A 224,025-nucleotide genomic window follows, 5' to 3' on the forward strand; every position below is an offset into this window, starting at 1 on the left:
TTATTTTAGGAGAGGAGAAAAGAATGAGAGATGGGCTTGATATCTTGCTAATTTGTAGGCTTATTTCAGAGTTGCTGGATATTTCCTGACACATTAGGTTGCTCAAGGAATATATCCCAAGAGGTGGCCACGTTACCATACTGAAGACAGCAGTTAATTCTTCCAGCTGAGACTAGAAAGGATAATATAATAATTTGCTAATAGTTATTAGGCATTTGGTATTTTATGGATATCAAATATTTCACCTACTTTACAAACTAACATTAATTAAAGGTACATCTAGAATCTATGAAATTATTTGCATAAAATTTCACTAGTTGGAATTTCTTAGTATCTCTCTTAGCAAATATTGTATGTTTAAGAGTACCTGATACTTGTTAAAATATCAAGTAATATAAGACAACGTGTTATAAAACAAAACACACAGCTGGGAAGCATTTTATTTTTTTTCTATTTCATATAACATTGCTCGGGACCACAAGACTCTAAAGGTGTCTTTTCAGCAACTTTTACGGCTTAGAAGTGCCGCTTAAAAATATTTGCTGATGCTATAAATATTATTGTTTTTCTATATACTGACAGTTTTAATAAATGCCATATCCATCAAATGCCATAAGCAGAAACTTGAAATCAGATGTTTAGACATTCAAAAGTGGTTTGTAAAAAAAAGCACACCCAAACAAACCAAATCTACATCAGCAACTGTTGTAATTAGTTTTAGTTGTTGTTATTAAGAATTCCGATGTATGGCAGAAACCAGCATAATATTATAAAGCAAATATCTTGCAATAAAAAATTAAAAAACAAAAGAAAAAAGAATTTTTAACAAGGACATACTGCCAGAAGCATGTACGAGACTTTAAAAATTATATATAATTTAAGAGCAAATTTAATTTCATAAATAAGATTAAAGGCCAAATTAAAGAAAGTGGAAGCATCAGATTTAAAATATCTTAATTTTTAAGCTATTCAGAAATATATTTTGTGAATAAGAATTACTTCATAAATATATATGTATAAATATAAATATATATCTACAGGATCTGCAATGCAGGAGAAAACTCTTTAAAGGAAAAAAATTGCACTTTTAGATCATCAGAATGTTATTATATTTACCCTTCAAGTGAAATATAATTACCATTCCAGGTGCTTTTGGCACAGATCTTTAGGTGAATATTGACACAATCTTAAAAACACAATGCTTTTATATTTTATTCACTGGAATATGAAGAATCAAACAATTCAGAATTCTGACCAAAAATATTCAGATAACTGCAATTGCTTAATTAAATACAAAAAAAAAATGTTTTAAAAAGATCTGAAACTGCCTTTACATCTGAACATGTAAAATTTTACCGTCAACAGGGTTTTTTTTAATATCCTCAAGCAAGAATTTCCAGCCTACACAGAAATGTAACATTGTCTTTTTCTATTTGACTTAGATCACACCCCAGTATATAAGGACAAAAAATAAATGTATAATAAAAAGATTGGATAAATCAGGAGAGGCTTTTTGGTCTTGAATTCTTCACCCACTAACAATGAAGCAGCACTGTAGGCAGCCCAAAACACACCAAAGAGCTTAAAAAAAAAAAAAAAAAGACAAAAGGCAGCATATTAGCAAGTCAATTAATATTTTGAGCATCATAGAATAAAAATAACATTTGCAGTATTTTTTTTAAAACAACCCTGGAAACCAATTAGAGAAACAGCAAAACTTATTGAGAATGTTGAAAACTTATTAAGAATATTCAGCTTTGCTCTGTTCCTTGACATCTGGAAATGACTTAGGTTTTATGTTATCAAACTTGTCTAATTATCAGAATCACCTGGGGTGACTATGAGCTTCCTGGGATTCATTCTAGTTCTACTGAATCAGAATCTCTAATGGAAGAAGGGTCTAATTATCAGTCATTTTAACAAGTGTCCTGGATGATTTAAGACAAGGCAACTTTTGGAAAAACTATTACGGGGATGAGATGCTGATAGATATTTGTTTCCTAAGAAAACTGATTCTGTAAAAAATATTCTTCCAAGAAGTAGAAAAACTGATTAAGTGAAAATTTCACACAATACTTATAAGTATCAAGTCATTTTCCCAGGACTAGGTAGAAATATAGTGTTACAAAGGAAGGAGGAAAAAAAAAATGTTAACATTTTGGTTTAGAGTATTCTGTGCACCTACTTAAGTTTAAATTATATCCACTAGAAATTTATATAATACTTCTTAATGTAGTCACTGAAGGCATTTTATAGAATAAAATGAGAGAATAAGTTCAAGGATAGAAATCAGGGAAATTATGATAGAAACACTTGGCACAGAGCAGGGTTTCTCAACCTTGCAATTTCTGGGCTGGGTAACTGCTGTGGGAGGTTGTGCTGTGCACTGCAGGATGTTTAGCAGTACCCCTGGCTTCTAGCCACTATATACTAGAGCCATCCCACCCCTCCCCATCTGTGACACTCAAAAATGTCTCCAGACATCGCCAAACTCCCGGGGGACAAAACTGCCATCAGTTGAGAACCACTGATACAGAGGTAAAACATAAATAGATTGACTGAAAATTATTTGAGATGACCCAATTTTCTACTGCACTTTTAAAACTAAATGCAAACAAACAATACAAGATATTTTAATCTTACAAAAAAGCATAGAGAAATAAAATTATAATCAAATTCTATTTGTACATGATTAAATGTTTGTTGTGAATAAATGGTTAAGATTGATAAAATTACAGACATTTAATGTTAAAAAAAATTAGTGCTTGTAAACTGCATTCCAATGCTAGAGTTAAAGGATGAGAATTCTCATTATTTATTTCATTCTTTCATTATTATTTCATTATTTCTCAACAGACTTTGGACTAAAACAAGAAACATGCAAAACAGATTGCTACACAAAGAAGATTTAAGTGATTAGGGAAAGAAATGTAGCAAAGAAAAGTCAAAGTTCACAAAATTTTTATCCTAAAATTTTAATGATATTAAAAAAAGACTCTTCTATTTTATAATAACACATTCACTTGTTATATAAAGAATATTAAAGACCAATTTTGAGTTGAACTCAATGACTAAAAATAACCAGAGGACACAGTTTTAGCAGTTTGGGGAATAGTCTCAGAAGCATTCAAACAATCCTTAACCCAAGTAAAACAACACACAGGCAGTGATCCTGAATGACTCAGTAAAGTGGCATGATCACTAAGACTAAATAATTAAATGTCAGCGTGGGTGGGGCTAGCTTCTACACTGCAAGACTTTCAACCTAAGCACTAACAATGGTAATTTTTTAAAAAATTGGGATTAGAGGAATCAAAGTGCTTCTTCTTGGTTTCTAGAGTGTCCCAACAGTTGAAACATACAAAGATGTTCTCAAAATATTCATTTAATATTTATAATAATAACAGCTACAGTTTGAGTGCCTACTGTGTGTCAAGCACTATACTAGTCATTATTTATTCTTCAAAATCTTCATAACAAATTCAAAAAAGTAGTTGCTAAGTTTCCATTTTACAGAGGAGAATAAGAAAAGATATCTCCCCAAGGCGGACAGAAAGAGGCAAAACCAGGATTTGAATTCAGAACTGACTGGTTCTAAAACCCAACTCTTCTCAATATCCAAGGCTTATATGTCAGTGTTAGCCTGGAGTTACTCAATTCTAAAAGGAATAGTTTTTTTTACACTGGAATTAGTAATAAACTAAGTGAAACCAAAAGTCATACGTAACTCTACTTAAGTGAGTCTACTTAAATACTCTAGTATTTAAATACTCTAATATGGAGACCATATAATGGTAGTTCTAGTATTGAAAGTAGTGGTCTTAAGAAGTTCTATTTTCCATAAAGAAAAAAATTACATTCACTGTGTAATATACATACATGTGTGAAAGTAGTCATTTATTTTTTCCAAAGTGGTTCAAAATTAATAAATACCAAAATCTGCTATATCACTATTCATTAATAGTGTTTAATATTATCAGTAAATGTTTAAAGTGGGTACATTTTTAATAAGTTTAACACAGCATAAAGAAGTCCTGATTTCTGCAACATAGAAAACTCAGTTTATTAGAACTATGTATATCTTACTTGATCAGTAATTTACTATTCAAATAGGAGTAACAATTATTAAATAAACATCTAGTGGAATTTCAAATAAATATAATGAATTCATTTTATAAGCATAGAAAAGAAACTTTTAACTTTAATTAAAAAAATTTTCTGAGTGTAATATCCTAAGGCCAGATTTGCTCTTTGTTCTTTATTCTACCCTAGATATACATTATAATTTCTGGCAATTAAAAGGGGAAAATAAATACAATTGGTAAAATCAGTGAGTAAGATCACTGTTCCAAAATACTACTAACTGCTTGATATAAACAGTTATAGATTACAAGATTCTTTAGGCAGAAAACTAGTACAGTCAGCTCTTATTACCTGTGGGTTCTGCATCCACAGATTCAACCAACTGTGGACTGAAAATATTTGGGGAAAAAAAAAAATTCCAGAAAGTTTCAAAAAGCCAAACCTGGACTACAGACAACAATTTATATTATATTAGGTATCATAAGTAATCTGGAGATAATTTAAAGTAGATGGAAGGATTTGGATAGGTTATATGTAAACACTACACAATTTTATACTGGGGACTTGAACATCTGAAGATTTTCGTGTCTGTGGTGGTGGGGGGGAGCGGCGATCCTGGAACCAATCTCCCACGGATATGCAGGGGTAATTGTAGACTTTCCTGACCGGAAAACAGTAAACTACATTTTATAACACACACTACTTACTTTTATAAGTGTAGACACGACTTCAAATGATCCAACCACCAAAAGTATAGGGGCTATTACAATGAGAGGAAGTAATGAATATCCTATAACTCCAAGAACTTGGCCATACGCAACCTGTGAATTTTCAAAATTTTAAATAAATATCATAGAAATCAAATTACTTACTTTAACCACTATTAAACATCATACAAACTTTGTTGTACTTACATAAACATGAGAATTAAGAAAATCATAAAAGTATCCTGTAGTAGTAGTAATACTATCCCCATTATGAAGAAACTGATTCTCAGAGAGACAAAGGTCTTTGTTCAAGAAAGACACAGCTAGCTGGTTAGAATTCAAAGTAAGATCTAGGTCTTTTAACTTCCTCGACAACAGTCTTTTTTTTTTTTTTTTTTTTTTACTTTTTAGTTGAAGGATAATTGCTTTACAGACTTTTGTTGTTTTCTGTCAAACCTCAACATGAATCAGCTATAGGTATATGTATGTCCCCTCCATCCTGAACTTCCCTCCCATCTCCCTCCCCACCCCACCCCTCTAGTTAATACAGAGCCCCCGTGTGAGTCAACAACAGTCTTAAATTACCAAAACAATTAGTGATACCTATCTTCATATAAAAATTGTATGAGTGCATCCACTGATAGACCTTGAACAACCTGCAGTTGTTCCTTTGGTTTGCACTAGGATGCAAAAGCAACATCCCCGCGCTTTCTGTCTGTCTGTGTGTGTGACAGCTCGGATTGAACAGGGGAGTACATCTGAAGCCTAGAAACGTGAGCTACTTTCATGCCAGAAAGGTGTGTTAACGGGCTCTTAAAAAAAAAAAAAATTGTATGAGATTTTGTCTAGAATGTAAGAAATAATACACAAACAAATGTCATTTTAAGTCCCTGTTAAAACTATTTTAAATTTCCATAAGCAGAGTAAAAAAGTTACACAGATAAATGTTACTCTAAACTTATTCAAGAGTTGTAGGTTAAGACAGTGAATTGAACACATATCTAATACTATTCTTTCTCGAAACTCCACTAAAAGGGAAGAAAAAAAAGAGACTCCTTTTTGTAAGAGGCATAAACAGGAGGCGAGAAGATGGAACAACACCAACTTAATTTTGGAAACTGGAAAGTAGAAGAACAAGACCTAAGAATCAGACTTGGAGATCTTTCCCCCAAGTGTGAGAAAAAGACTCAAGAGTTAGACATTTAGCATTCAGTGTTCATAGAGTAAGCCTAATATGAGTCAGTACCCATATGATAACTTTGCCTGGCATCCCTTCTGCTTTACTCTCTCCACAAACAGCTGAATTCCAGAGTGCTACAATTCCTAGGTTTACGGTAATTCGTAAAGTCTAATTTAACGGGGCAGTGATTCTCAAGGTGTGGCCCATGGTATTGTGGGGGTCCAGGAGACTCTTCGAAAAGACTGGACATCAAAACTAGTTTTTATAATAGTGATAAAACATTATCTGCCTTTTAAATTAGGTTGATATTGATATTAACAGAACAAAAACAATGGGTAAAACATCATGCTACTTTATTATGCCAAGGTGGTATGAACTGTACTAATAGTAACTATGTTCTTTACTACCATACACAGAAAAGGAAAAAACCCTCCTGTTTCACTTAAAAACATCCTTAATGAAGCAGTTAAAATGACTGACTTTATTAAGCCTCAACCTTTGAATATGCCTTTTTAATATTCTGTATAACAAAATGCTAAGTACACAGAAAGCATTTCTTCTACCTTGATTCAATGGTTATCCCAAGGAAAGCATTTGTACAACTGCTTAAGTGAAGAGTTGAATTAGATGCTTTTATCCATGGAACACCATTCTTACGTGAAAGAACAAATGAAAAACAACTATAATTATTCAGAGTACTGACAGGCAACATGACTGAAAATGAATGAAACAAGCCTGCTGCTTCAAGAAAAACAACTCGCAGTATTTCTTTCAAATTACTAAATGCTATCTCTCAAGCAAAAAGTAGAATTTTGGTAAACTTACATCCAACACTGTAATCCTGACACTTTCTGCTGAGATAGGTGATCTTAATGAATGTGGTTTTCTGATATCGTAGAATAAAACGTGTCAACATTTGGAAGTTCTGCAAACTTCAGTGAACTAGTGTTCTCTAGATGATCATGCATAAGTAAAAAGATCCATTCAAAATGAATTTCAGTGAAACAGAATATAAAAAGTTCACTAATATGGTTTGAGATTCCTCACAAAAAAACTTTAAGAAACTATTTCCTGTTGAGGGCACCCAAAGCTGGTACTCTGGGAATACCCAGAGGGAAAGGGTTGGGAGGGAGGTGGGGGGAGGTGTGTTTAGGATGGGAGGGACACATGTAGAACCGTAGCTGATTCGTGCTGATGTATGGCAAAAACTATCACAATACTGTAATTATCCTCCAATTAAAATAAATTAATTAATTGAAAAAAGTGATGTTATAGGTCAGAAAACATGTCTGATTTTTGGCAAATTATAAATATTAACAAGAGACAAGAAAAAAAAAACTAAAATACTATTATCTCTTGAACGTTAATGTAGTATCAGAATAGAATAACCACAGTCATCAAAAAAAATGTGTTAAAATATCCCTCCTTTTCAAATTATATACCTGTATGAGGCCTTATTTTTTATATAGACTTTATCCAAAGCAATATATCCTGTAACAATTGAATTCAGAAAGCAGATATCAGAGTGCAGATTCCACTAACCCAGATAATAAAGCTACTTCCAAAAATGTGTAACAATGCCTTTCCCTCAATTTGTTTTAAAAAAGTTTTCTTTAAAATGCATTATTTATGTTCAAATGTATTTGATTTGCTTTTAGTTTTAAATGAATAAACACACATTTAAAATTTTTATTTTAATTTCTAACATGGTAGTTTTGTTTGCTTTAACTGTTTTGGTCACAAAATGAGGCATGTTTATTCCTGGAAGTGTGGCATCTTAAGCACTGGGCCACCAGGGAAGTCCCCATGATAAATATTGGCAAATACAACCTACATTAAGCTCTATGGTTAAGTTCAGTTCAGTCACTCAGTCATGTCCGACTCTACTCTTTGCGACTCCATGGACTGCAGCATGCCAGGCCTCCCTGTCCATCACCAACTCCCAGAGTTTACCCAAATTCATGTCCATTGAGTCGGAGGTGCCATCCAACCATCTCATCCTCTGTTGTCCCCTTCTCCTGCCTTCAATCTTTCCCAGCATCAGGGTATTTTAAATTGAGACAGCTCTTCCCTTCAGGTGGCCAAAGTACCAGAGTTTCAGCTTCAACATCAGTCCTTTCAATGAACACCCAGGACTGATCTCCTTTAGAATGGACTGGTTGGATCTCCTTGCAGTCCAAGGGACTCTCAAGAGTCTTCTCCAACACCACAGTTCAAAAGCACCAATTCTTCGGTGCTCAGCTTTCTTTATAGTCCAACTCTCACATCCATACATGACCACGGGAAAAACCATAGCATTGACTAGACGGACCTTTGTTGGCAAAGTAATGTCTCTGCTTTTTAATATGCTGTCTAGGTTGGTCAAAACTTTCCTTTCAAGGAGTAAGCGCCTTTCAATTTCATGGCTGCAGTCACCATCTGCAGTGATTTTGGAGCCCCAAAAAAGAAAGTCAGCCACTGTTTCCCCATCTATTTGCCATGAAGTGATGGGACCGGATGCCATGATCTTAGTTTTCTAAACTTAGAGCTTTAAGCCAACTTTTTCACTCTCCTCTTTCACTTTCATCAAGATGCTCTTTAGTTCTTCTTTGCTTTCTGCCATAAGGGTGGTGTCATCTGCATATCTGAGGTTATTGATATTTCTCCTGACAATCTTGATTCCAGCTTGTGCTTCCTCCAGCCCAGCATTTCTCATGATGTACTCTGAATATAAGTTAAATAAAAAGAGTGACAATATACAGCCTTGACATACTCCTTTCCCGATTTGGAACCAGTCTGTTGTTCCATGTCCAGCTCTAACTATTGCTTCCTGACCTGCATACAGATTTCTCAGGAGGCAGGTCAGGTGGTCTGGTATTCCCATCTCTTTCAGAATTTTCCACAGTTTATTGTGATCCACACAGTCAAAGGCTTTGGTATAGTCAATAAAGCAGAAGTAGATGTTTTTCTGGAACTCTCTTGCTTTTTCAATGATCAAACGGATGCTGGCAATTTGATCTCTGGTTCCTCTGCCTTTTCTAAAACCAGCTTGAACATCTGGAAGTTCATGGTTCACCCATTGTTGAAGCCTGGCTTGGAGAATTTTGAGCATTACTTTGCTAGCGTGTGAGATGAGTGCAATTGTGCAGTAGTTTGAGCATTCTTTGGCATTGCTTTTCTTTGGGATTGGAATGAAAACTGACCTTTTCCAGTCCTGTGGCCACTGCTGAGTTTTCCAAATTTGCTGGCATATTGAGTGTAGCACTTTCACAGCATCATCTTTCAGGATTTGAAATAGCTCAACTGGAATTCCATCACCTCCTAGCTTTGCTCCTAGTGATGCTTCCTAAGGCCCACTTGACTTCACATTCCAGGAAGTCTGGCTCTAGGTGAGTGATCACACCATCGTGATTATCTGGGTCATGAAGATCTTTTTTTGCACAGTTCTTCTGTGTATTCTTGCCACCTCTTCTTAATATCTTCTGCTTCTGTAGAAGCATTTCTGTCCTTTATTGAGCCCATCTTTGCATGAAATGTTCCATTGGTATATCTAATTTTCTCGAAGAGATCTAGTCTTTCCCATTCTATTATTTTCCTCTAATTCTTTGCATTGATCACTCAGGAAGGCTTTCTTATCTCTCCTTGTATTCTTTGGAACTCTGCATTCAAATGGGTATATCTTTCCTTTTTGCTTCTCTTCTTTTCACAGCTATTTGTAGGACCTCCTCAGACAGCCATTTTGTTTTTTTGCATTTCTTTTTCTTGGGGATGGTCTTGATCCCTGTCTCCTGAACAATGTCATGAACCTCCATCCATAGTTCATCAGGCACTCTGTCTATCAGATCTAGTCCCTTAAATCTATTTCTCTCTTCCACCATATAATTGTAAGGGATTTGATTTAGGGCATACCTGAATGGTCTAGTGGTTTTCTCTACCTTCTTCAGTTTAAGTCTGAATTTGGCAATAAGCTCTATGGACCTGAGATAAAAAGTTTGAGGACTAAACAGAGAATAAATTGTATGCTTCCCTATAAAGCTCTAAGTTATTTATAAAAAAATAGGATTTTTTCTCATAACATTTATAGAATATGCATAATACTAATACATAGATCACCTTGAAAGCAGCAGCATAAATTAAAAGCAGTTCTGGGGCAACAAACAATGACAATGAACATAGTTATTAATAGTATCTGCAATATCAAAAATAAAGCTTACCATAAAAAACAAAGACTATTTTCAAAATTAACTACTTACTTCTCCACCAAGAACTCTAGCCAGTAAGAAAATCGTTAGTGAACCAAATATCCAAATGGTTATAATCCATGAGACCACCTTAAGAGAAAAAAATTCATGCAATTAATATCTGTGTTACCAAATAAGCTGAAAATTTCCCATGAGCTCAATTCTCTACCATATAAGGTATTTTGGTATCACTGACTTTAGGTCATAGGAAGTTTGGGTTCCCAGGTATCTTCCCAAAACCTAGTAAGAATATAACATGTAATATAATTGTACATCCAAACTGAAAATTTAGTAATGATCAGTTGCTTAAGGAAACGTCAGTATTTTAAGATCTATGATAAAAGATGACTGCAGAAAGACAGCAAAGTGTTGCCTTTCAACTCCTACTTTACAGCATTCCACACGGTAAATTTATCCATGAAACCAATTACTAATCTCAGGAGGTCTCTAAAATGTACATTAATTACCATTTATCCAAGTAATAGAATACAGACAACACTTCAGACACTTTTAGCTCCTGAGACTGACATGATAATGATACATGCACACACTTCCATGCTCTGTCCGCATGAGGGGTCTAGAAGTAAAGACGCCCCGTGGAAACGGAAGGAGACTAACTGCCCGGTTACGGTGCATGACGTGTGTCCTCAGTCGCGTCAGATTCTCTGCAACCCCAGGGACTTGGAGCCCACCAGGCTCTACCGTCCATTGGATTTCCAGACAAGAATACTGGAATGAGTTGCCATTTCCTTTTCCAGGGGATCTTCCTGACACAGGGATTGAACCCATGTCTCTTACATCTCCTGCACAGGCAAGTGGATTCTTTACCACTAATGCCATCTGGGAAGCCCAGATACTTACTGGTTTCTAAATATTCCCCTATAAAAGGAACTAGGACTCCCTAGAGAAATGACTGATTCCAGGGCTGGAACAGAGAAAATGAAACAGGAGTCCAGAATGCACTGTGAAGTCAAGAAGAAAGGAAGCACTCAAAAAAGGATGGGAATATGTCAAGAGGATACCAAAGCTAACCTGAAGGACCTTCCAATAGCTAAAACTGCAACAATCTAAGCAATAAAATACATGATTATACTGGATTATAGTCCACAAAGTAAAATAAATATCTGTCCATACTGCCAAAGATAAATAAATAAGTAATGACAAAGAAAGAATAGCTGTTCCAAAGAGAACACTAACTAATACATGTGGAAGAAAGGAGGAAAATCATATTCAGTAAACAATATAGTAATAATTATTGAAAGATCCATCAATAGATGCCAAAATTCGTAGGCTAAAACTTGATGAGAAATAGAGTGCTTGCATAGTCACAAAGTATCTCCATAAGATATTTATTATATTAAAAAGGGAAAAATAGCAACGTTACAGTGGAGGAATTGGGCAGATACCACCCCCTTACCTTACCAAGTGATCAACAATAATAGCACTGGTAATAAGACATAGCAGTATCATGTAATGCCTAATAGTATGTAGAGAAGGGCACAATGTCATTTCTGTGATATTCTTCCCAAAAATGTATTACTTCAATCCAGCATGAGAAAATATTAAACAAATTCAAATTAAGAAACATTCTATGGAGGTAAGAATTTTCTGTTTTTAGCCTTAGAACCCTGCGTTCAAATGAAAGATTATATAGATAAATTCACTTAGAGATGCTCTACATGAAGGGTTGATGGTAGGCAAGAGACCAGAACCCCCATTCAACTTTTTCAATGGTCCTTGTCTGCAACAGAATACTTGATATAAACCTATCCAAGGTAAATATTAATAGGACTAGTCTTACATAACATTAAGGATTTTGCTATGGAGAGAATACTCTGAATTATCAAGTAAGCACAAATTTAATCACAAATGTACTTTAGGAAAGGAGGCAGAAGGGTATCTGACTACAGTAGAGAAGACGATGTGACAATGGAGATTACAGTGACGCAGCCAGAAGTCAAGGAATGTCGCAGCCTCTGACTTGGAAAGAGGCAAGCAACAGGCTGTCCTGGAGCCTCCAGAGGAACCAGCCCTGCTGACATTTTGATTCTAGCCCTTTAACACTCAACTTGGATTTCTGACTTCGAGAACTGTCAAAGAATAAATCTGCATTGTGTTAAGTCACTAAACTTACAGAAATGTGTTATAGAACAAATGGAAACTAATTTATTTCCAAATCACTCTGTGATAAAGAATTATTTTTTACTCACCTAAAGCCTTAAACTAAAGATGAGGGAGTGATGTGTACATGCTGTGTCTTGATAATACAGATAAGGCCTCTGAGAATGGGACATAGTATTATGTAAAAACTAATACTGATGGAATCCTGTCATCATTAAAAAGTTTATTTGAAAAAACAGAACTAAAAATGAATAAAAGATAAAAACGTGAGTATTGTTTCCAACTCTTTATTCTTATGGAAAACCAGAAAGGGCATGGGCAGCTGGGAACAGTCCCAACCACTTACCCACTTGCCATACAAACACTAATATTTTTCATGTGAATGATGATGTAGAATGGTTTGGAAGCCATTAATCCAAGGAACCTCCCACTTATTTAAGAACAGTTGTAGGGATGGACAAGTGAGAAACAATGGGTAAAGCTAAAGCATTTTTCAAACATAATCAAGTACTACAGTTAATATTTGTTATTTCAAATTTTAAAACTCTTAAACTATTTAGAATTTGTGTAAAGGAAGATGTACTTACCCTAAACTGTCCATATAATGATATCATGGAAAAGAAAAGAACAACAGCCAGGGGACCCCAGAAGTCAGGATTGTCTCTCACCACTTGTCTATTAAAACCAAGTGATGGCATTGGCATCAAAACACATCGAATTTTGTAGTAAATATCCTTTAGATCAATATCCAATTCTTCCCTATAATTTTAAAATAAGAATTCTTAGAAGGCACATACTTTTGAATATTGAGCCAGTTGTAGAAGAATTTAAGAAAAGTTTAAATATAACAGTACAGTCTCCACAGGTCAACAAAACATTTGCATTTGAAGTACATTTCCAAGATGTACATTTTCAACATCTCTAGTTGGGATACATCTCACAATAGCTGGTGTCTTAACAACTGCTGTCAGTCTGGCATGAGGCCAAGTGCTTCCAAGATCTGCTTTTCCTTTTGCCAGTCTCCTGGAGGCACTACCAATTTGAGACTTTAAATAAAACTCTTCTCTTGAGAATTTTTGGGACCATAGACTGCAATTCTACATTCTTATAGGAACTTTTTCTTCCAACGTTTTACCTAGTGCCAAACAGACAAGCAAACTTCCTTGGTTTCTCTTTCTGCATGGTTGATCATTTCTCATTTATCCTTACACTAAGGAGATAAGACAGCCCTTTAATGTTCTAGTTTTATGCTGTCTTAGCCACTTTTTCTCTTTTATTAATAAATGTAAAATAACTGCACCTTATAATCTATGACATCTTAGATTTGATGAAATTCAGTATAATAACATTAAGAAACAATGTTTTTAGTACTTGATCTACCAATAATTACTACAGAGAATAACTTAGTAATGTCTTGATTTTACAATGCTATAGGTTCTTCTTAGGGGAGAAGGAAATGGCAACCCACCCCAGTATTCTTGTCAAGAGAATCCCGTGGACAGAGGAGCCTGGTGGGCTGCTGTCCATGGGGTCGCACAGAGTCGGACACGACTGAAGCGACTTGGCATGCATGCATGCACTGGAGAGGGAAATGGCAACCCACTCCAGTGTTCTTGCCTGGAGAACCCCAGGGACAGAGGAGCCTGGTGGGCTGCCGTCTGTGGGGTCGCACAGAGTCGGACACGACTGAAGCGACTTAGCAGCAGCAGCAGGTTCTTCTTTCCAAACTGTTAAATTCTTCACTTTTTCCCCCTAAGTGATACATGTACATGCTATTGATCTTTACGTGTGCTAAGGTGCTTCAGTCGTGTCTGACTCTGCGACCCTATGGACTGTAGCCCGCCAGGCTCCTCTGTCCAGGGGGATTCTCCAGGCAAGAACACTGGAGTGAGTTGCCATGCCCTCCTCCAGGAGATCTTCCCAACCTAAAGGATCCAACGGGTGTCTCTTACGTCTCCTGCAATTGGCAGGCGAGTTCTTCACTACTAGCACCACCTGGGAAGCTCAAGGAATACATAATCACTTAAAAATCTTCAAGTACTATGAAGAAGGTGAAAGTATCCCGGTAGTCCTCCCAGGGTTAGCTCGAAAATTGCTATATGGGAGAGAGTTTGGAGAGGTCATCTTTTTGGAATTCTTAATTTGTCTTAAACTGAACTTTCAATGAGTTAAAAATATTATTTCATTATTCCAGTTTTACTAATTACAGGTGACCTTGAACAATGTGGGGATTATGGGTGCCACCCTCCATCAAAAATACATGTATAATTTTGACTCCCCCAAAACTTAACTACTAATAGCCTGCTGTTGACCAGAAGACTTAGCAATTACATAAAAAGTTGATTAACACATATTCTGCACACCCTTATTTTATGCATTCATGATATTTCTAGGCTACACAGTTCACCTGCGAGTTTCTTTGCACTACTGCAAATCTCAAAAAAATTTTCCAATACAAGTGCTTAAAATAATCCAAGTATAAGTAGACCTACACAGTTCAAACCTCAGTTGTTCAAGGGTCAAATGTACTAGCAAAATTGAAAATAGCTAAAACTTTTGACCAAAAAGGTTAAGGTTTTCCATACCTGTCTTAAATAATATGAAAGAATATAATCATTTCACAGACCAGCTCTAAAATCCAAAAATATACATTATTTTTACATACAGGAGTGGCTTGTTATCTTCAGGGTCATCATCTTCAACTTCCAAAAGCCAGCCATATCCTCTTTGTCTCAGAAATGTAGTAGCTGTAGATTCTTTGATAAAATCTCCACCAAGGTTTAACTTGACATCTGGGGGTGCTATTGAACCACTGAGATCTTAGGAGAAAAGACGACAAAACTATAAATTAAGGTAAAATGTGTGAATCCTAACCAACATAAGCAAATATTCAACTAAAAATTATCATTTGAAGATCTCTAAGTATGAACACCTGCTAGTGCATAGAATTTTCATATTTTATAGTTGATAGTATTAAAAACAAGACAACAAACACAAAATGGGAGTCACTTATGCTAAGTCCCATGTCACCAAACCAAAAATTAATTACAATTTTGGCTTCTCCCAGAAACAGAATCTTAAATCAGCTGGTCATCATGAGTGAGGTAATCTGCCTGAAAGACCCTGCAATCTCCTAAAGGAAAGTGACTTTGCCATAACTAACCCACTTCCAGCTAATACAACTTCCCTTCCCTGCTTCCTTCTGCTTAAAGTCTTTCATTTTGTACAGCCCCTCAAAGCTCCTTTCTATCTGCTAAATGGGAAGCTGCCAAATTCATGAATCATTGAATAAACCAATAAAATCTTTAAAAGTTACTCAGTTGAATTTATTTTTTCACCAAGAGATACCTAAAAACCACTTAAATTTTTACAGGAAAATGAAAATTGGAGTAGTGAAGACACATGAAAGATTTCACATCTAATTAGCTAACCTTGTACCAGAATCTAGACTTATTAACTGTAACTTTAAATTTTAAATGGAAGATATATTAAAAAATGTACTACAGGATATCATTTTCTTTTTTGTTTGGTTTCGTACGTTGGTTGGTTTGGTTTTGGCCACACCTCAAGGCTTGTAGTATCTTAGTTCCCCTACCAGAGACCGAACCCTGGCCCTGGAAGCAAAAGCATCAAGTCCTAATCACTGGACTACCAGGGATTTTGAATTTCCTTCATTATTATGTACATTATGTGCTTCAGAACAAAGTGACTGCATAAATTCTTTTTAAAGGCACTACATATTTATATATGCAAACCAACAGATATTATTATTTGCTAAAGGAAAACCACAGATAATTTCTCCTACTTTTTCATGTATTTACTAATATTCTTTTTTTTTAAATCATCAACTGTCGATGCTAAGTGCTTTATGTATTAATGCTTAGTCCTGGATAAATCTAAGTAGTAAGAGTTCCCTGATATTTCAGCTAACTTTTTCTCTTTATATAATCATACAACTTATCTTTAGTTTCGGCAATTCGGGGAAATTCTAAAAAGCAGTGAAGAGATCCTGTTTATCCACATTACAAAATAAATCCATTCACAGTCTGTACCAGTGCCTCAGAGGTTACAGATAATCACAGCAGTACATGTATCACATGTTCTGGTCAAAAAAAAAAATGGGAATAGTGAAGGACTTGCTTGAGGTCATAAAGGAATTAACTGAAAAACACATTTGTAGGACCAAACATGCACAAGTAAACAACCATCAATGCTGCTACCTAGTCACAAGACTGGAGTGGTCCATCAGAAAACAATTTTGGCAACAGCAAGTCAGAACACTCAACATAGACTTTCCTTCCTTGGAGATCCTATATAGTAAAAAGAAGAGCTTAATTTTGCACATTACCCTAAGTTTTCTAGGTTAGCTTTTGAAAAATGCTAAAAAAAAAAAATCTGGCTTAAACTTTAATCACTGAGGGGCTCAATTATGGGAACAGTGTGGGGATTACAGGTGCCACCTTCCGTCAAAGATACATGTATAATTTTGACTCCTCCAAAACTTAACTACTAATAGCCTTGTTGACCAGATGACTTACCAATTACATAAAAAGTTGATTATGTTAATATAATATTCTGTACATCTACATATATTTTATGCATTCATGATATTTCTGGTTCTGACAATTCCTGCAACTATCTGGTTCTGACAACTCCAGCAATTAATTATAATAAAGTTTGTATTCTGAAGCTAAGTTCTAACTTAGCTACTAATTAATATAGCATATTATTAATGCTTCTAGTCTCCAGTTTCCTATTCAAAGTTCTTTCCATGTTTAACATTATATGACTCTAAGAAGCTTTTAAATGGGAGTTTATTGAGCTAGAGATAAAATCCAAGTACTTTTGAATGCACTGTCCTTCTCTGCTTAGGTTTAAAAAATAGTCTCTGTAGATGCTGCCATAGAATCTTTTGATTAAAATACTCTCTCAAAATTACTTTCTGCTTCATCTTACTCTGAGATCAAGATGAAAGAGTTGAAACTTAACTAAAATTCTACTTCCAACAGGTACAAAGAGTGCTTTTTTTTTTTGCTTTAACAAGAGGAAGATTTAGATGAAGAAGTCATTAGTACAACAGTGACATGAAAGGTTTTGGAATTATGAGACAGGAAGGACCTTAACAACTGTTTCCTGGCCTCTTGGAAAGACTGCACTTAAAGTCCTTTTCTAAACCAAAAAAAGATATATAAATCCCAGAGCTAAGGAGTGCTGTGAGAAAGAATTGTATATGTTTAGTAGTTTTTCGTAGCGTGGATGCAGAGCCTCAAAAAGGCACCTTTAGCTTACAATTTGGTAGTGTTTTCCATTCTAGGCAATGTAGAAAAACATTATGGACACATATAGGACAATGCTAGAAATAGCAGTTTGATACATCACTCAGTTCTCCCAAAATACAAGTAGATGTGAGTACAAAAAAAGCAACAGCAAAGTTAAAAAAAAAATAAAAATTCAGTAATTATCCTAAAACGTGAGCAAGCTAGCACATAAAAAACATCGGAAAACAATGAGAAATATTCCAAATCACTCCAGGAACACAGCTGTCTTGCATTAAACCAGAATAGAAACAAGCTAGCTTGATCAACTCCAGCATAGGTATCCAGAATTACAGGGCTTCCCCAGGTGGTGCTGGTGGTAAAGAATCTGCCTGCCAATGCAGGATACACAGGGACACGGGTTCGGGAAGACCCCCTGAAGTAGGCAATGCCACCCCACTCCAGTATTCTTGTCTGAAAAATTCCATAGGCATAAGAGCCCGGCGGACACTACAGTACATGGGGCTACAAAGAGTTGGACTCAACTGAGTAAGTGAGCACATCTACCAGAATTATAATACACTCATTTTAAGTTAATTTTTCTTTGTTGTTGTTATTTAGTCGCTAAGTCATGCCTGACTCTTTGCAACCCCATGGACTGTAGCCCATCAGGCTCCTCTGTCCATGGGATTTCCCAGCCAAGAATACTAGAGTGGGTGCCATTTCCTTCTCCAAAGGATCTTCCCAGCCCAGGGATCAAACCTGTGTCTCCTGCTTGGAAGGCAGATTCTTTACCACTGAGCCACCTGGGAAGCCCAAATTCTCTCTTACTATGCTATAACATTCTTGTCATTTTCTAAGTAAAAAGACAACAAGGATAATAATAAATATAAGTGGATTTAAGAGGAAATGATCTTTGAAAGAAATCTCAAAAATGTTTCCTTTGCTTGTCTGGGCTCAGAGTGAAGAAGAATATCAATACATTTCAAATTTTATTGAAAGCCACCTGGAAAAATGGCAGAACAAAACTTAATGGTAATTCTCCCTCCTTTTCAATTCAAGTTGGGTTGAGGAATCCTTTCTCTGAATCTTCTACTCAGCCTGAGAACTTTACTTTGAAGAATTTGGTCAGTGTAGTATGATGGTATACTCAGGATGAAATTTACTGCTGATCTGCCCCTACAAAAGTTCTAATTTTATGAAAGAGTAAACTGCACGAACATAAACATTTTGTTGGTACTTGCCAACTTCTTATATACGTGAATAAGCATTTTCTTACTGAACAAGCAACAAGAGCAAGGACAAAAAAATTACTCCATTCTATTTGAATGAAAATGAAATGAAATCCATGTGAGCTTAAATCTAAACCAGAATGGACTATCTGTGCAGCAAAATAAAACAAGCACATGTTTCACACTTAAGGGATAAATTCCACTGTTCTATTTTAGTTATAAAAACATTTTAATGCATATATAGTCCAATGAAAGAGCTCAAGAAACCAAGCAAGTACATAATGGTCTTATAATAGCTAGACTTCCCAAGTAGCTCAGTGCTGAAGAATCCACCTGTAATGCAAGAGAAAGGTTCGATCCCTGGGTTAGAAAGATGCCCTGGAGAAGGAAATGGGAACCACTCCATTACTCTTGCCTTGGAAATCCCACAGGCAGAAAGGCTGGCGGGCTACAGGCCACGGGGTGGCGAACAGTTGGGCACAACTTAGGGACAACAGCAACAGACCTATATTGGAGCTTGATTATGTTACTCCATAAGAAAAAATTTTAAAGACTTGTATAAAATTATGTCCTAGGTAATATTTTTACTCATATCATTTTGGTTTATGATTTTAGCAGCTTTACTATGTGATTTACTATCTGAGGCAAGAGTACTGGAGTGGGTTGCAATTTCCTTCTCCAGGGGATCTTCCTGACCCAGGGATTGAACCCAGGTCTCCCGCATTGCAGGCAGACGCTTTACCGTCTGAGCCACCAGGGAAGCTCTTACTATTTGATACTACTAGCTAATTTTCATATTGCACATAACATTAATTAAAATAAATTAAATCTCCTGAACCTGCCTTTAGAAAAATTAAATCTCATCTTGGCACAAACCAGTTGTTGTTGTTCAGTCACTCAGTTGTATCTGACTCTTTGTGACCCCAGAAAAAAAGACTGCACCCAAGTACTGTATTTCGGACTCTTTTTGTTGACTATGAGGGCTACTCCACTTCTTCTAAGGGACTCCTGCCCATAGTATAATGGTCATCTGAATTAAATTCACCCATTCCAGCCCATTTTAGTTCACTGATTCCTAAAATGTCAATGTTCATGCTTACCATCTCCTGTTTGACCAATTCATTCATGAACCTAACATTCCAGGTTCCTGTGCAATACTGTTCTTTATAGCATCAGACTTTACTTTCACCACCAAACACATCCAAAACTGGGCATTGCTTCTGCTTTGGCTCAGACTCTTTATTCCCTCTAGAGCTATTTCTCCACTCTTCTCCAACAGCATACTGGGCACCTACCAACCTGGGGAGTTCATCCTTCAGTGTCATATCAGCCTTTTCATACTGTTCATGGTGTTCTCAAGGCAAAAATGCTGAAGTGGTTTGCCATTCATTCCCTTCTCCAGTGGACCACGTTTCTGTTAGAAAAATCAATTATCTAACAGAAATTTATTTTATTTGCTTTATGAGTCTTTTAACTCTTACTTTGAAATAATCATAGAGTCATAGGAAGTTGCAAAAAGGTTTTATGTACCCTTCACCCTGTTTTCCCCCAACGGTACCATTACATATACTATCAAAACCAGGACACTGACATTGATACAGTCAATAGAACTTCCTGATTTTACCAGTTTAAAGCACACTTATTTGTCTATGTATATGTGTGTATTTGTCGTTGCTGTTTAGTTGATAAGTCACGTACAACTTTTTTGCAAGTCGGACTTTCGCCACTAGGCTCCTCTGTCCATGGGATCTCCCAGGCAAGAATACTAGAGTGAGTTGCCATTTTCTTCTCCAGGGGATCTTCCCGACCCAGGGATCAAACCCACATCACCAGCACTGGCAGGCAGATTCTTTACCACTGAGCCACCAGGGAAGCCCTGTATGTGCGTACAGTTCTATGCAATTTTACCACATTTTAGATTTGTCTAATACCTTACAAATTTAAAATTTATGAAAATAAATGTCAATTTTTAAAAAAGGTAAATCTTGCATAACTACCTTCTTTTCCTCCCCAAGAAAGGTTGAGTCATTTTCAATTTTCAAGCAGGAAAGAAAAGCTAATTCTTGCACCCATTATATATCGCATACTGTGTTTCATGAGCATATTGTATAAAGGATTTTTGTGATAATAGCTACATGATATAATGTTTTTAAAAATCAAGCAAGAAATTTTTAAAAAGGTAAAACTAAAGATTCCTCTATCAACACTACTAAATTGTATTAGAGGTGATATGTTTTCTGGAGAGGGGGAATATTACACAAAGTAGGCTAGTTACCTCAACAGATTAACAGGAAATTACTGTTTACTCAAAAAGAGCATATTAATACAAAAATTATTGCATCATTATGCCTGCAAATTACTGATCACAATCATGTCCTAACAGTTGTATTGTTTTTATCGGGAGTGTCTTAGTCTGTTTAGGCTGCTAGAACGAAATAAAATAGACTTGTAAACAATAGAAATTTGTTTCTCACAATCCTGGAGGTTGGAAAATAAAGTCAAGGTGTCAGCACGTTCAGATAAGGGCTTTCTTCTAGCTGGCTGACTTCTCCTTGTGCATCCACATGGCAGAAGTGGGTATGGAGCTCTAGAATCTTTTTAACAAGAGCACAAGTCTCATTCATGAGAGCTCCATCCTCATGATCTCAGTACCTCCCAAAGGCTCCACTTATCCACTTATTAACATCATCACTGGGCATTAGAATTGAAACATTATGAATTTTGGGGGACACAACTCTTCAGACCATAATGAGGTAGAAACACTGAGGAGGTTGAGCTCAAAAGGCAATATACTCAGCCCAGTTCTCTTCTGTAGACTTTAATCAATTGTCAGCTTAACATGTTAGCTTAACACTGTAGCTATTTCAAAAGCACCTAAAACTCAATATTCCAGAAGTGAATTCTGGATATTTAAGGTTTTCTTCTAGCTTCTTATTTCAGTGAATAGTACCACTATCCTATCCAGCACTGTAAACCAGAAAGAAGTCTGCTTATCCTTGACAGTTTCCTTCATTCACATGCTTCCCACACCATTCAACCACCACTAAATTTTATCACTTTTATCTTAATATTTTTTGAACCTGCCCATTTTTCTCCATTTCTACCACCAGCACCAATCTAATACAAACTATCATCTCCTGCCTGCGTGACTATAATGGTCTGCTAACTGCTCTCCCTAATTATTCTTCTTTCAATCCATTCTTACCTACAGCCAGAACAGTCTTTCTTAAATGCAAATCTTTCACTCTCGGTCTAAAATCCTTCGGTGGCCTCCCATTTCTTTTTCAGCTAAATCTAATAATCTCCACATGCCCTATCTACTTCTTCAGAACAATTCTCTGTCTCCCTCCCCACCGTGACCCTATGCTCCAGTCACATTAAGCCGCTCAGTTTTCTGAATGAACCAAGATCCCTTTAACCTTAGGGACTTTGTACCTGGTTGTTTCCTCCAACTTCAGATAATTAAATACCACCCATTCTTCAGTTCTTAGGTATACTTATTTAAGAAATTTTCCATGGTTTCCCTGACTAGGTAACATTCCTTTCATGGTCCCCTTGGCTCTTCCTTCACAGCACTTATTGTACATAATAATATATTTGTGTTCATTTGGTTAATGTCTCTAATTCTCTGATGGGAGAAGCTAAGTGTGTTTGTTGTCCTTTTGTTTTGAACACGTTAACTCCAATAACTGTTACAGTACCTGGTCCATAGTAGGCACCCAACAAATGTGTGCAGGTTGGATGGATTAATTAATGGAAGGGCAAATAACTACACAGAGCTTGAAAGAAAGTAATAAGAATATAAACTGAAAGTTGGGGGAAAGAAGACTTTTATCATTCTGCGGTGTATTTTGGTAACACTGTAACCTGCAATGAAGACCTACAAGACCTTTTAGAACTAACACCCAAAAAAGATGTCCTTTTCATTATAGGGGACTGGAATGCAAAAGTAGGAAGTTAAGCAACACCTGGAGTAACAGGCAAATTTGGCCTTGCAGTAGGAATGAAGCAAGGCAAAGGCTAATAAGAGTTTTGCCAAGAGAACGCACTGGTCATAGCAAACACCCTCTTCCAACAACACAAGAGAAGACTACACATGGACATCACCAGATGGTCAACACCGAAATCAGATTGATTATATTCTTTGCAGCCAAAGATGGAGAAGCTCTATACAGTCAGCAAAAACAAGACCTGGAGCTGACTGTGGCTCAGATCATGAACTCCTTATTGCCAAATTCAGACTTAAACTGAAGAAAGTAGGGAAAACCACTAGACCATTCAGCGATGACCTAAATCAAATCCCTTACAATTATACAGTGGAAGTGAGAAACAGATTCCAGGGATTAGATCTGATAGAGAACCTGATGAACTATGGATGGAGGTTCATGTCATTGTACAGGAGACAGGGATCAAGACCATCCCCATGGAAAAGAAATACAAAAAGGCAAAATGGTTGTCTGTGGAGGCCTTACAAATAGCTGTGAAACAAAGAGAAGCGAAAAGCAAAGGAGAAAAGAAAAGATATTCCCACTTGAATGCAGAGTTCCAAAGAATAACCAGGAGAGATAAGAAAGCCTTCCTCAGCGATCAATGCAAAGAAATAGAGGGAAACAACAGAATGAGAAAGACTAGAGATCTCTTCAAGAAAATTAGAGATATCAAGGGCACATTTCATGCAAAAATGGGATCAAAAAGGACAGAAATGGTATGGACCTAACAGAAGCAGAAGATATTAAGAAGAGGTGGCAAGAATACACAGAAGAACTGTACAAAAAAGATCTTCACAACCCAGATAATCACAATGGTATGATCACTCACCTAGAGCAGACATCCTGGAATGTGAAGTCAACTGGGCCTTAGAAAGCATCACTACAAACAAAGCTAGTGGATGTGATGGAATTCCAGTTGAGCTATTTAAAATCCTGAAAGATGATGCTGTGAAAGTGCTACACTCAATATGCCAGCAAATGTGGAAAACTCAGCAGTGGCCACAGGACCAGAAAACTTCAATTTTCATTCCAATCCCTAAGAAAGGCAGTCCCAAAGAATGCTCAAAGTACTGCACAATTGCACTCATCTTACACACTGGTAAAGTAACGCTCAAAATTCTCCAAGCCAGGCTTCAGCAATACGTGAACTGAGAACTTAGAGATGTTCAAGCTGGTTTTAGAAAAGGCAGAGGAACCAGAGATCAAATTGCCAACATCCGCTGGATCATCGAAAAAGCAAGAGAGTTCCAGAAAAACATCTATTTCTGCTTTATTGACTACGCCAAAGCCTTCGACTGTGTGGATCACAATAATGGAAAATTCTGAAAGAGATGGGAATACCAGACCACCTGACCTGTCTCTTGAGAAACCTGTATGCAGATCAGGAACCAACAGTTAGAACTGGACATGGAACAACAGACTGGTTCCAAATCGGGAAAGGAGTACGTCAAGGCTGTATACTGTCACCCTGCTTATTTAACTTATATGCAGAGTACATCATGAGAAACGCTGGGCTGGAAGAAGCACAAGCTGGAATCAAGATGGCTGGGAGAAATATCAATAACCTCAGACATGCAGATGACACCACCCTTATGGCAGAGAGTGAAGAGGAACTAAAAAGCCTCTTGATGAAAGTGAAAGAGGAGAGTGAAAAAATTGGCTTAAAGCTTAACATTCAGAAAACTAAGATCATGGCATCTGGTCCCATCACCTCATGGGAAATAGATGGGGAGACAGTGGAAACAGTGTCAGACTTTATTTGTTTGGGCTCCAAAATCACTGCAGATGGTGATTGCAGCCATGAAATTAAAAGATGCTTACTCCTTGGAAGGAAAGTTATGACCAACCTAGACAGCATATTAAAAAGCAGAGACATTATTTTGCCAACAAAGGTCCTTCTGGTCAAGGCTATGGTTTTTCCAGTGGTCATGTATGGCTGTGAGAGTTGGACTGTGAAGAAAGCTGGGCGCCAAAAAATTGATGCTTTTGAACTGTGGTGTTGGAGAAGACTCTTGAGAGTCCCTTGGACTGCAAGGAGATCCAACCAGTCCATCCTAAAGGAGATCAGTCCTGGGTGTTCATTGGAAGGACTGATGCTGAAGCTGAAACTCCAGTATTTTGGCCACCTCATGTGAAGAGTTGACTCACCGGACAAGACCCTGATGCTGGGAGGGATTGGGGGCAGGAGGAGAAGGGGACAACAGAGGATGAGATGGCCGGAAAGCATCACCGACTCGATGGGCATTAGTTTGAGTAAACTCTGGGAGTCTGTGATGGACAGGGAGGCCTGGCGTGCTGCATTTCATGGGGTCGCAAAGAGTCAGACACGACTGAGTGACTGAACTGAACTGTAACCTGCAATAACATGAAAAATAAAATATGTATCTAATGAACTGGAATGTATTAAATTAAAAAAAAAATAGACGCTGTATCAAGAAAAGACATTAGGGCTTTCCTGGTGGCTCAGTGGTAAAGAATCCACCTGCCAAAGCAGGAAATGGGTTTGACCCCCGGTCCAAGAAGATCCAACTAAGCTCCTGTGCCACAACTACTGAGCCCACTTGCTGCAACTACTGAAGTGTGTGCGCCCTTGAGCCCACGCCCCATCAGGAGAAGCCACTGCAACGAGAAGCCCATGAACCGTAACCAGACAGTAGCCCCTGCTCACAGTAACTAAAGCCCCTGCAGCAACAAAGACCCAGCACAAGCAAAAAAAGAACATTTTTTTTAAAAAGGAAGAGACATTAATAAAGCAGATATACAAAATTATATTTGCACTCTGTAAACATAGTCCTTGGAGAAGGAAATGGCAACTTATTCCAGTATTCTTGCCTGGGAAATTCCTTGAACAGAGGAGCCTGGCAGGCTACAGTCCATGGGGTCGCATAGAGTCAGAAATGAGTTAACAACTAAACAACAATAAACATAATCTTACCTGCACTATGTGAAAGTGAAGTCGCTCAGTCATGTCCGACTCTGTGCGACCCCATACACTGCAGCCTACCAGGCTCCTCCGTCCATGGGATTTTCAAGGAAAGCGTACTGCAGTGGGGTGCCATTGCCTTCTCCAGGGGATCTTCCCAACCCAGGGATCGAAAGCGGGTCTCCTGCATTGCAGACAGACGCTTTACCATCTGAGCCCCCAGAGGACTGATTTAAGTGGGGAGAGGCTGAGGAGGAAGCACTGTCAGTAAAAAATAGAGAAGAGAAACGGAAAGGACTTGAACTAAGGCAATGGAGCTATTCTGAAATAACTGGATGATCAACTGACTATGAGAAGGTGAAAGAGACACTAAAGACAAGTTTCTGGACTTTGGGAAGAGGAATTATATCACAAACATTAAGTCATTTTCTCTTTAGTACTTGCCTCATTTTCAACATTGGTTAAGCAATCCACCAGTAAATATTTATGGCTCACTTATTTCTATAAGCCCTGAGAGTGATATAAAGAAGTAAGATACTTCAAAGAGTTTAAAATCCAATTGGTCATATATCCAAACAATGGACTACTATTCAGCCAGAAAAGGAATGAGTTACTGATACATACTATAACATGAACAAACCTTGAAAGCATTATGCTGAGTGGAAAAAAAAAAAAAAAGACACAAAAGGTCACATATTGTATTATTCCATTTACAAGAAATATCAACAATATGCAAATCTCTAGAGTCAGAAAGTACATTATGAGAAAAAAAAAAGAAACTAGATTAGTGGTTGCCAGGGACTGGAACACAGGGAGGGAAAGGAGAGTAACTGAAAATGAATACAGGGTTTCTTTTTAGAGTGCTGAATGTGATACAAAATCCTACTAGTACTGTAAAACACACTCTTCCCTAGGTAAAAGACAATGCCTACTGCCAACAGATCATAGGTGCCAGAAGAGTAAAGAGGCCTAAGTTATCAAAGAGGGGGTCAGGAGGGCTATGTGGAAGCAGACCCTAAATCTGGCATGAGAGGTAAGTGCATGAGCAGAGAAGGAATAAGAAATCATTCCAAAGATGGGAGAAAATATTTCCAGGTGATGTGACCAACAGAGGCTTAATCTCCAAAACATACAAACAGTTCACACAACTCAACAACAGAAAAACAAACAACCCAATTGAAAAATGGGCAGAAGACCTTACCTGACATTTCTCCAAAGACATACAGATGGCCAGCAGGCACATGAAAAGATGCTCAACATCACTAATTATTAGAGAAATACAAATCAAAGCTACAATGACATACCACCTCACCATGGTCAGAATGGCCATCATTAAAAAGCCCACAAATAACAAACGCTGGGGAGGGTGTGGAGAAAAGGTTACCCTCCTATACTGTTTGTAGGAATGTAACCTGGTGCAGCTACTATGTGAAGCTTCCTCAGAAAACTAAAAACAGAATTACTATATGATCCAGCAATCTCATTCCTGGGCACATACTGGACAAAACTATATAATTCAAGAAGATTCATGCACCCCCATGTTCATAGCAGCACTATTCACAATAGCCAAAACATGGTAACGACAGAAACGTCCATCAACAGAGGAATGAATAAAGAAGTGGTATATATATACAATGAAATACCACACAACCATAAAAAAGAACGCAATAAAGCCATTTGCGGCAACATGGATGCAACTAGAGATTATCATACTAAATGAAGTAAGTCAGAAAGAGAAAGACAAATACCATACATTATCACTCACATGTGGAATCTAAAACACAGCACAAATGAACCTATCTACAAAACAGAAACTGACTCACAGACATAGAGAACAGACTTTCAGTTGCCAAGAAGGCAGCAGTAAGAGGAGGAAGGACTGGGAGTTTGGGATCAGCAAATATAAACTACTGTATATAGGATGGATCAGCAACAAGGTCCTATATACAGCACAGGGAACTATGTTCAGTCTTCTATGATAAACCATAATGGAAGAGAATATTTGAAAAAGAATGTCTAATGTGTATAACTGAGTCACTGTGCTGCACAGGAGAGACTGGCAGAACACTGTGAAACAAACTATACTTCAATAAAAAAATAAAATTAAAAAAAAGAAATCATTCCAAGGAAAAGAAAGGGCAGAGACAAAGGCATGAACACCCAAGGCTAATGAAAGGCACAGAGTTTTAAAACTGTGGAAGGTAAACTGGAGACTAAGTGTTAAGAAAGTATCAGGTTAAAAAAAAACAAACAATTTTTAAAAACTTGTCTTTATCTTATAGGTGTTTCTTTATGCATGCTCTGTGAAATCTGGATCCTATATGATGCCCTCTACAAAAAGCTTTTGATACTAAATTTGTAAAACCCTACATACTACAACTCCACTCAGATTTTCAGAACTAATACTGTCATATTAAAGACTCTGGGCATTACCTTTCCCCTTTGGGAAACACTGCCGAGGATCTACCTGTAGATGATAGGAAACAAGTACAGGTCCAGCAAAGTGGTAAGGACTACTGGATGCTGAGGAAACAGGAAGTAACAGAGATAGTTTAGCTGTGAAAGTAATGAAAAGCAGGAGGAGTAGAGTTAATGAAAAATTCTGTCAATTAGGAGGGGACCTGTGAGTGATAACAGAGATGGAAGAAACAAGAAGAGAAATATTAATTTAAAAAAATGCTAGAAAGAAAAACAAAGAGCAAGAAAAGCTCCAAAACAGGCAACAAGATACGGTAATAAAAGCATATAGAGGCTTATCCTAGGAAAGGAAGAAACTTTTCCTTTAAGCTTTGGAAGAAAGATAGATGTCTTGATACAGATACAAAGATATTTAGGGGTGGAAAAACATGAGGGCAGGAAAATGGTTACTGCTGGTTCAGACCATCTTTTTTGCTAAGCTGTCTCTGTTCATCCCCTTTCCAACCACATGTTGGACTTCCGTTCAATTTGTGTTGGCTTCAGTTCTAGTAGCACAACAGCCTTATCTTAATCAAAAAGTATCCTGTAGTCATCAAACATTTATTAAGTTCCTGCTATAAACCAGGCGCTGTGCTAGGCAGTGAGTATGGTACTGGTAGACAGTAAAACACAGCTTCCAATTCCAAGGAGCTCAAGCTATAAAGCAGCATTGTTTTAGGTCTGCGAAGACTGGGAAGTATAAAACACAGGGGCTCCCGTGCTGTCACATCTGACTCTTTGCAGCCCAATGGACTGTAGCCTGTCAGACTTCTCTGTCCAGAGAATTTTCCAGGCAAGTATACTGGAGTGGGTTGCCATTTCCTACTCCAGGGGATCTTCTCAACCCAGGGATCAAACCCTTGCATCTCCTTCATTGGCAGGCAGGTTCTTTACCACTGAGCCACCTGGGAAGCAATATACAGGGGCTGCCTCAGCCAATTACTGCCTTTGCAATAATCACAAGGCTGTGATCAACGAAGAGGTTAAAACTGAAAAAAAAAAAAAAAGCTCAGGCTTAAATTGAAGAAAGTAGGGAAGACCACTAGGCCAATCAGGTATGACCTACATCAAATCTCTTATGATTATACAGTGGAGGTGATTAATAGATTCAAGGGATGAGATTTGAGAGACAAAGTGCCTGAAGAACCATGGACACAGATGCTTTACACTGTACAGGAGGCAGTGACTAACACCATCCCAAAGAAAAACAAACCCAAGAAGGCAAAGTGGTTGTCTGAGGAGGCTTTACACACAGCTGAGGAAAGAAGAGAAGCAAAAAGCAAGGGACAAATGGAAAGATATACCCAACTGAACACAGAGTTCCAGAGAACAGCAAGGAGAGATAAGGAGGCCTTCTTAAATGAACAATGCAAAGAAATAGAGGAAAACAACAGAATGGGAAAGACTACAGATCTCTTCAACAAAACTGGAGATACCAAGGAAGCATTTCATGCAGGGATGAGCATGATAAAGGATAGAAATGGTAAGGACCTGACAAGCAGAAGAGATTAAAAAGAAGTGACAAGAATACACAAAAAAACTACACAAAAAGGTCTTAATGACCCAGATAACATGATGGTGTGGTCACTCACTTAGAGCCTGATATCCAGGAGTCAGAAGTCAAGTGGCCCTTAGGTAGCATTACTACAAACAAGGCTAGTGGAAGTGACAGAATTCCAGCTAAGCTATTTAAAAATCCTAAAAGATGACACTGTTAAAGTGCTGCATTCAATATGCCAGTAAATTTGGAAAATTCAGCAATGGCACAGGACTGGAAAAGGTCAGTTTTCATTCCAATCCCAAAGAAGGGCAGTATCAAATAATGTACAAACTACCAGATAATTGCACTCATTTCACATGCTAATAAGGTTATACTCCAAATCGTTCAAGCTAGGCTTCAGCAGTACATAAACTGAGCACTTCCAGATGTACAAGCTGGATTTAGAAAAGGCAAAGGAACCAGAGATAAAATTGCCAACATCTGCTGGATCATATAAAAAGCAAGGGAATTCCAGAAAAACATCTACTTGTGCTTCATTAACTATGATAAAGCCTTTGTGCGGATCACAATAAACTGGAAAATTCTCAGAGGTGGGAATACCAGACCACCTTATCTGCCTCCTGAGAAGCCTGTATGCAAGTCAAGAAGCAACAGTTAGAATTGGACATGGAACAACAAACTGGTTCAAAATCGGGAAAGGAGTATGTCAAGACTATATATTGTCACCTTGCTTATTTAACTTATATGTAGAGTGCATCATCTGAAACGCCAGGCTGGATGAATCACAAGCCTGAATCAAGACTGCTGGGAGAAATATCAATAACCTCAGATATGCAGATGACACCATCCTACTCGCAGAAAGGGAAGAGGAATTAAAGAGCCTCGATCAAAGTGAAAGAGGAGAGTGAAAAGGCTGGATTAAGATTCAACATTCAAAACACGATGATCATGGCATCTGGTCCCATCACTTCATGGCAAATAGGTGGGGAAAAAATGGAAACCGTGAGAGACTTTATTTTCTTGGGCTCCACAATCACTGCGGATGGTGAATGTAGCCGTGAAATTAAAAGACACTTGCTCCGTGGAGAAAAGCTATGACAAACTTACGTATTAAAAAGCAGAGACATCACTTTGCTGACAAAGTCTACACAATCCAAGCTATGGTTTTTCCAGAAGTCATGTACGGACATGAGAGATGGATCATAAAGAAGGCTGAGTGCCAAAGAATTGATGCTTTTGAACTGTGGTGTTGGAAAAGACTCTTGAAAGTCCCTTAGGCAGCAAGGAGATCAAACCAGTCCATCCTAAATGAGATTAGTCCTGGGTGTTCATTGGAAGGACTGATGTTGAAGCTGAAACTCCAATACTTTGGCCACCTGATACGAAGAGCCTACTCACTGAAAAAGACCCTGATGCTGGGAAAGATTGAGGGCAGGAGAAGAGGGCAACAGAGGATAAGATGGTTGGATGGCATCACCAACTCAATGGACATGAATCTGAGCAAACTCCAAGGGATAGTGAAAGACAGCGAAGCCTGGTGCGCTGCAGCGAGGTCTCAAAGAGTTGGACACGACTTAGTGACTGAACAACATCATAGTTTTAAAAGAATGTTCTTCCCTCTTTTCCTTTAAACTGTACGTGAAGAACTTTTCCCTGAAGAACTTTTCCTTTAAACTGTACCTCATCTTTCTCTGAAGACCTCCTTGATCCCTTCCTGCACTTAACCACTTCTACCTTTCAACCTTCTTTTTATAGTATTTATTACGTATGATGAACTTTTAAAAATCCCTTTCTTATTAAGCCATTTCTTGGTGTTAGGGACTTCCTCATATGCAGTCCCTCGCATACGGACATACTTCCTTCATTCTACATAAAAAAAACATTACTTATCTTTAAAAATTTGGCAAAATATTACCTCTATCAAATTGTCCCTGATCTTTCAGCTAAAAAAAATGTCCTCCTCTCCTGATTGATCTTTCATAATATTCTAAATCAGAGCTTCTCAAGCTTTAATGTGCTACATGAATCACTGAAGGATGATCTTGTCAAAATGTATATTACAATTAAGCAGATTATTCTGCATTACTAGTGCCCAGCAATGCCAATGCTGCTGGTCTGTGGAAATGAAAAAGGCAAAGAATCACTTATTTGTGTGATAAAAAATAAAGTCAAAGGGTTGCTTTAAAGACTTCTATATATTTCACATGTGTATAACGTGTATATCATTGTTGTTGTTCAGTCGCTAAGTCATTTCTGACTCTTTGTGACCCTGTGGACCCTGCCAGGCTCCTCTACACTCTCGCACTTATACACATGATTTCCTTACTGCTTTAGGACATAGGTTTACATCACAGACTTGAATATTCAGTCTGGATTTCATTATTCACTTATTTATTCATTTACTGGCCATACATAGCCTATGTTCTTTTAACTTGTACTTATGGACTCTGCTTTTATACACATTATCTTAAGTAGTTTTCACAATATTCTTATAAGTGTGCTTTTCATTTTACTTATTTAATGTAAGTTTATAGGAGCTATGTGATTTGGCCAATATCACACGGCTACTGCCAGAGTCAGAACTTTAACTGAAGTCTTCCAGTTCTAAATTCAGTAATTTTTTAGTTATACCATCCAGATGTGCTAAGTTTTGTAGTCAAAAATGTCAATGTCATATGAGACAAAAGAAAGCAGAAATCATTTATTCCTTCAACAAACAATTATGTTGTGATGTTTATATTCTGGGTTCTGTGCTAAGTACCGGATACAGAAAAGATTAGGGAAGTTTCTGAGTAACAGTTAAGCAAAGTTTCAGCAAGGAAGGAGTATTTGATTTCATCCTAGTATAAGGAAGAGAAACTGCATTCTAAGCATGAGGACCAGGATACACACATATATGGATACAAACACCAAGGCACATTTTAGAACAAAAAACATGTACAATTAGTGATGATAAGTATTAAGAGACCTGAGCAGAATCTAGGACAGTATACATGAAAACATCTGTAAGCTGAAAACATTCATGTTTAGACAAAAAACATAGAAAAGGAAAGCAAGAATTTACATGGCATGCTTAGGAACCAGAGAAGAGACCTGGCGTCACAGAGTGAATGTTTATGTTAGAAAACAATAAAAAATAATTGTGGGGCCAGTTGATAATGAAACTCAAAGCACCAGCAACACTGCTAACAAGTACTTAGTATTTAACTCTGCCAGATGTACTAAGTGCTTTGCATCTGCAAAATGTTTGAGCGCTTGGATACCATCATTCTCGTTTTAAGTATAGGAAAACTGAGGTTAAGAGAGATTCAGTAATTTGCCCAATATCACATAGACAGTAATTGGGAAAGACACAATGGAAATCCAGGATTTTATACTTTATAAACACTATCCAGTTTACAAAAATACATGAAAGCTGCATCATGATTTAGGGTAAAGAAATCTGAGGAGACAGAACACTAGATCTTAATTCCAGATCCTTCATGTGGAGGTTATTGAACTTTTTTAAGCCTCGGGTTCACTAAAACTCAGGAATAATAAAGCTCAGCAAGATTCTTAAAAAGATCAAACAACTCATTTGCTTAAAATAGTCTGCATATTCCAACTGTATAAGGTTATATACATGAGAATATTATAATACACCTATATATCTTTGTCTCTATTTCCCTGGATATATACAGAGTCTATACAATCTTGGAGGATATGTGGACAAGTTTCAATAAAACATGGATTTTACTTATTCCAGGTTTCTTGGTTTTATGTACGGAGTCAATGAATTAGTTTGCTATATTATTATCAAGATTTCTTCAGTGTGTTTAAGAAAGATAATTCCTGGGAGAAGGGAGGATATGAAAACTATAAACACAGATACATGAGTTTGAACAAACAGGCTGTGATACTAAATGACATAATTTTTTCTTAAAGTCTGGGAAATTAAGGTCGCTTATTCCTCCCCAAGCACTAGGCTACCAAATGTAGATGTAACAAATTAAAATATTTTGGGTGGCCATATTTCACCAAATTCCCGAATTACATTTAAATGTATCAGCTGTTCTCTAAAATTTTTGTTTTACATTTTAAATTATAGCCAAAAGTACAGTACTTTTTTTAAAAAGTGCCACTCAAAAAACAAAAACGAGGAAAGCAAAACAGAAAAAGGGAAAGCAAGTTGCATTAACCAAATACTACAAAACTAGTCTTCTCGGGAAACACACTATGTCCTTCCCGAGGATGAAATGTCTACAATTAAGAAAAATTTATTTTTTTCATATTGTGCAGGTAAGTCTCGTCACTGGAAAATTACTGGTTAACAAAGTCTAACCAAAGGAGCAGAGAAAGATTTCTGATACAAAGAGTTTGGTAAAGTACACAGAAAAGGAGGAAACCAAATTCTCGCCTACTGTAGAAAAATCTCTCTAGCTTCCTCAAAACAGTATCTGGCGAAAATCTGGAGAACCTACAGGGAACTCTAGGCTGGATTACAAGAAGTTTCAAACACATCTGGGTTTACTTCTCTGAACACTGTCAAATACCATGAAATTGGAGGAAAACCAAGGACGTAGGCAAAATACCAGATTCCATAAAAACCACGAACTCTTCGAGGGAGGTTAGTATTCCTAGCGCCGAATCTACGCAAAAGCTATGTACTGATGAACAACCTCATTCTCATTCTTTGACACCGATCCCGGCCCATCTAACCATTCGTTTCTGAGTTACAGCAAGTCATTTTAGAAATAAAATCTTGGGTCCCGTGGGTGCACTCGAGGTAGGTGAGTCCGCCAGATAAACCTGACACCAGATGGTGTGGGGAGGGCCAGAAGCTGACCGAGTCACTTGGAAAGCTCCCCATGCCCCACCCTCGGCCACTCGGCCCTCTCGGAAGGCCCGGCGAACGCAGAGGCTCGAGTCACCCGTAGGTCAGCTTCCTGTCCGTACCCACCAGGCCACAATCACTTCGGCATCAAAAAGACCCTGCCGTGTCCGCCCGGCGTCCCCCGGGGTGGCGGGCCCTTCGGCGGCCCAGTCTCACCTTCCGCGTCAGCTGAGGAGACAAAGGTGAAGTCCCCGTTAGTGGGGGTATACGCCGGGGGCGGGCCCGGCGGCTGCATCTCGCGGCCCCTCCGAGCCCGCGGCGGAGGAGGAGGCTGCGGCTGGGCCCAGGCCCTAAGGCGGCCGCGGCGCCGACCCGCACCCGCGCCCTACGGTGGGACCCGGGAACCGGGAGATGCAGGCTGGGAGCAAGGCCCAAGACGAACGCAGCTAGCCACGGAGCTATCCCCAAAGGTCCCCACCGAAGCACCCTCGGTGGCGACCGCCCAGGAACCACGACGCCGGTGCCCTGACAGGACCATAACAGTGACAGCGCCGCTGTGATTGGCTCTTTGTAATCTGCCCTTCCATTGGCTCCCGGAGAAAGGTTCTGATTGGCTCTCCCTCTTGTTGATTGCGGAAGTTTACCCGGGACAGGAAGTTAATTTGTAATTCGTGGAAAACTCCGGCGTCTCACTTTTTTCATGTTTCCGTCAAGTCTCCTGCCTTCTGGCTTTTCTTTATATTCTCTACTTTTGTTAACTGGGCGGGGTAAAATTTTTGAGAATTGGGAGTGTTTTTACAGGTCAGCCCTGGAATATCCCTAGATTCCCTTTCTTTTAGTCATTAATTGTATCTCCCTTCTTTCTGTTTTTAACATTTTAATTTTGTATTGGGGTATAGCCAGTTAACAGTGTTGTGGTAGTGTCAGGCGAACAACAAAGGGACTCAGCCATACACATACATGTATCCATTCTCCCCCAATATCTTGACTTAAATTGTATATGGTCCCTAAGACTTACTTTTCTCATCTGTGAAATGAAGGGCTGGATTGGATACTTAAAAAAAAAAAAAAAAAAAAGGCTATAAATTTCCACTCAAACATTAGGGCTCTTGTCTACCAAATTCCTCAGTGAGCGAGGCAATTTCAGGCAATTAAGCCTGAAAAGGTAAGGAAGGAGCACAGTTAGAAGAGCACCTAAATCTTCTGAATTTTAGTCCAGTTCTGTTTTCACAAGGTTCTGTCTGCTGATAAACTTGTTCAGTGGCTAAGTCATGCCCAACTCTTTAAAACCCCATGAACTGCAGCATGGCCAGGCTCCCCTGTTCTTCACAATCTGCCAGAGTTTGCTCACATTCACGTCCATTCAGTCTATGATGCTGTCTAACCAGCTCATTCTCTGCCACCCCTTTCACTTTTTGCCTTCAATCTTTCCCAGCATCAGGGTCTTTTCCAATGAGTCTGCTCTTCCCCTCAGGTGGCTAGGTATTGGAGCTTCGGCATGAGTCCTTCCAATGAATATTGAGGATTGACTTCTTTTAGGAGTGACTGGTTTGATCTTGCTGTCCAAGGGACACTCAAGAGTTCTGCAGCACCACAGTTCAAAAGCATCAATTCTTTGGCTCTCAGCCTTCTTTATGATCCAACTCTCACATCTGTACATGACTTCTGGAAAAACCATAGCTTTGACTGCATAGACCTTTGTCAGCAAAGTGATGTCTCTGCTTTTTAATATATTGTCTAGGTTTGTCATAGCTTTTCTTCCTCGGAGCAAGTGTCTTTTAATTTTGTGGCTGCAGTCACTTAATTTTGGGCTACAGTAATTTTGGAGCCCAAGAAAACTCCAATACTTTGGCTGCCTGATGCAAAGAACTGACTCATTAGAAAAGACCCTGATGGAAAGATTGAAGGCAGCAGGAGAAGGGGACGACAGAGGATGAGATGGTTGAATGGCATCACCAACTCGATGGACATGAGTTTGAGCAAGCTCTGAGAGTTGGTGATAGACAGGGAAGCCTGGCATGCTGCAGTTCATGGGATCACAAAGAGTCGGACACGACTGAGCAACTGAACTGAAGAAAATAAAATCTGCTTCCAGTTTTTCCTCGTCTACTTGCCATGAGGTGATGGAACCAGATGCCATGATCTTTGTTTTCTGAATGTTGAATTTTAATCTAGCTTTTCCACTTTCCTTTTTCACCTTCGTCAAGAGGATCTTTAGTTGCTTTTCACTTTCTGCCATAAGGGTGGTGTCATCTGCATATCCAAGGTTGTTGATATTTCTCCAGGAAATCTTGATTCCAGCTTGTGAGTCATCCAGACTGGCGTTTTGCATGATGTACCCTGCATATAAGTTAAATAAGCAGGGTAATAATATACAGCTGTGATGTACTCCATTCCCAATTTTGAACCAGTTCGTTGTTCCATTTCTGGTATTAACTGTTGCTTCTTGACCTGCATACAGGTTTCTCAGGAGGCAGTTCAGGTGGTCTGGTATTCCCATCTCTTAAGAATTTTCCACAGTTTGTTGTGATCCACACAGTCAAAGACTTTAGCATAGCCAATGAAGCAGTAGTAGATGTTTTTCTGGAATTCTCTTGCTTTTTGTATGATCCAACGGATGTTGGCAATTTGATCTTTGGTTCTTCTGCCTTTTCTAAATCCAGCTTGTACATCTGGAAGTTCTTGGTTCATGTACTGATGAAGCCAAGCTTGAAGGATTTTGAACATTACCTGTTAGTATGTGAAATGAGTGCAATTGTAGCTTGAACATTGTTTGGCATTGCCTTTCTTTGTGATTGGAATGAAAACTGACCTTTTCCAGCCCTGTGCCATTGGTGAATTTTCCAAATTTGGTGGCATTTTGAGTCCAGCACTTTAACAGCTTCATCTTTTAGGATTTGAAATAGCTCAGATGGAATTGCATCACCTCCACTAGTCTTGTTTGTAGTAATGCTTCCTAAGGCCCACTTGACTTCACACTTCAGGATGTTTGGCTCTAGCTGAGTGATCACACCATTGTGATTATCTGGGTCATGAAGATCTTTTTTGTACAGCTCTTCTGTGTATTCTTGCCAGCTCTTCTTAATCTCTTCTGCTTCTGTTAGATCCTTGCTGTTTCTGTCCTTTATTGTGCTCATCTTTGTAAGAAATGTTTCTTTGGTATCTCAAATTTTCTTGAAGAGATCTGTAGTCTGTCCCATTCTGTTGTTTCCCCCAATTTCTTTGCACTGTTTTTTTAAAGAAGGGTTTGTTATCACTCCTTTCCAATCTCTGGAGTTCTGCATTCAGTTGGGTATCTTTCTCTCTCTCCTTTGCTTTTCACTTCTCTTCTTTTCTCAGCTATTCCTAAGACCTCCTCTGATAACCATTTTGCCTTTCTGCGTTTCTTTTTCTTTGGAGTGGTTTTGGCCACTGCCTCCTATACAGTGTTACAAATCTCTCTCCAGTGTTCTTCAGGCACTCTATACAAGCCACATTAATGCGATGTCCAAATTTTGAGAGAAGTTTTGAGGGTATAATGAGGACAGAGTTTGAGAGAGAGAAATGATAGATCAGCAGTAGAGCAATGGGAAGTCATGGCCATTAATGTGTAAAAGGAAATACTGAAAAATTTCTCACAGGAGGTAACAATTAACTTGGTACTTAAAGGGTGTATAAAAATTTTTGACCACGGAGGTATGTGGGGCTGGCAGCCTAGGTCATCACATTTCAAAGGTCTGGAAACTAGAAGTCATTTACTTTACTTGGAGATTAGGTTACATGAGAGAGGATGGCTACAGATGTGATTGCATGAATATGTAAAGAAATAATGAACAATATTTCATGCTAAAAAATGTTTTATGAACGTGTCAGGGGAGCCCTTAAAGGAATTAGAGCAAAGGAGTGACATATTAGATATTCTTGTTAGAATAATTACTTAAGCTTTCCACAGTAGTGGATGCTTTGATTTGGGGAGCAGAGACTTGTATTAGACTTTAGCAGAAATATAATGTCTTGGACTAAGGTTGCAGATTGGGAATGGGGAAGAAGAAACACTGAGACATATGAAGGATTAAGAATCCACAAGGGATTCCTGGTGGTCCAGTGGATAGGAATCCACCTGCTGGTGTGGGGGACACAGGTTCAATCCCTGGCCTGGGAAGATTCCACATGCCTCAGAACAGCTAAGCCTGTGCACCACAACTACTGACCGTGTATGCCGTAATTTCTGAAACCCGAGTATCCTAGAGCCCATGCTCTGCAAGAGAGAAGCCACTGCAGTGAGAAACCAGTGCATCACAACTAGAGAATAACCCTGCTGTCTGTAACGAGAAAGCCTGTGCACAGCAACCAAAACTCAGAGCCGCGATGAATAAATAAATACTTTAAAAAGTAGGCATTTGAAAAAATAGCCACCTGTCTCAGTCTATGAAGATTGGCTCTGTGTCATGGCGGTCCTTCACTGATTAGCTGGTTGTGCTCTGAGCCTAGGGTCTTCACAGCTTGCTCCTCTCAGCATGGAGTCCCCACTGTCATTCTTACCAAGATTAAACAGATTTTTCTTAAATGAATGCTTCTCCATTTGTTGTGTATCCTGAGAAAAATTTCTACAGACTTTAAATAATTGGCTTTTCAAATAATTTTCTCCAACTAAACTGTGTTGTTTTTGGGGTGAGAGTGCTGAACTCTTTAGTCCACTTTGCCATAATTTTGTGTGCCCATCCTTTTAACTTTTCTGTATCTTCAAAGTCTAGATATGTCTTTTTGTAAATAGCATTTTTTTCCTAGAGTAACAACCTTAGCTTTTAAACTTGAGCATTGAGTCCATCTACGTTCATTGTAGTTACTGGTGCCTTGCTTTTATTATTTTTCCATCTTGTTTTGTGCTTTCTATTTGTCTGCCTTTTAAATTTAACTGTGTTTGGCTTCTCTTCTTTCTTTATTTTGATTATTTTCTCTCACTGTATTCTTTAATTTTACTAGTTTAGAGGTTATACTTTCTATTTCTATTTTCTTATCAGTTGTAATGCACTTCTTTAAATCTTTTTAAAAAATTTACTCTTTTTCAAAATTTTATTTATTTTTTAATTGAAGGATAATGGCTTTACAGAATTTTGTTGTTTTCTGTCAAACCTCAACATTAATCAAGCATCAGTTCAGTTCAGTTCAGTCGCTCAGTCATGTCCAACTCTTTGTGACCCCATGAATCACAGCACACCAGGCCTCCCTGTCCATCACCAACTCCTGGAGTTTACTCAAACTCATGTCCATCGAGTCGGTGATGCCATCCAGCCATCTCATCCTCTGTCGTCCCCTTCTCCTCCTGCCCCCATTCCCTCCCAGCATCAGGGTCGTTTCCAATGAGTCAACTCGTCGCATGATGTGGCCAAAGTATTGGAGTGATGCCATGATCTTAGTTTTCTGAATGTTGAGCTTTAAGCCAACTTTTTCACTCTCCTCTTTCACTTTCATCAAGAGGCTTTTTAGTTCCTCTTCACTTTCTGCTATAAGGGCGGTGTCAACTCTTTGCATGAAGTGGCCAAAGTATTGGAGTTTCAGCTTCAGCATCAGTCCTTCCAATGAACACCCAGGACTAATCTCCTTTAGGATGGACTGGTTGGATCTCCTTGCAGTCCAAGGGACTCTCAAGAATCATCTCCAACACCACAGTTCAAAAACATCAATTCTAAGGCGCTCAACTTTCTTCATAGTCCAACTCTCACATCCGTACATGACCACTGGAAAAACCACTAGCTTTGTTTGTAGTGATGCTTTCTAAGGCCCACTTGACTTCACATTCCAGGATATCTGGCTCTAGGTGAGTGATCACACCATCGTGATTATCTGGGTCGTGAAGATCTTTTTTGTACATAGGTATACATATATCCCCTCCCTCTTAAACCTCCCTCCCATCTTCCTCCCCATCCCACCCCATAATAGCAAGTCAAACAACCAACAAAGGGTTAATTTCCAAAATACACATGCAATGCACTTTTAACATGTGTACTTAACTTACCAGGCTTCCCTGGTGGCTCAGACAGTGAAGAACCCGAACTTAACTTATCACAGTCTAAAGTTAATCAATATTGTTACTCTCTGGAGATAATGCAAAAACTCTAGACCACAATAACTTTGATAAGCCCCAAACAACTTGGAAACTACTTTTGTTATAGATTTTGGTTCTGCTTCATGCTACTTTTTTACTCCACAAAAATTGATATTATGTTTTATATTGTCAGTGTTTATTTAGATTCCTTCCCCCAAATTTAATTTTCTTTGATCACCATTAGTTCTTTCACCACTGACTTTCTACTTTTTTCTGCCTGAAGTACATACTTTAAGATTTCCTTTATTGAAGATACAGTGGTGGAAGAATATGTGTTTTTATATACAGATGTCATTATTTTCCTTCTATTTTAAAAAATATTTGTATTGGGAACATCATTCTGTGTGTGTGTGTATGTGTGTATGCCACTTAAGTTGTTTCCGACTCTTCAGTCGTGCCTGACTCCATGGACTGTAGTCCACCAGGGTCCTCTGTCCATGGGATTCTTCAGGCAAGAATACTGGAGTGGGTTGCTATTTCCTCTTCCAGGTAACACCATTATGGGTCAACAGTTATTATTTCTTAGCACATATTTCTCAAAAGATATCCCCCTGTCTTTTGTTTTCTGGTTGCTATTGAGAAAACAGCTTCATTTCTTTGAAGATGTTTTCTCTGTCTTCTTTGGTTGCTTTTAATATGCCTTTGCCTTTCTATGTGCAGAGAATGGATATTGAAATGAGTATGGTATGCATTTCTTTTTGTTTATATTACTTAGAACTTATTGCATAACCTGAACCTCAACATTTTGTCTTCAGCTCTTGAAATTTTTAGTTATTATCTTTTCCAATATTGTTCCTACTCTATTCTTTCTCTCGTCTCCTGAAACTCCAGTTTGATGTATAACCATAATGGAGAACATCTGCATATTACTTACAGCTAATGGTTTCATTACTAAGTGCTGAGCCTGATGGTAAGCGTTACATTAAATCATTTAATCCTCATGACAACCTCCTTAAGTAGATACTGTTATTTTACCCACCTGGTGGATAACGACTATGAGGCAGAAAAGAGTTTATCACTTGTCAAAAATCACAGAAATACTAAGTGGCAGAACTAAGCTCTGAACAGAGGTCCTCTAACTCCAGAGTCCCCGTCTCAGTGTTCTGAGACCGCTTTGTATTTTGCTGCTCCTCAGAGTTCATTATTCTTCCTCTGACGTTTAAGGATTTCTTTGTTTTTGTTCTTTTTTTTTTTTTTTTGCTTTTTGTTTTTTTTCCCCACACAGCTCCGGTTGTCAACTGAATTTGCCACCTTAGCAATCAGTTTGCAGTAGTTACAACAAAATTTAAGAGAGCAGTTTTTGATGTCGTTACCCAGGTGCTGCAACACACTCAGTAATCATTTTGTCAATGGGGATATAATCCTAATAAATTATAGACATTCCGTTTCTCCAGTCCAGACTTTGGGCAGCTGAGGTCAGGATATTTGTGGACTATGATTCCTGTTTCAGGAATTCATGTCCTGTTTTGTTTCTTTAAATAATGGGTTTGTTGACCTTCAGAAGTGGTACACATGCTATATTTAATTTGCTTTTTTGACTTTCATGTTTTAAATATTGTTTAAGAGGCTAGGCTTCAGACTAAAAAACTTTAGTTGTGATGTTTATTGAAATTAACTCAAACTTAAGTGGGATACTCACGAATTTTTTTGTTTTGTTTTGTCTTTTAGTTTATCACTCTTCGTCTTATCTTAAAATTATTACATGCTTATTGGAGAAAATTGTATAGAAAAATCATCCTGTTATATTACCTATAGAGGTAACCACTATTAATGTCTTAAACTCTGACAATACTTTTTGAAGTATTTATATATAAGTATATATTGTATTCCATAACTTTAACATTTTCTAATGTCACCATGTTTTTTCTATAACATTTTAATGTTGCCTTTTATTCATTTACTGGATATATTATAATTTATAAACTGTTTTCATTGACTTTCTTTCCAAATGTTCATAATGATAAAACAGCACCATGATAAACAACCATATAGCTGTACTTCTGTATTAATACATATTCATGAGTGTTTCCTTAGGATATATTTTTAAAGAGGAATAACTCAGATCAAAGAGTACAAATGTCTGAGGTTTTAAAATCCATATTTGTAAATTGTCTTCCAAGAGATAGTAACAAATTGTGTCTCCATTGACACAGTAAAAGACTTTCCCTACCTTCATCCTTTTTATTAATACTGGACATAATATTTTTTGAAACATGCCAATTTGATGGATTTTTTTGTTTCAATTTTCTTTCTTTCTTTTTTTGACCACACCACAGAGCATGAGGAATTTTAGGTCTAACCAGGGATCTAACCGTTGCTCCCTGCAGTGTAAGTGTGGACCACTGGACCACCAAGGAAGTCCTGAAACTATCATCTTAATGATTTCAATTAAATTATGACACTTCAGAGTGATTGAAAAGTAGAATCTAAAGAGTGAGTCCAAGAGACACTTTAGATGTGAATTGAAGGGAATGTTTTCTATTTTGAATTAATACTAGTGAGAGAAGAATGTAATACAACAAACTGTAGCATAAAGGCAAATAAATCCAAAGTGAAAGTGAAGTGAAGTTGCTCAGTCATGTCTGACTCTTTGCAGCCCCATGGACTGTAGCCTACCAGGATCCTCCGTCCATTGGATTTTCCAGGCAAGAGTACTAGAGTGGGTTGCCATTTCCTTCTCCAGGGGATCCTCCCGACCCAGGGATTGAACCCAGGTTTCTTGCATTGTAGACAGACGCTTTACCTTCTGAGCCACCAGACCTCAGTCAATTGTCATATTTACAACCAAGGAAGCATACGTTTATCCTCTTGAATGGACAATGACTCCAGAAAAAATGAATTGAAAGTTCAAGATTTATTTAAGCATATCTGGTGCCAGTACGTACCAGTGCTAACTCATTTTTATCTTGGTAAATGACACCTTCATTCACTGAAGCCGGAAACTTGAATGTCATTATTGACTCCTCCCTTTCACTCACCCCTCAGGTCCCATCCGGTCTTGCTTGTTCTATATCTCAAATAGAGCTTGGAAGAAATTCTATTCATCTTCACTACTGCCACTCTTATTCAAGTTACTGATATCTCTCACATGGAAATCTTTGAACACTTCTTAACTGGTTTTACAGTGCAGCAGCTAAAGTGATCTTTTAAAACAAGAACACCATCATGCCTCTCTCAGTGTAGAACCTTTTCATGAATTCCCACTGTATTTAGGATAAAATCCAAACTCTCTTACCTTCTCCTGCTTACCTCACTGGCCTCATCTCTGCACTCTCCCACTTGCAGTCAATCACCCTGGGCTTTTTTCAACTCTCTGTGCTTGCTCTTCTCGACCTGGAAAGTTCTTCCTTGGCATTTTCAGGGCTGGTTCCATCCATTCTTGAGAACTCAGCTTAAATATCACCTTCCTAGATTCCTTGACTGCCATATTAGTCTCAATGATAGTACCCTGGCTATTTCTAGACCTTATCACAAATATGTCATTATGCTATTTATCTGCTCATTTATTTTAAATAATTTATTTATTTGGCTGTGTCTGGTCTTTGTGGTGGCATGTGAACTCTTAGTTGTGGCTTGTGAGATCTTGTTCCCTGACAAGGGATTGAACTCAGGCCCCCTGCATTGGGAGAACGAAGTCTTAGCCACTGGACCACCACCAGGGAGGTCCCTGTTCATTTATTTTTTTAAAGGGCAAATAAATGAAAGTGTAAATGAATGCAAAAACCAATTTAGATACCACTTTTCACCCATAGGATGGCTATAACAAAAAAGACAATAGCAAGCGTTGACAAAGATGTAGAGGAATTAGAACCATAACACCACTCTCATTATTTAAAGTAAAGTAGTGCCACTACTTTGGAAAACAGTCTTTCAGTTTCTCAAATGGTTAAACATAGATGTGCTGTATGATTTAGCAGTTTTACTCCTAGTATATACCCAAGAGAAATGGAAACTTATGACCACACAAAAACTTGTTCAAAAACATTTATCGCATCATTATGCATAATAGCCAAAAGTGGAAATAGTCTAAATGTTTATCAGTTGATGAATGGATAAGTAAAGTTGGTATATCTATACAATGGAATATTATTTGGTAATAAAAAGTAATTAGTTAATGCTACAACATAAATGAATCTTGAAAATACTAAGAGAAAGAAACCAGTCACAAAAGAATGCATATTATGATTCCAATTATGTGAAATATCCAGAATAGGGAAGTCTCCAGAGACAGAAAGTAGACTAGTGATTGCCTAGGGCTGGAGGGTGTAGGGGTTAGGGATGACAGCTAAAGAGGACAAGTTTTCCTTTTGTGTAATGAAAATGTTCTAAAATTGACTGTATGTTGCATAAGTGGGTATACAACATTAAGAATATACTAAAAGCTACTGAATTGTACACTTTAAATAAGCAAAGTGGGAATTATATCTCAATAAAAGCGGTTTAAAAAGATAACTGAATGACCTTGTGCAGAAAGTGAATAATATCCAATCTGTGTGTGTGTGTTAGTTGCTCAGTCATGTCCAACTCTTTTGCAACCCCATAGACTGTAGCCCACCAGGCTCCTCTATCCGTGGAATTCTCCAGGCAGGAATACTAGAGTGGGTTGCCGTTCCCTTCTCTAGGGTATCTTCCTGACCAGGGATCGAACCCAGGTCTCCTGCATTGCGGGCGGATTCTTTACCGTCTGAGCCACCAGGGAAGCCCAGTTTATTTTTAGCAGTTACTAAAAGATTGAACTTAAGTTTTAACATATTTCTGTTTAAATCTTATTCTGCCACTTATTGGTTATATGACACTGGGGAAGTTACTCGTCTGTAAATTGAGGATGATAATCATGTCGTAGGTGAGGGTTAAATGACATAACCTGTATAAAACAATTAGCAGAGTGGTTGGCACTTAGTAAACACTCAATATGTGTCGTGATAAAAAACATTCAGCAAACTAGGAACAAAAGAGTAGCTCCTCATTCTGATAAAGGACATATGTGGTAGGCAGAATAATGTCCCCCCGCAAGAAAGAGTCAGATATGACTTAGCAAGCAAACAACCAACAACAACAAAGATGTCCACATTCTAATACCCAGAACCTGTGAATACATTATGTTATGTGGCAAAGGAAAATTAAGATTGCAGATGGAATCTTTGCCATCTTGTGGTAACAAACTTAAATGTGACGGAGAAACACAAAGCATGAAAAAAACAAATGGTGAATTGAACTTCATAAAAATTAAAAATGGTTGAAGATTTTGTTAAGTCACTGAAAAAACACACCACAAACTGGGAGAAAATAGTCACAATCCATATATCTGACAAATGATTTGCCTGTAGAATAATTAAATTGTTACAGCTCGTCATTAAAAACATGGACAAAAGATTTGAACAGATGTTTTCCCAAAGAAGATATTCTTTTGATCAGTAAGCATATTAAAAGTACCGAACATTGTTAGTCACAATGGAAATGTAAACTATAACCACAATGAGATGCTACTGCAGGCTCATTAACCAGCTACATTGAAAAAGACTGATATGGGACTTCCCTGGTGGTCCAGTGGTTAAGAATCTGCCTTCCAATGCAGGAAACACAGGTTCAATCCCTGGTTGGGGAACTATTGACAAGATCCCACACACTGCAAGGCAACAAAGCCCGCATGCCCTAGAGATCGTGCATCAAAATTAGAGAAGCCTGCATCCTGCTATGAAGATTCTGTGTGCCACAACTAATAACCACACAGCCAAATAAAAATAAATATTTTTTAAAAAAGAAAAAGACTGATAATACTAAGCACTGGAGAGGATGTGTCTGTGAAACTCTCATACACAAAAACAAACTTCAGTAGTTACTTATAAAGCTGAAAACATATCATTAACATGGGATCCATGAATTCTAAGTACTTACCTAAAGAAAACCTATGTCTATGCAAAGATTTGTATGAAATGTTCATAGCAGATTTTTTTAATTAATTTATTTTTTGAAGGATAATTGCTTTACAGAATTTGTTGTTTTCTGTCAAACCTCAACATGAGTTAGCCATAGGTATACATATCCCCTCCCGTCTCCCTCCCCATCCCACCCCTCTACGTTAACACAGAGCCCCTGTTTGAGTTCCCTGGGCCATACAGAAAATTCCCATTGGCACCTATTTTACATATGGTAATAGAAGTTTCCATGTTACTCTCTCCCTACATCTCACCCTCTCCTCCCTCCCCCACCTCCCGTGTTCATAAGTCTGCTCTCTATGTCTGTTTCTCCATTGCTGCCCTGCAAATAAATTCATCGGTACCACCTTTCTAGATTCCGCATATATGTGTAAGTATATGATATTTATCTTTCTTTTTCTGACTTCACTGTATAATAGGCTCTAGGTTCATCCACCTCATTAGAACTGACTCAAATGCTTTCCTTTTTATGGCTCAGTAACATTTCATTGTATTCCATAGCAGATTTATTCATAACAACCTAAAACTGGAAGCAACCTAAATGTCCATCAAAAGATTAGTAGATAAATGGATAAATTGTGATACAGCCATACAATGGGATAGCACTCAGCATAAGAAGGAATGATCTACTGATACACATAAGGATATGAGTGAATACAAAAGCCTTATGCTGAGTGATAAAAAACAGACACAAAAATGTATATACTTTATGATTCCATTCATATGAAATTCTAAATAAGAGAAATTATGATCTATAGTGACAAAAAGCAGATTGGTGTTTGTCTGGGACCAAAGAGGCTTGAGGGAAATTTTAGAGTGATAAAAAGGTTCTCTATTATGTTCGTGGTGGTCTTTATCCAAACTCATCAGCTGAACAACTTTAAATGGGTACAATTTCATGTATGTAAACTGTAAATCAATAAAGCTGATTTGTAAAAAAGAGGCTATATCACACAGGGAACTCTATTCAACATCTCATAATAAGCTATAGTGAAAAATAATCATATACATATATGTATAAATATCATTTTGCTGTACACCTAAAACCAATACAATGCTGTAAATCAACTGTACTTCAAAAAAAAAAAGAGGCAAAGGACTTGAACAGACAGTTCATAAAATAAGGACTCAGAATTGTCAGCAAAGATGAAAAGAACTCAACTTGACTAATAATCTAAAGAAAAGAATAATCAAGTAATAGTGAGGCACCATTTTACATTAATCAGATTAGCAAAGATTAAGTGAATGATAATGCAGTGCCCAATGTTACAGGTTATGAATGGTTCATCTCTCAATAGCTACATAGATACATCTTTTCTAAAAAACAATTTGACAAATTGTATATCATACATTCATATCCATGAATGTATAATGCATCATTCATATTCATTCATATATCATACATATCATACATTCATATCATAAGATTTTATTGTGCCCAGACTCTTGCATCTCCCCATACATAGTGAAGTGCTAAAACTCATTAATTTGAGCTGTCTGATTTTTCTCTTGACAAATTTTATTTTAAAATCTTTAAACAGTTTATTTTCTTTGACACCAAATTTCTGTTTTTTAGAATTTGTTCTGGGAATTCCCTGGAGGATCAGTGATTAAGACTTGGCACTTTCATTGCTAGGGTCTGGGTTCAATCCCTGGTTGGGGAACTAAGATCCTGTAAGTCATGCAATGCATCCAAAAAAGAAAAAAAGAATTTATTTTTTAAAATGTGCACATTGAGGACATTTATTAAAGATTAATGTATGTGTCCAATTTGGACACAATTAAATGTCCAGGAGAATGGGTAAGGAAATTGTGGGACATCCATTTAATAAAATGATACACTGAATCATCTTCTTGAGTTATTTCATGATATGGAGGAAAATCTCAAAATTCTTCATGAAGCGAAAAAAATCTGTTTGTAAAACAGTCTAGCATGATCCCAATTTGCATATGGTCCTAATGTTATAGATACAGAGATATAAGAAAATATAACTGAAAAAAAAAAAAGAAAATATAACTGAAAGGATAACATCTCAAAGTGCCAAGTGATTATTATTGTGAGTGACATCTACTTTTTTCTATATTAAGCTTTTCTATGTTTTCCAAATTTCCTGAAATTAATATGTATTACTTTTTTAATTTAAAAATATTTTATAAGGATAAAAGCAGTTTACTTTCAAATAGTAAAAAATATATCTCCAAAAAAAAAAAAAATCTCATTCAGTGCTTGCTGTATTTTCTTCATTGAACCAAAGGTAATCATCTTGTTAATTACATACAAAAATGCTTTTGCAAAATCAATTTTTTAAAAACAGAAAACAGTATGTTCACTTCTCAAACATAAATAGCCTAAACTAGGACCACCCTCAATAAAATCTGATGGATGAATTATTTTAGATACTAACCAGTTATCTCTGCTCATTTTTTCCTCTCAAGAAGTTTCTCAGTGGTCCTGAGTCCACTGATCCAGAAATCTAGAGCATCCATGGTTGGGAGGGGGAAGCCCCTCCCATCCAGCTTCTGGAGGCTTCCAGCATTCAGGAAGTCTGAAGTTCCCAGCCTTCCGTGAGGAGACGGGAGAAGCAGAGAGAGACCCAGTGTATCAGGCAGGGGTGGAAAACATGCATTCAAAGGCTGAGATGTAAACTGCTGACTTGGAGCAATAGGAGGAAGGAACCACACTTTAGCAGTCTCCTGGCATCAGGCAACCAGACAGAATGCACATCAGGAAATGGAACTTAAACACCCATGAGCCAAGCACCACACTCAAGATGAGCGCAGCAGCGACATGCTCCATCAGAGGAACTGAGTGGAGAGGAGGCTTCTGATCCTCCTTATTGCTTTTAGAGGCAGAACTTAGAATACCTCCCATGAAGGAGAGAGAGGAAACAATATCAACAGGAGTTTTAAGTTGGAATATGACTAAATTATAGATCTGGATAGATTGAGGGTTCATTGAACTGGAGAAGCTTACCTCCAAATGAATAGATTAGAAGTCTACCATCAACTGAAATGGAGACTGTATCAGAACAGCAGCTTGATTTATACAGAAACAAAGTTTGCATATGTTCTCACCTGAATTTGTTAACTGTGAGATTCATCACTAAATCAAACAAAGGAAGGTATCATCATAGACTTGTTGCAAAATATTTCCACTGTAAAAATGGACTGAGTGGTTAGGCCTGTGCTTTACCTAAAGGAATTGTTATATGACTGAGGGTGGACTATCAGGTAAGCCTTGGCCCAGCTGTCTTCTGTACACTCTTGCTTCAATTTTTAAGTCAGCTGTAGTGGAAAAGTAATTGCAAATTGTTTATGGGACACTGATCAAATGTATTTACCCGGATGTCCTGCTTCCCGTACCCTTACCACTCTAACTCCCAGAATCACAAGTTGGATAGAAATCAGAACTAACTCAACTTCCCACATAAAGCAAATGCCAACCTCCTAGAGAACTGATGCCAATCAATTGCTAAGACAGTACTTTACAGGACAAGTACTACAGAACCCACTTCAGAGAGTTTAAGCAAAAAAGGAATTTATTGAAGAGATCAGAAAACTAACAGAATCGTTAGGAGGGTGCAGAGAACCAGGACTGGAAGGCTGTGTAGGCAAGAACAGGTAAGTTCAGTGCTGGGTCACTTGGAAACCCTCCTGTCTCTCCCTCTGGACTCAGGCTCTGCAGGACAGAGGTGGAGCAACTCTGCCACTGCTTTCCCCAGGTGGATGTCTCTCTGCTGTTTCACCAGGATGGCTTTCAAACTGTAACCCCTTGGCGCTCCAACTGTAGTCTTATGTTGGCTTCCAATCAGCAGACCCCTGAGGGTAGGTGTGTCCGCACTAACTTCAAGGAACATTGTGAACAAGGATTTCTGCAGACATTTGGACACAGTGTGGGAAGGTGAGGGTGGGATGATTTGAGAGGATAGCATTGAAACATATACATTACCGTATGGAAAAGAGATAGCCAGTGGGAGTTTGATGTATGACTCAAGGAACCCAAAGCCGGTGCTCTGCAACAACCTAGAGGGGTAGGAAGGCGAGGGAGGTGGGAAGGGGGTTCAAGAGGGAGGGGACATATGTACACCTAATGTCAGTTCATACTGGTCTATGGCCAAAACCATCACAATATTGTAAAGTAATTATCCTCTAATTAAAATAAATAAATTTTCAAGGACTTCCCTGGTGGTCCAGTGTTTGGGAGTCTGCCTGCCAATGCAGGAGTCTTGAGTTCAATCCCTGGTCCGGGAAATCCCATATGCCACAGAGCAACTAAGCCTGTGTGCCACAACTGCTGGTCTCACGTTCTAGAGCCCATGTTCCACAGCAAGAGAAGCCCCTGCAATGAGAGGACCCCGCTCACTGCAACTAGAGAAGACCCGCATGGAGCAGCAAAGACCCAGTACAGCCATAAATAAATAAATACACAAAATAGGTAGAATATTAAAAAAAAGAAAAAACTATTTAAGGAATATATATATATATATATATATATATATATATTTTTTAGAAAAAAGGGTTTCTGGCTTCTGCTTTGTGAAAAGTGAATGTCGCTCAATTGTGTCTGACTCTTTGTGGCCCCATAGACTATACAGTCCATGGCATTCTCCAGGTCAGAACACTGGAGAGGGTAGCCTTTCCCTCCTCCAAGGGATCTTCCCTTATCCGGGGATTGAACCTAGGTCTCCTGCATTGCAGGCAGATTCTTTACCAGCTGAGCCACCAGGGAAGGATTTAGGAATATGGATTTCATAATTTGGGAAACTCTTCAATTATTGGAAGGGTATTTTAAAATTCAAGGAGAGTAAAAGGTAATCACCAATTACCCTAAAGAAGTACATTACCCTAAAGAAATATCTTTGGGCTTCTTGGCATTTTGAATGAGATTCTGATTCCTTGTAAACAGCATTTATTTGTCATAAACATCTGAGACCTGCTCCCTCTTCCCTAGGCCACACCCCTGTGGGCATCTGAACACAGCTGAATCATACCTCCTTAAGGTATTTTTTCCTTTTTGCCAAATACCTCCAGCTATTTCAAATGTTAATTTTAGGAGAGGATTTCAGTTGCCTTGAAAATCAACAATCCATCCTCCCACATTTAGTTTCTCTCACTAAAGCCTTTCTTATATTAGTGCATCTGAATTATTAGGCCAGTTGTAAGGAGAAAGGATGGGGAATTATAGATTTTTAAAAAGTAGTTTATGTGTATATATAAAACAGAGAATAATAACACAATATACCCCTACTTCCTAAAGGAGTTAGTCAAGAAGTTTTGACTCTCCTTTTTAAGGCATACTAGGAAGTTACCAACGGAGAAGGAAATGGCAACCCACTCCAGTGTTCTTGCCTGGAGAATCCCAGGGACAGTGGAGCCTGGTGGGCTGCGGTCTATGGGGTCGCACAGAGTTGGACACGACTGAAATGATTTAGCAGCAGCAGCAGCAGCAGGAAGTTTACCAAACATGAGTTGGCATAGTAACTTCCCCTGCCACTGACTTTCTGGGCAAGAAGACTAGCAAAATTCTAGAACAATTAGAATTATGAGTCACAGGCCCTCAGGGAGAAAAGTATTGTGACTTTTCCTCTCCTTTCCCATTATACTGAGAGTAAAAGACATGAGTATCTATAAATGCTTAAAGTCACAGAATAGCACGCAGGTGATATTGTCAGATACAGTAGCTCAGATGATGTTCAAAAAATCCTGGAGCAAGCTGGCTAGCCACCATTTTACTGCTAAGAAGCTTACCTGACCTGTTTTATAAGCAAGATAAAACCCACACTTGAATTTAGTTCTTAGATCCAGATCCCTGGGCATTTCCATTTTGCCACACTCCCCAGAAGAATAAAGGTTGGGAAGAGACTGGGAAGAAAAGTAAAAGGGCAAGGGATATAGCTCTTGGAACTTATTCAGGATGTCAAAATTTCTTAGTATATTATCCCTTCTAAATCTGAGCTTCCCAGGTGTCACAATGGCAAAGAATTTACCTGCCAGTGTAGGAGATGCAAGAGACACGGGTTTGATCTCTGGGCTGAGAAGATCCCCTGGAATAGGAAATGGCAACCCACTCCAGTATTTTTGCCTGGAAAATTCCATGGACAGAGGAGGCTGGCGGGCTACATTCCACGGGGTCACAAAGAGTCAGACACGACTGAGTGAGCACACCAGAGCATCCATCCTAAATGTACTGAAAACACCTGACTGCAAATCTGTTTGCGAAGGACAGTGACGAGGCCACATGGAGGATGTGCTTGAATGAGGGTGGATATCATTTCGCTCATTTTACCATGATAAACCACAGCATTAGTCTCCTGTGGCTGCTGTAACAAAATACCACATGCTGGGTGGCTCTAAACAACAGAAATTTACTCTCTCACACTCTGGAGGCCAGATGTCCCAAATCCGCATCACTGGGCTGATACCAAGTTGTCAGCAGGACCACACTCCCTCCAGAGGTTTTAGAGGAAAATCCATTTTTTTGCCTCTTCTAGCTTCAGGTGGCTCCCAGCATTCCTTGACTCACAGCCAGTCCAATCGCTGTCTCCACGGTCACATTGTCTTTTCCTTTTCTGCCTGTTTTGAGTCTCCTTCTTCCTCTCTTTTATGTGGACACTTTTTTTTATTGCATTTAGTGCTTACCCAGATAATCCAGAGTTATCCTCCTATCTCAAGAGCCTTAACCGTATTTACAAAGATACAACATTTACAGATCCCAGGGATTAAGACTTGATACATTAATATTTGGATGGCCCACTACAATCACATTTCCACATTCCCTCTTTCTATCCTGTTTTACATCATTTGTTATTATAAAAGTAATAGGTGTTTGTTAAAGAAAATCAGAATATATGGATAAACAAAAGAATAAAATTTTAAATTATCCCCAAGAGATAAGTACTGTTAATATTGTTGGTGCCTATCTTTATAGTTTTTCTCTGTGAACATACATTTCCACATAGATTTCATTAACAGTTCAAAAATCCAGGCTGATAGCACGGTCCCTGGTCTCACTTCAGAGAAACCCTTCTCACAAGTTGGGATACACTGCTGTTAATACTATAGAAAACCAAGAATGTTGAATTTATTTAGGGTAAAACTTCAATATCCCTCTATATCAGATAAGTTAAGTTAGAAAGCTCTTTTTGAAATAAGTTTTGTAACATAAAAAGTTCCTGATTGTGCCAAGGTAGGGGGAAGAGTATGCAAGAACAGCATTCTAAAGACAAGTGCTGGGGGAAATGTCTCCATTCCTGAGGCCTGGTGCAAACCTGCTTCCTGGAACTTGTGGTTACGAGCTCTTAATGTGTATGTACAAGTGGAAGCCAGTGGCTCTTCAAAGTCAGGAGGATGCCCTGAATACCATCGTGGAATGGATCAACAGTGGTGGTCCATTTGCTCTGTGTTAATCTTGCTCAGGACTCTGGTGACTAACAGTATGCATTTGCTAAAGTCTCCTGGAATCTGAGGGCTTCTCAGGTGGTGCTGGTGGTAAAGAAGCCACCTGCCAATGCAAGAGACATAAGAGACATGGGTTCCATCCCTGGGTCGGGAAGATCCCCTGGAGCAGGACACAGTAACCCACTCCAGTATTCTTGCCTGGGGAACCCTATGGATAGAGGAGCCTGGCAGGCTTCAGTCCATGGGGTCACACAGAGTTGGACACAACTGAAGCGACTTAGCACACATGCACTCTGGGACCCAAGGTATAGATGATAAGGATGAATTTGGCTGCGGTAGCAATAAACTTTAACTAACCAAACCAGCTCATTTCATTTCTCTTGCTTTCTATCTTGGCTAATAATAAAAATTAATATACATTAAATGTTCAAAACATGTTGTTTTCATTTTAAGCTATAGAATAATAAACTAACAGCAACAGAACTCACGTTTTGTGAATAAACAGGGGAAAAAATGAGTAATTCCTTTCCTGATGTGAATTTCCAGCTTTGCATCTTTTAAGCTCATTTCACTTGTACTTAACACTCATCTTCTCTTTTTGAACTGGAAGTTCATACTGTGTCCAAACCATTCTTTCTATGCTTTGAAGAAAAAGAGGAACTTGTCAGTGTTTGCCCTTCTCTTACAATCCCCTTCCGGGAATGGAGAGACTTCAGACCTACAAGAACACTGGATTTTGCTATGAAACAGAAAGCAAATGAAAAGAAATTTTATTTTCATTTTTAGCCCATGATGAGAAACTTTCATTTTAAAAGTGTGTTTTGATCCACCAAGAAGAGGACAACTGGATTGCTCAGCCAGGTACTGTGGGGACAGAGAATGGGGTATTAAGTGGGTTTTGGAACCAAATATTGACATTTGGATTTACATTCTTTTAAAGTTTGTTTCTGCTGGGTATGAAGCCTTAAGTCTAAAGAGGGCAGTGTTGCATGGCTGGTTGGATTTGCCAGCAGGGAGACTTTGGGGGTCATGAGTCTGGTCTGCTGGGGTTTCATCCAGTTTTTCAAAACTGAGGTTTAAACTAATGTTAAGTCAGAGGGGTGCATCTATGTTTACTGTGAGACAAAGTGAGGGGAAGGACTTTGAAAATACTTTGGGGCTTTATAGATACGAAACTTACTCTCATTCATGAGACTTCTGCTAGAGTTGCAGAAGTTCAGAGCTGAAAAGGCGTGGGGGCACTGCTCAGTCCATCCACTCTCCTGAATTAGGAGAAAACTGCTGTCTAGACAGAGAAGTGAAGGATGCTTAGAGGACCCCTGTTATTGATAGGGTCTTTACGGACTTTATCTCAGTTAATCCTTATGACCCTGGAGGAGAGAGGGGGAAAATGCAGAGAGGTCAAGTGACTTGCTGCAGATTATGCAATAATTGTCTAAAGAATTGTCTAAAGATGGGATAGAACCCCATTTCCTGTCACAGTTCTCTTAATAGTTCAGCGACTTTCTATAATACTAATTGTATTAGCCTGCTCTGGCTACCGTAACAAAATACCACAGACTGGGTGACTTAAACAACAGAAAGTTCTTTTCTCACAATCCTGGAGGCCAGAAGTCCAAGGTAGACAGAATGTTGGCAGGTCTGGCTTCTAAGGCTGCTCTCTTAACTTGCAGACGGCTGCCTTCTCCCTCTGTCCTCCCACGATCTCTCCTTGGGGCATGCATCTCTCAGGTCTCTCTTTGTGTGTCCAAATCTACTCTTCTTATAAGGACACCAGGAAGATTAGAGCTTCAACATATGGATTTCAGGGGGGTGGGGTGAATACAATTAAGCCTGTGACATTAACAGTAACAGTAATCTGTGAGATTGCTGGAGTTTATTGGAGATCTCAGTACATTCTAGACTAGAGCCTTTTTACTGGAAAGGGAGACAGATAATACCCACTGATCATCTCTGTCCCAACTGCTTTCCTGTTTAATCTTATTTATTTGTTTATGACGGTGCTGGGCCTCCGTTGCTGCGTGGGCTTTTCTCTATTTGTGGTGAGTGGGGGCTACTCTCCAGGTGCGGTACACTGGCTTCTCATTGCTACGGCTTCTCTTGTTGTAGAGCACAGGCTCTAGGGCTCTCCGGCTTCAGTAGATGAAGCACGTGGGCTCAGTAGTTGTGGCTCCCGGGATCTGGAGCACAGGCTCAATAGTTATGGTTTAGTTGCTCTACGGCATGTGGAATCTTCCTGGAACAGGGATCTAACCCGTGTCTCCTATATTAGCAGGCAGATTTCAATTCACTGTACCATCAGGGAAGTCCTAACAGCTTTTTTCTAATTTTATCTATAAACTGTAGAATGCCGCATAGACATGAGTTTTATGGGTCCTGAGGAAATTCAGTTCTCTAAGGAACTCATGTAACCATTCTGAAGAAAATACCTATTTATAGAATTAGTCTCAATAATATTTTCCAAAGCACAAATATAGGAAAAGGACATCTTCTATGTAATTCAATTATTCTCTGACATTTTGCTTCAGGGTGAGGGCTGGGGGTGTTCAGAGCCATAGCCAGGGTCCAGGGGAGCCAGCTGGTCAGTCATTCTTTATGCTGGTGGGTAACAGATTGGATGACCTGAGCTTTGGACTACAGGCAGAGTTTATTCTTGAGAGAAATAAGTAACAGGTCAACAGTCTCTGACTAGGTTTTCTGATCTAGTCACAGACTTCTCTGTGGGTAGGAAGACTCTCCAGTATCCAAACTGAATATGAATTTTTAACATCTTCAAAATCAGCTCAGATTCCTGCCTGATGATTCATGTAAAGTTTTAATCACTTTTGCAGACAAGGTGAATGGATGGCTAACTTTGGGTCTAGTTTATTCTGTTTATATGTGAATGTAAAAAATTTCTTGGCTCTTTCCTCTGTTTTCTTCCTCTTTTTTCTGTTCTCACTTAAACTCTGACCGATTCAACAGAGGTCTGACCCACGCTTTCTTCCAAGGGGCATGCAGGAAGGGAAGGAAGAAACTATAGCAGCTGTTATCCTTTCTGTGTACCAGTCACTATCCCTTGATTGAGGATTCCTAGCCTGTCAGTGCTAGAGCTGGAATTTACCTCAATCCAGGCATCAAAATACAAATTAGGCCCTTGCTCACACTCAAGAGTTGTCCCAGTCCTTGTTCTCAGGCTCTTTCCCCTATAGTTCTTACCTTGTGCAGTTTCCTCTGCCTAGAAATAGCCTTTCCCTTTTACAGCCTCGTAACTTTGGTTTCCTTTAAGAACAATTCCAAACTTACCCCCTCCAGGCATATTTAAAAATCCCTCCATGGAAGCCCTACTGACCTTCAAAATCTCAGTTCAGTTCAGTTCAGTCGCTCTGTAGTGTCCGACTCTGCGACCCCATGAATTGCAGCATGCCAGGCCTCCCTGTCTATCACCAACTCCTGGAGTTTACTCAAACCCATGTCCATCGAGTTGGTGATGCCATCCAACCATCTCATCCTCTGTCGTCCCCTTCTCCTCCTGCCCCCAATCCCTCCCAGCATCAGGGTCTTTTCCGGTGAGTCAACTCTTCGCATGAGGTGGCCAAAATACTGGAGTTTCAGCTTCAGCATCAGTCCTTCCAATGAACACCCAGGACTGATCTCCTTTAGGATGGACTGGTTGGATCTCCTTGCAGTCCAAGGGACTCTCAAGAGTCTTCTACAACACCATAGTTCAAAAGCATCAATTTTTCAGTGCTCAGATTTCTTTATAGTCCAACTCTCACATCTATACATAACCACTGGAAGAGCCATAGCCTTGACCAGATGGACCTTTGTTGGCAAAGTAATGTCTCTGCTTTTTAATATGCTGTCTAGGTTGGTCATCACTTTCCTTCCAAGGAGTAAGCATCTTTTAATTTCATGGCTGCAATCACCATCTGCAGTGATTTTGGAGCCCAAACAAATAAAGTCAGCCACTGTTTCCACTGTCTCCCCATCTATTTCCCATGAGGTGATAGATCCAGATGCCATGATCTTAGTTTTCTGAATGTTAAGCTTTAATCCAACTTTTTCACTCTCCTCTTTCACTTTTATCAAGAGGCTTTTTAGTTCACCTTCACTTTCTGCCATAAGGGTGGTATCATCTGCATATCTGAGGTTATTGATATTTCTCCCAGCAATCTTGATTCCAGCTTGTGCTATTTCCAGCCCAGTGTTTCTCATGATGTACTCTGCATATAAGTTAAATAAGCAGGGTGACAATATACAGCCTTGACGTACTCTTTTCCCGATTTGGAACCAGTCTGTTGTTTCATGTCCAGTTCTAACTGTTGCTTCCTGACCTGCATACAGGTTTGTCAGGAGGCAGATCAGGTGGTCTGGTATTCCCATCTCTTTCAGAATTTTCCACAGTTTATTGTGATTCACACAGTCGAAGGCTTTGGCATAGTCAGTAAAGCAGAAATAGATGTTTTTCTGGAACTCTCTTGCTTTTTCGATGATCCAGTGGATGTTGGCAATTTGATCTCTGGTTCCTCTGCCTTTTCTAAAACCAGCTTGAACATCTGGAAGTTCACGGTTCATGTATTGCTGAAGCCTGGCTTGGAGAATTTTGAGCATTACTTTACTAGCATGTGAGATGAGTGCAATTGTGCAGTACTTTGAGCAATCTTTGGCATTGCCTTTCATTGGGATTGGAATGAAAACTGAAGTTTTCCAGTCCTGTGGCCACTGCTGAGTTTTCCACATTTGCTGGCATATTGAGTGTAGCACTTTCATAGCATCATCTTTTAGGATTTTAAATAGCTCAACTGGAATTCCATCACATCCACTAGCTTTGTTCATAATGATGCTTTCTAAGGCCCACTTGACTTCACATTCCAGGATGTCTGACTCTAGGTGAGTGATCACACCATTGTGATTATCTGGGTCGTGAATATCTTTTTTGTACAGTTCTTCTGTGTATTCTTGCCACCTCTTCTTAATATCTTCTGCTTCTATTAGGTCCACACCATTTCTGTCCTTTATTGAACCCATCTTTGTGTGAAATATTCCCTTGATATCTCTAATTTTCTTGAAGAGATCTCTAGTCTTTCCCATTCTGTTGTTTCCCTCTATTTCTTTGCATTGACCACTGAGGAAGGCTTTCTTATCTCTCCTGGCTATTCTTTGGGACTCTGCATTCAAGTGGGAATATCTTTCCTTTTTTCCTTTGCTTTTCACTTCTCTTCTTTTCACAGCTATTTGTAAGGCCTACTCAGACAACCATTTTGTCTTTTTGCATTTCTTTTCCATGGGGATGGTCTTGATCTCTGTCTCCTGTACAATGTCACGAACCTCCATCCATAGTTCATCAGACTCTTTATCAGATCTAGTCCCTTAAATCTATTTCTCACTTCCACTGTATAGTCATAAGGGATTTGATTTAGGTCATACCTGAATGGTCTATTGGTTTTCCCCACTTTCTTCAGTTTAAGTCTGAATTTGGCAATAAGGAGTTCATGATCTGAGGCACAGTCAGCTCCTGGTCTTGTTTTTGCTGACTATATAGAGCTTCTCCATCTTTGGCTGCAAAGAATATAATCAATCTGATTTCGGTGTTGACCATCTGGTGATGTCCATGTGTAGAGTCTTCTCTTGTGTTGTTGGAAGAGGGTGTTTACTATGACCAGTGCGTTCTCTTGGCAAAACTCTATTAGCCTTTGCCCTGCTTCATTCTGTACGCCAAGGCCAAATTTGCCTGTTACTCCAGGTGTTGCTTAACTTCCTACTTTTGCATCCCAGTCCCCTATAATGAAAAGGACATCTTTTGGGTGTTAGTTCTAGAAGGTCTTGTAGGTCTTCATAGAACCACTGTTCAACTTCACCTTCTTCAGCATTACTGGTCAGGGCTTAGACTTGGATTACTGTGATATTGAATGGTTTGCCTTGGAAATGAACAGAGATCATTCTGTTGTTCCTGAGACTGCATCCAAGTACTGCATTTCGGACTCTTGTTGACTATGTTGGCTACTCCATTTCTTCTAAGGGATTCTTGCCCACGGTTGTAGATATAATGGTCATCTGAGTTAAATTTGCCCATTCCAGTCCATTTTAGTTTGCTGAGTGCTAAAATTTCGAGTGCTAAATTTGCTGAGTGCTAAAAACATCTCCTGTTTGAACACTTCCAATTTGCCTTGATTCATGAACCTAACATTCCAGGTGCCTATGCAATATTGCTCTTTACACCATCGGAGCTTGCTTCCATCACCAGTCACATCCACAACTGGGTGTTGTTTTTGCTTTGGCTCCATCTCTTCATTCTTTCTCGAGTTAGTTCTCCACTGATCTCCAGCAGCATATTGGGCACTTACCGACCTAGGGAGTTCTCTCAGTGTCCTATCTTTTTGCCTTTTCATACTGTTCATGGGGTTCTCAAGGCAAGAATACTGAAGTGGCTTGCCATTCCCTTCTCCAGTGGACCATGTTTTGTCAGAGCTCTCCACCATAACCCATCCATCTGGTCATGGCCCTACTCGGCATGGTTCATAGTTTCTTTGAGTTAGACAAGGCTGTGGTCCATGTGATTAGATTGGTTAGTTTTCTGTGACTGTGGTTTTCAATCTGTCTGCCTGCCCTCAGTTGATATCATGACCTGCTAATGAGTTCAGCAGCTTGAAAAATTGTCCTCAAGGACTCTGTTTCATCCTTTTTAGTTTTTCTTGCTTCTCTCATCTCCGAAAGCCTCAGATGCTTGGCACCTCCCCCAGATGCACTGGGGTCCAGTTCTTTGGTGTCCCATACATTAGTCATCTAAGAAGTTCCATCTTAATCTCGTTTATATGTCCAGTGATGAAAAGTTTGGCCCTAAGAGCATGACTATTTGCATCTTGGCAGCGTGTTCCTCACATATTTGACATTTAAACAAATCATTTCAGACACCCCCCTCCTTTATATAATTTAATTTTTAATAATAGTCATATGACAGGATTAATAATAGTAATGGCCAAAAGGACTCAGTGACAATTTTCTCTTTTTAAAAAATTTAATGTGGCAAAATACATGTAATATGATATTTACCATCTTAACCATTTTTAAAAATCAGACATTGGATTTTATTTTATTTGTTTACTTTTTGGCCACACCACATGGATTGTAGGGTCTTAGTTCCTGGAACCAATGCCCCAACTGTGGAAGCAGAGTCTTGAACACTGGATCGCCAGGGAACTCCCCTATCTCAACTATTTTTAAGTGTACAGTTCAGTAGCAGTTATGTACATTCACACTGTAATAGAACCTACAGAACTTTTGCATATTGCAAAATTGAAATTGCCTCCTTTAAGCAAGAATGCCCCATTTCCACCCTTCCAATAGCTCCTGGCAACCACCATTCTACTTCCTATTTCTGTGATTGTTTTGGCTACTCTAGACATTTCATGTAAGTTAAAGCACACAGTTTTCATCTTTCTATGACTATTTTATTTCAGTTAGCATCATGTCCTCAAATTTCAGCAATATTGTAGTTTATGACAGTAGCCTCCTTCCTTTCCTTGGGACAGGATAATCTCTAAGTACATCCATGTTGCTGCAAATGGCATAATTTCATTCTTTTTAATGTCTGAGTAATATTCCATTGTGTATATGTACTACAACTTCTCCATCCATTCCTCTGTTGATGGACATTTAGTTTGCTTAAACCTAGGAATATTATTCAGCCATAAAGAAGAATGAAATGATGCCATTTGAAGCAATATGAATGGATCTAGAGATTATCAGAGTAAGTGAAATAAGTCAGACAGAGAAAGACAAATATCGTAAGATACTACCCATATGTGGAATCTAATTTTTTAAAAAGAGATACAAATGAACTTATTTACAAAACAGAAACAGTCTTACAGATAATGACAACAAACTTATGGTTACCAAAAGGGAAATGTCGGGGTAGGAGGGAGGGATAAACCAGAAGCTTTAGATGAACATACATACCAGAGGATCTTCCCAACCCAGGGATCAAACCCAGGTCTCCCACATTGCAAGCTGATTCTTTATTGTCTGAACCACCAGGGAAGTCCCAAACATTCACGCACTACTGTATGTAAGATATATAACCAACAAGGACCTACCGCATAGCACAGGAGATTCTATTCAGTATTCTACGATAACTTGTATGAGAAAAGAATCTAAAAAAGAATGAATATGTGTATATGTATAACTGAATCACTTAGCTGTAGACCTGAAACACAACATTGAAAATAAACTATACTCCAATAAAATTATAATATTTAAAAATAAATAAATAAAATATGATTCCAGGTTTCTGGCATCAGTCCCAGTGTTCTGTGTCTTGCATAGCCCTTTCTGCCCTGAGAAACAGAAATTATATAACTTGTTTTCTACTATGCAGACTAGGGAGGATTCACAAGTCTGGTCTGGTGAGCTTCCAGGAAATAAATTTTAAGTGTTTATATAAAGTTTATTCACACTTTCCTGATCTAGAAGTTATACAGGAAACAGCAGAGAACTGAAATAAACCAGGCTCTGAAGAGAGGGAACTCTTTAAGTGTAGGCAGAAGGGTTGAACTGTGACACCCTGTAGCATCCACAACTTGGAAAACAGGAGGTTTGATTCTAGGACTTAGGTGATTTAGAAGCTGCATTACTATTAATGTTCGCCATCATTTCCTGTTTCTCTGTTCTGATTGCTTTTGCTATGTAATAAACTGCCCTAACTTGTCATGGTAAAAATAAAATAAAACAAAATAAAATTAATATGGGAATGCAAACAATTCTCAAAAAGAAAATAATTGAAGAGTTTACACTACCTTTTTTCAACACTTACTATAAGGATACAGTCATCAAGACAGTGTGATATTGGCATAAGAACAGACATAAACCAGTGGAACAGAATAGAGTCCAGAAATAGATTCACAAATTCAATGGGTAAAAGATATTCTCAACCAATCATGATGGAAACACTGTATATCCCTATGGGAAAAAAGTGAAACTCAACTCCTTATCTCACATCATAACCAAGAAAATTATCTCACAGGGGATCAATGGGGATTTCCCTGGTGGTCTAGCAGTTAAGAGTCTGTCTGCCAGTGTAGGGGACACAGGTTCAATCCCTGGTCCAGGAAATAAAATCACACATGCTGCGGAGCACTGAAGCCCATGCACCACAACTACTGAACCCCCAAGCTCTGGAGCCCATGTGCCCCAGAAACAGAAGTCACTGCACCAAGAAGCCCACGGATCACAACCAGAGAGCAGCCGCCACTTGTTAAAACGAGGGAACACCCAGGTGCAGCAGCGAAGACCCAATGCAGCCAAAAATAAGCAGACAAACAAATAAATAGGACCTAAATAAGATCTAAACTGACAAAACCTCTAGAACAAAATAGGTGAAAATCTTTGTAGCTCAGGATGAGAATGATTTTGTTGACAGGACACAAAAAGCATAAATCAAAGAAGAAAAAATTAGTAAGTTGGTCTTCATAAAAATAAAAATGTTTTGCTCTTCAAAAGATGCAGAGGAATAAAAGGCAAACCACTGTACTAATCATATTTTTTATTTTCCGTATTTTATGGAAATAGAAACATGTGTCTATAAAGATACTTGTCCATGAATGTTCACAGAAGCTTCATTCATGACAGCCAAAAACTGGAAACGAACCAAATGTCTATCAACTGAACTAATAGGTAAATAGATCTTTTCCAACAGTGAAATACCGCTCAGCCATTTAAAAAAGACTGAACTATCAACACCTGTAAACAATGAGGCAAATTTTAACAGCACAATAGTAAGTGAAAGGAGCCAGACACAAGAGTAACACTACAACTGTCCATTTACATGAACTTCTAGAACAGGCAGGGGGTTCCCAGGTGGCTCAGTGGCAAAAGAATCTGCCTGCCAATGCAGGAGACTCAGGAGAAGTGGGTTCCAACCTTGGGTCGGGAAGGTCCCCTGGAGGAGGAAATGGCCACCCATCCTAGTATTCTTGCCTGGAAAATCCGACAGACAGAGGATATCGGTGGGCTACAGCCCACAGGGTCGCAAAAAATTGGACACAACTGAGCACACATGTTGCCCTAATGGTCCGGTAGCAAGCGATGAGAATGAAGACAGAACACGAAATCTGGAGCAATGGGCCAAGGGACCTGCAGCCTCTACTGGACTGAGGTGTAGAGTCCACTCTGAGTCCAGATTTTACTCCTAATTGCAGATTACAAGACTTTCTTAGATCTTATCTTTCTCAAGACACTACACTGGCATAGCCCAGATCTCCTTGTTTTTACCCCAGGCCTTTCCCTTCTGGGCTAGTCTTGGGAACACTTAGCAAGTTGTGTAGGCAGCATTCATGCCTGATGCTGACCCGGTGTTCCAAGGTCCATGCTTTCATAATCCCAGTCATATTCCCTTCTGGGTCTGGTCTTGGGATATGTAACAAGGCGATTATTCTAAGAAAAACATGAAAGATAATCATTAACACAGTTTCTTAATATACGCTGTTTTTCCAGGTGCTATTTCTGTGAAATTTCTCAAGGCTGTGAAAGTACGTTATTAGGAATTCCCACTACACACACACACATGTGCTAGAACAGGCAGAAGTAATTTATAGTTAAAGAAATCAGATCAGTGATTGCTTTGATGGGGACTATAAAAAGGCACAAGGGAACTTTCTGCACTGATGGGAATTTTCTAAATCTTGACTGGGGAAAAATTAACTTTGGTGTATACATTTGTGAAAGTTCCTTGTATTTTATTGTGTGTGAAGTATACGTCAATGAGATTGATTTTTAAAACGAGGCCGTCTGGGGACGCCCCTGGTGATCCAGTGGTTAAGATTTGCCTTCCAGTGCAGGGAGTATGGGTTCAACCCCTGGTCAGGGAGTTAAGACCCCATATGCCTCATGGCCAAGGAACCAAAACATAAAACAGAAATGATGTTGTAACAAATTCAGTAAAGACTATAAAAATGGTCCAAATAAAAAAAATCTTAAAAAAAAAATGAAGCAGTTTAATACTTAACTGGTACAGGAAGGTCTCAAAAACTTCAGCAAATGAGAAAAACAGATGTCAAACATTATGTAATCTGTGTTCTTCTTAGTGTGGAAAAAAAGAAAAGGAAAGTGACAATGGTTGCTTCCTGATAGTTTCTGTCTTGTTAGTTTTACAGAATGAGGAGCCATTTTACAGAAAGAAGAGGATAATATTGGAGTCATATTTGATTTCTCCCTTTGGAAATAATACTGTCTTTTGAGATACAGAAAGCTGGGAAGTTTTTATTCAGAAAAAGTAAGTATACTAGAAATCAAATCTGCCTGATTACACAGTGTGCTTTCAAATATGGGTGGTATTGAATAGAAAAATCAATTTATGCCTCCCTTTGATCAGTTATATATGGAATTCCCATCATATATTCTTCTGTGATTTGGAGAATTCAGTTATAAATATGGTGGCCCGTGATAAATGGCAGAACCACAGATAAGCCACAAAGAGTGATGGTTTTAAAACATTGGCCCCCTGCCATCACCTGCTCAGGCTTACCCTCCTGGTAAGACAGCACAGAGGTCTGTCAAGATTATTGTGAAGAAACATGGTGCAGATCTAAGTGGCAACAAAGATGTAACTCTTTCCACCCTGATGACCAGGTCTAGAGTACGCTGTCCAATGTAGATAGTAGCAAGTAGCCATATGTGTCTATTTAAAATGTGAATTTAAATAAACAAAGATTAAATAAAATTATAATTCAGTCACACAGTCACACAGTCATGCGAGCCACATTTCAACTGCTCAATATAGAACATGCGTATCATCTCAGAAGATGTGGCGACATTCCAGCTGAGGTTAGCAGTAGTGATCAGCGACAGAGACAAGGAGGACCTGGGATGGGACTCTGGGGGTCTGAGCGCCTGACGATGCAGTTCAGATCTGAGAGTCCTTGGGGTCTTTGGGAGCAGATATCCACTTGGATCTGTCAAGAAAGATATGAAAAGCAGGAGCAGCCTAGCCCGGGAGAAAAGTAATGCAGACAATGTCTGAGAGTACGACACCAGAGAGACATTTCTCAGAGCTGGCAGGGACTGCCTGGGAGAGTTAGATCTTGGCAAGTCAGACATGAGACAGCTTTTCCAGGGAACCTCACCACGAGAGATGAGCGTTTTGCAGTGATACTCTTCAGAAAACACCAAATTTCACCACAGATGAAATGCGCTACTCCTTTGAGTGATGGCAACAGAATAATGGCTAACAATAGTAGCTAACATTTATTGAGCTATTACTTTCTATGAAATACTATACATGAATTCTCATTACAACTTCATAAGTAACTTCTCAACTCCATTGTACAGATAAGGAACCAATGGTATACTGGAGCTGGTTCTTACTGTTTTATGAGACCTGATTGCTGAATGTTTATGCTTTATGCTAGCCAGCTGACATACACTGTTAGCTTGAAATTGGCCACAGTGGAAATATTTATAATGTGCACGTTGGTAGGTACTATGGATCTGGGCCTTTACCCTCAGAGAGGCAGTGTTTTCAACAGTTAGCAGTGCAGCACTGAAGCCGGAAGAGGCTTAGCAACTTGCCAAGACTGCCCTGCTGGCTCAGATGGTAAAGAATCTGTCTGCCAACGCAGGATACCTGGGTTTGACTCCTGGGTTGGGAAGATTCCCTGGAGAAGGAAATGACTACCCACTCCAGTATTCTTGACTGGAGAATTCCATGGACAGAGGAGCCTGACCGGCTACAGTCCATGGGGTCACAAAGAGTCAGACTTGACTGAGCAACTAACGCTTTCACTTTCTCAGGGTTACACAGATGGTAGCAACTGGCAGACTGTATGCTAGTTTCCTTGTTTGAAATCCCAACATCTTACCCCTCTGACCTGACTCTTGTACAGTGAGGACAAGATTACTCACTTTACTTTGTTATCAGAGAATAAAACATCTTGTTCACCAAGGACTCTGATGTTAAGAATGAGGGGCTTTACAGAGCTCTTCTTGAAGGCCTGGAATTCAAGCATTCAGCATCCCCATAATTCAAGATAGGTCCAAAGAAGGTGGTGGTAGGGGGATGAATAACACTAATGCTCTGGCAACATGATGCTAGTATACATATTTTGTATAAATGAATAAATATGTATATTTCCCTTCACTCCCTCAGTGAATTTCATAAAGGAGAACAGTCAAGTTCTCATTCAAAGGATGGGAATGACTGTGATAAAGCAAATTTTGGATGAGCTATTTGTATGGAATGTTATGAATTACGAAGAAGTAGATGTCATTTGCTGCGAGAAGTTTGAGCAGGATGCTGCAAGAGCGGTCATTCACATGATTTTGAAGAAGGGTTCAGAAGCCTGTCACCTCTTTCTTAAATCCCTTGAAAAGTGGAACTATCCTCTGTTTCAGGAATTGCATGGACTAAGTAAGTATCAGTTTGCTTTTATATGTTCTACAAACAGAATAAACCATGAAGAAGATCCATAATCCCCACCACAGAGCCTCTGCTCTCCTCCCTTTTCAAATTCCTGGGCTGTGAGCTTTGGTCACATTCAGGAAAAGCTCAGACACTCTCAGGAAAAACACTCCCACTAGATTACTTGATGGTGAAGCCAAATAGGAAACTCCCAAGGTCAGGGAATAAACGATTTAGCATAGTCTGACTTCAGAATCAAACTGGATAATGAAGGTACTTAAGTAGTCAATGCAGGGACTCTCCTGGCAGTTCAGTGGTTAAGACCTCACACTTCCACTGCAAGGGGCACAGGTTCGATCCCTGGTCAGGGAACTAAGATCCGTCATGCCAAGTGCCCCCCACCCCTAAAAAAGGGAAGTCAATGCAATAGTAGCTTTCAATACTCCTCAATCTGATGAGGACCATCTTTGGACAAGTGGCCCCGTGACTACCTACTCTGATCCAAGCACCATGCTAAAGAGAGCCTGAGTGACTAAAGAAGCATGATTCTGCTTTTCATGAAATATTAATCAAGGTTAACTCTTGATTTGCTGAGCATCACCCCAGACCATCATTCTAAGCCATTTCCCCACTAGTCTCATGCACTTTCCTTATCCCAAACACTGGCTCGTCTCCTTTCCAAACAGCTGCTACAAAGTCTGGTGGTGGAAAGGAAGAAACAGAAGGGGAATGAAGGTAAGGGGTAACAGGGAAAAGCAGGAGTAAATGTCTGGAACCCCTTCTGCCAGTTCGGAACTGGGGAAGGAAATTAAAGTCAGATTCTCAGCACCACCCCTCCTTCCTCCTCCTGAACACTAAGTTCTGGGGAAACACAGAACTGGGTCCTCTTTAACCTCACCTCTTCTCTAACAGGTCTTTTTCATCAGATGTCAGAAGAAGACTTAGATGATTTTGCTAAGGAATTAAAGTACTTCTATCAGAGCCCATCTTTTCTCAACTTCTATCCCCTGGGTGAAGATATTGACATCATGTTTAATTTGAAAAGCACCTTCACAGAACCGGTGCTATGGAAGAAGGACCAACACCATCACCGCCTGGAGCAGCTGACACTGAGTGGCCTGCTGGACACTCTTCAGAGCCCCTGCATCATCGAAGGGGAATCGGGCAAAGGGAAGTCCACTCTGCTGCAGCGCATCGCCATGCTCTGGGCCTCAGGAGAGTGCCAGGCTCTCACCAAGTTCAAATTAGTCTTCTTTCTTCGTCTGAGCAGGGTCCAGGGTGGACTCTTCAAAACCCTGTGTGACCAACTCCTGGATATACCTGATGTGATCAGTAAGCAGACTTTCATGGCCAGGCTGCTGAAGTTACGGCAGAGGGTTCTTTTTCTCCTTGATGGCTATAATGAATTCAAGGCCCAGAACTGCCCAGAAATTGAAGCCCTGATAAAGGAAAACCACCGCTTCAAGAATATGGTTATCGTCACCACCACCACAGAGAGCCTGAGGTACATCCGGCAGTTTGGGGCACTGGTTGCCGAGGTGGGGGATATGACTGAGAGCAGTGCCCAGACTCTCATCCAGGAAGTGCTGAGAAAGGAGTTCGCTGAAGGCTTGTTGCTCCAAATTCAGAAATCCAGGTGCCTGAGGAATCTGATGAAGACCCCTCTGTTTGTGGTCATCACTTGTGCAATTCAGATGGGAAAAAGTGAGTTCCACTCTCACACACAAACCACGCTGTTCTGTGCCTTCTATGATCTGCTAATAAATAAAAACAGGCATAAACGTAAAGGGCTGGCTCCAAGTGAAGTCACTCAGAGCTTGGACCACTGTGGAGACCTAGCTCTGGAGGGTGTATTCTCCCGCAGGTTTGATTTCGAACCAGATGACTTGTCCAATGTGAACGAGGATGTCCTGCTGACAACAGGACTCCTCTGTAAATACACAGCTCAACGGTTCAAGCCAAAGTATAAATTCTTTCATCAGTCATTCCAGGAGTACACCGCAGGACGCAGACTCAGCAGTTTACTGACATCTGGAGAACCAGCGGAGGTGACCAAGGGGAATGGTCACCTGCAGAAAATGGTTTCCATTTCAGACATTACATCCAAGTACAGCAACCTGCTCCTGTACACGTGTGGCTCCTCTGCCGAAGCCACCCGGGCTGTTCTGAAACACTTGTCAGCAGTGTATCAACATGGCAGTCTCCTTGGACTTTCCGTCACCAAGAGGCCTCTCTGGAGGCAGGAATCCATGCAAAATACGAAAAGCACCACTGTGCAAGAAATTCTGAAAGCCATAAACATCAATTCCTTTACAGAGTGTGGAATCAACTTATTCCATGAGAGTATATCCACATCTAGCCTGAGCAAAGAATTTGAAGGTTTCTTTCGTGGTAAAAGCTTATATATCAACTCAGAGAATATCCCTGACTACTTATTTGACTTCTTTGAAGATTTGCCTAACTGTGCAAGTGCTCTGGACTTCGTTAAACTGGACTTCTATGGAGGGGCTGTGGCTTCGTGGGACAAAACCACAGAAGACATAAGCAGGACCCAGGATCAAGAGTTCTCAGGAACCTACATTCCCAGCAGGGCTGTGTCTTTGTTCTTCAACGGGAAGCAGGAGTTCAAGACCTTGGAAGTCACACTCCGGGATTTCTGCAAGTTGAGTAAGAAAGATATCAAATATCTGGAGAAAATATTCAGCTCAGCTACAAGCCTCAGGTTGCACATTAAGAGATGTGTTGGAATGGCTGGAAGCCTCAGTTCAGTCCTCACCACCTGTAAGACCATTCATTCCCTCATAGTGGAAGCCAGTCCCCTCACCCTAGAAGACGAGCAGCGTATCACATCTGTGACAAACCTGCAGACCTTGGGTATTCATGACCTACAGATTCAACGGCCACCAGGTATTATGAACACCAGCAGCTTAAGCTATAATCCAACCTGGTTATTTATTGCAGAAATATTAGCTATCATTTGTTTTGCTTGAAATTTTCCAATAGTTTCGACCAGGAGTCAGGACTTAGAAGGGAAGTGGGAGGGCTTGGGAGAGAGTTCCTTGCTGGGGGAAGGCTGTCAGGTCGGGAGGCCCTAGGGTGGATTCCCAGAACTGAAGCCCTATAGTCTGACTGCATAGCTATGCGGCAGTGTGTACGGTGGTGTGTGAGTGTGTGTGTGTATGTAGGCGTGTGTGTGCGTGTGTTTGTATACAGTAGGTTAAGCTTGTTTTCTGTGAACCCTCCATCTTGTCAGCATCTCTGTCTCATCCCAACACTCACTGCTTTCCTACCAAGTAGCACCTGTCCTTCTTTGAAGTCTGTGAGGAAAACCACCCATTAAATGATCACCTGCAGAAGCTAGTGGCCAGTCGTGTCAGCATATACCCAGTCCCACCTCCACCCCAAGCATCATTCATTTTGAAAGAAAATTTTGGGAACAGGTTTTGCCTAACATGAAGAAATTCGAGACATCAGACACAATACATACAGGGTAAATCTTTCTGGGTAAAGGGGAGTTTTCCCCAAATTCAAAATAACACTAAAGGTGAGGGTTACCTGTGTAGACCCTTACCTGTGTAGACCAGCCACACCTGTGTAGATCCCTCCTGTTGACCAGAGCAAGGGCTGCCGAGTTCTCTGTAGTTATGGGTCGACAGGAGCCTTGCTTTATGTGACTGTAATCTGTGATTGGTTTTCATCCACAAATGATTTTCCTTTTGGCTCTGCCTCACTTGTCACCATGTAGAGGACATTTTCTATCATCTTGAGAACCTAGAATCTTTTGTACAGATAAGCTTTGCAACCTTCTACTTAATACAAGAATCCCTTCTATAAGGTTCTGGATAGTTACTCAGACTATTAGACTACCTTCTGTGTTAGAAGGCTTATTGTCTCCTCTTGATGGCAATTCCTTTGTGCCAATTTGGCAAACTGGTCACCTACAGGCTGAATTTGATCTACATATAATTAAAAATTTCCTTTTTAATGCTAGCCAATATTTTGTTCTTAATATTTTAAATTTATTTTTTTAGTAAGATATTCACGTGGTCCAAATTATAAAATAATCTATAACGAAAAGTCTCCTTCCTTTCCCTCTCCCCTCACAATGATTCTTTTCCTTGAAGGAGCTGTCACCATTTTGAAGTTGGGAGATGTCATATGAAAATACAGGATTCTCATTTCTCTTTAAAATTACAGACTTGACAATTGCACTTGGTTTCAACTGGCTAGAGCTTCATGATCTGATCCTATGCTCTTTGGACAAGACACATAATCTCCAGTAAGACACAGAGGTCACCTATTCTACTTCTTGTAATAACATCATCTCCCTCATCCTCTCTGACATTTGAGTGTGTAATCAGCACTTATTTTTTCTTACAGCTATGATCTAGTCAGTACTGAAGAGCATGTAGGTTATTTTCAGCTTGGGCAATTATAAGTAAAGCTACTATAAACATTATTATGCAAGTTTTTATGTAAAAATAAGCTTTCAATTCACTTGGGTAAATACCTAGTGCTGGAACTGCTGAGCCATATGACAAGTGCTTGTTTAACTTTTGAAGAAACTTCCCAGCTATTTTCCACTCTGTACCTTTTACATTTTCAATAGCAATACATAAGAATTTTAGTTGTTCTGCATTCTCACTAGCACTTAGTATTCTTCCTATTTTTCTCTTTTGTTTCATTTTATAATGAAAAAAAAAAAAAGGAAACAACAATACCAAGTGCTGCTGAGGATATGGAGAAACTAGAACTCTATGCATAGTGTTATCTCATCAGAGTTGGCTGATAAAAGTTGAAAATTTTTCATGCGCTTATTTGCCAACTTAGTGAAATGTCTGTTCAAGTTTTTACTCATTCTTAATTGGGTTAATTTGTTTTCTTAGTGTTGCGTTTTAAGTGTTTTTTTTTAATACATTCTGCATACAAGTCCTTTGTCAGATAAGTGATTTGAAAATATTTTCTCCAATCTGTAGTCTTTTCATTCTTTAAAAGTGCCTTTCATAGGACAAAAGTTTTATTGCAGTCCACTTTTTCTCTTTGTGAATCATGCTTTTGGTGGCATGTCTAAGAACACTTTGCATAACCCCAGGTCAACATGATTTTTTCCATATTTTCTTTTGAAGCTTTACATTTTACATTTAGATCTGTGATGCATTTTGAGTTAACATTTGTATAAACTGTTAAGTTTAGATCAAGGTTCATTTTTCTTCCCTATGGATATCCAGCTATACTGTTTATTGAAATGACAATTCTATCATGTTTGAATAACCTTTTAATCTTTGCCCAAATTATTTGGCTATAGTTGTATGGGTATAATTCTGAATACTATTTTCAATTGATCTTTCATGTGCCAATATCCATGCCTATTTTTTGTCAATACTCCATTGTCTTAGTAACTTTTGCTTATAGTAAGTCACAAAATTGGGTAGTATTATTTCTTCAAATTACTTTTTATTTTTCTAAAAAATTACAAAATATTCCAGTTCCTTTGTTCTTCCATATAAATTTTTAGAATCACTTTTTTTTTTTTGGCTAGGCCTCATAGCCTGTGGGTTCTTGGGATCTTAGTTCCTCAACCAGGGACTGAATCTGAGCCCTCGGTAGTGAAAACACAGGGTTCTAACCACTAGATCAGCAGTGAATTCCAAAGAATCACATTTATATTGTCAAAAATTCTTCCTGAGATCTTGGTTGGAATTACATTGATCTACAGACTAATTTGGGGCTCTCCACGTGGGACAAGTGGTAAAGAACATGCCTGTCAATACAGGAGACGTAAAGAGACACTGGTTCGATCCTTGGATCCAGAAGACCCCCTGGAGGAGGGCATGGAACCCACTTTAGTCTTTTTACCTGGAGAATTCCATGGACAGAGGAGCTTAGAGGGCTACAGTCCATAGCTTCATGAAGAGTCAGATATGACTGAGGTAACTTGGCACACACATGCATAGACTAATTTAGAGAGAACTGACATAATTTTTATGTTGACTATTTCAACCTATGACCATGGTTCCTCTTTCTATTTATTTAGATTTTTCTTAATTTTTTTTCATTATTTTGAACTTTTCATCATGTTGATCCTGTATATGTTTTATTAGATTTATACCTTTTACATTCTTTTGGAGCTGTCGTAAATGGTATTTTAAAAAATCTGGTTACTGGGATTTCCCTGGCAGTCCAGTGACTAAGATCTCTTGCTCCCAATGCAAGGGGCCTGGGTTCAATCCCAGGTCATGGAACTAGATCCCAAGTGCCACAACTAGGCTGCAATGAAGATCAAGATCCCTTGTGCTGCAACTAAGACCTGGTGAAGCCAATATAAATAAATAAATATCTTTTAAAAATCTGGTTACCAATTATTTATTGCTACTAGAGAAATTCAGTTCAGTTCAGTCGCTCATTCGTGTCCAGCTATTTGCGATCCCATGGACTGTAGCACAGCAGGCTTCCCTGTCCATCACCAACTCCCAAAGCTTGCTCAAACCCATGTCCATTGAGTCAGTGATGCTATCCAACCATCTCATCCTCTATCATCCCCATCTCCTCCTACCTTCAATCTTTTCCAGCATCAGGTTCTTTTCAAATGAGTCAGCTCTTCACATCAGGTGGCCACGGTATGGAAGCTTCTGTTTCAGCATCAGTCCTTCCAATGAACACCCAGGACTGGTCTCCTTTAGGATGGACTGGTTGGATCTCCTTGCAGTCCAAGGGACTTTCAAGAGTCTTATCCAACACCACGGTTCAAAAGCATCAATTCTTCAGCGCTCACCTTTCTTTATAGTCCAACTCTCACATCCATACATGACTACTGGAAAAACCAAAGCTTTCACTAGATGGATCTTTGTTGGCAAAGTTATGTCTCTGCTCTTTAATATGCTGTCTAGGTTGGTCATAGCTTTTCTTCCAAGGAGCAAGCATCTTTTAATTTCATGGCTACAGTCACCATTTGCAGTGATTTTAGACCCCCCCAAAATAAAGTTTGTCACTGTTTCCACTGTTTCCCCATCCATTTGCCATGAAGTGATGGGACCTGATGCCAAGATCTTTGTTTTCTGAATGTTGAGTTTTAAGCCAACTTTTTTGCTCTCCTCTTTCATTAGGAGGCTCTTTAGTTATTCTTCACTTTCTGCCATAAGGGTGGTGTCATCTGCATATCTGAGGTTATTGATATTTCTCCTGGCATCTTGATTCCAGCTTGTGCTTCATCCAGTCTGGCATTTCACATGATGTACTCTGCATGTAAGTTAAATAAACAGGGTGACAATATACAGCCTTGACATACTCCTTTCCCAGTTTGGAGCCAGTTTGTTGTTCCATGTACAGTTCCAACTATTGCTTCTTGACCTGCATACAGATTTCTCAGGAGGCAGATAAGGTGGTCTGGTATTCCCATCTCTTTCAGAATTTTTCAGTTTGTTGTGATTCACACAGCCAAAGGCTTAGACATAATCAATAAAGCAGAAATAGATGTTTTTCAGGAACTCTCTTGCTTTTTCAATGATCCAATGGATGTTGGCAATTTGATCTCTGCCATTCCTCTGACTTTTCTAAATCCACTTGAACATCTGGAAGTTCACAGTTCACGTATTGCTGAAGACTGGCTTGGAGAATTTTGAGCATTACTTTACTAGCGTGTGAGATGAGTGCAATTGTGTGGTAGTTTGAGCATTCTTTGGCATTGCCCTTCTTTGGGATTGGAATGAAAACTGACCTTTTCCAGTCCTGTGGCCACGCTGCATTTTCCAAATTTGCTGGCATATTGAGTGCAGCACTTTCACAGCATCATCTTTTAGGATTTGAAATAGCTCAACTGGAATTCCATCACCTCCACTAGCTTTGTTCCTAGTGATACTTCCTAAGGCCCACTTGACTTCACATTCCAGGATGTCTGGCTTTAGGTGAGTGATCACACCATCATGATTATCTGGGTCGTGAAGATCTTTTTTGTACAGTTCTTCTGTGTGTTCTTGCCACCTCTTCTTAATATCTTCTGCTTCTGTTAGGTCCATACCATTTCTGTCCTTTATTGTTCCCATTTTTGCATGAAATGTTTCCTTGGTATCTCTAATTTTCTTGAAGAGATCTCTAGTCTTTTTCATTCTATTGTTTTCCTCTATTTCTTTCCATTGATCACTGAGGATGGCTTTCTTTCTTATCTCTCCTTGCTATTCCTTGGAACTCTCCATTCAAATGGGTATCGCTTTCCTTTTCTCCTTTGCCTTTAGCTTCTCTTCTTTTCTCAACTATTTGTAAGGCCTCCTCAGACGACCATTTTGCCTTTTTGCATTTCTTTTTCTTGGGGATGGTCTTGATCACTGCCTCCTGTACAGTGTCACCAACCTCCATCCATAATTCTTCAGGCACTCTGCCTATCAGATCTAATCCCTTGAATCTAGTTGTCACTCCCACTGTATAATCATAAGGGATTTGATTTAGGTCATACCTGAATGGTCTAGTGGTTTTCCCCACTTTCTTCAATTTAAGTCTGAATTTGGCAATAAGGAGTTCATGATCTGAGGCACAGTCAGCTCCAAGTTTTGTTTTTGCTTACTGTTTAGAGCTTCTCCATCTTTGGCTGCAAAGAATATAATCAATCTGATTTTGGTATTGGCCATCTGGTGATGTCCATGTGTAGAGTCTTCTCTTGTGTTGTTGGAAGAGGGTGTTTACTATGACCAGTGCGTTCTCTTGGCAAAACTCTATTAGCCTTTGCCCTGCTTCATTCTGTACGCCAAGGCCAAATTTGCCTGTTACTCCAGGTGTTGCTTAACTTCCTACTTTTGCATCCCAGTCCCCTATAATGAAAAGGACATCTTTTTTGGGTGTTAGTTCTAGAAGGTCTTGTAGGTCTTCATAGAACCACTGTTCAACTTCAGCTTCTTCAGCATTACTGGTCAGGGCATAGACTTGGATCACTGTGATATTGAATGGTTTGCCTTGGAAATGAACAGAGATCATTCTGTCATTTTTGAGACTGCACCCAAGAACTGCATTTTAGACTCTTTTGCTGACTATGATGGCTACTCCATTTCTTCTAAGGGATTCTTGCCCACAGTGGTAGATATAATGGTCATCTGAGTTAAATTTGCCCATCCCAGTCCATTTTAGTTCACTGATTCCTAAAATTTCGATATTTACTCTTGCCCTCTCCTGTTGGACCGCTTCCAATTTACCCTGATTCATGGACTTTTAACATTCTCGGTTCCTATGCAATATTGCTCTTTACAGTATCAGACTTTACTTCCATCACCAGTCACATCCACAACTGGGCGTTGTTTTTGCTTTGGCTCCATCTCTTCATTCTTTCTGGAGTTATTTCTCCACTCTTCTCCAGTAGCATATTGGGCATCTACTGACCTGGGGAGTTCATCTTTCAGCGTCCTATCTTTTTGCTTTTTCATACTGTTCATGGGGTTCTCGAGGCAAGAGTACTGAAGTGGCTTGCCATTCCCTTCTCCAGTGGACCATGTTTTGTCAGAACTGTCCACCATGACCTGTCCATATTGGGTGGCCCTATACAGCATGGCTCATAGTTTCATTGAGTTAGACAAGGCTGTGGTCCATGGGATCAGTTTGATTAGTTTTCTGTGATAGTGATTTTCATTCTGTCTGCCCTCTGACAGATAAGGATAAGAGGCTTATGGAAGCTTCCTGATGGGAGAGGCTGACTGTGGGGGAAACTGGATTTTGTTATGATAGGCGGGGCCATGCTCAGTAAATCTTTAACCCAATTTTTCGTTGATGGGCAGGGCTGTGTTCCCTCTGTGTTGTTTGACCTGAGACCAAACTATGCTGGAGGTAATGAAGATAATGGGGACCTCCTTCAAAGGTCCCATGCTCGCTCTGCCACAGTCAGTGCCCCCCGACCCTGCAACAGAAATACAATTGATTTTTGTGTGTGTTGATATTGTACTCTGTATCTATGATAAACTTATTTCATGTCCCCTCCAAAAAGAATATTTTTATTCCTTCCATTCCAATTTGTATACTTTTTATTTCATTGTCTTGTCTCATTGCATTGATTATGACTTGCAGTACATAGTGTTGAACAGAAGAGATGAGAGTGAACATCCTCCCTTGTTTCTGATCTTAGCGAGAAAGCATTCAGACTTTCACTATTAAGTATGACATTCATTAATTGTCATTTTTTGTTTTTTTTTTAAGTTGCTTTTTATCAGGTTGAGGAAGTTTCCTTCTATTCCTAGGTGGCTGAAAGTTTTTCTCATGAATAATTATTAGATTATGACAAATATTTTTGCTGTATCAATTTATATGATCATTTCATTTTTCTTATCTAGAATGTTAATATAGTGAATTACATGGGTTGATTTTCAAATATCAAAACAATCGTGCATTCCTGTATGAAGCTCACTTGGTGGTAGTATAATATTCTTTTTATGTATGGCTGGACTCCTTGGTAATATTTTGTTGAGAATTTTGGCTTCTGTGTTCATGAGTGATATTGCTTCAAAGTTTTTTGTTTTATTTTCTTGGTCTTGGTTTCATGCTGGTTAATGGTAGCTTCATAAAATGAGTTGGGAAGTGTTGCCTGTGTTTCTGTTTCCTGATAGTTATTGTATAGAATTGATGTTATTTCTTCTTTGAATGTTTAGTAGAATTTGCAAGTTAAATTATCCGTGCTTGAAGCTTTCTTTTTTGAGAAAAATTTAAATTACAAATTCAATGTCCTCAGTTACATAGGACTATTCAGGTTATTTACGTAATGTTGGATAAATTTTAGTAGCTTGGAGCTTTCAAGAAATTGTGTAATTTTCAATGCAAGTTTGATGTATGAAGCAGAGTACTCAAAGTCGGTGCTCTGGGATGAGGTGGGGAGGGAGGTAGGAGGCAGCTTTAGGATGGGGAGACACATGTGCACCCATGGATGATTCATATCGATGGACGGCAAAAACCACCACAGTATTGTAAAGAAATTATCCTCCAATTAAAATAAATTAATTAACTAAAGAAAAGAAATTGTGTAGTTTTATCTGTAAAGATCCTATGGACAGAAGAGCCTGATGGGCTACAGTCCATGAGGTCACAAGAGTCAGACACGACTGAGCAACTAAAACACACACATTTGTGTTGTCAAGTTTACGCATATTTTTCTCTGTTCTTTTAACATCTGTGATTTCTGTATTGTTATCTTCCTTTTCATTTCTGATATTGGTAATTTGTTTTTCTTCATTTTTTATTTATCAGTCTTGCTAGAAATTTATCAAATTTATTGACCTTTTCATGGATACAGCTTTCAATTTCCATTGATTTCCCCCTATTGTTTATCTGTTTGCAATTTTTTTTTTATTTCTGCCCTTTATTATCGCATTGCTTCTTCTTCCATTGGGTTTATGTTGCCCTTCTCTGTCTCGTTTCTTAAGTAAGCTTAGGTTACTGATTTGAAAACTTTCCTTATTTCTAACATAAGTATTCAATGCTCTAAATCTTCCTTTCAGCAACTGTTAACCTGTGATTTTGATATATTTTAGTTTTTTAAAATATTTTTTCAAAATATTATCGAATTTTCCTTGAGACTTATTTGATGCTTGCATAGAAGTGTGTTGTTTAATTTTCACCTGTTTGGAGATTTCCCAGTTACCTTTCCAGTATAATTCCATTATATTGGGAAGGCGTGCTTCCATCTCTGACCAAAAACTATATATTTGTGTTTCAGTTTCATGAACATTTCTTGCCCATGGTAGAACAAAATTCTTTTGATTGGTCACAGAAATCTAGTAAATGACAGCTGAACACCAATCCCTTTTCTTTCGGCAGGTGGTCTGACTGACAGTTTAGGTAATTTGAAGAACCTTACGAAGCTCATACTGGATAATATTAAGATGAATGAAGAAGATGCTTTAAAACTAGGTCAGATTTTTGTTTTCTCTAATATTTTTATTAATATAAGTTTAATAACAAGAACAGTAAAGACTCTGACACCGACTGTGTTTATACAATGCAAGAAGAAGGCCTTTATGTACTTCGTGTCCTAATGCATTTCCTTTCCATTGGTTTGCAGCTGAAGATCTGAGAAATCTGAAAAAGATGTGCTTACTTCGTTTGACCCACTTGTCTGATATAGGGGAAGGAATGGATTACATAGTCAAGTCTCTATCAGCCGAACCCTGTGACCTTAAAGAAATTCAATTAGTCTCCTGCTGCCTGTCAGGAAATGCTGTGAAAACCCTAGGTAACTGCTGCCTACATTAACTGAATGAAAACAGTATAAGAAAACATGACATATGTTTATACTAAGGCATCCTAAGTCTCTCAAATGGAAATTTAGTCTTTAGAGAAATTGGAAAAGATAATAAAGACTTCTAGGCAACATCTAAGCTATTTTTATGATCTTCTCTGTGACTGGAATGAAAATTTATTATGGATGAGTAATAGGAGAGAATTTGGGGATAATTGAAGATGTCATTTTAAGAGAGGGTAAGTGAAAGTGAAAGTCACTCAGTTCAGTTGTGCCCATGGAATTCTGACCTGTGTCCAGGTCAGAATACTGGAGTGGGTAGCTGTTCCCTTCTCCAGGGGATCTTCCCAACCCAGGGATCGAACCCAGGTCTCCCGTACTGCGGTGGATTCTTTATCAGCTGAGCCACCAGGGAAGCCCAACAGAGGGTAAAGAGGAAGAAAATAAGAAATGAGTGATTGAAACTTGGAACATTCTGTTATATAATAACTGCTTAATAAAATTTTGATTGAATGGATAAATAAGTGATTGAGAAGCAGAGAGAGAAGGATTTTCTTAAATGTTCTCTGTCCTAATTCTTACCTATTGCCCTGTTAAGATGGAGGCAATATGCATCAGTATAAGAGCTGACTCTTGAGTTTCTAAAGGGTGTATATACCAAGTATGGAGAAACTTTTGCATATTTCCGGATAAACTAGATATGGTCAATTTAGTGTTTTTTTTAAATTTAGGATTTTGGGGAAAAGATGGTCTAACCCTTTAAAAAACAGAATAAACAACTGCTAAGAATCTGTAAACTTTCCTAAGAAAATTATGTATATGCCAATGTAAATCAAAAGTTAGAGAAACCTAGGGATTAGAAAAGGCCAAACAATGAGAAGCATAAGAATGAGGAGCACACTCTACTTCTTCACTTGCCCTGGGGAGACACAGGTTTAGAACTGAAAATACCAGCTGTACCCTTTTTAAGAGGAGCTCTGCAGGTTTTAAAAAATTATTTATTTATTTAGGCTCTGTTGGGTCTTTGTTGCTGCTTGGGCTTTTCTCTATTTGCCATGAGCAGGGGCTACTCTCCAGTTGCTTTCTGACTGAAGTGGCTTCTCCTGTTGAGGAGTACAAGCTCTAGGGAACACAGGTTTCAGTAGTTGTGGCTCCAAGGCCCTAGAGCACAGGCTTAGTAGCTGTGGTGCACAGGCTTAGTAGTTCTGTGACATGTGGAATCAGCCTGGACCAGGGATGGAATCTATGTCTCTTGCATGGGCAGGCAGATTCTTTACCACTGAGCCACCAGGGAAGTCCCAGGCTTTGTATTTTAAACCAAATCAGAGAAGATACTTTACTCTAAGAAAAGGGTTCATATGATTGATTAAAAATAATAATAGCTAATATTATAACAAGGGCATGTATTCATTAAAAAACTGACTAATTTCTTCTTCTTCTTCAGTCTAACGCTCTCCCAACTGAGCTATTTCAGCCACTCGCTAAAAAACTGACTAATTTCTAAAGGGGATACTTCCAATCAGTCTTGATAGGAAAAACTTCAACTAAGTTAAACAACCATGATAAATACCTGAAATGAAGAAAAGAATTAAGCAGTTCTTCACTAGAATGATAGTGTCAGAAGAGTGTAATTTCGTCAGTTCTGTCTCGCCACAACAAAAGATTTGAAACGGTGGACCTGTGTTACAGCTCGGTTACAGCTCAGAGCTTTATTCAGCAAACAAAGGATAGTACACCCTCGAGGCGTGAAGGCAGGCAGACCCCAAAGGAGAGGCCCCACTTGTCTTGACTCCCTCTTTTTTACGTTTTTGTCTCCTCCCCTCTGAGCCTGCCATATGCAAATTAGGGCTAGCCAGGAAGGGGGCGTGTTTGTTTCACCTGAGGTTCTCACTCCAGTCCTCAAAATTTTCCTTTGTTTCCTTTTCATGGGCTTTTCCCTTTTTTTGTCTTTTAGCCACCGCCATTTTGGACTCCTTTTTCCTATTTTAACTGCCTAACAATGGCATTTATGATTAATGTTTACATGTAATATAGTTTCACAAAATTTTAATCTCAATATATTTGTATTTTTGTTATTAAAATACATCTCTTATAGATAGCATGGAGTTGGGTCTTGCTTTAAAAAAGAAAATTTAGTTTTATTCATCTTTGTCTTTAATTGGAATGTTTAATCCAGTTAATATAATTATTTATATGAATAGATTTCCAGCTGCCATTTTGCTGTTTGTTTTCTGTTTTTCTCATCTGTCTTTTCTTAATTTCTAAGTTTTTGTTATTAGCATCACAACTATGACATTAACAAAATTATCTAAACTGAGTACACAAAGAACAGCTCATCTTATCTGGTTTTTGTTCCTTTGTTTCTCCTGCATGATAGGGTATTTAGAATTGTAAGCAACCTCAGAGTTTATCCATTTCAACTTCCTCATTCTAAAGACGAAGCTGCTGAAGGCTAGAAAAGCAGAGTGATTTTACTAAAATGACATAAAAACTATCTTCCAGGCTGCCTTAGGCTTTTGGTGAATTGAAGTTTTTTAGTCAGAACTTAGGACCAGGAAATATATGTGCATCAATCATATTTGTGGCAACTGGGGGTTAAATCTTTCCAGAGACTTTTTTGGGATAATCATATTAATCCAGTGAAATAATGATTTGTATGCTACCAACAAAGAAAACAAGGACTCAGAATTCTTCTAAGGATATTTTTAAATGCATTTATAGTCTTGTTTTGGATTGAAATTTCTTTTTTCCAGCTCAGAATCTTCATAACTTGGCCAGACTGAGCATTCTTGATTTATCTGAAAATCATCTGGAAAAGGATGGAAAAGAAGCTCTTCATCAACTAAGTAAGAATGACAATTTAGCCAAAATCAAATACTCAAAAGGTCAGAAAAGCAGAGCCTGACTCCTGTAGTTTCTTTTATCCACATATGCCTTACTAGATGGACCATAGTGAAAGTGAAAGTCATTACATAAGTCAATGTAGCCCTTTTTTTAAACTACTCTTCAAGAATACAGACCAAGACGCCGCCTTCGCCTCCGCGGCGCTGGTACTGCTTCTGTCCGGCTGCCGGGAGTGGGGCGGCGGCGCAAACATGAATGTTGGCGTTGCCCACAGCGAGGTGAATCCGAATACCCGTGTAATGAACAGCCGTGGTATGTGGCTGACATATGCATTGGGAGTTGGCTTGCTTCACATTGTTTTACTCAGTATTCCCTTCTTCAGTGTTCCTGTTGCTTGGACTTTAACAAATGTTATACATAATCTGGGGATGTATGTATTTTTGCATGCAGTAAAAGGAACACCTTTTGAAACTCCCGACCAGGGTAAAGCAAGGCTCCTAACTCATTGGGAACAACTGGACTATGGAGTACAGTTTACATCTTCACGGAAGTTTTTCACAATTTCTCCAATAATTCTATATTTTCTGGCAAGTTTCTATACGAAGTATGATACAACTCACTTCATCCTAAACACAGCTTCTCTCCTGAGTGTGCTAATTCCCAAAATGCCACAGCTACATGGTGTTCGGATCTTTGGAATTAATAAGTATTGAAATGTTTTGAAATGGAACAAAAAGTTTTACAGCTACTGAGTTTTCTGTAAGGAAGGAGTGGTTAGTAAACTGCATAATGTGAAATGAGAGGTAGCTACATTGGAAAGCCAGTTGCTAGTTCTTCCTAGGCTGTTTTGAAGTACAGATTCTTACAGGAAGACGCCTCTGTTTAATGCATCTTGTATCTTTCTGAAGAGAGCCTTTATGGGCAGGCTGGGCAGGCCCAGCTTATAAGTTAAATGGCTGTAAAGTAAGGGTGTAGTCGATAAATCCAAGGAAATAGAGATTTATAAGAAAGTAAGTCTGGCTTAGCTTATAATGAATGGGCATTATGTTCGGAGAAGAAAATTTTCAATCATTCAGTCGTGGTCAGTTTAAGCCGACTTACATGTAAACCAGAATCATCTCTTTACAGGTTTATTATAAATTGTTTTTACTACCATACATATTCCTCTTGTGTTATATAGGAGGATATATATCCTTTGTTTTAAACAAACCAATTCCTACCTTATGAACTTTTTTGCTTTTGCAGGCTCAACATTGTTTGATAAATGAGTTTATTTTTACATTTATTACTGAGTTCATGAAAGTCCACTTTCATGACTGATTGATGATAGAAGATAGTCAGGCATCTTAGAAGCAGCCTCTGAGCTGGCCTTCTAATTTTGGAACAGAGTGGGTTTTGCTGCCTTTCCAGATACAAGGCTGCTAAACCAATTAAGAAAACAATTTGTTTTTCATAATTAAAGTATATGGTAACTTAAAGTCTCTGCTTATTTGGTGGAGCAATTTAATTGTTGCTGTCTGCCATTCTTTAGTAAAGAAAATTAAAATGGACAACTACCTAGCCAACCTGTGATCTGGCAGAAACTGCTTCTCTAGTAATACTATCAAAGTAAATAATGGAGTTTTCTTGTAGCAGGTCTGCAGTAAAAGATAACATCATCTTTTCTTAGTCCTCATGCTCTCAATCCCCATCATTTACCCATTCATATTTTACCTTTCAATATGTGAGTCTTAGTGTAGATAACTCAAAATAGTTATTTGGAAATAACTATTTCCAAAGCAGAAACCATATTGAATTTTTGTCACATAGAGAAGCTTTCTATAGCTGCTAATATTAATTCCAAGAAATAACTATATACTACTTTGAGAAGTAAACATGTCAAAAAAAGTTCTGATATGGAATGAAACTGTAAAACCTAGTAACATTTGTAAGCAAGATTGAGTGAAAAGAATTATAAAACCAACTTAAAAGTCAGTTTGTTTCAAACTGACTCTTAGGGGTAATGATCATTGTTTTGTATTTTAAAAGTGTTGAGTTTAGAAAATCAGTTGTATGATAATGCCTTTGTATGTTTGTATTTTTAAATAACCAGTAATCTATACTTTAATAAAATTTTTCTTTGGTGTAAAAAAAAAAAAAAAAAAAAAAGAATACAGGCCAATGGCTTTTGAGTTATCAGTTTTCCCATATCATTGCACCTGAGATTCCCACTTGCTTGCCTCCTTCCAGGGAGCTAGGGTGAGAGAGTGACATTCAAGACAAATTTGCTTAAGAAGTTAGTGATGAGATTTTTAAGCTGTGATAACAATTCTGTGACTATGTTAAAATAAAACAACATAGTACTTACTGTCTGAGATTTGCTTCAAAATAATATAGAAGGGAAGGATTTAATGACAATGAAGCAAGATTATCCATGATTTGGTGTTTGTTGAAAGTTGGCATATTAGTTTTATATATTTTTGTATATTCTTGAACACTTCCCATAAAAATGTTAACAAAAAAACAAGTAAATTCTTATTGCACACTGAGCAGGCTTCAGAGATAATAGTCATTCCTTCTCTCACGTCCCTTCATCCTTTATCAATTTTGAGATGGATCCAGTTTCTGAAACTGCTCCCTGGTTCTTCAAGTTGACAGGCTGCACGTCTTAGAAGAGCTGACTGCTCTGATGCTGCCCTGGTGTGGTGATGTACGAGCCAGTCTGGCCAGACTGTTGGAGAAACTGGAGACGGTTCCACAGCTCGTCAAGCTTGGGCTGAAAAACTGGAGACTCACAGATGCAGAGATTAGAATTCTAGGTAGGTATACACACAGAGCTAAAAGAAAGGAAGTTAGCCCTCACAAAGTTCTTCAGTTGGTTTGTTCTATTTAGTTAGTTAGCTAGCATCTGATTTGTTTATTTATTTGGCTCCTCTTTTTTATACAAACATATTGAAAGAGTGTTCACACATGTTAAAGAGTAAAATGATTGAAGACACTGGCCTGTCTTCAAGCATTTCACCTAAAGTGTTTAAAGGAAAAACATTCACATTATCTGATAAGGTATATTATGTTAGGAATTGCTCTTCCTGGCCTTAACTATCTGAAATTCAGCAAGGCCCCTCCAATCTTGGGAAATATGTTTAAGTCACTTGTTGGGTATTCAAAACAAGTAAGAAAAAGAAAGAAAGAATGTGTTAGTCGTTCAGTCGTGCCCAATTCTTTGTGACCCCATGGACTGGAACCCCAGCCTCCTCTGTCCATGGAATTCTCCAGGTGAGAATACTGGAATGAATAGCCATCCCCTTCTCCAGGGGATCTTTCCAACCCAGGGATTGAACCTGCATCTCTTATGTCTCCTGCATTGCAGGCAGATTCTTTACCATCTGAGCCATCAGGGAAGCCCAAGTACAATTTTAATGTAAATGGAATCATGGAATACATTTAAGTAGCTGCAAAATAATCCAGGGACAAATACAGATACATAGATGACTGAAGACACAACAGCCTCAGGCAGCTGAAGTGTCCCCACACTCTCTGTCTTACTTATCAAGTCTGTGTAAAATGACTCCAAAACTTTGTGGCTTAAACCAACTATAAAACAAACAACTATAAACATTACCTCTCATTCCTGTGGGCCAGGGATTTGGAAGCAGCTTAGCTGGGTGGTTCTGGCTTTGTGTCATGAGGTTGCAGTACAGATGTTGACTGGGGCTGCTGGAAGCCTGCTTCCAAGGTGGCTCCTCACTTGGTTGGCAAGTTCATGCTGGCTGTTGGATGCGGCATTAGTTTCTCATCCCTGGACCTCTCCATATACCGCTTGCACGTCCTCAGAACATGGCAGCTCACTCTCTCCAGAGCAAGAGATCCAAGAGAGAAATCAGTTAGATGTTGCAATACCCTTTAGGACCTAGCCTGGGAAGATCATTTCTGGGGTCGTCTCTGCTGTGTCCTATGGTTACTCATGTCAGCCCAACCCAGTGTGGGAGGGGACAACACGAAAGGATGGATACTAGGAGGTGAGGATCATTGGAGCCAGCTTGAAGGCTGACTACTATATTACCTAAGGCAAAGGATTGGTGACAACAGCCTTGACTGCCTTCATTTCCCTCACAGATTGTCTCGAAAGTATTTATAGGATACACATCATACAACTTACCATTTTAACCACTTTAAAATCCACAGTTTTGTGGATTCACATTCTTAAGCAACCACCATCACCATCCATCTCTAGAACTTTTTCATTTTCCCTGGCTGAAACTCTGTACTCATTAAACACTAACTCCCGCTTTTAAAAAATTTCTCTTAGAGGTGTGTATGTCTTTAAGTCCGTAGGCTGCCCAAAGGTTCTGCAGTTCTTAATGGTGCTGAGATTCTGGGTCTTTCCTTCCCTTAATTCTTTTACTTATTTTTGGTTGCACTGGGTCTCTGCTGCTGTGCTTGGACTCTGGGGCTACTCTTGGTTGCAGTGCATGGGTTTCTCATCATGGTGGCTTGTCTTGTTGTGGGACACAGGGTCTAGGGCACAGAGGCTTCAGTAGTTGCAGCTTGCAGGTTTAGTTGCTCTGCAGCATGTGGGATCTTCCTGGAGCAGGGATTGAACTGTGTGCTCTGCATTGGTAGGCAGATTCTTAACCCCTGGACCACCAGGGAAGTCCTCTCCTTCCTTTAATTTCTAACTCCACTTTCATCTCCTCCACTCGCTCCCTTAATCATCAAATCATATCAGCCTGGGTGTCATTCTTTTGGGACCTTCTGCTATTCTGGGTGATATTGGAAGCAGGTGGGGTTTCTGTGACAGGCTAATTAGCTAATAAATAATCCTTCTCAGGTAACCTCATACCTAAAGCCAGTTGGAAAGGATATCTCTTTTCAAGGAGGCTGTTGGGGAGTGTGAAGAATCAGAATTACAGGTGAGGGAAGGCATTTTTAGGTAGAGACCCTTTGTCATCTTCCAAATCTGTAAGTAGGTAGTTGCTTAACTTGCCCACTTCTGAGGCTGACTATGGAGACCAGAGAAGGAGATGGTGTGGTGTGTTTACTAAGAACTAAGCTAAGGGAGTAATTTGCCATTTCACTTTAATAGCCTAGTGCCTAACAGCATCCATGTGTAAATGAGAAATATAACAGAAGACAGCTGACTCGGGAATTTACCTGTAATGATGTACCCCAAGATGCAAGTGAAAAAATGACAAAATGAAGAACTAATTTATTCTCAAAGTGCTTTTAAAAAAGAATTTGTGGAATTGCCATTATATACGTAATAAAACATAACTATTATCCCTGTTTTATAAACACACAGAGACATGGAATCTCCTTGGCAGTCCAGTGGTTAGGACTCTGCACTTCCTCTGCAGGGGCCACTGGTTCCATCCCTGGTCGGGGAACTAAGACACCTCATGCCATGCAGCAAAGCCAGATTTTTTTAAAAAAAGAAGCAGAGACATAAGAAGGTTGTTAGACCAAAGCAGGGATAAGGCTAGAGACAGAAGAGCTGATGAAAGGAGCGAGAGAGTGCGGGTGCTGGTGTGGCTCCTCTCCAGCCATTTCCTCCACCCCCCAAAGATGTAAGGGCTTCCCAGGTGGCTCAGTGGTGAAGAATCCGCCTGCCAATGAAGGACACCCAGGTTTGATCCCTGGATCAGGAAGATCCCCTGGAGTAGGAAATGGCAACCCACTCCAGATACTTGCCTGGAAAATCCCATGGACAGAGGAGCCTGGTGGGCTACAGTCCTTGAGGTCACAAAGAGTCAGACACAACTGAGTGTGCACACGCATGCAGCTAGAGGTATAAAAAGCAGTCTGCTTGAATGTGAGGCATTAGCTGAAAAGTGAGCCAAGCATTCTCTGCCTTTGGTCTCTAGCCAGGTGATGAGACTGCTGTCTGTCAGTCCCCTCTAGAGGCTCCATCATTATGAATGGTTAAGTGAATTAGCTTTAGAGTCAGACAGACCTACCCATCCCTTCCACTTGATAGATATATGGCCTGCAGCAGCTTCAAGCTGCTGAATCTCGGTTTGCTCATCTGTCAAATGGGGATCATTACAATGCCTACCATATGAGAGGTTATTATAATCCATAACTGAGCTAATGAATAGTAAGAAGTTCAATACTGATTCACTATATATGCTCAATAAATGGTACTGTGATCATTATTCTCTGGCAGCTTCAAGAGGAACCAGATGCTAGGGTCATCTTCCTTTAAAAAAGAACTTCTTCAGCCTGCTCACTTCTGATGGATAAGATCCTTCACAATAGAACCCAACTCACATTCCTCTCCACCTTCATCTTCTGCATGCTTCCCCACCTATGTGAGGCTTCAGCCTCATGAACCTCTTCCTAGTCCTCCAAAATGCTTTTGTACATGCACTCCCTGTAGGAAGTCCTTCACCTCCTCTACAGTCCTTTAAGACATAGCTGATGTCTCTCTTTCTTGGTGAAATAGTCTCCTTTTTTAAAAAAAAATTATTTATTTTTCATTGGACGATAATTGCTTTATAATGTTGTGTTGGTTTCTGCCGTACAGCCACATAAATCAGCTACAGGTATACATATGTCCCCTCCTTCTTGAACCTCCCTCCCACTCCATCTCACCCCTCTAGGTTGTCACAGAGCACCAGGGTGAGTTTCCTGTGCTATACATCAGCTTCCCACTAGCTACTCTTGGTGAAGTAGTCTCCTTATGCTCTCTCTTCCGCACCCCTAAGAGTAACCTAGATGGTTGTTTTAAGCCTCTTGTCCAGCATCTTTCAAACTTTTTTGACTATGACCCACATTTTAAAAGCACATTTTATCTTGTTATCCAATGCACACATACACATACATTTTTATAGTATTTATATATACTTTAAAGTAGCCTTAAAACACCTAAAAAAAAAAAAGATGTGGTACATATATACAATAGAATATTAGCCATAAAAAAGCATGAAATGCCATTTGTAGCAACATGGATGGACCCTGACATGATCATGTGAAGTGAAGTAAGTCAGACAAAGAAATACAAATTTTATATGACACCACTTATAAGTGGAATCTATAAAAATGATGTAAATACTTATTTACAGACTCTCAGACATAGAAAAAAATCTACGGTTACCAAAGAAAACAGCAGGATTGGGGGCAGGTGGAGAATTAAATTGGAAGTTTGGGATTAACATAAACACACTACTATATATAAAATAGATGGGCAACAGGACCCACTGTACAACACAGGGAACTTTCAATATCTTACAATAACCTGTAACGGAAAAGGATCTGAACAGGAAAAATTTACATACAGAACTAAATCACGTCGGCGTACACTTGAAACTAACATATTATAAATTAACTATACTTCAATTTAAAAAATGATTAAAAAAACCTGCTCTAATCCATACGTTAGATCCAGGGCTTCTGTTTCCATGGTCCCTCCTGGCTCTGCATTTGTTTTTGTGTGACTCTGGATCCATGTCAACTCACCCCTTGTGGTGTTCCTTTCCCTGTTCTCCAAGTTACTCAGATGGGGAGAATTCACTTATCCCTAACATCTACAACAAGGTCCCAGTATAATTACAGATGTAGCAGATTTACTGAATGCTTATAAGTATTTGTAAAGGGTGGGCTTACATGATAGCTCTTAATAGCACTTAAGTTTAATATTGGCACTTCCCCTTTCTCCAATAGATACAAGACCATTTCTGCCAATTCAGGCTCCAGTTGCCTGTCAATTGCCCTGCCCTATTTCATCACCATCTCTTACAATTCCCGAACAATTAAAAAAAAAATCCTTCTATGTTATTATGAAGAGTAATTCAATTACATTTAGCCCCCTAATGTCAAACTCAGTTCAGGACCTTCCTTCACATTGTTGTTCAGTCGCTAAGTCCTGTCCAATCTTTTACCACACTGTGGACTGTCTGCCAGGCTCCTCTGTCTGTTGGATTTCCCAGGCAAGAATACTGGAGAGGGTTGCTAGTTTCTTCTCCAGGGGATCTTCCTGATCCAGGGATTGAGCCTGGGTCTCCTGCATTGACAGGAGGATTCCTTACCACTGCGCCACCAGGGAAGCCCTTCCTTCACATAGCCAGACTAATGTGCTCCATGAATAACAGGCTTCACGTTCAGGTCTCTCCTCTTCCCCTCTACTACTGGGCTCTGTTAACAGCAGAGAGAAGAATAGATTTATTTCCTCCAGAATATGAATCATGTTAAAAGGCAGAAGCAGCCAAAATCAGGGTCCTTTTGGTTTTGTTTTTAATTGATGTGTAACATACCCACAGAAAAGTGTACAAATCTTAAGTAGATAGCACAATGAATTTTCATAAGATTCACATACCCCTGTAACTAGTACCCAGATCAAGACATGGAAGATTAAAAAAATAAAAAGAAAGAAAGAAACAGAAGAGTCTCAGCTTTGTAGCTCCCTTCTCCCAGCTCCCTGACTTTCTAACATCATAGATTAGTCTTGGCTGCCTTTTAATTTTACATAAATGGATCATATACTATATATTCTTTTGAGTTTTCTTTGGTTCAATATCATGTGTGTGAAATTCATCCACATTATTATGTGTAGTCAAGATTCATTCATTCTCATTGCTGTAAAATCTATTGTGTGAACATACTTCAACTGTTTTTTTTTCCATTCTACTGTTGATGTGTGAGTAATTTTAGCTTTTGAATACTACAAATAGTGCTGCTATGAACACCCTTGTGTACATCTTTTGGTGAACACATGGGCACATTTCTGCTGGGTGTCTACATAGGAGTGGGTTTGGGTTACAGGTAAAGCATATGTTAAGCTTTGGGCCTCGCTGGTGGCTCAGATGGTAGAGTCTGCCTGCAATGTTGGAGACCCAGGTTTGATCCCTGGGTTGGGAAGATCCCCTGGAGAAGGAAATGGCTACCTATTCCAGTATTCTTGCCCCAAGAGTACCATGGACAGAGGAACCTGGTGGGCCACAAACTGTTGGATGCAACTAACTTTCACTTTTCATATGTTCAGCTTTAATATACATGTCAGTCTTCCAATGTACTTATATTCAATTCAGGCTTAAAAAAAACTGTGGTTTTCATTATTACACACAGACAGCCACTTATTTTTGTTAGAGCACTTACCATTTGAACTTAGATAATGTATTCATGTATCTATCTGCCCCACTAAACTGTGAGATCTTAGAGAACAGGGCTCAGACCATTAGACTTGGTATTGAGTATATATCCCACATTCAATAAATATGTTGTATGAAAGAACAAAAGACCTTATAGCACCTCCACAATTTGCCATGAGATATAGGCTAGCTTGGGTTCTTAGAAAACCCATTATAGTAAATGCTGTTTTCTTATATATAAAATCATCCCCAAACTCCAAAATACATTTGTATGATTTCACAAACTCTTTATGATATCTGAACCAACCAATTCTTCAAGCCTCTAGTGTAAGTTTCTTGACTCTGGTCCATAATACTTCTCCTGGGTCAGAACTGGCTTTGGGATTCCCATCCCTAGTTAGTGATGGTATATGTGATGGATGAGACACAATATGTCTTGAGATGGGATAATAAAATGCAGGCTGGTAATAAGAGATGGGGAGTCTAATGAAATATAGGCTACATAGGAAGCAGCAGGGAGGAAATATGTCATAGGAAGTGTTTAATGAAATATGTGGTAGATAAGATGTGCTGGAGACATAGGGAGCATTTTCAGAAAAGTACCTTTTTAGCAAGGGTTTTAGACACCTCCTGGTCCTAACTGAAACCTTGCTCTCCCCTACAGCTCTCTTAGTCACTTTTTATTCTCTTGATCTTTATGCCTCTCAGAATCCAAAAGCCAAGGTCAATTTCTCCTTGATTTTCACTGTCCTTCCAGTCCACTCCTCCAACCTCATGAAGGATTCCTACTTCCATGTGGCTTAGGCCATTTAACTGAACTATGGCTTGTCCTTATTGCTATGAACTCTGAATTTATTGTCATCTTTTCTTATGCACTGAAGCCTTTGACAACCAACTTACAGAATTCCTCACCGTCTAATTTTGGTCATCAACTAAGACTTCACTTCTTATGTGAAACTACTCAGCCAACACTCAGGAACCTCCTCTTTGGTCCTTCCCTTCTATTATCCTTCACCCATCTGTGAGGACGGAATTATCAGATTATGATAATTCCACTTAAAACTCTTCTACCTCTAAGATATTAAATTCAGACAATTCATTCTCAAACAGCCTTCTAAATTTCCATCTTAGTTACTTAGTGACTGACTCATCACCAGTTCATTTCATTTCACTGGGACGTCCAGTCCATTGAGCCCACTACCACTTACCTACTAAATAGCTCCTCTTTATTTTGACTTTTCTTCCCACCTAGTTTAAATTCCATCCTTCAGCCTGCAAACGTTCTTGTCAAAATAGCTGAAACTCTTATGGCCCATAGTATGACAAGTCAATTTAGGCAATGACACTTAGTGATGGCCTGTGTGTGTGATAGATGCAAAAGTGAAATGAAGAAAGTATAATGAGAGATGGAGTTTCTAGATGGAGTTTCTAAATAAAGACTACTTAATAAGATGTAGGGAGAAAATGAGATGTGGAGGTGAGGTGTGAAATCAGATACAGTGGTTAGGGCGTATTTGCTGGCAAAACTCAAAGCCTGGATTATCCTCAATTTTCCACTTGTTCTGTACCTATACTCAGACCACTGGGAAAAATCACACAGTTTGGCAGATAGGTACACTTCAGGTTTATAATGACAAGTTTCAATGAAAATACTAGAGAAAATGGTAAGAAAGCATTATATATTGAAACATAGCATGCAGCAAGAGCAGGGCTTGAGCAAAATGCTCATAGTCTTAAATACTTATAGTAGAAGAGAAGAAAGGCTGAAAATTATTTTTTCTAATTTAAGAAGCCAGAAAAAGAGTAAACTCAAGGTAATAAACATAAGAATGTAAATCAATGAAATAGAAGACAAAAATAAATTTAAAGAAAGATTAGTAAAGCTTAAAATGGTTCTTTAAAGAGTAACAAAGGAATAGAGATAAAAATTAAGCAAAACTGATCAGGAAAAAGCAGAGCAACATAAATAATTTCATTAATCAAAGCGGAGACACAGGGACATGAATGTTTGTAGTGGCTTTATTCATATCACATATCTTATAAAGGACTACTATCTAGAATATATAAAGAACTCCTACAACTCATTGATAAAAAGACAACTGGATAGAGTTTAGAGAAGACAAAAATCTAAATAGGCATTTCTCCAAAGAAGATATATAATGGCTAATAAACATCAGAAAAAATGCTCAGTACCATTAGCCATCAGAGAAATGAAAACCAAAGCCACAGTGAAATGCCTCTTACCATCCACTAGTATGGTTACAATAAAAAAAAAAAGGACAGGTAATAAAAAGTGTTGACAAGGACACAGAAAAATAGGAGCCCTCATATGCTGGTGGTTGGACTGTTTCCTACTTAGGAAAACATTCTGGCACCTCTTCAAAAGGTTAAACATAGAGTTACCAATTCCACTCTGAAGAATCCAAGAGAAATGAAAATATGTGTCCATACAAAAACATGCACAGCAATGTTCATTGCATATTTTATAATCCCAAAGTGGAAACAACCCAAGTGCCCATCACTACTAAGTGGATAAACAAAATGTTATATATCTACAAAACAGAGTATTATTCAGCCATAAAAAGAAATGAAGTATTAGAACAGACTATAACATGGATGAACCTTGAAAATATCATACTAAGTGAAAGAAGCCAGTCACAAAAGACCATATATAGTATGATTACATTTATATGAAATGTCCAAAATGGGCAAATCCATAGTGACGAAAAGTGGATTAATGGTTGCCAATGTTGGGGGGTGGGGTGAGAATGACTGCTAATGCTGTGGAGTTCAGTTTTGGGGGTGATGAAGATGTCCTGGAATTAGATAGTGGTGTACAACTTTGTGGCTATACTAAAACCCATTATGTTGTTGCTGTTTAGTTGCCCAGTCATGTCTCTTGAGACCCAAATCCCATGGATTGGGATTTTTCAGGCAATAATACTGGAGTGGGTTGCCATTTCCTTTTTCCAGGGGATCTTCCCAACCCAGGAATTGAACCCGAGTCTCCTGCCCGCATCTCCTACATTGTAGGTGGATTCTTTACTGCTGAGCCCCTGGGGAAGCTCCAAACCCACTATAGTTACACTTTTAAAGGTTGAATTTTATGGTATGTATATTATGTATCAAAAAGACCCTAAAAGTATATCCTAAGCAACTGTATTTATACAGTACTTGTAAAAACTGTATTTTAAAAAATACAAAAGAATGACAAACTCTTAATCAGAACAGTAGTTTCTGTGGGTCAGCGGGGACAGATGTGCACAACAGCAGGATGCCACATAATAGATCCAAGTTTTTATCCATGTTCTAATTCTCAGGTTAAGTGATAGATTCATGAGTGAACAGGTGAAATTTGTGATCTATCCAATTCTGAATAAACAATAAACACAACCTGTCAACATTTCCTGACAATCTTACTGTGCCTCTGTATGCAGCTCTCTACATAAGCAATTTTAAACTTTATTCTCCTTAATCCACGTCTTTCTCTATTTCACAATGAATGTGATTTTCCCCTCTCTCTACTTTTCTTATTAAATTATAGTAGGTCTCTCCCCTTTTAAGGTCAGTCTCTCTGCTCCAGCCTTGATTGAGATCCCTTCCCTGCCCTCATCCCTGTTCAAGATCATTTCACCAATTATGCCCGTCTTCACTCCTTCCTATCAGTTTTTAAAGGTGCTCAAATCTCTCTCATTTTATATAGAACTCTTCCTGACTCCTATCTTCCTCCTATGACTATCATCCTTTCCCTCCTTCCCTTCAAGGCAAAAATTTATGAAGCCTCAACACATCTCCACTCTCTGACCATCCTCTGCTTCCTACTTATTGCAGCTGACTCTACACATGTGCATATGACTTAATGGCTATTTCCCCAAAGCGTCTGAGTTACCTATGTAAAAGTTGATGCTGAGCATTCGCTCCTTTTCAAAATGTTCTCTTGACTTCCATGCTACCTTGGTTACTTCTCAGTCTCCTTTACCATGGCAGTTTCTCCACAGAGACGTTAAATGCTCCCAGTTTTTCTTAGAACCTGGTCCTAGGCTCTCCGCTCCCCGCTCTTCTTCCTTAAAGATTACACTTCATCTTAAAGCTTTAATTGCCATGTTTCAATTTTGACTTCCCAAATTTTGTTTCTTCCTGATCAGCAATCTGGGACTGTTGAATAGGAATCATTGTGAGCTCAGGGATCTACTGCACCTGTTCTCACTTACTTTTTTAGATGCCATAGTTTGATTTAGATGTTTGAGGCTGAACTCACAATCTAGCATGTTCTCAAAAAGACAGTCATCACATCTGAACTCCATTATCCAATTTTTTTTCTCAAAAAAAGAACCACCACAGACCATACTTATGTTCTAGCTCAGCGGTAAGTTCTGGACCAAATCCTGCTGCCACATGGATCCTCAGAATTTTCCAAGTGTTCTGCTTTGCTTTCTACTTGTAATTAAAAAAAAAAAATAGCATCTTATTTTTACTGTGTTGGACACAGTAACTTTTTGGGATCTCTGAAAAAAACTAAATTTATGAAGTGTGTTTTTCCTGTCCCCTATGTTGCCTCATTTCTTGGGAGCTTTTTGTTCGGCTTTTTGTCTGTCTTTAGTTCCTTGTTGGAGGCTGTTCTCAACTGTCTGGTATTCCTGAACTGTTCTCTTCACATTTTAGAGTGAGGCACACGTCGGTAGGAAGCTCCCTGCACCTGAGGGAGGGGCTTAGGTTCACAGCGGGTGGTCAGGAAAGAAAAATAGCTTTTCCTGTGTAGGGCCTTTCCTTGGAGGCAGTTCAATTTTCCCTTAGAAGGATCCTTGTCTTTCTCCTGGAGTATATAAGCCCAGTTGCCACTGCTCTGCAAAGTGGGGCTGGGAGGCCTTTGTGTGTTCCCAGGGCACCCGGACCTACCACAGCACCTATCTTCCATCTGGTTACTTCACCATGTATGTTTTCACACCATGTGTAAGCCCAGGGAGACAGAGACCATATGTCCTTTTATGTCATCCCCAGCACCCAGCACAACCCAGGGTACATGGTAGGCACTCAAAAATGTTTGTTGAATGAACAAATGGTAAGAGCTCTGTCACACTAGAGCTTGGTTTAGGTTGTAGGAACCCTTCAAGGATCAGAATCCTTCTACCCAGAGAATCTGAGATTCTGCCTGGAATTAGGATCAAGCCACTTGCATTCTCCACAACCCACATACAGTCTACAGAGCTAAATGTCACTGATTCCTTTTCTCTCAGCAGTCTGCTCCTCATGACGACAAAAACACCAGATTCAATGAACAAAATGCGTGCCCTTGTGGATTACATTACTTATTCTTGGTTTGTGTGCTTGTGCACATTCTGGTAATTATCCAAAAATCTAACTGATACCATTCTTTAAGCCTGGCAGGCAGCCTGTATAAATAGCTTACCCTTAGAGGGTGGGATGGGCTTGAAATTCTTCTTCATTTAAGTTCATTTCAGGTGGTGCAATCTGTTCTGGTAATTGAGAAGGAGAAATGAAATGGCTTTTTGCAGGCGAAGGAGCTTTATATACAGACATGCTAACTGGCAACCAGTATTTTGACTGGGCACATACTTTGCTGGGAAGAACCTGGGAAAGAGGCACAGGCAGAAAGGACTTGAGAATGAGGTATAAGAAGAGAAGAGAAAAAGCTACCTATGAGGAAGAAAGAAGGGCTCATTATGGGAAAGAGGAAGAAAGGAGAAAGTGAGGCCCCATGTATGAGAGAGGCTGGGCACAGGCTAAGCAGGTAAAGGAGACCCAGCCACACCTTGGCTTACAGAGCACAGAGCTATATTCCCCTCTCCTGTAACACTCAGGAGTGCGCAGTCCAGGCAGGTGAAGTGGCTTTGCTCTGTGCAGTCTTTCAGACCCAGAAACCTACATGTTCTTCATTCCTCCTTTTCTTAGGGTGTTTAACCTTTGACTTCATGGTAATGGCTAGGATATTTACCTTTCCATTGTAGGAGTTTTTTTTTTTTTAAATAATTTTAAACATTTATTTATTTATAGTTGCGCTGGGTCTTTGTTGCTACACAGGCTTTTCTCCAATTGCAGAGAGTGGGGGCTACTCTCTAGTTGCAGTAAGCATTCTTCTTGCACTGGCTTCTCTTGTTGCGGAGCACAGACTACAGGGTGTGTGGACTCAGTATTTGTAGCTGGCAGGCTCTTGAGCACAGGCTCAACAGTGGCGGCGTATGGGCTTAGTTGCTCCGAGGCATGTGGGATCTGCCTGGACCAGGGATTGAAACCCTGTCTCCTGCATTGGCATGCGGATTCTGACCCACTGAGCCACCAGGGCAGCCCTGTTCAGTTCAGTCGCTCAGTCGTGTCCAACCCTTTGCAACCCCATGGACTGCAGCACGCCAGGTCTCCCTGTCCATCACCAACTCCCGGAGTTTACTCATGTCCATTGAGTCAGTGATGCCATCCAACCATCTCATCCTCTGTCATCCCCTTCTCTCGCCTTCCATCTTTCCCAGCATCAGGGTCTTTTCAAATGAGTCAGTTCTTCCCATCAAGTGGCCAAAGTATTGGAGTTTCAGCTTCAGCATCAGTCCTTCCAATGAATACTCAGGACTGATCACCTTTAGGATGGACTGGTTGGATTGCTTGCAGTCCAAGGAACTCTCAAGAAAAGCATCAGCTCTTCAGTGCTCAGCTTTCTTTATAGTCCAACTCTCACATCCATACGTGACTACTGGAAAAACCATAGCTTTGACTAGACAGACCTTTGTTGGCAAAGTAATGTCTCTGCTTTTTAATATGCTGTCTAGGTTTGTCATAACTTTTATTCCAAGGAGCAAGCGTCTTTTAATTTCATGATTGCAGTCACCATCTGCAGTGATTTTGGAGCCCCCCAAAATAGTCTCTGTTTCCATTGTTTCCCCATCTATTTGCCATGAACTGATGGGACCAGATGCCATGATCCGTTTTCTGAATGTTGAGGTTTAAGCCAACTTTTTCAGTCTCCTCTTTCACTTTCATCAAGAGGCTCTTTAGTTCTTCTTTGCTTTCTGTCATAAGGATGGTACCCTAAGGGCAGTCCCTGGAGGAGGTACTTTAGAGTGCCCTATTCTGTAAGGAAATTCCTCAAGTTTGCTGCTGCTGCTAAGTCGCTTCAGTTGTGTCTGACTCTGTGTGACCCCGCAGACGGCAGCCCACCAGGCTCCCCGTCCCTGGGATTCTCCAGGCAAGAACACTGGAGTGGTTTGCCACTTCCTTCTCCAATACATGAAAGTGAAAAGTGAAAGTGAAGTCGCTCAGTTGTGTCCGACTCTTAGCAACCCCATTGACTGCAGCCTACTAGGCTGCTCCGTCCATGAGATTTTTGAGGCAAGAGTACTGGAGTGGGTAGCCATTGCCTTCTCCACCTGAAGAGTTTAAAGAAGGTTAAAAATAACAACCCCAAAACTCTTTATCTTGAGATACTGAAGGAGTTTACTTACTCAAGTTTACACTTTGGAACATTTCATACCCAAAGAAACAATCATTTGGTAGCATATGCTTCTCCAGAAGAGGAAATGACCTAATGTTGCCAAAGTCTGACTCCAGTTTTGAAAATAGGTACTGAATATTTCAATTGTATCTCCCACATCTCAATTTTTACAATCTTCCATTTCTTGGAAAAGTCAGGAAAACAGAAAAAGTATATAATTCATTTATATTGGTTTGCTATAATTGGTATTTATCAGATTCCCTTATACTTTAGGAAAAATATAATTTGTAAATATAATGAACCAGGTTTATAATCACTTTTCTAACTACACAGAGAATTCTAATTTCTTTCTTAAGCAAAGCCCTGGTCCAAACATAGCCATTTCTCTAAAATTTAAAACAAAAATTTTTCTTCCAGTTAATGAATTTATTTCTGTTTTTATTCAGGTGTATTTTTTGAAAAGAATCCTCTGGAAAACTTCCAGCAGTTGGATTTGGCGGGAAATTGTGTGAGCAGCGATGGATGGCTTGCCTTCATGAGTGGATTTGAGAATCTTAAGCAACTGGTGTTTTTTGACTTGAGTACGAAAGGACTCTTACCTGATGCATCATTAGTCAGGAAACTTAGCCACGTGTTATCCAAACTAACTTTTCTGCAAGAGGTTCAGCTTGTTGGGTGGCAACTTGATGACTATGATGTCAGTGTTCTTAAAGGTGCTTTTAAACTAGTAGTTGCTTAAATAAAGGGTACCCTAAGCCTCTGAATGCTCTGGGGACTCCATTACTTTCAGCCTGGTGATTTAAAAATCTTTGCTCAAAAGAACTGCCCCAGGTGCCCTGCAGACTTATAAGTAAGAAATGTATGCTTATTGTTATAACTGAGATGTTTGAATTGTTTCTCAAATTGCATGATTGCAATAAAGGCCTGGCTAATGAAAAAACGAAACAAAAAACTTTGCTCATATACTTCAAGAATCTGAAAGTAAACAGCAATCCACTATATATCTAAATATTATCCTTCTCAACAGTGTCTGACTAACTCACACCCCTTCTAAACGTTTTCTTCTTTTACTGATATCAGGACGATGTGGGGCATCATCTTCTTAGCTGGCCTCGTCCATGGAAATCAACTTTCTTAATTTCATCACTCAAATAAAAAGGAGACAGAAAAGAGGAGGATGCCAGGAAAATGAGGCCAAAGAAGAGGAGGAAGTGGAAGGGAGTTTAAATTGATGACAGGTATAAATGGGTGAATTTAACTCTAGTGACCATTATATACACTACTGTGGGCAAGAATCCCTTAGAAGACATGGAGTAACCATCACAGTCAAGAGTCTGAAATGCAGTACTTGAATGCAATCTCAAAAATGACAGAATGATCTCTGTTCGTTCCCAAGGCAAACCATTCAATATTACAGTAATCCAAGTCTATGCCCCGACCAGTAATGCTGAAGCTGAAGGTGAACGGTTCTATGAAGACTTACAAGACATTCTAGAACTAATACCCAAGAAAGATGTCCTTTCCATTATAGGGGACTGGAATGCAAAAGTAGGAAGTCAAGAAACAGCTGGAGTAACAGGCAAATTTTGTCTTGGAGTACATGAAGCAGGGCAAAGGCTAATAGAGTTTTGTGAAGAGAATGCACTGGTCATAGCAAATACCCTCTTCCAACAACACAAGAGAAGACTCTACACATGGACATCACCAGTCTATACCAAAATCAGATTGATTATATTCTTTGCAGCCAAAGATGGAGAAGCTCTATAGAGTCAGCAAAAACAAGACCAGGAGCTGACTGTGGCTCAAATCATGAATTCCTTACTGCCAAATTCAGACTTAAATTGAAAAAAGTGGGGAAAACCACTAGACCATTCAGGTATGACCTAAATCAAATCCCTTACGATTATACAGGGGGAGTGACAACTAGATTCAAGGGATTAGATCTGATAGGCAGAGTGCCTGAAGAACTATGGATGGAGGTTGGTGACACTGTACAGGAGGCAGTGATCAAGACCAAGAAAAAGAAATGCAAAAAGGCAAAATAGTTGTCTGAGGAGGCCTTACAAATAGCTGAGAAAAGAAAAGCTAAAGGCAAAGAATAGGAAAGATATACTTACTTGAATGGAGAGTTCCAAAGAATAGCCAGGAGAGATAAGCAAGCCGTCCTCAGTGAGCAATGCAAAGAAACAGAGGAAAATAATAGAATGGGAAAGACTAGAGATCTCTTCAAGAAAATCAGAGATAACATAGGAACATTTCATGCAAAGATGGGATCAATAAAGGACAGAAATGGTATGGACCTAACAGAAGCAGAAGATAGTAAAAAGAGGTGGCAAGAATACACAGAAGAACTATACAAAAAAGATCTTCATGACCCAGATAATCACGATGGTGTGATCACTTATCTAGAGCCAGACATTCTGGAATGCAAAGTCAAGTGGGCCTTAGGAAGCATCACTACAAACAAAGCTAGTGGAGGTGATGGAATTCCAGTTGAGCTATTTCAAATCCTAAGATGATGCTGGGAAAGTGCTGCACTCAATATGCCAGCAAATTTGGAAAACTCAGCATGGCCACAGGACTGGAAATAGTCAGTTTAAAGGCCATGCCAAAGAATGCTCAAACTACTGCACAACTGTACTCATCTCACACGCTAGCAAAGTGATGCTCAAAATTCTCCAAGCCAGGCTTCAACAGTATGTGAACTGTGAACTTCCAGATGTTTGAGTTGGATTTAGAAAAGGCAGAGGAAGCAGAGATCAAATTGCCAACATCCAATGGATCATCAAAAAAGTGAGAGTTCCAGAAAAACATCTACTTCTGCATTACTGGCTATGCCAAAGTCTTTGACTGTGTGGGTCACAACAAACTGTGGAAAATTCGTAAGAGATGGGAATACCAGACCACCTGACCTGCCTCCTGAGAAATCTGTATGCAGGTCAAGAAGCAATAGTTTGAACAACTAGACATGGAACATCAGACTGGTTCCAAATCAGGAAATGTACTGGTTTCAGTACGTCAAGGCTGTACATTGTCACCCTGATTATATAACTTATATGCAGAGTATATCATGAGAAATGTTGGACTGTATGAAGCACAAGCTGGAATCAAGAGTGCCAGGAGAAATATCAATAACCTCAGATACGCAGATGACACCACACTTATGGCAGAAAGCAAAGAACTAAAGAGCCTCCTGATGAAAGTGAAAAAGTTTGCTTAAAACTCAACATGCAGAAAACTAAGATCATGGCATCAGGTCTCATCACTTCATGGCAAACAGATGGGGAAACAATGGAAACAGTGAGAGACTTTATTTTTGGGGGGTACAAAATCACTACAGATGGTGACTGCAGTCATGAAATTAAAAGACGCTTGCTCCTTGGAAGAAATGTTATGACCAACCTAGACAGCATATTAAAAATCAGAGATACTATTTTGCCAACAATGGTCCATCTAGTCAAAGCTATGGTTTTTCCAATAGTCATGAATGAATGTGAGCTGGACTACAGAGAAAGCTGAGCACTGAAGAATTGATGCTTTTGAACTGTGGAGTTGGAGAAGACTGTTGAGAGTCCCTTGGACTGCAAGGAGGTCCAACTAGTCTCTCCTAAAGGAAATCAGTCCTGAATATTCATTGGAAGGACTGATGCTGAAGTTGAAACTCCACTACTTTGGCCACTTGATGTGAAGAACTGACTCATTTGAAAAGACCCTGAAGATGAGAAAGAATGAAGGCAGGAGAAGACAGAGGATGAGATGGTTGGAAGGCATCACCGACTCAATGGACATGAGTTTGAGTAAACTCCGGGAGTTGGTGATGGAGAGGGAGATCTGGCATGCTGCAGTCTATGGGGTTGCAAAGAGTCAGACTTGACTGAGTGAATGAACTGAACTGATAAATGGTTCTGGTGTCTGGTCACTTCTATCAGCTACTTGAAGGGGACTCCTGTTCATCCTTATATTCCCTTCAGTCTCAAGAATAGCAGGTCACCAAAATTTATATACTCTATATGCACATTTACTTTGTACAGTGCATGGCATGTACTATACTCCTGACAAGCATTTGCTAAATATGATACAAAGTTACCAATAAATAGCTATTGAAAGAAACAGGCCAAAATTATTTAAAAGTAGAGAGAAAAGTCCATGTATGTTCTTTATTCAAATAGTTTAATTCAAACAATGTGGAATGTAAAAGTATTTTCTTGTATAAAAAGCAGATCAGGCTCCCCACCCCCCAAATCAGCAATCTTTAGTTAAGCAAAAAATTGGCAGTTTATGAGTAGCTCAATCAGATGCTTGAATGAGTAGTTAAACCAGTTGCTGATACATGTATGCAATTCCATCTGTGACTTCAGAGATTAAATAAGAAAAAATGGATCCCATTCTTTTGTACCCCATGAAAGGTAAGAGTACCTTGTCCTAATCTTTTCCCCAACACCTCCAAAAATAATCCTTCCTCACAAAGAAAGAAGTCTAAGAAAAATCTGTTTAAGCTAAACAGATTTAACTCGAGGCAACTCTGAAATACACAAAAACCAAATCTCAGCCTGTAGTTTACCCTCTGTTCTCATGGCACCTCAAATTAATGGCTTGGGTGTTGGCGTAGGTAACACTTGGCCTGTATGTTGAGGTAGTCACTAAAAAGAAATTCTGGGTACAATATTCTATTTCACAAATGGATATATTTTCTGCAGATTTAGTAATACAGTTTTAGAGCTGACAGTTTAAAGATCAACTACTTCATCCCCACCCTAACTTTACAGATGAGAAACCTCAGAGGAGTTAAATGACTTACCCATGGTTATAAAACTACTCACACAATGGCAGCATCAGGACTGGAATCCAAATCTCTTGCCTTCCAGCTCAGTGTTTTCCCCCATTATAATACAGTAATTTCTCAAACAAGATTAATCACACTCGATGGAACTTGCTCTTAATCACAAACCATGGGTCAAGTTTTTAACTCAAACTTCCTTCTTGGTCTAGCTTCATGTAACTCTGTGGCAAGGTTTACCAGTCAGGCTACTAAATCTAGGCTTATGCTGGCCAAGTTTCTTATTTTCATATCCAGAACCTGGCCAAAGGTTGGCAAATAAGACTTCTTTATATAATAATGCCTAGAGCAATGTCACCTGCAGCAGTTGGCATTATCAAATTTCAGTAAGTAGAGCCAACCCTTTGAGAACCCATATGCAACCTCTCAAGTAGTGCAGTCGCGTATCAAAGCACCTTTGGAAGGACAACAGAACAGATGTAACCTCTGAATGAGTGTTGAGGAAACAGGCATTTAACCTTGCACAGAACTGTGTTTAGTACCCGGGCACTTTAAAAATCCCATGGAGACGGAGAAGACATGCACAGCATGGTAGCACATACCTCTTAATCATCATTCAGTACAAGGCAGTTCTTCAGATTTCACGCATGACCCAAATTCACATTTAGCTGAGATCAATGGAGAAAAAATCACCCTGTAATAGTAGACCAATAATAGGTATAGTAATAGTTGGAGGACAAAACACAAATGTCAAGGAACAGGTTGCCTTATCCCATTTACGTTTCACTTTCCCCAGCAGTCAAGGTGGTGTGGGCTCTATTTCTTCAGCAGGTCAAATGCCTGAACAGGGCTGCAAATGTCAAAGACAATGATCAACTCCTCATCAAGCAAAAGTTACTTGGGACATGGTTACTTATTATCACAGCATGACTACAATTCTACTTGACAGAGATGGCTTCTTAGGTGTTTATTACTTCACTATAAAGAAACAGGAATTTGGGAGGGTTGCTTATATTTAAAAGAGGATGAGTTGATTGAAGAAAGTTGAAAACTTAAAAAAAAAACAGCCAAAACACTTCTCTAGATAGTTGCTGATGGCTGGAAATGTCACAAATCTCCAGAAGTACTGGATTCTAGAAAAGCTGAATCCACTCTCAAAATCCATTTTAAAAACCTAAGTATAAAATGCATGCTAAAACGAGAAAAAAAAAATCATAGGTAATTTGTGACTGTTGCTTGTTATACTTTTTATAAGTAATACTGGCCATGTTGCAAAGTCCTTAACATTTGCATTTGGAAAATAATTTAAAAATAAAATAATCTACATGATTCTCACACATCATTATAAAAAATGTTAACAATTCACTATTTTCAATAAAGCAGAACAAAATAAGTTAGAAACTGCCTACTGCAGATCTAACCAATACTACATTCTATAACCTAAGGTGCACTAGGTTTTGGCAAAATTATATAATTTAAATTCAAATTGTTCATGCAACTCTGAAAAAAGGATCAAAAGTACTATGTATGGAATTCCACATATTTTGGTAATATATGTGATACTTTGTTAATAAAATGAAAAATTGAAGTCAACCAATAAAAAGGTGACAAAAAGGATAAAAATCTACCATTATGTCAGTATTTAATTAAACGTAAAACTGAAAACTGGGATTCCTTCACTGCATATCACTTAAGGATAAGATGTTTATTTAACCAAAACAAGACATTGTGAGAATGATGGGTCACTTACAAATGTATTGAAATTTTTAATGAGAAAAACTATTAAAAAACTGATAATTAAAAATTTTTAACTGTGCCAGACAGTAAAATATGTTTCAAAATTTCTGATAAAAATGTTTGCTTTTACTTTGCATACTGCAGGAGGCCCTCAAAGAAAAATGTAGCAATTAAGTTTGGAAAATCTATAAAAGAGACTTTTACTTTTAGAATAAACATTTTTTTCCTTTCCTAAAATGTGTACTCAAGAAGCATGTTTATAAATTTCACTGAAGAAAGCATTGTATTTTTAATAATGTGACAAATCTACTCCATCAAGTGGTTCTCTTATAAAGGCAATGTTATATCACACTGCAGTCAACTACAAAACCAAAGATAGCAAAATTCAAATTTAGAGAACACGCTTTTAAAGGAAGCCTATTTAAAGTCTGTAACATTTAAAAGGTTTTCACTGCCCCAAATATGTTTTACAAAAATATAGTTTCATTGGTTTCATGAAATGTGAACAAGCCTACTACTCTCTAACATTTAGAGTAAATGATTGAACAGTCGATGCAAAGTGGATTACTAAATAAACTGAAACTCAAGGAGTCAGTATTTCTCATAAAAATAAATTAAATTACAGTACATCATGGTCTTGGTTGTCCAATTCTATTGTTAGTTCCATATCTACTTGGGATATTTGTAAAACCAGTCCTGAATCCTTGGGTTGCTCCAATGCCTGGAACTCCAAGTCCTTGATTAAGTACGCTGCTATAAGGTGTGTGTCCATGATTAAGACCTAAACCATAAGGTCTTGTTTGCGTATTTAGAAGAATAACCGGGCTCACATTTTTTCCAGGGGTGTTAAATGAAAATTCTGGAGGTGGACTACTAGGTTTAGCTGGAGTTGATGTGACAGGGTTTGAATCATCAGTACTCTTCAGAGGCGGCATTGGGATTACGTGATGATCTGAAAAGTTTAGGACATTGGCTGCAACAGGCCCAGACAGTAAGGCAGGCCTGATCCAATCATCCTTGAAAATCTGAACAGTCAGAGTAGATACAAGCGTGTACAGCCTATTGGTCACATGAGCAAGAACCATTTGTTCATTGGCATCTCGTCGAATTCTCACGTGAACTGATCCAGCCTAAAAGGGACAAAATCATAAGAAAAAGACTGCTTAGAATTATACTACTGAAAATTCCATTAGAAACAAACATTTTATTGATATTCCTTGAAAACTACTTTAGTAGTAATTGTTGATGCAAAGAGTTAATAACGTAATTTATGACTCTAAATAAAATATAAATTAAAATATTAAAAAAAGAAAGAAATCCATATAGGAGGAAGGCAGGTACATAGCAATAGAAGGCAGAACACAAATGAAGTATATGGAAAAATGCACTGAAAGGGCAGAGAAGATAGCTATTAATTCCAGTTGAGGAAGACTTCAAAAGAAGATGGCATCTGATCTAGGTCTGGTGATTAAATGAAATCTCAAAAGGTAGAGACAGGCATTCTAAGCTGGGGCAATAGCAGTTGAAAACATGGCATGTTTGGGCAAGAATAAGCAACATTACTATATAAAAGAAGTACAGTATTTAAGGGGGCAGAAAAGGAATGAAAGAGAAAAGACAGGAAGCAAAGGGGAGGAAAGGAGGAAGCAAATAAGCAAAGGAAGAACGTAAAGAAGAAAGAAAGTTTAGGTAATAAAGTTAAAAAGAAAGGCTAGCTGTGGGGTTCTAAAAATCATGAATAAGGAGTTTTAGTTGCAGCAATCCAACAGAAGTAAGATTATCAGAGTTCAGAAAAATTACAGTTATGGATAACTGCTAATTATTTAGGAATTTACTAAAACAGTCTAGGTTAACAATGGAGAGGCCAAGATATAGTAGGACTACAGAGGGACAAATGATTTCATGATATTCCAGGGTTTAGAAGTGGGAGACTTCGATTTTCAACTGGATATAATAATGAATGAGGGAGATGAACTTATCAAAAGACAATCTCAAGGTTTCTAGCCTAGGTTACCAGGAGGATAAAGAGCCCAGGCAGTAGAATGATGGTCAGAAGTATGTTTCCTAACTTGATAAATGGTCATTACACATTTTGCTTTCAAAAGATAATAAAATAGTAGGTACAATAATGATCCTATTTTGATTAAAACAAACAAAACAAAAATATCAAGAATGGTATCATATGATCATCTCAATAGAAGCAGAAAAAGCATTTGACAAAATTCAACATCCATTCATGATAAAAACTCTCGACAGAGTTGGCATAGAGGGAACAGACATCAGCACAGTGAGGGCCATTCGTGACAAACAGGAGGGCTTTCCCGGCGGGTCAGCGGTAAAGAATCCACCTGCTAGCGCAGGGCAGAGGAGATGTCGGTTCAGTCCCTGGGCCCGCAAGATCCCCTGAAGAAGGAAATGGCCACCCACTCCAAAATTCTTGCCTGGGAAATTCCATGAACAGAAGAGCCTGGTGAGCTCTAGTTCTCAGGGTTGTAAAGAGTCTGACATGACTGAGTGACTGAGTATGCACACATGCATGAACACACAACTAACATACTCAATGATGAAAAGCTAAAAGCTTTTCCTCTAAGATCAGGAACAAGATGAGGATGTCCACTCTTGCCACTTATATTTAACATAGTACTGTAAGTTCTAGCCACAGCAGTCAGAGGAGAGTAAGAATAAGAGGCATCCAAAATGGAAGAGAAGTAAAAGATAAGAGAAGACATGATAATATATATAGAAAATCCTAAAGAGTACACAAAAAACTATTAGAACTAATAAATGAATTCAAAGTTTCATGATACAAAACTAATATATAGAAATCTGCTGCATTTCTATACACTAAAATGAACTATCAAAAAGAAAAATCAAGAAAATTGTATTTACAATGGAATCTAAAAGAGCAAAATATCTAGGAATTAATTTAACCAAGAAGGTAAAAGACACGTACTCTGAAACTACAAGACTGATGAAAGAAACTAAACATGATACTAATGAATGGAAAGATAGTTTGTGTTCACGGACTGGATGAATTAATATTGCTAAAATGTCCACACTACGCAAAGCACATTCAGCCATGACATTTTTCACAGAACTAGAAGAAATAATCCCATATTTTATGTGGAACCACAAAAGACCCCAAATAGCCAAAGCAATCTTGAGAAAGAAGAACAAAGGTATTATGCCCCCTGCCTTCAAACTGTTAAGTAGCTAGAATAGGAAAAAGGAGTCCAAAATAGCAGTGGCCAAAAAACAAAGAAAGGAAAAAAGCCCACAGAAATAGAACAAAGGAAGGTCCAAGGACAGGAGTAAGAACCTCAGGCGAAACAAACAGCCCTCCCAGCTAGCCCAATTTACATAGGGCAGGCTCAGCAGGAAGAGAAAAAAACATAAAAACAGGAGCCAGAATTGAGCCCCTTTCTTCTTTTGGGTCAGCCCACCCTCACACCTCAAGGATGTGTTTTCCTTTGCTTGCCAAATAAAACTGAGCTGTAGCCAAGCTGTAACACTGGTCCGCCATTTAAACTGAGCTATAACTGAGCTGAAATACAGGTATGCTGCTTCAAATTTTTGCTGTGGCGAGACAGAACCGAGGAAATTATATACTCCTCCAACATATCTGGCTCCATGACTTGGATTTAACTCGGCTGAAACAATCTTGGCTAGGCCCCCGCAAGGCAGAGGCCAAGCACAGCAGAAGCCCAACTTGGCGAAAGCTCACGTGATGGAAGCTGAACAGGAAGAAAACCCAGCACAGTGGCAGTGACAACAAGCCTAGCGTGCTGGAAACCAGGACAGCAAAAGTAAGCTCGGCAGAAAGATCACGCAACTCAGTCTCAGATTTCAGAAGACCTCCGGTTAAGGTAGGAGGTCTTTGCTCTGATGGCTGGAAGGACATATGGCTAACAAAATCTAAATTCCTTTACAATCTCTAATTTCTTGTTTCCCAGAACACCATGAATGGCAGTGGGTGCAACTGAGGGACTCTGGCAGGGGCTAGTCCCCAGTGTGTCCCAAAGGCTCTACTATCTGCTGCACCTTAGTAGCTGTTGCCTAAGCAGGTGGGGGTTCTTCTGTCCTTAATCTTTTTTGTGCCAAGGATCAGGCCAATAAAAACTGTGAACGGAGGTCAGGTATTTACCAGATTTTCCAGCAGGTTATGAAGGGGATTCCTCGGCATGTTTTCCCCACTGCTTTTTTCTCCCGTCCTTCAGCTCCTCTCTCCATCTATGCCACTGCTTACAAAGTATTGGGCAGTTCATCATCTTTCCATTTCTGAAAGTTGTGTTTGAAACTGTTTACCTAAGACTGGGACTCAAACTCACACGGCAAGGACTCTGTGCTATGCTTAGTCACTCAGTCATATCCGACTGGGACTTCAGTTCAGTCGCTCAGTCGTGTCCGACTCTTTGCGACCCCATGAATCACAGCACGCCAGGCCCCCCTGTCCATCACCAACTTCTGGAGCTGCCCATCGAATTGGTGATGCCATCCAGCCATCTCATCCTCTGTCCTCCCCTTCTCCTCCTGCCCCCAATCCCTCCCAGCATCAGGGTCTTTTCCAATGAGTCAACTCTTGGCATGAGGTGGCCAAAGTACTGGAGTTTCAGCTTCAGCATCAGTCCTTCCAATGAACACCCAGGACTGGGACTTAAGTTCAGCCAAAACCCAGGGTGCCTGGTTTCAGGACCTAATGAAGCTCAGGCTCTTGATGTCTCATTGCAAAAAATTCAGAGAAAGACACAGCAATAGGTAAGAGGTAGAGTTGTTCGGATTAGAGAGATGCACCGTCCAGAGTGTGTGATTTCTTATGCTGAAGAGGGAGGATCATTCCAACAATTGGAGAACCATCCACTCCTTGGTCTCTTGATAGTGCCTTGGAACTGTCCTGGTGCCTCTGGGTATGTCATTAAGCTTGCAGATTGAGAATCAAGGTTTAGTTAAATTTGACTTGTCTTGGACCTATTTAATTTTAATCGGTTTATGTTATGCCCTTGGGCTACCTCATTCTTTCACAGTTGTACCCTGCCCCCTTCAATCCTCTTTCTTGCTCTTTTCCTGAGCCCTGTCTGCGCCCACTATGTTGTTTCTACTACCTTCTGGAGAGACAACCAGAAAATAGCCGGCCCTCGGGAGGGAAATACTATATAATATCTAATCCCTGTAGATAGTTAGGCCTTCATCTTCCATGTTTCCTACAAAATGTGCAACAGCAGCATCTCTCAGTGAACCTGCTATGGCAGGTGACAGGCACACAATGCCAGCTAGAAGTCCCTCTGTTGGTGGTATCCCTTCAAGGGCAACTGGGCTTCCAAGGATAGTGTCTGCCACTTTGGGAGTTAGCCCTGCAGGCCATTTGGGCCCAAATCCTTACCACCCTTGTCCTAAAGTTACAAACATAACCCCAGATCAAATCTACACTCCACTTTTATGTAACATCTAGTCTATTGCCTCTTATCAATTTGTTCTTAAACCACTTACTAACTCCTACAGCCAGGACTCTGCCCCTTTGTAGATAACATAGCTCCACCCCACTTATTATTAAAATACTCTTAATGCCCCTAACAGGTCAAGATAATTCACTCCTTTGTCATTACTTCTTTAATTACCTAAAGTAAGTCTATGACAATGAATGTTTACCATTGGAAACACCCTAAACAGCTCATATGGAGGACTGAGGGAAGAAATCAGGGACTTACATTCCCTCAGAGCAATAAGAGGATAAGGCTGATGGCTGTTTCATCAGGTTCCCAGTTTCAGGGCACAGGCTTGGATTGCTTTACATCATGATATCTATTCCTATCTGTGGTGGATAAACCAGCAATGAGTTAAGATTACAACCCCTTAATCCTACCTAGCACTGGTCACGCTGGAGACCTTGGGGATGCCCAAGCCCAGCTAGGTGTCCCAGGAGGTTGACCTACCTCGACCTGCCTACTAGGGATTTGGTCCTTGGGAGGTTATCACACCTCAACCTGCTTGGGGATCCACCAGTTCAGGGGTCCCAGGAGGTCGACACGTCTTGACCTGCCCAGGGACCAAATTCTCAGGAGGCCAACCTGCCTTGACCTGCCCAGGAATTCAATCTCCTGGAGTCTGTCACAATTCAGCCTGCAGGGGATCTGCACCCTGACCTGGGGACACCCAGTTCTCAGGTTGCAACAATACTGAGTAGGACAGGCTTCAGAAAGACTGACCCCTAAGGAAGTCCACCCATAAAAATAGAAGGAGGCCTATTAGTTTTTTGGGTTTTTTTTTCTTTTCCTCTCTGTCATCACTGTCTTTAAGATGGAAAATAACCAATCCACTTCCCAACAGATGCCCCTGAGATGCATTCTTGATAAATGGAAGCTGTTCGAATCCTCAAACTCTAAGGAGAAGTCACTTAAAATTCTTTTGTGCCACTGAGTGGCCACGGTATCATCTGGGGGATAAGGAACACTGGCCTGAGGATGGGAGTTTAAATTACAATGCCATCCTGCAGCTAGACTTACTCTGCAAAAGATAAGGGAAACAGACAGAGATCCCCTATGCCCAAATTTCCTTCTGATTAAGAGATATGAAGGAACTCTGTGTTAAGTATGGGATTGTTGTATGGCCTAAAAGTGAGCCTACCAGGCAAATGGTGTTAGGCACAGACAACCAAAAGAAGGAAGCCCCCTGTGAAGGCTCACCTCCCAAGGCTCCCAAGTTGCCTGGTGCTTCTTCCTTCTATCCAAATGTGCCCCCATATCCGGGAGCAACCCCTCCACAAAAGCCAACTAGAGTATGTCCCTTAGTTGAAACTGAAGAATTCAGGCCAGTCCAGGTTCATAAGCCCTTCTCTCTCTCAGATCAAACAAGACCTGGGAAGCTATACTGATGACCCAGTAAATATATAGATATATTGGAATGTGATACATTCCAACACATTACCTTGGCCTTTGACTTGACGTGGAAGGACATCATGGTCATATTTAGTCAAACTTTATCTGACCCTAAGTATGCTAGGGTCTTAAAGGAAGCCCAAAGGTATGCTACAGGGCTTCACATGTCAAGCGATAAATACACAGTGGGGGAAACTGTGGTTCCCTCTTCAGATCCTAATTGGAATTATAATGACCCTGAGCACAACTGGGAAAGGGATCATTTTCTGATCTGTGTAAACACAGGACTAAAAGCAGCCCAGCCAAAAGTAATCAGCTATGCCCAGGGGTCAGCAATAACTCAGGAGCCCAACAGGAACCCTACTTACCAATCTGGACTTAGACTCTTACGAGGGACAGGTGATTTTAAAGGACAAATTCCTGTCCCAGTGTGCATCAGACATCAGGATAAAGTTACAACAGCTACAGCAGGAGGACCCTGCTGCCTCTTTAGATGAGATGGTCCAGACTCCAGCCACCAGACTCTAGCCCCCAATACATTTTATAACAGAGAACAACAGGAGAGGGAGGCCAAGGCCCAGGAAAGGGAGAAAAGGAAAGAGACAAGGCATGCCCAGATGCTGGCTGCCCTCCAGGGAAGTCCTATGGCAAACCCCAAATCCTTAAAGGACAAGGCACAAGGCAAATGCCTAATCTGTAGACAGGCAGGACACTGGGCCAAAGAGTGTCCAAATCTTGACAAGTCTCCTAAAATGGCTTGCTACAAATGCCATCAATCGGTACATTGCGTGGCACACTGCCCTTGAAATCCAAGAGCCTCAAGGTCAAGTGCCAGGCTTTCCCTCATGGTAGTTCAACAGGACTGAAGCAGCCCACTCCAGCCAGCCCGCCTGTCACAGATAACCATCACGGGGCTGGAGCCAAGGGTGCAACTCGATGTGGCAGATAGGTCCGAGAATTTCTTGGTTGGCACAGGGGCTACCTACTCTGTCCTGACCTCCTACTCTGGAGCCTTCTCCTCCCAAACCTGTACCATTTTGGGTGCTACAGGAAAAACAATTACAAAAAGATTCACTCGAGCACTTCTTTGTTGCTGGGATAGACAAACACTTTCCCACCAGTTTCTGGTGGTCCCTGAGTGTCCTAACCCCTTATTGGGAAGAGATATACTCACTAAACTGGGGACCACCTTTGTGATGGGAAGCTTTTCAGCCCCCGAGCCCTACAGCTTCTGGTTACTACTGAGGAACCCATTACACCCTCTCCAATAGGGAGAGACCAAAAACCATGGGAGGACAAAATTAACCACCAGGTGTGGGACCAGGGGACTCCTGGATGAGCCCACCAAGCTGAACTGGTCATCACTGTCCTCCCAGATCCCACTCGGTTTCCAAACCAGAAACAACACCATCTCAGAAGAGAAGCTCAGGATGGACTACAGCCTCTAATAAATAAATTCCTTGCCTGTGGGCTATCAGTCCCCACCAATTCACCATGTAACATCCCAATCCTCCCTGTAAAGAAAAAGGATGGGACCTGGCAAACAGTTCAAGATCTCCAGATCATAAATGAAGCTATAGCCCCCCTCCATCCCACAGTACCCAATCCCAATGTAATCTTGGGAGAAATCCCACCCAGTGCCAAGTGGTTTACAGTCTTGGATCTCAAGGATGAATTCTTTTGCACACCACTGCCTAAAGAATCCCAGTATCTTTTTACCTTCGAGTGGGAACCTCCAGGAGAAAAATACCAACAGATGACTTGGGACAGTATTACCTAAGGGGTTCAGAGACAGCCCCTACCTGTTTGGGCAGGCTCTTTGCTGGGATCTCCTAGATCTGGACCTGGGACTTAATGAGAAAATACTACAATATATAGATGACCTACTAATCTGCTCTCCAGATGAGGAAAATGCCCAACAACATGCAATTCAGGTCCTAAACTTTTTGGCAGAGAGGGGATATAAAGTCTCCTGTGCTAAGGCACAGATGATTGAGACAAAGGTCACTTACCTGGGAGTTCAGATTACACATGGGTCCAGCAGGCTGTCCTCTGATCGAGTACAAGGAATCCTCCAGCTGCCCTCCCCCACAACTCGAAAACAACTGTAAGCTTTCCTGGGGCTAACTGGGTATTGTAGAATCTGAATACCAAACTATGGTTTAATTGCCCAGCCCTTATATGAAAGCTTGAAGGAACAGGATGATTCAATCCCATTGATATGGGAAACTCCTCAAAAGAAGGCAGAGACTACACTAAAACAAGCCTTAACTCAAGCACCCACCTTGAGGTTGCCAGAGCTAGAAAAAGCATTCCAACTTTATGTCCACAAAAAAGAAGGAAGAGCCTTGGAGTGTTAACTGAAAGGTTGGGACCTGAGCCCCAGCCTGTAGCTTGCTTATTCAAGAGGCTTGAACCAACTGCCCGAGGCTGGCCTCCCTGCCTTCGAAATCTTGCAGCTATTGCAGTCCTGACAGAAGATGCTTTAAAACTCTCTTCTGGGGGAAAACTATTTTTACCAGCCACCAAGTGAAACAACTCTTGAATGGAAAAGACCATTTATGGATGTCTGATCAAAGGATTCTCAAATATCAAGTAATGCTGATGGAAAATCCAGGCCTGACTACATTCCCTTGTGAGATTCTTAACCCAGCTACCCTCCTACCTACCCCTGAGGACTCTCTCCCTTTTCACTCTTGCCTGGAAACACTGGACCACTAGACAAAACCCTGAGAGGGATTGTCAGAAGGTCCTCTGACCAATCTTGAGGAAATTTGGTACAGTGATGGAAGCAGCTTTGTCTTGGATGGAAAAAGAAGAGCTGGATATGCAGTAGTCTCCAATTTTGAGACCACAGAAGCCAAACCTTTGCTACCAGGTACTTCAGTCCAATTAGCTGAGCTCATGGCTGAGCTCATGGCCCTGACTCGAGCTTTAGAGCTGGGAAAAGGAAAAAGAGGAACCATTTACACTGACTCCAAGTATGCCTTTCTGGTGCTACACGCACATGTTGCTGTTTGGAAAGAAAGAGGCCACTTGACCACCCAAGTGTCCCCTATCAAATACGGTGATAAAATCCTTAGGCTCTTGGAGGCAGTCCATCTGCCCACTGAGGTTTCAGTCTCCCACTGTAAAGGACACCAAAAAGGGAGCACAGAAGTGGCATGAGGGAACCGAGCAGCTGATCAGGCAGCTAAGAGAGCAGCGTTACAGAACCATGACTTAATAGGGGTGGCCACCTTAGTTCCACAGACTAATTTGCCAGAAAATCTTTCATATACTGAAGGTGAGATTCTTAAAGCTAAGAGTGAGGGCTTTCAAGAAGATCATATGGGGTGGTTCCAAAAGGAAGGACTCCTTTTTCTGCCTGGGAACCTCCAATGGAAGTTGGTTAACTCCTTACATGCCACCACTCATTTAGGAGAGAAGGTCCTCCAAAGATTACTAGAAAGGTCCTTCAGAGGAATAGGCCTCCAAACAACTGTAAGGCAAATGGGTCTCCTCTTGTCTCACTGGCCAATTAAACAACCCCCAAGGAGCTTGAAGACCCCAACTGGCCCAGCCTGTCTAACAGCATAGGACCTACCCAGCAAAGGACTGGCAGGTGGACTTCACCTAGATGCCAGTTTTTCAAGGGTATAAATACCTACTAGTCATGATAGATACAGTCTCAGGTTGGATTAAAGGCTGAGGAGGTGGTAAAAAAAAAAACTGCTCCATGAAATTCTGAGATTTGGCCTTCCCGGGTCATTACAAAGTGACAATAGGACATCATTTACTTCTAAGGTCACCCAAGGGGTCTCTAAAACATTGGGCATTACTTATTATCTCCATTGTGCCTGGGAGCCTCAGTCTTCAAGAAAAGTAGAGAGAGCCAACCAATTCTTAAAATCAGTGATAAAGATAACCCAGGAGACCTCCCTGGGATGGAAGGAGGCTTTACCAATAGCTCTCCTCTGCACCCGTATTGCCCCTAAGGGACAGGTTGGTCTTAGTCCTTATGAGATGCTATATGGGAAACCTTCTGTTTATGTCAGTGACCTCCTCCTAGATCCAGAGGCTCAAATCCTCCAGTCTTATACCATGGCCATTGGGCAATTCCAACAAGATATACGTTTTGTGGGGTGTCAACCAGGACCCAAAAGATTCTAAAGAGTCACCACTAAATGCTCCAGGGACTCAAGTCCTAATTAAAGTCTGGAAAGGTGGGTCCCCAAAGGCTCAACTCCAGCCCACATGGAAGGGCCCCTACCCTGTAATACTTTCTATCCCCACAGCAGTCAAGGTACCAGGACACGACTCCTGGATTCAACTACTCACGAGTCAAGTCATGGAAGAAAACAGAAGAGGATGTTCAATATACCTGTGAGCCCCTGGGAGATCTCAGATACCTATTCAGGACTACAAATGAGGGTCATTCTAATAAACACCCCCAAAATCAAGTTTCTGGGGATAAGATTTCTCAAGATAGCTCTAAAGAGCCAACACAGCTTGGCAGAGGTTATACTCCAAAAAAGACAGGAGACAGATCTCCTGATCCCTCAACAAGGAGGGAATTGAGCCATCTTGAATGAGACATATTGTTTCTGGGTAAATAGCTCCAGCTAAGTTAAAGAAAGTCTCACAGTCCTCAAGAAAAACACAGTCCTCAAAAAAACATCTTGTACAGGATCTCAAAGAATGAGCTAGAGAGTTCTTGGGGTGGCTCCAATCTCTCTTTGGGGGCTCCTTCTCCCGGCGAGGGGGAATTTGGAGTTGGTTAATGCTCCTACTAATCCCTGTTATCACCATATTGATGCTGCTCATGATTGCTCCATGTATTATCAATTGTCTAACCCATTTTGTCTCTGCCCAGGTCAACAAGCTACAACATGTGGTGCCAGTTCAACAAGGATATATAAAACTACACCTGACCATGGAAAACATCACTCACCCTTAGATGGATACTGCTATAAGGACGCTGAGACTTGAGACTAGCGAGAGGGGGAGGCCCAATGCCCCTCACCATCCCAGCTCAGCAGCAAGTGGCCAAAGAGACCTTGATGCCCCTATTCCCAAAGAAATGGGCCTCCCATCTCTTGGGGCAATGTTAGGTAGCTAGAATAGGGAAAAGGAGTCCAAAATAGTGGTGGCTAAAAGACAAAGAAAGGAAAAAGCCCGCAAAAATAGAACAAGGGAAGGTCCGAGGACCAGAGTGAGAACCTCAGGTGAAACAAACAGCACTCCTGGCTAGCCCAATTTACATGGGGCAGGTTCAGCGGGGGGAGAAAGAAGATTAAAAAAGGAGCCAAAATTGAGACCCTCTCTTCTTTTGAGTTGGCCCATCCTCCCACCTCAAGGATGTATTTTCCTTTGCTTGCCAAATAAAACTGAGCTGTAACTGAGCAGTAACACTGGTCCACTGCTTCAAATTTTTGCTGTGGTGAGACAGAACCAAGGAAATTACACACTCTCCCGACAAAACTATACTACAAAAATTATAGTAATCAAAATAGTACAGTACTGGCACAAACCAGACACACAGATCAATGGAACAGAACAGAGAACCCAGAAATAGATCCACACACATAAGGTCAATTAGTCTACAATGAAGGAGGCAGAAAATACAAAGGGGAAGAGACAGCTCCTTCAACAAGTGGTGCTGGGAAAGCTGGATAGCTACATGCAAAAGAACAAAACTAGAACATTTTCCCGTACCATGTACACGAGTAAACTTAAGAAAACACAAGCAGTAATAAGCTCCTTGACATCAGCCTTTGCAGTATTTTTTTGATCTGTCTCTTCAGGCAAGGGCCACAGAAGCAAAAATAAGCAAATGGGACCTCATCAAACTAAAAAGCTTTTGCAGTGAAGGAAACCATCAAAGGCAGCCTACTGAATGGGAGAAGATACTTGCAAACAGTATGTCTGATGAAGACACAAAATTATTCATTCAACTCAACAACAAAACCCCCCCAATCCCCAATTAAAAAATGTCCTTGGGGGACTTCCCTGTGCTCCAGTGGTTAAAACTCTATGCGTCTACTGCACTGGGTATGGGTTTGATCCCTGGTTGGGGAGCTAAGATCCTGTATGCCGTACAGTACAGCTAAGAAAAAAAAAACAACTTATATATTAGAGGACTGATTAAATAAAAAATGGTATATTCATATATTGTAAAATTCTGCAGTCATTATGAATTATGCTAGGATTCTTGAAAGACAGAAGTATTGGTAGCATTTTTTGAAATGCCCCGAATATTCCCATAAAAACAGAAACTAAGATAACACATTCAAAAACCTATGGACAACACCTACCCCCCCCCCCAAAAAAAAGAGAGATAACACAACACCCTAAGAAAACCCAAATACAAACTGTAAGACCTCTAAGGTATCAGCGTCTGTGGAGGAGGGACACAATAGGGCATCTGATTGACCTAAAAACCTCACAATAGGTAACTAGCTCTTCATGGAAATCTAGGACAGTGAATTTGAGAAAGGCAGCTGGGAACTGGAAGGTGTTTCGCACATTTCAATACCAGATAAATAAACTGGGTCTGCAATAAGATAGGAAGAACTGGAGTAGTATGACCCTGTGAGCTCTCAAAAGTAACCAAGCAAAGCTCTCTTCCAGCACAAAGCCCCACATTAAGAAGAAACAGCTGGGAAGAGAATCTAAATTGAGCAGCAGAGTAGAAACAGGCTAAAGAAGGAACCAGGAGGACCAAAAAAAACATTTCACAGACTCATCAGAAGAGGGAGCTCTAGAACCATGATTTAGACACATTACCTTAAACCATTTTTTATTTTAAAATTCAGGAAAACGAATTTCACATAAAAAGGAGCAAAAGAAAAGAACTGAATCCAAATCCCACACATAGTTATTATAAGAAAAAAGGAGAATACAGAATAGATTATAAAAGATCGGAAAGATTTACCTACAAAACTGATGAGAACTATGACTTTCTTTTTCAAATCAATTTTTGAATTGATTAAGAAGAATATAAATCAAAATAAAAAACTAGAAATGGAGTGGCAATTAGAAACACATGAAAAAACATTTTTTTTCAGGGAATTCCCTAGTGGTCCAGTGGTTAGGACTTGGCCCTTTCACTGCTGTGGGCGTGGGTTCGATCTCTGGTCAGGGAACCAAGATCTGGCAAGTCGTGCAGCATGCCCACTCCCCTAATTTCTGAAACAAAGATTAAGCTAGAAAAGCAATAAACATACAGGTATATTATGAAAAAAAAAAAGATAAAAAGAGAAGTTTTAAAAATCAAAGGAAATTGAGTTAACAAGTAACTGAAAGACAATAACAAATATGAAAGAAAGGTAAAGCTCCACCATGCTTATAATAGGCATTTCCAAAGAAGAAAATCAAAGCAAGAGAAGAGAATATTAAGAACTTTAATTAAAGAAAACTTTCTTGAAAATTCTAAAGAACTGTTTTTGAAATAATATTATAGAAAGATATATTGCATCCCTGAAATAACTGACCATCAACACCAAGACACATTCTATTAAAATTACTGGACTTAAAAAAAAATACTTTAGGCATACAGGTAAAAAGATCAAGCCACATATCAAGGGGAAAAAATGAGACTATGAGTCATCAGGGCTTATCACAGTAATGCCTTATGCCAGAGGTAAGAAACTCAAGAAAATAAAATATCTGCTCAGGATGTTACATCCAGCCAAACGATTTTCAATAATGTTCACAACTGTTTTCAACATGCAAAAATTCAGGGAATATTGTTTGCAAGGGCCTTTTTCCTGAAGAATTTACTAGAGAATGAGTTTTAGATATCCAAAATAATGAGTGAGAGAGGGGAAGAGAAGGGGAAGGGAGAGATGAAGTAACCATTTTTCCACTAAAAGAGTATAAGTCTGAACTATAGACTGCAATGTAGTGATATCATTGAGCTGTTGGACCAACCCTAATCTGCCTCTAAAATCTATGTTACAAAAGTCAAATCCTATTTTTTTTTATACTGGTACTGTAGAAGAGTAATATTCAATAACAAGGAGAACTGTTTATGATATATTAAGTGAAAAGAACAAATTATAAAACAGTATGACCTCATTTTCTAAAGAGTTTAAGTATGTAAGTATTAACACCAAAAAATCAATGGCAGTTTTCTTCGCATGATAGGATTATGGTTGTTTCAATTTTTTTTTCTGGGCACTTTCTTGACATAGGAATAAAATCATGCCATAACAAAATCTCTGGTAATGAGGTCAAAAGTGGATTAGAAAAAGATGGAATTTTATGCTGAAGCAGCTATTATTATAACTCTTTAAAATATTCAGCAAAAATCTCCAAAATCAGAACTGCAATAAAAAAGAAAGTAATTGCACATTTTAGTTTTGCAACATTTTCATATTTAGGAATGCCTGACTATAGATTTTTCTCTTTTGAACAGCCCAGTATTAAGATCATTTAATTTGAAAGGAAAAAAATGAAGAAAAACATCCCTTAATTAATCTCAATTAGGCTACTGAACACATCTACATATTTTACTCTATTGAAAAGTAATGGGAATCAAAGGATCTATAAAAATTTTAAAGAAACACTTTTTTCAGTTTTAAAAATTATAAACTATGTTTTAAATTATAACTAAAGTAATATATATAGTCCATGGAATTTCTCCAGGCCAAAATACCGGTGTGGGTAGCCTTTCTCTTCTTCAGGGGATCTTCCCAACCCAGGGATCGAATCCATGTCTCCCACATTGCAGGCAGATTCTTTACCAGCTGAGTCATGAGGGAGCTGGTAAAGAGACTAAAAATTATAAACTATGGTTTAAAATATAACTAAAGTAATACATAGAAAGCATACCAATGAGCCAAAACCTAGGGTCCAAAAATGCTCATTTCGGACTTCCAAAACTCCATCCAAGGTAGATACCTAATCAAAAACATAGAAATAGGGTTTCTGTATTTGACATATCCAAAACAACTCAGTCAAATTATGGACTTGCTCTACACCTAGGAATGACATGGTCAAACCCTGCATGAAGACACTCGTTAGCCAAAAGAAGTGCCATACCATTCACTCAAGATATCATTTCTTCTTGTTCCATACTGAGCCAGGGTCTTTTTTTCTTTTCCCAGTTTCTTATCTGCACCAACCTCTCTAGAAGTAGGTCTTTACTTTCCTCACCCACACCTTGTTCAACAGTGTGTAGTTCTTTTCATTTTATTAATACAGTATGTTTATATCTAGTACTTGAGTATCAGAATTATTGTCTTCTCAATCATTTTTTTCTCTGGATTCTCTTTCAATACATTTCTGTACAACACAGGATGTTATTTGGATTTGAACCAAAAGGAAACTCCAAGGACAATGTGTAGCCCATTGGTACAGTGGCATAGACTGAGTAGCTGAGACAAGTGGTCAACTACATTGATCAAAGTGGCCTCTGTGATAGTGACAACCAATAGTTTTACTTACTCTCAACATTCAAATAATTTGATTATCTTATTCCTTCATTAGTTAACAGGTGGAATTTTATAACAATACAGAATCAAAACTTACTATGTAGTGAAGCAATCACCATGTAAACATGGCCTCTGACTTAATCAAAATCCTAAGTTTGAATATGCTTTGTGTGTGTGCGTGCTCAGTCTTGTCCGACTCTTTGTGATCCCATGGACTATAGCCTCCTCCGTCAATGGAATTTCCCCAGCAAGAATGGAGTGGGTTGCCACTTCCTCCTCCAGGGGATCCTCCCGACCCAGGGATCAAAGCTGCATCTCCTGTGTCTCCTGCATTGGCAGTTGGATTCTTTACCACTGAGTCACCTGGGAAGCCCAGGTTTGAATATAGACTCATACAACTCAGGCTTCCCTGGTGGTTCAGTTGGTAAAGCATCTGCCTACAATGCGGGAGACCTGAGTTTGACCCCTGGGTCGGGAAGATCCTCTGGAGAAGGAAATGGCAACCCACTCCAGTACTCTTGCCTAGAAAATCCCATGGACAGAGGAGCGTGGTAGGCTATAGTCCATGGGGTCACAAAGAGTTGGACACGACTGAGCTACTTCACTTTCATACAATTCATAGCTCTTTATAACAAACAGTGTGGTCTTTAGACAATTACCTTCTACGTTTATTTCAAGTGAATCTGGCTCCCAGACTGAGCAAGTGGTCAAATTTCTCTATTTTTGTCACTATGTTACATAAACTTCCCTAAAATTCTAGAAAGAGCTTGAAATTATTTGTACCCACTCTTTGAATTCTCTAATCATAAATTTAAATGATTTTATTTATTATTTCATCTTACCTCTCTGATAAGTTTGTCCAACTGACCAATAACATGGGGTGGTGTTGTCTGGGGGGGAAAAAAAGTAAAATAGAACATGAATTCTAGAGAGAGAAAAAACTTTTGCAACAGTGATCCTGACAGTAAAAAAAAAACCATGCATTTTATACCAGCCTTGGCTTTGTTTCACAAGTGCCTTCACATGGTTTAGGAAAGAGAGGTTTCAACTGACTCACTTATAAAGCAACATCAGGAATCCACCCAGGCTTATTTCTTATCTTACAAAGAAGCTGCTATTTCTGTAACCAAATAAGCCTTAAAGAAGCAACAAATCAACAAAAAAATCTTTAAGAAAGTAAAACTTCGTATAAGACATAGCACTAGTAAACTAATATTTTATTGTTATTGTTGCTTCTGGAGAGGGAGATACAACCCATACATTTTAGAAAAGATATGTGGAAAAGGCATAGGGAGAAGCACTGCCTATATATTCACCTGTCCTGGGAAACCATCTTTCTAGTCAGGTGCTGTCTACAGGTGTTCCTATTGTTTCAATAAGGAGTGATTTCTTGTTTTTTAAGTTTGAAATTTAGAAGTCTCACTAATTCAAGGACAGGAAATAAGAAAACAATCATAACTGGATTATATAATAGCCAAAACACATTTATGAGGGGAAAATAAGTATCTAAAGAGATTATAACTAATATTGTTTTTACTTGAAATATTATTAGAGACGTTTCTCATTTATGCTCTTGTCTTATATATAAATATATGAAGACTCATTTGTATCTATTTTGTACACCAATATAATTTCATCTGGTTTTTACTACACAAATTTCAGAGGTTATTGTTTGGCTTCATCTCCAACAGGACCCTCCAGTAGCTAAAAATTTCATAATCTGGCAGAAGAACACATTTATTTTTATAATTTGGTAAAAGAACATAGCTAATTTTAAGCATGCATACTGAAAGACGACCATTACCTGGAGTAATACTTTCCCACTGTACACGCTCATGGGATACATGGTGCCAAATGTCATCAGAGCAATGGCAATGGCTGACGCAGTGTCTACAGCAAAATAATTACTAAAAAGAAAAAACAATTCTAAATCTTAAATGTATCCTTCACTAGGCTTCCTACAATTTAATCCACCAAACTTTAATTATCTCAAGCAACAGGACTATTTTACCACAGCTGACCACTACTGCAATGAGAGCATCTCAAAGGAAAAAAGAAAGTTTTCAGAATCCTCTCTTGCCAAAGTTTAAGGGAAAATAACTAATAATTATGTTAATTAGTGTGAAGAGAGATGATGAAGAAAAATATATATTTCCCCACAATGTACTTTTAATCTACTTGTCAAGTGCAAATATGTCGTATATATTTATTTGCTGCAACAAATAAAAACCTTTAACTAGTAATTTCTTTTTTTTTTTGACTAGTAATTTCTGATAAAGACCAATGGAATTCATCTGTGATTCTATCAATTTGCTGTAAACAGTAACTTTCCAATAATTAGTATTAAAAAATTTCAAATTCCCCAGGAATTTCATAAGATGAGATTCTTAAGAACTTGTGACAGTAAACACTGGGGCTGAATCAGTAGCTCATCAGTAGTTCCCAGGTCTACTAACAAGAGAGACCAAAAACGCCGAAGGTTACAAGCTCATCATGTCCTCTTTTTCACTTTTTCCTGTAAGCTGGGAATAGAAACACGAGTAAAGACATAGTTCCTGCCTTTGAAATGGAAGGAAACACCCATGTGAAAAAGACAAGAAATGACTTTGAGTACAAAGGAGAAGTCCTACAGGGTATCATGGCTGCACAAAGGAGTGGTGAGCCTACAGGGGTAGGATAATCCAGAAAGGCTAAATAAAAAAGAGGTGACATCTGATCTGAAACTTCAAAGATGGCCAAGATGATGGGGGCAAGATATTGTAGACAGTGAAAGCAGAATGTGCAAGGGCATGAAAACCCTAATGCAGTGAAGAAACTATGAACAGTTAAGTATAGGCAGATGGATGGCTAGTAAGGTTGGTAGAGGCTTCATCATACTAACAACTTTTAATTTTGTTAAGTATACAAAGAAGAGGATTTTGAAACAGGAAAATATTATGTCTAGATTTGCAACTTTTAATGATCACTTCAGTAGCAAAATAGCAGGTAACTAAAGATGTGTGAGAAGAAAAATTTTGAGATCAGAAGACTATTCTAATTAGGTCAAGGAAATGATGATGAAGCCCTCAATTTAGGGAACAGAATGGGAAGAAGGGAAAGATAAAAATTAAAAGGAAAGAGTAAAGAAGAGTAGGAGACAAGACTATCATTTACAACAGCCAAGACATGGAAACAACCTACATGCTTGTTGACAAATGGATAAAGTAAAAATGTGGCACACAGAAAGTGAAAGTGCAAGTCGCTCAGTCATGTCTGACTCTTTGCGACCCCAAGGACTATACAGTCCACGTAATTCTCCAGGCCAGAATACCGGAGTGGGTAGCCTTTCCCTTCTCCAGGGATCGAACCCAGGTCTCCTGCACTGCAGGTGGATTCTTTACCAGCTGAGCCATGAGGGAAGCCCAAGAATAATGGAGTGGGTAGCCTATCCCTTCTCCAGCAGATCTTCCCAGAAATTAAACTGGGGTCTCCTGCATTGCAGGTGGATTCTTTACCAACTGAGCTATCAGGGACACCCCATGTGGCATATATACATATATATATATATACACATAAATATGTACACTAATGGAATATTATTCAGTCCTAAGAAGGAAATCCTGCCATTTCTGACATGGATGGACCTTGAGGACATTATGCTAAGTGAAATAAGCCAGATACAAAAGGACAAATACATATTATTTCATTTAAATCAAATACTCAGAATACTTCATAGCCACAGAAAGTGGAATAGTGGTTGCCAGGGGCTGGAAGGAGGCTGATGGGTCAAAGTTATTTAATGGGTACAGGTTCAGCTGGGGAAGATAAAAAAGTTCTGTAGATGAATCATGATGATGGTTGTACAATAAAGTGAATGTACCTAATGCCTGTGAACATACTAAACTGTATGTTTGAAAATGGCTAAAATGGTAAACTTATTTTATGTATGTTTTTTGTACAATTTAAAAGTGGAAAGCAGGGCTTCCCTGGTGGTTCAGGGGTAAAGAATCTGTCTGCCGATGCAGGAGACATGGGTTTGACCCCTGATCCAGGGTGATCCCACATGCTGCAGAAGAACTAAGACCATGCACCGCGACTGCTGAGCCTATGAGCCGCAACTACTGAAGCCCGTGCACCCTAGAGCCCATGCGCCACAACAAGAGACGCCACTGCAATGAGAGGCCTGAGCACCACAACTAGGCCCCACTCACCACAACCAGAGAAAAGCCTACGAAGCAATAAAGACCCAGTGCAGCCATACATAAATAAATAAAATTGAAACGAGCAAAAAAAAAAGCAGAATGCATAGTAGCAAGTGAATGGTAGTAGCACTCACTCTCACAGGAAATACAGATAAAAGCAGTTTACGGGATGGGGAAAACAGGTTCAGTCAAGGTGGACATGAACAGAAGATTGCTTTTTGGAATTCAACAGAGATCTGGGCTAGAAATAAAGTGAAGGAATCACACAAAGATAGAAAAAGGCAAAAGGGTAGGGAGTCAAAGAATAATGTTATAGCATTAAACTTAAGCTTGCTAAAGACTGTTTCTTAATAGGCTTGCTTTTTAAAAAAAAATCGGTTCACATCTACTCCTCTTTCCTCATTCAGCAACAGTAGCTGTGATTGATGTGTCTCTTACTCTCCTCTTCTCTGTTTCACTCATCTGGCCAGCAGAAGGGAATTTAAATAGCTTTCCTATCTGCATTATAGATTGTAGTGAAGATTTCTTATTGAATCCAATCCCCTTAATTTTTCAGATGAAGACACTTGAGGACAAGACTCGACCAAAGTAGCACAGGTCATAAACATGCTATAAACTTAATCATCATGCATTAAAAATCAGGCCCCAGGAACAGAAATCCATTTGAGAGCAATAAAAAATACTTACTTAATTTCAATTAGCATATAAGTAATACAAAGAGCAAATGCTCCAGCAAGATCAATCAAAACAAATGGATTCATTCGGGGAAGGAAGATACTGCTAAGTCCTGGAATAATTCCACACACGCTAAGAAAAAACAAAAAGAGTATTCTTTAGTAAAACTTATGTAATAATAATGAAAACTGTATAAAAGATGACTTGTATTTTAGTATCATAAATTGTTTAACAAAGAGGATTTGGGAACAAATCTCTCACTTGTAAAGTTCTCTTTTGTATCATCAATTAAAAAATAAGAAAAAGTGAAGGAAAAAGAAGAATCTGATCTGTGAGATTCATTTAGTAACCGCGGCAATGAATAATGTTAAGTTCCCATAACAGATGTGCTTCCTGTGCATTCCTTTAACAATATGAATTTTATGAAACCCCAAACATCTCACCTTCGACTAAGGTCTGCAACATGCTCTTGAAGCCAACTCGTACTAGCAGCTTTAAAAAGAAAATACTTAAATTATCAAAATTACCAGAAACAATTATTAGATTACCAGAAATACTTGATTCTTAAATTTAAAAAATAAATTTCATGATGACTATGTAACACTACAAAGGGATACATTATATCTAGAACTTTTTTCTTTTTTATGCCTTTAGGATACTAAATGAAAAGTAGTTTCAACTACAGTACATAGCTGATCTGATGGAATCAATGAACTTACATATGTCATCGTTACTATTAATTTGAAGCTTTAAAGGCTTATTATACTGCAAAGCACAGCTTCCTAACCAGTGTGTTGAGAATGAGTTGCAGGTTCACCAATTACTAACTCTCTTAGCTCTGAGAGGCCAGGTATCTGGCTACATGCAGATGCCAGTCAGGGACTGACCCAGGACATGTAGCCTCCAGGTGCAAGCATACTCTTACATTTACCCCAGGGTGCTACAGAAATTCTCATTTATATGCACCATGATGTAGAAAAGATTGGCAAGCCATATAAAAAGTGGCCCAGAACAGCAGTTAAAGCAGACTCTGATGCCAGAATATCTGGCTTCAACCTCAACCCTGCCCTTGACTAGATATATAGCCTGAGACAAGTGACTAAATCTCCCAGTGCCTCAGTGTAAAGTGAGGAGAGTAAAATGATTTATCTTATATGGTTATAGGAGGAATTAAATGGGTTCTGTATAAATATTGAGCACAGTGCCTGGCAGAAAGTGCTTTAAACTATTTTTCACTCAAATTTCAACTCATGTTGTAAATCTTGATGTTTCTGCAAACTTTTATTTCCAGCTAATAAAAATACAAACTAGATGATTTTTCTGGAAATAAACCTGGCAAAATATATCAAACACTTAAACAAATACTGTATCTTTAACCCATTTATAATTTTTTCTCTGAGAAGATTAGAAATGCATACAAGAAATTTGATAGAAAAAAGGTGGTTACAGCTAAAAGGAAAAGTTGAAAATGTACAGTAGACTAGTTTTTTAAAATATTCATGACAAAATGTTATGCAAGCATTCAAAAATTATTTTTCAAAGATTATTTAATGACAGGCAATATTCAAGATGAAAAGTTGAATGAAAAAAGCCAAACATAAAATTTTTAACTGATCCAATTCTAAGTATGTAAAAAAAATACATATGTGCACAGAACAAAAAATAAAGGAACAAAACAGACATGTTAATAGACATTATCTCTGGCTCATGAGATTACCAGTACTGTTTCCTTCTTGTATCTTTCTACTCTTCAGGGAAACATAGTTTCTAAATCTTTGTACCATCTTAAAATTTCAAGAATGAGTATAACAGTATTTTAATAAAGTTTTTTCAAAATAACTCTGATGATCATAAATATCATTATTTAATTTTCTAGTTTATGCAGTAATTCTTAAACTCTAATTCATAAAATACAACTCATACTTCATGACACTTAGGAAGTTGTTTAAGCTTGAATGGGTATTTCAGAAAGCTTTCTTCCCCTGGTTATCTTGCTATCCAAGTCAGTGTGACTTAAAAAGACCTCCCCTCTTCTTCCTTCACAGTGCAGGTGTGTGTACACAGCCCACCTCTGTTTTTGCCTCAGTGTAAAGCGAGGTAAAACTCCCCCAGCGTCCAACCTGGTTAACCTGGCATGGGGGAGTAGGATGCCAAAACACTGAAATTAGTGAAAAACGTCAATAACTTAGACCACTAACATGAAAAATTCTACCTGAACTTTTAAAGACTCGAAAGTAAAAGAATTTATCAAAAGGACTAAAATTTGGCTACTTTCAAATAAATGCCCACCCATCATCGTCCCAGAGTGTTCCTGGGAACAAAGTTAATTAACAAAATACAATTATTTGCAATGAGCACATCAACTAGTCTATGTACACTGATGCTTCTAAAATGCGTTCTTAGGTAGTTTATACACTTAAAATTTCATTCATGTTATCTGGTAAATATAATTTTTTATCTCATGTAATTTAATATGTCATTTCTGCTTGTTTTTAAGGAATATGTTAAAGCTTAAAAAGTTAGATTCTATTTCTTAATTTTCTGCTTCATAATTTTCTGAAGACTTTAGAACTTTAGGGGTAGGTAGTCCTCTTTTCCTCAGGATACACTTTCTCATTGATTTATGAATTAATGAAACAAGCAAAAGACTTGTTGTTATGAGAAATTAATTGGATTTTTATTCATAGTAAACAAAAACATACCTTCAGAAACATAAGCAAAAGGTTTATTCCGAATTGAAAGCATTGTGAACAAGTTGAAGGAAAGAGCCACAAAAGTACCAACTAATAATCTTCCCCTAAAAAGAATAACACTGTTATTTTTTTCTTGGTAATATTAAAATGTAATTTCAGCATGTAGTGAGACTAGGAGATGAGGAAGCAGAGTGGTCTGCTTCAGTATTTGCAGATTCAGAATTTGAACTTGGTTTCTAGCTCCATGACCCATGTTCTGCATGGTTGCTCCATCTTACATGGGATCCCCATCCCTCCAAAAAAGACCCTTAGCATTAACAGTATCTTCTTACAGGTAATTGCTGTTATAAATTTTTAGAAATGCTACAGATATTTGGTTTATAGTCTGCTGGTTAAGTCAAACTGCCCTGAATGAAACTGATCAGAATAGGTCCACAGAGTTAGCAACTATGTCATAGATAATAACATTTCCATCTCTTCTAGAGGTGGTACTAAAAGATTGGGGGGATCCAAATTATAGAAGACAAGACAGGGCTGGTTTAGCATGTTCACCTGGGTTTGGAAATACTCAGCGACCCGACATCACACTGGAGAGGCCTTTCTGTTCAGTATAAAAACGCAGGGGCTTGGGAACAGTTAAGGGTGAAAAGAAGGAGTCTTTGGATTTGGGGAATTTGCTTTTGAAATATATATTATGACACTCTGAACTCTAGTATGGGCCAAAGTAATCATTATTTCATAATACACCAATTAATCACTGGGAATCAAACTTAATAGTATGTTATATGTCAAAAGCAGAATCTTACGTGTGTATCTCAGGCTGCTCCAAAAAGCGTTCTGCGCTAAAAGAAAGAAATAATGTTAATGTATTAAATAATCAAGTTTAAAAAATTTATTAAATACATAATTAATCTAATAAATTCACAAAACTTTTAAATATGACCTGTTGATTACTAGTTGAAGTGACTTAGCAGCAGCAGCAGAAGCAGTGATGAGACAAGCAGAGCCACAAATTATCCTCAAGGTGCAATGTCTAATCTTTCTCTAACAAACCTGCTTTTGGGTTTATACTAAGCATTAAAACATGTCTGACTGAATCTCTTCCTTTTAGTCACATCTACTTATGACTGGACTTAGTAGTATCAAAGGTAATAAAAGAAGGGTATAAAGAGGGAGAAAAGTCTGAAACATGAAAAAACTGTATTATCAAATCTCCAGCATTGCTCATATTAATTTGTATACCCTTTTAACCAGAATGTCTCACTGGATTCTTTCATAGTTCCAAAGGTAGCAGAGGTAGAATTTGCAGTGACAGTAACATCGTACACGAATGTACCTTTCTTTTAAAATAAAGAGAGCTCCCAACTGTGCCAAGACTGTGGAGGCAAATACAGCCAGGACTTCTAATCTTTCAAATCTGAAATTGGAAAATTAATTAAATTAGCATAATTTTTTCAATTCACAAACTAGCATCTCTAAAACACATTTACTCACTCACTACAATTCTAACTACTATAAGCCAAACACTGTTTAAAAAGTCTAGTGTCTAGAATGATAATAAACAGTGAGTACCTTAGATTTTAGAAAGAGTGCCTATTTATACAACATATATTCTCTATGGCTTTTATTCTCTAGAAATATTCATTATCATAATAACAGCTAACACTTAATTGACCCATCTTATGTTAGATACCAGTCAAAGTACTTAACACATTACCTCATCTAAATCCTTATGAGGGTTATTCTATCCACTTTAAAAAAATAAATAAGTAAGAGATAAAGAACTTGAAGCCCAAGAGGAACAGTAACTGTTCAGAGTCATATAGCTAGCAAGTGGAAGAGTCAGAGATTTTCAAACTCAGACACTTTGGCTCTAGCATTCATGACTTTAACCACTATTGACTCTTTTTTATTTCTTCTAGGTCCTTATTAAACATTTCTTGCATCTTCTCAATCTTTGTCTCCAGGCTATTTATCTGTAACTCCATTTTGTTTTAACCACTATTATAAAGAGGAGAGTGAAAAAGTTGGCTTAAAGCTCAACATTCAGAAAACTAAGATCATGGCATCCGGTCCCATCACTTCATGGCAAATAGATGGGGAAACAGTGGAAACAGTGGCTGACTTTATTTTTCTGGGCTGCAAAATCACTGCAGACGGTGAATGTAGCCATGAAATTAAAAGACGCTTACTCCTTGGAAGGAAAGTTATGACCAGCCTAGATAGCATATTAAAAAGCAGACATTACTTTGCCAACAAAGGTCCATCTAGTCAAGACTATGGTTTTTCCAGTAGTCATGTATGGATGTGAGAGTTGGACTATAAAGAAAGCTGAGCACCAAAGAATTGATGTTTTGAAACTGTGGTGTTGGAGAAGACTCTTGAGAGTCCCTTGGACTGCAAGGAGATCCAACCAGTCCACCCTAAAGGAGATCAGTTCTGGGTGTTCACTGGAAGGACTGATGTTGAAGCTGAAACTCCAATACTTTGGCCACCTCATGCGAAGAGCTGACTCCTTAGAAAAGACCCTGATGCTGGGAAAGATTGAAGGCAGGAGGAAAAATGGACGACGGAGGATGAGATGGTTGGATGGCATCACCGACTCAATTGACATGGGTTTGAGTAAACTCCAGGAGTTGATGATGGGCAGGGAGGTCTGGTGTGCTGCGGTTCATGGGGTCGCAAAGAGTCAGACATGACTGAGCGACTGAACTGAACTGATACTGCCTGTCACATCTACATATAATTGTAGTTAATTGAATATGTCTTATTATCCCTAAACTATCAGCTAGAGGCCATGGACTGCTGTCTTACTTATCTTGGTTTTTACCACTATACATAGTTTAATGGCATTCAACACTTGTAGCATGTACATACACTAAAATTTCTCAAGGAAATAATTATGTTCAGAAAAGATAATAAATAATTAAGGATGTTCATCACATTACTTTTTTCTCCTCAAATCAGCTGGTTTAATTCCAGGAGGTACAAAATTCAGGAAATAATAAAATAATTAAGGATATACATCACATTGTTATTGGTAATAAAAAAATGTTGGAATCAACAAAAAACCATTATGTATTATTAAAAATATAACAAATGTATTTACTGACATGAAAGGAAGTAAAAGAAAAAAAAGAGGGTTATAGGAGAGTATGAAAAAACTATGTAAATGCAGCAACGTTATCTGTAGATATTGATAAGCTGACACTAACAGGCACACATGGAAATAAAAGGTGAAGGAAAGCAAAGGTCTAAAGAACAAAGTAGGAAGATTTCCACTACAGTATACCACTACAAGATTTCAAACTACAGTAATTAACACAGGATAGAACTAATGCAAAGACAGACAAATACACCTTGAAGAGAAAGGAAAATCCAGACACAGACCAACATACACATGGTTACTTGATTAATGAAAAAGTAGCACATAAAAGCAATAAAAACCTTGATTCAATTAATGTTTTATCAAATTGAATAGCTGTATAGAAACCAATGTGCCTTGACCTCTACTTCAAACCATATACAAAAACCAAATTCTAGTTTGATTTTTAAGCCTATATGTGAAAGGTCAAATTGTAAAACTTCTAATGACAGGGAAGACTATCTCATGATCTTGGGCTAAGATTTCTTGACAAGTACACAAAAAGTACTAACCATAAAGGAAAAGACTGATAAACTGAATTGATCATTGAAATTAAAAACTTTCCATGCATCAGAAGATAGCTTTAAGAGAATGAAAGAGAAAGAACTATGGATCAGTAAGAAAAAATAAGCAACCCAGTCTAAAAATGGATAAAACACTTTAACAAGCATTTCAGCAAAGGGGTAATCTGAATGGCTAATAAACATAAGAAAAAGTGTTCCAATATTCATCAAGAAGATAACTTAAACCTACAATGAGATACCACTGCACATCCTAGAATGGCCTTTAAAAACAGGCGATACCAACAGTTGGTAAGGACATGAAGCGACTGGAACTCAGATACACTGCCAGCGGAAATGTATACTGCCAGCAGAAATGCAAAACCACTCTGGAAAACTGCTTGGTATTATCCTATCTTCTAATGATGAATATATGCAAGTCCTATGACAGTAACTTCACTCAAAGACATATGCCCAACATAAATGAGCACATGTGTATACCCAAAAAAAGTACAAAATGAGCATATGTAGTTTTACTCATAATAACAAAAAGCTAAAAATTACCTAAATTTCTTTCAATAGTTGAACATATAAATGTATGTTGGTATATTGGAATATTAGAGCAAAGAACAAGAATGAATTACTGCTATATGATGATACATATTACAATCCCATTTATATGATTTCAAAACTGGCAACAATAATCTGCAATGACAGCAATCAGAATACTGGTTACTTTTGTCAGCGTTTGACTCTGACTCAACCTTAAGTCATTAATGGAGGCTTTGGGGGAATTTATAATGGTTTATATCATGATTCAGATAGTAGTTATACAAGTGTATTTATCTGTTAAAATTCATCGAACTGTACAAGGATATAAGAAAAGAATAAGATAACAGCCAGTGCTACCAAGAAATTTATATTTTAAAGGGGAAGACAAAAAGCCAAATAACTGATAAGTTCTATACAGAGAATTATAGTAGTCTGATGCGTAGTGTTAGTCACTCAGTCATGTCCGACTGTCTGCAACCCCATGGACTGGGTTGCAGCCTGCCAGGCTCCTCTGTCCATGGAATTCTCCAGGCAAGAAGACTGGGAGTGGGTTGCCATTCCCTTTTCTAGGGGATCTTCCCAACCTAGGGATTGAACCTGGGCCTCCTGCATTGCAGACAGAATCTTTACCGTCTGAGCCACCAGGGAAGTCCAGTCTGATGTGACAAGAGACTAACTAGGTAATCTATTTTAGAATTCATTTTAAATTGGACCCAGTCACTTAATGATATTAGCACTTGGTAATATTAAGACTGGAATAACAAAACTGGGCTTATCTTGAAAGAAACAGGTGAAGAGCAACTCAAGGAAAGAGAAGAGTCTGTATAAAGATCCTAAAGCAAGAATAAGTTATATTCAAATTATAGACACAAAGACAGAGGGCATGACAATGGTAACTTGAAAAGAAATTGGCTGGGTCTAAGTCATACAAAGCCTTTATAAGCAAGGGAAAGGAATCAGGATTTTATTATATGATAGGAAACAACTGGATGCTTTTAAGGAGTAGAATGATAGCATGACTTAGGCTTAAAAAAAAACCAAACATTGGTTGCTTCACAGAGAATGGACCACAAGGGTTGGTAAAAGCAGAAGTATGCGGACTAGTTAGGATTAGGATGCAGGATGTTGACGACGGCAAGAAATGAAGGTAGCTTGGTTACGATGGTAGTACTGGAGATAGAAATGGGGGCAGAGGCAGATTCTGGATGTGTTTGTAAATTATCCTGACATAATCCCCTGATGGATAAATGTGGGTGATGAGAGAATAATTGAGGATTTTGCCTGAGCAACTAAGTGGCTGTGTATTTACTAAGATGGGAAAAACTGCAGAGGAACAGATTTTGGGGAAAGAAAACAAAACAGGAAATTTAGCTTGAATTTAAGACATCAATTAGGCATCCATGTGAAGCTGGCATGAAAGGAACACTGACATGAGATAAATCTCAGTGCTGCAGAACTGAATTTTGGAATTACCAGATATAGATGATACTTCAAGCTATGCAACTGACTGTAATTATATTTAATTGCTCTCTCGTTTCCTATTCTCTAAGCAATGAGACCAAAATGGGAGCTGTCATGTCTTTATTAAACCTTGTATCCTGGCCATAGGAGCTGAACTAAAAAGACTAACATCTATACCAAGGTGGACAAACCAACAGCTCTTTCTCATGATTTTCGAAACTAGAGCTGGGGAAGAGTCCTTTCCTCTCTAGGAGGAAGGTGAGAAGGTTCCAAGTCTTGCTAGAAGTTATCATTGCAGCAGAGTGGAGAAAAGTGGTCTGAGAACCCGAACCTGACGTGCAGAGAAAAGCAGGCCACTGAGGTGAGAGAAAGACAATGTCCTGAGTGTCCCTATGCCAGCTCACCTCGGTCTTCCCACACTTTGAAAAAGTACATTATCATTTCCCTCCCAAATTAGTTTGAGTTGGATTTCTGTCACCACCAAAAGCCTGACTCAAGAGTTAAAATTTCCATATACAGATATCTATTCCTTACAAATGATTATCATAGTAACAGTCCAACTCTATCAAATTTCAGTGACACGTAAATATCTTCATTTTGCATTAAAATTTCATGTTCATTCTGTCCTATTATTTAAGTAAATAAAACCTGATTTTGTTCAAAAGAATATAATCCCAATGAATGGTATGGAAAAGAAAGGTTAAGTCTGGTTCAGCAGTTTCTTCACCAAGGTTAAGTTTTTCTTTCTAGTTCTTTCCTTGCATCTGAAGGGAATTCATTTCTTTTCCTAATATAATAAAAAAATCCAGGACTTCCCTGGTGGTTCAGTGGCTAAGACTCCACACTCCCAATGCAGGTGCCCTGAGTTCAATCCCTGGTCAGGGAACTAGATCCCAAATACTGCAACTAAGACTTGGCACAGCTAAATAAAGGAATAAGTATTTTTTTTAAAAAATCCTCTGATATAAAAGATCACTTTCCAGCTTTCAGCAATTTCTAAACTAGAGACACAGAAATATCAAAATCTTTGTCAGTCTGTTGCTGTCACAAATCTAGTCTTATGATAAAAATACATCTCTACCACTGCATTAATGTGAAAATGTATCCCACTTACTTTAACATCTAGAAGATACATACATGAAAATCCTTTGTACTTTCTCTAACTGAAATAAAAAATTACCAAAGTATCAAAGACCTTAAAATGAATATTTTATGTTAAAATTTGTTTTGTAAAATAGCAAAGAACCTAATGTGAACATTTTACTTCAATATGATTTAATTTTAAACACCTATGTTTCTTATCTAGAATCCTCTTAGAAGATGCTTTTTAAAATCTACTTTTACTATTTATTACTATCACACTAAACAGGCAATGTTTATTTTCTAGAAATATTCAAGCTAGCTCTTTAGTAGTTTAACTACTAATTTTAATAGCAATAAGTTAGCAGAAAATAAAGTAAATTGAACTTACCCAAATGAATACGCAGGGCTAGGTTTCCTCATCATCACCCAGTAACTTATTAAACAAGTTATCAAACTAAGTAAAAAGGCAAATAAATTCAGCATTAGAACGAGAGCTAGAGGACATACAGAAAGAAATTTAGCTTTCAGAATACCTAAGTTGCTAAAAGTTAACAGTGTTCACAGACTAATAAATTATTCTAATAATTTATAATCTAATCACAATAAACACCCTAACTGTGAGTTTTAACATGGGGAGAAACAGAAGTTATGATACACCATTAAGACAGTTAAATAGAATACTTTAAACTCATACTTCCTCTACTCAGTAAGTTATCCAACCTAAATGGTAACTAAGCCTGCAAAAAATAACACAATAACAATATTTACTTGATTCTAGGCATAAACATTTCAACTTTGATAAACTTTATTTAATCTATGTTAAAAGCTAAACTAAATATTAATAAGACCTTGACAATATTCTAGATGAGGTAAAGTTATGGTTGCTTTCCAAGTATAGTGGAAATTCACTCTAAAACAATTTACTACAGTGTGAAATTCAGGTAACAACTATCTGTTTTAGATCCATCAAGAAGATTTAGTTATGTGACTGATGAAAAGACATCCTCATAACACACCTATGGCACAGATATTGGAGACATCATTGTCCAAGCACTTTGCAATCTTTATTGGAAACATGGGGCTTCCCTGGTGGCTCAGACGGTAAAGAATCCGCCTACAATGCGGGAGACCTGGGTTTGATCTCGGGTTGGAAAGATCCTCTGGAGGAGGGTATGGCAACCCTCTCCAGTATTCTTGCCTGGAGAATCCCCACGGACAGAGGAGCCTGGCAGGCTACAGTCCATGGGGTCTCAAAGAGTCGCTCGGTCACGTCTGTACACACACACACGGGAAATACGAAAGGTCCCCAAAAAGCAGGAGCCGACAGGCTGTCTCTCGATCTCACAATCACATACATGCTTTGCAGTTGTTAATATCCCTCATTTCTTTTCCCATCTACACAGTTCCAGTGGGAACTGGTATGCTCTTATATGTTCCTGCTCCCTGGTCACAGCTGACTCATCTATAGGTAGGCAACTGACCTAATGTCTGGGTATTTTTCTGTTGCTATGTAAATGGGATATCTTTTTCCAGCATATCTTCTAATTGTGTTTATTTGTATACATGATCCATGTTGATAATTTTACTTATTTCACAGACTACTTTCCTTTACTTAAAACTTCATAAATTCAGTGCAATAAACTCTTCTTTTATTTTTATTGTTTTATTGAAAATAGGACATTTATACAGAAATGTGCATAAAGCACATATGTACATTTTAACAAATAGAAAAAAAAAAAAAAACCACACCCATATAACCATGAATTAAGGTCAGGAGTAAAACAATGGGGAAGTCTTCGGACATCTCTCTCTTTTTTTTTAAATGAAGTATAGTTGATGACAAATTCTGTATAAGCTTCAAAACATTAAGGAGAGTTTTTAAAACTTACCTAAAAAAAAAAAAAAAAAAAACTTACCTAAAAAGATCAAAAATGGTCAGGTAAGTATAGGCAGTTAAAGCTGCAAAACAACAGAAAGACTGATTGAAATGTTACTGAATCCATAGTTAGGAAATACAACAAATAATGATACATAAAAATATAAGAGGTTTTTAAAAACACAAGAAAGATATTAAGAGGTTTTACTTTTTAAGGAAAACTCAATAAACCTCAAAATCTTATTTATACACTATATAAATTGAAGAACTAATCTATCACACTAAAAATACCTCACAAAAAGATACATGCAACCAATGTTCACAGCAGCAGTATTTAAAGTAGCCAAGATATGGAAGCAACCCAAGTGTCCATCAACAGACACATATGCTGGAAGGAATACTACTCATTCATAAAAAAGAATGAATTTTGCCATTTGCAGCAACATGGATGAACCCTAGAGTATATTCTGCTTGGGGAAATAAGTCAGAGAAAGACAAATACTATACGGTATCACTTATATATGAAATCAAATGCATTCATATATACCTTCCTCACCAAGTCCCTATAGTGATTCTGAGTGGAGTATAATCTATAAAAATACTGAATCACTATGCTGTTCGCCTGAAACTAATATAATAACATAAATCAACTACATCTCAGTCAAAAAATAGAAAGAAATCTCCGTTTTTCAAATAGATTTAAATTTTTTGAAGAAGCTCATTTTAAATAATTCCTAGCAATTGAACCAAATTTTATAGTTTACAAGGTACTTTTGGGGGACTTCCCTGGCAGTCCCAGTTAAGACTCCACACTGCCACCGCAGGGAGCAGGGGATCAACCCCTGGTTGGGGAATTAACATCCCACATGCCAAGCGACAGGGCCAAAACAGAACATAACAAGATACTTTTGGAATACATTCCCTCATTTAAATCTTTAAAGTTATATTTCAGAATAATATATTCTATGTTAAGGAAGACATACCTTTATTTAAAATGAGAACAATAAAAGTGAAATTAATAATTAACTCTATAAAAATAAGAACAGTGACATACCTATACTGTTAGTGGAGCTGCACCACATTAGCAGGAAGCCAGTACATGTTAAGTTTATTGCACCAAAGAGCAATATCTTCCAGGACTGTGAAAAGGAAAACCATTCTTATTTGTGCAACACTGATAAACTTCTTTGGGTCCACTCAAGTTTTGTGATTCATACTCTAATATTCAAAGGAATAAGTACAACCTGTTTTTAAAAACAGAGGGTTACAGTTTCTAAAACTTCCAAAAAAAATCATGAACCAAGTTATTATTATAATATATAAACCTAAAAGGATAATTTGAGAAGGGGAATTATTCAAGAGAAAAAAAAATTCTGACATATAAATTCTCAAATAGTTGAGAAAATACGATGACATTTGAATATAATTTTGACTCTATAAACATGTATATGGAAACTGATAAAACAAATGGGGCAAAATATAAAGCAACTGATGAATCTGAATAAAGGGTATAAGGGAATTCCTTATACTAATCTTATAACTTTTCTGTAAGTTTGCAATTACATCAAAATAAAGTTACCCTGCCCATCCACCCACCAAAAACAGAACAATGCTTGGTTATTTACCAAATAAGTCATAAGAAACAGGACTGCTAAAGAAGGAGATTACCACAGTTTAGAAGTTCACAGAAAAGGGAGAATTTGAGATACACCTTGAAACAGCTAGGATTTAGTCAGAGGAAGGAAGAATAGCATTCTAAATAAAGGAAGATGAGATCAAGTGAATTGTTTTTTACTTTGTTCTGCTCCAATCCCTACATAGGGAGACCAACACTTGTTTCAAAGTAGAGATGAAATAGTGGAAAGGTTGTTATTTGGAGATTTTAAGTTTAAATATATAATTGCTAAGGTCAAGTAAGGTATGGGATAGGATGGTTTTAGAATACAGATGAAAGCTGTAGGTCTAGAAAGGAAGACCACCACCAGAAGTGAGAAGGATAAGAAGGTAACTCAGGAGACAGAAATCATAAGGCAGAGAAGAAGAACAATTACCAGCATGAATTTATGGGAGACACCATTCTCGAACTTGCTCCTCAAGGAGGAGCAAAACCAGAAGAGCAGGTGACATGGGGATGTTAGAAACTTGAGAACTGGTATGACAGGTTAACAGGATGAGGGGCTGTAAGCCTAATGAGGACATGACTGGACATGGGGCCTAGTCAGGACAGGGATTCAGTAACAGTCAGAAAGGCAGATAAAGCATGTAACACATGCTGTTCTAAGGCCAAGTCAAGCTGTTAGTCAACAAACATTTGAGTATCTATTTTGTAACAGATACTATTTGAGGCACAGGAGATACAGCAGTGAATGAAACATGGACCTTATAATCCAGGTGGGGTGACAGACAAGAAGCAAATATATAAAGTCAGGCGGTGATGAGTGCTAGGAAGAAAAAGCATAGTCAGAACACAGTCAGGGAAGATTAAAGAGCTGCTCTTCAGATAGGGTGATCAGAAAAGAGCTCTCTGATGAGATGACATGTCACCAGAAATCTGAAAGAGGCCAAGATGCTAAGCATCCAGACATCTCAGAGAGAAAACAGGAACCACAGTGCAAATACTTTGAGATAAAAGAGGGGCTGAGGACAGCTAGACAAGAGAGGTGAGCGGAAGTCTGGGGCTACATTTAGTGTCATGTATGCCGGGAAAAGAGCTGGGATGTAGTCCAGATGAGATGGAACAGTGACTTAGCTTTCATTTTAAAAAGCTCATTCAGCTTCTCAACCTAGAATATACTGCACTGGGGCAAGGATGAAAGTGGGAAGACCATTTAGAATGTGCTTGCAATAAACCATGTGGGGAATGATGGTAGCTTTGAAGGTGGGTGTTAGAAGAGTCAGATTCTGGGTATTATGAGGATAGAGCCGGCAAGAATTACTTATAAAACAGCTGTGAGGAGTGAAGGAAAGAGAGGGGTAAAGGTGACTCTAAGGTTTCTGGCCTGAGCCATGTGGTGAAGAAGTGATAGAAAATCAAAGTTCAGGTTTGATCTTAACTAAATTTGAGATTGCTATTAGATATTTGGGTGAAAATGTTGAGAAGGCCATTATACATAGGAATTGAAGGTAGGGAAGAAGGTAGAGGCCGAAATATAAATACAGGGTCATCAGCATATGGTAGTGAAAGTGTCACCAAGATGGAATGAGGCAAACAAGAGAGGCCAGAGTTCTGTAAGTCCTGGGACACTCCAAACTCAGAAGTCAGAAAGATGGGAGGAGAGGAACAAAGGAGACTTAAAATAAAGACTAATAAGTAAGTGCCCCTCCCCCCCGCCAGGTGGCACTAGTGGTAAGAACCTGCCTGCCAATGCAGGAGACATAAGAGACGTGGGTTCGATCCCTGGGTCAGGAAGATCCCCTGGAGGAGGGCACAGCAACCCACTCTAGTATTCTTGCTCAGAGAATCCCATGGATAGAGGAGCCTGGCAGGCTACAGTCCATGGGGTCACAAAGAGTCGGACATGACTGAGTGTCTAATACATTCACACTTCCAAGAAGTAAGCAGGAGGAAAAACAAGGGTGGCAGTTCAGAGTTCAAGTGAATAAAATGCTTTAAGGAGGAAGACTGATTCAAATGCCATTGAAGGCCAAATAAGATGGGAAATGAGGATGACCATTGCTTTTGGCAACACAGAGGTTATCAGGTTACTTGTAAAAGCAGTTTCTGTGGATAAGTGGGGACTAGAGTTAGGCTGGTTTTGCTTAACAGAAACAGGGAGAAGAGAAACTAAACAAAGAAAGTAAAAACAATTCTAAACAGTTTTGCTTCAAAAGCAAGCAGAGAAAGGAAGCAGCAGCTACAGTGGTATTTATGGCACGTAATTATGATGCAAGAAGGAGAAAGATTAAAGAAGGAACAACAATGCAAGAGAAGAATGGTTCTAGGAACACTGGCTCTGAGTAAGGCAACAACGGAGGGGCTGGCCTTAGGGAGCAGATCAGACAGTTCATTCGAAGAAATGGGAGGGAAGGCAGAATGTTGGCAGATGTGCTAGCAGATGTGCTAATGACAGGATGCAGAAGTTTTCTGATTTCGTCTTTTCCTTCAGAGAAACAGGAAGCAAGATCCAACAGGTTAGAGTGAGGAAGAACAAGGTTTGGGGAGTTTGAGGATAGAAGTGAAAGAAAATGGTATAAAACTGTCATTTAAGAACGTGGGAAACTGAAAAAACTAGGAAGATACAGTACGGGCAGCACTAATGGCATACTTGATCATGAAATTAAAATGAGACCAGGGGATTCTCTGGTGGACCAGTGGTTAAGAATCTGTGCTTCCACTGAAGGGGGCACAGGTTCAGTCTCTGGTTGGGGAACTAAGATCCCACACGTGGCATGGCATGGCAAAAAAAAAAAATACAAAGTAAGACCAGACAGTACAGTTTTGTGTTTAAGGCTACACTCAGTTGCTTGCATGAGGTACAGAGTAGACTGGACTTAATAAAGTTAAGGATTTACCAATAAAGTATGATAGACAGAAGATGGGAACAAAGGAGTTGAAGGCATGTGCAAGAAAATGAAAATGATGAACCAGAGAATCTAAATTGATAAGCAAGCAACTGACGATGAGACGTGAAAAACAGTGAAAACGCAGCAGAGTCAATGAACTGGAGGTCCCAGCAAGAGACGGGAACTGGGAAGACGAGAGATGGTGACTGATGAGTAAAATGCTTATAACTGAGACAATGGGAGGATAGTTATTGTGAAGGATAAAGTGTATGGCATGAACGGGCTTCCTTAGTGGCTCAGTGGTAAAGAATCTGCCTGCCAAGCAGGAGTCGCGGGTTCGATCCCTGAGTCAGGAAGATTCCCTGGAGAAGGAAACGGCAATCCACTCCAGTATTTTTGCCTGGGAAATGTCTTGGACATAGGCATACAGTGGGCTTCACAGGGTCACAGAAGCGTCGGACATGACTTAGCGGGGGAACAGCAGCAGCAGCATGGTGTGATCACAGCAGTGGACAGTTGAGAGGGACACAGGACAAGATTTGTGGTGAGGAACTGAGAGGTAAGGATCTTTCACATGAAATATGAAATCACTAAGAACTAAGGCAGGAGAAGTAATGAATAGCAGTGAGCCAGGTGTATCTCTTCAGATTTAAATTATGATAGAGGTTATCTGTATAATCCAGGTGTTCCTGTATCAGTTTTGTTCCTACTACCTATTCTGTGGTATACTGTGCTTCACTGAAGCGTACTTAAAGAACTCCCTGCTTACTTATGCAATAGAGTTGTTTTCCATCAACATCATAACTGTCTGTTCTCAAGAGAGCATCCTAAATGGACTAGATACATAAGAAGTAGGTGAGTTAGTTCCCTACCCTTGCTTCTTGAAGTTTAACATCTAGAGGTGAGAGTATTTCCAAATACTAGAATTACTGACATCTGATTATATCCCAAGGTTTTATAAACAGGAGATAAAAGGGTAAAAAACAAAGAAAAGAAGTCTTTAGTTTAGTATCACAAGGCATGGTCAATATCATTGCTTCTGCTTATTATGTTACATAAAGCTAGCATTATTTAAAATTTTATTTTATACTTTTATTAAAAATGTGAGCAAGAGACACATAGTCACTACCCTCAAGGAACTTACAGTATAAATGAGACAGTAATGAGAACAATGAAAACAGAATAATAACTAGAAAGCCTACATGGGTGACCAAAATGGGTACCGATTATTTATTTATAGTCTCAAAGTTTAACTTAAAGAGAAAACTTGTTTTCTGCCTTACATTCAAAATGAGAAAACATGGCTTCAGACCACATCCACTTAATTTGTTAAAAAACTAACAACATAAGGCAATCACCAATTTTTCTTCAAAACTCTTTAAAATCAGAAAAAAAAACTAATCGAAGTCGAGTTTCCTCCCAGGCATAACAACTGTATACTAAAGTGCTGTGATTTTACATTAACAAATTACTTATCCAACAAAAAAAATGAAAACACTGTGATGAATTGAGAGTGATTTATATCTGTCTTAAAAATTACCTTTTTCAACTTTATAATATTGTTGATACAATAATTAAAATTAGGATTAAGAAATAAAAATAACTTACCCTTCGATCAGCTGCTACAAGTCTAAATTCCTGTAATAACTTGCCAAAAAAAGATCTTTGTGGTTTTCTAAAGAGATGAATTGTCCCCTTTAAAGTAAACAAAAAGTATACAAATCAGCATTTAAGTACCTAAGCTTCTGCATTCCTATGATATAGGAATAAATCACAACTAACACTTCTTCAATGCTTGATACATGCCAAGCAATTAGTCTAGACACTTTACATGTATTTATCTATTTAAGATTCACAATAACCTATGTGGTGGAAATAATTTTTAGTAAACTAAGTACACAATGCTAGTAACATCTGAGCAAGAATTCATAACCTAGGAATTTTAGCTCAGGACCAAAAACTCTGCTTTAAAATAGACTGCCTAGGCAATTTTGAACCGGCAAAGCAGTTTCCAAGTAGCTCTAATTTCCAAGAAATTATACCATTTACCTAATTGAAGCTTTATATAGGAAAGGTTTGGCAACTATTATTAGAGTCAAACCTCTGAGTTTCTCTCTTAGGCATTCAAAGTATGTGACATCCTAGCTAGCTTCCATGGTCCCTGCTAGTTTGCAGTCCTAGCAGAGAAAGAACAGGGCAGTGGTGACCACAGAGGGATTTGCCACTCAAGTTCAGGAAACAATGTAAGAAAGCCTTAACATAAAGAAGAGCTCAACCACATATAGGAAATTAGCCTGAAAGTAAGGTAGTATCCAACATCAGTAGGAGAAAGTATGGGTTATTCAATAAATGGTATTTGGAAAAATGCAAAGATGGGTCCTTATTATACTTCTCAATCTAAGTTTTCAAATATAAAACAATAGAATGTTGAAGACACTCATGGATGTATAATTTTATAACCTTGGATGTGGAGAAGACTTTTGTTAATAGGACATAAAATCAAGAAGTTTTAAAGGAAAAATGCTGATACATTTTCTATATACTTTCAAGATGGAAATAATCTACCAAAAGAAAGAAAACCCTAGAAAAATAAACTGAAAATCTTTGTTACTACAAAGGTAAAGTAATTGTTCCTAGAGAAAAAATATCCTTCAAAATTTTCAACGGGTCATACGCAATACCTTGACTACTAAGTGCCACGCACTTGAATATTTGGATTTCAACTTTAACAAAACATTCTCCTAGATGGTAAAGGCCACAATCACTAGATCACACGGCATTTCTATCTCATTAAAGTTGGCCAATTTGACTCAAACACTGACTTTTCACAAACAGCAGAGGAAATGGGAGTTAACAGATTAAAAATGTGAAGTTTCAGATCCAATTCAAGCAGAAGTATGATTTGCCTACAGTTAGCATTTAGAAACATCTCAGTAGCTATAAAATGATATATTCCATTTCTTTAAGTTTGACGTGTCATTAGTTGCATTATGTTGAGACTCAGCGAAGGCAGAAAATAGGGTGAGTGCTATAAATGTGGCATAACAAAAACAGCAAAATGTTGGTAACTGTGGAGGCCAGGTTACGGCTACATGGGGACTTTATGATATTCTCCCTAATTTTCTGCATGTTTGAAAGTTTACACAATAAAAAGTTAAGATATACTTTAAAATGTAAAAATAAAGCACCAAGAAAAAGGTATTACCAATTTTGATACCCAAATAAAGATCAGTGTATGTGAATAACCTAAGGCTCTGCTAAGCCAATTCAGTTGAAAAGGAACAATATGTTATTTTTTTATCTGAGATGTTAATAAATGTTAATGTTAACAAACATACTTTATTCTTAAAGAATTATGTGTGGGATATTTTGGTCCCAAAGACAAATTCTGCTTACTACTGGTATCCTTGAATATCTTCTAACTTCTAGCTCATTTAAAACTATTTCAGTTACTTTAAGTTTCAGGTTAAGACAATCAATAAGGTTTCTAAAAGGCATACATCCATTTCTGATGCCATTCTGATAGTGGAGGAACAATTACAAATACCCTAATCTTAATGTCACGCTTTCTAAAATTATATTGGCTCTCCACTGCTATGGGAATAAATACCAAATTTTACAACCTGGAACTCAATGTGTTCGGTGAGTTAGCCTGTTTCTTTCCATTTTTTTTCTTGCTCAATTTCCACTATTGAGGAAATTGCTCTCCTCAGAAAAACGGCTCTCCTCAATTTCCACTATACTGGTATACTCCTTGTCTCATGATCATATCGATAATTCTAGAGTGAAAAGGTCAGACTGGTCTAACCCAGGCACTAATAGCCCTGTAGCACTTAGCAAGTTATCTGACCTCTCTGTTTCCTCACACAGAAGAGAGTAATGAACAGCAGACTAAGAGACTGGGATAAAGGGACAAAGTACTCGGTTCACTGGTTCACTTCCTGCAAGAAGCCATATTAGTTTATTTAAACGACAGTTTTTTTTTTTTTTTTTAATGCCACTTGCTTTGTAATTCACCACAGGCTAGCCTTCATGTTGTCATCTTGCATGGTAATTTCATTTTCAGTAACTTCACCAATGACAAGGGCTATATTTCCCAACATTTTCTAAGATAGCACTATGCTTTCCACATAATATGTTGTTAATAATAAATAATGGGCAATTTTTAAAATAAAACTTAAATGCTAATATTTCCCTTATTACTAACGTTTCAAACATAAAAATTTACTGCCAAGGTTACTTATTCATCATTCTGTGAAACAGATATTTATTAAAAACTTCCTCTGGGCCAGGCACTGTACAAAAGACTCTGGGAAAATGACAGTGAATACATAGGTTCTGCTCTTAAAGAGCTTATAGCCTAGGAAGTGAGAAAGACAAGCAAGTAAATACACAGTCATAACACAGTCTGGTAAGGGCTACAGATGTCACTGGTAAAAAGCAGCCTCATAGGAGCCTAAAGGAGGCACTTAATAGGACCTTGAGACATGACAGAAAGGCTCAGGGAAGAGACTAAAGGACACCTAAGGGATGGAGAATGATTCTGGCAGATAGAACAGCATATATTAATTCAGTGCAAAGGTCTAATTCTTGGAGCACAATCTGCAAGCTGTTCAGGGTAGCTGGAATATGGATATATGTATGTATGCGTGAAAAAAACCTGCAAACCTAAGAAGCCAGGTTACAGATGTCTTTGCTTGCCATACTAAACAGGTCTTTAGCTTGTGGGCTAAAGAAAAAAAAAAAAGGAAGAATTTTAAGCAAGGGACTGATATGGTCAAGTTTCAGAAACTTAACTCTGCTACAGAGTGGTGAATGTTCTGATGTTGAACACAGAGGCTATTTGGTCAGCCAAAAGAGTAAACTTCCACCTACTTTCTGCATGTTTAAAGGAAACATTACAGGAAATTTAGAAAATATTTAAGTAGATAAATAAGACATTTTCCCACCATATCCACTCAAGGAAAAAACGGAATGACAATCTTTAGACACAGAAACATGGTCGTTCTGTCACATACAGGCTATCAACAAGAGATCCATACATTTTTCTGATAAAATGGTATGTACCTCTTTTGACACTGAAATCACAACCCACTGCTTACCCTTAGATAAAATTCAGAACGCTATATACTTGATTTATGAAAGAATAAAATAACTAACTTGTCTAACAAAACTTAAACACCACATTGCTAAAGCCCTAAGGTATACTGGGATCTACAAACGCACCAAGAAAGCTGGAGAAAGAGGAACGAAAGACTGCACTCAATAAAACGAATTTGGAGAGTGAGGCGTCAGCTTCAATGGCCTATTAATCATGCTGTTCATTAATGCAACGCTATCATCATTGCTGTAAGCATCACTAATACGGTCGTTGCTGCTGTGGACTTGTTTTCAGATCTTTTGTCGGTGTTGTGGTTACTGACACCAGCAAAGACTTTTATTTCTATATCAAGAATATCACGGCAGGAAGGAGTCATACACTCATCAGAGCCGAAATGTCGGTCTGGAGCGATGCCGGGGTCCCGAGAGGCAAAGGAACCGGGTGAGGGAGCGAGGGGGCATCAGAGCTCTGAGTGCACTCTCTCGGACGCTAGAGACTCCTTCCGGGGACCTCGAGCATAATTCTGACGAACCCTCCTCTGGGCAGCTGAAGCATTTCTAGGCCGCTTCGGAACCAGAGAGGATAAGAGGAATCACAAAAGAAACCCTCACGCCCCTGGCCAACTCACCATGATAAGGAGCGGCACAGCTCCCACCGGAAGACGCTCTGGGAGCTGGTAGTTTCCTGGAGCGGAAGGGGCGTGGACATCAGAGGCCGATTGGTTGCAAGCGACACGGGGGTCGGAAGTGCGTGCACTGGCCTCCTGGTCCAGCGCCCCACTTCCCGGCTGCCCCTGCGTTCTATAGAGGCGAAGGCGGCGGCTAGAGCGACTCTTCCAAGCTGGCGGAGGTCTTGGTGCAGATTTGCCAACTGAGGTCTTTAGGTTTAAGGAGCAATTTGTTTGTTTGTAACTAGAAGAATTTCTTTGAGTCTTGAAGCGCTTTGATCTATGTTGTTTTTTAATTTTTGCAATACCTTATGAAATAGGTAGCATTCCCATTTTTCAAGTGAGGAAACAGGATCGAGAAACTTACCCAGAGACATACTTAGTTTGCCAAAGTAGCTGTTGCTCAGGCCGACTAATGACAGAGTATTATGTGGTAATCCCTAAAATACTACTTAAATTATATAGGATTGATTTTACTTTAAAAAGGAAAATAAAACACATTGAAATGTAATTCATTCAGCAAAAACTGAATATGGAACACGTGTGTATCAGGTACCGTTCTCATGAAAAGGATACTCTTGTGGTCGTGGTTAAGTAGCTAAGTCGTGTCTAACTCTTGGGACCCCATGGACTGTAGCCCGCCAGCCTCATCTGTCCATGTGATTTTACAGGCAAAAATTACTGGAGTGGGTTGCCATTTCCTTCTCCAGATTCTCTAGTAAGAAGAGGCAAAACAATTAGGGAGGAGGAGATTGTTTAACTATATGGGTAAGTAGTGCCATTTAGAAAACGAGTAATAGTAGAGAGTAACTGAGTCACTGATTTTAAAAGGTAGTCACACACACACACACACACACACAAAAGGTAGTCACAGAAAGCTCGAAGAAGATTAAATTTGACTTTCAAATGACAAGTCTTTTTGTGAAGATTTTTGCAGGCAGGATAAGTAGTGCAAAACTCAAGTAAGTGTGTTTTAAGAGCTGAAAGAAGGTAGTGTGTCTGGAGCATTGTCCTTGAGGGGAAGAAATGAAGAGAATATAGAAGTGGTAAATAGGGGCCAGATCAAGCAGAAATTTCTAATCAGGGTTAAAGAGCTTGCTTTTTTTTTTTTCCCCTTGAGTGAGACAGGAAGCCAGGGGACAGTTTTTACAATGGAGTGGCCTGCTACATTTTGGCTGTAGTATGCATAATGGATTGTAGTTGGAAGATAACGGCTAACATTTATTAAAGCACTTATGTAGTAGGCACTAAGGACTTAAAGTGTATTAGCTCATTTAATCCTTATATTATCCTTTTGGGCTTACTCAGTAGCTCAGTTGGTAAACAAACCGTCTGCAAATACAGGAGAGCCCTGTTTGATTCCTGTGTCGGCAAGTTCCGCCGGAAAAGGGATAGATTGCCAACTCCAGGATTCTTGGGCTTCCTTGGTGGCTCAGATGGTAAAGAATCTGCTGCAATGCGGGAAACCTGGGTTCGATTCCCAGGTTGGGAAGATTCCCCTGGAGGAGGGCATGGCAACCCACTCAGTATTCTTGCCTGGAGAATCCCCATAGATGGAGGAGCCTGATGGGCTACAGTGCATGGGGTCACAAAGAGTCCAACAGGACTGAACTGCTAAGCACAGCATCCTTTTGATACAGGTACTGTTATTAGCTCTTGCTTGGAAAATTGTGTGTCAGGGTCAAACAACTACTCGGGTGGAACTGGAATTCTGTACAACCTAGTTTTAAAGCCTTACCAGCTATCCTGTACTTGCTACTCTTGGATAAGATTAGCATGGAGAAGGCAAATTAGAATATTACTGCTTCACTTACACTGAGCAATTCATTTTTGATTCTTGACGTTTCTTTCCAGTCTTTTGTATTTTAACAAAACTGAAATCAGACAGTACCTATTCTTTATAGTTTGCCTACTTCATGTGAGGATGTACTGTGACTTTTTCTCATGTCTTAATTTTTCTAGATTATAGTTTTAGTGCCTTAGAGGATTCAGTCATAGGCATGTGCCTTAATATCAATTGTGTGTATGTGTTGTGCACATGTGTGGATGTGCACAGTCACTGTCAAGTTTGACTCTGCAAACACATGACTGTAGCCCACCAGGCTCCTCTCTCTATGGAATTTTCCAGGCAAGAATACTGGAGCAGGTTTGCCATTCCCTCCTCCAGGGATATTCCCTACCCAGAGATCAAACCCATGTCTCCTGCATTGGCAGGTGGACTCTTTATCACTGTGCTATCTGGGTATCAATATAGTTAACTAATTCCTTATTGATGAGTGTAACATGGTTTAGAGGTAGTAAAAAGAAATTTCTCAAGCTATTTTAAGGAGAAAAGAAGACTCTAGTACAGGGAATCGAGTAATTGGTATAAAATCATAGGAAACAACTACACAAAAGATCACAGTGAAACTGAAGACTTGAACAACTCTATATACCTAGTAGATCTAACACATGTCCGGAATACACCATCCAATTTCCATCTGGTGGAAATTAAAAGAAGCATATTCTTAGTCAATGGGACAAGGAAGAAATCACAAGAGAACTTCGAAAATCCATTGAAATGAATGAAAATTAAAACAACATACTGAAACTTACTGAATGCAGCAGAAGCAGTCCTTGGAAGGAAATTTATAGCTGTAAATGCCTATATTGAAAAAATAAGAAAAATCTCAATAACCTAACCTTCCACTTTAAGAAACTAGAAAAAGAGCAAACTAAACTAAAAGCAAGCACAAAGACGGAAATAAAGGGACTTTCCTGGCAGTCTAGTTGTTAAGGCTCCATGCTATCTCTGAAGGGGCTGCAGGTTTGATCCCTGCTCAGGGGCACTAAGATCCCACATGCCATGTACCAAAGAAAACACAAAAAAGCCACCTAAAAATATGGCAGGTTGAACAGACTAAGACAGTGGAGAACTTAGAAGACAGGAGTGATATGTGTGCTCATTGCTTTTGGGGTGTAATTACTCCAAGGCTTTCTCAATGCAAAGAAATAGAGAATATGTGTATACACACACAGACACATATTTACATCTACATTTCTTCATCTGCTTTTGTATGTCTTAAATTATGAATTCATATTCTTAAATCCAATTCCAACCCAACCATACATGTTTCATTCTTTTGTATTCATAACTCCTCTCTGCAACAGTGAGAGGCACGGTTCCAGTGGGGTTAATGTACATTGACTTGTTTGATCAAGTCTCCTGTATGTAAGCAGTTTTTCATCTGTGCTGACACCGTTGCCCCATATAACACCTCTCTGTTCTTGAGAATTTATTCCTCATTCCAGATTGCCCCCACCCATATGAATGACTTCCTCAGAATAAGTGTCCATTATTTGTAGACATCCTCCTCATCCCACTTGGTCTATGACACCCCACATATGTTGCTTTTCCTCATTGCAAAGCCTGCCCTGAACGACGGTGTAAAAAAGAACTAAAATAGCAGGGCTGGGATTGCTATCCTTTGAAAGGCCTTGCCAATTTGGCCCATAGTTGGCATCTGGGAACTTGGATTTGGGGGAGGGTTCCCACTATTCCCTAACTGATAATGGTTCACTGTGCCTAACGGGGATAGGCCTAATGTTTTCACAGATGTCATAACAAAGCTGGAGGAATTAAGCACATCCTGTGTAACTCCATTGGGAGAGGACTCTTCGGAGCCAGTCTTTGGTTTCCTCTGGACTTTGCCCCATACTCTTGTTCCCTTTGCTGGGTGAGAGATGCACGATCATCAGTCTGCCTTAATACTATACAACTTTATGTACAATAACCTTCTTTCAACATAATTCGATTTACTGTCCTCTCCCATTCTTTGTGCTATTACTTTTATATACTTTACTTCTACATATATTATAAATATCACACACTGTAAGCTTTTTTTTTTAAACAACTGATAGGTATTTAGAAACATAAAGGAAAACTTATCTTTTGTATTTACTGACAGATATATCATTTCCAGGTGTGACCTAAATCAAATCCATTAAGATTATACAGTGGAAGTGACAAATAGATTGAAAGGATTAGAACTGATAGAGTGTGTGAACTATGGATGGGGGTTCATATTACTCTACGGGAGTGAAAGCGAAGTGAAAGTGAAAGCCGCTTAGTTGGGTCTGACTTTGTGACCCCATGATACAGTCCATGAAATTCTCCAGGCCAGAATACTGTGGTGGGTAGCCTTTCCCTTTTTCAGGAGATCTTCCTAACCCAGGAATCAAACCCAGGTCTCCTGCATAGAAGGCAGATTCTTTACCAGCTGAGCCACAAGGGAAACCCCATTGTATAGGAGGCAGTGATCAAAACCATCCCCAAGAAAAAGAAATGCAAAAACACAAAATGGTTGTCTGAGGAGGCCTTACAAATACCTGAGAAAAGAAGAGACGCGAAAGGCAAAGGAGAAAAGGAAAGATATATCCATCTGAATGCAGAGTTCCAAAGAATAGCAAGGAGAAATGAGAAAGCCTTCCTAAATGATCAATGTGAAGAAATAGAGAAAAACAATAGAGTGGGAAAGAAGATCTCTTCAAGAATACCAGAGATAGCAAGGGAACATTTCATGCAAAGATGGGCACAATAAAGGACAGAAATGGTATGAACCTAACAGAGGCAGAAGATATTAAGAAGAGGTGGCAAGAATACACAGAAGAACTATACAAGAGATAATGACCCAGATAACCAGGATGGTGTGATCAGTCACCTAGAATCAGACATCCTGAAGTGCGAAGTCAAGTGGGCCTTAGGAAGCATCACTATGAGCAAGCTGGTGGAAGGTGATAGAATTCCAGCTGAGCTAGTTCAAATCCTGAAAGATGATGCTGTGAAAGTGCTGCACTCAATATGCCAGCATATTTGGAAAACTCAGCAGTGGCCACAGGACTGTAAAAGGTCAGTTTTCATTCCAATGCCAAAGAATGTTCAAACTACCACACAGTTTCACTCATTTCACATGCTAGCAAAGTAATGCTCAAAATTCTCCAAGTGAGGTTTCAATGTACATGAACCAAGAACTTCTCGATGTTCAAACTGGATTTAGAAAAGGCAGAGGAGCCAAAGATCAAATTGCCAACAGCCACTGGATCATAGAAAGAGCAAGCAAATTCCAGAAAAACATCTACTTCTGTTTCAATGACTATGCTAAAGCCTTTGACTGTGTGGATCACAACAAATTGTGGAAAATTCTTAAAGAGATGGGAATACCAGACCACCTTACCTGCCTCCTGAGAAACCTGTATACAGGTCAAGAAGCAACAGTTAGAACTGGACATGGAACAACAGACTGGTTCCAAATAGGAAAAGGAGTACGTCAAGGCTGTATATTGTCACTCTGCTTATTTAACTTATATGCAGAGTACATCATGCGAAATGCCAGGCTGGATGAAGCACAAGCTGGAATCAAGATTGCCAGGAGAAATATCAATAACCTCAGATATGTAGATTATACCACCCTTATGGCAGAAAGTGAAGAACTAAAGAGCCTCTTGATGAAGGTGAAAGAGGAGAGTGAAAAAAGCTGGCTTAAAACAACATTCAAAAAACTAAGATCATGGCATCTGGTCCCATCACTTCATGGCAAATAGATGGGGAAACAATGGGAACAGTGACAGACTTTATTTTTTTGGGTCCCCAAATCACTGCAGATGGTGATTGCAGCCATGAAATTAAGACACTTACTCCTTGGAAGGAAAGTTATGACCAACCTAGATAGCATATTAAAAAGCAGACATTACTTTGCCAACAAAGGTCCGTCTAGTCAAGGCTATGGTTTTTCCAGTGGTCATGTATGGATGTGAGTTGGACTGCAAAGAAAGCTGAGCGCCAAACAATTGATGCTTTTGAACTGTGGTGTTGGAGAAGACTCTTAAGAGTCCCTTGGACTGCAAGGAGATCCAACCAGTCCATCCCAAAGGAGATCAGTCCTGGGTGTTCATTGGAAGGACTGATGCTGAAGCTGAAACTCCAATACTTTGGCCACCTCATGGGAAGAGTTGACTCATTGGAAAAGACCCTGATGCTGGGAGGGATTGGGGGCAGGAGGAGAAGGGGACGACGGAGAATGAGATGGCTGGATGGCATCACCAACTTGATGGACATGAGTTTGAGTAAGCTCCGGGAGTTGGTGTTGGACAGGGAGGCCTGGCGTGCTGCGATTCATGAGGTCACAGAGTCGGACACGACTGAGCGACTAAACTGAACACAAAATTTTAGGTTAACTTTTATTTTTGCACTTATTTTTTAAATTGATGTATAGTTGAGTTCCAGTGTTGTTGATGAGATGGTTGGAGGGCACCACCAACTCAATGGACATGAGTTTGAGCAAACTCTGGGAGATGGTGAAGTACAGGGAAGCCTATTGTGCTGCAGTCCATGGGGTTGCAATGAATCAGACACGATTAATCAACTGAACAACGTCATGTTTCAGGTGTATAGTCAAGTGATTTCAGTTATATATTCTTTCAGATTCTTTTTGATGATATGTTATTGTAAGATATTGAATATAGTTTCCTATGCTACACAGTAGGTCCAGTGTTCACCTTTTTTTTACATAGTATTGTATAGTTTTTACACTTTAAAAATGTCACTCCATCATTTCCTGGATTCCATTGTTTCAAATAAAGTTATGCACCATTTTTGCTTTATTCAAGTGTAATTCCCTTTGCTGGCTGCTTTTGATATTTATTTTAATTGATTTGGTTTTGTGCATGTGTGTGTGTTTTGCAAAGGATGTACTCAGATGTGATCTTTGTTGAATTGATTCTGCTTGGAGTTCACTGAACTTCTTGGACCTGTAAGTTCATGTCTTACAACAATTTTGGGAAATCCCAGGCATTACTGCTTCAAATATTTCTGTTGCCCCATTCTCTGCCTGTACTGTCCTTTTGGATGTCAAAGTACATGTACATTAGACTGACTCTGTCCCACAGGTCTGAAATGTTTCTTTCTTTCTCTGTGCTTCACTTTGATAATTATATTAACTGCCTTCCTGTTTTCTTATCTCTGATGCACCCAGTTTACTGTTAAGCCCACCCAGTGATTTTTAAAATTTCAGACACTGTCATTCATTTCATAATTTATAATCACAGACTTTCTACTTGGTTTTCAGTTTCTATTTTTCTGCTAAGAATCCTAATCTATTAATCCATCCTTTTCCCTTGTAACTTTTTAAATGTATTTTAAAGCTGTTAAGAAATAATTTTCTGTTAATTCCAAGGTAGTCATCTGTGTTTCTGCTTCTATAGATTTTCTGTTGATTATGGATCATATAATTTTTCTTTGTATGTTTATTATTTTTGCTGGGCTTTGTGAAATTGACATGTTGTAAAGGCTCTGGATCCTGTTTTAACAATGTTTCATTCTGGCTAGCTGTTAAATTACTAAAGAATAACCTTGATGTTGTGAAAGCCTGATTTTAAGCTTTGTTTCAGTGAGTTTCTTCTAGCTATGCCCAGAGTTCTAAAGTACAGCCCTTAGTTCTAGGATGGACTGTCCTTCCTCCTCAGCCATGGCCCTTTTCGGGTGTCAATGGAGAACCAGAAGTGTTTACTAAAACCCCTCTTATTGGAATCTGAATTTCAAACTCTATTGGTCCAGCAACTGCTACAACTACTCTTTGGATTTCAACTACTGCTTTCTCCTGGATTCTTCCTGACTGTCACACTGCACAGATGTAATTTCAGAATCCAACAAGCATTTGAAAAGAATTTGCAGGCAGATTTGGGGACTTAGATCTCTCCTTTTCAAAATTTCCCTCCCAATTTCAAACTGTTCTAGAAGCACAAAATGACTCCTCAGCCCATTAAGACTGCCACATGCTCCTTGAATTCTATTTCGAAGCACACTGCAGATGTTGCAAGTTGCTCTCATGGTGAAACCTAGTTAATGTGTATCTCTTCTAGTATATGATCTTGTGTTGTTTTTGCCCATTTTTGACTGCTCTCTAGTCTTCTAATCACAGCTTTTTATATTTTGTTCAGAGTTTGTAATTGTTATTGGCAAGAGTCAGTTCAATACAAGCTACTCCTTCAATACCAGACTACAACCTCTGAAATCTCAAAAAGTTTCAAATAAATTAAAGGCAAAATAAAGTTTATAATTTATTTCCAATCCATTAGGATAAAAACCCACTTATGCAGCTGAATCTTTTAATTCATTTCTTCTGAAGAAAAGTACAAAAGACCAGAGTAAAACTGAGACAAGCATTTAAAGGAAAATCCTTTGACTCAAAGTCCAAAAACAAACTGTAAATGGTTCATTCTACCAAAAGAATTAGTTTTTTGTACAAAATATAATGAATTTTACACTATAAACAAAGACTGCTGTATATTAAATTAGAGTTCTAGTATCTCCTTTTCCTCCAATTCTTTCCAAGCACAAAGCATATTTACAAGTCAGAAACCTAATAACCTCATTTGGCAGACTGTCTTAGAATAAGCTTTTACCCTTAAGATATCTGGAAAGATAGTACTGATTCTTTCCATTGGCTCAAAGTCCAGTACATCAGAAAGGTTTCATTTAGTCTACAAAACTCTGCCACAGTAACATGAAGAGCACACGAAGGTTCAAACATTACCTTTCACTAAATAATATGGTACAGAGCTCAGTGCACAACCTACAAGGTCACAATCTGAGTCTAATATTCTTTCGGAAATCCTCAGCAACTTCTATCTTAATTGAAAAAGATCAAACCAAAACCTTACACGTCCTACCGTATAATTACTCTACTTTTATGGCCCTTCTATGAGAGAAACACAGCTTAAAATAAAACTTAGGTAATGTAAGTCAAAGAAATTGTTCTCTGGCACTAAGTTCAATTTCAGACTTGGTCAGGAAATTAACTTCCATACATGGATGTGCATACAGTAATATAATTCTGACTCAATGTTTATGACAATATTAATTTTTTATGTAACATGTGAGGTCTGTTATCTAAAACTTTTCCCAATAAATGAGCTACAATTAATGTATATAATATTATGACAATTTTAAAGGAGTTTGTAGTTTAAAAGTTGTAAGTTTAAAGCACGTGGACTTTTAATACAACCTACCAGTTATCAATAATCTTTTTCCAAATGAAAATTAAAAAATGAAATTTTATGAGCTTTATTGAAAATGTTTTAATTTGGGATGTTCACCATTCTTATCATGTATATTTTCATCATCTTTCATTATCAGTATTTTATAATGGATACTATAGTGTTTGAGACCTTAAAAAGATCCTACTCATGACCTAAAATATCACGGTTTGGGCTTAAAAATTTTTTTTCTATTTATCTCAACCCTCATTTTTATTATCCAGGGAGTTCTATGATTAGAGGAGACATGATTTAAGTTATAGCTACAAACAGCATGTAATCATACATCTTCTATATTTAGATAAATCTTTAAGATAAGAAAGAGTGAAGTTAAGAAGAATGTACGTCTTCATTATAAAATTCTTATCCAGTGAGGGCAAGTTAACTTTAATATATTTTCTCAAAACCAAAGATATTTTTCCTAAAAAAGAAATATTTGTTACCACTATAAAATTATTCTTTCCACCCATGACATTTTACATAAAAGCACCAAAGACGATTTCTGTAAACAAACTTTTAACCAGTAAACTAATGGCAAATATCCATTTGCCTTTATTACAATATTTAGAAGGCCATGATATGAGTCTCTACTTCCTACAAGGACATTTTTATAACAAAAACCCACACATACAAACAAGAAATGGAATTACTGTACATTTTTGGGGAACAAAAGGCAGATTAACAGACTAAAACTTTTTAGTTAACAAAGTGAGCACAAGAAACCTATAAAATGTATGCAATGTATAAAAATTCAGTAATTTTTTAAAGTTTCATTGGAAGGATTAATAAAACATGGTAGATCCACTGGCTTGTAATTATCCTGTAAACAGTAAGAAAGTAATAAGCAATAAATTAGAAATGTCTTCGTTCCCAGTATTTCCCTTCTCTTGCACAGGAACCACTTTCACAGTGGTTAAAATTGGCTTTCTTAAATATTAGAATAATTCTAGCAGAAAATAAATTCCATTAGGAATAAGTTAACAGTCTACAATAGATCTCTGACAAACATACTAGAAAAAAAATACTACAGGTCACAGGAGGACTGGTCTACATGTTGTATGATGACAGAGTATCTGAAAACTTCAAAATTTCTCCTCCTTTCACTAGATTTGTTTTGTTTTGTTACTATCGTATTGCTTTCCAAATTGTTTGGTAGAAAGGTAGTAGAAAAAATAAAAAGTGAAAAGAAAACATTTTTAACGTATGTAGATGTATGAAGAAGAAAAAAACCTTCAAAATTCTTTTTCCTACTACTGTTACATAGGAAAAAGTTTCATTTGGCACACAATTTGTAAAAAGAAAAAAAAAAAAAAGTGTTCGGCATTCCAATCACCCATAGTAAAGACAACAGTAGGAAATGAAAACAGGAAAAATGACTATTTTAAGAAAAGATGTCAGAAGACAAACCACCAAAGGCTCTTGTGTCTTCTACCATTCACTGTCTCTGGAATACTTTCATCTGCAACATAATATACAAATTACTATTTACATTACGATTATGTTGGTAAAGACGACCAGATTCCGTTTTTGTTGTGTTTTGACTTACAGTGCCCATTGGGATATCCGTGACCATCAAGGCAAGAAGGCCTTAAACAAAAATATTCTATTTGCATTGTATACTTTATTTAAATTTATTTTATGGTTCATCTTCTGGGGTGCACAAGTAATTGTAAGACTCTGAAAAGTCCTGTAAACTTAGGCTGACTTTCCGTAGCTGATAAAACTATTCATCGAAGATGTTATGTTTTTCTCTTGAAAAGTAAACATTCTGCAGGCTTACACAGTGGTATCTCCAAAGTCCTTGTTCCAACGTATGTATGCTTCTAAGGTTTGAGGGCTCACACTGCGTTTTATCTTTTTTAAGGATTCGGTGAAGTCAGATAATCGAATATTTCTCATCTAGATATAAAAAAAAGCACACAATACAAATGATTATCACATATACAACAGCCGACCCAATGGTGGCTAAAATTTATGCTTTGTTTGTTAATGTTAAAATATATGTAGACGTATTCTTAGAAAATCATGCCAATCATCTTATTTTACATATTATTATATATTAGGCAAGTTTCCTATTTAAGAAATCCTACCAAATAATATACTTTCATTTCATGTGTTTGGCTTCTTAGGTATTAACATTTTAAGTCACAGTATTTTCCCACTATAAAAACAAAACACAATCATTACAGAAAACTAGACAAAATATTCACAATTAGAACAAATAAGCACAATCCCACTACTCAGATATACAACCACTATTTGGGTTATCTCCTTCCAATTTTTCTTCTGCATGGTTTCATGAAATTTTACATTCTCAAGTCTCACTCACCACAAGCATACTCTAGCTAAATTACTGTTTCTCAGAAAAGGAAAAAGAGTTTACAAGATGCACATGGGACTCTGAAGGAAATATTGCTCTTAATACAACATGGAGGATGCTTATGTCTAAAATTTTATTATTATTGCTTTTAATACATTTTTGTATTAATTTGGTCTTATTTTCTGAGATTTTTAATTGGTTTTGAGAATATAGAGTAAAACAAAAATGAGTTAATAAATACCTAAGTTTTTAAAAGATAAAATGGAATCTGGCACAAAGTGGTCAATTAAAAATTATCACATATTTACATGTATATTTTGCACCCAAATAAGAACTGGAGACAAAACTTCAACTGATACTTATCTGTATTTTTTTTAATTTACATTTAAAAATTTATTTTAAATTTTATTTATTTATGGCTGCGCTGGGTCTTCAGTGGTGCGTGAGGGCTTTCTCTAGTTACGGAGAGTGGGGGCTACTCTTGCAGGCCCTGGAGCATGCAGATTTCAGTAGTTGTGACACACAGGCTTAGCTGCTCCGCAGCATGTGGAATCTTCCTGGGCCAGGAATCAAACCCATGTCCTCTGCATTGGCAGGTGGATTCTCATCCACTGCGCCACCTGGGAAGTCCTAAAATTTACTTTTAATTGGAGGATAACTGCTTTGTAATGTTGTTAGTTTCTGCCATACATCAACATACATACATCATACATACATACATACATACATCAGCCATAGGTATACATATGTCCCCTCCTCTTGAACCTCCTTCCCACCTCCCAGCCCTCTAGCACCAAGTAAAGCTCCCTGCGTCATATGGCGCATTCCCACTGGCTACCACTTACGTGTGGTAATGAATATGTTTCAGTGCTACCCTCTCAATTTGTCCCATCCTCTCCTTCCCCTGCTGTGGTACACAAGTCTGTTCTCCATGTCTATGTCTCTATTACTGCCCTACAAATAGGTTCATCAGTACCATTTTTCTAGATTTCATACGTATGCATTAACACATGGTATTTGTTATTCTCTTTCTGACTTACTTAACTCTGTAAAACAGCCTCTAGGTTCATCTACCTCACTAGAACTGACTCAAATTTGTTTCTTTTTATGGCTGAGTAATATTCCATTGTATATATGTATACAACTTCTTTATCTATTCATTTGTTGATAGACATCTAGATTGCATATATTCTTTTTATTACTTATAAAAAACCCAATCTAACTTCTTCATATCCTCTCTAATATCAACATTGCATAGATTAAGAAAATTAGTAAGAAAATAGAATGGATTTCCTTGATCTCTATAAAAGGTTGCCATTATTTAGTATTTATGTATTTTTAAATTAGGGCTTCCCTGGTGGCTCAGATGGTAAAGAATCTGCCTGCATTGCAGGAGACCCAGGTCAGTTATTTAATGGATACCTATACAGTAGAATTCCATGGACAGAGGAGCCTGATGAGCTACAGTCCATGGGGTTGCAAAGAGTCGACCATGACTAAGTGCCTAACACTTTCACTTTTTTTATGCAGTATTCACTGTTGCCAGACTTTCAGTGCTTTATAAACATCAACTCATAAGCCAGGACTAATAGCTAAAAGCTGTTACCAAATTATTAAGACCATTAGGTTAAAAATAAATTGCATAAAAGTATACAGTAGAAGCAAAAACTTTAACAATGTAACAATGTGTGTAACAATGACACACATTATTAGTGGAATGATCACAAAAAAGTACTATCATGTTATTTTTTTTATAATTCAGTAGTTTTAAGTTTTAGTACTGCTATCTAAAATTTAGGGACTTCTCTGGTGGTCCAGAGGTTAAGAATCCACCTTTAAAGCAGGGGACACAGATTCGATCCCTGGTTAGGGAACTAAGATCCCATATGCTGCAGAGCAACTACTAAAGCCTGCGTAGTCTGGAGCCCACGTGCCACAACTAGAGAGCCCGCAAACCACAACTAGAGAGTCTGTGTACCACCATGCAAGATCCCACAGGATGCAAGGAAGATCCACGTGCCACCTCGAAGACCCAACACAGCCAAATAAATAGACAAAATTTAGTTTAAAATAATGAAATGGCTTACATATTTTTAAAATACAAGATACAATTCAAGTAGATATGTTACACTGTAATCCTGAAATAAATGTACTCTGTTAGAATGAATTCATGATATTTTAAAAAATTTGTATTTTTAGGCTGTCATTGGAATAGGCTAACTTAACATCCAAACTAATAAAAACAAAGCAGTATGCATTTTGACACACAGTCTTTAAGTTATTCTCCATTAAAATGCACCCAGGTTCCTAAAGTTGCTGATTCTAGTCTTGGGATAGGCAATTTCAAGGTGTGCCTTGCTCCCAGAAAGCAACAACGTTTTTCAGAGTTCTAAAGTAGAGTTGAGAGGGCTCATCTTAATACAAAAGCAGATTTTGCTGGCCAAGTGTGACCCATTAAACATAAAATTAAATTGATTTACAGACATGGCAGGTATCTCCTGCTATGTCTCCTAATGATTCCATCTCTTGTTATATATGCCCTTGTGTAATCCTCTCCCCTGAGTGTAGACTGGACTGAAGAACAGACTACAGCAAACGTGCTGAGATGTGACTTCCATGATTAGGTCATCAAGACTATGACTTCCATCCTGCTGGCACTCTCTATTCTCTTCCTGGCTCACTGGCTTTGATGAAGCAAACTACTATGTTGGAGAGGCCTATGTGACAAGGAACAGAAGGTGGCTTCCAGCCAATAAACAGAGAAAACTGAGGCTTTCAGGCCAACAACACAAGAGGAAATTAATCTGGCAAAAAAAAAAAAAAAAAACCAACCCACAAAACACAAAAAAACACGTGAGCCTGGAAGCAGATCTTTCTAGTTTAAGCCTTATAATGACTATAGCCCCAGACAACATCCTGATTACAGCTTTGTAAGAAACCCTAGACCAATGCCTTGACTACAGCCCTCAGAGAGTTTGAAGTGGAGGATTCAGCTAAACTGTGCCCATATTCCTTTCTCTGTGAAAATGTAAGATAATAAACACATGTGATTTAAGCTGCTAAATTTTGTGGCAAGTTTTGTTATATGGTAATAGATACCTATTGCCACAAAATTACCTTGTTTTAAAATCATGACTCTAGAAGAGTTACTAAAAAAAGAAGACAGACTCAATTTATTCTTCAAGTAAAATGGGAACTATATTTATGTTCAGTTTGTTCAATGAAGAAGAAAAATGTTAAAGTTTAGTTGTATGTATAATTCTCAGGATGGGTAAAACATAAAGCTTAATAAATCCACTATCAACAGAAAACAGGTTTCTTTCTCATGAAATAATTATGGACAGATTCCTAAGAATTTCTCCTATTCCCTAAGCCACCCACTTGCTTTCATAAAATTAGTATAAGGTACTAATGAAGGTATATCCAAGCATCCATTTATAGGTTTTTAGTGGGCTTGCGAATGGTTGAAAGTGAAAAAGTGAAAGTGTTAGTTGCTCAGTGGTGTCTGACTCTTTGTGACCCTATGGACTGGGGCCTGCCAGGCTCCTCTGTCTATGGAATTCTCCAGGCAAGAATACTGGAGTGGGTTTTCTTATTCACAGAAAATGCCAGGGCCGAGGCACTTGAGATAGAGGGAGGAATACTTGCAGACATGGGGCTCAGTGGATTTTGCAGAAGTTGATTAAGAATTAGTAGACAACTTCTTACTAAAAATCATTTGCCAGCTGATGGTTGTAGTTCATTACTTATGGCCTTGATTAGCTCCTTCATTCTTTATGGTCTGTTCACAGGACCAAGACAGAGGCCAAAAGTCACCCAATAGACCTTTCTTCAATTTTCATTTAGGGAGGCCAGGGTATATACATGAAATACCCGGTTTACCTGTCCTGAGTCCAAGGCAGGGAAAGTGGTGTGTGGGAAAGAAATAATTCATGCACAGTGCTTACTTTTTGGATAGAAAAGCACATATTAGGTTTATGCTAAAAAAACATTTAAAAAATAATATATTGATGGGATAGTGTTAATAATTTATACATAAGCAAAAAAGCCCTCAGGACACTTAGTACTAATATATTTTTTTTAAGTTAGAAATATAGGGAATCAAAATAATGAGTCAGATAAGAGGAACATGAAACTATACTTTAAATGTGAATTTTAAAGGTAATCATAGCTAAACACCAAAGTATATGACATGTGGAATTCTTTATTCCTAAAAAGCTTCATTCATGTCACATACACTCTAGGTAAACTAGACTGTTGCAATGGAAAAGGGTGGTTGCAAGAAGTGTGAAGGCTTTCTTAGCAATGTAGCTGGTTAACCACTATGCACAAGATGCCTGAAGATAATAACCTCAAATTTACCTGGAAGCTTGAAGAAAAAGGACTGCCAAAATGTACTCATACTCAAGTACACTCATTCTCTGTATTAAGATTTCACTATTAATACTTGGACAGGATTGTCTGCAATGTGCAAAACCCTTGCCAGCCTCCAGTCCATGTCTCTGGGGGTTTTTGTTGGGTTTTTTTTTTTTTTTTGAGTTCACACTTGAACTCCAGTGGAGTTCTATTCTCTGTTCTATGCCAAGAATGAAGTCTCTTTGGTTAGTACTCAGGTGCTATCTGAGCTCCGAGAAGTAAGTTACATAATTTAAATCTGATTTAAAATGTCTGATTACATAGTTATGATCATTCTGCATATCCAATTCTATATTTTGCAGGCAATTTTTTTTCAAAAGTAATGCTTCAGCATCTCATAAGGGGACCTACCATACTTTTAAGATGTAACAAATTATGTCATAATGGAAACTGTATTGCTTTTATAAGAAAGAAAACAAACATTACCTGTTATATGCCATCTTTACAGTGTATAAAATTCTCAAGTTGCCTGTTTGTTTTGTTTAGTATTTATATAATGATTTGACAGAAAATGATTTAATGATTATGTATAATATATTTTGTGCATTACCAAAGGAGACCATCATTTGACAGTCCTCCATATTTTGAAATGAAGCAAAAGTAATTTTTTTCCGGTTTCTAATCAAACTGGAAAAATCCAGACAAAAGATACATCTTACAATCTACAGGACCAGACAAAAGAAAGATAATTATAAAACAATTTACCTCACTGGCAGACATATTCTTCACTTGTTCTGGTTTCAGTTCTGTAAAATATAAAAATGAGCCACTTAGAGAAAAAAAGACTTCCAAGTTTAAATTAACAAAGTTCAATAATCTAAAAGTACATGTTCAATATAAATTATATTGAGAAAAACAGATTAATAATAAGACCACATACAATTTATAAATGCTTAGACTAATATTCTTTCCTAGGAAAGCATCGGTTTCTTCATATATTGCTCAAGAACAATAGAATCTATAAATCTAAAAGTAAACTTAAAATAATGCAACTTCTTTACAAAAGTCACTAGTTGTTTTAAGCCAACAACTTTTTTTCCCCCCGAATAATAGCTAACATATCCCCCAAAATACAAACGATTTATACATTAGCTAATGTTTCTGAGTTCAGTATCTGAACAAGATGTTACACCTCCAGCATAATGAAAGCTTGACTAAAATGCCTTACCCAGAGTTTCAAAATATATTCTCAAGGTTATATTTATTACTCTCTAAAGCAGCAGTTCTTAACTAGTAGTCTGTTTGACTGTGAGAGAGAGATTTGAAGTTGCATGTTCCATGTTCTATTTTGCCATCATAGCCAGTAATCGGAGTGCAAACCTGGGTGCATCTCCCGTCCACTTCCCATGCTGCCTGTGGAAAAGCAGCTGAGAACATCTACTCTAGAGTGATTATCATCCTGAGTTTAACATAACCCAACAATGACAGATGTGGTACTTCAGAATCAAACAAAGCAATGAATGATATACTCTGCTGCAATTTTTCAAAAGATAACATATAATGATAAAAGTAAAAACATCTATTTATATAAGTTTCCTTACATACATTAATTTCAAGTGACATTAGAATACTGAACTGAAAAGAACCATAAAATAGATAAGAACATTTTCCCTTTATTATTCTTTTTCACTTGCTTAAAAAAGCTCTCTTATTCTTGAGGGTTTTTTTTTTTTTTTTGCTGCTAACCTACTATCAAGTTGCAAAGTCTGCTGTCTAGAACAAGATTCATGGTACAATGATCCATGGACTGTCCTTATATGGTCTGTGAACTAAGAATGATTTCACATTTTCTGTGTTGTGGGAAAAAAAAGGGGGGGGGGGGAGGGGCATGAAGGAGGAGAATGAAGAGCAGGAAAAGGAAGAGGAAAAAGAAACAGCAAAAGCAGTATCAACAGCAGCAGCAGAATATGCTACAGAGAGCATATGTGGCCAATGAATCTAAAGCTTTTCTCAGAGAGGTTACTTAACCTTAAGTCTAGAAACTCTGTATCAAGTTTAATGAAGTTTTCCACTGATTCAGCTTTACTGCTTTCCAACGAATAAAAGAGACCTCTCAATAAGGACTTCTTAAACTTCTGAATGGTATAACAAACAGTTCTAAATGTTTAAAGCTTTGGAATTCCTACCTCTGATAGGACCCAGTGCTGCATCCTTTGCCAAAGCTGTTAGGTCACTGCCTGAGTATCCATCGGTCATTCTGAGAATGAGAAGGAAGAAAGAGCAACTTATTTTTACCTTTCCAGATTTAAAATCACCACATAATAAGAGGGTAAAACCCTAGCTTACCTTTGTCATCAAGCAGACAGCTACGTGATTTGATTTTTAAGGGCACAGGAAGGCCCACTCACTAAAAACAAAACAACTTACTGGTTCCTTATAATGCCTCAAATTTTCACCATTAGAACCATTCCCTTTTTATTTTTTAATTAATTTTAATTGAAGGATAATTGCTTTACAGAATTTTGTTCTCTGCCAAATATCAACATGAATCAGCCTTAGGTATACATACGTCCCCCCTCCCTCATGAAACTCCCTCCCACCTCCCTCCCCATCCCACCCCTCTAGATTGCCACAGAGCCCCTGTTCGAGTACCCCAAGTCATAGAGCAAATTCCCACTGGCTATCTATGCCCACATACGGCATTCTAAGTTTCCATGTTACTCTTTCCATACATCTCACCCTCTCCTTCCTCCCCCACCCCGTGTCCGTAAGTCTGTTCTCTATGTCTGTTTCTCCACTGCTGCCCTATAAATAAACTCATCAGTACCATCTTTCTAGACTCCATATGTATGGGTAGTATGTGATATTTATATTTCTCTGACTTACTTCACTCTGTATAGTAGGCTCCAGGTTCATCCACTTCATTAGAACTGACCCAAATACATCCCCTTTTTATGGCTGAGTAATATTCCATTGTGTATATGTACCATAGATTCCTTATCCATTCACCTGTTGATGGACATCTAGGTTGCTTCCATGTTCTAGCTATTGTAATTAGTGCTGCAATGAACATTGGAGTACATGTGTCTTTTTCAATTTCTGTTTCCTCAGGGTATATGCCTAGGAGTGGGATTGCTGGGTCATATGGTGGTTTTATTCCTAGCTTTTTAAGGAACTGCCATACCATCTTCCATAGTGGCTGTATCAATTTACATTTCCAACAGTGCAAGAGACTTCCCTTTTCTCCACACCCTCTCCAGCATTTATTGTTTATAGACTTTTTGATGATAGCCATTCTGACCGGTGTCAGGGGGTATCTCATTGTGGTTTTGATGTGCATTTCTCTTAATAATGAGCGATGTTGAGCATTTTTTCGTGGGTTTGTTAGCCATCTGTATGTCTTCTTTGGAGAAATGTCTGTTAAGGGACTTTTTCCCACTTTTTGATTGGGTTGTTTGTTTTTCTGGTATTGAGTTGTTTGAGCTTCTTGTATATTTTGGAAATTAATCTTTTCAGTTGTTTCATGTGCTATTATTTTCTCCCATTTTGAGGCTTTTCTTTTCACCATGTTTATAGTTTCCTTTGCAATGCAAAAGCTTTTAAATTTAATTAGGGCCCACTTGTTTATTTTTGCTTTTATTTCCATTACTCTAGGAGGTGGGTCATAGAGGATCTTGTTTTGATTTATTATGTCGTCAACTGTTCTGCCTATGTTTTCCTCTCAGAATTTTATAGTTTCTTGTCTTACATTTAGGTCTTTAATGCATTTTGAGTTTATCTTTGTGTATGGCATTAGGAAATAGAACCATTCCTTTAGATTAAGGTATGCTGCATCTCCAGGAGACTCCATTAAGTTTAAATATGTGCCCGGGAAAGGTCACATCTATAAACCACTGCTGGCCAACTGACACATAACTGCAAATTACTTCTCTATAGATTAATGAGTCTCTATCTAGACCAAGAACTGCCTTGATGGAATGAGGGGCAATCGAGGAAGATTTCTTCATCTGTAGGACACCCTATAGGACAGACAGGGTGAAGGAAGGGTCTGGGGTAGAAGACATTGGCAAAAAGAGGTACACCTGAATGGGATGCCACAGTGGGAACGCCTGGGCAGCCAAGAGATTATTAAAGGGAGCTAAGAACTAGGGAAGTCAAGAGGAGGAGGAAAATAGAACAGGAAAAAAACATTTACTTATCATGCACTCTGTTAAGTAACTGCAGAAACATTATTAGTGGATTTTTTACTGGAATAACAAAGGCAGCTCTCAATATTTCCAAGTACTGAATTTGTTCTTTTTTCATAGGTATCTGGGAACTCAAGAGTTTTTACTAATAATACTAGCTATTCACATTCTTGTTGAATATTTTAAATTACTTTTTCAGTTTTTTCCAATGACTAAAAATGCATGAGTGTATCTCCTATATTCAGTTTCTACTTAATATACTGCTTATAAAAAAAGTTGAAGATGTCAAAGTTTAAAAAAAATTATGTGTAATACAAAAGAACAAGTTTAAGTGAAAATACCTGTTGGTGTGGGCAAATATGCAATGTTTTACATCTGAACAATTATTTTAATACAACTTAAGTTTATAAAAAAAATATAGTACCATCATTAGCAAATAGCTAATAGGTCATGTCTTCCAGAGGATTTAGAAAATGAAATTTAGGTATCATACATAAGAAAATGAGATAAGTGAGAAGATAAAGGAAGTAGAGAATGAAACAAGTTTTCAGATAAATTACTCGTTTCAGACATGAGCTTAAACAAAACAGAAAAAAGACTTCTTAAAAATAAAGAAAAGCTGCAGGATAGACGAAATCAAATCACTCACCTAGCAAGTTGAGCTAGTTCTTTTTGGGTCAATGGGCTTCCTTGTTTACATAATAGATTTTTTAATAAAAGTAGTCGTGTCTGAAAAGAAATATTAAAGAATTATCAGTCCTAAGAGTTGGCTTAATAAAATACCCAGGAGTTAGGTTCAAATCCTAACTCTCATTTAGAAGCTCTATGATTTTACACAAAACACTCTACCTTTTACAGTCTCACTTGTATCTATTAAAATGACAATTTTTTGACAGTTCCTAAAAGAGTAAAAACTAATCCAAATAAAGCACTAATAAGCAAATAGCTGCTGCTACCACCAAGGATGTTAAGGGTCTGAGGTAGACAACCACAATTTAAAGCTATGGATTCATATAGTATGGACTCTCACCCACTTTAAGTCTATAATTCAGTGACTTTTAATAAGATTAGAGTTGTGTAACCATCACCATAATCCAATTTTAGAACATTTCTATCACTCCAAAAAGCTCATCTGTGTCTGTTTGCAATTAATTCTGACTTCCACCCAAAGCCTTAGCTAACCACACTCTACTTTATGTTTCTGGGAATAGCCTTTTTTTAGACACTTCATATAAATGGAATCATATAATAGGTAATCTTTTGCATCTGGCATCCCTCACTTAATAAAATGTTTTTAAGGTCCATCCATATTACAGTATGTGAAAGTACCATATATGGAATGGTATGATACCATTTAGCAATAAAAGGAATAACCACGTTTGTTTATCTATTCACCAATTGATGACTAGATTTTTTGCAGTTCTTGGCTATTATTTATAATGCTGTTGTAAAAATTCTTGTACATGTCTGTATAGATATATGTTTTCATTTCTTGAGTAGAATCTTATGAATAAAATTTTAGAGTCTTACATGCATGCTCAGTTGCTAAGTCGTGTCTGATTCTTTGCGACCCTATGGACTGCAGCCTTCCAGGCTCCTCTGTCCATAGGATTTCTCCAGGCAAGAATACTGGAGTGGGTTGCCATTTCCTCCTCCAGGGGATCTTCCTGACCCAGAGATTGAACTGCATCTTCTGCGTCTCCTGCGTTGGCAGGCAGATTCTTTAGCACTGCGCCACCTGGGAAGCCCACGGGGTCTTACGGTAAGTTTATCTTTTTAAGAAACTGCCAAACTTTCCAGTGCAGCTGTACCATGTACCACAAGACGTAATAATGTTAAATGGTAGGTCTTGTTTCTGCCTAAAATTAAAAAGTTCAAACATGGATACATACCTCCTCATTTGGCAAAGACACATAAACCCGTTTGGTAAAACGCCTAAAAAAAGGATTCAAGCAATCTCAGAAATACAGTTTTGAATTTAAATAGCAAATAACAAAAACAAAGCTTTAAGTATAATGCTCAAAGCATGTGAATACATTTTAGTAGTCATCAGTGTAAAAAGTCACCCCTTTAAAACATTCTGGTTAAATATATAAAATAGATAACTAATAAGGATCTACTGTGTATACCACAGGGAAGACTACCCAATACTCCGTAATGACCTACATGGGAAAAGCACCTAAAAGAGAGTGGATACATGTGTGTGTGTAACTGACGCACTCCGCCGTACACCTGGGCCTGACAGAACACTGTACATCAACTAAACTCCAATAAAATTAAAAAATTCTAGTTACTGTCTAAAAATCCTCAGTATTGTCAGAACTAAGTTAACCATTCGTGTATCTGTATTTTTTAACAGTAGTTAACACTTTAAAACAAAATATCTGATATAAGAAGTTGCAGAAACAGAGCTCTGCTATCTCCTTGAAACTGAAAACAACTAAAACCAACAAGAACAACAGAAACAGAAATGTAAACTCCATCATCAGCAAACTAGGCAATGCTTACGGAACTGAAACGTATGAAGAAGGCATGCCTAGGGCAGTGAAAATTACACTGACGAAAGTGAATACAGACAGGACCTGCCACTGCAAACTCCAGACTCGGTTGTCAGAGCAGTTTTCCAGAGGAGACAGAGAACACTCTGAGGGGCAATAAAACTAACCTCCCCACATTTAAACAAGCACATGAGGACTGGCTCTGCAGACCATGTGACCCTAATCAGTGGTAAAGGAATGACAAGGGAGATGAGGCTGAAAAAAGAAACTCAAAGACACAACATCTTTGTAAGAGGACATCAGTCAGTCTGGCAAGAGGACAAGCTGTCTTGAAATGGCCAATCTTTTTCAGTTGAAGAAGACTAAATCGGCCCAATCTCTTATTTACATACACGTACACATCTTTACCAGGTGGGGCTTTGTTGTGAGTCAAGGAGACTGCCCACCAGTCTAGGGTATATAGGACAATTCAAGATATTTGCCTTGTTATCTTACTTTTCTAGCTCTTCTACAACATCCTTCCAAAATTAGGTTCTCCAAGAAAACTCCCCTTATTCAAATAAAATAGGCAAAACAGACAAAAGCATAGGACTGATTCTAAAAAACAGTACCAAAAAATAGTGGAAAGAATACAGTAAACATAAAATAGATAAAATGAAGAACATTCACAAGAGGATTTTGCCATAAAGCAAATTAAAATTGTGACTAAATGTCTCTCCAAGAAAATAATTTAATGAAAAAAAAAAAAGGCTCCTATGAAATAAGAGCTCAATGAGATAGAAAGGTTCAAAGAAGAAAGACAACAGAAGATGAAAAATGGGATTGCAAAGAACAGGAAAGCAATAAAAAAGAAAACAAAAACCACCACAGAAACAAAGGTCACAAAAGTAACAGTAGTAGTAGAAAGGAGATTAGACACTAACCCCACTGAGTTAACCCGTAAACGTGAATAAAAAGCAGGCTGGCTTCAGACTTTCACCCTGCAACATCCAGTCCTAGAAACAACAGGCAATGCTACAAATTCCTCAGGAAAAGAATGGGAGGTCCAACAATTTTATGTTGAGTCAAACTGTCCCAGTAGAAAGGGAACACATTTGCTCAAACACATGAGAAGAGAGAATGCAGCTCCCATGAACTGTGTTAGCAGGGTAACAATCAGTTTTGGAGTTTTAAGATACTTTAATCCAACTGAGAAGAAATAAGCAATTTGCCTAAAACCACAAAGTTAAAAACAGTTTTCGTGATATGCTGGTCCTGTCCTCAAAAGTTTTGTTTACTAACAAGAGGCCACAAGATGGATATAGAGAGGAAAACAATGAGTTTAGTCTTCACACTGAGAATGAACGAGACAAAAAATATGCGAGACGAATGAAGGAGTAAATAATCTGTAATAAGTGTGTGCGTTTCCACATAAATTTCCCTACCTGAGGACAGCTTCATCAAGCTCTTGTGGCCTGTTAGTTGCACCCATTACAAGCACTCTGTCATCTCCAGCAGACTGTACCTATAAGTCAAATTTTTTTCAATACTTTTAAAGTAATAAAGAAAAACACAATGAAGTTGTCTATTTCTAATTTGGGCCATTCAATTGGAAAATACATACACTAAAATGTTACCACATAAAAATATCATAATCAATACGTACACCATCAAATTCTATTAGAAATTCAGTTTTTAGACGTCTGCTAGCATCATGTTCTCCTTCTCTTCTTTCACACAAAAGGCTATCAACTTCATCTAGAGGAAATACAAGGATGAAACTTTAATTAAAACCCAAGCTACATGAGTTATCTGAGATTAACCTAGTTTATTATTTAGGTTTTTAATATAATGTATCCTACTCAATTTGTTGGATAGTCTTTAACCTTGTGCTTTTTAAAAACTTTTTACTTCTGCAACTATACTTCAATAAAAATTTTAGAAAACTTTTTACTTCTGAATAATCTTTCCTATCATTCCCTCACATTTGGGAGAAGGAAATTTTACAAATGTTCAACTAAGCTGTTGGAAGACATGTTCTTACCTATAAAAATTATGGAAGGTTGAAGTTCTCGAGCCACGGCAAAAAGAGCTCTCACCAATTTCTCTCCTTCTCCCACCTAAAATAAGGCATTGTACACTGTTAAACCCATAAAATGCAAGATTGTTCCTTCCAGCTTTTATAATTTCACTACTGAAAATCTAGCACCTAGGAATTTAACTTCTCTTTCTTTACAGCAACCAAAGATTTGGTTTAAAGAACAGGGGTGAGGGGGGTTATTGATTGTTCCTTATAATATTAGTAAATAGACTACTTATTTATTATTTAAGAGAATCTGGTGAGTACTTTAAAAAAACAAAATATATCTCTGTCTTGTTTCACTATGCATTCCTAAGACTTGAGATTGGGGTGTAACTACTGAGAAGAGGGAACACCAGAGGACAGAGGGATGCAGCAATATTCCTTAGGCTGCAGGGTGTATTTATAGAAGCACGTAAATTGGAACGTGCTCCAAAATCACTGCAGATGGTGATTGCAGCCATGAAATGAAAAGACGCTTACTCCTTGGAAGGAAAGTTATGACCATCCTAGACAGCATATTAAACAGCAGAGACATTACTTTGTCAACAAAGGTCCGTCTAGTCAAGGCTATGGTTTTTTCAGTGGTCATGTACGGATGTGAGAGTTGGACTATAAAGAAAGCTGAGCACCAAAGAATTGATGCTTTTCAACTGTGGTGTTGGAGAAGACTCTTGAGAGTCCCTTGGACTGCAAGGAGATCCAACCAGTCCATCCTAAAGGAGATCAGTCCTGGGTGTTCATTGGAAGGACTGATGTTGAAGCTGAAACTCCAATACTTCGGTTACCTGATGCGAAGAGCTGACTCACTGGAAAAGACCCTGATGCTGGGAAAGATTGAGGGCAGGAGGAGAAGGGGACAAAAGAGGATGAGATGGTTGGATGGCATCACCGACTCAATGGACATGAGTTTGGGTGGACTCTGGGAGTTGGTGATGGACAGGGAGGCCTGGTGTGCTGCGGTTCATGGGGTCGCAAAGAGTTGGACACGACTGAGCGACTGAACTGAACTCCTAAACAAAACTTGCTCTACTAAAAACATCTTGAAAATCCATTCTCACAATACCACTGTCAATAAATGTCAAAGCATTTCTAGGTAGCCCAGGTGGTCTATGAACACTCCTTAAGACATTATCAGGGGCTTGAATACTATACTAAAGCCATTCTATACACCAAAGCATCTATGCTTCGAAAGGGTCATGAGGTTTGCAGTAGTCTACTACAAAAACTACTTTGTCCTCTAGGTGGCATTTATTCTTTTTATTGAAAATTAAATTTAAAAAAAAAAAGGAAAAGCCTCAGATTTAGATTCTGCAAAACAAATATTCTCAGAGCCAGAAGGAACCGCAAGAGATCACCTCTTATGACTTCAACATTGTAAGATTTCCCTGGTGATCCAGTGGGTGAGTCCACCTCTCAGTGCAGGGAACCTGGGTTCAAACCCTGATCTGGGAAGATTCCACATGCTGTGGGAACAACTAAGCCTGAGGGGCACAGCTACGAGCCCGTGCTCCGCAAGGAGAGAAGCCACCACCATGAGAAGCCTGTGCCTCCCAACAAGAGAGCAGTGCCTGCTCACCACAACTAGAGAAAGCCTGCACGCGTCAATGAAGACCCAGCCTAGTCAAAAATAAGCAAATACATTTTAAAAAAAGCCACTTTATAAAGGAAGTAAAACCTAAAGTGATACTTTCTTAAGGCCAGTTCTGTACCTAAGTTAGGCTGGCATCCCCACCTCCTAACTTCCAGGACAGTGTTCTCTGCTGTGGTATGTGCATAATATAGGTAGCCCACTGTAACAACAGTTTTACTTGTAAAATTTCACACAGGAAACAGAACTTAACCAGGAAAAGTATCACTATATAGTTACTTTTAATTACTTTACAAAACTGAGACCTCTGCCACTACCTGATCTTGTACTTCTAGCCTCCAAATTTCTATTGTTCAAGCCACCCAGTCTGTGGTACTTTAATACACAACCCTAACAAACAAATCTCACAGAAAAATTTCACTTTTAAACGAGCCTAACAAATGCACGTAACCTTCTACTTTGAAGAGTAAAAAATAGATATTTAAATAATATGTAAGTAATAGATATAAAACTCATAGAAAAACATCTTTGTGTAATGTTATTGCCATTGATTCTTAACACAGTAACATTTAGACAGTAACTTAAAGCATGACAATACTGGAAAAAGAACACTCACATATTTTGAAGTTAAACTTGCAGCACTTATATTAAAGAAGGTTGCATTAGATTCTGCAGCTACTGCTTTAGCCTTTAAAAATCAGAAGGGTAAATATATTAGTTCAATTGCTTTAAAAAGATAACCACATGTGATCAACTTAATTTCTAGAAAACATTTCCTAAAAACATAAGGTATGACACAATTTTCAACAAATAGCAATCAATGTATTTCCTTCTCAGCAATGAGGAAAAGGTGCAGGAGGAGCTGTGCTTCTTCTCACTCTCTTATCTCTAAGAGAGATGTCAAAGGGAGAGGTTGAAAAAAAAAGAAGGGTGTGTTATTCTCTTCCCAGTTATAGAAGATAACTGGTTAGAGAAAGATAAACAGCTAAAGGAAAAAGTTACTCTTTCCCTATTTAGTTTCCCTGTAGCAGAGTCATGCAGGAAAAGAGGTATTCAGATCCTAGCAAAAACTTCTGGCAAAACGATATAGAAAAAAACAATCTGTTGTATGTCAGTTATGCCTCAATTAGAAAAAAAGAAAAGAAGAAATCTGTATCAGGCTGATTATTTTATTTTAATAAACCTGCTAAAATAGAAAAAAAAAAAATCAGAGATTAGGAAGATACTCAATATAGTAAGGTAAACTCTTCCAGGGCAAAATTTTAATATTTAACTTGGGAAAACAATGAAAATTATACTGTTCCCAGCACCAAACTAATACTGGAGATAACATATGTGGTTTTCCCCTATCTTCATCATTAAGAACTAGCTTAAAACCTGGGAGTTCCCTGGCGGTTCAGTGGTTAGTACTGAGTGCTCTCACTCCCATGACCCTGGATTCAACCCTGATCTGAAAACTAAGATCCCCAAGATGTGCAGTGTGGGGGGAGGGGAGGGACGGGGACGGAGAAGGTATGTAACACAAAAAGCAAATCATAAATAACAGATTCAGTGACAATGAAATGTTTCTTTTATTCATATTATACTCTTAATATCTCAATAGAACATACCAATTTAAAAAGAATCCTTACCAGCATTGTTTTCCCATTTCCAGGTGGACCAAAGAGTAACAAGCCTCTGGCAGGAGCCCTAAGCCCTGTGAACAACTTAAAAATACATACTTTAGTTCACAACTGTGATTCTGGAGACACTTTTTCCAGACATATTGAGTATTAATTGTGATCTAAAAAGTATTATTTGTTATCAGTAGCATCCTCCCAAAGAGAGTTGCCCAGAGCTCTAAAGAGAACATATAATCAATAAATTACTATAATTACCAAAAACAGAAGAAAACAAAGGGAAATAAAACCAAATTCCTATTGATCAAATTGAAAGCAACTGAGCTTCCCCGGTGGTCCGGTGGTTAAGAATCCGCCTGCCGATGCAGGGGACACAAGTTCAGACACAGGTCTGGGAAGACGCCACAGGCTGTGAGGCCACTGCTCGAGAAGCGCAACTCCTGAGCCCGCCGGCTGCAACAGCTGACCCTGTGCACCCCAGAGCCCGTGCCCCACGGCGGGGGGCCGCCACCGCGAGACGCCCGTGCCCCACGGCGGGGGGCCGCCACCGCGAGAGCCCGTGCCCCACGGCAGGGGGCCGCCACCGCGAGACGCCCGTGCCCCACGGCAGGGGGCCGCCACCGCGAGAGCCCGTGCCCCACGGCAGGGGGCCGCCACCGCGAGACGCCCGTGCCCCACGGCAGGGGGCCGCCACCGCGAGACGCCCGTGCCCCACAACCAGAGAGTAGTCCCCGCACACTACAACCAGAAAGCCCCCTCGTGCAGCAACAGAGACCCAGTACGGCCAAGATAAAAATTAAACACATTTTAAAAATACAGTTAAAAAACAAAGCAGGCTCATTAAACAAGACATACTGAACAAAGAAAGTTTCTCCACTTCTTTTAGAAATCTCACCAAAATAATAGTAAATGAATGAAAAAATAAATTTTCAAAAAAAAAAATTACAAAAGGAAACAGAGGACACAAATTTTGTAGATGGTAAATTGATAAAGTGTGGTAAATTATTTAATGGAGTTGAGGGAGCTAAACCTAAGCGCCTGCTTGTGAAGGGATACACAGATACCAGGAGCAAGCTGAAATGAACAAAAACCCCTGGAAAAGCTCTGGAATTGGAGGAATCAGGTTTGGGAGAAAGCACTAGTAAGGCAGTTGGCCAAAAACAGGGAACTGACTGAAAGCCTGTGTGACGAACCACGGAAACCACGCTCCTGCCCAGGCCAAGAGCACGCGGCAGGCACTGCTCTTCCACAACAAAAGGAGGCAGATGCTTTCTTCTCTAGACACATTAAACAATAGTTGCCAAATGCAAGGACACCAGGCAGGGCAGGCATGAAGGGTGAAGACCCACCTGGTAACATTTTACTGAACAGTCAAAGTGTATGTACTTTTAAGCTGAACCATATGAAGTAACTGATATTCAACTCAGAGACAAAATTTTATTTGAGTGGGCTAAGGTTTACAGAAAATTTAATGGAAAGAACAGTTTCCATGTAACTCCTCACCTCCCCCACTTCCCCTATTATTAACATCTTGCATTGGTATGGTACATTTAATACAGCTGATGAATACTGATACATTATTATTAAGGTAACTTCATGGTTTACATTAGGGTCCACTATTTGTGTCAAATATTTACATTAGTTTCATATAGAACAGTTTCACTACCCTAAAAACTACCTTCTCCACCTTCTATTTAACCTTCCCGTCCTCCCCATGAATGCTTGGCAACCACTGATCTTTTTACTGTCTCCATAGTAATTCTAGTTGGAATCATACAGTATTAGCCTTTTAAGATTGTCTTGACTTAGCAATATGTACTTAATGTTCCTCTGTGTATTTTCATGGATTGATAGCTCATTTCTTTTTAGTGCTGAATAATATTTCATTATTACAGATATACCATAGCTTGCTTATACATTTAACTACTGAAAACTATCTCGAATGAACAAAGGTTAAAGTATTTGCTTTAAGTAATTCTGAGAAAAAATTAACTCAAGAATGTATTTTTAATATTATTTATCTCCTTCAAGCCACTTTTAGTGTTCAGTAACTTAATTACTGTTGTTGAGAAGGACTTAAAAATAGCTGAGAAAAGAAGTGAAAGGAAAAGAAGAAAATGAAAGATATATCCATATTTCATAAAAACTGCATTTCATAAAAACACGGAAGCATAATTAAGTTTTGTTTTTGTTCAGTCACTCAGTCACGTCTGACTCTTTTCGACGCCGTGGACTACAGTACGCCAGGCATAAAAACATTTCATGTTTTTATGAATGCAGTTACATCATGAAGTCAAGTGGACTTAGGCGGCAACACTAAGAACAAAGTTAGTGGAAGTGACAGAATTCCAGTTGAGCTATTTCAAATCCTAAAAGATGATGCTGTTAAAGTGCTGCACTCAATACGCCAGCAAATATGGAAAATTCAGCAAGTGGCCACAGGACTGGAAAAGGTCAGTGTTCATTCCAATCCCAAAGGGCAATGCCAAAGAATGTTCAAAGTACCGCACTACTGCACTCACTTCATATGATAGCAAGGTAATGCTCAAAAATCCTTCAAGCTAGGTTTCAACAGTATGTGAACCGAGAACTTCCAGATATACAGGCTGGATTTAGAAAATGCAGAGGAACCCGAGATCTAATTGCCAACGTCCATTAGATCATGGATAAAGCAAGGCTATTCCAGAAAAACACCTACTTCTGCTTCACTGACTATGCTAAAGCCTTTGACTGTGTGGATCACAAAAAACTGTGGAAGATTCTTAATGAGATGGGAATACCAAACCACCTTGACCTACCTTCTGAGAAATCTGTATGCAGATCAAGAAGCAACAGTTAGAACTGGACATGGAACAATGGACTGGTTCAAAATTGGGGAAGGAGTATGTCAAGGCTGTATACTGTCACGCTGCTTATTTAACTTACATGCAGAGTACATCATGCAAAATGCCGGGCTAGGTGAAGCACAAGTCAAAATCAAGATGGCTAGGAGAAATATCAATAACGTCACATATGCAGATGACACCACCCTAATAGCAGAAAGCGAAGAGGAAACGAAGAGCCTCTTGATGAAGGTGAAAGAGGAGAGTGAAAAAACCCGGCTTCAAACTCAACATTCAAAAACTAAGATCATGGCATTGGGTCCCATCACTTCATGGGCAAATAGATGGCGAAACAATGGAAACAGTAACAGACTTTATTTTCTTGGGCTCCAAAATCACTGTAGATGGTGACTGCAGCCATGAAATTAAAAGACGTCTGCTCCTTGGAAGAGACGCTATGATAAACCTAGACAGTATATTAAAAAGCAGAGACATTACTTTGCCAACAACAGTCTGTATAGTAAAAACTATGGTTTTTCCAATATACAGATGTGAGAGCTGGACCATAAATAAGGCTGAGCACCGAAAAATTGATGCTTTTGAACTGTGGTGTTGGAGAAGACTCTTGAGAGTCCCTTAGACCGCAAGCAGATCTAACCAGTCTAGTCTATAATCCTATAGGAAATCAATCCTGAATATTCATGGGAAGGACTGATGCTGAAGCTCTAGCACTCTGGCCACCAGATGTGAAGAAGTGCCTCACTGGAAAAGACCCTGATGCTGGGAAAGACTGAAGGCAGGAGGAGTAGGGGATGACAGAGGTCGAGATGGGTAGACAGCATCACTGACTCAATGGACATGAGTTTGAACAAACTCTGGAAGATGGTGAAGGACAGGGAAGCCTGGCGTACTGTAGTCCACGGCGTCGAAAAGAGTCAGACGTGACTGAGTGACTGAACAAAAACAAAACTTAATTATGCTTCTGTGTTTTTATTTTTATTTATTTTTTTTTTGCTTCTGTGTTTTTAAGATGAAATAAAAATTCTAGCACCGTAAAAAAATGAATAAATTCATCACGATGCCTGTCATACCCAACTTTTCAATCTAGCCTAACAATGTCCCCATTGTGATCCATGCAAGCTCCCCACTGTGGAGAATTAAGACTAAAGCTGATCTGTTGCACAATAAAGGTGCTTTATGAAATAAACTCTGACCCATGATCCCTTTCACAGTCTACTGTGAAAAGATGAGCTAGGACAATCATATTCTCTTTCTTGGGAATCTTAACAAGAATTATAACAATGTTCAAATTGGCAGGTGCAGAGATAAAGAGACAAATGGTCCAAATCCTGAGATCGGACTCTACCTCAGATGCTGTTCCTCCTCAAGTTCCAATTTAGTACGTTTACTAAGGCTTCTGCCCCGCCCAAGCTTAGGTTATTCAACTTTGAAATCCCAGTTTTTTCAAATAGTATGGTCCTACCATGGAAATATTCCTAAATGTAAATTCATATGCTGTTTGACCTTACTCTCCACTTTAGATGTGCTCCTTAAAGTTGTGCATAGAGCAGAAGCTGAATGACTTCTAACACAGTTCAGATATTTCCTTACTATCTTTACAATTTTAGATATATTTTTGTACCCTAAGAAGCACATCATTAATAATAAAGCCCATACTTGAGACTGATCCACAACTTAACTAAAATGTAGAGAAAGAAATTTAGGTCTCAGGACTAGTTTCTTTGGCAACAAATGGACTAAATGACTGCTAAGATCCTTTTCAGGTCTATGGTTGCATGAATCCTTTCAACAAGCATTTTTTGGTCAATACTCAGTCTGCTGCATTTACTACTCTTATATACAACCCCAGGGAAAAAGTTAGCCCAAAATACAAACCATCATATGTTTCTTCAAAGTGTGGCCTGAGGTGGTAGAAGAGACAAATTTGGCTACTATAAAGACAAATGCTTTCCACCTTAATAATTTATTTTATTGAGTATTAAGAATATTCAATTAGTATATTAAACCAGTGATTTCCTGCACACTGCTTCTTAGAATGAGCAAGAGGTAAAAGAAAGCAGAATCAACAAATAATAAATTTCAGTATAGTTGGTACTCACGAGTTACAAACACCACGAAGGTAGTAGGAGAATGACAGAGACTACAGAAAAATAGGGCCACACAACCTTTACACGTTCGTGTAAGAGTGTATTCATAATAACGTGCCACATAACATCTATGTTCACGAGATTTTGTAAACAAGTCCACAAAGACTTGAAAGCTCAGGAGGAAGAGAAACAGCTGGCCCAGACTGGATCCTCAGATTTATTTCTTGCAATTTTTTCAGAACAACATCAAATACGAAATCTGTGAATTGTGAAGATCCAAAACAATGCCAAATATGGAAAATTAAATATTTATTATCAACTGCAAGATTACCTAACTTCTTCAGTGAGTTAAAAAATTATGGGATGGAAGGTTAGGCCCCTATCCATCACTTACCAGCTCTTCACTTACTTTGATCACTTAATATCTTCAAAATAATTCTTTTAAATAACTTCATCTTAATTTCTCTTTTCTCCAGTATGATTTCTGTGTCTTAATTTTAAATCTCTCTTACTTTAATATAAAATTATTGCCTGTTACCTATTTTTCCTATAAACTTAATTACAAATGGATTGGCAACTAGTTACCATTATCGTCAATCTCCTCTCCACTATAGTCAACATCAACTGCTAATGATTTTTCCTTAAAAAAAAAAAAATCAAACCTACTGTTAAATGAATTAATCACTCTAGTGTAGCTCATTATTTACTGATACTATGGATTCAGTAATGGATGATGCTATAAAAAAATGACAATATAAAGTCCTTACCTCAGGCCTCAGAGAAGGAAGAATAACAATTTCTTGCAATGCTTGTTTTGCCAGCTCTTGACCAGCTATATCATCAAATTTAACAGCTGTTCCACTAAGAAACAGAATTTCAGTTAACTACACACAGAAATATTCTTCAGTTATTGTAATATTAATTTTAAGCTCTATGTAATGTAGACATTTTTATGTTAACCAGGAGTGAAACTATAGTTAAATCAGTAAAGCAATGGCTTTCTCATTTACAGTAACTGAAAACCATCATAAAAATTAAATATGTAAATTAGACAAGGTATTTATTATCCATTTTACTTATGATATATTTTGCCAATAAAAAATGTTTAAACTCCATAAAACACTTTATTTTTATTTTTTATTTTTTCATAAAACACTTTAGATGACAATACTTACTTGTCCACAATTTCATTCATTATAAGGTTAGCAAGGTTGCTGTCCACATTCCTAAAATTCTTCAAGTCTTTCTTTTTACGAGCAGCAGTCGTAGGGGTAGAAGGTTTATTTGTTCTACTTGTTTTTGGTGTACTCTTGGAAGGACACAAAATTTTGATGTGAAAACACAACATAATGTTTGCAACTTTCACATGTGAGTTAACTTTAATGTTCACAGAATTAAAGGGATAAAAGTAGCAAAAAATGGACATAAAAATCCCCAAATTGTATATTTACTCTAAGATAAAATGGCATTCTCTATAGAACTACATTTGGCATGAAGTGGATTTATAGACGATTTTATCCAGAGAGATTTACTTACTATGAAATAAAAAGGCTCTCTATGACAACACACTCACATAATTTTGATATTTGTTAGAACTGTAACAAAACTCTATGTATGTTTAATGTTATAAAACATTTATGTACATTTACATAATTATACAAAAACAAATTTAAAATGACCTATAGGGAATTTCCTGGCGGTCTAGTGCTTGGAACTCCCTGCTTTCACTGCTGAAGGCCTGGGTTCAGTTCCTGGTTCAGGAACTGATATGGTAAGCCACACTTCATGGCATAGTCAAATAAAGAAATAAAATAAAATTAGGGAAAAAAAGACTACAGACTGGATAAAGAAACTTACTGCTAAAAACACCTAGTTAGAGAGATTTCTTTCAAAGATAATAGAGGAAAAAAAAAAGATTTGCTTTTTAGTAGCAAGTTGCCTCTGCTACTTAGATTTTATTTTTTATTCTTTTTACTTTATTTTTAAAAATTCTGTTTATTTACTGTTTGGCAGTACTGGGTTTTCACTGCAGCATGTAGTATCTTTTAGTTGCAGCATGCAGGATCTAGATCCCTAACCAGGGATCGAACCTAGGTCCCCTGGCTTGGCAGTGCAGAGTTTTAGCCACTGGACCACCAGGGAAGTTCCTACTTAGATTTTTATAAATCTAAATATAAAAAAGGAAAAGAAATCATTCAACTTTGTGGAAACTTATCAATTCTCTTAAGGTATTACAAAGTACTTATAATAAATTTAAGCAAGTATTATCATGTTAAAAATTTTGTTTGCAACAACATAGCAACTGAAGTTACTGTCTCAAAATACCTTATGTGTGGCAGCTGCAGGTCCTTGTCTCACTCCAGAAACCATGGATAAACCACTGCAACTAGGTGCTCTATGGTGGCCTGAAAGACCTGTGGGTCCAGTTTTCATAACTGTTTTTGAACGAGGCAGTGAATTACTAGCATGTGTTAACGGATCTTTTCTCTTTGGAACAGCTCCACTTTCTATCAAGGAAAAATAAAGTCATCATGGTCAGAAAATTCTGGTTAAACATTATAAAAGTTAATGTAAGGACCAGTACAAATTTGAAAGCTAATAATATTATTTTTATTTCAGCAGTATCTCAAAATAAGACTTCAGTCAGAATATATACTAAAGTGTTCATAACGATTGTTACTGGGTGTGGACAAGATTATGAGTATTTAGCCTTTTCCTTTTCCTAGTGTATAATTTTCTTTTAAGAAATATGTACTTGTCATAAAAAGAAATAACTATTTGTGGGGGCAGGAGGAGGATACAAAAAAGGTACCAAGAAAATAAAGCTGCCAAAATTTTTTTCTTTTTTGTTTTATTTAAAAGTTGCCAAAAATTAAAGAAACAAAATGTAGTAAAGGCACTAGGGGTGCCTTTAGGCTGTATGGGGGTGGGGGTGGGGACAAATAGCACATCATTCCAAACTTTTAAGACTACAAAACAGAATGAAAATCCAATCTGTGCCACCAGATGAGTTTTAACAGGTAATTTTAATTTAAACAGTAAAAAGCTGTGGTTAATATGCCAAGTATTTCGTGCTATATCTATGTTACCAGGTGGCTCAATGATAAAGAATCCATCTGCCAATGCAAGGAGACACAGGAGATGTGGGTTCCATCCCTGGGTCGGGAAGACTACTCATTCAGTATTCCTGCCTAGAGAATCCTATGGCAGAGGACCCTAGCAGGCTACAGTCCAAGGGGTGGCAAAGAGTCAGACATGACTGGGCATGCATGCGTGCACATATAAATGAACAAGTATACGATATTTTCTATTAAGTCTAAAAGGTCACATGACCTACCTACTCTGCTCTTCTACATCAATTATACATTTTAAATGTTCAAATCTCACCACTTCTAAATAATATTTTCATATACTACATAACAAACATCAGTTTATTAACAGCAATGTTCACTGTTAAATCAGTCAGCAAATTAGAGTAGCCTAGAGAAAAGACTAGCTTAAAGACAAAAGCCTTATCGTTGCTTTGTCATAATATCCCTTAATACGGCTTAAGGAAACTACAAACAAGGGAACTTGCTTCCAGTGTAGGGGGCATGGGTTTAATCCCTGATTGGGAAACTAAGATCCCACATGCCACACAGTGTGGTGAAAAAAATAAAAAAATTTTTAAAGTACAGTAAAATAACCAAGGGTTCTTTTCCAATAAAAAAAAAACAACGTTCTGTACCATTTGTTCAAGGAACTAAAGGATAATGACTCTATAGGAAAAACCAGGAAAGCAATCCAGAAGAGAATGACAATTAAAAGCCAAAGTGTGAATAAAAGCAAGATCTGTCTAGGGTGGTAAGTATTTTTCACTCATTTCAAACGGAAAAAAGGAGACTGGAGAAGAATTTCTACAAACAGAAAATGTACAGTCCTAAGATTATAAATGGATAAGGTTTTTACAAGGAACTGTGACGATGATAGCAGGCTTCTCATAAAAATAACAAAGATCAGCAGGCAACTGAGTGTGCTCAAAATGCTGGAGGAAAAAACAATGTTAACTTTCATCTATTCGATATTCAGGTGAACAGCCAAGTAAGAATGAGGGTATTTGCAGACACTAGGCTGAGAGAGTTTACTATCTACAAAACTTCATTAAAAGAAATATTAAAGTAGGTCTTTTAGTTAAAAAGCACAGAAAAGAGCAAGAACCTATAATGTGAAGCTAGAGAGCAAGGAAAAAAAAAAAATCAGACAGCTTGAGGGGAGGAAAAATGGAAATTGAGTTACAGATGTAGAAAGCAGACTTGTCCTCACCAGGCGGTAGGGGCGGGGAGGGATAAACAGAGACTGGGACTGACGCATACACACTGCTATGTATAAAGGAGACAGCTAATGAGAACTTAGTGCGCAGCGTAGCGAACTCCATTCAATGTTCTGTAACGGCCTACACGGAAAAAGGATCTAAAAAAGAGTGGATATGTGTATAACTGATCCACTATGCTGCACACCTGGACCTAATATAACATTGTAGATCAGTTACATATAAATGATTTAAATAAAAGTTTTAAATAAAAATTTAAAAAACAAGAAATCTTTAAACTTTTTATTACATATGCATGTAGAAAGCAGTTTTCTTATGGTCTCTACTGCAAGTTTTCTGTTACAATTTGAACAAAGTAATATTTACTTTAATAAAGTTTAAGCACTGGACATAGAACTAATTCTGAAAAAGTTACCAATAAAACTAGACAAGATGTCAGAGAACCTAGGAAATGAAGATTCCTTCCACCCAAACAAAACAAGACAAAAAAACATATAATTTTCTATAGGAGCTGATGTGATGCTCAAAGCTTATGGAGAACAAATTTAACTCATAGTAATAATAGTACTCTAATGTTTCTCCTCACTATGTGAACTCAGCTTCAAACTTTTTCGAACAGGGGTTATGATTAAATACTCATTCATTGTATAAAAGAAATGTATATGCATTGAAAACTGGTATATGATAAAAAAATTAAAATTACTGTCTCAAAAAAACACTGCTTTATAAAAACCCTGGTATAGGTACCCATAGGAAAAAACACCAAAGCTCAAAATAAAATAGAAACAAAAGAACATCTTAATAATTTAGGAAAACGAACCTTCATATTTTATCATCTCAAAACTTGGAGGCTGTAAAATATGCAAATATAACATGTTGAGAATCGCTACACCTATTTGTTACATGTTTACATACCATGAATGACAAGGATGCTGTATTTTCTACACAGCCCTGTGCAAACAAAAACCAATCGAATCTATCACTGTAAAATCAAGTCAGCATTATCAGGTTAAGCAGGACTCTACTTTGCATGCAAGCTTTATTATTTGACATGTTAGTTAACCTAAACCCACCTGACTGGAGATGTCCATTACGGCATGTCAAGTTAGTACTGTCATTATAGACGTCCGTTTGTGACTTGGAAAATTGCAAACTTGGTTGCAGCTTCTCTATGCAACAGAGGGGGGTGTAAAAAAGAATAAAATAAACAAACAGGGAACAACATAATAAAAAATGTTTATGTGAAAATTAAAAATGATTCAAGGTGTTAAAAAGTTATATAGCAAAGGATTTTGCATTTATATAAAATTATCTTTAACAACATAACTAATTAGCAAAAAACTCAGACATTAAAATAGCAACAGAAATAAACAAGTGAATGACTATGTTCAAAATATGCATTATTCAGGTCTGGTAACCCGAGGCAATTCTATAACACTACCATCACCAGTAAACATTTCCTGAATATCTAATACATCCAAATCATTGTATTTGGAGAACAGGATAGAGTTAGAAAGAGAACATCAAGAAGACTTTACAGAGAAAGTGGGCTGTGAGTTGGCTAGGATCTGGAAAGATTTAAAAAAAAAAAAAAGGACATCTCATCAGCAAAAAAGAAATGCAATAAAGCAGAAAGGAAAAAGCAAGCTGCAGAACTGTGTGTACAGTACCCTACCACTTATTTAAACACACATGTATATTTGTATATATAAAAATTCTCTCTAAAAAACACCCAGAGAAACTGGTAAATACTAGCTGCCTCTGGGGAGGGGAAATGAGTAGCTGGAACATAGTATGGGATGGATGCTTTTCCAACTTCTCAAAAATTTTGGCATGTGCATATAGTATCTATTTTTAAATTAATCAGAGATTTTAAAGGATTATTTCAATCCTACCCCTCCCCTCCCAGTTCAAATAACAATGTAATCCTCTCAAGATCTGGCTCTCTATATCTAGGACCTGAACCCCAGAGTGTAGCGGTTTGAACTTTCTCGCCACCCTACGTCACAGCTGCCCTCTTTCCCCAGTCAAGTCACCCCATATTGCTAACTGATGACCACCTTGCTCCACCACGCATTCACTAGTATGAACTTGCTTCAGCATCAGTTTTCCAAGGGTCTCAAGGATTAAATAAGGTAATACATAAAGGACCTACCTGGGCTTCATTTATATGGGTGAAATTTTGACCATATTTATTTTACTGAAATACTCCAAGTTATCGTTACTGATTCTTTTATTTATTTATTTATTTTTATTTACTTATTTGGCTCTGCAGGATCTTAGCTGCGGCATGTGAACCCTTAGTTGAGGCATGTGGGATCCAGTTCCCTGAACAGGGACTGAACCCAGGCCCTCCTCATTGGGAGCACAGAGTCTTAGCCACCGGACTGCCAGGGACGTCTCTCATTACTGATTCTCATCTCCAGTACTAAGAAGTCAACGAAGCGTAGCACATATATACTAACTCTCTTAAACTTTCACTTCTAAGGTCAGACAAGCAGGAGCTATGCTTGGTTTATGACACACACACACACACACACACACACGCCTTTGGGACAGGTTAAATAGCAGCTACCCTCTCTGCACAAAGCACAAAGCTTTTGTATCCTAGAACTGGTTGATATAATATATCTTGGAGCCCTTTTATTGTTGTTAGTTAACAGATAGGTCATCCGATTTTTCTCAAAGACAATACTCTTCAAATCACCATACTGAGAAAGAAACTATTTGTGTTGTTAAAGACATAAATTAGAAAAAACTGATTTGTAAATGTCTTATTTATCAATTAACACTCTCTTCAACATTCTCTTCAATGTTAACAAAAAGGTCAGGTAAACATTCATTATATAGCAAAAAGAAACAGAAACAAATCCTTAGTTCTGATAACAAAGAATAAAAAACCACAGAACTTGTTTGTAGGGTTTACATTTACATGTGTGAAAACGCACACATATACAATAGCAGGACACACTAATGCGGATCTGTTCCAGTTCATTTTTTTTTTTTTAAGAAAGTAAAATTAGTTTAATGCTTCCTTTTAGAATGACTAAAGGTCATACAGATTAACCAATGATTTAACATAAAACAAGTCACCTTGCTTCTTGATCCCCTCATGGGCAACCCCCACATAATCATCTCAGTGATCTACTTAGAAGGGAAATCTTACCACATAACTGGTGGACTTAAAACCCTTTAGCAGCCTCCTGCTGCCCACAGATAGGCACTGAAGTCCTTGACGTGACCAGCAAGGTCTGCCACGACCTGTCTGCCTACACTTCTCACGCCTGAGCTATCCCAAATTCACATCACCATCAGCACCATGGTTTTCCTGGTCCCTCAGTCTATGTTCATGCTGTTAGTTCCTCCCGGAATATCCTTACTCCCAAACATTAATAACTTTTATTTATCTCTTTAAAACCCCATTTCAGGTTTTACTTCTTCCACAAAGACTTCTCAGACATGTGTTTTCCCATCTCCACAAAATACATATGTATCTCCATCCTGCAGTGATGATTTATCTATTTATGCCTCCTCAACTGTATCAACAAGAGCCTTAAACAGAAGAATATTTCATCCAATCTATCGGTAAATCTGTTTGCTCAACCTTCAAATACAATACTAATTCACCTGATGGTTACTCCTGGTATCACCCTAGTCCAAGACTCCATTTTCCCCCTGGCTTACCATAACAGTTGTCTTACTTATACTCTTGCAACATCACAACCAGGGATCCTTTTTATACTGAGGTCAGATGATGTCAGTACTTTCCTAAAAATCCTTATAACTGCACCCCCACTTCACACGTGGTAAAAGCTCAAATCTTCATAGTGCCCTCTAAAGCCCTGCCTGTTGTCCAGACCCTCCCCTCCCCACCTCCACCATCAGCTCTTTGATCTCTACTATATTCTCCTTGCTCCGGCACACTGGTCTCTGCTCTGTGCTCAGTTATGTCCAACTCTTTGCCACCCCATGGACTGCAGCCTGCCAGGCTCCTCTGTCCATGAGGATTCTCCAGGCAGGAATACTGGAGTGGGTTGCCATTTCCTTCTCAAGGGGGTCTTCCCAACCCAGAGATTGAACCCAGGTCTCCTGAATTGCAGGCGGGTTCTTTACCATCTGAGTCACCAGGGAAACTCAAACATGTCAGATGTATTTTCTTAAGACTTTGCATCAGCTCTTACTTCTCCACAGACATTCTCCTCCCAGGCACTTGCAAGATTAACTGACGTCAGCTTCTCAAAGAGGCATACGCTGACCATCCTATTTAAAGCTAAAAATTCAGACCACCTCCCATCTACTCCTAAACCCTTGTACTGTATTTTATGCTTTCTTTTCTCCATGTATTTATCACCATCTAACACATGGTATAACTTGTTTATTCTGTATGTCTACTGCCTACTGTCATTATTCCTCCTGCTAGAACATAAACTCTATGCCACAGGGATCCTTGTCTATGTTCTATTACAATATGATAAGCACCCAATAAGTATTTCCCAAGTTAAGAAATAAATTCAGTTTATATCCCTTGGCACTGTATCTGGTACAGAGTAAGGATTCAATAACTGGACACTGAATAAAGCTACATTTTTTTAAAAGGGCAACTACCAAGTATACCAAGAAGCCAGTGCCAAAATTACCTTTCTATTTATAGCAGGTTTTACACTTAACCTTTGCTCTAAGTTCACTTTGACTAATAAGTTAAAGATACATAATACATAGGAACTCTTCCCCATCTCTATCAGAGAAGATACATCCTCTCAAACCAGTCTGTATGGGGAACTCCCAATATCATTCTCCATCCTAACTGGATACCAATCAGCCATCCCACCTCTGAAAAGCTCTATTTTTTAAATAGCACACGATACTCAAATACACTCTATTGTGCACTTTTGCACACTTCATCTTCACTGTCTTTTGTATATAACTCCCAGACATTCTGCGTTCTCAGAAGACAGGAATATGTTGATGATGTCTTTTATTCCACCCTCTCATTTTTAAAGTAACGTCGTTCATGAATGGACATATCATATTTTTGATAACAGACAACAACAGCATTCAAATATTAATTCTATTAATACCTAGCTTCATGTTATATTATTATATATCCTTTTTGTCCATTCTTCTAATAACACACAAAAAATTACAAAGCTGCATTTAAAGACAGGTCTACAAACTGATGAGCTGCTTCTAATGTTTTACCATATCACAACTTACAATAAAAGATTAAAAACCAGCTATTGTTCAATTTGTAACAGGTTATAAAATGTTCCATAATCAAACAATCTACATCACATATATTGATACTCTGTATATATACTACAAGGTGTTACAGCTAAAACACATAGAAGGGACCAATTAGAACAACTAGGAAATTATTTTACTACAACAACCCTTGATATACTATAACACAGTAACCCTCACTTAAGAAGGCAAACCCTGTCAGCCACAGGAGCCAGGGGAACACTGTCTTGTTAGCTATCTGAAAACAGTAAGGGCTTCTTTTTCAACAATGTGGGGGGAAAATTTATAAACACAACAGACCATGTAAGAATGAATGGATGAATGACTGAATGAGTAAAATACAAATGTATATATATCTACTCAAAAGCAGGGGTGGTGATTACACACAGGTAAGGAGATGAACAAAACCCAGCATTTCTGAGCACTTGCTTACTCAACAATTCATTGGTCACAAATATGGTGAGACAATAATTATCTATCAGCCTCATGTTACAAATGAAATAAAAAAAGACTGAGACATGCTAAATAACTTATCACAGTCGCAGAGCAACAAGTAAAGTCCGCCTGTTTGCCAAGTTTCTATACTACCTACACCACTTCAAGCTGTGGTAGAACCAACCATCCAAGAAGGGTGGGTTTTAGTTCCCCCTTGTTTGAAAGGTAGATTTACCGTAACATATTTTTAAAGCCTATACCATCAAATAGAAAATGAGAAGTTTCTCATTAGTCCTTTTCCAACTGATAAACACAGAAAGAATGACAATTACAGTGTCACTGAGCACAAGTCATCAACTGCTACTAACATCATTAAGAACTACTGATGGATAAACACAAAACCACCTATCAAGCAGTCTTATCATTAAGAAATAAAAAGCTACTTTCAATCCAATTAAGGCTCTATATTCATATCAATTTATAGGGAGGACAAGAATATATTAAAAGATAACATGGATATACATGCAGCAAAATATAGACTATAGGAAAAACTATGTGGCAAAGATTTGGTTCATAAATAAATCGCAAGAAAAAGAAAAAAACAGATGTGTATATTAAAAAAGACATATAGTATGGATCTGCTTGAGATCTGGATTCAAACAAATTATAAAAAATATAGTAGCAGTTATTAAATTATGAGATACTGACTGCACAGTGTGTATTAAATCTAGAAACTGACCACCTTCGGCTATTACTTTTATGTTTGTTATTAAAAGAACTATTTTTTTTAGGTGTGATAATGGTATTTTGGCAATTTTTTCCCCCCAGCGGTCATGTCCACGACCCCACTTAATACAGCTTCCTCAGAAGGAGGAATCATTACCTTCATTACCTACAATGAAATGAGTTTTCTTTTTGAAGGTTCCAAGTACAAAGCAAAGTGAAAAATACAAATGGTACACAGGAGATAAGGGAAGAAGGGAAACATAAGAAGGTACATTCTTCTTCTCACTTTGGGAATTTCATTTTTAAAGCATCTTTATCTTTTGAGATACAATATAAGATATTGATAAATGAAATAAAAAGATATCAAGAAATAGTTTCAAAATAGTAATATGAAGCTGGGGGAAGTGGGCAGGGATATAAACTGGGGTTTGCAAACATTTTTTGTAAAGAGCCAGAGAGTAAATATTAAAATATTTTCAAAAGTTATATATTAAGAGGCTTTGCAGGCTACATGATCTCTGTATCAACTCCTCAGTTCTGTCACTGCAGCACAAAAGCAATCAGATATTATACAAAGAAATGAGAGGAGCTTTGTGCCAACTTATAAAAACAGGCAGTGAACTGAACTGAGTCCAGAGGCTATAGTTTGCCAATCTTGAATCAAGGCCAATGATAAACTGATAATTACCAAAGTTGAGTGATAGATAATTAGTTCAATATGTTCTTTTCTGTATTTTAGAAATTTTCATGAGTTTAAAAAAAGACTAGAACATATTTTCAAGTGTGTTCTTGTTTGATCATTGATCCAGTGTGATCACTGATTTATTTCTAACTACATTTAGAATTTCACTAAACACAGATTTCAAATGCATCTCATTGCAGTTACACAATTCATTAATTGATACCTAATAGTTGTAAACGGTCCTTGGCCATAACTAAATTAGTCATCATTTTAGCTTGAAGGCGTCTAGCTCTTTCACACTGTTCGCCTGAAAGAAAAAGCAGAAAAAAATAATTAAAATATCTATATTTACCTACTAATACTGCTTCAAGATAAGTTATCATAACAACTAATCTCAAGAGAAGTCATTGTCTTTATAAAGAAATTAAGAAAATATCATTTTCAAATAATATCTTTAAAAAAATCAGTTATAGTTCCTTATGATAGTATCAGACTTAGTGTGGTATTTCATGGATTTCATGGGTTATGAGACATATTTTTTCCCCTACATTTAAAAATCTCTGAAGTTGGGAAGTGTTTTAACACCAGTGCCAACCTACTAATGCTATCAGCCAGACTGCAGTCACAACACAGCTTATCACTGCCTCTGCATACAAAAATTTGGTTATGGATATTAATATTTCTATTACAGCTATATCTAAATAAGATCAAGACAGCAAATTGAATAAGGTTAAAATTCAAATTCTATGTGATAAAAAGAGAATGTGTTAATAGTTTAACTGACATTTTTTTCTCAGTGGTACATTCGAAAGCATCTTCAATTCAATGAAATATTTTTCTCATAACTAACTCATTTTCTTTGACCTCTTCTTCTACACATTTGACAAAAAATAGTAAATATATTTTGTACATAATTTATAAAGTGATGCTCATAAACTCATGAAAGTCTCCAAGACCCAACCTCCCATGTTTACTTGTTCTGCTCTCTCATATATAGGAGACCAGTAGCTAGAGAAATAGTCAAAATAAAAAGGAGACAGAAAAAATCATGGTAAATATTGAACACGTAGTTATTGGAGATTACCTGATATAAATTACAGAATCAGTCAGCCAGATAAAATATCTATTGGGTGGATTGATCCCTAAGGCTAAGATTCTTAGCCCATGTATTATAATTTCTGCTTCTGAATTTATTAGAGCTATGATAGCCAAAGTACTTTACTTATTTAATAGTGTGACATATCACAAATATTCACGTACAGTATTTACAAATTCAGGTTTTGAAGCCAGACTGCCTGAGTTCAAATCCTGACTCTACCTCTTCATGCCTATGAGACCTCAGGCAAGTTACTTAACTTCTTCCCACTTAAGTTTTTAATTTGAAAAATAAGAATAACAGTAGCAGCTTCAGAGTGTAGGGCTGTGGTGAAATTAAAAGAGATGATAAGTATGAAGCACATAAAATGATGCTTTGGTACACAGTGTGTGTGCAAAAATTGTTTTCTATATATTTAACAACAATATTAGACTCTGATTTTTAATTTGATGTGACAGAAAAGAGGAAAAATAACGACTTTCATTTTAAAAGGTCATGTGTAAATCAAAAAAACATTACAGCTCATATTCTAACATGCAGTCAAGCATTACCCACAGTGCAAAAGGGGGATCTGTGGATTAACTATTCCTTCCCTGTCTTGACAGCGAGGAAAGGATGAGGTTTCAAAGACAGGGCTACAAATAGGGTTAAAATATCATGAATCATTGGTTCCAGGGAGGACACAAGTAATATACTATTTTTTATCTTACTGCTATAGGCAATCAAGTTTAAGCATATTTGATCATAACTTCATTTTTAGCACAGGTAATAAAGCATTAACTGTAAGTCTAGAAAGATTAACAGTAACATTTAAAAATCTGTTAAATACTTTTATTTAGATAAACATATCTGAAATCAGGGCAATCATGTGAATATAATTTGGGATGCCACTAAATAAATGTAAATACAACCTTACCTTGTCCTGTAACTACGACAGCTATTCCTTTTTCTAGTTCTTCAATACCTTTCTTATACCATTCCACAGCTTGGTCCTTTTGTCCTACTTTAAAATAAAAATAATAATTTGTATAAATCGTATGTGTGTCTGTGTGCATGCGCTAAGTTGCTTTAGTCGGGTCTGACTCTGTGTGACCCCACAGACTGTGTAGCCCACCAGCCTCCTCTGTCCATGGGATTCTCCAGGCAAGAATCCTGAAGTGACTTGCCATTTCCTTCTGCAGGAGATCTTCCTGAGCCAGAGGATCTGGGAAGATCTGCGTCTCCTGGACTGCAGACAGATTCTCTACTGTCTGAGCCACCAGGGAAGCCGAACCTAAGAATACACTAAACATTTCCGAAAGCATGCTCTTTTTAGGAGATACACAGGAAAAAAAAGCGGGGGGGGGGGGGGTTGTGATCAAGTAAGCTTGAAAACTGTTAGTCTGTGACTTCTTAGTACTTTAGCATCCTAATGAATAAGTGGCTCTGCAAGAGAGGAATACATAGTCAATGTTTCTCAGTTTCAGAGCGGAGAGTCTTTTGTTGTTTATTATCTCATGATATTAATGCTTAAAACCACTGTAATAGTGTGTTAGAGAAATAAACTTTACTCCTCAAGATTTTACTTTAGATAAATGGTTTTTAAAATATATACTGTTAGAAAACATAAACATGATTTCAATAATAATGAGAAAAAATAAGCACTGTTTAACCTAACTGTATTCAAATATGATATAACATGTTCATTGTTGGGCGATCCTTTCAAGAGTTAGTTTTTATTTAACAAATGACAGTACCATGAGAACTGGCATGAAAGGTCGCAAGTGTGGCCATTTAGTAACACATTTCTATTTTCTCTGAAACATGACATTTATTCTTGATTCAAAATTAAGCTCCAAAAGGACCTAAAAATTCAGCATGATCAAAATATGTGTAGAATATTTCTTTAAAGTGGTAACAAGTATATGCAAATTTCATTGGTTTTTAAAATTAATTTCCTGGTCCTTAGAATCTGCAACACCTCATAAGTGGCTAATACAGAGACACAGTAAAGCAAAGGTGGAAATCATCCATAAGAACTGCTTTTCGTTTTTCCCAACTCATGTCCCTATTTAATTAAAAATTCCCATGCTATTCTTCAATATAATTTGAAATGTCATCATCAATAAAATACCATGACTCTCTTGATAACAAAGAATAGATGAAGTCTTATTAAAAACATCACACACAATAACTAAGAAATGCTGCTGGGCCTCGCTGGTGGCTCAGTGGTGGGGAATCCCTCTGCCAGTTCAGGAGACGTGGGTTTGATCCCTGACCCAGGAAGGTCCCACCTGCTGTGGAGCAACTAAGCCTGTGGCCACAGCTACTGAGCCTGTGTTCTAGAGCTCAGAAGCCTCAACAACTGAGCCCAAGTGCTGCAACTCCTGAAGCCCAGGCGCCTAAAGCCCAAGCTTCACAAGAGAAGCCTCCGCAGCGAGAAGTCTGTGCACCATACCTAGTGGGTGGCCCCCACTCACCGCAGCTAGAGAAAAGCCTGCTCAAGAATGAAGACCCAGTACAGCCATAAATAAGTCAAACACTTCTCAAAAAAAGAAATGCTGTCCCCTTATCAGTGTGTACCTCCGACCACCTGCCTCCGCCCGCTCTCAAGTAAATCACTAACTAGATTCGGCCCCGTAGGGTACTTCCTCACTTACTATGGGGCCATTAGTATTTTACAGTGCCTGATCCAGAATAAGTGCTCGATAAGTACTTGATAATGACACATGAAGAAATTATTAAGCACTTAAGTCAATTCAAACTATGTAGATGCTTACTTTCCAGTTTTTTGTTAAAAGAATCTGTTTACATTTTTGGTTTTATAATTTAAAAAAGAAGCAAACGACAAAAATCAGTAAAATAGCATTTGCATTCTGAGTGGTAGGAATATTGATAATAATGTCACATTTGCTTTAGAATTTTAAAAATAAAGTGCAATTTAACAGATACAACAGAAAAGTTCTTTGTTGCTCCTCTTCCCATTTCCATGCTCCTTTCCTTCCCAGAAATCAGTATTACTGAGTGTCTATCTTACTTGCACATTTTTTCTATTGTTCCTATTTTATTTCTATCACTTTAATTTAAACATATACATTGTTTCTGAGATCTATGTGACTATATAGAGATCCCGTTCATTTATTTTTGACTTCTGTATAGTATCCTATCCTATAGTTTAACTATTTCCTATGAAAAGATATGTAGGTTTCCAGTTTTCCAGTATTTCAAATAATGTTAGAGTAAACAGTCTTGTACCTGTCCCTTTATATACATGTGTCAGTTTCTCTAGAGTATATACACATATGCTTAAGAAGTAGAATTGATGAATCACAGGTTCATCACATACTCTCCACTAACCGGAAATCAACAAAATGGTTTTTGAAAGTGCTTAGACCAATTTATATTCCTATTAACAGTGTATGACTGTTCTCACTGGCAACATCTGAACAAAATCTTTTAAGAAATTTTACCACATTACACAGAGGCAAGTGAAATGACTAATTCTGTACAAATAAACTCACATGCTCAATAATTATACTCAATTACCTAATAGTCTTTGGTTAACAGGAAGTTGATTTACTGCCTTATTTGAATCTCGGATGTCAGTATGATAGTAGAAAATGAAAATGCATAGATTATCTCTTATCTAAAAGCACAAGATCACTGGAGAAAGGAAAGATGTATAAATCAATGGGACAGAAATACAGAAATAGACCCATATAGACATTACTGATCGGACTTTGACAAAGATGACAAGGTAATTCAAAGGAGAAAGAACTTTTTAAAAAAAACGACATTGGAATAACAGGTATCTATAAGCAAAAAAACTTCACATGACATACAAAAATTAACTTAAAATGGGTTATAGACCTAAATGTAAAACCTAAAAATATAAAATTTATAAAAGAAAACAGACAAAATTCTTTGTGATCTTGGCTTTAGGCCAATTACAAACCTTAACAAGAAAAACTGATAAACCAGACTTCATAAAAATTAAAAGCTCCTGCCCTTCAAAAGACAGAGTTGACAATATAAAGACAAGCCACAAACCGACAGGGAGAAAATATTTGCAAACAATATGTCTAATAAAGGTCTTGTAACCAGAATATATACAGAACTCTTACAATGATATTTTAAAGTTATTAAAAAATAGTGTGCAAAAGATCAAAACATACACTTTACCAAAGAAGAGAGCACAAGAAATGATGTTCAACATCATTAGCTATTAGGGAACTACAAAACTATACGATTTTAATTTTGAATGGGAAAAATTACAAGACAAAGTATAATGAATTTCTCATACATTTGCAGGGGTGACTATAAAATCAAACGGCCATTTTGGAAGAGTCTGGTAGTTCCTCACAACATTAATATATTCTTACCATGTGATTTAGCTCTTCTTCTACATATTTACCCTAAAAAATTAAAATATCAAAGACCTGTACATGAATGTTCGCCAACTTTATTCATAAAAGCTAAAAACTGGAAAAAACCCAGATGTCCATCATCTCGTGAACAGATTAACAAATTAGGGTACAACCATGCACAGAATACTACTCAGCAATAAAAAGGAACAAAATACTGATGCATGTAGGAACAGAGATGAATCTCAAAACATGCTAAGTGAAAAGAGGCTGACACAGAGGCTACACACCGCATGACGCCACCTACAGGACAAGCTCCAGTGACAGAGCAGACTGCTGACGGCCAGTGGCTGAGGGGAGGGCAAAGGGGCCTAGAGAGAGACCCAAGGGAGCTTCTGCGGCGACAGAACATTCCACACGCTGACTGTAGTGACAATTTACACAACTGCTTGTCAAAACTCACTGAACTACACAGATCCCTAAAAAAGGCAAGCTTTACTGTATGTAAATTATACCTCAATAATTAAAAGTGCAATACTCTAACATTTAGATACAAGAACAATTATTCTGAGTTGGATAGTAATACCAGAGCTAAAATTGTGATTACAAGAATAAGATTAGAAAAGAAAAACTAGAAAAAATATTTTAAAAACATCCATTTGAAGGGATCAGAGAGTTTTCAAAACAGTGAACATTACCAAAATTTGGAAGGAGAGATCATTTTAGGCCCATTAGGATGGTTATTTTGAAAATTACCAAAATATGAAAAAGAGAAACGCTAAAGAGCTGAGTCTACCATCTGGGGCACGTCTCTGCTTTAAGTGAAGTGAAAGTCGCTCAGTCGTATCTGACTCTTTAAGACCCCATGGACTGTAGCCTGCTGGGCTTCTCAAGTCCAAGGAATTCTCCAGGCAAGAACACTGGAGTGGGTAGTTGTCCCCTTCTCCAGGGGATCTCCCCAACCGAGGAACTGAACCCAAGTCTCCTGCATTGCAGGCGGATTCTTTACCAGCTGAGTCACCAGAAAAGCCCAAGAATACTGGAGCGGGTTGTCTATCCCTTCGCCAGATCTTCCAGACCCAGGAATCAAACCAGGGTCTTCCACATTTGCAGGCAGATTCTTTACTAGCTGAGCTACCGGGGAAGCCTGTCATCAATTCTGAATGCGAATGTGACCAGACTCGTGGAACTAAGTTGACAAAAAATGAATTCCAGGGCATGCCCAGGAGAATTAGTGGCAAAGATTCCTAGATTTTGATTGGGCCTTTACATCAGTGAAAAAGGCTAGCTTGCATACAGACTGACACCAACACTCAAATCACTTAAATCCCTTAAGTTAGGGGAATCTACAGCCTATAACCTTCGATGACCACCCTACTGACTAAATTTTTTTTTTTTTTTCTGACTAAATTTTTTATATATATTTTTCTTTTTGGACACGTCACACAGCTTGTAGGATTTTAGTTCCCTAGCCAGTGACTGAACTCAGGTCCCGGCAGTGAAAGCATCAAGTCCCATCCATGGAACCGCCAGGGAATTCCCCCTTTTGACTAAATCACGGCAGAAAAATCAAAACTTACAATGATCTCCAGCACACAAAAGGCCTTCAGCAGTTCTTGGTTTCCCTTATACATCTCCCTCTCTCCTATATGGGCCCCAATAACATTCAAACTCAACCAACAAGACTACATCAAATCAAAAGAAGAATGGGATGGCAGACGCTTACAATCAATGGTTGCAGTTGTAGCTGAAACTATTAGCCAATAATCTGAACTACACACACAGTATGGCTCATAATCTAGGAAGTACATAATCTATGAACAACAGTGGCCCAAGGGTCAAATACAGTCAGCTGCCTGTTTTTCTATATGAAGCTTTACTGGGTCACACCCCCTATAGAGGAGTGTTGAATAGTTGTGAAAGAGCACTTGAAGTATTTACTCAACACTTCAACAACAACAACAACAAATGAGGGCTTCCCTGGTGGTTCGGTGGTCAAGAATCCTCCTCCCAATGCAGGGGACACGGGTTCAGTCCCCGCTCTGGAAAGATCTTACACCCTGAGGAGACCTAAGCCCATGCGCCACAACTACTGAGCCTGTGTTCCAGAGCCCGGGAGTCACAACAACCGAGCCCAAGTACTGAACTACTCAAGTCCGAGCACCCAGAGCCCAGGCTCAGCAGCAAGAGAAACCACTGCAATGAGAAGCCCACCCACTCACAACTAGAGAGTGACTCCCGACTTGCTGCACCTAGAGAAAGCCCATGTGCAGCAACAAAGACCCTGCGAAGCCATAAATAAGTTCTTAAAAATGAATGCAAAAATGGGCAAAGAACTTTAATAGATATTTTTCCCAAGAAGATATGCAAATGGACAATAAGCACATGAAGAGATGCTCAACATCATAAGTCATTACAGAAATGCAAATCAAAACTATGATGTGATACCACTTCACATTAATTAGCATGGCCATTATTTTACAAAGTAAACAAACCTTGAAACTAACCAATGTGGAGAAATTAGAAACCCTTGTGCACTGGTGCTGGAAATGTAAAAATGCAAGGCTGCTGTGGAAAGCAATTTGGCAGTCCCTCAAAAAATTAAACATAATAATTAACATATGATCCCACAAGTCTACTCCTACGTGGATACTCAAAAGCACTGAAAAAGGGGCTCAGAAACTTGTATACCAATATTTATAATACCATTTTTTTTAGCTATGCCTTATAGCATACAAGCTCTTAATTCCCAGACCAGTGATCAAATCCATGCCACCTGCACTGGAAATATGGAACTTCAGCTGCTAGACCACCAGGGAAGTCCCTAGAGCAGCATTATCAACAATAGATAGAAACAACCCAAATATCCAGTAGCAAATGAATGGATAAACAAAACATGGCATACACATACAATGGAATATTATTCAGACTAAAAAAGGAATGAAATTTGTTACATGCCTCAGCATTGCTTATAGATGCCGAAATGCTACGTGAAGTGTCAGACACGAAAGGACAGATACTATGTGATTCCACTTATATGAGGTACCCAGAATTGGCAAAATCACAGACAGAAAGCAAAACAGAGGCTATCAGGGACTGGGACAAGGGAAGAATAGAGAAGGGGAAATGAGGAGTTATTGTTCAATGGGTACTGAGTTTTGGTTTGGGAGGATGTAAAGCTCTAGAAACGGATAGTGCTAATGGTTGCACAATACCGTGAATGTATTTTTCTTTTTTTTTTTTTGGCCATGCGGCATGCAGGATCTTAGTTCCCCGACCAAGGATTGAACCATGCGTCCTGTAGTGGAAGCAAGGAGTCTTAACCACTGGACTGCCAGAGTCCCCTGTGAATGTATTTAATGCCACTGATTCCCACACTTTAAATCATTAAAATGGCAAGTTTTGTTATCTATGTTTTACCACAATAAAAAAAATTACTAAATGACCAATCACAGGCAGTTTGCTGACCCCTTGTACACAGCAATGAAAATGAGTAATTACTGCCAAAAGTAACCTCAAAGATTGGACAAGCATGAAGTGAAGTGAAAGTCGCTTAGCAGTGTCTGACTCTTTGCAACCCCATGGACTGTAGCCCACCAGGCTCTTCTGTCCATGGAATTCTCCAGGCAAGAATACTGGAGTGGGTTGCCATTCTCTTCTCTAGGGATCCTCCCAACCTAGGGATGGGACCCAGGTCTCCTGCACTGCAGGTAGATTCTTAACCATCTGAGCCACCAGGGAAGCACCCTGACAAGCATAATATTCAGCAAAAGCAGCCATACACAAAAAGAATGTCAACTGTATGATTTCATTTATTAAGCTGATTTATGGTGTAAGAAGTAGGAACCAAAGATACCTTTGTGCAGGGTGTGGAAAGGTGGTGAGCAGAAGGGAGGATGAGAAAGGCAGGCTTCCAGAGCAATATTCTATTTTTTGACCTGGTGAGGTTTCAAACTGCTATGTTCAGCTTAATAATTCATTAAGCAATACACAAAGTGTGTACTTCATGTACACTTTGATAAAAGTGTACTTAAAACTGAAAAAAAAATACAAGTTTTTTTTTGTATTTGAAGATTAAGTATTTTGAAATGGAGAGTCCCCACACATTAAGTTAAAAAGGTTACAGATCAGTTTCTAGGCAACATGATTCATTTTCTTCTAATGAATAAATATTTATGTTTATGTAATAGACAAAGTCAGGAAACTTATCAGTAATCGTCTAAGGATAAGATTACAGAAGATTTTCACTTTCTATATTCATGCATTATTTTAATTTTTGATGTGTGTTACCGTACAAGCAACAAAAATACTGATGATATCCATCTTTAAATAAAGATAAGAATACTGGACTAATTTGTGAATTATCTATTGCATCTTTTTCTTCACATGTTAGTAGTACCCAGACTGCCACTGAGAAGATCAAAACAAGAGCAGCTTGGGTAGAGAGGATGTCAGTTTGCAACTTCTAACTAGTTAGAAGAGTTAGAAGAGTTAGAAGATAGAGATTTAAGTCCTTGCTCCATCATTTAAGAGCTCTCTGACTTTGGCAAAGTCAGGCAATCTCTCTGAGCTTTAGTCTCCTTACCTAAAAACAAGATGACACTTCTTCTACCTAACTCCGTGTGGCAAAGATCAAATGAAACAGGGCATGGGATAATATTTTAATAAAAGAGATATGTAAAAATTACTTTTGGCATACTTAGTAAACGTATTGATAAATATAAATCCTTCTACTGCAGAACTGTATGCACAGTTGTATTGTTGCTCTTAAAGCCCACTGTTTTTACTCATCTATTTAGTCCTTCTTAAGCAACATTCTACAAACAACTCCAGGAAATAAGTATATCCATTTTCCTACACAATTTTCTGCTAGCAGCTTGCAAGTGTCACATTTGAAAGTAACAGGAATCTTTAAAGACCTTACAGTAGATTTTAATGTGTGCTAATCCACAATGAACTATAGAGGCCATGAAGCATCAGACTGACAGCTACCAGGTTCATTCTCTCATAGTTCACTATTACAGAAAGGATTCTTTTTATTATTTTAATTCAGCAAAAAGGCCATATTTGCTTTCATGTTCAAACATCAAGGTTTATTTCTGAAATGAAGGTTTATTTTTTCCCCCATTTAACTGGAAAGGTTTTCAACCCCATGTAAAGAAATCATTACAGTTTTGGACATTTTCTTTAACCTTAAGAATTTCAACTTATTTTCTTTAAAAATCTTTTGTATTTACTATGGATGGATGGTGGATAATTTTAACTTTCGTGCATTATTGGTATTTTCCAAACTGTCTATCAAGAGCTTGCATTCTGGGCTTCCCAGGTGGTTCAGCGGTGCAAAAAAAAAAAAAAAAAAATCCTTCTGTCAATGCAAGAGACACAGGTTCAATCCTTGATCCGGTGAGATACCACATGCCTTGGAGCAAACTAAACCTCTGTACCGCAAATTGAGCCTGTGCTTTAGAGCCTGGGAGACACAAATACTGAGCCCATGTGCTCCAACTACTGAAGCCGGAGCTCCCTAGAGCCTGTGCTTTGCAACAAGAGAAGTCACCACAATGAGAAAAGCCCATGCACCACAACTAGAGAGTAGCCCCCACTGGCCACACTTAGAGAAAAGCCCATGCAACAATGAAGATCCAGCATAACCAAAAATCAATCAAGCAATCCTAAAAAAAGTATGCATTCATCTATGAGTACATACATAAGAACAAAAAATTCATTTTATCTCTTTTGTAATAAAAAGCTAGGATACTAAGTGAGGCTAAGAAGAGACTTCCATTTGTTTTTTCTGAACTAAGAGTCATAATTAACAAATATATTTTTATATCACTCTTTAGATAATTTTCCTTCTTCCCCAAATCACATTTAGACTGCTGTTTCCTAAAAGGAGGATAATAAAAACTAGATATCAAGGTTTAACAATGTTCAAGCATAACCTCTAGAGGCTGTAACCTTAAAAGAACTGTAAAATTAATAATAAAAGTAGCTCCTATTTTCTGAGGATCTACTATGCACAAGTACTGAGTATTTCACAAACATTATCTCAGTGTAACAGTAACTTGCCCAGGATCCTGTACAGTTAGAATTCAAATGTCAATTTGGGTAAGAGGCACCGCAATTTAAAAAGGATGAAATTAGACCCTCAAAGCTGAGACAACGAAAAGCAGCCCCTGACATCCAGGAGCTAGTACCATCAACTAAGCCTTAGTGTAACAAGGAAATGATCTGACATTACAACTGTGCCTTGGTGTTATACTGAATATAAACAATTTCATAGAATATCAGACAGGTCCACTCTGTAATCATGATGAATGAAGATAAAAACAAAACTACTTTGCAATCATGTCTAAAAACACACAAAACATGAACACTGCCCAAGAAATATCAAATATCCTTCTCTTTGGGCTAATGAGTGCCTCTCAACCAACCAGAGCTTCATCCTCACTCTAGTCTCCCCTTCTGTATCAAATTTTAAAAACTTGATTACAGAATGATCCACAATTCCTGAAAGCATCCAATCCAGAGCAAAACCTTGCTTCTGTAACTTCTCCTCAAAAATCACTGAGTACAAGACCAAATTCTGTACATTCTTTCTAGTTGCCTTTTCCTGAGATAAGGGATGGTTCCCCACGGTGTGTGTTCTCTTGGCTACAATAAGTAATACGTCCCACTTTGTAAGCCACAGGTGTGTGTTCTAGTGATCGTTCACTGAAAGGCACTGGCATAATCACTTAAGAACAACAACAGTTAAGCACAAAATATCTCCACTTCAGCATAAAATATCTGCAAAAGAGCAGGAAAATGTGAATAAGCATAATCTGTCGATGCTATATCTATATGGCTGTAAAACATTTATTAGTCCCAAGAAAACCTCGATTTTGACATTTTTCTTTCCTCATTTACCAGAACAAATTGCTGAGTTTGAGTGTGCTCAAAGATGTTTTATTCTACAGGGTATCGAGAATGAGCAGTTGTTAATTCACAAAGCAAGAGTAAAAAAAAAAAGCTAGGTCAGCTTATTAATACCTTCACTGCTATTATATAGGTCAAGAGAGAGGAAAATTAGTAGAAAAACAGGGAATCTATACTTTGCTAGATTGAAAAATCCAACTATTATTGGGTAGAGCACAGAGAATAAGCTAGTGGAAAAAAGGCAAGAAGGGTTAGGAAAGATCCTTCTTTGGTAATTTAATACTTATTTACTGACAACTGTCATCAGGATGAGTAACAATAATCTTAGGAATCTAGTTACCAGGTGAGTTTTACAAGGTGAACTGTATTTTACATGAGGAAGGATATAAACTATCATAAAAAAAAAACCCCTAAAAACAGAACAAGGGAGGAAGTTCCTAAGAATGGCTGCTTTTTGGTCTTTAGTGCAAATGTCACTCCCTATTCTTCCAAAGAAATCTGAAATGTTTATTGCATATTTAATAAAAAGTAATGTTATTCTCTGGGAAAAGTATGATATTTTCAGAATGTCAATCCACCAGAATAATTCTTTCCTTGTTCTAATCATTTAAAGCAGAAATTAGGCACAAAAAAATTGCCTGAAATCAATCCTTTCAAAGTAAAAGAAAATATACCAGATCTCCAGCTCTGATACTTCTGATTTCTACTCTCTAGCTTCACCTTCTGAAAATAGATGTGGATAAGCAAGTATTTTGTGTGTGTTTTAAATAAGGAACAGTGTTGGGCTATATGAAATTATAAAATTATACAGTAGTTTAAAAAAAAAAACCTCTTTTAAATATAAACTGACTAGAAATAAACAGAAAAGGATTTTATTTAGATAATTCTATCCTTGTTGACAGATGCGGCATGCAGCCCTGTCTTATCTTGACAAACTGACTCTCTCTCTCTCATAAAACACACTGGGCCGTTGCTATCTGTCAAGTCCTACATATCTGAGGTAATTGAACCACACCTAGAGCATCAGTACTACTCAGGAGATTGCAAGCGTGTCTACCTGTCTACCTGCAGAAGCCATGCAAAGCATGTTAGTTCATGTTCTGGTTAATCCAAAGGACCACTATTACAACCTCCTTTTCTTCCCCAAGTATTCCAAGGGGGCCTTGGAATTACACAATAGAGAACCTGCTTAGAATAAAATAAAAGTATGAAATTATGAATCTGTTCACCTCAACTCTGCTCCTAATTCTACTACTGTGCGTTCACTCTTTAAATTCCAGTTTCTCCAGATATACAGTGGACATCATAGGTTATCAGTTTTCCAAAGATGTTCAACAATAAATAAAATATCCACAAATCATTTAACTTCTTGGGAAAAAATGAAGGATACATAATATATATGAAAGAATACACACATTTTTTAAAGAATACACACATTTATTAATCACACAAGAAACGTCTTAACACATCTCACTGGAGAGGAAGTAATTTTCTCTCAAGTTAACAACTAGAATGCAGAGCTGAGCAAATTAACTGATATTCAATAAATGCTTTAATGAACAAACTTCACATAATCTTTTATTAGGTGAATAGAATTTGCTGTGCTATTCCTTTCTAATCAAAATAGCATAGTTTTAGATAACCTAGGCCTTTATGAAAGTTCAGCATCACAGTTAAGTATGCCATAAAAAAATAAAATTCAAAATAGTCACCACATAAATAACATTTACATATTACTTTGTTACAATAAGATTTAATTTGGCCTTTATTATTTAAAGGCACCAAATGTGTCAATTACCTAACATCATGACAGTCTGAAATAGCCCACTTCACCTGCTGGACTAAAGTGGCTTTCGGTATATTTATAAACTAAGTCAAGTTATCAAGGGAAAGGGAATGCAGGACATTACTAGCTCCTTAATGATTCAGGGGCTAACCAGAGAGTCAGGAAACTTGTGAAGACTATCTATTCAATTCATTTCTATTTGTTCATATATATTTTGATGCAGGAGGAAAGAGAGAGAATGAAATTCTCCTGGAATTAAGTTCTGTATTGTCACGGATGCCGGAGAGGCAAACAGACCTCAAATGTGAACTCTTGCATCTATGGAATTGAGGTTAAAATATAAAAAATTTCAATATGCTCAAGGGAAAATCTGAGATAAAAGAGAACCACAACAATGTAAACTCAGTTTTACTTCACTTTCAAAGGAAAATGAATATAACTAATTTGCTTCAGTTTGAACCAATTTCCTTTGGAATATAATGCAGCAGTTGTAGAACTCAAACTAAAGAGTTATCACTGCCTATTCTGATGTCCACTTTAGAAACGAAAATATAAATAAAGCAAAACTTTCAAATAGAAACATTATTGTTGAAAGAGAGTGAAATATGTGGTACATAGATTGCTGAAAATATTTAAATATTTTAAGAGGACTTAAATATAATAGAGGCATATATGTGATGCCCAAAGATAAATCACCAGCATGAAACCCAAGGTCTGAATTCCACTTCCATCACTTACCCCTCACATGGAACTGATTTCTCTTTAAGAGTCTAGGACCTTCTTTTAAAGCCTAAGTATTCGTTGATCTCTTTTGCTACCTCCCAACTCCCATCACTCAGTGTTAACAAAATTTCCTTGTGTTGTACTGGCATTCTCTTTTCAAATACAACAAATGATCTACCCTCAAATTTATCCCTCTATGCAACTTTTGACCTAGATTAGTAAACTTCAGAGGACTCTATTATAATAAAATAGTGCAATAAAACAGTGCTTCTCTAGAAAGGGATAATGGTATATGCTTCTTCATCCTCCTAAGTGATCTTGGATCTTCCTTATAGGTGGAAATAAAGTAGTTAATAAAAAATTTCCCTCCAAAAACACACAGTATTCTTTTCTTAAATGTGCCTCCTTTATTCAACTTTCTGAAACCTCCTCTCTGTCCTTTCACTCCAAACCCATGAATACCGGCCTCCTTCCTCATATCCTACTTCCCAGTCCAAGGCCCCACAAAGGAAATAGATTTCAACGAAACAGAAAATCTGTAAGTTTGTGGAGTCAGCACTGGAAACACTACAAATGAACTGTAGATTGCTTTTTTTTAATACTAATGAATGCAAATGAGGAGTTAGAGGCAAAAGATCTCAGCAAACTGGAGTTAGGGATGAGAGGAGGGATTTTCAAAATGTTATACTTTCATTTATTATCTTCCACAAAAATTTTTCATTAGCAATCAGCATAGATTTCAAACGACCTGCTTCACCTTCTGAACCTCAGTTTGTTCATCTGTAAAATACTGAAACTAACAGTATCTTCACCTCAGGGGGTAGTGGTGAGGATTAAACAGATTACACATGCAAAGCCAAGAAAATAGTGCCCGGCATATAAAAAGACTAAAAAAAAAAAAAGAATGTTAGTTTAAAAGAAATCTGAAGACTGTGGTACCCTTGCTTTCATCCAGAAACGGAAATCTTCACATTTTACTGTAAAATAGTATGTATACACTAATCCTATTCACTCAATATTTCAATTTAGAAATTCTGAATGGAATATTTGGAATATTCATTTAGATGAGATCAAATCAACCATTAGCAAAAGTTTTATACTAACACAGAATTTTATTGAAAATACTTAAAAGTCATTATACTGACAAAAATAACTGTTATGAAACTTAAAAAATAGTGCAAATTCAGCTGTAATCATATGCAGCTGTTCCTTTCAAAATTGTCACCATTTGTTCTTTTTCTGACACCACAGTACTCTGCTTTCACTAAAAGCCTGTAACAAGGAACAGCTTCTTCGATATCAAAACCTTTTGGAAACCTGGCTCAGAGCAAGCCACTCACTGTTTACAACGCTAGAAAGGATCTGTGTGGTCACTCTAGGACAACTGTCAGCAGCACGTCTAGATGTCTCACAGGGACTCGGGTCATGCAGAAATGTAGGTGTAGGCTAGTATCTGAAACAAAGTCGGCGGCTAGGGTGCCTGAAAAGGGAGAGGTTTTCAACTGGATGAAGGTGAAGGTCTAACCCCGAGCAAGCAGGCTCGCAGGGCAGATCAGTTCCGGGGGTGCCCGCTGGCTCTGGCAGGAAAGGGACGCAGGTGTTGCCCTCCCTCGAAGACCCCACCGCTTTCTTCCCGGCGCCGCCGCCCCCTCCCGCCAACTCCCCATTTACCTTTCTCGTCCTCATCGATGCGCAGGGCGACGGAGATGTACTCGAAGGCCTGTTTGTGGAACGCTCGGACGCGCTCGGCCTCCCCGCCTGGCACCGGTGCCTGGGGCGAGGCCGAGGCCGGCGCGGCCCCGGAGCTCCTCTTGGCGGCCATGAGGGCGCGGGAGAAGCGCTGGCAGAGCCACACGAAGAGGAGCCCCAGGTGGAAGGCGACCAGACGCAGCAGCGCGAAGCCTACGAACAGCGGGTAAGAGAAGTAGTACAGGTTTCGCTTATGCGGCGATTGGGGCGGAGGGGCCGGCTTGGGGGCGGGACGGGAGCGGGCCAGGCAGGGGGGCGGAGGCCTGGGAGGCACCGGGCTGCTGGGGCCGCCGGAGCCTTTCTTCTTCCCTCGTCCACCCGGAGAATTCATTCACAGCTCCCACTGCCGCCGCCGCCATAACCCGCCTCCCGCAGACCGACGGCGGCCAAGCGACGGCGGCGGCCACTGGGACGGCAAGGGCCACAGACCCTCGCGCGCCCCTCGGTCCCAGGAGCTGTGCACCTCCGCGCGCTGCTCGCCGGCCCCGCCCCTTTCTCCTTGCTCGCCCAGGAGCACAACCCTTCTCCCTCCTCCGCCGGTCGGTGGCTCCTGCCCCTCCCTCTCTCTGTCCTCTCGGCGGCTCGGTAGCTCAGAGCGGCGGCCGGGAGCGCAAGCGCAACCCTTCCGACTCTTTCTCCGGCGCGTGCGCGCACGTCGCCGTCTTTGTTGCCCTGAGCTCCTTGTGCGCGTGTGCGCCGCTCGCCATTCCGTCCGTTCCCCCGCGGAACTACACTTCCCAGTGTGCAGTTCGGCCTACTGAGCCATTAGGGACCCGTAGCTCAATCGATTTCGCCGACCCTGGCAGCTCGAAATCAGGGCACCTAGACCGTCAACTCAAGAAAGGGACCGCTGCAGCTTGGGGTCCCTCGGCTAGTTCGCAGGACTTGCGATGTCATCGTTTTCTTATATTTCTTTCAGCATTTTCTGCCAGTCTTCCACAAGGAATGGTTGATCCCAGTTTCACCGCAAAAGTAATGGGTCCAATCTAGCAATTATTATCTGAGAAGATTGAGGTTCAGTTCAGTTCAGTCCAGTCGCTCAGCCGTGTCAGACTCTTAGCGACCCCATGAACCGCAGCACACCAGGCCTCCTTGTCCATCACCAACTCCCTGAGTCCACCCAAACCCATGTCCATGAGTCGGTGATGCCATTCAACCATCTAATCCTCTGTCCTCCCCTTCTCCTCCTGCCCTCAATCTTTCCCAGCATCGGTCTTTTCCAATGAGTCAGCTCTTCGCTTCAGGTGGCCAAAGTATTGGAATTTCAGCTTCAAAATCAGTCCTACCAATGAACACTCAGGACTGATCTCCTTTAGGCTGGACTGGTTGGATCTCCTTGCGGTCCAAGAGTCTTCTCCAACACCACAGTTCAAAAGCATCAATTCTTCTGTGCTCAGCTTTCTTTATAGTCCAATTCTCACATCCATACATGAACCCTGGAAAAACCATAGCCTTACTAGACAGACCTTTGTTGACAAAGTAATGTTTCTGCTTTTTAATATGCTGTCTAGGTTGGTCATAAGTTTCCTTCCAAGGAGTAAGCATCTTTTAATTTCATGGCTGCAATCACCATCTGCAGTGATTTTGGAGCCCAGAAAAATAAAGTCAGCCACTGTTTCCACTGTTTCTCCATCTATTTGCCATGAAATGATGAGACTCGATGCCATGATCTTAGTTTTCTGAATGTTGAGCTTTAAGCCAACTTTTTCACTCTCCTCTTTCACTTTCATCAAGAGGCTCTTTAGTTCTTTTTCACTTTCTGCCATAAGGTGGTGTCATCTGCATATCTGAGGTTATTGATATTTCTCCCGGCAACCTTGATTCCAGCTTGTGCTTCTTCCAGCCCAGTGTTTCTCATGATGTAGTCTACATATAAGTTAAATAAGCAGGGTGACAATATACAGCCTTGATGTACTCCTTTTCCTATTTGGAACCAGTCTGTTGTTCCATGTCCAGTTCTAACTGTTGCTTCTTGACCTGTATACAGGTTTCTCAAGAGGCAGGTCAGGTGGTCTGCTATTCCCATCTATTGAAGAATTTTCCACAGTTTATTGTGATCCACACAGTCAAAGGCTTTAGCATAGTCAATAAAGCAGAAATAGATGTTTTTCTGAAACTCTCTTGCTCTTTTGATGATCCAGCATTTGTTGGCAATTTGATCTCTGGTTCCTCTGCCTTTTCTAAATCCAGCTTGAACATCTGGAAGTTCACGGTTCACATATTGCTGAAGCCTGGCTTGGAGAATTTGGGGCATTACTTTACTAGCATGTGAGATGAGTGGTAGTTTGTGTGGTAGATTGTGTGGTAGTTTGAGCATTCTTTGGCATTGCCTTTCTTTGAGATTAGAATGAAAAATGACCTTTTCCAGTCCTCTGGCCATGCTGAGCTTTCCAAATTTGCTGGCATATTGAGTGCACCACTTTCACAGCATCCTCTTTTAGGATTTGAAATAGCTCAACTGGAATTCCATCACCTCCACTGGCTTTGTTCACAGTGATGCTTCCTAAGGCCCACTTGACTTCAGATTCCAGGATGTCTGGCTCTAGGTGAGTGATCACATCATCGTGATTATCTGTGTAATGAAGATCTTTTTTGTACAGTTCTTCTGTGTATTCTTGCCACCTCTTCTTAATATCTTCTGCTTCTGTTAGGTCCCTACCATTTCTGTCTTTTATTGAGCCCATATTTGCGTGAAATGCTCCCTTGGTATCTCTAATTATCTTGAAGAGATATCCAGTCTTTCCCATTCTATTGTTTTCCTCTAGGGACACTCAAAACATCAGATCACTGAAAACGAAAATGTTAGTTCATTGGGATGAAATAATCGATTTGAGAGATTTAATTAATTTGGTACGTATTGATGACCAACCTAGACAGCATATTGGGCTTCCCTGGTGGCTGAGACAGTAAAAACGTCTGCCTACAATGCGGGAGACCCGGGTTCGATCCCTGGGTCGGGAAGATCCCCTGGAGAAGGAAATGGCAACCCATTCCAGTACTCTTGCCTGGAAAATCCCATGGACGGAGGAGCCTAGTAGGCTACAGTTCATGGAGTTGCAAAGAGTCGGACATAACTGAGCGACTTCACTTTCACTTTCAGACAGCATATTAAAAATCAGAGACATTACTTTGTCAACACAGGTCCCTCTAGTCAAAGCTATGGTTTTTCCAGTAATCATGTATGGATGTGAGAGTTGGACTATAAAGAAAGCTGAGCGCCGAAGAATTGATGCTTTTGAACTGTGGTGTTGAAGAAGACTCTTGAGAGTCCCTTGGACTGCAAGGAGATCCAACCAGTCCATCCTAAAGGAGATCAGTACTGGGTGTTCATTAGAAGGACTGATGCTGAAGCTGATGATGAAACTCCAATACTTTGGCCACCTGATGCAGAGAGCTGACTGATTTGAAAAGACACTGGTGCTGGGAAAGATGGAAGGCGGGAGGAGAAGAGGACGACAGAGGATGAGATGGTTGGATGGCATCACCGACTCAATGGGCATGAGTTTGAGTAAGCTCCGGGAGTTGGTGATGGACAGGGAGGCCTGGCGTGCTGCAATCCATGGGGTCGCAAAGAATCATACATGACTAAGCGACTGAAATGAACTTAACTAGATATCTAATCTGAAGAATTAATTTCAATAAGGAAATTTTTAGGTTTTGCATAGTAGTCATTCCATACTTCCTCAGGAATCCGGACTGGACTTTTGTTTTTTTCTGTTTTTCAAAATCTGCTGGACGTCCCTTCCTTTGGAGAATGACCTCTGCTGCTAGTATTATCCTGAGCTGCAAGCACAGAACCTCGCCTCCTAGGTCACAGAGGGGAAACACTAGGGAAGAGCCAGGTTACCCATACTGTCCTAGAAACTGGAATCTTGCATGGAGATACACTGAGATAGGAAGTAAGTTAAGAACTGAGTGCTCTGAAGAGCTGCTCTATCAGTTCATATCATTGAGATGCTCAGAACTACCAGGTTCCTGGGCTGGTCACTTACCTGATAACCTATCTCAAAACTGTTGAATCTGTTTCTCTGTTTTTCTCTTTTCTTTCTCACACTCCCTTTCTCCTTCCCCTTGTCTCTCTTTTTCTCTCTCCATCGATCACCCTATTTTTTTTTCTTTTTGTCTCTTCTCTTTCTCTTTTTACTTGGGTTAGCCGTAGTTGTTTCTTGTTGTCCCAAACTAAGGAATCCTGATTGATATAAAGACTTCATCATTTACAGTTAAAGGTTTACAAATGCTTCCAAGAAACTCCACATTCTGGCCACATCTTTACCTAACTTTTGTGCACCACTACACTCTTGCAAATATAGGCTATTGCAAAAATGACCTACTCCCTGTTTTCCTCTTACTACTCCCCACCCCTTTTCCTGCCTCTGTGCCTCTGCCAGTTCCTCATTCTGAAATGCCTTCTCTCTTTCACATCTGATTAATTCAATTCCTGAAGTCTCTCTTTTGAACCCTGTGGTGTTCTGTTGTGTGAAAATTGATTTATGCATTTATCATGTAATATATGATATATCCGTTGTTCTGCATCCAAATGCAACCAATAGCAGGTGGAAAATATTTGAAAAATCAGAAAGTTCCAGAAAGCAAAATTTGAATTTGCCACATGGCCTGCCACTATTTACATAATAATTATGTTGTATTAGGTGTTGTAAGTGATCTAGAGATTATTTCAAGTATATGGTAGAATGTGAGTTGTTCAGTCATTCAGTCGTGTCTGACTCTATGCAACCCCATGGACTGCAGATCGCCAGGCTCCCCTGTCCTCCACCATCTCCTAGAGTTTGCTCAAACTCATGTCCATTGAGTGGGTGATGCCATCCAACCATCTCATCCTCTGTCCTCCCTTTCTCCTCCTTCCTTCAGTCTTTCCCAGCATCAGGGTCTTTTCCAATGAGTCAGCTCTTCACATCAGGTGGCCAAAGTATTGGAGTTTCACATTCAACATCAGTTGTTCCAGTGAATATTCAGGGTTGATTTCCTTTAGGATTGACTGGTTTGATCTCCATGCTATCCAAGGGACTTTCAGGAGTCTTCTCCAGCACCACAGTTCAAAAGTATCAGTGCTTCTGCATAGGAACCTGGAATGTTAGGTCCATGAATCAAGGTAAATTGGAAGTGGTCAAACAGGAGATGGCAAGAGTGAATACTGACATTTTAGGAATCAATGAACCAAAATGGACAGGAATGGGAGAATTTAATTCAAATGACCATTATATCTACTATTGTGGGCAAGAATCCCTTAGAAGAAATAATCATAGCCATAGTCATCATAGTCAACAAAGAAATCCAAAATGCAGTACTTGATTGCAGTCTGAAAAATGACAGAATGATCTCGGTTCATTTCTGAGACAAACCATTCAATATCACAGTAATCCAAGTCTATGCCCCCAACCACTAACGCTGAAGAAGCTAAAGTTGAATGGTTCTATGAAGACCTACAAGACCTTCTAGCACTAACACCAAAAAAAAAAATGTCCTTTTCTTCATAGGGGGCTGGCATGCAAGAGTAGGAAGTCAAGAGATACCTGGAGCAACAGGCAAGTTTGGCCTTGGAGTACAACGTGAAGCAGGACAAAGGCTAACAGAGTTTTACCAAGAGAACATACCAAGAGAACATACTGATCATAGCAAACACCCTCTTCCAACAACACAAGAATGTGATTATATTATATTAATAAACAAATACTATGTCATTTTATGTAATAGACTTGAGCATGCCTGGCTTTTGGTATTGGGGAACAGAGAAATGACTGTATAACATATATATTATTTAAAGAAAAAATAAACAGCTTCTATTTTAAGAAAAACTAATGTAACCTGTTCTTTGAATCACTCTGTGATTCCCCTCCCTAATTTCAATCTCTTTTCTTCCCTCCAGAGGAAGACACTAATCTGAATTTTGGGTTTTGTGGTTTTTTTAATGCCATATGACCTTTGGGATCTTAACTCCTTGGTCAGAAATCAAACCTGTGCCCCTTGCAGTGGAAGCATGGAGTCTTAACCACTGGAATGCCAGAGAACTTATCTGAATTTTGTTTATTTTCTTTCTTTTTTAAAAATTTTGTTTAAAAAAATGTTTCTTAAAAAAGAAAAGAATTCTTTTCCTCTAAAAAAAAAAGTAAAAAAAAAAAAAATCTCTTCACTTTTTACAAACCCTTGTGTCGAGGGCTGACTTTCAATAGATTGAAGCAAGGGAGCTGTTCTGCTATGTATGAAACCCCGACCCAGAAGCAGGTTGTCTGCGAATGGTTTAGCACCAGGTTCCCCAGGAACGTGCAGTGCATGATGGGTAAGGGGGTATGCTGAATTTTGTACTCATCGTTTTTCTCCTTTTCATTTTAGTTTCATGTAAACATTAACATGTATAAACATGTTATGTAGTTGCCTGGCTTTTACCTAATACAGATGTAATCGTGTTGCACATATTCTTCTTAATTTGATTTTTCTGTTCAATATTAAGTGTTTGAGGACTTCCCTGGTGGTACAGTGGCTGAGAATTCGCCTGCCAATGCAGGGGGCACAGGTTCAATCCCGGATCCAGGACGATCCCATATCTACTGAGTCTGTGCTCTAGGGCCCTTGGACCACAATTACTGAAGCCTGTGTGCCTAGAGCCTGTGCTCTGCAACAAGAGAAGCCACCACAAGGAGAAGAATGCGCACCACAGGAAGGCTTGTTCCCACTTGCCGCAACTAGAGAATGCCCATGCACAGCAATAAAGACCCAGCACAGCCAAAAATATAAATAAATATTAAGTATTTGAGATTCCTTCTTGTTGGTTTGTATAGCTTTAGTGTATTTGTTTTCACTGCAACTGTTGAAGGGTATTTAGTTTGGTGCCAATTTTGTTTTTTTTCCCCCTAAGTAACTAACTTCTTAACTTAGCCAAGACACGGCACAATAGTAGAGTGGTTCTGGAGTCAGACTACTTGCATTCAAATCCCTGTTCCGCCACCTTCTTGTACTAGTGGCTCGGCCGGCCTCCACGTCTGTAGTTCAACTTCCATACCTGTTACATAACAGAGTAGTAGCCAGTGCCTGGAATGAAGTTGCAGCTGGGTATTTGTTGAAGGAGTTCTCCCACATCTATACATATATTATAATCCAAGTAAAATAAAATACTGACAAGTTTCTGAGCACTCTTTGCTCTTTCCCAGGACCACAGTTATCCTCAGGTCATTTTTATTTCTTTTAGAATTGATTTTCCTCCTACTTCCACCATCAAAATCCTTCAAGGCTAAGGCTCTAATGTTATCTTCTTGATAAATCCTCCCCTTACTACTTCCAGCAGAAATTATTTTTTTTAATTCTTATAACAATATGGTTGTGTTACCCTGTGGTTCTTCTAATGTATAGTTTGTGTTATTTAAATACTTTATTACCTCCTGATATAGTTTATAAATGCAAGGCAGTGGCCAAACTTTACACATTTTGGTTCACTTTCTGCACCTAGCCTGATGCCTTGCTTATGGTACTCATTTAATAAATATTAATATTTTGAAAAACAATTCAAATATGGTAATTGTTGTAGATATCTGTTGCTATGGGCTTCCCTGGTAGCTCAGCTGGTAAAGAATCCACCTGCAATGTGGGAGACCTGGGTCCAATCCCTGGGTTGGGAAGATCCCCTGGAGAAGGAAATGATTACCCACTCCAGTATTCTTGCCTGGAGAATTCCATGGACTGTATAGTCTATGGGGTTGCAAAGAGACTGACATGACTGAGCAACCTTCACTTTCTGTTGCTGTGTAATTAACCACTCCAAAACTTACTGACTTAAGATAACCATTTATTTACTCACAGTTCTGTAAGTCAGCAACTTGGACTGAGTTTGGCAGGGTGGTTCTTTTGCTGGCCTTGCCTGGGTTCATATATATGAATGCAGTAATCTACTACAGGCTTGACTGGGGCTGGATGGCGTAGCTATCTTCATTCACATGTCCAGATGCTGGTGGTGGCCATTGGCTGGGGCATGTATCGCCTGCAGAATATTCCATATCTCTCTTTTTTTCTTTGTAACTTTTAATTAATTTATTTATTTTTTAATTAATTTATTTATTTTGGCTACACTGGATTTTCCTTGCTTTGCATGGTCTTTCTCTAGTTGAAGTGAGAGGGGCTACTCTTCATTTCAAAGTGAGCTTCTCATTGTAGTGGCTTCTTTTGTTGCCAACCACAGGCTCTAGGCACACAGGCTTAGTAGTTGCGGCTCATAGGCCCTAGAATGCGGGCTCAGTAGTTTTGTGGGCTTCCACCGCATGTGAAATCTTCCCGACCAGGGACTGAACCCATGTCGCCTGCATTGGCAGGCAGTTTCTTATTCACTACACCACGTGGGAAGTCCCACCATGCTTCTTTATATAGCGTCTGGCTTCCAAGAGAGCATGAAAGGAAGAAGTAAATCCTCTTTAAGCCTAAATTTCAAAGTTGCATAATGTAATTTCTGCTGCATTCTATTATCAAAGCAAGTCATATGGCCAACCTCAATGGAAGAGATGGGAAAATAAATTCCACATCTCAATGGAGTAGTAGCAAAGTCACATTGCGAAGAAGTGTACATGTATGGATGAAAGGAATTATTGTGGCCATCTTTGCAAGTAATCTACCACAGTGATTGTATGTAGAATTTCCTTTTACCTCGATTTCAGATTAGAGCTTAAGATGGATTGCTCATCAAGGAAAGCATTTCCCAGCCATTTTGCTGAGTCATCAAAACATTCCTAGTTTCAATCATGACGTACAGTAACATACTTAAGTTTAAGGAGATGACAACAACAGTAATAATGATGATGACTACTACTACTAGCTAACATTTATTGAACCCATATTCTAGGCTAAGCAGGTTAACTTGATTGTTGTAGTCAATCACCACTATTTTAAGCCTTATTGCCTCCATTTTCAAAATAAGGAATTTGAGGCTCCTAACAGCCTGTTAGTTGCCCAACATCACATATTAATTAATGACACATGCTACTTTAGGGTTTTAAGTTTAAAATCTAGGCCTCCAAAGAAAAACGTTTTTATAAAGACTGTTTATATTTTATTAATCTTGAAATAAATATGTCACTAGCCCCTGGAACAAGAGTGATCTTTCATTCCTGAGCCTCCAGGTATTGGGTTTTTGGCCTCTTGACTCCCACTTGCTAGATCTCTGCTATCCAGTTGTTCTTAACATTGACTGCTTTTCTATACCTTTCCCTTTTTTTTTTTTTTTTTGGTTTGGTAAAAATATGGGCTTGAGAGAAAGACAGGTTGGTGTTTTGGTTCTGTCACTTATTGGTTGTATGATATGGATCAAGTCCTTTAACTCATCTGTAAAATGGGTAGAATAAGAATTAAATTATAAAATAAAAGAATACATCTAAAACCTCCTGCATAATACCTGCAATGTAAGAAGGCTCAGTAAATTTTGTTTCTGTCTGTTACATGTACAATGCCATTCCAGAATTTATACTCTACTGGGATCTGAATTTTCAATAATCTCAGTCCACATCTTCTGCCTCTTGGAATTATATCCCAGTCATATCCATTTTCTGAATTAATATCTTTTAAAACTTGTCTCAAGAAAAATAATGCCTGGATATTGCTGATGCTGTTTAGTTGCTAAGTCATGTCTGACTCTTTGTGACCCCTTGGGCTGTAGTCCACCAGTCTCCTCTGTCCCTGGGATTTCCCAGGTAAGAATACTGGAATGGATTGCCATTTGCTTCTCCAGGGGATCTTCCTGACTCAGGGATTGAACCCAGGCCTCCTGCATTGGCAGGCAGATTCTTCACCACTGACCACCTGGGAAGCCCACTTAGCTATTACCCTGGCTTTGTAATCATCCTGGACGGAAGATACTAACCTTCTCAGCCATTTACTCTATCGTGTGACAACTTCCCCATTTTCAAATGGCAAGAACTTGCAGGACAGTTAATCTTGAAGGGAATCTGGGCCAGTTTCACCAGGACAAAAAGGAGGATCTGAGTACTGTGCGAACTAATCCAGGACATTTGGTCACTTTATCACTTTAACCCATTAATTTATTTAGAAAGAGATTACCACTTAATAGTTGTTTTTTTAGTATATATATTGTAAATCTCCTTCTAAGAAATTCCCCAACCTTCAGTTTGAATGATGCTGAATTATTTAAAGTAGGGACCTATGACACTTATTAAGGATTTCTTTTCAATTCATAATAAAAAAAAAAGTAAAATGAAGTGGTGCACCTAGAACCAAGAGAAGAGATAACTGATTTTGAAAAAGGCAGAAAATGTAAGAGAGAAACATTAAACACGGCTGGAGATAAGGAATGGCAAGAGTAGAGAAACAATTAGGGAATTTTTATCCTATAGCTATGTTTATAGGCAAAAACATGAAAGAAAGAAAGTAAAATCACTCAGTCATGTCTGACTCCTTGTGACCCCATGGACTGTAGCCTACCAGGCTCCTCCGTCCATGGGATTTTCCAGGCAAGCATATTGGAGTGGGTTGCCAAAACATAGTTATGGACAATTAATCATTTCCCCACATTGTGACATATATTTATTCATTCATTTGTTCAACAAACATATTAAACACAGACAACCTGCCAGGTGATGAGGAAGGTGCCAGGACACAGTAGGGAATAAGAGCAAGTTTACAGTCCAATACATGGCTAAAAAACTTCAATAGCAAGTAGCAACAGTGGTCAGACATATATATATAAATTCCATGTGTGGATGTGGAATTCAAAAATGTGTATATGATGTGAATAATAAAGATTTTGAAAAATAAATAAATTCTTAAAAATATTTTGAGAAATTAAAGAGTAGCATTGCCTTATTAGATGTGACAGCTGTTGCTCGGCTCCAGCTCTTTGCCTTTCAGATCTGTGTGCCACTGTTGGCAAAGTTTTAAAACATTTAAAGAGAGACCAGAATTCTGAATTTTTATGTGAAATTTATTGCTCAGGAGATGTTGGCTCAAAATTTGAAAACAAACAAACCAAAACAACACTGAGGCACCAGTTTGAGATTCTCTTGTTTGCAGAGGATTTGTTGCTAGGGAAAGTGTGGATGAGCTCATGGTTTTGAAATAGTAGTAGGTTTAACAGTATAATTTGTTACCTAATTTCCTCAGCTCAGTTTTTAAAGCTGTGAGGCTATGGAGGCAGAGCAGAGTCAGTTAGCACAGGATATTAAATGAATGCGGTAGAATGGCAGTTCAAATTACAGAAGGTATATTCAGTCATCACTCTAAAGAAAATACTTGGGTATGTAAATATGTTACATTTCTATGTTTATGGCGGGCAAGGCATTTACTCTGACATACATGAAAAGGAGACCAATGGGAATTGTTAGCACTGGACGAATGTTAGGGCACATAAAAGAAGTTGTCTGTTTCCCAGAGTGGTTTCTATTGTAGTTTCAGAAATTCTTCATTATCCTTAAGATTCTTCTCATCTTATCAGATAAGCTTGATTCCTATACTGTTTGTAAAATTATTTACTTATTTATTTTTGGCTGCAATGGGTCTTTGGTGCTGTGCATAGGCTTTTTCTAGTCACAGCAAGCAGGGGCTGTTCCCTAGCTGTGGTGCGAGGGTTTCAGTAGTTGTGGCACAGAGGCTTAGCTGCCCAAGGCATGTGGAATCTTCCCAGAACAGGGACTGAACCCATGTTCCCTGCATTGGCAGGCAGATGCTTTAACTGCTGGACCACCAGGGAAGTCCTCAATTCCTATATTCTAGTATTTGTTGTTGTTCAGGCGCTTAGTTGTGTCCCACTCTTTGCCACCCCATGGACTGTAGCACACCAGGCTTCCCTGCCCTTCACCATCTCCCAGAACTTGCCCAAACTCATGTGCATTGAGTTGGTAATGGCATCCAACTATCTCGTCCTCTGTCATCCCCTTCTCCTGCTGCCTTCAAACTTTCCCAACGTCCAGATCTTTTCTAATGAGTCAGCTCTTCGCATCAGGTGGCCAAAGTTTTGGAGCTTCACCTGCAGCAACAGTCCTTCCAATGAATATTCAGGATTGATTTCCTTTAAGATTGGCTGGTTTGATCTCCTCGCAGTCCTAAGGGACTCTCAAGTCTTCTCCAACACATATTCTTACAACATATTTTTGCAAGGATACCTGAGTTCCTCCATTTAATTTCTTCATCAGTGAAATTATGTTAGTTGGAATTATGTCCCCTTGGCTCCATTCCTCCCTGCTTTGCCTAAATAATTATTCTTTGGTCCAGCTTGCTCCAAGGATACCTGCTTGCATTTATCTCAACTTTATGTGAACGCCTTCAGAATTAATGCTAGCATTCATCTGTAATCAGTTATCTTATATTGATATTTAATTGTCTGATCCAGCTGAACTAGAATACAAATTTATGAGGGCAGGCACTGTACTTTATTATTTATCTTAAACTCTCCAAGAGTGGAAGATCTCCACGTTTACCCCCAGGTTTGGTGATTTACTAGAAGTACTCACACAATTCAATTTCTCTGATGGCTCAGATGGTAAAGAATCTGCCTGCAGTGCAGGAGACCTACATTCGGTCCCTGGGTTAGGAAGACCCCTTGGAGAAGGGAATGGCTACCCACTCCAGTATTCTTTCCTGGAGAACTCCATGGACAGAGGAGCTTGTTGGGCTACAGTCCAACATGACTCAGTCGGACATGACTGAGAGACTTTCACTCACTCACTCATACAACTCAGAATAGAGTCTTACTTGCAGCTCTGATTTATTACAGCAGAAGGATACAAAGCAAAATCAGCAAGGGAAAAGGCACATGGGCAAAGTCTAGAGGAAACCCAACGTCAACTTCCAAGAGCCTTCTCTCAGTTGAGTCACACAGGACACCGTTCCACCAGCAGTGAGATCTGACAGTATGTGTGAAGTGCTGTCTATCAGGTACACTCAACAGAAATTCAGTCCTGCTGATCATGTGGTCATCCTCTGCCTAACACATACCAAAAGTCCCGACTCCTCAAAGGAAAGCAGGTGCTTAACATAAACCAACATAAACCATGTTGTCTGCACAAACATTTTAGACTCAGTGAGCCACTCTCATCATACAGGGAAAGTTCTGTATCAGTGTTGTTGTTTAGTCGCTAAGTCATGTCTGACTGTTTTGCAAACCCATGGACTGTAGCCCACCAGGCTGCTTTGTCCATGGGGTTTCCCAGACAAGAATACTGGAGTGGGTTGCCATTTCCTGCTCTAGAGGATCTTCTTGACACAGGGACCAAACCCACGTCTCCTGCACTGGCAGGTGGATTCTTCACCGCTGAGCCATTGTGACCCCGTTTATCGGTGTAGGAAACAGCTTACTATTCAAACGCCCAGACACAAGCCAGCCTTTCAAGCAGGCCTTTCTAAAGCCAGCAGTCTCAGGCCTGCTGTGTTAACTCTTTCCTGCAGATGCCCCATAAATAGGAGGATAAAGGGAAGAATGAACTGGAAGTTTTTTTTTTTTAGTGCTATCATATAAACAATGAGACTCATTACTCGTGTAAATATTCTCCTCATTATTGCTTGTGGTACATACAATAAAGTGACATATATTCCAATTTAAAAAATTTATCTAATTATTTTTGGCCTCTTTTTTTTTTTTTCCCATTTGTTCCCTGTGGCATGCGGGATCTTAGTTCCTATACCAGGGACTGAATCCGTGCTGCCTATAGTGGAAGTGCAGAGTCTTAACCACTGAACCACCAGGAAAATTCCTGGCCTTTTAATTTTTTTTCTGCCGGTGCATTTGTATATTTCCCTGTTGCTTACTCCTTGGAAGGAAAGTTATGACCAACCTAGACAGCATATTAAAATGTAGAGACATTATTTTGTCAACAAAGGTCCATCTAGTCAAAGCTATGGTTTTTCCAGTGGTCATGTATGGATGTGAGAGTTGGACTATAAAGAAAGCTGAGTGCCGAAGAATTGATGCTTTTACCAGTAGTGTTGGAGAAGACTCCTGAAAGTCCCTTGGACTGCAAGGAGATCTAATCAGTCCATCCTAAAGGAGATCAGTCCTGGGTGTTCATTGGTAGGACTGATTTTGAAGCTGAAACTCTAATACTTTGGCCACCTGATGTGAAGAGCTGACTCATTTGAAAAGATCCTGATGCTGGGAAAGATTGAGGGCAGGAGGAGAAGGGGATGACTGGGGTTGAGTTGGTTGGATGGCCTCACCAACTCAATGGACATGAGTTTGAGTGGACTCCGGGAGTTGGTGATGGACAGGGAGGCCTGGCGTGCTGTGGTTCATGGGGTTGCAAAGAATTGGACACGACTGAGCGACTGAACTGACTGTTGCTGTTATTAGTGGTGTTTTACCTGTTTGCTATTCATAGGTGTGATGGGGCTTTCTCTTTCTCTTCTGCATCAGGTGGTCCTCAGTGTGATTGGAGATGGCAGGGGTGAACATGTTCCTGGCCTTTTAATTTTAAAACAAATTCATGCCTTTGGTAAAAAAACAACAACAACAAAAAAACCCTCAAACAATATAAAAGTTTGTAGAAAAAAAAAAGTTTGTAGAAAGCAACGACTTATTTACCTTCCACATTTTCACTCTCCACAGGTAACCATTATTAATAGTCTATTGTACATCTCTCCAGGCTTTTTTCTATGCATATACAAGTATGTACATACAAAAAAAAAAACCAGATCTCACTACACAGATTTCCTACAACATGTGTTTTCAGATAAAATTATGTTGTGAATTTTTTTTGTTGTTGTTGTGACTATTTTTAACATGCCAGTACCTATAGATATAGATGTATATAGCTATGACAAATCTAGACACCATATTAAAAAGCAGACATCACTTTGCCAAACAAGGTGCATATAGTCAAAGCTATGGTTTTTCCAGTAGTCACATACAGATATGAGAGTTGGACCATAAAGAAGGCTGTGTGCTAAAGAATCGATGCTTTTAAATTATGGTCCTGGAGAAGACTCTTGACAGTCCCTTGGACTGCAAGGAGATCAAACTAGTCAATCCTAAAGGAAATCAACCCTGAATCTTTACTGGAAGCACTGACGCTCCAACGCTTTGGCCACCTTATGTGAACAGTCGCATCACTGGAAAAGCCCCTGATGCTGGGAAAGATTGAGGGGAGGAGGAGAAGGGGATGACAGAGGATGAGACATTAGATAGCATCACTGACTCAATGGATGTGAAACTGAGCAAACCCCAGGAAACAGTGGAGGCCAGAGGAGCCTGGCAGGTGATAGTCCAAATAGTCACAAAGAGTTGGACATGACTTAGCAATTGAACAACAACAGCACCGTAGATATACCTCATTCTTTCCAATGGCTGCACAGTTGTCCCCTGTATTGAGATATCATAATTTAATCTATT

General features: G+C 38.6%; 5 protein-coding genes, 1 long non-coding RNA gene and 1 other non-coding gene across 11 annotated transcripts; 3 read left to right on the forward strand and 4 right to left on the reverse strand.

Moving 5' to 3' along the window:
- Positions 1–407: 407 nt before the first annotated feature.
- YIPF4 (Yip1 domain family member 4) lies at positions 408–35,026 on the reverse strand. The gene is made up of 6 exons (XM_043918294.1): positions 34,698–35,026; positions 14,977–15,130; positions 12,899–13,070; positions 10,203–10,280; positions 4,791–4,904; positions 408–1,581 (listed from the first exon to the last, which is right to left on the reverse strand). Exons 1-6 carry the CDS (start codon positions 34,774–34,776, stop codon positions 1,444–1,446), a joined length of 735 nt encoding a protein of 244 aa, XP_043774229.1. The 5' UTR covers positions 34,777–35,026; the 3' UTR covers positions 408–1,443.
- Positions 5,419–5,550, forward strand: LOC122704162. Its single transcript, XR_006343778.1, has one exon. It is a non-coding gene; the product is annotated as a small nucleolar RNA SNORA31 (small nucleolar RNA).
- A 19,585-nt stretch (positions 35,027–54,611) lies between the features above and the next one.
- On the forward strand, positions 54,612–99,576 carry NLRC4 (NLR family CARD domain containing 4). 2 transcript variants are annotated; one of them, XM_043918296.1, is made up of 9 exons: positions 54,612–54,761; positions 65,022–65,148; positions 67,021–67,281; positions 68,185–70,179; positions 79,051–79,143; positions 79,295–79,465; positions 82,225–82,317; positions 84,946–85,113; positions 99,265–99,576. In XM_043918296.1, coding segments are annotated over exons 2-9 (3,075 nt in total). In that variant the 5' UTR covers positions 54,612–54,761; positions 65,022–65,147; the 3' UTR covers positions 99,558–99,576. The 2 variants fall into 2 exon arrangements, with proteins under 2 accessions (XP_043774231.1, XP_043774232.1); XM_043918297.1 differs by lacking the exon at positions 67,021–67,281.
- LOC122703811 lies at positions 82,176–87,505 on the reverse strand. Its single transcript, XR_006343617.1, has 3 exons — positions 85,917–87,505; positions 84,663–85,078; positions 82,176–82,280 (listed from the first exon to the last, which is right to left on the reverse strand). It is a non-coding gene; the product is annotated as an uncharacterized LOC122703811 (long non-coding RNA).
- LOC122703810 (ORM1-like protein 1) lies at positions 82,478–84,224 on the forward strand. Its single transcript, XM_043918298.1, has one exon. It carries the CDS (start codon positions 82,567–82,569, stop codon positions 83,026–83,028), a length of 462 nt encoding a protein of 153 aa, XP_043774233.1. The 5' UTR covers positions 82,478–82,566; the 3' UTR covers positions 83,029–84,224.
- A 3,373-nt stretch (positions 99,577–102,949) lies between the features above and the next one.
- SLC30A6 (solute carrier family 30 member 6) lies at positions 102,950–148,147 on the reverse strand. Of its 3 annotated transcripts, XM_043918301.1 has the most exons (14): positions 148,019–148,147; positions 143,898–143,984; positions 138,841–138,925; positions 137,827–137,869; positions 136,299–136,364; positions 130,506–130,586; positions 129,976–130,011; positions 129,179–129,273; positions 126,920–126,968; positions 126,489–126,608; positions 123,425–123,527; positions 122,463–122,510; positions 121,019–121,087; positions 102,950–106,462 (listed from the first exon to the last, which is right to left on the reverse strand). In XM_043918301.1, exons 1-14 carry the CDS (start codon positions 148,019–148,021, stop codon positions 105,962–105,964), a joined length of 1,386 nt encoding a protein of 461 aa, XP_043774236.1. In that variant the 5' UTR covers positions 148,022–148,147; the 3' UTR covers positions 102,950–105,961. The 3 variants fall into 3 exon arrangements, with proteins under 3 accessions (XP_043774236.1, XP_043774237.1, XP_043774238.1); XM_043918302.1 differs by lacking the exon at positions 148,019–148,147 and having other exon boundaries at positions 138,841–139,030; XM_043918303.1 differs by lacking the exons at positions 136,299–136,364; positions 137,827–137,869; positions 138,841–138,925; positions 143,898–143,984; positions 148,019–148,147 and having other exon boundaries at positions 129,976–130,006; positions 130,506–130,566.
- Positions 148,148–157,643: 9,496 nt separating this feature from the next.
- SPAST (spastin) lies at positions 157,644–209,353 on the reverse strand. 2 transcript variants are annotated; one of them, XM_043918300.1, is made up of 17 exons: positions 208,620–209,353; positions 194,095–194,178; positions 192,306–192,389; positions 186,072–186,167; positions 183,015–183,196; positions 181,865–181,998; positions 181,457–181,550; positions 175,772–175,846; positions 174,757–174,828; positions 172,514–172,589; positions 172,136–172,227; positions 171,915–171,994; positions 169,885–169,927; positions 168,642–168,721; positions 165,992–166,062; positions 164,571–164,611; positions 157,644–159,028 (listed from the first exon to the last, which is right to left on the reverse strand). In XM_043918300.1, exons 1-17 carry the CDS (start codon positions 209,026–209,028, stop codon positions 158,906–158,908), a joined length of 1,836 nt encoding a protein of 611 aa, XP_043774235.1. In that variant the 5' UTR covers positions 209,029–209,353; the 3' UTR covers positions 157,644–158,905. The 2 variants fall into 2 exon arrangements, with proteins under 2 accessions (XP_043774235.1, XP_043774234.1); XM_043918299.1 differs by having other exon boundaries at positions 194,095–194,181.
- Positions 209,354–224,025: the final 14,672 nt, after the last annotated feature.

Source organism: Cervus elaphus, chromosome 11 (genome assembly GCF_910594005.1).
Source record: "Cervus elaphus chromosome 11, mCerEla1.1, whole genome shotgun sequence".
Classification (NCBI taxonomy): Eukaryota; Metazoa; Chordata; class Mammalia; order Artiodactyla; family Cervidae; genus Cervus; species Cervus elaphus.

Excerpts from the sequence above, each read along its gene's own strand:
- LOC122703810 (XM_043918298.1), top strand. The coding sequence starts at position 82,567 with ATGAATGTTGGCGTTGCCCACAGCGAGGTGAATCCGAATACCCGTGTA.
- NLRC4 (XM_043918296.1), top strand. Across the intron at positions 79,466-82,224 it reads AAATGCTGTGAAAACCCTAG|CTCAGAATCTTCATAACTTG; the intron begins GTAACTGCTGCC and ends TCTTTTTTCCAG. Across the intron at positions 85,114-99,264 it reads TGCAGAGATTAGAATTCTAG|GTGTATTTTTTGAAAAGAAT; the intron begins GTAGGTATACAC and ends GTTTTTATTCAG.
- YIPF4 (XM_043918294.1), bottom strand. The coding sequence starts at position 34,776 with ATGCAGCCGCCGGGCCCGCCCCCGGCGTATACCCCCACTAACGGGGAC. Across the intron at positions 15,131-34,697 it reads CTCCTCAGCTGACGCGGAAG|ATCTCAGTGGTTCAATAGCA; the intron begins GTGAGACTGGGC and ends TTTTCTCCTAAG. Across the intron at positions 1,582-4,790 it reads TCGTGTCTACACTTATAAAA|CTCTTTGGTGTGTTTTGGGC; the intron begins GTAAGTAGTGTG and ends TTTTTTTTTAAG.
- SLC30A6 (XM_043918301.1), bottom strand. Across the intron at positions 129,274-129,975 it reads GAGCAGCCTGAGATACACAC|GGGAAGATTATTAGTTGGTA; the intron begins GTAAGATTCTGC and ends TATTCTTTTTAG. Across the intron at positions 122,511-123,424 it reads GTGGGAAAGTATTACTCCAG|ACAACACCACCCCATGTTAT; the intron begins GTAATGGTCGTC and ends TTTCCCCCCCAG.
- SPAST (XM_043918299.1), bottom strand. The coding sequence starts at position 209,028 with ATGAATTCTCCGGGTGGACGAGGGAAGAAGAAAGGCTCCGGCGGCCCC. Across the intron at positions 172,228-172,513 it reads ACCTTCCATAATTTTTATAG|ATGAAGTTGATAGCCTTTTG; the intron begins GTAAGAACATGT and ends TATTTCCTCTAG. Across the intron at positions 166,063-168,641 it reads GAACTAGCTCAACTTGCTAG|AATGACCGATGGATACTCAG; the intron begins GTGAGTGATTTG and ends TCTCATTCTCAG.